The following is a 288,358-nucleotide window of genomic DNA, read 5'->3' on the forward strand; positions in this document are numbered from 1 at the left end:
TGACTGAAATGACTCTCGTGGAATCATTTCAGAAGAACTGGAGCCCTTTTAATTTACCTCTTTTTATTCTATTTTTCCCCTGTTGGAAGCCAGATAAAATCTGTGATATTCAAAAGTAGGTGCACATATAGGAAAAATTAGAAAATGAAACAACTAGAAAAGGTTGTGAATAGGATAGTCAAAGAAAAAGAAATACATTTCAGACAAAAACACTCAAAAATCACTCAAAAATACTCAGTCTCAATGATAATTAGTGACATAACATAAATGACAAAAGGCAACATTTTTCAACTATAATTTAGCAAATATATTAATTGTATCCAGTGTGGCAAGTATGTGGGAGAAATGGTAATCTTCTATTGAACTAAAGAGCAATTTGTCTTAGTCTACCAATATTTTAAATATGCAAGCCTAATGGACACAGTTATTTTACTTCTTGAAGTAGATCCCAATACATTTACAAATAAATACACATACATGCACATTTCACAGCAGCATTGCTTCTTAAAGTTAAAACCTGGAAACCCTTCAAGTGTTCTTCAATAATACAACATTACATAAATTATTGTAAAGCTGCAAATGGAATGCAATGTAGCATTTCAATAGAATGAACTAGCTCTCTACATATATGATAGAGAAATATTCCAAAAAATATTAATAAAAGAAGTCACAAAACAATATGTATAGTGTATACAGTAAAATACTATTTATTTTTAAAAACTAAATTGTTCAACACAATTTATGACCTAAATTTTTAAAAACTATTTATTTTTAAAAACTAAACTATATGTGTATGTGTGTTTGCATATAATACATATTAAATAAATATAAGTAAATATATCAGAAAAGTAGGAAGATTACACTAATGGCTCATTATACTAATGATCCTGGGACAGTTGGGGTGACTAGAGGGGAGGATGAGCTGAAACCATAATTTATTGTTCTGTGTATATGACAGAACTGTGAACATGCAAATACCAAGGAAGGAAGGAAGAGAGGGAGGGAGGGAGGGGGGGAGGAAGGCTGTGCATACCCAGGAAAGAATACAGGATCATAAAAGACCTGAAATACCTTAAGTTTACAACTCAGTTGATATTTGCACAGAGATAGCCTACTAACTTACTAAATATACAAATAAACATATAAACAAAGAAAAAAACAAAAACAAAAAAAACCCCAGAAAACCCTGGAGAAAGGAGAGACTCTGATTTCCAGAACTACCACATTATTAGATATAAATATCCAGTGTTCAACAAAAAGTCACAAGACATGCAAAGAAATAAGAAAGTATGCCTTATTAAGAGAAAAAGGTGAATTATCAAAAATGATCTCTGAAAGAGACCTGATGGCAGGTAACTTGACAAAGATTTAAAAACAACTGTCTTAAGTATGCTCAAAAAACTAAAAAAAAAATTATGTGGAGAAAGTCAATAAAACAATATATGGTCATAATAGAAATAGGAATAAAGAGGTAGAGAACTTACAAAAGAAACCGAACAGAAATTCTGGAGTTGAAAAGTGGATAACTAAAATGAAAGATTCACTAGAAAAATTCAAAGGCAGATTGGACCAGACCAAAAAAAAAAACAGTTTACATAAAACTATGATAATGGAAATTATAGAATCTGAGGAATAAATACTTAAAAAAGAGTGAACAAATATGAACACAGCACAAGGGTCCTGTCCCTTGTATATCAAGTGCATCAATATATGTATTGTGGGAGTCACTGAAGGGAAAGAGAGAAGAGGGTAGAGAGAATATTTGTAGAAATAATTACTAAAAACTTCCCAAATTTTAAGAAAAACATTCATCTACACAGCCAGTAAGCTAAATGAACTCCAAATAAGCTGAATTCAAAGAGATCACACTGATACACATAATAATCAAATTTCAAAAGTCAAAGACAAAGAGAAAATCTTGGAAACAGCAAGAGAGAAGCAACTAGTCACAAAGGATCTTCAAAGATTATGAGCAGAAATCAGAAACTTCAGAGGCCAGAAGGCAGTGGAATATGTAAAAAGCATCAAAAGGAAAAAAAAATTGTCAACTATGTGTCCTATATGTGACAAAACTGTTGTTCAAATATGAGGAATAATTAAAACATTTCAAGATAAACAAAAACTAAGGGAGTTTGTTGCCTACCACAAGACCTTCCCAACAAGGAATGTTCAAGAGTGTCCAATACGGTGAAACGAAAGAATGCTAGACAGTAACTAAAAACCATATGGAAAAATAGCTCAATAAGTGTAATTACATAGGCAGTTATAAAAAGCTAGTATTATTGTAATAATGCTTTACAACTGTACTTTTTGTTTTCCACATGTTTTATGAGACTAATACATATTAAAAAACAATTAGTATAAAAGCTAGCATTATTATAACTTCGGTGTTTAACTCCACATTTGGTTTTCTATATAATTTAACAGGCAAATACATTTAAAACAATTATTAAGTTTATGCTTTTGGGTTCACAATGTATAAGAATATAATATTACAACATTAATGGCCAAAGTAGGAGGTGATGGAGCTATGAAAGAGCAGAGTTTTTCTATGTTATTGAGGTTAAGCTGGTATAAATTCAAATTAGATTATAGCCTTAGAATATTAAATGTAATTTTCATAGTAACCACAAAGAAAATAGCTATATACTATACATAAAAAAAGTGAAAAAAAAGAAAATTTCACTAAAAAAATAAGCTAATCACAAAAGAAGACAATAATGCAGGGAATGACAAAAACCTATAAGGCATTTAGAAAACAATAGCAAAGTGATAAAAGTAAGTCCTTCTTTGTTGGTAATTGCTTTAAATGTGAATGAATTAAACTCTCCAATCAAAAGATAGAGATTAGCCAAATGGATAAAAACACATGACCCAACTACTTATATGTTTTCTAAAAGAGATTCACTTTAGAACCAAATACATAAATAGGTTAAAAGTGAAAGGATGGAAAAATATAATATACAAATAATAATAAAAAGAAAACAAGGATGGCTATATTAATATCAGATAAAATAGTCTTTAAATTTTAAAGGTTTAATAGATCCAAAGATATTATATGTTAATAAAAAACTCAATACAGCAAAAAGATATAACAACTATAAATGTTTTCATGCCTAATGACAGGCCAATCAAAATATTTGAAGCAAAAACTGACAGAATTGATGGTAGAAATACAGTTCTATAATAATAGTCAGACTTTTATTACCCCACTCTCAATATAGATTAGAACAATCATACAGAGGAAAAGTAAGAAAATAGAAAGCTTAATCAATAAAATTAACTAGATCTAAAACAACATATACAGAGTACTCTACCCAAGAACAGCATAAACATTCTTCTCAAGTACACATGGAACATTTTTTAGGATAGACCATGTGTTAGTCCATCAGTTAAGTCTCAACATTTTAAAAAGATAGATATGATACAAAAGTATTATCTCCAATCACATTGTTATGAAGTTAGAAATCAATAACAGAAGAAAAACTGGAAAATTCACAAATGTATTGGAATTAAACAACACACTCTTAACCAATCAATAGATCAAAATACAAATCAAAAATGAAAATTACAAAGTACTTAGAGATGAATAAAAACAAAAATATAAGAAACCAATACTTATTTGATGCAGTGAAAGCAGTGCTAAATTTATAGCTGTAAATGCTTTCATTTAAAAACTAGAAAGAGGCCCCGGCTGCTGTGGCTCAGTGGATTGAGTGCCAGCCTTCAAACCAGAGGATCCCTGGTTTGATTCCCAGTCAGCACACATGCCTGGGCTGTGGGCCAGGTCCTCTGTAGGGGGCGTGTGAGAGGCAACCACACATTGATGTTTCTCTCCCTTCCTTCCCCTCCTCTCTAAAAATAAATAAATAAAATCTTTAAAAGTAAATAAATAAAAACTAGAAAGAGAATGATACTAGTATCATGGTGGTATAAGACATTCTTCCTTCTTCCCTTTTAAACAACAAATTAGACTTTTATCCACAAGCAAAAGTACCTCAGTGGGAAGCGTGGGACCCAGTTCTACTCCCCAATAGACTCGAGATGACTTTTTCCCACTGGTGCATCCAAAAATAGGCAGACAGTTCTTGGATCTCAGTAAAGGTTTTCAAGTCAGCAAATCTTCCCCTCCTCTCACTGTGGCCAGGGGATAAAACCTAGAGATTGCTAACCTGGGCAGATAATACCCACAAGCAAGAGAGAACTTGCAGAAGTTAAACTTGCTTGAGGGGAGATCCCAGGACACCACTGGACCAGGAAGGGTACAAATTTGGTCAAGGTAGAGAGGGAGAAACTCAGTTAGAACCAATCCCCCAACCCAGGGTGATGCTGCACAGGGCTACTTGGTTCATCCACAGTGACTTCTCCCATGGGGGATAGAAATATGTGAGTCTCTGGCTACCTCAGTGTTATGGGTTATGAGTGAAGAAATCCATTTCTCTCGAGCAGCACCCAGATTACTGAGGTGAAACCTCTATGACTCAGAAAAAAAAGATCAGATGTGTGGTTACCAGAGGAGGAAGGTGGTCAAAAAATACCAGCTTCCAGTTATAATATGAATAAGTAATATGAATACAATGTACAACATGATTATAACTAACACAGCTGTACAATATGCTAAAAAGTTGTTAAGAGAGGAAATCCTAAGAGTTCACAAAAAAATAAAACCTTTTTCTTTTTTCTTTTTTTTATATCTGCATGAGATGATGGATGTTATCTAATGTATATGGTAGTCATTTTACAACATATGCAGATTATGCTCTATACCTAAATGTGTACATCTATATGTCAATTATATCTTAATAAAACTGGAAGAAACAGAAAAGTATTATCCTTTGGTTATATGAAACATTATAAAATAATTGAATTTTTTGTGAGCAAAGTAAAATTTGTGTACAATGTGATGTACAGATCTTGTACTTAATAGAAAGGGGAAAAAAGGACTACAGCATCAAATCTTGTTGGAGAGTTTCCAGCCTATCAGCCTGCCCTACAGATTTTGGATTTACCAGCCACCTCATCCCATGAGCCAATCTTTGAAATAAATACATACATAAATATATTTGAAATGATATCACTTGTGCAGGAAATCTTTTCCATCTGGATTAGGTTAGAATACAGCTTCCTGTGCCTACCCCAAAGACACCATTTAATTTATCACATTGAGTTCTAATTGTCTCCTTTCTTCCTGCCTCAAATACTTGTTGAGCACCTACTATATATACTTGGCACTATGTTAAGTGTTAACATAGAGGGCAAAATGGACCCAGTCTCTGTGTGAATGGCACTTTCAGTATAAGGAGAGTAAACATTCATCAGCTAATTACACTGATAAATATACAGATTAGTGGTGAAATTGTGAGCTGAAATTTACAACTATTCTTTGAAGTCTGATGAGTAGGAATATAACCTAGGCTTGGGGGGTGGTCACCTGGGAAAATCTAAAGATGAGTAAGAGTTAACTGAAAATGGAGAATGAGGGGAGGCCAGACCAATGGAAAGGCACTGCGGCTGTGAGAACACCCAGATTCTGACAGACTAAAAGAATGCCAGTGTAACTGGAGTTCCGATTTGAAAGGAGAGTTTGGTGAGAAATTAGATTAGAACAATGGTCAGTTGCCACATCATAAATAGCTTTGTTGACTCAAGTAAGGATTTTGTATAGGACTTAGCCATTGTTGGCTATATTTAGGTACACAAGAAACCACTCATCCAACCTTCCTAGATCAGCAGATGAGCCAAGCTCTCCAGGAAGTCTCTAGAGTACCCCTCTTTATAGAAACAATTAATTTTATCATTGTCCTGGCAAGCCCTAGTAGGAAAGATGATGCCCAGGTTTATAGTGCTTGGCTCAGGGCCCTAACAGAGACAAGGGCAAGACATTTGTTAGCTCTAACAATCAGTTATGTGAAATGGCTGCTACAGGAATACCCAGAAAAGTTTTAACAAGTGCAAAAATATCTGAGGATCCATAATTGAAGAGCCTTTTTCCCTACCCCAAATATGTTCTTGTGAATGAATAGATAACTGTCAAGGATGGAGTCTTAGCTGGCTAATGAGATATAGCCTAGAAAACCAAATCCAGCTAGGGAATTAATAGTAAAGAAAACATAATTTACTTTAAAACCCCAACAATTAATACCCAGTCCTTGATTTAGAGGTGTGTCTTAGTCACAGCCAATTCTCCCTGGAGAGTCTTCCAAAGAATAAATATCTTGAAAACCAAGGGAAGCAGGTAAGAAGAGAAAGTGAATTCTGCTCACTACTGGAGGATTTTTCTGACAGTCAGAATGATCCCAAAGATAGAATGAGCTTCTTAAGGAGATAGTGACATCAAAATTTCAAAAATAAGCTAAAAGAACACTTGGAGGATGTTATAGAGAGATTCAAACATGAGGTTTGATGTATAGAGTCTTAACAATTTCATCCCAACAGTAGACTCTTAGAGGCAGAAAGAATGATGTGAAAGAGTAGCTATTGGATGGAGAGCATTGAAAACACAGAGAGAGAAAGAGACTGCTGGTTTACAAAAAAAAATAATGAGAAAGAAGAGCAGGACTTAATTTTGACTGGAATAGAAGCAGTTTGTGCCATTGCACCTAATCTGATCTGGGCTTGGGAACCAGGGTAAAGAGATCTGACAATGTATCTTTCCTGGGAACTGTGGCTTCCAACTTGAATTCAGGTTGTAATCTAGGCAACTGCACTTAATGTGATTTCCAGATTTGCAGGTTGAAGTAGAGTGATGATGGTTTGTATGGATATTAGTTATCTATTATTGTGTAACAAATTATCTCAAAACTTAGAAGCTCAAAATAAATATTATCTCACACTGACTCTGAGTGTAGGCCACCTGGGAGATGCTCAACTGAGTTCTTCAGGCTCAGATTCTCTCTTGAGATTGCAGTCCAGGTCTCAATTAGGTCTATAGTCCTATCCAGACTCAACTGGGCCTGAAGAATACAATTTTAAGCTCATTCTCTTTGTTGTTGCCAGGCCTCCATTCTCCACTGGCTCTTAGACAGAAACTTCTATTCCTTGACACATGGACCACTCCATAGCTTGCTTGAGTGGTTTCATGATCTAGCATCTGGTTTCCCACAAGAGGAAGTGATCCAAGAGGGAGAGAAATGCGAATGAGTGAGTGAAACAGTGCCCCACAAGGAAACAGGATTATTTCTAGAATATAAAAGAAATGACTTCAGCTTTTCACAGAAAGATTTGTACATGAAAGTTTATAAGAGTGTCTTTCATAATAGCCAACTCTGGAAACAGCTCATATGTGTCCACTCAACAAATTGTGTACACAACAGAATACTATTTAACCCTTTTCCTCTCCAAAAATAATTATATCCTGATACATGCAAGAATATAGGTAAATCTCAAAGTCAGTATGTCAAGTGAAAGGCCTTAGAGTCAAGATAGTACATATCATCTATCTATCTATCTATTTTCAGGAGAATGAACCCACAATGTTAGATATCAGGTTAATGACTGTGTGGAGTCGGAGTTGAGATGACAGTGACTTCAGAGTGGCACAAAGAACATCCTGGGATGAAGGAAACATTCCATATCTTTTGTGTGTGTGTGGTGATGGTTACATGAGTTATATAATATACATTTTGTAAACTCATGGAAATATAACTTAAAGTACATAATTTTTCTATTATGTAACTTATACCTTAGGAAAGTTGATTTTAAAAAATAAGAGTTAAAAATATGTAAACTAAAAAATTTTAGAAGTAATTTACAGAAACAAAATAATACTTGGAAACTTTATTGCCCTCTATGCAGGCAAAAATACTATATACAAATAATTTAATTACTTATTTTAATTATATATATACACATACATAGATTCACAGGTAGGTAAATATAGACATATAATTTTATACCTCAGGGAAATTGTTTTTTCTGATATCTTCTAATCATTTTGGGAAAAGGATCTTATAATAAACATAATAGAAAATCTCAACAAATTTCCCAAAGTAAAAAATTATACAGATCACTTTATCAAATTTCAGTGCAAAAACCTGGAACTGAGTAATTGAAGTATAATTTTAAAAGCTATTTTAAATTTAAAAATACTATTCTATATAACTTTTTGGTCTAAGTAGAAATCAAAACAAAAATTATAGACTTTTTAAAATAAGACCTTTACACCTTGTAACGTTTTATATGGTTAAAGATGACCTCAGAGACAAAATCATAAATTATAATATATATTTCAGATAGTGGTAAATTCTATGAATAAAAATAAAGCTGAATAGGGTGGATAAAGAGTGATCAGAGAAGGGATGCTGTTTTGTATGTAATGGTCAGGGTAGTTTCCTCTGAGCAGGTGACATGCAGCGGACTTCTGAAGGAATGGAAAGCCAATTAGACTTTGAAAGAAGAGCATTCTAGGCAAAAAACAAAAACAAGTAAGTGATGTAAGACCCTCAGTAAGCAATGGCATAATTGGCAGGAAGCTAGATCAGAGGAATGATACAGGGCCAGATGACATAGTACCTTTTAGGCTATCATAAGGACTTTAACTTTCATTCTGAGTCAATAGAGAACCTGTGGAGGTTTTAAGCAGAGGATAAACACAACGTTACTTGTGTTTAAAAGAATCACTCCAGGGTTCTCCCTATAGCACAAAAGATAGAAACAGGGAGATCAACTGGAAGGTTGGTATAAGATTCTGGGTAAAACATGATGATTTGGATCAGAATGTTATCAACTGAGATAGGGGAGATGTGGTTAGATGCAAGTAATCATGAAAATGAGAATGTAAGTAATTTAATAATTCAACTCAGAAATCTAGAAAGAGATCAGCTACACAAACTTTTCAAAAATCATATGGGTGAAGGAAGTTTAATGGGCAGAAAAGACATTACTCAATTACAAACTAGAAAGGTAATGGAATTGTGAAATAAATATTAAAGTTTGTTCTTTGAAAAGTCCAATAAAGCAGAAAATTCTGATAAAACGGGTAATGAAAAAGAAAAATGCAGATACATTATATCCATTATAAAAAATATAATCTCAAATATGAATATTTTAAATTACAATGACAAAGTACAATTTGCCAATGCATGCAGAAAAATTAAAGTTAGCGAGTTTCACAAAAATATATGTAAGTCAAGAGTAGATATTAGAATTAATAAAAAACATCAGTAAATAAGTAATATATTAATCAATAATTTAAAACAATTAGAATTAATAAATGAATTTGGTAAAGTGGCACAAAATTAATATACAGATATCTGTCACATTTCTATACACTAATAAGGACAATCAGAAGGACAAAATAACAATCTTATTTATAATTACATCAAAAATAATATAGTACCTAGAAATAAATTTAACTAAGGAAGTGAAAGACCTGCATTCTGAAAACCATTAGATGTTGAAGAAAGACATTAAAGAAGATACAAATAAATTAAAGGATATACCAAGCTCATGGACTGAAAGGATTTATATTGTTAAGATGTCCATATTACCCAAAGCAATCTACAGATTCGATGCAATTCCTATCAAAGTATCAATGGCATTCTTCTCAGAATTAAAACAAAAAATCCTAAAATTTATATGAAACCACAAAAGACCCTGAATAGCCAAAAAAATCTTGAGAGAAAAGAACAAAGTTGAAGGTATTACACTCCCTGATAACAAACTATATTACAAGTCTATAATAATCAAGACAGCATAGTGCTGGCACAAACACAGACATATAGATCAATGGAACAGAATAGAGAGCCCAGAAATAAATTCTCATTCATATGGTCAATTAATCTATGACAAAAGAGGCAAGAATATACACTGGAGAATAGACAGTTTCTTCAATAAGTGGTATTAGTAAAACTAGACAGATACATGCAAAAGGTAAGGAAAGAAAAAAAGAAACTAAACCACTCCCTTATACCATATACAAAAATAAACTCATGCCCTGGCTGGTATGGTTCATTGTATTGAGCATCAGCCTGTGAACCAGAGGGTTGCCAGTTTGATTCCCAATCAGGGCTCATGCCTGGGTTGTGGGCCAGGTCTCCAGTTGGGGGTGTGCGAGAGGCAACCAATTGATATATCTCTTACACATCGATATTTCTCTCCCTCTCTTTCTCCGTCCCTTTCCCTCTCTCTGAAAATAAATAAAATCTTTTTAAAAAACAAAAATAAACTCAAAATTGGATTAAAGACTTAAATGCAAGACCTGAAACCATAAAACTCCTAGAAGAAAACATAGATAGTAAACTCTGACGGTAGTCATAGTATAATCTTTTTGGATGTCTCCTGGAGCAAGAAAAACAGAAGCAAAAATAAACAAATGGGACTACATCAGACTAAAACACTTCTGCACAATAAAGGAAAGCTCAACAAACAAAAACACAATGTACTGAATGGGAGATGATATTCAGAAATGATATACTGGGTAAGCGGTTAATATCCAAAATATATTTAAAAACTCATACATTTCAATATCAAAAACAAGCAATTTAATATCTACTTATGATTTTAAAAATATCTTAGTACATAATGAAAAGAAAGATACTTTCTTAAGATGATAAGAAGCTTTGTCTGAAATTGATAGCCTTCATCATCAAAGATGCCCATTATCACCATATGGTTCAACATTGTCAAGAAGCTCTAAATGAACCCTGGCTGATGTAGCTCAGTGAACTGAATGCCAGACTGCATATCAAAGGGACACCAGTTCAATTCCCAGTCGGGGCACATGCCTGGGTTTCAGAATAGGTCCCAAGTAGAGGGTGCACAAAAGGCAACCACACATTGATGTTTCTCTCCCTCTCCTTCTCCCTCCCTTCCTGTCTCTAAAAATAAATAAATAAAATCTTCAAAAAATGTTTAAAAAAAGAAGCTCTAAATGATACAAAAAAGACAAAAATATGAAGATTTACTAATAGTTCTAGATGATACAGTTGTGTGCCTGGAAAATCCAATGACTAACAGCATTTTTTAAAAAATTGGCAATTGTTCTAATTTTCTTCTGGAAGAATAAATTTGTGAAATTTGCCAAGAGCTTTTTGAAAAAGACATGTATGAGGACTTTTGGCCAAGATGGAGGCATAGGTAGATACACTTTGCTTCCTCACACAACCAAAAGAAGGACAATAAATTTAAAATCAAAAAATAACTGGAACTGCCAGAAAATCAAATTGTATGAAGTCCAACAACCAAGGAATTAAAGAAGAAAAAGTCATCCAGACCAGTAGGATGGGTGGAGCTGGTCAGCTGGGGTGGAGAGGACGCAAGGCAAGGTGGCAGCTAGAGGACCCAGTGGTCCCACATTTGTGTGCAAATAAACTGGAAGGAACATCTGCGGACAAGACAAACTATGCAACCCAGGGTTCCAGTGCGGGAAAAGGAAGTCTCAAAACCTCTGGCTGTAAAAAAAACTGTGGGGGACGTGTCACTGGGAGAAACTCCCAGCCACGTAAGAGTTTGTTGGAGAAACCCACAGGGTCCTAGAATATACATAAACCCACCCACCCAGGAATCAACACTAGATTTCCTACTGTCCTTATCTCCACTGTCCTTTTTTTCTCCTCCTCTCACTCCTGAAAGGAATGTTATGTACATAGGTCTCTGCACAGCATTTGGGGAGAATGGACATGGGTCTTGCATTAAGGGAGGTGGAGAAAAAATTGTGACTAAGATTCAGTGCTGAACTTTCTGTCATTTGAAGTAGAAAATGAAGACATAGGCACTGGTTGCTGTGGCTCAGTGAATTGAGTTCCAGCCTGCGAACCAAAGGGTCACAGGGTTCAATTCCCAGTCAGGACACATGCAGGCCAGATCCCCAACAGAGGGCACGTGAGAGGCAACCACACATTGATGTTTCTCTCTCCCTCATTCTCCCTCCCTTCTCTTCTCTCTAAAAATAAATAAACAAAATATTTTTTAAAATAATTTTTTAAAAAAGAATTCAAAAAAATGAGGACAGGCTTAGGAACCTCTGGGAAAACTTTAAATGTAACAACATCCAAATCATTGGGGTACCAGAAGGAGAAGAGGAAGAGCAAAAAATTGAAAACTTATTTGAAAAAATAATGAAAGAGAACTTCCCCAATCTGGCCAAGGAAATAGACTTCCAGGAAGTCCAGGAAGCTCAGAGTCCTGAAGAAGTTGGACCCAAGGAAGCGCACACCAAGGTACATCATAATTAAGTTACCAAAGATTAAAGATATGGGGAGAATCTTAAAAGCAGCAACAGAAAGGAGAGTTACCTACAAAGGAGTTCCCATAAGACTATCAACTGATTTCTCCAAAGAAACCTTGCAGGTAAGAAGGGGCTGGAAAGATGTATTCAAAGTCATGAAAGGCAAAGGCCTACATCCAAGATTACTCTATCCAGCAAAGCTATCATTAAGAATGGAAGGGCAGATAAAGTGCTTCCCAGATAAGGTCAAGTTAAAGGAGTTCATCATCACCAAGCCCTTATTATATGAAATGGTAAAGGGACTTATCTAAGAAAAAGAAGATCAAAACTAAGAAAGAGAATCAAGATGGTGGAGGAGTGAGTGGAAGTCACACTGACCTCTTCCCAGAAACAATCTGGAATTACAACTAAATTGTGGAGAAATCACCTGGAACAAACAACTGAACAATCTCAAGAGAGGAGCCTTATAACCTTGGACAGACAGAAGAATCAGCTTTAGCACAACCTAACTGGTAAGGAATGCAGTAGAGACTTGAGGAGGGGGTGGGGCACCCAGAGGCAGCAGCACCAGAAGGATATTGAAATGGCTAGTTGGATCCCCCTGAGATAAGCAGGGTCTAAAAAGTGGGGATCTCCAGCCAACAGCTCTAGAGCCCAAAACCACACAGACAATAGCCAGCTGCAAAAATCAGCAGGGTTGTTCTCTGCCAGAGACAGGCAGCTGGAGATGCAAAGAGCCGTTTAAAGGGCCAACTCATAAATTTTTATTTGCAGCCACTTACCCTGGTCTCCAGCAAAGGGGGGTGCAGATTAGGCTAGAGACACCTGAGGAGAAACTGGGGAAGGAGGCTTTGGGGAGTGAACTGAGAGAGTAGCCAGTGGGATCCCAGTGCTGACTCATCCCCTATATGGCAGCAGCCATCTGGCTCAGGAAGACCACTCCCCTGAGTGGCAACAGTATGAGAAGACACAATAGCCCAGCCCCTCAGGAGGGATTCCACCCTGGCCTGGTAGTGCTAAAGCCTGACTGCTGAGTACAGAGTGGCAGCCACAGATAGTAAATCCCAGGCTAAAGGATGCACGGAGTTGTCTAGAGACCCTTGAAGGGAGACTGGGGATGGAGGCTCTGGGGAGAGAACAGAGAGAGTACCTGGCAGGATCCCTGTGCTGACTCGTACCTCATATGGCAGCAGTCATCTGGTTCAGGGAGACCACTCCCCCGAGTGACAGCAGTAACCCAATTACCCCGCCCCCAGGAGGGACTCCGCCCTGCCCTGAGCTGTCTAAGCCGGCCTGCTGAGTGCAGAGTGAATGGATTAACAGCTGAAGGAGATAGCCACAGAGAGTAGATTCCTGGAAGTCTCGAACAGACTGCCTAAGGTCAGACAGGGTCAACATCTGACATCATCAGAGGCAGATCCAGAAAGTAAAAACAGCAGTCTCCTACCATCCAAGTTCACACTACAAAGTCAGGAAATCAAGACAGATCAACTTGAGAAGCAGAAACAAAGGAGAAGAGTCTCACAAATAGTGGGAAACAAAAAAATATGCCCCACTTGAAGGGAAAGGAGGAATCCCCACAAAGAAAACTAAATGAAATAAAGGCAAGTAAACTATCAGATACTGAGTTCCAAACAACAGTTCTAAGGAAGCTCAATGGGCTCAGTGAGCTCAGAGAGAATTACAAAAAAACTACAGAGAAACTACAAGGAACTTACTGCAAACTATATCAGCATGAGAAAGGACATAGAAACTATCAATAAGAGACAAAAGGAAAGGAAGAATACCATTTCTGAATTGAAGAACACAGTAGAAGGAATCAAAAGCGGGCTAGATGAAGCAGAGGATTGAACCAGTCAGCTGGAGGATAAGGTAGAAAAAAGATCCCAGAAAGAGCAAGAAAATGAAAAAAGACTCAAAAAGAATGAAGAGGCATTTAGGGAAATGCAGGACAACCTGAAATGTAATAATATCCGTATAATAGAAATACCAGAAAGAGAAGAGGATGAGGAAGGGATAGAAAACCAGTTTGAAAAAGTAATGATGGAAAACTTCCCTAATTGGAGGAGAAAAAAAGTCACACAAGTCCAGGAAACACAGAGGGTCCCATTCAAGAAGAACTCAATGAAGCCCACTCCAAGACACATCATCATTAAAATGGCAAATATCAAAGACAAACAGAGAGTCCCAAAGGCAGCAAGGGAGAAAGAGGTAGTAACATATAAGGGAGCCCTTGTATGGCTAGCAGCTGACTTCTCAACAGAAACAATGCAAGCCAGAAGAGAATGGCAAAAAATATTCCAAGTCATGAAAAGCAAAGTCCTGCAACCAAGACTGCTCTACCCAGCAAGGCTCTCAATTCAAATGGAAGGCAAAATAAGGAGTTTCCCAGACAAAAGAAGGCTAAAAGATACACCTCCACCAAACCAGCACTGCAAAATATGCTAAAGGGACTGCTTTAAGATGAAGTAAAAGTTTCTATGAATACCCAGTTCCTTTCAGAGTTGCCAATACTTGATATTACCAATATTTTTAATACTCTTTATCTGATTGTGACAATGATGTTATTTTAATTATTTCTTTACTATTTGTTGAAACTAAACCTGTTTTCGTATATTTCTTGCCTATTTCTTTTTTTAAAAAAAAAAGCGTTAAACGACTCTTTGGTATTCTTTATCCAATTATTGATTAAAGTTTTGTAGAACTTTTTTCAAAAAAAATAAAACCTATTAACCATATTTTAGATGTGTTTGAAATACTTTTCTATTCTATTCCTTGTCCTTTAACTTTTTTACATGTATATTACTATATAGTTAAATGTTTAATATAGCCATATTGTCAGTATTTACTTTATAGCTCCTGGATTTGAATATTTTACTTCAGGTCATTAAATATATTAGTTCTATTTTCTTCTAAAATGCCTTATATTCTACACATTGATTTTTAACTCACCTGAATATTTCTTGTATAATGTGTGAAATAGGTCTCTATTTTGTTTTATTTCAAGTAATAGTGGTCCATGCACCTTATTTTTTGAATAAGGCTTATTTTACCCATTGATTTGAAATATCAACTTAATCATATATTACATTGTTAGACAGATATATACATTTGTCTCTAGAATGCTCATTATATTTCCTTGATCTACTTGATTATTTCTGTGCTGGTGTCATGTTGGTTTAATTGCTGAGACTTTATAATAGTTTTAAATTTTTAAAATATTTTAGAATTAACTTTGACTTTAAAAAATAAATAAAACAATCTGCATTTAAGAAAGAAAGAGAGAGAGAGAGGATGGAAGTCCTACCTTTTGTGAAAAAATGGATGGAACTGGAGAACATTAAGCTAAGCGAAATAAGCCAGTTGATGAATGACAAATACCATATGATCTCACCTATGAGTGGACTCTATTCAACAAAATAAACTAATGAACAAAGTAAACCACAGGCACGGAAACATGGAGCAGACTGAAAGTGACCAGATGGGATGGGGAAAGAGGACAATGATGGAAAGAAGGGGGAGAGACTAGACAAAGAACATGTATGAATGACCCATGGACATGGACAACAGAGTGGGAATTGACTGTGGGAGCGGGGGGTGGGGGTGGGATGGGTGGAGGAGGGCAAAAGGGGAAAAATTGAGACAACTGTAATAGAATAAACATGACTTATAAATTTAAAAACAAAAAAACAAAAAATAGATGAATACTAAAATGGCAATAGATACATATCTATCAACAGCTACTTTAAATGCAAATGGATTAAATGTTTCCATGATAAGACATATGGTGGCTAAATGGATAACAAAAATGAGACTTTTACATTTGCTGTTTAGAAGAGACTCACTTCATATCAAAGACATACACAAACTACAAGTAAAGGGATGGGAAATATATTTTATGAAAATGAAACGAAACAAAACAAAAAGCTGGTGTAGCAATACTTATACCTGACAAAATAGACTTTGAAACAAAGACTATAACAATTGACAAATAAAGACCCAGAAATTTCACTTCTGGATATTTATCTGAAGAAACCCAGAACACTAAATCAAAAAAATATCCATTTGTTCATTGCAGAATTACTGTACAGTAGCCAAGATATGGAAGCAACTGAAGTGTCTATCAATAGATGAATGGATAAAGAAGTGGTGCATATATACAATGGAATATGACTCAGCCATAAAAACATGGATGCACCTAGAGTGTTCTGTGTCAAATGAAATGTTAGACAGAGAAAGACAAATAAATGCCAGATGACTTCACTTGTATGCGGAATCTAAAAAACCAAAATAAATGAACAAGCAGAACAGAAACAGACTCATAGACACAGAGAACATTTGACAGTTGCCAGATGGGAGAGGGGTTGGGGGGCTGGGTGAAGGGATTAAGAAGTACAAATTGGTATAGAATGATCATGGGCATGTAAAGTGCAGCATAGGGAATAAGGTCAGTAATGTTGTAGTGACTATGTCTGGTGTCAGATGGGTATTGGATTTGTCGGGGTGATTGCTTTCTGAGCTATGTGGATGTCTGATCATGAGGTTGTACACCTGAAACTAACACAATATTATACATCAACCATAATTGAAAAATTTTAAAGTTATTTTAAAGAAAAGAAAATGACACCAAAGGCAACAAAACCTTGGTAGAAGTGGCTTATATACCCATCTTCATGGAATCTTCTTCCTACCCTCTCAAAGTGAATTACTTTTTTGAGTGTGATGTTTATACTCCTTGCACATGACTCTATCTTTTATTACATATATATGTATCCCTAAATTATGTATAATAATGTTATACATGTTTTAAATTTAACACAAATGATGTCATCTGGTATACACATACCCTGCAACTTGCTTATTTGGAACTGAATATTGTATGTGAGAATTATCCAGGTTGATACATACATATATTTATATTCACTGTTATATAATATATCATACATATTTATTATAAAAATAAAACACAATGAATTTACCTAAGGTATATTAACCATGTTAAGCAGCAGGAGACTGGAACTGAAACAAAGTATGATTTTAAGAAGACAAAATGAAAATGAGTTCATAACAAGAAACAAGTGAATTTGATAAATTGGCCATTGAGAAAATTGATTTAGAACCCAGAATCTCTATAGGAGGAAAAACAACCTCTGGTAGCAAAAATAATTTTGTCAACTAATGACCCCTGTATTAGTCTGCTCTGGATACCATAACAGAATACCACAGGCTGGATGGCTTAAACAACAGAATTTATTTCCTCTCAGTCCTGGATGTTGGAAGTAGAAGATCAAAGTCCCATCAGTCTAGGTGTATGGTAAGGTCTCTCTTCCTCTCATCTGTCACTGTGTTCTTACTTGGTCTCTCCTCTATGAGTGCATGGAGAGAGAAAAAGAGAGATCTCTGTACCTCTTCCTCTTTTTATTAGGAAAATCTGATAGGACTGACACTAGTCCTATCAGATTAGGGCCCCACCCCCACAATCTCATTTAACCTTAAATACCCCCCAAGGGTCCTCTCTCTAAACATTACACCATTGGGGGTTAGAGCTTCAATATATGAACTTGGGGGAGATATATTTACTTTATAGCATTCCCAAATCATAGGTACATACTATCTAGCTATTGCCACAACAATGTTACACAAAAACAACCTCAAAATCTCACATACAAATTTTATTTTTTTGCCCATGTGTTTGAGGGGCAGAGGGTAAAGATGAGGATGATCCCCAGTTGATGTCAACTGCATGTGCATTCAGGCTACCAGTCAGGATTAGTTCTACAGGTCTCATTTTAGAGCCCAGAGCAATACATCAACAGATACCTAAGGCATGCTCTTTTCAGGGCAATGGCAGAGTTACCAGAACACAAAACCCAGCCACATAAGCACATTTCAGTCCTCAGCTTGCACCGCATCTACCAATATCCCATGGGCCAAATCCAGTCACTTGGCCAATCCCATAAACAGAGGGGTAGGGATATCTATTTCACCCACCATGCAGCTATGGCAAGTGTATGCATGTAAAACACTACCATGGCATAGTGAAGAATTGGGAGCAATAATTCAATCAGTCACAGCATATATTCTCGAGCTCTGAGGTTTTGGCCTTAACTGATCTTAAAAGACATTCTTTTGCTATAATGACCCATGTGAGTTGTGAGGAGTAAAGACTGGTCTACAGCCACACCAAAAGTTTTGTCTCTCCACGTTGTCTTTGAATGCCTTATGGGCTCCTTCAGCTGTTCTTAGGGATCTGAGGCACTGCACTGCTTAAGTTTTAAGGGTTCAATTAATCACACTCTCTTGCTCTTTAGGTCAAGAACTATCCAGACTTCTGGTAGGAGTTCAGTACCACAACATGAGCTCTATTATAACTGGAGAGCTTCCTTGGACTCCAGACTAAACTGGTCTTTCTGCTTTCTCCCTTCCGGATTGAAACTTACCCACCTAGTCATAGGTATCATTTCTAGAGAGCACACTACCAGTCTGCTGCATTTGCTGCATGGGAAGAAGAAGAGCTTGTCATACTGATCCAGGGGAGGAGAAATGGAGCATGAGAAGAGTGGTCAAAGAGAAGACATAGGGCTCGTGGAGGCCTTGAGGCCGGAAATAGAGTCACTAATAACTGGCAGCCATGGCAGAAGTTTTCAGGCATTTGAGGGATCACTATCCAGGTGATATAATTACTGAGGATGGAAGCCCTCGGACAGTTCACCCTGAAGCAAATCAGACCAAGAAGGAACCTGAAAGCTGACCATAAACATAAAAGGGAAAAGGACTGAACTCCATTCATTTCATAAAGATTTCTTGAGTGCTACCGCATGCTAGGCATACCGGTCTGTGTGTAGGGGATTCTGCAGTTAACAACATAGCCATATCCCTGTCCATGTAGAGCTTACACAGTTCATAGGATAGGGTACAAATGATAAAGTAAATAATTAAAAATATGTATTATGATTGAAGGTAATAAGTAGTAAAGAGAAAACAATAAAGCAAGAAGAAAAGGATTAGGGTGTGTTGGCAGAGGGAGTACAATTTCAGAAAGGAGGGCCAGCGTGTGTGACATTTGAGTACAGATCCGGAAGAGACAGGGCCAAGGGCGGGAGCGTTCTGCACAGAGCACAGAGCACAGAGCCAACAGCTGCAGACACCTGAGGGGGCTGGTGCTGGGGGACGAGGGGTGAGGAATACGAAAAAGTCCAGTGTGTGGGAGAAGTGGGTGATGATGCCAGGCAGGTGGGGAAAAGAGAGGAAGGGCAGATCAGCTTGGACCTTCGCAATGCTCCAGATATTTACTTTGTGAGACAAGGAAGCAACTTCATGCATAAGGGAGACATGGTCTGACCTTCCTTTTAGGCAAAGGTTGGGCTACAGTGTGAACTACAGACCAAATGGGAGGAAGGGTCATAATTCTATGTGCTCCTGAGGAAATAACTAGAGTCAATGTATGGAAGGGGCTGATTTCTCTAACTAAATAATCCCAATTAATTGACTGTCCCTGAGTGAAACTGGCTGCTCAGTCACCCTGGGAGTTATAGCCAGCAGCTTGTCACCAGCAGTCCCAGCAGATGCCAGGGATGCTGATGCTGGGAAATTTCTACCTTGAATAGGGCCTCATAGCCTATGACCTCCCAGGTTCCTTCCAATACAGAGTGTCTGATTTCACAGCATTCATTGCCTCAGTCTCCCCATTTAGAATAGTGCTCCATGAATATAAAGGTTTTGTCTCTTCTGTCCATTGCCCTATTCCCGGTGGTTCAAACTGTGTCAAAAATCTAGCAGGTACTTAATTAGCATTTGTTAAATGTGGGAATGTCTCAGACTTACCGCAGGAACTTAGGCAATGGACTTCTCTGCATGTCAGAGAATAAAAAAGTTGGGTTGGATGGCCTCTGGTGACCTTTCCAAGTCTGCCAGTCTGCCAATCCCATCTCAAAAGCCAAGCTGGGGGTGGGGGGGCAGTTTGTTCATGGGGAAGAAAAGCAGGGATGGGTAACCTGAATTAATAAGTAGGGACTGGTGTCCTTTATATCTGGGGACCAGGATACTCTCTGAAAACAAATGTGACTTGTCTTTTTGAAGTGTACAGGGTTCTAATTCCAACAAGGGATATTTTCATTTTATTTATTTATTTATTTATTTATTTATTTATTTATTTTTTAATTGGGGAAGGGAGGGAGAAAGAAAGGGAGAGAAACATCCATGTGAGACGGCAACCACGAACAATTGCCTCAGTCAGGGACCGAACCCGCAACCCTGGCCTGTGCCCTGCCCAGGAAGTGAACCAGTGACCTTTCACTTTGCAGGATGATGCCCAACCAACTGAGCCACACTGGTCAGGGCCCAACAGGGGATATTTTACTAAAAACTGAGGGTATAGGATACTGAAGACCCATCCCAAGCGTGTTGCCTTTGCCTCACTGAGTCAGCCTGGTCAACAGAGTGTTCAGAGGACCCCGAGACTCCCTGGGAAAAACAGCATAAACAGCAGGAGGGACTTCTTCTAAGTGTATCAAATTACACTTTTTTCCCCTTGGTGAAGTTCTCAAAAGACCAGGTTTCTTTAAAGAAAGGTTTCTTTGAGGCACAGCATTACTACGTGTTCCCAGATACCCCGGAGGTGGCGATTTCATGGCCCCTGAAGGTCTGGGAGAATTACCAACATCAACAGGTTGGCCCAACCCAGAGTTGCTACCAGGTAAACCAATGCTGTCATATTTATTGAATATAGAATAAAATATGAAAAGATGCACACCAGATAATATGCATTTGGATTTATTTTATTTTAGGTAAGATGGGGTGTTTTTAAGGTCAAGTAACATGCAGAAGGGTGTGTCTTCCATGCATTCCTCTGAGCTGATTTTATGATGAATTTGAAGAAGTAGAGTTCAGCTTCAGGGTGACCTAGGAGAAAAAGAGCAACTAGAATTTAGTTATTTATTAATTGTGAGGCTATTGACATCTACTATCTTTTTCCCTTTCTATTAATACTAGCAGGTGGCTGCAATTGTTGCCCTCAATTTACAGATGGAGAAACTGAGGCTCAGAGACAGTGTCTGGTCCATTGTCGTATCTGTAGTAGAGGACTAACACAGTTCTTGACCCCGAGTGTATGCTCTGAATTCATATGTACACAACGCTGTAGTGTACAGTCCAAAAGCGTAGGGTCATTACCTTTCGAACTCAAATACTAGAATAATCACAATTATAACTTCCGGGAAGAGTGTGTTAAATAAACAAGATCTACTGGGACTCTGTGTCCTTCCCTAGACACTTTCCCACATAGATTTTTCACTGAAATGGGCTAGGGACGGTTAGAGAGTGGACTGTACCCCTGCGACACCCACTCATCCATCCTCCCACCCAACAGTACAAAGGCAGTCACCTTCTTCCTGGGGTCTTTCAGATGCTTAAGCATCAAGGTCCCTGCCTTTCCGGCCGGAGTTGTTGGCAACCATGTCAGGGGGCAGAATTTTGGTGTGTGCCACACTTCCAGATCTGCTCAGCAAGCCTGCCAGCTTCTGGGTCAGGCAGGTGCCAGTGTTGCAGGCTCTCTTCTGGGCAGTAACGCTGTTTTACATGATGGAGAAAAACAGAAGATCTGTCAGTAAGAGGTTGTTGGGGGCAGAGTCTGCCCTGTGGGACAGTCATTGTAAAATTACTGTTCTGAAAGGTGCCAATGAACCTTCAGTGTTTCTCCTACTGAACACAATCATCACAGCAGACAATCATAAGCCATTAGGGAAAATGTCATGGTAACTCCCCGTAGATATTACCATGGGTGTCAAAAATCCCAAAGGGGGCTCTGGGTGACTGGCAACGGGACGCAGAGCTGTAATAGCCCATTATTCTTGTATAAATTAAAAATCAACTATGGCTTATGAGACGAGAGAGAATTATGGTTCCACATCCAGCCCCTTCACAAGGATTGTCTAGAAGCCACATCTCACTCAAGGACACCAAATATCCCTTCTTAGGAATACAAAAGTTCCCCAGACTCACCTGAAAGAGGAAGAGAGTTTACATCATTGATTTCTGGAGGTACCTACCTTCTGTTCTTGCTGATTCAGGTGGGCCACAAGGACCATCCAGCATACCCTGTGCCGGGCAGGTGTGAAGCCTTACCTGGAGCCTTCTGCCAGGCGCTCCTTCTCGCTGGCCATCTTCTTCATGAACTCCCTCACCAGAATAGCCAGAAGGAGGTCCCCTTCCTCCTCATTGAGTGAAGCAGGTGGGGCGCTGTTCTCCACAGAGGACCTGCAGAGAGGTAGCAAATCCAATACAAGCTCTGAGTCCTTCCTGTCTCCTCCCCAGGACAAGCACCCAGGCAACTCATGTCTGAGATCATGGCTGAATTAGAAAAATGAGCTGGAGAAAGATAGAAAAATTTGGTAAAAAAAAAAAAAACAACAAAAAACACTCTATGAGACTAAATGAGTTTTGTGAAATTTACAGTAAAGAATACCATATCATTACTGTTTGGCAATTTGTGCCACACCTATTTATATCCGGAAAAAAAACAACATACACTCCTTTTGCCCTTCCTCCCACCCCCACCCCCAGTCAATGTTAAACATGCACACCGTAATTCAGACCACAGAAGCGTTTGACCCCAGGGGCGGTGGGAGGGGAGTGGGCTACTTTTAGGGCATCTTACTTGGAGGGCGCTGCCTGGAGCTTGCCCGCCTGGTACAGGACGAAGATGCCAAGAGCCAGGAGGAGGGAGAACTTCAAAAAGCCCATTTTGCCTCTCTGCAAGGGAAAACAATGTCAACAGCTGCCCCAGTTCAACGTTTTATGAGCCCACAGACCTGTATTGGTCCTGTTTCTGAAACTAACTCCCAGGTCGGTGGCCCTGGTCCATGGCTTCAGGATGGTCACTTCTTTTCCCTTCGCCGTTTTTTCCATATCAGCGAAGTGGACTGCTGGAAGGTCCAGTGAGCCTGCAGTGTGCATGGTTTAGGGAAGCTGGAGGAACAATTCTGTCAGGACAACTAGGTGAAGAGGTCTCAGTCCACAGCTCCCTCCCTGCAGCCCCGCCCCACCGACTCTCACATGCACCTGTTGGCCAAGTCTCCGTTGAGGACAGTCTCTGACGCCCTGTCACCACAGCTGCTCTTGTAACACAACCCAGAGCTGTATTCCCTGTGTGGCGCTTTTGCTCACACCTAAGGGTGTATGTGGGGGTAGGTAGAGAAAGAATATCGCCAGTTGGAATCCCTGAGAAACCCAAGACCCCATGCTACTGCTTAGCCTCCCCGCATTTTGGCAGTGTCCCCTCTAAGAACCAAGCCTAGCAGACTGGTAAACTGAGGACTTAAACTGGGAAAAATGCGCCCACAACCCGCACTGGGACTTGCATTTAATGGCTGCCTGCCCTCGGTCTTTGAGCCTATTTGCACCCCTACTCGCGCTGACCCAGGTTCCGAACCGAGTTCCCAGGGACCGCTAGGCACGAGACAGATCTGCGAGCGCGCAATCTGCAGAAAGTTACTCCTACATCCTGCTTTGCGCGCGGTACCTGGGGAACTCCAGCGTCAGAGATCGTTCTAAGCACGCGTGCAGCTAAAGACAGCGAGACTGTAGCCCGGCTCTTGCGCGGGAAGAGTGGAGCAGAAAGTCCCCGGACTGAGACTGTCCAGTGTTAGCCCGGGTAGGAGTTTGGGATGAAAGCGGACTAACAGACAGAAGTGGAGAGAGACTTTGAGACCGGCAGGGAGATCGACCAAGAGAGAGAGTAATGCAGAGAGAGGAGAGGGAGAAGGAGAGAGAAAGAGAATCGCTCAGCTAAGCAGGAGTCTCGGGGCTCACCTGCAGCAGGTAGCAGCGGCGGCGGCGGTGGCGTTCGTGTCAGGCGACTGCACTGTGGAAGTGGCAGGGACACTCCAAGTGGAAAGTCGCTCTGATGCCTCCCGGCACCGGCGGCTCCTCTTATTCCCGCTGCTCTGGGTCTGGGGTGGTCCAGGAGCTCCGGGCAACCAATGAGAAGGATCCTGTGCCTCCGACGTATTTGTGTCACCCACTTGCGTCCAGAACCTGTAGCATCCATCAGGATCATCCCACTTGTATTTGCATTGAGGTCATTGATGGAAAGGGGACGGGGGGAGTGGTGGGGACCAAGAAAAACACCCACGAAGTGAGCAGGATATTGAAGACAGTTTGACGTCATTGCAAATTTCACCTGTTCAGTTTAATCCGGTTTTGAACATGCATCCCACTCCTTTCCCCAGCTGTGCGGTCTTCTAGGGCTGGGGTCGGGACCGCAGGGACTCCTGGCGACCCCAAGTCTGACCTTCGACCCCCATCCAAGTGAGAGTGAGAGGGTTAATACCTAACAGGGTTTTCTGGGTCCCAGCAGCATGTTTAATTCAGGCATCAGAAATCACCCACAGAGGAGGGCTGCTTGTGGGAAAAAGAGAGGGAGGTGGAAGCAAGAACTTTGCCAGACTGAATTCAATTCCGGATGAGCAAATTCCAGGTGGTAGAATTATGGACAAGTAACTTCTCGGGGCCTCAGTGCACTCATCTTTAAAATGGGGCATCAATGTCTTGAAGGGATGTTGTGATTAGTAATTTGCCTCGCCCTGCCCCTAGCTAGGTAGGGATCTGGAAGAACTTCAAGGCCCCTATATGGAATTCCTTAAGATTGTGATCCATACTATAGGATTGCCCACATTCTGGGCAGCCTGGATTTGCCCTGGGTGGTCCTTCAAGTGGATAGAAGGGAGCCAATGTCCCACTGGGCCACAACTGGGTGGAGCAAGGCACACATGCTTTCCCAGCTTCCAAGCAGCCCTACCAAACTCCTTTTCTACCCCGCCATCCATCACCTATTGCTCATCTGGCCGCTGGAACCATTTGCCCAGCTGCCCCTGTTTCCGGCAGCTGTTTGCCAAGATGTCCCATTGGCGTGTAATTCCGGACCAGCACCCGCATCCCCCACACTTCAATTCTCCAATAAAGAGCAAGGCAGGCTTTACGGGAGTCCCTGCAGAGACTATTGCTCACTGTCATTTCCAGTCATACTCTTCCACACGCACAAACTCATTGCTGTCTCCAAACACATGCCCATTCCCCAAGGCACATGTACTCGCAAGCAGACACTGGCGCATAGGGCCATAGGCGCGGGTTCACTCTGAATCTTGTCCCAAGCCTGCCTCTCAGTCTCTCGTGCGCTCTTATCTACATCCCGGCTTGGCAGTTCGCATCATACCTATCCCAGCCCGCAAGAGCGAGAGTGCTCCGTTAACACCCAACTAGAAAACCTCGACCCTCTCACGCCCAGCACAACCGCTGTAGGACCCCTTCCCCTTGAGCTTCCTGCTCCAAGCCCGCCTGGCAAGTCCCTGCTCCTGAGTTGCTGCTCTCAGCCTGTAGAGTGCGGAGAAACAAGCTTTTCTCGCTGTCCTCAAGATCTCCGGGTTTGAGCGCGCAGCGCGCGCTCCGCAACAGCATCAACAGAGTCTGCCAGTGCGGGGGAGCACAGCGGAAGTGTCGGGGCTGTGGCAGCAGGAAAGGAGTCCGGCAAGGTGGTTCCCCGGCAGAGAGACTCGAGCCCCGTCTCCTCCGCGGGTGACCTGGCCCAGGGGTCTGCACCCTTGTCCTCAGTCTCCAGAAGCCTTAGTATTTCCCAGAACACACCTGCCTTGCACCCCTTCCAGGTTGGTTACCTCTTTGCTTGGGGACACCTAACTTCCAAGGTGCCATTATTAAACTTTACTCCCTAACTGATGGGGCGCCACTGCCACGAGGGAATAAAAGCTTGGGGATGGGAGCTGGGTGTGTGAAACTCGCTGTCCACAGGCGCACTGGCAGGGCGGCAGGGGAACCACGGGGTGGAAAAACTGTTCTGTACAACACAGGTGCGCCACCAGGTACAGAGGCAGGGGAGGCGGTTGACGGAAAGAACAGACAGGGATCACAATGTCTTGTCCTGGTCTCAGTGCCTCCTGGAGACTAGAAGCAGGTAGCGGGTGTCGACACCCAGTCCCGGGCTTCGGGGGCTCAGCATTTTGAGCCCCGAGCCCTGGCCCAGCGTTCCGTGCAGAGTTGCAGCGCCGGATCGGCGAAGGCGGCAGGCATAGTGGATACTGTGTGGTGTGGAAATTGGGCTCTGCCACTTGAGGCTGTTGTGAGTCTCTGCTCATAAGCGCCAAATACTTTTGTGAAAATATCTTACATTCCAAGAGCTGCGTTTTCTAACACGTGAGTCTTCTGAAATCATTTGTAAGTATGTGTGTCTGTGGATTTCATTTTCCTGAAGAGCGAACGAACCACAGCGTTCACCGGCGCAACAGGGAGTGCAATACAGTTAAGAAACAGCCCTGGAAGCTGTTTTCATTGTCACGTCACTTTCTGGGCTCAGAACTCCACCCCTGGCGACCAGGTGTGCCTTCAGCCTTCAAAACCAACATTTATTCCCCACTCTGAAATCTTTGGTGGTTACAGACCACGACTGAGGGGGCGGGAACATGAGAATTGGGGTCTACGCCCGGAAGGTGTTATTTCAAGCTTTACTTTCTAAATAGGGAGAGACTGATGTTCACTCATTCTTCAAGCGCACTTTGAATCTGTAAGAAGTGCCTCCTGCTGAGCTGGGGGGAGGGGCTAAGGTTAAAAAAAAATCCTTTTCTTTGGCACTTAGCACTGTATCTCTCAAAAAAGTATCCCCAATCACTGTTGAATGAATGGAAATTCATTCATTGTGGCAAATTCACCAGTCTCTCTGCTATTAAAAGGCTCAATTTCTAGCATGCAGAAAGTCTGAATCTAGTTAGGTAGAGAGAGTTGCATTCTGCTTGGATTGGAAAACTGCAAGAGCAAACATTTATTTCAGTGAGACACTCCCTTTGCCCCTTATTTTATTTGGCGCTACAGAGTAGATTTCCTGATTGATAGAAGTTTTCAGGAAGGAGACAGAGAAACAAGAGTTTTGTTTTGTTTTTTTTCTTCTAAAGACTCAGGTCTCCTAGCATGAAATATAAAACAATTCCTCTCTGAGCCCATCTTAAGTTATTGAGTGAACTCACGGAAGTTTAGACCTTGGAATGTGAGGATTCTTTAGATTGCTTCCAGTTATCACTAAAACTTCTCCAAACTTCAGCACTAAATATAGCATAATCTATCGAAAGTCACCAAGGAAAATAACCGATTCACTTGACTGTCACTTGACTATTTGGCCCTTGATTTTACAATCTTACTTCATATGTTTTAAACCTAGAAATCAAGATCAATTGGAAACAACCTAGCCTGGGGGGAAAAATTATAACACTGATAAACTCTAACCATAATGTTTATTTCCATTCTTTTACTTGAGATTCTTGTGCTTTTTTATTTAAAAAAAATTTTAAAGATGATTTACCAGGGTGTACAATAGTCCCATATCTGGATGAAAATTTTTATGTGAGTTTCCATGCAATTAAAAGAGTTACAACTGCCGGGATTCAGAACTAGTCATCCCAAAATAGGCTTCTGGGGTACCCAGATTGTTCTGAGCAAAGGGGAACTTTAGCTGTCGTCTCAAGACAAACCTCTACCCTTCCCTCCACTACCTGGAAGAACTTGAATTAGGGACCTTGCCTATAATGGGAGACTTTCTATTTACTAAACATCTGCTCTTCTCATCATTCTGCAATGACTCTTTGATGCCCCAAGGCACATTACCTCATCCCTTGCTCAGAATGTCTTCTGTTCCCATGTTCCCTTTTTGTATATGTGGAGTCTCTGACTCTCTCATGTTTGGGGGTTCCCATACAAATGTATTAAGTTTAGTTATTTTGTCTTGCTAATCTGTGCCATGTCTATTTGATTATCAGACCAGTCAAAAGAAACTTAAGGGTAGAGGAAAGTGTGTTCCTCCACCCCACACCTAAAGGCTTACTTTCAGTTCTGTACAACTTATGTACGAAGTAGGCTCAACAGCAACAACAAAACCACAACAATAACCACCCTACAGCCACAATAACAGCAACACACATCCATTCTCTTTAGCCTGGGGGAAATTCAGAACTGCCAAATTAACTGGAGGATTTCAACTGAAAATTAACGGTACTGGGTTCCCTGTGTCAGGAGCTCAGATGTCACCACTCTGTCCTAACAACAAGTGAAAAGCTGAAGGAACTGAAAAACCAAGAGAGAAAACTATTGTAGGATCATAAGAGAGGTGAACCCTGGGCAGACCTTGGGTCCCAAGAGTGGAGAGACAGACAGACATTTACAGGGAGTGATGGTTCCTTGAGCAGAGACTCACGTGGAGACCTCTCAGTGGGAGCCAGTGCCAGGGTGAGACAGCCTACACTGCAACCCACAAACTGCTCCATGTGGGCAGCTCTGAGAGTTGAAAATTCCAGGGGTGCTCGGTCATAGAGCGTCCCCATCTCCCCCAGCTGGGTGAGTTTTTACCCTAGGAACTCAACCAGGATCTCACAGCGCATGCTGGCGGGGGCAGGGCGGGAGGTGGAATCTCCTCTGGTATTTGACTCCAGGACCTACACCTGGTGTTCATAGTATATAACAGAAGAATTCGCATGTGCTTCCACAGGAAGAGGCAGAAGGAACCATTTTGACATACACCAGAGCACTGTGTTCTTCTTGAGAAGGCCTCATGAGAAACCAGTTACCCAGAGCCTATCCTGCTGCGGTATTGCCATGGCCTAACCGCCCAGGGAGGAGAAAAACACACAACTACAGTCCATTCTAACCTTCTTACTGCCATTTGAGCCTAGGACCAAGGCCACGACATCAGAGGATTTTAAGGTAGACAGGAAATGAAACAGACATCTACGGCAGAAGAAAGGAATGGGATTTTGGGCCCATGGGTTTTCCTGGCCTCTCCTTCTTGGAGAAATGAGGGGACCCTGCTGACTTCCCTGCAGAGATGAGTTAAGTAGCACTGAGGCCTGCTCTTCCCACCCCATGGGCACCTTCTCTGCTGTGGGCACCAAGAGAGGTTCCCCACAAGGTCCAGAGGCTGTTCCCAGCCCCGCCCCCCGCAAGCTGCCAGGGAGTGAACGGAGTGTGGAGGAGGAGAGCCGGGCTGGTCACTCTGAGAGGTGGATGAACTCAGCTGGTGACGGCAGGACATCCTCTGGATGTGTTCCTCTTAGATGATTAAAATTCTCCCTTAGTTCAGAGCAATAGTATCCAGAATGGCTCCTCTTTCCCTGGCTGAGAACAGTGTTCCAAGAAAAGAGGGATAGAAATAGGAACCTCCCCACTACATTAGAAAGCTCCTTATAGAAGCAACTCTTTTATGGACACTGTCCAGGAAACATAAGGTACATTTGAAGGGATATCTTCTATAACTGGAGTCTGCCTGGGATTGGGAATAGTATGGACGTGGAGCCTTTTTTCAGGTATACAGCATAGTGGTAGATATTTATATAATTTATGAGTAATTCCCCCCTGTTAAGTCTAGTACCCACCTGGAACAATGCATAGTTACTACAATATTATTGACTATATTCAGTATGCTGTTCTTTCCATCCCCATGACTATTTTGTAACTACCAATTTGTACTTCTCTTCACCTTTTTCACACAGCCTCCCAAACCCCCTCCCATCTGGCAACCATAAGTTTGTCCTATGTATCTAAGAAAGTATTTCTGTTTCTGTTTTGTTTGTTTACTTTGTTGTTTAGATTCCACACATAAGTGAAATCATACGGTATTTGTCTTTCTCTATCTGACTTATTTAGTGTAATACCCTCTAGGTCCATCCATGTTGTCACAAATGGTAAGACTTCATTCTTTTTTTATTGCCAACTAATGTCCCATTGTATACATGTACCACTTCTTCACCCAATTATCTGTTGATGGACACTTAGGTTGCTTCCATATACTTGGTTGTAAATAATGCTGCAGTGAACATAGGGGTGCATGTATCTTGTCCATTCTTTGTACAAATACACAGAAGTGGAATTACTGGGTCAAAGGTAGTTCTATCTTTAATTATCTGAGGAACCTCTATACTGTTTTCCACACTGGCTTCACCAATTTGCAATCTCACTAGCAATGCATAAGTGTTCCTTTTTCTCCACATCGTTATCAACACTTGTTGGTTGATTCATTAATGAGAGCCATTCTGACAAATGAGAAGTGATAGCTCAATGTGGTTTTAATTTGCAATGCTCTGATGATTAGTGAGGCTGAGCATCTTTTCCTATGCATATGTCTACTGGACATCCATAAATCCTCTTTGGATAAATGTCTATTCAGGTCCTCTGCCCATTTTTAAATTGAATTCTTTAGGTTTGGGGGTTTTTTAAATTTGGTGTTAAGTTGTATGAGTTCTTTATAAATTTTGAATATTAAACCATTATTGGATGTATCATTAAAGAATATCTTCTCCCATTCAGTGGGTTGTCTTTTTGTTTCATTGATGGTTTCCTTTGCTGTACAAAACTTTTTAGTTTGGTGTAGTCCTATTGTTTATTTTTTTGTTTCACTTGCCTGATGAGATATATTAGAATAAAATTTTACTAAGAGTAATGTCAGAGAGTGTACTGCCTATGTTTTCTTCTAGGAATTTCATGGTTTCAGGTCTTACATTTAAGTTTAACCCATTTTGAGTTTATTACTTTTGTAATTTATATTTTATTTATTTCTAATTACATTTTATTGATTATGCTATTACAGCTGTCCCAATTTTTCTCCCTTTGCTCCCTATCCACCCAGTGCCCCTCACTCCTTCAGGCAGTCCCCACACTGTCGTTCATGTCCATGGGTCATGCATGTAAGTTCTTTGGCTACTCCAGTTCCTATACTGGAGAAAGCTGTCCCCCAGCTCCCGCCTTGATGAAAGACACTTCAGTTCCTCTTTGTGTGCCACTGGTGCCTTTCAAACTGCTACCCTAGTGCTGGAGCTCAGAGGGAGTGAGTCTGATTAAGTTCACATGTAGGTTCTTTGAGAGGAACTGCCTGGGACTCTAGAAGTTTCTTCCACCAACTCAGTCCCTGCTGGATTTTGCAGCCAGAAGTTATGGGTACTTATCTTCTGGCATTGGAACCTGGGGCTGGGGGACCTGGTGTGGGGCTGAGACTCCTCATTCCTGAGATATCCCTCCCAAATTTTTATCCACCACACGTGGATGTGGGACCAGCCAGTTCCATGTCTCTTCCCCTCCTACCAGTCTAGATGGATGTGGTTTCTTCAATTCCTTTGTTGTCAGGCTTCTATTCAACTTGATTTCTGACTGTTTTGAGTCACTGATCAAGTGTTTTCTTGTGTTCAGTGGTAGAAGGTAGTCTAGTTTCATTTTTTTGGCATGTATCTGTCCAGTTGATCTATGTGTCTGTTTTTATGGCAGTATCATGCTGTCTTTATTACTACAGCTGTTTAGTATAGATTAATACAGGTACCATGATACCTCCAACTTTGTTCTTCTTTTCTTAAGATTTCTGTGGCTATTCAGGGTCTTTTGTGGTTCCATATAAATTTTTGGAATATTTGTTCTAGTTCTGTGAAAAATGCCATTGGTATTTTGAGAGGGATTGCATTAAACCTATAGATTGCTTTGGGTGGTATAGATATTTTAACAATGTTAATTCTTCTTATCCATGAGCACAGTGCATGCTTTCATCTGTCTGTTCCTTCTTCAATTTCTTCTTCAATGTATTATAATTTTCTGAGTACAGGTCTTTCACTTCCTTGATTAAATTCATTCCTAGGGGTTGTTTTCTTTTATACAGTTGTAATGGGACTGTTTTCTTAATTTCTCTTTCTGATAGTTTGTTATTGGCTTATAAAAAAGCAATCTATTTCCAAATATTAAGTATCCTGCTACTTCACTGGATTCATTTATCAGTTCAAATAGTTTTTTGGTGGAATCTTTAGGGTTCTCTATCTATGGAATCATGTCATCTTCAAATAATGACAGTTTTACTTCTTTCTTTCCAATTTGGATGCCTTGTATTTCTTGTATGATTGCTGTTGCCAGGACTTCAAATGTTATGTTGAGTAAAAGTGATGAAATTGAACATTCTTGTCTTGTTCTTTATCTTAAAGAAAATGCTTTTATCTTTTTCCCATTGAGTATGATGTTAGCTATGGGTTTGTTATATATAGCCTTTATTATGTTGATGTATGTTCCTTCTATTCTCACTTTCTGAGAGTTTTTTACCATTAAAGGGTGCCAGATTATGTCAAATGCTTTTCATATATCTATTAGTATAATCATATGATTTTTATCCTTTATTTTGTTTATATGCTCTATCACATTAATTGATTTGAGGATATTGAACCAACCTTATATCTCATGCATAAATCCCATTTAGAGTATGATATTTTTAATGTATTACTGAATGTGTTTGCTAATATTTTATTGAGGATTTATGCATCTGTATTCATCAAAGATGGTGACCTATAACTTTTTTTTATTTTTGTAATGTGTTTGTCAGTTTTTGGCATTAGGGCAAATGTGGCCTTTTAAAGTGAACTTGGGAGCTGTGCTTCCTCTTAAATTTTTTAGAACAGTTTAAGAAGGATAAGTGTTAATTCTTCTTTGACTGGCAAAATTCAACTGTGAAGCCATTTGGTCCAGGACTTTATTCTTCTTCTTAAAGAAGACCCTACAACATTTCATGTAATATTGGTTTGATGGTAATGTACTCCTTTAGCTTTTTCTGGTCTGGGAAGCTCTTTATATGTCTTTTGATTCTAAATGATGGCTTTGCTGGATAATCTTGTTTGTAGGTCCTTGCTTTTCCTCACTTTTAATGTTTCTTGCCACTCTCTTCTTGCCTACAAAGTTGTCTGGGAGAAAACTACCTTCCCAGCTCTCATCCTAATGCCAGGCAATTCAGTTCCTCCCCATATGTCCATAATGCCTTTCAAACTGCTCTGGAACTCAGAGACAATGAGTCAGAGTAAGTCTATGTGTGGGCCCTTTAAGAGGAACTCCCTGGAACTGCAACTGCCCTCTGTTTCACATAGTCACGATCCCTATTGGTTTTTAAAGCCAGAAGTTATGGGGACTTCTCTTCCTGCTGCTGGAAACCTGGGCTGGTAGCCCTAATGTGGAGCTGGGATCCCTTGCTCCCCAGGAGAGACCCTTGTACTGAGATATCACTTTTTTTTTTTTTTTTTAGTTTTTATTTGTTTATTTTTAGAGAGAAAGGAAGGGACGGAGGAAGAGATGGTGAGAAAAGTCAATCAGTTGTCTCTCACCAACTGGGGACCTGGCCAACAACCCAGGTATGTGCCCTGACTGAGAATTAAAACAGACACATTTTGGTCCACAGGCCAGCACTGAATTCACTGAGCCACACGAGCCCTGGCTAAAATATCATTTTTGATTTTTTTTAATTTCTCTTAATATTTATCTATCACCTGTGGGTATGCAATCACCTATTCCACATTTCCACCCCGCTACCAGTCTCAATGTGGCTTCTTTTTCAAATCCCTGATTGTAGAACTAGCTAGTTTCAGAAGCTTCTAAATGATGGTTGTTTAGTAATTTAGTTTTCATGTTCTAGTAATTTGATGCTGTTGTGGGAGGACTATATTAACCTATGCTGCCATATTGACTGGAATTCTCTTCAATGTGTTCTTGATTCACTTTTGGAAAGTGTATGTTTCTAAGGACTTCTCCATTTCCTCTAGATTGTCCAATTTTTTGGAATATAATTTTTCATAGTATTTTCTCATAATCCTTTGTATTTCTGTAGTGTCAGCTGTCACTGTTCCTCTTTTATTTCTGATTTTATTTATACAGGTCCTTTCTCTTTTTTCTTGATGAGTTTAAAGGTTAAAGGTTTATCAATTTTGTTTATCTTTTCAAAGAACAAGCTCTTGGTTGCATTGATCTTTTATGTTGGTTTTTATTGACTATTTCATTTTTTCTGTTCCGATCTTTATTATTTCATTCCTTCTACCCTTACATTTTGTGTTTTGTTCTTTTTCTAGTTACTCTGGTTGTAAGGTTAGAGTGTTTATTTGAGTTCTTTGTTGTTTGTTTTTAAACACTTTTATTTATTGATTTTTATAGAAAGAGGAAAAGGGAAAGGAGAAAGAGAGAGACATCAATTTGTTGTTTCACTTATTTATGCATTCATTGGTTGATTCTTTTATGTGACCTGACCGGGGATCAAACCTACACACTTGGTGTATTGGGACAACACTCTAACCAGCTGAGCTACCCAGCCAGGTCAAGATTTTTTTTTGTTTCTTGAGGGAGGCTTGTATTACTATGAATTTCCCTCTTAGGATTGTTTTCACAATGTATCATAGATTTTGGTCATCGTGTTTTCATTTTCATTTGTCTCAAGATATCTTTTGATTTCTTCCTTGATATCATTGTTAACTCATTCTTTGTTTAGTATCATGTTATTTAGCCTCCCTTTTTTGTGTGTTTTTTAGGTTTTTTTTCTTGCATTTGATTTCTAGTTTCATTCTACTGCATTAGAGAAAATCTATCTGATATAATATGTCATTTAAAGCCACTGTATGGATTTGTCCACTGATGTCAATGACTGTATTACTGTTGATCTCTCCCTTTATGTTCATCAATGTTTGTTTTGTATATTTAGATGCTCCTATGTTGGGCAAATATATGTTTACAAGGGTTATATCCCCCTGTTGGATTGATCCTTTTTATCATTATGAAGTGTCTTTTTTGTCTCTTCTTATAACCTATGCTTTAAAGTCTATTTTTGTCTGGCGTAAGTATTACTACAGCGGATTTTTTTTGTTTCCATTTGCATGAAATATCTTTTTCTATCCCTTTACTTTCAGTCTGTGTTTGTCTTCTGATTTGAAATGAAACTCTTGTAGACAGCATATGTAAGGATCTTCTTTTCTTATCTATTCAGCTACCCTATGTCTTTTGATTAGAGCATTTAATCTATTTACATTTAAAGTGATTTTTGCCCTGACTGTGTTTAGTGGGCAGGGCATCATCCTGGGAACCATGAGATTACCAGTTCAATTCCTGGTCAGGGCACATGCCTTGGTTGCAGACCAGGTCCCTGGTTGGGGACATGTGAGAGGCAACTGATCAATGTTTCTCTCCCTCTTTTTCTCCCTCCCTCCCCCCTCTCTAAAAATAAATAAATAAAATCTTTTTAAAAAATAAATAAAGTGATTTTTAATGGGTACATAGTTGTTGCCATTTTATTATTCATATTTATGTTCTTCCCCCCCCTTCTTTTTCTTAAAGAAGTCCCTTTAACATTTCTTGTAATACTGGTTTGATGATACTGGTTTGGTGGTGATGAATTTCTTTAGATTTTCTTGTCTGAAAAGTTCTTTATATATCCTTAAATTTTAAATGACATCTTTGCTGGGTAGAGTAGCCTTGGTTGTAAGTCCTTGCTTTGAATAGTTCTTGCCAATCTTTTCTGGCCTTCAAAGTTTATGTTGAGATCCCTGGCTGGTGTGGCTCAGTGGATTGAGTGCTGGCCTGCAAACCAAAGGGTCGCAGGTGTGATTCCCAATCAGGGCACATGCCTGGGTTGCGGACCAGGTCCCCAGAAGGGTGCACGTGAGAGGCAACCCCATACTGATGATTCTCTCCTTCTTTTTCTCCCTCCCTTCCCCTCTGTCTAAAAATAAATAAATAAATAAATCTTTAAAAAATATTTTTTAAAAAGTTTATTTTGAGAAATCCTTTGACAGTCTTATGGGTTCTCCCTTGTTGATAACTAACTGCCTTTATCTCATTCCTTTTAAGATTATCTCTTCATGTTTAAGCATTGACATTTTAATAATCTCATATTTTGACATGGGACTCTGGGTTTATCTTCTTTGGGACACTCTGCATGTCCTTGACTTGTATGTCTATTTCCCTAACTAAGTTGGGGAATTGTTGTTCATTATTTCTTCAAATAGGTTCTCCAAACCTTGCTCTCTCTCTTCTCCTCTGATACTGCAATGATACAAATGTTGTTATGCTTGATAGTGTCACAGAAGTCCCTTAAACTACCTTCATTTCTTAAAATTTGTTTTTCCTTTTGCTGCTCCAATTGATGTTTTCTGCTATCTTGTCTTCCAAATTTCTGATTTGCTCCTCTGCTTCATATAATCTGTTGATTCTTTCTAGTATAGTCTTAGTTTTAGTTACTGTATTCTTCACTTCTGACTGTTTCTCTTTTTAGTGGTTTCTATATCCTTTTTTATGCTTACTATCTCTTTGTTGAAGTTCTCATTATATTCCCCGGGCATCCTTACATCCAGTGCTTTGAGCTCTGTATCTGGTAGATTGCTTGCCTCCATCTTGTTCAGTTCTTTTTGTTTAAGGTCTTATATAACTGAATTTGAGTCCTTCCCATACCACCCACTTATCCTCCTTGAGCAGATAATAACCTCTCTGAGCCTGTTTGTCAGCATTTAAAATGGAGAAAATAAAAACTACCTGGTGGGAGTAAAAATAGTTTATGTTATAGAACAGACACGTATTTTATGTTAAACAGCAGCCAGACACTTTTATATATCTGCTCTTGCTTGTCATGGAGCAGATGTATAAGAGTGGTGGCTATTATAATGAAAGCTTATCCAACTATATCAGCCCAATATAATAAATTAAATGAACTCAATGCATACTCCTCTGCCTTCTTAAGAGGTAGGCAAATATTTAACTATCTGTAAGTCTTTAACTTTCACCATAAAGCCAATTGTCAAATCCACAGCAGAATGAACCTGCCTTCCCAAACCTCTGACATCCATGTATGGCCATGTTGCAGCATCATTGCTCAGCAAAATTAATGGCAATTTACATTAGACACTTGGCGTATTGCCTGGCATTGAGCTGGCACAAGAGTGGTGTCTATTATTATCATTATAACAAAAGCTTACCTTTTCAAGTGCCAAATTATATCAATTTGTATGAAGAACTACATAAAATGCATTGCATACTTCTCTACCTTCTTGAAAAGAATAAACTGAATATAATTTAAATCCTTTTTTGAGGATTTGAAGCTATACCTTAGCTAGAGGGTTAAATTTTAAAGTAAAGGATAGAAATGTAGAAACTTAGTTATTAGCTGTAGGTAAGCTTTATAGTTCTCTAAAATGTGCTTTCAGTCAAATATCTGCTTTTGCAAGCAATGGACAGTTACCAAGAAGGTAAGAATAGATAACAAAACTATACTAGAGTGATTTAAAGATAGCAATTCACTAATGTCAGAGTTATGTCACTTCACTTGTGTTGCAGTAATCAGAAGACTGACTGAATCTAAAGATAACATGGAGGAAAAACCCACTGACTCCAAGAAGTCTACACAAACAGGATTTGATTTCTCAGATACCATGGCAATTCAGGAGAGTTGACATAACGGTCCTGCAAAAACTGCCCTCCACACCAAATCATTCACTTCCTGTATCAGAGTTTAGATTGTTTAGTTCCTCTCTCTTTGCATATAAAATTCCCTTTCAAACTCTTGAAAAGCCGTGTCTTTTCCAGCATGGAAAAGGGGTTTGGGGTTTTCTTCCCATCTCTTCATTTGGCTGCCTTTTGAAATGAACTCCTTCCCTGTGACATCTTGGATGCTTTAGTGATTGGTTTCATGGCATATCAGGCATACAAATTTAGGTTTGGTTACAGAATGTGGTGTGCCAGCCCGGAGCTTTTGCCTGTGGCTCATAGGCCCTTGTCCATCAATCTGGTGAGGTGCCCAAGCAGCTGCCTAGGCCTCTCATCCTAGGGAACATCCCCAGGACTCTCCCTCAGTTGGGTGTCATCACCTTCGGTGCTTCTATTTCTTTGCAACAAGAAAATAGTTCTGCTTTTGGTTTGCACGGATGCCTTTATGAATGAACACATCGATACAGGTGACTGGATTCTTATTTCTTTCTTCCACTCAGTTGCCTCTTAAAGGATAGCATTTGGCAGGCCTTTTTGTGCTCCACCTTTTCTACTTGCAGGGGCAGAAGACTCAAAAGGACATTGGTTCTAACTGGTGAGTCCCTTGGAAGGGAGAAATTAGGGACTTTTAGTCACTGAGGCACTTCTAGGCTCCATTTGTTTTGATTTTGAAGCAGCTTTTGGTTACTTGAAGTTGGACAACTGATTGGCAATAATGGACAATTCTAGTTCAATTCCTTTGTGTGTGGTCGTTTAGTTTGCATATTTCGGATTTGGGCAGTACTTAGTTATAAGCCCATAGAAAGGAAGAAAATGATTTTTTTCTACTGTAATACTACATAGCCACAATATTCTTTGGGATGAGAAGAATAGTGGTTTAAGAACAAATATGTAAATTATGAAACCGTTTTGCAGTTGGATTTACTTTGTAAAAGGGAAGGTAAATGTGATGAAATACCTTATGTACAATTTCCTATGTTGTTATATCAAATTGTGCCAACTCAGAAACAATGTAAAATTTTGTTTCAACAGACAGGGAACTCTCAGAGACCTGTATTGCCAGATTCAAGTCAAAGAAAAGAGGATGATTTGTTAATTATAGAATTAAATTTCCCACCTTATAGTGGCAGACCTGTCACAATTATTCCACCAGAGCAGCCTTCACAACTTTAGGAGCCTGAGGTCCTGCTGAACCCACCAGATCTGCAAGGTCCCCAAATGCCTGGGTAAAAAGAGGTAACAATGGTATCCCATTGCCACCCCCAGCAGAGTACTTGGTTTGGCCAGGAAGCCACCCGAATCACAGCAGGCCAATTTTCATTAAGGCAAATGCCTTTGGAGGCTTCAGGCTGATGGACAACCAGCAGGCATGATTTGGGTTTTCTAATATCAGACTTATCTAATTGGACAAATAATATGCCTACCCATTAGGATGATCCCAAATATAGAAAAATTATTTTCTTCTATATTTGCTCTTTATAACCCCACTTGGGCTGATGTACAGATTTTTCTTAACACTCTTCTTCCTTCCAAGGAATATCAGATGGCACTGGAAAAAGCTAGAGAAGAAACTGACTAACAACCTGCAAAGACCTTCAATATTCAGGTAAGAGTGGACACTGTCTAGGCAGTGTCTCCAGTGGACGCTAACTGGAATGTCAACTACAGAGACAGAGGTTGGTTTGAACATTACCAAAACTGCATTTTGGCAGGATTAGTGAAAGGGGCACCAAAACAGAAGAGTCGTGATAAAGTTCAAGAGGTAAAAGAAAAATCTAACATGGACTCCTCAGAACCCTATTAACATATACTGATGTTGATCTGGAAGCACCAGAAAACTTAAACATTGTATTTTTTTATTTTTTAGAGAGAGAGACAAAAAGGAGGGAGAGAGAAACATCAGTTGGTTGCTTCTCATACGCCCCCAACCGGGGAGCAGGCCCGCAGCACAGGCATGCGTGGGTTCGCAGGCCAGCGCTCAATCCACTGAGCCACACCAGCCACAGCTGGAAGCTCCAGAAAATTTAAAAACAGTTAATATGACATTCACTGGGCTGAGCACAACTGACATGTAAAAGAAATGACAGAAGGTGCCATAGTCATGCCTATGTCACAGTTGGTTGAAATTGCTTTTAAAGTCTTCAATACCAGGTATCAAGTTCAAGAGAAAAATGAGCATGGAAATGAAGCAGCAGGCTGCCCTACTGGTAGCTGCTTTAAACCACAGAGATTTGAGACTGAATCCACATCTTCCCTGGGGAAAAGACTACCCCCAGGTAAGACACACTTGTCTCCTAGGACAAAAAGATGTCCTCCTTTGGGACCTTGCAAATGCGCCTAAGAATCTTGACCAATGACCTGAAATTTTAGCAATACGAAATATTGGGTTTCAATCTGGAACTAAGGCACATTTTCATATGAGTGCCAAAGAGTTTCATTCTTCTAATCTGGAACTTTGCTCTTTTCCAACCAAAAGTAACTTGAACCACCACCACCTCAAGGATGAGGAATGAACAAAAGTCAGTGGGGATGGAAGCCATAGCTTAGCTCAAGGGTTAAAATAAAGTTAAGAATAGAAATGTAGAAACTTAGTTATTAACTGTAGGTAGGGTTTATGGTTCTTCCTCCTGCCGGGTTTGGCTGCCTTTACTCAATGCTTTAGTGATTAGTTTCACAACGCATCAGACGTACAGACTTGGATTTGATTGCAGATTCATTGACGCTTTCATAAAAACATCACTTAATGTGTTGGCATAAATACAGTGCTGCTCTCAGGGGTATAAGACATACAGGCCTAATAGCTCCAAACTAGATGATATCACCCTGTCAGTTCTTATTGATGTCTAATAGATATATAATTTTATGCTTATTCTATTCCATTTCTTCCCATCAGGTTGTCAACTATCACTTCTTGCTAGTGTCATTTTTAACTGTATTTAGCAACAATCCACTCACTTGCCATTTTTATCTGGTATACAGTGTTGTTTGTTTCACTGTACACCAGTGAAACAAACAACAGAACAAAGACAACAGAAAACAAACTTGGAATAATGGTATAAAAACGAAGTGCCTATAGGTATTAAATGAAAACTTGTAAATATTGATCCAGAACTATAAAAAGAGTCTTTGTGGTCATCTATGTGATTAAGCTGTTCTCCAGAACACAGAAACAAAACTCATGAGAATGATGTGTAAGCACAGGGCAAACAGATCCTGGGCAAGCACTTGGGAAAATGGGCAGGAACTTCATTATCTTTTTAATTTATTTTTTGTTTTATTTTGTTCTGGTTTTTAATTTTTAATTTTATTTTTCAATTATAGTTGACATACAATACTATATTAGTTTCAGGGGTACAAACTAGAAGTTAACCATTTCTATACCTTATGAAGTGAGTACCCCGATTATACATGATTCTCTCTTTTATCCTTTACAGTTTGACAAGGGTTCTTTCTACCATCACTGTGTGTGTGTCTGTGTGTGGTAAAATACATGTAACATAAAATTTTCCATCTCAATCGTTTTTAAGTGTACAGATCAGCAGAGTATAAAATACATTTGTGCGATTGCGTAACCATCCCCACCGTCCACCTTCAGAACCCTTTTTGTCTTACATAATGGAAACTTTATACACATTGAACAATAACTCAGCATTTGTCGCGATAACCACCATAACACTTTTTGTCTCTATGATTTGGAGAACTTAAAGTACTCACATAAGTGGAGTCATATAGTATTTGTCTCTTTGTAGTGGCTTCTTCCACTTAACATAATGTCCTCAAGGCTCATTTATGTTGAAGCAATTGTCAAAATTTCCCTCCTTTTTAAGGTTGAATAATATTTCACTGCATCTATAAATAATATTTTGCTTATCTATTTATCAAAGATGGACATGAGAGTTGCTCCTTATTTTGCCTATTCTTAATAACAATACTGCTATATAAATGAGTGTACATATATTTCATTGAAACCATGTTTTCAAACTTTTGGGTATATACTCAGAATTGCTGGATCATATGGTAATTCTCTTTTTAATTTTTTTTGAGGAACCATCATATTGTTCTCCACAAGGCTGTGCCTTTTTATATTCTGTCTATATATGTACAGCAGCTGTACTTCTATTTACATTTGGCATTGTACACCAAACGTGCACAAGGGTTCCAATTTCTCCACCTTCTTGCCAATATTTATTATTTGTGTTTTTTTTTATAGTAGCCATCCTGATAGGTGTTAGGTGGTATCTCTTTTTTTTTTTTTTTTTTTTTTGAGATTTTATTTATTTACTTTTAGAGAGAAGGGAAGGGGGGAGGAAAAAAATGGAGAAAAACAGCAATGTGTGAGAGATACATTGACCCATTGCCTCTCACACATCCCCAGCTGGGGACCTGGCCTGCAACCCAGGCATGTGCCCTGACTGGCAATCGAACCAGCAACCTTTGAGTTCGCAGGCTGACACTCAATCTGCTGAGCCACGCCAGCCAGGGCTCATTGTATTTTTGATTTGCATTTCCCTAATGAATAGTGATGTTGGGTATCTTTTCATGTGCTTATTGGTCATTTGTATATCTTCTTTGGAGAAATGTCCATTTAAATCTTTCAACCATTATTAAATAAAAATATTTGGTTATTTTGTTATTCATGTTTAGAAGTTTTCAGTACTTGTGATTTACAAGTATCTTCTCCCATTCTATGGACTGCTATTTTACTTTGTTGATAGTTAACATTAATGTACAAGTTTTAAAATTTTTCATGAAGTCAAATGTGTCCACTTTTTTTTTTATCTGTGCCATTGGTATCATAGGCAAGAAGTAATTGCCAAATCCAATGCTTCAGAGCTTTTGTCCTACGTTTTCTTTTAAGAGGTATATTGCTTTAGGTCTTACATTTAGGTCTTTGATCCATTTTGAATTCATTTTCATCTATAGTGTTAGGAAAAGGTACAACTTAAACTTTTGCACATGGACATCATTTTCCCAGCACCATTTGTTGAAAACTGTCTATTTCCCTTTGGATGGTCTTTCCACCCTTCCCAAAAGTCATTTGATCATAAATATGCAAGGATATATTTCTGGTCTCTCTTTTTTAAATCATTGGGCTATATGTCTATCCATATGTTAGTACCAGTTTTTTTTTAAAGCTTTTATTTATTTATTTTTAGATAGATTTTATTTATTTATTTTTAGATAGAGGAAGAAAAACATTGATGTGTGAGAGAAACATCGACTGGTTGCTTCTTGCACACCCCCAACTGGGGACCTGGCCCACAACCCAGGCATGTTCCCTGGCTGGGAATTGAACCGGCGACCTTTCAGTTCACAGACCGAAAGTCCGCTGAGCCACACCTGCCAGGGATGTTAGTACCAGTTTCTATTACTGTAGCTTTGATAAACTTTTGTTAGTGATATTTTAAAGTTCTTTATTGAGCTATAATTGACATATAATATTGGATTAGTTTCAGGTGTAAGACATAATTATTTTCAATATATGTATATATATTACAAAATAATCACCATATAAGTCTACTTAACATCCTCTAAAATACAAGTTTTCTGTGATGAGAATTTTTAAGATCTCTCTTAGCAACTTTTGAATATGTAATACATATTATTAACTATAGTAACCATGCTGTACATTCCACCCCCATGATGATTTATTTCATAGCTGGAAGTTTGTACCTTTTGACCCCCTTTAGCCATTGTGCCAAACTCCACCCCCGACACTTCTGGTAAGCACCAATCTGTTCTCTAGATCTACAACTGCCTGACTTACTCCATTTAACATAATGCCTTCAAGAATCATCCATGTTGTCACAAATGACAAGGTTTCATTTCTTTTTATGGCTGAATAATACTTCATCATATATATGATATTTACTTTATCCATTCATCCATCAATGGACACTTAGGTTGTTCCCATGTCTTGGTTATTGTAAATAATGGTGCAATGATCATTGGGGTATAGATATCTTTTTGAGACAGTGCTTTTGTTTTCCTTGGATAAACACCCAGAAGTGAAATTGATAAATTTTAAAGCAGTCTTATTTTTAATTTTTTGAGAAAATTCCATACTGTTTTCCATTGTGGCTGTACCAGTTTACATCCCCGCCAACCATGCCTGAGGGTTCCCCTGTCTCCACATCCTTATCACCTGACATATCTTTTAGGTAATAGCCATTCTAACAGGTGTGAGGCAGTATCTCATTGTGGTTTTAATTTGCACTTCTCTGATGATTAGTGATACCGAATACCTTTTCATGTACCTGTTGGCGCTCTGTATGTATTTTTTAGAAAAATATCTATTCAGGTCTTCAGACAAATTGTTCTTTTTATTTTTGGTATTGAGTTATATGAGTTTTACATATATTTGGATATTAGCCCCTTATCAAATATATGATGTGCAGATATGTTCTCCCTTTCAATAAGTTCCCTTCACACTTTGGTAATTGTTTCTTTTGCTGTGCAAAATCTTTTCAGTTGGATGTAGTCTTACTGGTTTATTGTTGCTCTGATTGCCTATGCATCGGTGTCAGATCCAAAAAACTATTCCCACAGCTGAAGTCAAGAGCCTAATGTTATTCTGGGATTTTTATGGTTTGGGGTCTTACATTCAAGTATTTAATTCATTTTGAGTAAATTATTTGTGTATGGCATAAAATAGCAGTCCAGTTTCATTCTAGCTGCTTTTAAGGTTATCTCCTTGCCTTTAGTTTTTGACATTTTAATAATTATGTGTCGTGGTGTGGGTCTTCTGGGTTTATTGTATTTGGAAATCTCCAGGCCTCTTCGGAACGAGTTGTCTGTTTTCTTCTCCAGGTTAGGGACGTTTTTAGTCATTATGTCTTCAAGTAAGTTTTCAGTCAGCACCTAGATTCAAGCTAATTGGAAGCCAGACACTCAGGCAGCTGCTTTTAAAATAGGCAAACGTATACAGCCTTGTGGGACCACAACCATAAGCCCTACTGGCCACCAGTCCAGGAGATCTGGGCAGCAGTCACAAAATTGGGGCTGCAGACGAGTGTATAAGCTCCTTTCTGTGGGATATGGGTGAGCAAGGCAGAGGGGAAGTACGAAGACAACGTCCACTGAAAGCGCATAGGTCCCTGGATGTAGGTCAAACCCGGTCCCTGCCCTCAGGATTTTCTTTATACTGAGGATCAATCTGAGGTGTAAACTTAAGGTCTCCTCAGGTCTTTTCTGAGGCTTTTCCTGTACATGTATGGGACTTTCTAACTTTCCCTGTACATGCAGTTGTTTTTGAATGTCCTAGTCTTTAATGTGGTTTTTTCCCGTGGGAAAAAGAGAAAAATGAAAGAGGGAGAAAATGAGCACTGGCCTTGTGAATGCCCTGGCACTCACTTCTTGCAGAGGGCAGGGCTTGCAACAATGGGGGGATGCACAACAACAATAGCCATCGGACCCTCCTCCTGGGCTGTGATAAAAGCATCAGCCAGCAGTCGGAGCACACACAGCCCTGATATTTGGAGGACAGGGTTCTTTTTATTTGCCCCAGGATAAATTCCAGGAACACACGCACAGCTAGCTCACACATGGCTGAGGTGGGGAACTCATAGCTGCTAAAGTGCTAGGAGGTAGAATAGGCCAAAATTAGCTGTAATTTTCAGTCCAAGTCTTCCCTTGGAAGTTACAAGCTTTCAATACACTCAAAAGTTCAAAAATCATTGTATTAGACAAGTTGACTAGTGCAGTTGTTGGCTAGCTGGGGAGAGAGAGATACCTGGTACTTTTTATGCCCCCATCTTCCCAGGATCCTCCTCCATGGCCTTTCGTAACAACCTGGAAAAGAAACAGAAAAGGGCCTGTAGGTTTTGAGTAAAACCTTAGCAATGGTCACAATGGCTGTGATGACTTGTTGTGACGTCTGTTTCAGTTATCCAAAGGTTATTTTCTTGGTGTTTTCTTCTCAGCCTTGTCTGATTTAAAGGAGGTCTGCAGGCAAGGACACCCCCGGTGAGGGGGTGTTTTTGTAGCTTCTTTCAAGAGGCATAGTCATGGTGAAGACAAAGTGCCTGATGTGGGAGCGGCCCAGCCATCCAGGTTCTACTCTTGTGAGGTGTGTGTCCCTGAATAATAGGACTTCGAGGAGAAGAGTAGAAATCATGTGTCTATTTCCAGGCAAATACCCTTGCAGCTTGTGAGAGATCAATCAACTTTCAGATGTCAGATTTTGTCATTGATTCCTATACTGCAAAGTCACTCTTTGGCATCAAAGACCCAGAGAATCCTAAAGGCCCTTGGGAAATACCCCAGCCTGGGCCACTCTTCCTCAGCACACCTTTAAGCAGTAGTCAAACACACTTAAGTAGCAAACACTCTTCAGCAATGAATTCTAACTTCTCGTCAGCACCAAATAAGGGCAATCCACAGAAAACCTTCAGTTAAAATGAGAATGTGAAGGATTGGACTCTACAGAGAGCCAGAAGGTTAACCAGAGACATGGGTTAGAGAACAGTTGGTTTCTCCTTTTCCTGCTTTGCCTTGCGGTCAACCTGGGGTGACTTGTTCCTTTGGCCTCAGAAGTTCAAAAGTTTTCACTGGCCAAAATACTGCTGTAAAATCCTTTCCATTCTCTCTGTAAGTAGAGATCCAGCCCTGCAGATGATAAGGCAGGATAAGGGAGAGGTTGTTAAGAAAAATTTATTCCAACTCTGTCATGTATGTTTAGCATTAAATGTCTAGTGTAGCCCTGTCACTAGACATTTCGTTTATATTTCGTCACTGCAGTCCAGGGATGGGGTAAATTGGAACATGTGTAGTTGTTAGATCATGCATGGATCATATCAGGAAAGTTGTTCTACTCATTTGGCCTCTTTATATGTCTAGAAAATAATAACATTTAACCAAAATACCTGTGAGGCCCATTCCAGTGACATGCTTCTATTTTATTGAAATGGGGAGAGGGTGGAAGGGCTTGGGTATAGAATAACAAAGATCACATGGAGGACATTGCATGACGGCAATGAGATTTACTTGGAGGTTTGCTGGAAAACATGATGATGATTATTTTTATTTCTCTATTCTATTTTATTCTATTCTATTCTATTGGAAAAGGCAAGCCTGATTTGATGGTTAGTTCTCTGGAAGAAGCAATTTTCAAGAAGCCATGTTTCAGACAACCACAAATTGAAACTGGTTTTCTTGTGAGCTTTGTTTTCTCTTCATGTTTTAGATCTCAGGCCATCCCCTCATGAGAAAATGTATTTCTCCACATTGCTTCGTTCCTTCTCCCCATTCAGCATGCTGATTTGCATCTGTGACAGTCTCCATTCACTTATAGAAATAGGAGCCACTCTGGGCTTTTTAAGCAGAATGAAATTTCATACAGTCAACTAGGTGCTGAAAAAAAATATTTGTAGTTCTGGAAGAGACTACATTTATCATAATCACAAAGGTGGGGACTAAGGCTATCCACACACTTGAAGTGTAGGCATCAAAGTGTCCCATGGAGGCTGCGGGCTGCCCCTCGAACTGCTGCAACTACCTATCAACATCCAGATGATGCGGAGCCCTGCGATGCTGCTGTAGAATCCCTGGTTTCTTGACTGTGCTCACCAGCAGAAAACAGAAGAGCATAAAGATAGATCTGTCTCCCTGTCTTCCAGTTCTCACATAAGACACCTAATTGGACAAGATTTGCCCCAGACAGTAGCTTTAAGGAAGTGTGAGAACAGTAAGGCTTTCGTTTTCCAGCTAACTAGGAGGGTTGAATGGATCCTGAGTGTGGTCCTACCATTCCCACCATAACAGCCCATGGCTTTAAGCATTTCCAATGTGCTGAGGATAAGGCTTAACCAACGGAATGAATGTCTAATAGTGGAACTTCATCCATCACTGAGAGGAACTCTTCTTTCTCTTAATGTTGGAAGGTTACTTTAGATCTTAACAAACTGGTGCCTTAGAGTTATGATTATCCAATAGAAGACAAAGCCCTCACTTAATTTTCCATTTTATACTGCCCAGGAATGCAATATATTCTCCTGTATAACATTGTCATTGAGATTATAAATAAGGTTGTCCTATCTCAGGCCCTCATTCTGATGAAAACACACTCATGAGTGTATAAATTGGTATGTGCAAAAGGGAATAGCTTTGAACTGTTGCATTCTTCTGCACCGGGAGAGCGCTGTGGCTGAGCACCCAGGGCCCAGGCCAGGGCTGCAGCTGCCCAAGAACTGGCAGGAGCCGTGAGACGCTCTCACTTGATGCCACCCACTCAGGATGAGTCCTGGACCATGATATTTTAAAATGTCTGACTGAAAGAGCCTCTTAAAGTTTTTGTAACTGAATATCCATTTTTATTTTTTTTTTATGTTCTAATTATTTTATTAGAATATACCTTGGTGTCAAACATTTTGGGTTGATTTTCCAGGGCACACTGTATATTCTTTACATATGATTTCAAGTTGTATTTTTATTTCACAATGGTTTTCCTCAATGGTTATTCTTTAGTATTTGTTATGTTCTGTTAGTTGCTTTGGTTTTCTTCAAGAATTTACACACATACACGTATACATTTTGCTGGTGTTCTGTATCGCTTTCTCTTCAATTCTTTTTCATTTCTTTCACACTTTATTTTAAAATTTCCCTCTTTTTTATTTTCTGTTTATCTTTATGCATGACTCACGGTATTTATTCACTAATATATCACTATTAGTTTAGTTTCCATTTTTTAAATACTGTTCCTGTTATTTCTAATACTTTTTTCTTGGCTTTGTAAACTGACTTTTCAAATATTTGTGTTCTTTTTTCCCCCAATGATGGTATTTCTGATTTATTTTTATTCTTTTTTAAGTTGTTCTAAAGAACTGTGATATTCTTAATTTCTTTGAGCTTGTTTGGGGATATGTCTTTCCATCTTGTCTTCATTGCTTGACAAAAATTATATTCTGCTCCTAATTTTTCTTTTTTTATCTGATAATAATTTTGAATAGGTTTGACTACTTCCCCCCCCCGCCCCCCCCACTGTTTATATTTCAGCAAAATGAATTTGTCTGTAAGAGCAGGAAAGACAGCTAGTGTAGCTTTCCTAGCTTCAAGGTTCTAGAGCTCCCTCTTCTGTCATTTATTTGAATTGTTAGAAATTCTGTGCTTTGTGAGATGTGGTCTCCTTCCCCCTCCCCTGACCCCCCATTCCTTTCCTTTGCTCCAGTTGTTCCTGCCCAATACGGGGGCTTTGTCCTGGCAATAAGACTGGAGCCCCAAATCATTATCACCCCAGCACTCTCTCACTTAACGAGGCCCCTTGCACTCATCAGTAAATCCACAGTCTACAGTGTTACTCTCTGTTTGGACTGATCTTCTCCGGAAAATATGTCTGCGATGCATATTAAGACAAAGGATTTCTATTAATATGCAAATCATATATAATCAACAAGGAAAGAAAACTGCTCAACAGAATAATGTCACAAGCAGGCAATTTATAAAGGAAGAAACCTGAATGTCAAATAAACATATGAAAAAGAGCCTCATATGAAAACGTGCGTCATCTCACAGGTAATTGGAAATGCTAATTAAAACATGAAAATAGAGTTGCATCTGATTCAGCACTAAGGACATTACAATAAGCAAAATAATAATTACAAAAAACATAAATCAAATCTTGCCTTCTGTTAAAGAACAACCATTACTTTTTTGGTATTCTGAAAAAAGAGAGCCCTAAAAAAATCTGATTAAGAGACAATTACATCTCTAGAGCTTTCTCTGGCCTCTCTGGCTTTGCTTAAACTTCACACATCCCAGTATATTCTCTGTATATCAATTTATCTAGCTAATTTCTACTCATCTCTCAGCTCTTGCCTTATTTGTCATCTTTTTCAGGGAACCATCTGACTCCTTTTATTATTATTTTTATTTTATTTTATTTTATTTTTAGACAGAGGGGAAGGGAGGGAGAAAGAGAGGGAGAGAAACATCAATGTGTGGTTGTCTCTCACGTGTCCCCTACTGGGGACCTGGCCTGCAACCCAGGCATGTGCCCTGACTGGGAATTGAACCAGAGACCCTTTGGTTCATAGGCCGGCGTTCAATCCACTGAGCCACACCAGCTAGGGCCAGACTCCCTTTAGATTAAGACAGATGCCCCTGTCATGTCTGTCGTTAGCATTATAAGGCTTCTTTCTCTACCATAGCATTTTCAAAACCTTGTGATGGTCATTCTGTGTCACCTTGGCTAGGTTATACTGCTGAGTTATTCAATCAAGCCCTAATTGAGGCATAGCTGTCAAGGTAGTTTCTAGATGCCATTAACATCTACAATCACCTGTCTTATTCTCCATAATCAAAGTGGGCCTGTTCCAAGTAGATTAAAGGGCTTAAGAGCAGAACCAAAGTTTCCCTGAAAATCAGAAATTTCTCTTGTGACCTGCAGTGTCACCTCGTGCTTGAGAGCTTCCAGCCTTCCTTTCCTGACTGCCTGCCTGCCTAGGAATTCTGGACTTGACTAGCCAGTCCCCACAATCATGTACGCCAATCTCTTGCAATTAATCTCTCAGTTTCCCTCTCTCTGAACATTTTATATATCCATATATACACACAAACACACATTTTTTCATACCTGGCCTTCCCACAGTCTGTTCTTTTCACCCAGAATGCTTTTCCTTCCTCTCTTCTTAAAAGATATTGAATGAATGACTGACAGGACATTAGAGAGAGTCAGTGTAGGATCCTACACATGGGGAAGTTTAGGAGTGGTAAAGTGATTAGGAAATTAATCTCAAAACTATGCTACTGAGTGAGTTCTTTAGAGTTGAAGCTGATAACAAGATGTAGCATGTCTAGCACCCAGACCTTGGTTTCTTCTCTTCACTATTTTCTTCGGGCTTCAGCATTAGTGCCACTTCCTCTAGGAAGCTTTTCTGACCTGCAAGGTGGTGAGATCCCCACACTACATGCCCTATAGCTTCAGGCACCTCCCTTCTGTAATACTCTCGGCACCCGAATGAAAGCAACTGAGGGCAGAGCCATGCCTTTCTTGTTTGCTTCTCCGTCCCCATCACATAGCATTGAAAACACCACATCATGGTTACTTTTTATATATTTATACATAACATTCTCCAATAAAATGAAGCAGGAATATTTGGAGAAACAGCTGAGTTTAGGGCTAGGGCAGGGAAAATACAAGAGGAATCTGCAGCACGGTGTAGTGCTAAAAATTAAGGAAGAACTCAAGGGTCCAAAGTGTGGGTGGACTTAGTGGCTCTCACCTAACAGACAGAATATGGAAAGGGAAAGATAGTAACTTGAGTAGCAAGAGAAACCCAGCAGATACTACCTTAACCAGGTGACTGAGGCTAACACCACCAGTAATTCATACCAGTACGATGGACTCCCCGATAAGATGCAATGAGAAAGGGAGCCTTCGGCTGGGAAATTCTTCCCCAGGACCCATAACTTCCATCTAATCATGAGCAAACATCAGATAATCTAAACTGGGGGGAAGTGTAAGACATATCTGACCTCTGTATTAAAAGAGCCAAGGTCATGAGTAAACTTGGAAAAACAGAAGCTGTTCAAGAATCAGAAGACTCTAAGGAGACATGACAACTAAGCAGTGTGAGAGTGAAATCAGCAAGGTGGCGGCATTAGGCATTTCTCCTCGTTATCCCACTATTAATCAATGAATGCATCATCCATACATAAACAAAATTGCCTTGGTTGGTTTTTTGGGTTCTAGGACCTTACTCCAAGGAACCCTGCCTGCCAGTGCAGCTGGTAAGAGACAGACACGCCTCTACACAGGCTTCAGAATAGGTGGAGCCAGGGAAACTGCCCAAACCCCTATAGCTGCTGACAGCCAAAAACTGGGTGAGTGCCTACCCTGGAAGGCACTCACACAGGAGAATTTGTTCGAGTCCAGGCTTCCCAAAGGGAGACTCAGCACACTATTGGAGGAAAATAAGGAAAATACAATCTTCGGTGCAGCAGAGACAGTAAGATAAGCGTTCCCATTGCTGCCTCTTGCCCAGGAAGCTGAGCAGGACCGATTTATCTGGCGGCGATGGCCTCCCCATTAGGGCAAAGAAAAGTGGTGAGTGATTCCCTGGCTGCCCCAACGGACGGTATGCAACTGGAGAAACCCGTTTGTCTCTGCTACCATCTGAAGTACTAAGATAAGAGACTACAACTAAGGGAAAGGATGACATTGGAGGAAAGGCAGATACGGATTTCAAACAGTATTAAAGAGGTTGCGCTGAGCAGGAAGTCCACCAGGAGCAGGTCTTCCTACCAGGTCCCTGGGCACTGTCGACACGCTAAGTGCTAAACCCACACTTCTGCCCCACTTGCTGTTGGCCTCCCGAGCGTGTGCCCTCGGTCTGCTTCAGCAAGCTCCGAGAGAAAAAGGGTGCGCTCAGAAAACAGTCCGTGGTGGGTGGACAGGGAAGAAACCACAAACTTGAGCTATAGCACCACCTTCTGAGAAACGAGGGAATTTTCCAATAGCCAGGCTCGTGAATTTTAAGAACCAGAGAAAACATAAAAGCTCTAAAAGGTGCCCACAAAAGAGAGGAAAAAGAGTAGGGTAGGTTCACCTTCACGACACAGGAAAAAGATAATAACAATGCCATAGAACATAGCACTCCATCAGCTAAAGACAAATGAGCACAGAGTTAAGAATGTGTCTGCTTCTTCCAATATGAAAGCACCAGCTCATAACTAAAAAGAATATGAAAACTCAAGGAAATAAGGCATCACAGAAAGAAAATGACAAGTCTTCAGCAATCAAGCTCAAAAGCATTGGAATATTCTGATCTAACTGATGAGTTCAAAAGAGCAGTTGTGAAGAAATTCAGTGAGTTACAAGAAAACTCAGGCAATTCAGTGAAATCAGAAGTAAAATATATGAACAGAATGAGCTCTTTTTTAAAGAGATTAAAATTATGTTTTAAAAAACAAACAGAAATTCTGGAAGTGAGAGATTCAAGTGAAAGAGAAAAAGAATGCATAGAGAGCATCTGTACCAGGGCAAAGGGAATGGTAAGAAGATCAGGGACTTGGGAGGTAGGAAGTTTGAAATGACACTTAAGAGATGAAAGAAGATCCCTGGTTGGTATGACTCAGTGGACTGAGTGATGACCTGTGAACCAAAAGGACCACAGAACAAACGCCAGTTTGATTCTCAGTCAGGGCACATGCCTGCATCGCGGGCCAGGCCCCCAGTTGGGGGCCTCTGACAGGCAACTGATCTCACACATTGATCTTTCTCTCCCTCTCTTTCTCCCTCCCTTTCCCTCTCTCTAAAAATCGTTTTAAAAAAGAGAGATGAAAGAACAAGGATCTAAAAAGAACAGAGAAAGCTAAATGACCTATGGGTCAATCAAAAAGACAAACATCAGAACAATTACGGTTCCAGAGGGAAAAGTGAGGGGGGAGCGGGCAGAGAGTTTATTTAAAGAAATAACAGCTGAACTTCCAAAACCTGGGGAAAGGTTTGGACATAGAAGTCCATGAAGCTAATAAATCACCCTGTTATCTCAATGCAAAAAGGCTTTGCCCCAAGACATGTTATAATGAAACAGATAAACATCAATGATGAAGAAAGAATCTTAGGAATTCTTAGAGAATTTTATGTAAATGAGTAAGAAGAGAGAGAGGAAGTCTCCACCCAATTAAAGAGAAAATACGGTGAAGTGGGAACACTTTTGCTGAAACACAGAACAAACGCCTGTAAAGTGTTGAATAGAGAGAGACCTTGAGAAAGATCTTAAGAGACCCGGCTTGAATGAGGACACCCTGCTACAATGTGGTCTCCCTCAGCATCTTGTTCCCCTCACTTTCTTATTTATTACTGACACTCATTCATCTTTGCCAGCTATAGAAATGGCATCATTGGTTTCCAATCTCTCTTTTTTTTAAAGAATCTTCAAGGTAGCTGGAGAAAATAAGAATATGACCTACAAAAGAACCCCCATTAGGCTATCAGCGCGTCTCTCAACAAAAAAATCTACAGGCTAAAAAAAGAGTGAAATGACATATTCTAAGTCTTCAAAGATAAAATTGACAAGCAAGAATGCTTCATCTGGCAGCTCTTCTTCGGATTTGAAGGCAAAATGAAGACATCCCCCCACAAACATAAGCTGAGAGAGTTCACCACTGCTAGACTGGCCTTGCAAGAAATGCTGAAAGGAGTTCTCAAAGCTAAAATGAAAAGGCAATAATCAGTGACATAAAAACATGTGAAAGTACAGAGCACACTGTTAAGAGTGAAAAATATACAGTCAGACTAAGGAGACTGTTTTAATTACTCAACTATAGTAAAACATTTAAAATGAAAGAATAGTATAAATAACTTATAGCCCTATACATTTTTAACACATCAACAATATAAAAAGAGGTAAATTGTGACATCAATAATTTAAAAGGAAGAAGTAAAAGGACTAAGAAGCTGGAGCCATTGCAGATAACCAAAAAGAAGTTGTTTTCAGCCAAAATGGACTGTTTTATTGATAAGACGTGTTGTGTAAGTCCTGTGGAAACTACAAAGCAAAAACCTAGAGCAGAGCCACAAAAGTGGGGGAGAGTAGGGAGTGGAACAGAATGTATCATCACAGAAAACATCCAATTAACAAAGGTAAGCAGAAACAGAGGGAAAAAGAAACAACAGAAGTACAAAACAACCAGAGAGCAATTAATAAGATGGCAATAGGAAGTCCTTAATGTCCATAATTACTATAAATGTAAAGAGATTGAATTGACCAATCAAAAGGCACAGAGTGGTGAAGAGATTAAAAAAAAAGATAAGATCCAGCTGTATGCTGCCCACAAGAGACTCACTTGAGCCTTAATGACACACATCAAACCAAAGAAGGAATGGAAAAGAATACTTCATGCAAGTGGAAACCACAAGAAGGTGGAGTTAGTTATATTTATGTCAGCCAAAACTGAAGTGAAGCAAATATGGTAAGAAGCAACAAGAAACGTCATTATATAATGATAAAGGGGTCAATTCATCAAGAAAATATAAAAATCATGAAGAGATATGCACCCAACATTGGAGCACCTAATACATTAAGCAAATACTAATAGATATGAAAGGAAAAATAGACTACAATACAATAATAGTAGGGGACTTCAATAGCCCACCTTCAACAATGGATGGATCATCCAGATAGAAAAATCAACAAAGAAATGATGGGCTTGAACCACATGTTAGATCAAATGGACCTAACAAACATCAGTTCATTTTATCGAACAGCATCAGAATACAGAGCCTAGAATTAAACTCCCACAGAAGGGAGCCAAGAAGATGCAATCGGGAAATAACAGTTTCTTCAACAAATGATTCTGGAAGAAACAGGATAACCACATGCAGAAAAATGATATTGGACCCATATTTTACACAATTCACAAAAATGGTCTCAAATGGATGAAAGACCTAAATGTAACATCTAAAACAATAGAACACTTAGACTAACATATTACAAAATCTCCATGACAATGGATTTGGCGGTTACTTCTTGATATGACACCAAAGACATAGATAATAAATATGTATTCAAAGTTTATGTCCTTTGATTCAACTTGCCAAAGTGCCTTCCAAAAAAAATTATGTCAATTTCATACCCATAGGCCGATATACAGTTTCATAGGATCAGGGCCATTATTGTGCATTATTTTTAAAAACTTCTGCTCATGTTTTTAAAAATATTTTTAAATTACTATTTTTGCTTATTTAATAGGCAAAATAGTACTTCTGAGTTCTTTTAGTGAAAAATTTTCTAAGAAAAAAGTAAAACCTATGCAAGTGTTGAAAGAACTGAACAGTATGTCCATGTTCCCAATAGCTTGAGTTTCTAAGAAAAATTTTGCTGTTTGCTTTAACACATATGCAAATTATCTATCCATCCCTCTGTCCACCCACCAGTACGTATTATTTATAATGCATTTCATAGTACTGCACTGTATACTTTCCCTCTTAGCATTTTAGTATGCATTATCATTAGAGATCAGTATGTGTTGACTGGTCTTTTTTTTAGGTAAAATTTAAACACAATGAAATGTATAAACCTTAAGTGTACCATTTGATGAGTTTGGCAACCACATTTGCCTCTGTGGCTCAAACCTCTACCAGGATACAGGGCATTACCATTATGCCAAGAAGGGGCTTCATGTCTCTTCATTCAACCCTGCCCCCAATACCTGCCCTTCTCCCAGAGACAACCACTCTTTCCAGTGTTTTAAATCAGAGTTTACTTGAGCCCGTTCCAGGACTCCACCTCAATGAAATCATATACTATGTAAGTCTTGGGATCAGAATTCTTTCACAGAGCATAATGTTTTTGAGATTCACCCTCTTGTTTTACATACTAGGAGGCTTTCTTCTCCCTTTTTATTGCTGAGCTGTATTTCATGTGCCACAGGTATTTATTGATTCTCCTGTGGATGAATACCTGGGCTGTGTCTCATTTTTGTCTTTTCTGAGTAAAGCTGCTAAGAATTTCAGAAGTGTTTTATTTTGCATGTATTATAATGACTAAAGCCATGCATTTTCATTATCTTTGTTTAACAGTTGTAGTTACTCTTTGATGAGTTATATATTTACTCATGTATTTTGTTTAATAATTTCTTATAAGTTCAGATATTTTTATACACATTTTTAAGAGTTTGTTTTAATAGTAAAGATATTATGTCCATAACTATCTTACCTGCACTTTGGTATTTGACTGTTTTCATAACTTCTATTTGGGCAGTGATGGCCAATTCTCAAAATTTAGTTATAAAGTAGACATTCAGTTTTATAATATACTCTAAAATAACCTGAGAGGATTAACTATATATATTTTAAATTATTTTTTTTTCCTCTTCAGAAATTTAATACCACTACCACAGGAAGACACACACACACAAACTTTACAGAGACAAAATAAGTGCTTTAAATTTGATTTTAAATTCATGTGTAAGTTCTAAGCAATCACTAGATTCATAGCTATGAGCTTATTATGAAGTTCTGAAATTGAGCAATATATCAAGTAGCCAAAATGCCTTTTTTCGAAATTTCCATTTCCCCTTGGATAATAGTTACTGTAAATTTGTATTTCAGTGCTAAGATTAAAATACTGTTTTTGGGTCAATCCTTGTGTGAGCAAGATAATATTTTAATAAATCTGGTCTTTCTCTATCTTGGCAGGATTTGAATATCTCTGATTAACTGGAGTGTTTCAAACTGTACAGAGATTATGGTTTTTGAAAAAGAGAGCCAAAAGCCTTCTATAAAGGGGCCTATTGAGAGAGAAAGTAGAAAGAAAATAAAATGGTTGCTAGCCTACTGTATATTAGGATATTGCCAGAGAAAACTATGGGATTCATTTTTGGGGAGCCAAATAATCCAGGTACAGAACATCCAAATGGAAGTTCTGCTCAGTGATCTGGCAGTGTACTAGAAAAAAAAAATCCAGTTTTTCTTCTTTGTGTCTCCTTTACTCTCACACTACTACCACACCCACAACATTTGCTGACATCGGATGTGTGGGGTTTCCTCAGCCAAGCAATTCTCTGAGACATGGGCTGAGCGACCTATGACTCAACTCAATTCTGATGCTATTTACCTGGAGACAATGTCAGATTCCACAAGTTCAGGGCTCAGTCCTACAAGACTGCTCCTACCCCACTTCAGATGCCAGTCACAAGTTTTGGTCTCCAATCTGACTTGGCTACAAATCATTTTCCCACACCCTCCTCCTCAGGTTCAATTAATTGGCTAGAGTGGCTCAAAGAACTCAGAGAAACAAGTTTACCAGTTTATTAAAGGGTATGAAAAAAGAGGAACAGCCTGAGGAAGAGTTACATGGGGCGAAGAAACCATAAAGGCCTCCCCTGAGGCAGTTGCCATGCAAGACAAATGCTCATTCTCCACAGGACCTAACCCCACCACCCCTCATTTCTTTTAGACCTATAATTACATTCCAGTGTCAGCAGGTCCCTAACGTGACCCATGAGGAGGTGTGCTACTCTCCAAAAGAACTACTTGCATTTTCCAATTTACATAAGCAGAAATCTGAGGAATATGCGTGGGAACGGATACTAAATGTGTGGAATAAAGTGGGAAAAGGCCAAATGTATTGATAGAAGCTCACTAGGAGAGATTCTGCATTTAATGCCGCAGTTTCGGTAGTTAGAAAAGGTTCTAGTAGTTTGTTTAGTTCTCTAAAATATGAACCAAAAACACGGAGCACATGAGCAAACTGAACATGCTCTACCTCCCTTGGCTCAATGTAGAGGAAGGGATTCAGAGGCTTAAGGAGATTGGAATGTTGAATTTGTCATTTAAGATGTATTCACACTGGGAAAGTCTAGATGGCATACCTCTCAGCAACGCTGTGAGGAATGCAGCTGTGAGAGGAGCCTTAGCATTCCTGGAAAACTCTGTGATCACTCTTTTCTGTAGGCCAGACCTTATGATGGGAACTGCACCCACTCAACTGGAAAACCTAAATGCAATGGGAGTAATTGGATCCCAGGGTGGCAGTAATTACCAAGTGATGCTAATTACCAAGTGACGGTAATTACAGCCAGGAGAAGGTGGGCAAGGTTACTGTAATGGACCGCTGCGTCAAAGCAGTAATCAGAAGAGTCTGACTCACACAGACCTGTGGTATTGCCTAGTTAATCACAGGATTCCTAGAGTGAAATATTTGATAGGAAGCCTGCTAGATTCTTACTTGATCTGTATAAGCAGAAAAGTTCTATGTCAAGTGAACAAAAATCTGATCTGAATCATAAAAGCACAGACCCTCTGTCAATTCCCAGACTTGAGCTCATTTAGAGACTCAGAACCCTTTGAATAAAGAAGAGGTCCCCTTGATGAAGGACCGTGGTACATTACCAAAAATTTATACTGTTAATCTTTCTTCCCACCTTCCCGAAAGGGACCAATGGCCTTTTACCAGGATAACTGTACACTGAGGAAAAGTAAATAATCTGACCTTCCAAGAACTGCTGGACCAACACTGATTCCACGGACCTGAAACATCATCGTGGCCCTGTGATCCGAGTGTGGGCATATGGAGGTCAGGTGGCCTGTGAGGCTTTAGCTCAGGTACATCTCAGAGGGTCTAGTGGGTCCCTGGCCCCATCCTGTGGTTATTTCCCCATTACCAGAATTTATAATTAAAACAGACATACTTAGCAGCTGGCAGAATCCCCACATTGCTTCCCTAAACTTTGGAGCAAAGACAGGTAAGGTGGGAAAGGCCAAATGAAAGCCGTTAGAATTGCCTCTACCTAAAAAAAGAAAAAAAAAAGTAAATCAAAAGCAATACTGTATCCTTGCAGGGACAGCAGAGATTAGTGTTACCATCTAGAACTTGAACAATGCAGGAATGTGATTCCAGCATTCCTATTCAACTTTTCTATTCAACTCTATTCAACACATCTCTATTCAACTTCCCTACCTGGACTGTGCAGAGGACAGATGGATCTTGGACAATGACAGTGGACTACAGTAAGCTTGACCAGTGGTGACGCCAATTGCTGTTGCTGTACCACTTTCTCGAGCGCTCCTGGTTCTTGGGACTCTGGACACAGATTTATGCCTCTCCTGATTTTCCGTACTTCAGATTAAGGTGATATCATATCACTAGCTTTCCTGTGATCATAGGTGGCAGATGGCAGATTATAGGTCTTCTCAGCCTCCATAATCACATGAGTCAATTGCTATAATAAACTCCTTTTATGTATCTGTAGCTATATTCTATTTGTTCTGTTTCTCTTCAGAAACCTGAATAATAAATTTAACAATTCTACATTTGTAAATCTACACCAAGGAAACTACCTCAAACATAGAAAATCATGTATGAAAAAAAGATGTTTATTATAACATTTTTTTAAGAAATGTTTTAAAAAAGATTTTATTTATTTACTTTTAGAGAAAGGGGAAGGGAAGGGAAAGGAGAAGGAGAGAAACATCAATGTGTGAGACATATTGGTTGCCTCTCACAAGGCCCCCAACCAGGGACCTGGCCTGCAACCCGTACATGTGCCCTGACTGGGAATTGAACCTGCACCTGACCGGGAATTGAACCTGCAACCTTTCGGTTCATAGGCCAGTGCTCAATCTCCTGAGCCACAGCAGCCAGACCTATTATAGCACCTTTTATACAGTGTTAGCCCAAGGCAATTTTCAAAGTTTGACTATAAACATATGTAAGTTTGACTAATTATAAGATTGTATTATATAGATATCAACATATAAATATGATGCCCCCAAACTAAACCTTGAGGCCAAAAATGAGATACTAATATTCTACAAACTGTTAAACTTAAATTCAGGAATAATATTTTCAATTTGTCTAAATAAAAAAAATCAACACTGAGGCAATTCACCATAGACTTTTTACTAAAATACATTACTCAACAGACTTCTCTATTTTCCGCCATATTTGCTAAGACTCCTGGTTCTCTTAGACAATGGTTGTGCTCAAAAGAAAACACAGTCATGTCCTTCAGGGCCAAACCGATTGTAATAAAATATACAATTACAGTGCATACACTTCCCAAAGACACTCATATGTGAAAAACTTCCAGTTTTGTAGCAGAAAATTGTGTATTTACCCATTGATTTCAGAGTAAGTCTTATAGTTTCCCTAAAAAATTAACTAGATCAAAGTAAGAGACAAATATTTCACACCAGCAGAAAATTTCTCAACTCAATTTATTCTGTGTTGATAAATCTGCTTAAAGAAAATACCACATTTTGCTCAAATTGGAACTCAAACATGTGTGAACTAACTTTGCATTGAAGTACCTCCTATTATCAACTCTTAGGTTTAACTCACTCTTAGTCAGTTGAGGCAACTGAGAAAATGGAAAGAACAAAGCCCCAGCAATCAGCACATTGTGTTCTTGTTCCTGCCATCAACTCAGTGTGTGGCCTTGAGTGAGTCATTTGTCCACTCAGGGCTTCAACTCCCACATCTGTAAAACGTAGCTTGAATTGGACTGAATTGCTTTCTAATGTTCTTTCCAATTCTGAAATCCTCTAAAGTTACTGTAAACTTTGTGCCATGTTAACGCTGCCCTACTTTTATGTAATACCAGGTCACTCTATACCTTTCCAAAGTGTAGCCAAGAGGTACAAGGATATGTCACTGCAGCATGAAACATAGTAAAAAAAATTCTTGCTCCATCCTCCATATGAGTGAGTGATTCTCAGAAGAGACAGGAAAAGGAGGCAGGAGCACTATGCCCTTCACCAGGGAGCAGTAGGGCTTATTCCCGCTTGTTTGAAACAGACCCGCATTTGTGTCTGGGCGCATGCTTCTCTCAGTATAAGTTTTCTGCTGCAGGCACAAGCTTTCCAACTGATTGCCTGAAGAATAAACCTAGAGGCAAAACACATCTTCTGGAGCCTGCAAACTGGCATAAAACAGTCTCCCTGGAGGGCCCCAAAGGGAGGAGTCCTGACAGAGGAGATGTCCCCCAGTACATCCAGCCTATCAGTCAGCATGGATTTAGAGCCCCATGGTATGACTGACAGTGAATTAAGGTGTTAGAATTCAGGAAAGGAATAAAACGGAGATCCTACTCTCCAGAAATTCAGAGTCATTCTTATAAAATCATTAATGAAAAAGAGAAGGCACTGAAACATAAAAGGTGATCTAAGCGATAAGGACTGTAAAGGCTGGAGCATCTCAAGCATGGAGGCCATTACGGTCCAGAGCGTTTGCATAAGGCTCCTCAGCAAAGGCAGTCTGGGGCAGGCCTGCGGTGAAGTGACCTGTGGATAGGCAGGAAGCAGAAAGCCAGGTGTTTCCGGGGGAAATCTTAGTAGTCCTGCATCTCCTGCAGGCCCAGAACATTATCTACTCCCTGCCTCACCCTCAAAATGCTGGTCTTTTAAAACCTCAAAAAAGAAATCTTCTGTGCCACTGGATACCGACCAATGTGTCTACTGAAGGAAAGATATTTTCAAGGTTGTTGCAAGAAAATGAGCTGAATATGACAGCTCAAGATGCAGTGTGATGAACCTGGTTTGTCACTCCAAGAGGTGGACAAGTTCTACAAATGACATCAAAGACTTGATCAGATTATGTTCCACAATGATTAAAATTATTTTTTGGTTCAGAGGTAAAGTAGATGATGCTCTTTCTTGTGTCACCTGAGAGGACTATGAAATCAGAAAGAGAGACGTCACACGTGCCCACTGTACCAACAAGCTACGGATATGAGGCTTCATGTCATTACCATTGTTCTTCATCAACCCCATCAGGGAATTAGAGCTCCTGAAGCACATTTTCTACATCAATTAAGTTAATCTTTTAAGTTCTGGGAGTCTTCTTTGTGTTTCAGAAACTTAGCCATGTCTTCCAAAAATATACTACACACTCCCCCTGCACTCTTAAGTGAGACTGTCCTTAAAATAACTTTCATCTTTGTTGATGAGCATGTTCAATTTAATCTATGTTTACTTTGCTTCTACAATGTTATTGCTTTTAGAAGCACAATATAAGAATGTTTACCAAAATCGTTTGCAAAGCTGGAGTAAGAATGCTTCTGAGAGTGAAGTGGCACTGTGAGTGTAATTCAAAAACTTCAGAGAATGAACTTTGTTACATCCACTTTCTTTTCCTTCCTAGTTGCCTCTCAATATCCCAGAGAAGGCCAGTAACTTGAGAAGGATTTCAGTAAAACTCACAGTGAACATGGCCCTGGGGAAGAAAAATTCCTGGGTATAAGCTGGTTCTATGACCCAGATTGCAATTTCTGACCCTCAACACTGACCAGATACTTGGGTTATACATGCTTATGTGTTATGAAGTAAATTGTTCTTTACTTCAGAAAACTCAAATGTTTGTAATGATATATCCATTTGTGATTGTTTGATGTTTGCATCCCCCAGTAGACTGTAAATCCCAGGAAAGTGGGGACCATGACTGGCTTTGCTCACCACTATACCCCTAGTACTCAATAATTTTGTGATGAATGACTGAAAGAACATGCAACAAGTCCAGAGCCCAAATTTCTAGTTCCACTGGTCCTGTCTTGTGTGACCTTGGACAACCTCCTCTGAGTCTCAGACACTACATTTGGAAGAGGGACTTCAAGAAGATGGTCACGGAGTGTTCATCCACTTTAGACATCTATTTAAATTCAAAGAAAGGATAGACAATGTCATGATTAGGTCCCACAAGGGACCTGGAGAAGAGGCAGTGCCTGGGGCGGCCAGCTGGGCATCGCCAGAGAAGGTCAGGGCTCCAGGGAGAAAGGTGATCTCTCTAAGGCCATCCAGACTTTGGGGAAATTATGAAAGAAAGAAGTTTCTCACTGAAACCATCCTTTTCCTTTCTGCATTTTTTTCTTGAAACCCCATACCCACCACCATCATCCTCACCATACCACCACCTCTAAAAATTCAAGCATCACACCTCCCATTCTGTCCTACTTCTAAGAACGTATTCAAATAAACTCATTTACATGTAAGTGCAGTTTTAGGAAGTTCCTATCACTGTACTTTCTGCCGTCAGGGCCTGCATTTTCCAGCTCAGCCTATTTTGGGGGATGTTTAACTCGTATTAATTAATTGATAAAAGATTGAACTTCAGGCAAGGTGGGGACGTCCGTAGTGGTCAAAGGAAGACCTTCATTAAGCTGCTCAGATTCTACCCAGAGGTCCCACTGCTCTGCCAGTCCTACCTCAGTGCCTGGTCCTCAGGAGATCCAAGGAAATCAAAGTGTGCACTCCCAGCTCTTACATAGCATTTGGTCATTAAAATGCTATGTAAGACCAGTAAGATGATAAGGATTTCTCAAGTAATGACTTTGGTACCCTACCTCCCAGGGATGGGACTACAGTGAGGCAGGTGGGGCATTCACCTCACCTCAGGAGCAAATTGAACGGGGCACCAAAAAATTCAGTAATGAAGATAATACACTAATGTAACACTTTAACATCAAAATTAATGCCAAAATCCATGATAAACAAGATACTGCATTTTCGATAAGCCAAGATCAGGGTTGTTGATTTTTTTTTTTTTTTCTTCTTTTGCCTCAGAGTCCAGCGTGGCTCGGCTGGGCACTTTCTCTGACTCTCACGTCCTCTCATTCTGGTGAGGCCCAACTGTGAGTGCCCATAATGGAATGTGCAAAGGAGGCACATTTGTGCTCATTGCATCATTTTGTGCTGGAGGACTGCCTGGCCAGCACCCAAGGCTCAAGCCAGGCTTGCAGGTCACAGCCATCCACGAACTGGCACGGAGCCCTGGAGACACTCTCATCTGACACTGAATGAACCCTGCAGGGACAGTTCCTCAAGAATGAACCCTGCAGGGACAGTTCCCCAAGAATAAACCCTGCAGGGACAGTTCCCCAAAGCCAAGAAAAAGGCTTTTGATCCAGCCCAGCAATGCTGTCTTCTGTTGAAACCATTACTACCTGCACATAGAAATGTCAGAGGACTACACTGGGTTTTCACGTTTCTCCAGGCACCTATTCCACCCTGCATACTGAAGATAGCATCCCTGGCATGAAACAGTGAAATCCTTTATTTCTTGTTCCACCAAACAACCCTGTTGTGATAAAGTCCATAGACAAATATTACTTTTCACTATCATGCTAGCAGCAAATACAGTGAACTATTTCTCTTTGCAGAGCACTGAGAGACCATGATAAATGATGACAGGGAAGGATCCATGTTCTGAGCAACTTTTAGTGATTTCTTAGGACCCGCCTCCCGCCATCTTCCAAGGGGCCCTGGGGAGGGGAGGAGGCCTCTGTGTTCCATGCAGTTAGCCTGCTGTCAGGATTCCAGCTCTCTGCAGCTGCTACAGCCAGGGGAGAGCGCCAGAGAAGGAATGGTCCGTCATTTAAATGAATGGCAGGATATTTTTGGAAGGGAAATTAATTCTTTGTGAATATAAATGATGGAAGAGGGGCACCCTTGAACAGAAAACCAATACTGCATAACAGTTGTGGCCAGGTCAGATACTGCAATCCTGATGACATTGGGGAAGGCAGGCAGGGCTGAACTCTGGCTTCCCACAGGCGATAGTCTTCTGCTGCTGGTGCCTCAGTGGCATTGTGCCCCACCCGCAGTCCCAGTATCTACCTTTGGTCATCTCCACTGGCCTCTGGTAAGCCACTGAGGGCTAAGTTTAGCGATACTCTTTCACATTATTTTTCCATTTCCCTAGAAGATTCTTAAGTAATAAGAAATTTAAGAAATCATCCAGTACCCACAACCAGCGAACAGACAAGGGCACCACGACAGGACCCCATGCCTTTCTTTGATATACAGAAAAGGCTGGGCATTGACTTAGACTCCTGGATAACAACCCAAAGTGCTCAGCAGCCTCACAAGATTCTACCTTGGCGCCACACTTTTGAAAAAGAATGGATAGAATGTACACATGGACTTAGTGTACTTAGTGGTATCTGTGCAGAGAAAGCGAACAAGATATAGAATATGATGATTTCGTAGAATGTCTACCTTGGCAGAAAATGATGAAATGACTGAGTCCCATCATGAGGCAGTGGAATAAGCTAATAAAGGAGGGGACGTGCAAGCCTCCACCTGACCACTTGGGCAAGGAGGAGCATAGGCCCTAAGCAGAGCAGTTGCCAATGGCTGGAAGCTGATTTTCATGTTTGTTCTTCTCCACTGGAAAGTTTATGTACTGACAACCTCTTTGTGAAAGTGTCTAAAATAAAAGATTACTCTATCCTAAAAAAGAAAAGAAAAAATTTAAGGTGTCTTTAAAGATATACATAGGCAATAGGCAGATATCTCAGGGCTGAAAATCCTCTGAAACATACCCTGTTTCTATAGGTTGATATTCCGTACTTGGAGATCCACTGAAGCATACCTGCAGATTTTGGGGGATGTCCACATGCCAGAGTGAGCTCCAAACAGTTAGAAAGCAAAATGCTAAGGTTAACTAAAGGACTGTCTTCATTTTCAGTGTATTTGCATCAGAGATACACAAAGAGCATAGACTACAAAGGGGCCACATATGAAACCCGAGCAGCTCAGGGAAGGCCTGCGTGGAGGCCTTACAAACTCAGAGACTGAAACTAACCATACAGGATGATTAAAACTTCCTAAAAAAAGGAGAGTCGTGGTGGGTAGTCATCCTAGGCTGGCATCTTTCTTGACACAGGCATGTTTTTGGAATGTCACAGTAATCCCCTTTTTCCAGGCCACTTAGGGCACAATGTCCCACCAGAGCAGAGACCACAGAACCCCTCATTGTTATCTTGTTCCCCACATGCCATCTCTATGTGCTGCAAATATTGTTAACTAGCCTATACTCACCAATGTAAAGAAGCATGTGTCTGTTTTACTTTTTATCGAATTCCACAGATTTCTCCACTTCGCTTTCTCCCACCAACCTAATCTACTGCCAGTGGATTTCATGTAACTCCCTTATGTCTCCTCCTTTGATTCTAATGAATAAAATAAGGTGCAAAACTGCCATTCTCTGGAGCATTTTCTCAATCTGTTAAGATTTTGCTTCCCAGCAAGTGCTGTCAGCTTGGCTCAAATAAACTCAAAAATATTCTTACAGGTTTAGACATTTCTTACATCAAGCAAGAGACTGGCAACACTCTCAGAGGAAAGGGTTTGCTTATATATGGGAGCCTTTGCTCTCTTTGGAATATTTCCCTCCAGATTTTCCTCACGTTTCCCTCCTATAGTAGAGAGAATAATGCCTTCCTTCAGTGCTCATATGCCCAAGTCCTAACACTTAAGACCTGTGAACATGTTAGGTTTCCTGGCAAGGGGAAACAAAGTGTCAGATGGAATTAAGGTGGCTGAACAGCTGACTTTGAGGTGGAGAGTATATCCTGAATTATCCAGGTGGGTCCAATGTAATCACAAGGATGCTTTTAAGTGTAAGACAGAGGCAGGAGAAAGAGTTGGAGAGAGCCAATGTGAAAAGACTCTGCCTGACATCGATGACTTTGAAGATGGAGGAATGGAGGAGACCCAGCTCAGGGAATGTGGGCAGCCTCAAGGAGCTCAGAAAGGCAAGAAAACTGATGTTCCCCTAGAGCCTCTAGAAGGAACACAGTCATGCCAACACCTCACTTTCACCCAGGAAGATCCACTTAGGGCTTGTGAGCTTAAGAACCATAAGATAATAAATTTGTGTTGTTTAAACCAGTTTTCATGGTAATTTGTTACAGCAGCAGTAGAAAATGAATACACTTCCTTATATTTGATCAAAGCTCAAATGTCACCTGCTGTAAGAGACATTTTCTGACATCTCTTAACCTGCTAAATTATCTCACCATGCTCAGGCATTCTGTATAACACACTTTGATTTTCATTTGCTTATGATTATTCAAAATTAGTTACCTACTTACTCCTCTTCCCTCTCACAATGCAAATTTTAGGAGGGCGGGGACTTTGCTGCTCTTTTCACCTCTGTGTCTCCATTGCTTAGGATGCCACTGCATGGTAGGAGGCATTCAATGAATACTTGTTCTGTGAATGAACTTTGATAAACTGATGAGGATCGTAACAGTCTTGACACTGCTGAATCACAATTCGGGGCAGCTATTAGAAGAGCCCCATGCGGAGAAGGTCCTGTGTTGTAAGGAACTGCTCAAGAGAAAACAGAAACGCAGAAATAGCAAATAGGCAATCAGTTGCTTAATTTTAGGTAGTGGAGGTACAAAGGTTGAATAGTAAGTACTACCCCTGGGCAACTCTAGACCAGAGAATCCTCTGTGATTGCCAGGAAGTAACCAGTTTGGAAAGACCAGGAAGGGGTGAAAAGATGCGTAATTAACTCATATTACGTAAACATTGTGTAATCAGTTTTCACGGAGTCACATACAAAAATGCCTCGAAACAGGAGGAAAGAACAGATGAGTAGTACGATTACATTTTTTTTATACTGTTAGATCAATTCTCTAATGGAGAGTCTAAAGATTATCAGGTCCAGTTAAAGTCTGCAGTGTTGATAAGCTCTCCAGTTTTTCTAGTTTGAAATACGCAGATCTGGTTCCTACGAAGGCCCTCAGTAGAGGCCGTTCGCAAAGGAGGCAGGGTTTTCCTAGCCCAGTGAGGGAGGTTAAACTGACCGACTAGTCCTCAACGCCCTGCTGTAAACACCCTGTAAAGAGCCGCCAGGATCAGAGCCAGCGGGGTCGGTCCTTGCCCGGAGCCAGCTGGCCGCACCCACCTCCACACAGCGAACTCGGAGCCAGGAAAGAGAGAGGTAACTGACCCGAGGGGCCAATGGCCCTGGACCTGGGGCGGGACCTCAGCGTAGCGGGCCAATGGGGGGCGGCAGAGTAGGGGGCGAGACCAGTCCCGCGGCGGCGGGGGTTCACAGGCCCTAGGCCCCGGCCATGTGGGAACCTCGCGGAGCTGAGGCATGCGCGGCGGCGCTGGGCGGCGCGCTTTTCCTGCTGCTCTTCGCGCTGGGCGTCCGCCAGCTGATGAAGCAGAGGCGGCCGTCGGGGTTCCCCCCGGGTCCGCTGGGGCTGCCATTCATCGGCAACATCTACTCGCTGGCCGCCTCAGCCGAACTACCCCATGTCTACATGAGAAAGCAGAGCCAGGTGTACGGCGAGGTACAGCCCGACGGGCCGTGGGCAGGGAGGGCCCGGGCCTTCCTCCCGGGTGGGCCGACGGTGGCTTCTGCCCAGACCTGTCGATACCACTCTCCCGGGTAGCCGGTGCTAGGACAGAAACCCACATCCGTCAGTCCGCTAAGCCGCCCAGGTCGTGCTCCCGCGCCTACGCAGTGGGCGTACAGACTGCCCTGGAATGAGTTTGGGCCCAGGTTACAACCCAAAGCTTCCCTGCAAAGTAGGCCTCCGAATTCTAGGACTGAGTGAATAGGTAGCAGGAGGCTCTTGGATGTTTGCTTTTGAGCACAGCTGGCCTAGGCCTTTGCTGTAAGGATTAGCAAGGATCCGGGAAGGCCCTGACTCAGAGATGTGGGCTCCGGTGAATAATTGTGAAAGAATGAATGAATGAAGGAATGACGACAAATGGGTGCGGAGTCCTACAGCGCAGGGTGAGCAGTGCCGTGTTGACAGGCCAGCCGCATCCTCATAGCAAACCTTGACACTGCCCCTGCTGCGGGCCAGCCTCCCTCCCTACGTGGACTCCTTTACACTCAGAGCGCCCCAGGTGAAGGACAGCCTCCCGCTGCGGACTAGCAGGGAAAAGCGCCGGGTGTTTGGAAGGGCGCCCGACCTCAGAAGGAGGCAGCAGTTTCAGAGCACTGGCCCCGACCGACCGAGCTCACCTGCTTTGCTCTGAGTCCATTCATTTACGTGCAGCAACAAAGCAGACTTGTCAGGTGCTAGGGATGGAGAGGAGATGGAGGGAGAAAATCGATGTAATTGTCGACCACAGGCTGTGGTGAGTGCTTTGAAGAACAGTAAGGCAGGGCTGTTTGGCAACTGTGTTTCAGGTTGGGGCTTAAATCTTTAAGGTTTTGCAAGAATTAATCTAGGTTTCTGCAGCTCACTAATAGTTTTATATCGCTCTTGGGTAGCTGACTTTAGGAAAAGCAAACATAAAATTCTTCAGATTTTTTTCACTCTCAAATTCTCCAAGATTTGAGTGTATTTCCATTTGATATAGTTTATTTCTGTTGGGTTAGCACAAAGCATCATAATATTCTAGAGAAGTTATTAGATGTGAGAGCATGAGGTAGAGGTTGATTCTCTCTCATTAGAAAAATTTGACCGTTCCGTCTTTGAATCTTTTTATTTACTTGTATATGTAATAAGAATAACTGAGAACAGGTAAGTGCTACTCTGATGTTCTTGGTGAACAATTATGGAACAATTTATTAGGCCTACAAATTCAAATGTATTTTTAAATCAATTTTGTGAAATGGTGTCTTGCAGAATAGGAATGTGTTTTTTTATATATAAATATTTGAACTGAAAGGAATACAGTTTTTTCAATGAACACTCCTTTCTGGAAGGCAGTAATCTAAATCTCCTATCATAATAGAATACAAATTAAATTAGAAACATGCTGAAAAACTTATCTTGGGACAGGTAGATTTGGGTCAATGGATTTAAGAATTTGGCATGAGTGAACCATTGTTTTTTTTGTTTGTTTTGTTTTTTGCTGGTCCTGCTATTTTAGGACATCATGGTTTTTTACAAAGAGGGCTCTCTACTGGAGGTGATAAAATCAAACTTTTTTCAATAGGCAAGAGGAGTAGAAGGAAAAGAAAAAGAAACAAAAATGAAAAAGATGTAGACACTGTTTGCCTGGCTCTGCCTTAGACTTAAATACCACCTAACATTAATTCCATAAACTACAGCAGCATTTGACCCTTATCTTAGTTGTGAAATATCCCTAAAGGTCTCCCATTATTTTAGAGGTGTTTCCCAATTCTCACAAAGTCTCAAAGTTAGTGTAAGTTGTTAATACACTATTACAGGTATAATATTCATACTATACCTTTTTTGGAAGTGAGAGGAGACTATTATCTCCTGTACTACTGGAAGATTGTAGAAAAGTTGCTTAAAGGGCTTTTTTGTAGATGGAATCTTATTTTTGCACTATCTGACTTTATAATTTGGAGATGTGGGCTCGCATAAAAAAACCTGGACTTGAAAATTGCTTATGAGAAATGACAGTCACTTCGAGTGACATCTACTTTTATGAAGTCTGTGAATTCAATTCTCCTTTATAATTCTTGAAAGGAAGACAACCAGTCCTCAGATCTTATACATTCATTTTAAAGGCAGTCTGAAATAGAAATGTACCCCATCATGAATTACCATTTCCTTGGAGATTCACTCCGAATGTATAAGCTTCTGCAATGACTTTAATCTTAATTCACATTTTGAGAAGCATTCCCTACCTAGTAAAGTGGTAAACAAATATATTTTGCAGATTATTTTCAGGTGATACACACAAGGCAATAAAATAATTACTTCAAGGCAAATGGAGTTGAAAACTTATTAATTTATTTACAATATTATATAGTAACCATTTATTGAGACCTTAATGCAAGGCACTGAACAAGGTTCTATGGAAGGTTCAAAGATGAAAGACTTAAAATCATTTATTCTAAGGCACTTTTACTTTAGCAGGTGAACAGAAGACAAGAATGTGAGTGTTTCTGGTCCTGGCTGGTGTGGCTCAGTGGATTTATCGCTGGCCTGCAAACCAAAAGGTGGCTGGTTCAATTCCCAGTCAGGGCACCTGCCTGGGTTGCAGGGCAGGTCCCCAGTTGGGGGTGTGCAAGAGGCAACCAATCAATCTTATCTCTTCGTGCATAGATGTTTCTCTTCTTCTCTTTCTCTCTCCCTTTCCTTCTCTCTAAAAATAAATGAAATCTTTTAAAAAAATATGAATGTTTTTGGTTCAAGGTAGTATTAAATAAGTGCTTTGGGAGCTCCTACGCATGTGCTCTGATGGCTCAAAGGAGAGGGAGAGAGTGCACCAAGAAAGGTTCATGGAGGATGGTCCCTAAAGACTTGGGATGGTTTGGACATTGTGGCAGTCAAGGGAGCATTCTAAATAAGAGAACAGCCCAAGTAAAGGTGAAAAGTTATGTGGCACTTATCAGTTTTCATCAACAGCATTTTTCACATTCCTCTGTTATTGGCAATTAACCCATGGTATTGTAAGAGTCTGCAGTTTCAGCCTCCTCTAGGAATGTAACCTTGGACTAGTCAACATGAAATTACCTGTTCAACACTAGTTAGATAATGTACTAGATAGACTTCTTTGTTATCCCTAGGATAGTGACTTTGCCTGAAACAATTTTTTTTTTCACCTCCTCTCTGCCTTTAAAAATCTTTCCTTTTCTTCAGATCTTTGGAGCTGCTTTCTGCTTGCTAGATGGGATACTGTTCAATTCATGAATCACTCAATAAAGTCAATTAGATCTTCAAATTTACTGAGTTGAATTTTTGTTATATTGATAATGTCTTTCTTCCCAGGTCATATTCCCTTAGCACTCTCTTTGTTAACTTCTTGGGATTCAGGGACCCAAATACAAATGGGCCTAGTTACAATATGTTTATACTTCAAAGTTGTCACTTATGCCTTTGACAATCCTGTTCCCTACCCAGGTCTGGAGTAATAAAGAATATGTAGATGGTGCTGCTTTCCCACTCATCTTGGTAATACAAATAAGTTTCTAGATATCATTGAATATTTTGCGTTGGAATGAATCCTAAAAAAGCATCTAAATCAAGTACCGTATTTTCTATGACAACCTTTATATTCCAAAAGGTTAAGGGTTCTGCACAGGGTCCTATGTATGTTTAATGGCAAAGCTAAAATTAGAACCCAGGCCTCTGAGTCTGGTACTCCTTCCAGAATACCATTTAAAAGACTGTCTTTGGGCATTGAATGCATAAGGAAATCATAGTGTTTGATATGCCTTGCAGAGAGAAGGCACTCTAAACATTGCATTTTCAGGGAACTAACACACCTCGGAGAGCTGGTTTAGTACCTGTTAATTTCCATGGTTATATGTCTCCATACATTTTGCCACTTAAATGTTGTTTTTCTTTTCTTCTCAAAGATCTTCAGTTTAGATCTTGGAGGTATATCAAGTGTGGTTCTAAATGGCTATGATGTAGTAAAGGAGTGCCTTGTTCATCAAAGTGAAATTTTTGCAGACAGACCATGCCTTCCTTTATTCGTGAAGATGACAAAAATGGGAGGTATGTTTATTTTCACCTTTTTTAGTGATTTACTAAACTATTTTAAATCACATTTCTTATTTTATGGAAACTTAGCACATAGAGTTTGGATTCTATTGTATTGATTAACAGGAAAGAATTAATCAATTTAAGCTATAGACTCTAGTATTTGAGGACTTTTAGGTTACATTACAGTCCTACAGGGGTGGGCAAAAGTAGATTTACAGTTGTGAGTATGTAAAACACAGTTTATTCTTGTATTATTTATTAATTATTGTATTGCTTTCCATATGAACAACTGTAAATCTACTTTTGCCCACCCCAGTATTTTAGACCTGCACATGCTAATTCTCCTGTTGTAATCGAGTTCTAATAAATATTGTAAATAATGTTTTAAATAATTAGCACATACCAATACGTACAGGTTTTGTGAAACAAGTTAGGAATACATATATGTGCATGCACACTTGAATCAAAAGTGCATTTTGAAGCCAGTCTTGGCTACTTGGTGACATTTTGACTGTCATTTTGCTTATGAGATTACAGAACCTGAAGCAGCCTTCCTTTCTTTTTCTTAAAAAAAAGATTGTATTTATTTATTTTTAGAGAGTGAGGAAGGGAGGGAGAAAGAGAGAGAGAAAAACATCAATGTGTGAGATTGCCTCTGGTGCGCACCCCCTTACTGGGGACCTGGCCCACAACCCAGGCATGTGCCCTGACTGGGAATCAAACTGGTGATCCTTTGGTTTGAAGGCTGGCTCTCAATCCACTGAGCCACACAAGCCAGGGGTAAAGCCCCCTTTCTTAACTACTAATCAAACCTTGGTGTATGGGGACTATGCTGTAATCAACTGCACCACCCAGGCCAGGGCTCAAAATCCTCCCATTGAATGAGAGCTTCATACTTACCTTTAAACAATTTTTAAAAAAGATTTCATTTCTTTATTTTTAGAGAGAGGGAGAAAGACAGGGAGAGAAACATCAATATGTTGCCTCTCGCACTGGGGACCTGGCCTGCAACCCAGGTATGTGCCCTGACTGGGAACTGAACTGGCAACTTTTTGTTTTGCAAACTGACATTCAATCCACTGAGCCATACCAACCAGGGCGCTTCACACTTACTTTTAAAGAAAAACTTAATAATACCTTGATTAGATAGACTAAAAAGATATTGATTGAAAAGAAAAAAATAAATATTAACCCTATATTATCTCACAAAGCAAATAAACTAATGCAAAGAAAACACTAGTTTTTTTTTAATGCAAATTCTTAGGCCAGAGTATAATGATACTTGAAAGCAATAATATAAATAAATTTCAAGTTTCCAGCCTCTGAAATAGTTTTCTAGATAATAATTAGGCAAAAGAAGAAACTAACCATAATAATAATAGAAGATCTTTAAATAAATTATGAAAATGAAAAATCGTGTGATCAGAGTAATATTTGGGGTAAAATGTATATATGTATCTTTTTCAAAGCTCTAAATTTAAGTTTGGACTATTTTATTATAGATAAAAATAAAATAATCATTGAACTTAAAGTTTTAAAAAAACAGTTAAAGAAAAATAGGTAGAAAACTATGTGTTATTTTAAGATACATATGCACTGAACTTGAAACGGAGAAATCAGAGCTACCATTACATTAGCCCACTGCTGGGGAAAAAGTTGCCCAAAGCCTACAACTTGGCCAGCGCAGGGTTGTAACAAGTCTCTGTACCTTCTTGTACATATATCTCATACGTATGTGTGTTCATAGGGCTTGCTCTCATCTCAATGCCTTTGCCTTAGATTAGCTACTCTCTCTGCCAGCAGCAATCTTTCCCCAGATAGCCGCTCAACCTGCTCTGTCACCTCCTATGTCCTGACGTATGTCACCTGCTCAGTGAGGCTTTCCCTGACAGCAACCCTATATCTGCTTCCTTGCTGTATAATTTATTTATTCATTTGCCTCTCCTGCCTAGTATGTAAGGGCCATGAGAGTAGGGATCTTCTGCCTCTTTTGTTCACTGGTTGTTTTTATCTGTGACACAACACTGCCTGGAACATAGTAGATGCTCCATAAGTACATGTTGAGTATTTGTTGAATGAATAGTTACCTGGGAGTGTGCAAAGAGAATGAAATATAGGAATATAAGATTGCTGTACTGCTCCAAACTAAAATATTGTTGCATAAGCATTATTGGAATATAGATTACATAGGTACCTCATATAGACAAGAGAACATGACATTTTTCATCATAGGTGCACCTATGTGCCAATTATTAATGAAATTTTGAATCAAGTACATGCTACATAAATATATGTGCTAAAGATGCTTTTTCCCCTTGATAGTTAATTTAAAGGGAAATGATTACAACAGTCATATCAGAACAGCAGAGTATTCTATGGAACCTCAGAAATTATAAGACAAGAAATATCAGCATTATAAGTTTGAGTTTCATGTTTGCCCTCTGTCTTAGTTTGATCTGCTATAACAAAAATACCATAAACTGAATGGCTTAAACAACAGGTATTTATTCTCACAGAGCTGGAGGCTGGGAAGTCAAAATCAAGACACCAGCAGGTCTGATGTCTGAAAATAGGCTGCTTCCTGGCTTGTAGAAGGCTACCTTCTTCCTGTATCCTCACATGACCCAGGGCAATCACCACTTTTCTGTCCCTTCTTATACGGGTGCTTATCCCATTCAGGAGGACTCTACCCTCATGTCCCTATTACCTCCCAAAGGCCCTACCTCCTAATATGAAATCAGGGGTTAGGCTTCAACATAGGAATTTTGTAGGGACACAAACATTCATCCATAGTAGTCTCTTTTTGGCTTGAGTATTTCCACTACATTAACACCTCGTTCAGCCCACCCTTGCCTCTGCCAGAGTTATCTTAGGCAACATGTGCCTTTAACAGGAGGAAATTTGTATGCTAATATCTAATATGTTAAGGTAGAAAATTTCTAATTTTAGAGATATGATTCTCAGGTGTTTGTTTAGTCCAAAATATAATTTTGGCCATAGAACATGCAGTCGTTTGTTTTTTTGTAAATTAGGCTTATAGTAAAAGATGGGTAATAAAGTCACCTGGGCCTAGTTCACCCAGGTTGAATTATCCATGACTGTCTAGTTTCTTGTGGCGGGAGAATTATAGGTCCTTTCTGCCTGCCCCCAGATGATAGTAGACAAGTTTTTTATGTTTATAATATTTTATGGCTAATGAGTAGTAGAAAACAGGGCTTGTCTACTGGGTCTAGTTTTAATTTTATGGAAAGACAATTTAGAGAGGAATGACTAACTCCCCCCAACACCGCCCCCATGGCCTCTCTAGCTATTAGATACAGGGATGTAGGGATGATCAATCTTTTTACCTTTTTTTTTCCAGGCTTACTCAATTCCAAATATGGCCGAGGATGGGTAGATCACAGAAGATTAGCTGTAAACAGCTTTCGCTATTTTGGATACGGCCAAAAGTCTTTTGAATCTAAAATTTTAGAAGAAACCAAATTTTTCATTGATGCTGTTGAAACATACAAAGGCAGACCTTTTGATTTTAAACAATTAATAACCAATGCTGTTTCAAACATAACCAATCTGATCATTTTTGGAGAACGATTCACTTATGAAGACACTGATTTTCAGCACATGATCGAGTTGTTTAGTGAAAATGTGGAACTCGCAGCCAGTGCCTCCGTCTTCCTGTATAATGCCTTCCCATGGATTGGCATCTTACCTTTTGGAAAACACCAGCAGCTATTTAGAAATGCCGCTGTGGTCTATGATTTTCTCTCCAGGCTTATTGAAAAAGCTTCCATCAACAGAAAGCCTCAGTTACCCCAGCATTTTGTTGACGCTTATTTAGATGAGATGGATCGAGGTAAAAATGACCCATCGTCTACTTTTTCCAAAGAAAACCTAATTTTCTCCGTGGGTGAACTCATCATTGCTGGAACCGAAACTACAACCAATGTGTTACGGTGGGCAATCCTTTTCATGGCCCTTTATCCGAACATTCAAGGTGAGGACTCTCTTGATCAGAAGGTCTGAACTTACATCTAGGACTCACACGTGCTTTAGAGTCTTTGGCCGTGTACAAAGCATTTTAGGTAGGAGCTCCTGCTGTGTTAGCCAAGAAGAAAAATATTTAATAGTTTTTATAAAGAGTTTTCAAATCTCTTATCTCAATTCATGTAAAAACCTCAGAGATAGGTTTTATTATGCCGACTTTATAAATGAAGGAAAAGGAGGAGTGGCTGCCGTGCCCAGCCTCATTCACTGCAAGTGGCAGAGCTGGGATCTAAAAAGCCTGGTTGTTTTAATTCAAGTTTTATGCTTTACTGTTTTCCTTGCCAAGAGTAAGGTGTTATTCCAATTCTGGATTTGTTTGATTTTTATTACTTTCAATCTGGTTTTCACAACAAAGTTACTCAGAGCATTGATTGGTTACTGGTAGTACAAAATGTATGGTATATATATTTAAATAGAATGCCCAGATAATGAAAAATCTGAATCCGGGTGTACCCTTATCCTGTTGACTTATTATTATAGGTTATCCCTTGTTTTATCCCAAAGGGAAATTACTTTAGATGCTACTTTTTAAGCATTGTGTAATAAATTGAACACTTTTTTCCTCTGACAGGACAAGTTCAGAAAGAGATCGATTTAATTATGGGACCCAGTGGGAAGCCTTCTTGGGACGACAAATGCAAAATGCCTTATACTGAGGCAGTTTTGCATGAAGTTTTAAGATTCTGTAATATAGTGCCATTAGGGATTTTCCATGCAACCTCTGAAGATGCAGTTGTACGTGGTTATTCCATCCCTAAAGGCACAACAGTAATTACAAATCTTTATTCTGTGCACTTTGATGAAAAGTACTGGAAAGACCCAGAAATATTCTATCCTGAGCGATTTCTGGACAACAGTGGGTATTTTTCCAAGAAGGAAGCGTTGGTTCCATTTTCCCTAGGTAAGAGAACTTTCACATGGGGTATAACTTTAAGACAAAGCATAGTGATGGTTCATTACTGTAACATCTTAACCTGAAGTATTCTGTTGTAGAATTACATATTCCAACTCTGAAAACATAGCATTGATTCTTACAGGAAAGAATAGTTTAATTAGAGGTCATAAACAGCTAATTCTACTCAAAATGAGTCTTAATTTAGTATCTAGAGAGACACTGTTAAAGGTTCTGGCTTCTGAAACTTTTTGTGTGTGCAGGTTTTTGGCTTGGAATCATGACTCCAAAAGCTAAGAAAGTAAGTAACAAGTAACTTGAGAAATTGAGACCCTGAGAGGGGAATGACTCATAATTTGAAGTGAAATTGGAATCTAGTGCTCTTGGCTCCCACTTTATTATACATCTCCAAAAAGACTGCTTCTGTGGTGAAAAAGTATACAGGTCACAAGACCCCTGGAAGATGGACTGGAATCTCTTATTTGGGAAGGGTACACCTTTACTTATTTGAAATGAAATTATCTTCTCTTGAATCTGTAGAACAGAATATCACACTTCTAATTAGATCTTCCACAGCATATTTTAGGCATTGTTGGCAGCATGCAAGGGAAGTGGGAAAAGGACTACTAAATTTACAAACGTCCATGATTTGACAAAAGAAGGTGAAGGAATGGGTTCTGGAAGATGAAAAGCCATCCTCTATTCTTTGGAGTTTAAGAAAATTCTTTAATAAGAATAACCTCTTCTAACTTTTTTTAAATTCCAGATTTCCTGAATGGCACCCATACATAAGACATAAATTTTGTGGATTAAATATAGTGGATTTTTTCAATATTATGATGTCTAGTTTTTTTCTGTTTAGGAAGAAGACATTGTCTTGGAGAACAGCTGGCTCGGATGGAAATGTTCCTGTTTTTCACAGCCTTGCTTCAGCGGTTTCACTTGCATTTTCCAGATGGGCTGGTTCCAGATTTGAAGCCCAGGTTAGGCATGACATTGCAACCCCAGCCCTACCTCATCTGTGTGGAAAGACGCTGAAAGTGCATGGATATTGTGTGGAACAAGGCTATATGTTCGCCTCCCCACTGCACCTTGTACAATCAGTGTGTGTGTTTGGACAAAAGTCACAGCATCCTAAAGCCAAATTAACACAGGTGTGACTTTAAAAATACCAGGCAATAATAAGCATCAGCAATGATATTTTTTAAGCTTTTATGACTTCTAGGATAGAATTATCTGTTGAGGAGAACAAAGGTGCACATGACAGGTGTGTAAGACACCAAGATTTGCCAGGGATGCTTTAAGCAGAGCCTGACTTCTCAAAGTTAGGGATGTATCAGCTTTGGAGAGACCGAGGCCTCCCAGAAATTGCCAAGGTTAACTTACCAACCATGTAACAGCCACACTGAAAGTCGATTTTCCTCAAGCCTTCAGATGACTGTGGACCCAGGTGGCATTGGATTGTGATCCCATGAGACATCCTGAGCACAGACTGCTTGGCGAAGCCACTTCTAAATTCCTGACTGACAAAACAATAAATGACTACTTCCAGGGTATTTTGGGGTGATTTCTTAGCATTAGATAATGAATTCAAAGAACAATGTTTAAAATATGTTCCCTTTTTTGTGTGATGGGGGAACAAGAATGTGTGTGTATAAATGCACATTATGCACTTATATTTGAATAAAAAGCACTAGCTAGATTAATGGGAAACTAATGAAAATGGTATTTCTAAGAGACTGAGAGAGAAAGGTAGATGAGGATGGGGTGAAAGTGAGAAATCTTACTGTGTTTATCTTTCATTAAAATTTTGATTATATACCAGTAATTGTATTCATTTATATATAATATATAATAAAAATATATCATAAATATATGATACATAAATGAATAAAATTTAAACCACAAAAAAATCAAAGAGATGTTTTTTAAACTTAAAAAAAAAATCTTCTTTTTACAAAGTACTAATACCCAGATTAAATTGGAACCTCTGAGGACAGGTCCCAAATGATTTTAATGTGCAGCTTCTATAAAATACTGTCTTAAGAGAAGCTCTTTTCTAGCTTTCCAAAACTGGCACATGCAGTAATAGGAAATCTAAATAGTCCTATAACTAATAAAGGAATTTAATTCATAATTCTTTTTTTTTTAAAGTCTACAAAGAACATTCTAGGTCTAAATGAACTCACCAGTAAATTCTAATGGCAGTCTTATACAAACACTTCTAGAGAATAGGAAATGACATCTGCCCAACTGACTTTATTTATGCTAGGATAATTTTGGTACCAAATGCCTATGTATGTAAAGAAAGGAAAATATATGTCAATCTCATTCATGCATAGAGATGCAAAAAATTATATAACATGCCTACTGACTTGCTGCTTCTTTTAAGGATACCAGTCAGATTTGATTAGGGCCCTCACAATGGCTCCATTTTAACTTAATTACCTCTTCAAAGGCTCTATCTCCCAATGCAGTCAAAATCTGAGGTATTGAGGGTTAGGAGTTCAACATATGAATTTGGGGGATAAGCTCATAACAACTAGGTAATGAAGAATTTACAGGGCCAAGGTCTAAACAAGGGAGAAGACTTGCAGAAGTGATCTTGGAATGTTATGCTTTCTTCTAGAGTTGTGAACCTGATGGGGCACTAAAGAGTTGGAAAATTTTACTTTAAGGTAATAGATAATAAGCTTAGTAGTTTATGCATGTAAAAAGCTATTGTTTCAGAACTGAAGGTGCGGCCCACCCTGACCCCAGGAAACCACAAGCAAGTCAACATTTGTGCTCCAGAAGAGACCATAAGCAATCAAGATAGTATCTGAGCCACTGTGTTCCAGGGAAAGACATTCCATGGCCCCGAACACAGATAAAGAAAACTACCAGGGACACAGGACCCAGACAGGAAATCACCTGTCAACAGAAGAAAGGTGCCAGGGAAATTGCCAGACTGCAGCTTTTATCTGATTAACCTCTTTCCTGATTTCCATATCCCTTCCCTACACTTTTTCCTACTTGTAAAAAGGTTGGCTTGAAAGGTCCATTAGGGTACATAACCTGCCATCTTTTCAGATCACAAGCCATCTGAATAAAGTGACAATAAAGATTCAATCCCTGACTCTGCTTATTGGTTCTGGTAGTGACAGGCAGCACAAACGCTCACTTTTCTGGTTTCAGGCCCGTTCACAACGGCCTACCAAGGGACTCTAAAAAGCTATACTCTCAGAGTAAGAGCAGAAAAATGGGCATCAGTGAAATTAAAGCCTCGCTCTGAATCACCTCAGTCACCGATTAGATTAAGGTAATGATTCGAGATAACTGCTACGAGTGCTCAGCAGCCTGCCAAAGACAATCATCCTCTCTGGAGAAAGATAAAAATCCTAGGCCTCAAATATTGCATGATTTTTTTTTTATATATACTGTTGGCACTCAGTAATAACTAGCATACAAGGACACTAGATATTTATTGAAACCAAAAGAAACAATAGACAACAGAAAGAGACCTTCAGCAGATTCAGATATAATCAACTGCAAACTTTACCATAAACATGCTTAATATGGTGGTAGTGCACTACCATGATTCTATTACTAGGTGGATTCACTCACTCCAACTCTACCCCAACCCCCATCCCCAAGTGTTAACTGCTCATACCCAGTGTTAGGAGAATTTACTTAAGTTGGTGGGTCATCGCTCCTGGAATTCCCTAGGAGGTTAGCATGTACCACCCCCAAATCCTCCTTGGAACGCAGTAACTGACTAATCCAGGAGTATTTAAGTCACACCCCCCCACTCCTTGCCTCAAGGAGGACAACTGTGTGAGGCTATTGGTGCTCCAGAGCTCCTACCTATGGGATCAAGGTAAAGACTTCAGTTACATAAATAAACCTCTTGAGCATCTTCCCATGCCCCATCCGGCTCCCCTTACATGTTTCATCTTAAGAGCATTTCCTTAATAAGACCAACTGCACAAGAATTCCAAGCTCAGGTTCTGTTCTAGAAAACCCAACATGTTTAAGATTAAGAAATTCATCAGAAAATTGAAAACCGTAAAAGAAAATCAAATGAAAATCCTGAAACTAAACAATAAATTTAAGAACTTATTGGATGGATTTTATAGCAGATGGACACAGCTGAAATGTTGTGAAGAAATTGCCTAGAATTAAGCACAGGGAGAGAAAAGAATGGTACAAAAAAAAAAAAAAGCATAAGACATAAGATATGTAATGTTAATATTTTTCACTTGTATACTTCAAAACCCAGAGCAAGAGAAGAGAAAGAATTGGACAGAAGTAATATATGAAAATCTAATGGCTGAGATTTTCCCAAAACTGATGAAAGACATCGTCAGATTCAAGAAGCCTTATGAATGTCATACAGGGTATATTGGAAGAAAATCATTTCAAAGCAACAGCAATAAGACTAATAGCTAACTTTACAATAGAGACAACGGCGAACCAGAAGACAGCATGATATCTTTAAATGCTGAAAGAAAATAGTTAATATAGAATATTACATGCAGCTTTGATAACCTCCACCTTTCAGAAGGTGAAAGACATTTCAGACAAACAAGTCAGGTGTATGGTTGTCTTTAGGAGGGAGAAGAGGAAGTGTGGTTGGAAAGAGGCACATGAGGGCTTCTGGGGAGAAGGTAATGTTTGCTGTATAATGGTATTTACTTAATAATATATTATTTTGCTGAATATATTTTTGTCTACTCTGTATATTTCACAAAGACGTTAAAATTTTACCTTTTGGATTCATTTTTTAAAACTTTATTTTTAGAGAGAGGGGAAGAGAGGGAGAAAGCACGAAGCATTGATCGGTTGTTTAATGCCCCTAGCTGGGGCCCTGGACCACAGCCTGGGCATGTGCCCTGACCAGGAATCAAACCGATGACCTTTCAGTTCCCAGGCTGGTGCTCAATCTACTGGGTCTCACCAACCAGGGTAGTATTCATTTTTAATGTAAAACTATTCCACGTATAAGCCATCTTCTAAAGGAGATGAATCTCTATATTCAATAAAAAATAGTGACTATTTTTCAAGTATGTAGTGATGATTAATAAAAGGTTTGCAATATTGTGATTTGTAATAAATATATATTTGGTCATGCAGATGACCAAAATATACTTCTTGTGTATATTTGGTCTTCATCCACACTTTCTGACTCACAATACCCATGCCCCTGGTAATTTCCTCAATGATAAGAGCAATTGGGAGCGTCTTTTGTTATATTTGGTCTCTTGTTCTTAATTCCTGAAAAAAAAAAAACCTGCTTTAGAGCCATAAAGGTGAAATGTGTGTCTTGTCATTCAAAACAAGCCCCTTTCCACCACAGCTGGGTTTATGTTAATGAGATGACTTTTGGAAAGCTCCTGAGGATGGAGTTGTCTGAGGAACCAACCAAGAATAGAGGGTTGGAACTTTCAGTCCCATCCCATTTTCCAGGGAGGGGAAATGCGCTACAGTTTGAACCAATCATCGATAGTCAACGAGTTAATTAGAGATGCCTGAGTAATAAAGCCTCCATAAAAGAACAAAAGGAGGGAGTTCGAGGAGGTTCCAGGTTGATGAACCACAGCGCTTCCATGTGCCCTTAAGCCAGGCCCCAAACTCTGTGCAGACAGACGCACCTTTGTTCAGGACGTTGCCCTATGTCTTCATCCGGCTCTTGGTTCGTATCCTGTAACAACTCTGTAATAAACCTGTGACCTAGAGAGTAAACGGATTTTGTGAGCCGCTCTAGCAAATTAATCAAATCCTAGGAGGGGGTTGTGGAAATCTCTGATTTACAGCTAAGTCTCTCAGAAGTACAGGTAACAGCCAGGATTTGCAATTGGCATCTCAATTTCAAGGAGGGAGTCTTGGGAATATCCAGTCTGTAGCCGGTGGGTCAGTGATTGGCATCTGAAGTGCCCATCTGATGTCGAATCTGTCGAATCTGATGCTGTCTTCGGTAGGTAGTGTCAGAATTGAGTTGAAATGGAGGACGCCCAGATGGTGTCAGAGAATTGTTCGTTGCTGGTGTGGGGAAACTACATCTTCACATTGGAACCAAAACTTAACGTTTTAAAATTGAGAGTTCTTTTAGAAATCTATATTTTCTTTAAAAAATGTGAAGTTCTATTAATGCTGGGCTGGCATTTTTGAATGGCAAACAATTGAAACTGAGTTGTGGCTTTGTCTGTGGTATATATATATGCACTAGGCCAAGTGCACACCATTAATTTACAGTTTCTGTCTGATCTTGTGGGTATTTAAATATGTGCCCCTTCCCCCACTTTAAACATTAGGGAAAAAAATACTCATTTGGGTTCCCCTGTGAATCTTTGCTTCTGCACACTAAATATCCTAGGTCCTTTATATAATTTGGTCCTTATCACTGCTCTCTGGATCTCTTTTAATTTACCAATGTTCCTTTTAAAAGGTATCATCTAGCTATGACAAAATGGGGTGGATACAAACAGGGTATTTTGGGGAATGCAATTTAAGATACGCTTTGCCTTTAAAAAAAAAAACTGAGAAACATACTTATGGTTAATTAACAACAGCTCCCAGGGCTTTTATCATTAGAAGCCTTATTAAACCAGTCCTTCTCTATTTATCCTTTACTGAAAGCAGTTGTTTGAACTTAAATACAAGGAATCATAATTACTCTTTTTGAATTTCATTTTCTTAATGGTAGATTTTTTCATATCTCTTTGGAGCTTCTGTGTCTTCATTTAGGCTGACAATATTGAAACAGCTGTTAAGGGAAAATAGACCAAGACAAAGCTTTAGCAACCAAATCTCCATTTAACCTTCTTCCTGATGAAATTAACTGATTATTTTCTTTACAAACTTTTGTTAAACCAGGGAACCTGCAGTGGGGAATTTTAAGTATATGAGAAGCCTCTTTAAGAGAATTAAAGTGAATCTGGGACCCTGAACCTGGGACTGTTTTCAAACTAAAATCATTAACAGTAGAATCTGACACTTTCAATAAAAAATGCAGTTGAAATTTGTATACTGATTGTATGTAACAATCCTAAATTTACTATTAAAAATTTTAATGCTTTCTCTCAAAATCCTTTGGGATCTTTCTATTAGACAATCATCATCTACAAATAATGGTAGTTTTATTTCTTTTTGATTATTATGGCTTTTATTTTTCACTATGGTTAGAACCTCCGGTAGAGTGCTGATGAAAATTAATGATAGAATTCTTGTCTGTTTAAAGGAATGACTTAACATTTTATCATTAAATATGACATTTACAGTAATTCCTTTTGTTTATACCCCCAAAACTTTAGTTCTCTTCTAATCTGGGTTTGTCTTTTTCTTACCTCTCCCACTCCTACCCTTTCTCCCTCTCTTTTTTTCATTCCTCTTTACTTTATATCTTAAATGATGAAAGAGTGATTTAAATTTTTTTAACTTTTAAATTACAGTTTACATTCAATATTATATTAGTTTCAGGTGTATGAATAGACATTTATGTAGTTAACAAAGTGATTCCCCCATCAGTCTAGTACCCACCTGGCACCATACAGAGTTGGTACAGTATTATTAACTGTATTCCCCCATGCTGTGCATTACACCCCTGGGACTATTTTGTAACTGCTAATTTGTACTTCTTAATTTTTTCACCTTTTCACCCAGGGCCCCAACCTCCCTCCCATCTGGCAGCCATCAGTTTGTTCTCTGTATCTATAAGTCTGTTTATTTTGTTTTTCTGATTCCACATATAAGTGAAATCATATGGTATTTGTTTTTCTCTGGCTTATTTAACTTAGCATATGATAACTTCTGGGTCTATTCATGCTGTCACAGATGGTAAGATTTCATTTTTCTTTGGCCGAGTAATATTCCATTGTTTATATATGTACCCCATCTTTATCCTATTGTCTATCGATGGACACTTAGGTTGCTTCCATATCATGGCTGTAGGAAATAACACTGCAATGAACAAAGGGAGGCATGTATCTTTTCGAATTAGTGTTTTGAATTTCTTTGGGTAAATACACAGAAGTGAGATTGCTGGGTGATAAACTAAGTTCTACTTATACTTTGTTGAGGAAATGCCATACTCTTTTTCCATAGTGGCTGCACCAATTTGCAATCCCACCAAGAGTGCATTCAGGTCCTCCTCTTCACATGCTCGCCAGCACTTGTTTCTTGGTTTATTGATGAGAGTCCTTCTGACAGGTGTGAAGGGATATCTCAATGTGGTTTTAATTTGCATGTTTCTGATTGGTGACGTTGAGCGTATTTTCATCTGTCTATTAGCCATCCATATGTCGTCTTCTAAGAATTGTCTATTCAGGTCCTCTGCCCATATTTAAATTGAGTTGTTTGGGGTTTTCCGGCATTAAGATGTATGAGTTCTTTATAAATTTTGTACATTAACCCCTTATCTGCTGTATCAGTGGCAAATATGTTCACCCATTCAGTAGGTTGTCTTTTTGTTTTGTTAAGGGTTTCCTTTGCTGTGCAGAAGTTCTAAGATTGATGTAGGCCTACTTGCTTTTTTTGTTTTCTTTGCCCAAAGAGATATATCAGGAAAAAATATTGCTAAGATAAATACCACAGAGTTTACTGCCTTTGTTTTCTTCTAAGAGTTTCATGGTTTTGAGTCTTACATTTAAGTCCTTAATCCATTTTGAGTTTATCCTTGTATGGGGTGTATTAATGTGGTCTTGGTTGGTTTTTTTTTTTTTAATGTATGTATTCAATTTTCCAAACACCATTTATTTAATAAACTGTCTTTACCCCATTGTATATTCTTGCTTCCTTTGTCATAGATTAATCAACTATATAGACATGGATTATTTCTTTAAAACATTTTTTAATTTATTGATTTTAGAGGGAGAGAGGAAGAGAGAGAGAAAACATCAGTTTGTTGCTCCCCCCATTTATGCATTCATTGGTTGTCTCTTGTATGTGCCCTGACCAGGGACCAAACCCACAATTTTGGTGTATTAGGACAATGCTCCAACAAATTGAGCCACCAGGCCAGGGCATTATTTCTGAGCTATTTTGTTCCACTGATCTAAGTGTCTGTTTTTATGCCAATACCATGTTGGGGTTGTTTTTTTCCAAAGATTTTATTTATTTTTAGAGAGAAAAGATGGGAGGGAGAAACAGAGAGAAACATCTATGTGAGAGAAAAATAGCTTCTCACACCCACAACCCAGGCCTATGCCGTGACCAGAAATCAACTGGTGACCTTTCACTTTGTAAGACGACACCCAACCACCTGAGCCACACCGGTCAGGGTGATAATAACCATTCTAACAGGTATGAGGTGGTATCTTGTGGTTTTGATTTGCATTTCCCTGATTAGTGATGGTGAGCACCATTTAGTGTACCTGTTGGCCACTTTGTGTTGTCTTTGGAAAGACATCTTCAGATTCTCTGCCCATTGTAAAATGGATTTTTTTTTTCTTTTGAGTTGTGTGAGGTCTTTATATATTTTGGGTATTAGTTCCTTAGCAGATTGATGACTTGCAAATATTTTATCCCTTTTGGTAGGTTGTTTTTAATTTTGTTGATGTCTTTTGCTATGTAGAAACAGCTTTTTAGTTGGATGTAATCCCACTTGTTTTATTTTTTTGTTGCCTTTGCTTTTGGTGTCAAATCCAAAAAATCATCACCAAGATCAATATCAAGGAGCTTATTTACTGCCTTTTTCTTCTAGGAGGTTTACAGTTTCAGGTCTTACATTAAAGTCTGAGTTAATTTTTGTGTATGGTATAAGACAGAATCTAGTTCTTTTTTATGTGGCTGTCCACTTCACAGTACCATTTATTAAACTGTCTTTTCCCCATTGTATATTCTTGGTTCTTTTGTCATAGACTGATTGATCATACATGCCTGGGCTTATTTCTGGGCTTTCTATTCTGTTCCATTGATTTGTCTCTGGTTTTATGTCCATATCATACTGTTTTGATTACTGTAACTTTCTAATGTAGGTTAGATTCAGGAAATGTGATGTCTCCAGCTTTTTTTTTCATTCTTAAGATTACTTTGGTCATTTGGGGCCTTATGTGGTTCCTTAAAGAATTTAAGATTGTTTGTTCTAATTTTGTGAAAAATGCCAGCGGAGTGTTGGTAAGAATTGCATTGAATCTGTAGATTGCTTTGGGTAGTACAATTTTTTTTTAACAGTTATTTCTTCCGATCCCTGAGCATGGAGTATCTTTGCTTTATTTGTGTTGTTTTCAATTATTTTATCAATGCCTTAGAGTTTACAGGTCTTTGATGTCTTTGGTTAAACAGATCAAAGGGTAATAAAAATATAAACAGCACAGTGAACAGTCTTGATTTATTGGACTGTTTAAAATTTATTTCTAGGTATTTTATTCTCTTTGAAATGAGATTGTTTCCTCAACTTGTCTTTCTGCTGGTTAATTATTAGTGTGAAGAAACATAATAGATTTGTGTATACTGATTTAATATGTCAACTTTACTGAATTCATTTATTAATTGTTTTTGGTGGTCTTTTAGGTTTTTTATATATAATGTCATCTGCAAATAGTGAGTTTTACTTCCTTTCCAATTTGGCTGCCATTTACTTCTTGTCTAGTTGCTCTCACCAGCACTTCCAATGCTATTTTGAATAAAAGTGGTGAGAGTGGGCATCTGTGTCTTGTTACTGATCTTAGAAAGCTTTCACTTTTTACTGTTCAATACAATGTTGGCTGTGAGCTTGACATATGGCCCTTGTTGAGGTATGTTCCCTCTATACCCACTTTGCTGAGAATTTTAATCATAAATGGATGTTGAATTTTGTCAAATGCATTTTCTGCATCTATTGAAATGATATGATTTTATCCTTCATTGTATTAATGTGGTGTATGTACATTCTGTTCTTTTACTAACAAGTTGGACACAGCCTGTTAATTTGTTAGCCTTTTTTCCTAATATAAAAATTTAATGCCATAAGTTTCCCTTTAAGTGTCATTTTCACTGCATATCAAATTTTGGAAGGTAGTACAGATATTTTAATTATCATTTATTTCTACTTATGTTTAAATTCCTATTATGACTTTTTTTACCCTGGCATTTATTTAGGAGCTATTTCTTAAATCTGTGAAGCATATATTATTTCATTGTTTTCAAGTTTTTTTATTGTTTATTTCTAATTAATTTAAATTGCTTTGTGGTCAGAGAACATGATTTGTAAGATAAATATCCTTTGAAATTTATTGAGACTTGGATAGGCAAGTACATGGTCAACTTTTATAAACTTGTTTTTTGAATGTTTAAGGAAGAAATATTCTCTAATTGTTGGGTTTCAGCTTTGTATATGTTCAATAAATAAAGACTGTTCATTGTGTCATTTATATTTTTATTATCTTTTGGTTTAACTTACTATGTTAAATCTCCCACTCAGTTTGGATTTTTCAAGTTTTTTTCTATAGTTCTACGAACTTTTGATTTATGGATCTTTGAGACTATTTGATTAGATAAGTACATTTATATTATGGGCCCAAATTTCCTCCTCTGTAAACCAAATAATACATATGCACCTTATAAGGGTTGGGATAAAATGTAAATATATGCCAATCACAAATTACTAAGAACAATGATTAACACATTTTAAATATTACATAAATGTTGACTTTAAAAATATCTGATAGTCACTCTTTTTGGACTAGAAAACCTACTGTGTACATTTCTTGTGGATCTTGGTATTTGAAAACGTTTCTGCCTTGTTTTTCTCCCTATTTGTCCTATTGATTTTTTTCTCATTTATTACATTTTTATTAGTTTTTTGTTATCCGTCTTACTGAGGTAGGAGTTATATACCTTATTTTTTATAATTTTAGTTGCTCTTCTTCACATTTTAACATATATTCATAATTTAACAAATTTTATTTATTTTTTAAGATTTTATTTATTTTTAGAGAGATGGCAAAGGAGGGAATGAGGGAGAGAAACATTGCCTCTCATGCCCCCAACTGGGGACTTGGCCAGCAACTCAGGCATGTGCCCAGACTAGAAATTGAGCCTACATCCTTTTGGTCCACAGGCTGGTGCGCTCAATCCACTGAGCCACGCCAGGGCTAACTGAACAATTTTTAAAGTTAATATCATAATCTCTTTCCTAAACTATACAAGACTCTTAAATAACTTTAATTATTCTTTCTTGATTTATGAGCTCATGTTAATCCTGGATTTTTCATCTTTTTTGTTTAAGCCCCACAAAATATTTTTAGTTAATATAAATAATGCTTGTTCAGCTTTACCTAAATGGTTTATTAATTTCTTTGCTTTTACTTTTCCATCATGCATCTCAGATCTCCACTCTGGGGTCCTTTTTCTTCTTCCTAAAGTATCTGCTTTGGAACCTTGCTAAGTGCATTTAACAGACTGGCAACATCATTATGTATGGAGTCCTACAGTCTACCCTATTCTAGATTACTGAGATCTTTCCATGTTTAATCTTCCTCTTCCTTTCAACACCGTATGAGGGTATGTTATTTGAATGATCCTCATAAAATGTGAATCTAACATGTGACTTTTCCAGATTAAAACTCAACTGTTCCCCATTTCCTCCAGAAGGTTAAAGGCCATGCCATGCTTTACAAGGTCCTTCATTAACAACTCTTTCTTTACTACTCCCTCTCTTGTATTCTGTGTTCCAGCCAAATCTCTTTTGGCTCCTCCAGTGTGGGGATGCTTTCTCTTCTGGCCTCTATACAGGCTGTTATTCTCTCTCTACAAGCTATTATCTCCAAGATAACTCATAATTCTTCTGTTCTCAGCACAAAAGTCACTTGCCTCTGGAAAGCTGTTCATCCTTGTTCCACATGCCAATTCCCATTCATTCCTCAACACCTTCTAGTGCTACTCAGATTAGACTGGCAATTATAATAAAGACATTCATCTCTCCTGTAAGTTCATTTCACTGAGATGATGCAGTCCAGAGAGAGGGAAACTTCTGACTATTTAAGCAATTCCAGAATTTATAGGATTCTTGTAAAAATAAGTAGAAAAACCACAGTACCAGCAAAATAAGTAATAGCAGGGAACAGCCTTCAAATCATGAAATAACTTTAAAAGGTAGATTTTTTTTGGAAAAAGAAAATGTCAGTAAGCACATAGATGTAGTACTATAAGATTATGTTTAAGAGCAGTGACTTAAAACAACAGCAAATTAATGATGAAAATTATTATAATAAAAATCTGATTAAGTAGTAATCTATAAAATAGGATCTACAGTATGGCTTAGAGCAACTTCTCAAGATTCCATCTAATAACACTGTATATATTTAATAAACACTTACATTCATTACTTATAATTTGAATTTAACTTTCAGCAAGGATACTTTTTAGTATTTCTTTGGGCTATTTTAATACGTTAATTAATTAGCAAAGGTTAAAAAATTTAAAAAGTTAAATTATTTAAAAATGAGCTCCCAGTAATAGCATTCTAATAGAAAAACATGCTTCTTTTAAGAAAATACAAATATACACTAAATAACCCCAATACAAAATTTTAATAAAATAATAGGAAGTAAGGGACTTTGATTATCTCATTATGCATACATACACATGTGTGAACTTATACACATATATGTACTTTGCAATAGCAGAAATATGCAGGATGCAAAATGCACTCTAGAGAAATAGAAGCATAAGATATATACATTATAAGTGCAAACTCAATAAATTAGTTAAAATTTTATTACTTAGTAATGTGGGACGAGTTTACAGATGATGTGGCAATGGTAGCAAAAGTGGCAGGAAGGAACTCAGCACTCACCATGTCTAATAAATAAAGCTTAGTGATTCATTAAAAATTATATTCTACATCAAAACATTCAACAGTTCTAAAGATCTTTAACTGATACCTTTTAGATAAGCCAACTATTCTATTGTAGGTAGGTAAGAAATTGCCTGCACTTTTTTTTAAAGGAATTACCTTGGAAAATTAATGATTTCAATGTCTATAAAAGCTGAACGGATCCAAAATACAATATGCTCTCCATGAGTAATAATAGTATACCATCTAGCTCTCATTCTGGCTGCTCTTTATATCTTCAAAATTTTTTCACAACTAGGATATATATCTGTACCCTAAAAGAAACTAACAAGTTTATAAATTGTAAATATGTTCCACTTTCTTTGCAGTTATCTTAATAATGTGCTTTTGCATGAAATGGTTTACTAAAATATTTAGACTTTGTTATAAAAAATTAAATAAGTATTCCTACCATTTACTTTAGCTCAGAAATTAGACTTGAATGGGTTCTAGAAGTTTTTGAGTAATGTGTCATTTAGTTTCAAGGCAAAAGGACATTCATGCAAAGATGAACATCAGTTTTACAGTAACTAAACACATGACACCTAAGATAGATCTCAAGATAAATACATATTCCAATTATTTATTGAATGCATGTGTCCTTTAGAGCACACAATATTTCTTTTGTTCTTTGATAGGATTAGTCTCATTTTATTTTTACATTAAGGCAAAAGACACATCTTTTCCTTGGCTTTAATTCATATTATATATCTAAGAAAAGAGAAAATAATGCTCCATTTCATAAAAGGTTAATAACAACACTAGGAAAAAGTTTTCTCTTGAAAATCTGTGCTATGATTATATTAATTGAATGTTTAAAAGTACTAATCCTGAGCAACAGTAAAAATAAGAACAGTTTTGACTAAATAAAATTCCTTTACTGTTAAACCCAAACAGCTTAAAAATTCGACCATGGAATATGAAGTCAAACAGATTGGCATTCAGACTTCTGACATCCAAGTCAAATCTGAATACACTAAGCAGAAATAAAACAATGTAGTAAATAATAAACAACTGTAAAAAGCATCAGAAATTGATGCACTTGGATTTTGTTAAATATAACAAAGGTCACTCAGTCCTTCGTGGATAAATCTAGCTGGGAGGAACAGCACTCAACAGTGTATTGCATTGAACAGATCCCTTGAAAAGGAGACTGGATTCCTTTTAAGATAGGCACAGATTTTCCCCAAAACATTCAAAGATATAAAGGACACATTAGGTAATACAATATGAATCATGTTTTCATCAAAGCAAAAAACTTCTGGCCACTTTGGAAAGTGAAGTAAGTCACTTTTCAGTTAATACCCCTTACAAAAAAATTAGTGCTTTCTACCCAGCAAAGCAGTATCGTGACAAAGTATTTATATACCAGTGAAGGCATTAATAAGGGCTCTGTGACATCAGTCAAGTGAAGCCAAACTAAGAATAATTTTCTAGTTCTGTGTTGAAAGTGCGCAAGAGTGGGAAATGGCCCGGCACAGCGGGATCCTCTCACAGTACGACGGCCTGTCCACAAGAGACTGGTCAGCACAGTGAACACTAGGCATTGATTTCTGACACTGGGCACAGCCCTCGGAGCTTCTTCAATATGTCTTTTGTTTTATTCAAACTGTCTCTCTTCTTCTTCATCTGCTTCTTCAATGACCTGAATCTCATCTGCTTGAGGTAAGGAAGAATTCTCCACCTGCAGTTTATTCCCTTCAGTTTTACATTTCTCTTCTTCCTCTATGATTTCCTTCCATATCTTGTGGTTTTCAGTGAGGTGGTGCATTAGCTGACAGAATATTCGCCGTCTGCCTTTCCTTCTCTGCGGTTCTGTGAAATTAAAAATATATATATTCTAATCACAGCAATATTATTCATTCATTCATTCAATAAATATCTGAGTGTCTATCATATTCCAGGCACTTGTCTAAGCACTGGGGTTATAGTGATAAACAATAAGATAAAAATAATCACGGCACTATGGAACCTAGATAAGCAAATAAGGAAGCAAAACATGAGCATGTCAGATGGTGTTAAGTATTCAATATTATGGATAAAAAGAAAGCAGAGAAGGAGATTAGGGAAGTCTTGGGTGGGGAGAGATGGTACTGAAATTTCAAATGATAAAAGGTAAAACCAACCTTTTTAGGATTTTCATGTATTACATTAAATACATCAAAATTTTTAGATATAAAATTTAGAGTATAAATTTTTAGAAGCCAATTATCTTTCCCAAGATGATACTCAGATGGTAATGACATAAAATTACTCTTCATTGTGCTAATCCTCAATACAACTTTGTGGGGGGTAGAGGAGTAGAGTTCTTTGTAGTTATCTGTTCTGATGTATAGTATGCTTGGAAAACAAAAAAGGAATTAGATATTTAAATTCTACTTTAAAGAGCAAATGATTGATTTCATTTACAGTTACAAAGGTGACAATTGCTTCTTTTTCATTTCCCACTTATAGTCATTGCCTTATATAGAAAACTGTGTCCCTAGAGTTTCATGCTTAAAATTCATAATGCCACAGAACTTGGTTCTCCTTTGACAGTCAGTTTTCCCAACTGTTTTGACCCACTTCCGAAGTCCACAGGAAGGGCAGGTTAACAGGTGAAGAAGGGTGGGGTGAGGTGAAGGAGGACCAGCCAGTAGGACCCACTCAGCTCACATACTTTCAGGTATGGTGACAGTCCAATCATGCATGCACAGATACAGCCTGTTGAAGATCATTAGTTGAAGGACAACACCTCCAGAGATGCTATATTAATTAAGAATGCAGCATTAGCATGGGTACCCAGCCCACAACAGTTACTCAAAACAAGACTATTCAATCTGAACATTTATGTAGTAGTTATTCAAGATAAGATTACTGAGTCTGTATCTTAAAAACAAAGATCCAAATCCAAATTAAATGGACATTTTCATTAGTAACATTAAATCAATATTACTCCTATGTTCTTACTAAGATTTAGATTGTCTTCTATTTCTTCATCGTCTGTATCTAATTCTTCACCATCTTCATCATAACAACTTTCAGTATCATCATCCTCTTCTGCTTCTATCCACTGACCCGGGAGCAGACCAGCAGCATCATAGGAATTACACAGGGGACCCACTATATGGGTGATAAAAGACTCTTGGAGCTTTGCCAGTTGAGGAGAAGAACGGTCCATGAAGGGACTGATGGGCAAACCAAGATTTGCTTCTTCATCTCCCTGATCATTTTAAAAAGAAAAGTAGATGTTTAACTGTTAAGAGCAATCACTAAGTTTTGCTGTTAAATTGTTTGAGGTTTTTAAAAGTAGGCATAGTTTGTATCAAAATAAATTTTACAAAAATGCATCAGTGAATCTAATTATTACTCTATTATTTCAACTGTAAGAACTTCTCTAATATTTGAGAAATCCTAAACTAGACTTTATCATCACACTACACCAGCCTACTACTGTGGTTGACACTCAGTCAACAAGAAAAAATACACATCTTTAAAATAAGTATTAGCAAATTTACTAACAAACCTGCAGAGTTCCTTAATGTCAAATATAGATTCTCTTTGTCCTAGGGGGAGAGTGTATAATGGAAACATTTTTGCTGTCATAATGGTACCTCAAAAATACACAGTGAGTTTTGCAAATGCTTTTCAATGCCCCTCCCATAACACCACAACCATTTCATGAATCTAAATTTTAAAAAAACCCAAACCCTAATATGTAAAACAGAAGTAGAGCTACTCTGTGGTTGAGGTGAGGATTTGGGCCCAGAGCCCCAGCTGCCTGCCCTGAGGTGGTACCCTCTCACTGTGGTCTCTAGGATTCTGGAGAACACTATTTTTGAGATCAGACAGGTGTGTGGCTGTAAAATCTGCTTTTGCCACCTACCACCTACAGGGTGTTGGGTAAGCTCTATGCCCAATTCAGTGCAAAATTTTAATAAGAATCTACTTTACAGGATTGCCATGAGGATAAAAAGCAATATCGTATGAAGTGTTTAGCAGTGTGTTGAGCATTCTCCAAATGACACTATTAATATTTTGGCTCCTGGTGTCTGAACTGGTGGGAAGTGAATACTCTCCACAATGCACAAATTTTGCAGGCAAGATGAGCCACATACCCCTGAGGAAACCACCAGACACTGTCCTAGTAATTAATTGTCCCATGATGTAAAACCTTATATGGCTTTATCTTCTATGAGGAAGAAAACTATTAATGGTTTATTTTTATTTTCTTGTTAAACCAAATGTGTTTGTACACAGCAGTCCACAATTTCATAGCCTTGGCACTTTTTTTTTTGATAGAAGTTTGGCTTTTCTAAGCCCATGGCACTTAGATTTATGAATGTAAAGCTAGTATAATTACAATGATAAAAAGATGGGCAAGGTTAGAATTTTGCCTCCATATCTGAAAGAAGTTTAATGGTATAGTCAGACTGAGGGGAAATTTAATAGTTTTGATGAGGGTTAATTAACTAGGAATTCCATATATACCAGTACATTTAACCTTCATGACAACTCTATCGTAGGGTGTCATTTTTGTTCTTTGACATGTGAATAATGAAACCTAGAAAGAGTAAGTGAAACTGTCTGAAATATTATGATTTTTAGTGATAGATTGGCAATTATAACAGCTAACATTTATGGAGCACTTACACGTCAGGAACTTTTCTAAGACTTTACATATTAAAGTTGCTGTGAGAATTAAATAGATTATATGGTAGGTACCATCAATATTTCTGTTTTATCAATGGGAAACTGAGGCAAAGAAAGGTTAAGTAACCTACGCAAGGTCACATTGCTGGTAAAGGGGAGGAGCCAGGATTCAACCTTGGGCACGGCTTCCAAGTTTGCTGAGTAAGAATTAATTTTGTTCACTTTAAAAATAATTATATGATAAACTGGGTCTCTTCAAACATGAACTTTTCAAATGTTTTTTCACTGAATTAGTTTTCTAAAGCTAGCACATTCTAATACTTTTTATTTAAAGATTTTATTTTTTAGAGAGAGAGGAACAGAGGGAGATAGAGAAGGAGAAAAACATCAATGTATGGTTGCCTCTTGCATGCCCCGCACCGCGGACCTGGCCCGCAACCCAGGCATGTGCCCTGACTGGGAACGGAACCCACAACCCCTTTGTTCGCAGGCTGGCATTCAATCCACTGAGCCACACCAGCCAAGACAATCTAAGTTTTCCTTTAAATTTTAGCAGCAAAGGCAAAAAGAGCAGAGAATATACTAAGACCAGAGCAAAAAGAACACTTTCTAAACATATTTGGTCAAAGCAACTCAGATTTCAAACATTTAATGGAGCTGTCCAAATCACAGAGAGTAGTGTTCTCAGGTAGCAGCTCTTAAAAATCCCACCAATCTCATGTTTCAACTCACCTGCTCATAAAATTCATTGACAATGCCTTCTGTCCATTTCAAATGCAAGTTCCGAACTTTTGCTGGGCCATTTATATCTGCCAGTTTGATGCATACCTGGCATACTAAGAGGCGATCATTTTCATTACTCCATTCTATACCATTACTATTTACATCATTGGCCTGTTTTGGAAAAACAATTATTTTAGGTTCTGAGGGCACAGGAGATCTGTTGTTTCCACCAAATTATCTTAAACTTTCCCATCCAAATGATAAGAAGGAATTTCAACAAATGCTCCTTTTAATAGGTTTGAGCCACAACATGGAACTGTATGGTTAAGTTTCCCTTAAATTTGAAATGTTATTATAATTTTGTTTCAACAGAAGCAGAGACTATAAAAACATACCAAACTTTGGGTTTCAATATTTGTGATTACCACAGAAAATTGTTATTTGTGTATGAGGTAGGAGACAGAATAGGGATGAAGCAGCCCTGAGATACCACACTGTCACAAGCCAGCACCCAGCATCCTGGTTACCAAGAAATGCCTTGTAGCATCCTTGAAGTAGCTGACAGCTGTTTGTTTCACCTTGCTTCATTATCATGCTATTATAACAAATTAACATTGTACTTTGACCCTGACCCTTGATAATCAAGGAGGACTGTGGGAAATTGCATAAGCAGAAGCTTAAGGGTTATATAACCACTTGTGCACATGCTGTAAAAGCCTGCCAAGTGAAACAGGGATTCAGAAAAAAAAAAACACAACCCTATAATGCTCTCTGGGGGAAAGGGGGCATTTCTGCCCGCAGAGGTGGCCCGCTCCTGTGTCCTGGGAGGTGTAAATCTCACTTCCCTTAACCCTGTTTGTGTAGTCCCTCCAATTCATTGTTCACAACCACCAAGAACCTGGACCTCATCTCCATCTGCAGCATATATATATCATATGCTATTAATATACAGTGTAAGTATATGTATATGCAAAACATCAATAAACCATGTAAGAATAGTAACTTTCTACCTCAAAAAAATTCATACTTAAGGATCTAAAAAGTAGGTTCTACCTCTGAAAGGCAAACATGATACAGTTAAAAGAACACAGGTCTTAGAAGCTGACCCCTATGGTTTTAAATCCTGACTCAGGATGACTTACTAATTTATTGTGTAGCACTGGAAAAATTGCTTAATCTCCTTGAATCTAACTTTTTTCATCTATAAGATGGAAACAGTAGTACCAATCTAGCTGTCTTGCCCTGAAGATTAACAAATGAAAGTCCCTAGTTCACAGTAAATGCTAAATAAATGCTAACGTTGTTTACATAAATGGTAATTATTAGGCAAATCATTATGCTTTTGTAAAGAACTCAAATTTCTTTTTGTAAAAAATGAAGTGAATGGGCCAGATCAGTGGGGTTTGAACCTTTTAGCATGATGGTAGTTTTTTTGGTATCAAACCCTTTTGTCAAAGGAATATTTATGCAGACTACCACCGACAGAAAACACTTAGAATGAGAGCTCTTTTGATTAAAACTGTGTAGCAGGTCTAGAGCTCCACTCATGTGGCACCTTCCTGAGAGTATGCAGAATAGAAGTCTCTGAGGAACACAGATTTAAAAGTACTATTGGGTTAGATAATCTTTTGCCTATAAAAATTTCTATTACTCTGACTTATGCACTTAAATGAATTTTTATTATTAAATAAAAAGTTAGTAGAGCTACACAACTATGAAGTAATTTTAAAGGCACAGTGATTTCTCACCAAATTTTGTAAGCATCTCATTAATATCAATAGCTCTGTGTGTGTATACATATCTATATCTATATCTATATCTATATCTGTATCTATATCTATATAGATTTAACCCCCTGGAAGGAGATACACACACACACATATATCTGCTTCAAGGGGCTAAATCTAGTATACTTTTGTTACCAGTTCCTCTACACTGAAGGTACACCTTCCTTTATGTTACAAACTCATTAAGGAAACAACAGATTCCTGCTAGCAGAAGAGGCACATCCTTCCTTCAGGACTTTAGAGCATTTTTTCACTACCTGTTCTTTCCTTATTCTTTGTTAGCACAATGACTGCACATAGAGGGCAACCCGCAAAATAGTTGTTGAGTAAGTGCATATTCTCAAATGGAAGAGAGAGTACGTCTCTCCCACACCAGCCCAACAATAATATAAAGAAGGTGTAATAGGTGTGGCAAAGTAGGCATAACTGGTTTCTTAGAAGAACATCTTAATTTCATAGAATGCCTTCCCTGGCACTCAATTCTGCTGTTAAAAGCTTTTGATATAATTGACTTGTCACTGCATGAAAGTTACAATACAAGTCTATGTCAGAGAGAAAATGTAGCAAGTAATAGTATTTAGGATATGTTATTATAATAAAAGTACTGTATTTTTTAAAAAATTTTGGTGTATGCATTCCTTACATTAGATATTATGACTTCATGAGTACAATTAATTCTAACTTAATATTAAATATTTTATTAGTAACACTGGCAACAGTAATTTCCGTTTTTTGATACCAGTTATTAATTTGTGTAACAAACCTTGGCATTGAATTCAGCAAGGAAATCAAAATGCTTTTTAAGATCTGTGGCAAGGATTGCTTCAATGACTAAAAAACGAAAGCGCTTGAATTCCACATGATCAAGATTAAGAAGGAAGTTGTATTCTGGGCTAGAAAGATACAGATTCCAAGCTGATGCCGCATGATGATTTTCCAGGACAGATCTGTCATTGTATAAAACTGCCTAGAAAGGAATAAGAAAAATTAAGTAGGTATCTCAACAATATTAAACTTTTAATAATAAAATTAGGATCAGGTTATAAGAACATAAACAGTGAGTAACTACTATATGCCAGGTCTTGTATTTTAATTTTGTGAAAGGTTGTGATAATTTTATAAGTAAACCGAAGTGCAAGGCAAGGTTTACCTTTCCAGCCCGACAGCTAGTCAATGCAAGGGCATCTTTGCAGACACCATGCTGCCTCCCAAGAGATGAAAAGTTGATATTTGAGGTCTACTTCATTAAGTAAGTAAACCTTCTCAGATAAAGCTTGTTAATAAAGTTCTCAGTGATACATTTCTCTTCTTTAGCTAGCTTGGAAGCAAGGATGGTGGTGACCGAATAAAGGTACAACCTAGGCTGAGTCAGACTCACATGTCTGAGAAGGACACATCCTACACTTCCATGTTGACACAGTGCTCAGGAGTAAGAAGTATGAGACAGGTAAAAGCACAAACCCTCTGGTCAAGTGATATGGAACTATTCACTTTTTCTACACCACACTCCAGTGGAAGACCCTTAGCTCTCTAGGACTTTGGGATACAGATTTTTAAATCACTGGATTATAGAACTTTTAAAGCCTCTCCCACCTCTAAAAATTAAGCAATTTTAGAAGTAATTAGGTACAGTAATTTTAAAAAAGATTTTAAAACATCTTTTTGTAGAATATAACATGTATGCAAAAAAAATGATAAAACTTGAATAGTATAGTTTAACAAATAGTTACAGAACAAATACCAATGTAACTAATGGTACTGTCAAAAATACAACATTGCTGACTCATTAAAAGCTTTCTTTGTGCACCTTTCTGCTTACAACCTCCTTCCCACAAAAATATGCACCACTAAATAATACATTCAGTAGTTATAGTTTTGCCTATATTTGAACATTATATACAAGGAATCAACTTTAGGAATTGCTTTTTTGGTGAAACATTGTTTTTCCCATTTTACTTTTTTTTTATTGAGGTATAACTGGCATACAACATCATATTAGTTTTAGATATACAACATTCAATAGTTTTATATATTGAGAAATGATCACCAGAATAAGTCTAGCTAACATCCATTACCTTGCATAGTTACAGATTTTTTTTCCTTGTGATGAGAACTTTTAAGACCTACTTTTAAAACCTCCAAATATGCCATGCAGTATTATTAACTATAGTCACCATGCTCTACATTATGCTCCAGGAATTATTTTATAACTGGAAGTTGGTACCTTTTGACCCCCTTCACCCATTCAACTTTGTCATTGGTATGTATTATCCCGTGTGGTTATATAGCATAATACTATCCATCATGCTGCATGCTGATTTGGGTTGTTTTTAATTTATCTCTATTATGAACATATAATCTATCCAACTACTAGGAATAATCTTGTATATGCATCCTGGTACATGCATTTGTATAGGATACACATATACACAGGAGTAGATTTAGGGAATTGTGGAGCATGTAGATCTTCAACTTCACTGTATAATGTCAAACTGTCTTAAGTAGTGTAAGAGTCTCTTTGCTCCTCATCAACACCTGATATTATCTGACTTTTAAATTTTTGCTAAATTGTTGGGTGCATAATGGTATCTCATGTTGGTTTTAATTAGTATTTTCCTGATTGCTAACTAAGACAGAATGGTTACTGGTTGTTTGGCTCTCCTGTGGTGTTAGTTCCTGTTCAAGTCTGGTCCGTTTTAAAATTGAGTTGTGTCTTTTTCTTACTGACTTTTATGAATTCTGTATGTATTCTGGTTTTGAGTCTTTTGTTGGTTGTGTATATTGCATATACTTTCCCCCTACCCCACTCTGTGGCTAGCTTAATATTTTTTTTATTTTTGGTATATATGTGTGGGTGTTTAATCCTCACATGAGAACATACTTACTGATTTTAGAGAGAGGGGAAGGGAGGGAAAGAAACAGTGATGTGAGAGAGAAACATCAAGTGGCTGCCTCTCACACACACCCCAACTGGGGATGGAACCCGCAACCCATGTATATGCCCTGACTGGTAATCGAACCTGTGATTTTTCAATTTACTAGACGACACTCTGACATTCTGAGACACACTAGACAGGGCACCTTCTTAACATTCTTAACAATGTGTTTATGGAAATTCTTAAATTTAATGTAGTACAATTCATCAATAGTTTCTTTTATGGTTAGTATTTTTTCTTTCCTGTTTAAGAAATCCTTGCCTTCTGAGATTTTGATTACTGGTTGCACTGAATTTATAAATACATCAATTTAAGAGGAGTTGATTATCTTAAAATATTGATGCAATCTGTAACCATGGACTATCTTTTCATTTATTTATTTATTTATTTATTTATTTATTTATTTTTAGGAAGAGAGAAAGAGGGAGAGAAACATCAGTTGCCTCACATATGTGCCCCAACCGAGACCAAACAGCAACCCAGGCATGTGCGCTGACTGGGAATTAAATCAGCCACCTTTGCTTTGCAGACCACCACCCAACCAGCTGAGCCATACTGGTTAGGGCTCTTTATTTTTTTAATGTATATAAATAAAGTTTTATAATTTCCCCACAAAATCTTACTCATTTTTGTTAGATTTATTTCTAGGTACTTTGTTATCTTTTTAAAAAGAATTTAATTTTTTAATTATCAGCAGCTGGCTTTTACATATTGAACCTTATACCTAGCAACCTTGCTAAAATTTCTCATTTTAATAATTTAGTTAAGGATTTAAAATTTTTTCAACCTGTATAATCATTATCTGAGATTAGTGATAGGTTTGTTTCTTCCTTATCAGTCCTTGTTCTTTTTAATTCTTTTTCTTGCCTTACTATAGTGGCTAGAATCTTTAGTGTTGGCCTGAATAGCAGACATACTTGTCTTGTTATTGATATCAAAGAGAAAGTATTCAGTAATTCACTCCTAAGCATATGATGATTTGCTTAAGGGTGTTTTTTTTAATGATACCCTTTACCAGATTAAGAAAGTTCTCTTTTATTCCTACTTTTCTTAGTGTTTTTATTAGGAATCAATGTTGAGCTTTATAAATTTTTTTTCTATAGCCATTGAGATGCAATAATTTAAAACTTTAATCTGCTAATGTGAGAATTTCATTGATTAATTTTCCATTAAATCTATCTTGCACTCCTGGTTCATGGTTATCCTCTTAAAATATTACTAGATTAGGTTTGATAAAATTTTTATTTAAGGTTTTCACATCTGTGTTTGAGTGAGACTACCCTGCGATTTTTCTTTTTTGTATTACCTTTGTTAGATTTTAGTATCAAGGTTTGCATAGTGTTAAGTCAACCTTTTTTTCATTATTGCCCCCTAACAAGACTTCTTAGATAATTTTTCCTAAACACTCTCCCTTGAAATTTTAATACCATAGACATAACATATTTGTCTATATACTATAGGCATATTTGTGCTTTGAACATAAAAAAGAGTAAGCCATGCTAGGAACCAATTTGAATAAGCATAGTAATTACTAAAAGAACTTCCACAGCTAGTGCTAAAGGCTGGGGATAAAAATAAAAACCCCATTCCTCTTTTCATAGGGCTTCCTGTCTAATGGGAAAGAAGGACAGATAAAAAATAGAATGCAATCTCTGTTAAAACACATGTTCTGAGAACTTAATTAGTTTTATGTATTATTTGTGAAAATTAGCTATAGTCTAGATTTATGCATCAAATTTAACACCATTGGATTGGTTTTTTTACACCGTTTGATTTTTGTGTAAGCAATGATATGATTTAAACTTTACAAAGAGGCTACATAAAGGCTGGAAATAATCTAGCTGCTCATCAACAAATTAATGCATAGAGAAGATGTGGTGTATATATTAGACAATAAAATGTTATGCAGCCATAAGAAAGAAATCCTGCCACTGCAATGACAGGGATGGACCTTGAGAGCATTATGCCAAGTGAGATAAGTCAGAAAGAGAAAGACAAATACTGTATGATACCCCTTATATGTGGAATCTAAATAAGATGAATTTAGAGAAACAAAGTAGAATGGCTGATTACCTGAGGCTAGAAGGTAGGGGAATTGGGGAGAAGTTGGTTAAAGGGTACAAACTTCCAGTTACAGGATTGTAAGTTCTGGGGATCTAATGTACAGTATTAGATCGTACTTGACAATACTGTATTATGTACTTGAAAGTTGCTAAGAGATTAGAACAAATATTCTCGCCACACACACAAATTATGTAACATGATAGAGGTGTTAGCTATCGCTACAGTAGTAATTATATTACAATATGTGTGTTTCAAATCAATGCACTGTACACCTTAAACTTATACAAGGTTGTATGTCAATTATATCTCAAAAAAGGCATTTCGCACTAACTTTATTACAACTTCTAAACCTCATAACCCACAAAAGGAAAGAATAAGTTTCAACAGCCCCCTATTGGGTCAACTTACATTTAATAGTCACTTGACTAATTCATGCTCAAATCTGATGAAGACTGATACAGTCTGAGAATAGCTTAGTCTGCTCAGGAAGAAGTAATCAAACTCCCGGCTCAACAAGGCACTACGTATAATGTGTATCCTGTAGAACTAAGGTGACTTAATAAACTCTCATCTGGCAAGATCAGTAAAAGAAATAAATTCAGAGTTCCTTTGCCATCCGAATTATCCTTTGAAATTACCAGAGAAATATAAAATAGGGGGAAAAAGTCTGAATCAATATTAGAATCCAGATATAATCGCCATACTGGAAACTTCAAAGACTGTAAAAGTGGGGACGGACCAAGGAAAGGCCAACTAAGTCATGCATAACAGGGAAAACCCACCAGAAGAATAAGTGAACAGAGTCCCCCAGTGGGACGCTTTATAGCTGAGTGAAGGTAAGAAACAATCAAGGAGCAGCAAGTAGGAGGCCAAAGCCATGTCTCCTTTAGGAAGATACTGGATGATTGCACAGAGAGAAATAAACCAAGCTTAAACTTAGTGGCGGGGGCGGGGGGGAATCCAGGTAGAACAGATGATGAAGCCTCAGCTGGCTTTCACTAAGGGCTCTGTGACAATGAGAGAAGGAAGACATGCTCCAGCTAATTTAGAGTGGCAGTACCCTCTTCCTCTAGCTATGGATCCCCTTACTTCTCTCCACAGGCAAGTATATCTCTAACTGGCAAAGCAAATGAGTTTTATCACCTTTACTTTTTATCCTCCCTTTGAGTCACAAAGATTTGAACAGGGGTTTCATATAACAATCCTAACAAATAATATTTTTCAATAAATATGAGCAAAAAGAGAAAAACAATCAGACACATGAAAGACTTAACAAAAGAAAAGAGTCAAAAAACCTGAACTAATGTCTCTTGCGGAACACAAGAAACAGAAGGAATGTTGTAAAAAAATCTCTAGATCAGAGTCATATGGTTAAAAAGAATACTTTTGAAAGGTGAGAAGTCTTGGATTAAAAAAGATTGCTTTCATTAAAAGAAATAGTATTCCTGACTTTTAAAAAATCCAAGAGGTAGTAAACAAATCAGATGTTACAGAAAACAAACAGTTTTAATGAACAGCTGACATCTTGAGGTCCTTTATCCTAAAGTTCTGGGTTTGAGCTAAAATTCTGGTAATCCTGTCTTTAAGATCCTTTGTCTTAGTTATCTGTTTTTTTGTTTGTTTGTTTGTTTTGTTTTGTTTTTTGCTAAAACACATTTTTAAGGTAACATTCTTAGGATTGATGAGGCATGGTTTTTAAAATCTTTGCATATCTGAGGTTCTCTTTATTTTGCTCTCAAAGCTCCACTGTAGCTCAACTGGATACAGAAATCTACCTTAAAAATAACCTCTATGCTAGCACTCCTTAGCTCTTTCCTCCTTTTTACTTTGCCTTTCACTTACATCATAATCATCTCCTCCCTGTCTCTTATACACACAACTTACTGTTTTTCTTGCTTTATTAGAATGTTAAGTTCCATAGGGGCAGAAACTTTTTGGTCTATTTTGTTCAGTAATAATGCCTAGAATAATATCTCTTCCACAGTATGCACCCAGTATTGTTGAAGGAATAAATAAACAAGGAAATAAATTCCTTTGGAAGTTTAAAGACTTTATTCCAGTATCACCTAGCATCCATTGTTGCTAAAATATGATGCCAGTTGGATTTTTGTTTCTTTTTAAGTGTGTTGTTTTCATCCTCTCAAAAATAATTCTTTTTTTAAAAAAGCCTCAGTTCTGAAATTTTGCCATGACATACTATGTATAGGTTTTTAGGGGTTTTCTCCCTGCCTCCAATTCAACTTCTCTGCCATTTGATGCGCCCCTTCAAGCCAAAGACTCAACTCTTTCAGGAACTTCCAATAGTCAGATCTTGACCTAGTCCCCTATGCCTTAATTTTTTCCTTCCCTATAGTTTCCATCTTTTTATCGTTTTAGTCTATATTCTAGGTGAAGCGGCCTGACTTGACTTCCAATGCTTATAATGATTTTTTTTAAAATTCTGCAGTAATATTTCTAGTTCCTAAGAATGTTAATTGATTTTGTGAGGTTCTCTTTTTCACATTTTCCTCTTCTTATGGATGCAGTGTTTTTCCAATTCTCTTTGGGAACTTAAAAAAAATGCAGTGGTTTTCTATTCCCTAGATTGTAATTTTTTCCCTGTATTCAGTTAATTCTGTGCATTTTAGCCTTTTGTTTCCAAGCTACTGATTAGTATCATATGTCTTGAGATCCTTGGTTATCCATTGATATAAAAAAATGAACTCTAGATTGCAAGTGTGACTTTCTTTTGCTCTTGTGTATGTTTTATTGCTGAGTCTATCCTATAACTGGGAAGGATGAGTAGGAACTCTGTGAATGTGGATGGGGCTTGTTACTTAGCAGAGTTTGCTTTAGAATAACCAGATGGGGTGCCAACTTTTCAGTTTCCAGAATGAGAAGAATTTACCGAATAGTACTAATAACCACACTCGTAATTCTCTCCTGGCAGTTTCCTTCAGTATCTAAAAAGAGTTTTCTGCCTGGAGATAAAAGCAGGGTTGCAGTAGCTTTGCTTCAAGTTCTGCGGTACACGTGTTAGGGGACATGCATGTGTGTGGGGGGAGGGGGCGCATGTACGCATACTCCAGCCTGTGCGCGCACAGGCAGGGGCAAAGGCATCTGGAGTCCCTGCAGGGTTCCGCTTAGTCCGCAGACCCTTCTAGCATACTTTTATGTCTCAATACATGTGCATCTGTTTTTCATTTTCTAGAAATAGTATCAAATTTTTTAATCTACTGGTGATAATACCCTCCCATTATTCCTCTCTGCTGTCATGAGCTTCATCCTTTACTGTCATTTTATCAGGAGCAAGGAGAGACAAATCCATGTTGTTAGTCACCATCTTGATCAGTATTTTGAGGGACAAAAATATGTTTATGACTGTCCTAAATTTACAAATCTCAATTTGAAATTTTATTTCCTTTTACCCTAAATCTCATCAAAATAGTCTATAAACTAATACCTCAAGCACTAATCTTCATCTTCCAGCCAACTTTTCATTTGGAAATAGCTCAGAAATCTCAGAATTCGAACACTGACATCCCTACAGTTTAAATTTGACTAAATATTTTACCTTCTTTCATGGCAAGGATTGAAAATAATCCTCTTGTGTCTTCCCAGCCTACTTTCTTCACATGAGAATTAAGAGGAATGCTTGATTCATTTGGCAGTATTATATACTACTGTCACTTTTTATAATACACTGGAGCAATAATATCTTTTACTAATTGTGACCTGATTAGACCCAGTGAGCTTCCCAAGATGAGAGAACCTACGTTACTGCCTAATAAACACATTGAGCCTCAGGCTTTCACAAGAGAGTCCTTATCTCACAAGTGCTAGCTGAAGAAGGTGTTAAGAATTTCATTATTTTGGGAAGAATTGCATACATTTCAGACAAGCTAGCAGTCCTGCAGAGCAAAGAAAGCAGGCATCCTTCAGCACTCAACAAATATTTACTGAATGCCTTTAGTGTGTGAGCTACTATTAATGTAGGTATTCGGGAATAAAAGAGACAAAAATCCCTGACCTCATGGAAACTTATATTCCACTGAGGAGAGATGCATAATAAATAAACAAAATGCAGAGTATATTAAATGATCATTGCTATGGAAAAAAATAAAGCAGGGAAGGAACATAATGAGTGCCAGGAAGGAGCTTTTGAAGCTTTAGATGGAAGGAGGTGACAAAGTGAGGTACACTGACATCTGGGAAAAGAGCACTCTGGGCAGGGAGAACAGAAAGTGAAAAGGCTCTCAGGAGGTGTGCCTCAGACATGGAAGAAAACACTGAGAAAGGGAAAGGGGAATTACTGGGGTCTAATTTATGCAGGATTTTTCTGAGGTAATGTAATGACTTACTAGAATGTGGTGAATGCCACTTGAGGGTTCAGAACAGAAAGTGATAGAACTCAGACTTAAACAGTGAAACTTGGCTGCTGTGTGTTGAGAACAGACTGAAGGGGAGCAGGAAGTAAGCAAGGAGACAAGGGAAAGGCTATACTTTTTCAATAGCAGAACTCTCTATTCAACTTTCTTTCCATTCCAGACCTTCCCACTGCTTCATCTGTTGACAGTTCTTAACAAGGAGAAGTTAGAAATAACATACAATCATTGATATTATGTCCAGACTTCAATGTTGTATTGTGATTAGAGCAATAGTTGAGTATATAACTTTATAAGTTCTATTCATGTATCAGTGTTTTTAAATTCTCTGCACATGAGAGCTAACACTAGAATTCACTCACTTTTAATATCCTTGAAGGAAAAGTAATAAAGAAGTCTGACTCACCTACACTCAAAGTTAATAAAAGACAGAATAAAAGCAGTGTGTAAAAGAACAGTAATTTCTGTCTATGTGGTTATCTACTTCAGGAGGTTCTCAAATACATAACATATGGAAAGTTTTCTACCATTTTACCTTTTACCCTTAATTGTATCAGGTACGTATTTTGAGCTTCAGAAAGATAAGGGCGATTCGCTAAAGGTCACAGAACTAACAGGCTGGTAACCAGAAACCACTGATCTCAAGACCAGCGCTTTTCTCCTTGTGCCACCACTGCCCCACTCCACGCCTCACTGGAGGACCTGCCAAGACGATGAAGTATTAGGCTAGAGAGAATGGGCATTGATTCTTGCAGAATGGTACTGCAAATGAGGAAATATGTGTTCTGGAGCGGATAATTTCTCCCAAAGCAATTCTTTGAAAGAGAACAAGTATTAATACCTAGGATGACATTTATTTTTCTAATCAGTTACTTGTGGAAATCATGAGTCATTAATAAAGTCTCATGGGGAAAAAATGAATCACACAGCACTTTGAACATTCTCGCCACACCTCCACGAACCCTACTCTTGTTCATGGTAAAGGATCTATCCCATATATTTTAACGTGAGAATGTGTGAAAGGGATAAAAGTGAGAAAAAAAACACAGAATGGGAAAGGATCCTTTCAGAAGATGAAAGGATCAGAACTAAGGTTTACATATAGAATGATAAAGTGAAAAAGATGAATTCCACAGTCATTTACTACTCACTCTGTAAGGCACACTGTTAAAAATATAAAGGAATCACCAGCCTAAACAAACACCCATACTAAATTCCACTTAAAACAAGTACCTGGTTCCAAGTCCTAATGCTGAAAACTGTTACAATTACAGTATCCATTTGTTGGGAGTTGCTACCTCTTATGCAAATTGTGACCATAAAGGAATCTTGCACCTTATTGGTTGCACTAGATTCAAAAATAAGGAGGTACAAGAAGAATTTTTACACATACTAATATACTCAGAGTTAAGAGATTTAGAGTCCTGTTATTAAAGCATGTCTCAGAGGAAAAGGAAGACAACAAAAATACCAGCTGTCCATCATTATAGCTTTTAGCCAGATAAAAGATCTTGCCATTAGAAGAGTAAGTCTTACATCTTATCAGTCTTATCAATTTGATCAAAGGCACAAATATTGAAAGCAAGAACTCCAGAATTTCATAAAATAGTCGCTTTCATGAACATTTTGTTTTCTAGTTGGAGATGTTTTCCCTAATTCTTTAGCATACATCATATCAATGCCATGTGTTAATATCCAATTCAATGTTGATGGGATAGCCATATGATTCAACTGAAGTAAGATTTACAAAAATACATACAGCATGGTTATAAAATTTCAGAATCACTCTTTAAACTTTCTGAAAAAGTATTTCCTACCTGAGGGGCATTCGTAGCCACTAGAAATGCATTTGTCCGCCCCGGGTGATCATAATCATGCATGGCAGCTGCCACATATAAAGCCATCAATTCCAACGCAGGAATGTTTGAAGACAGGCAACCATAGCTCTCATCTGGGATTGAGCAGCTCCTCGAAGAAATGTAAGCAATTTGCCCAGGGTTAATTCTACCATCAGACTCTGAGAAACAAGCAAAGTAAAACCAGCATTATACATATAACCTCCTCACAACGAGGCTAAGGAGAGGAATCTTCATAGGTAATGTGATTATTTATCTTATTTGTTTACTTACTAAGAAATAGACTTTATTTATACACATGGACTTAAAACAATATATTAACCATCCTAACAAGTTTTAGGTGATATCTCATTGCAGTTTGGATTTGCATCTCTCTGTTGATCAGCAATGTCAGTTATCTTTTTGTGTACCTGATGGCAGTTTAAATGTCTTCCTTAGAAAAATGTCTATTTAGTTCCTCTGTCCATTTTTTAATCAGATTTTTCTGTTATGGAATTGTGTGAGTTCTTTATCTATTTTGCATATTATCCAAATACATAGTTTGCAAATACTTTCTCCCATTCTGTATGTTGCCTTTATTTTTGTTTCCTATGATATGCAGAAGCTTTTTCATTTGATGTCGTCCCACTTAATTGATTTGTTTTTGTTGCTTGTGCTTTTGGTGTCATTATCATTTCTATTGGTTCTCCAATGCAATGAGAATAAGGCAGCATATCCCCAGTCTTAGTAGTCTATGCTTCCATCATAATTTTCCATTTTAACAGCTACTTGGTTTCCCAAAGCCTTGTCTTCTCCAGACACCAGATTCCATAACACTGTGTTATAAGGACTTATAACACTGCCAGTAAGAACTCGGAAGGAGATGAGACGTGTGGGAGTGAAAACAGAGACGGCATTAGGGAAAACTTAAATCATAGCACACAGGCTGATGGAAGAAAACTGCTCTTTTGGACACCGCCATGAGGCCTCAGAGAGAAATGAGAAACATATTATTGGAAACTGGGAGAAAGGAGATCATTGTTATACTGTGGCAGAAAGCTTATCTGAACTGTACGCTGCAGTTAACATGGAACACACAACTTGAGAACTTATGTAGCTGAGGAGATTTCCAAGCAAAATGTTGAATATATATATATATATATACAGCCTGGTTTCATACTGTTGGTAGTGAAATGTGAGCAGAGAGAGATTGAGGGAGAACTGCTCAGCCAAAGAGAACCAGGACTTGATAATTTGGGAAATTCTCAACTTGTCTAATGGCAAAAGATCCTAACAGCAGGAGATTAACTGTCACAAAGATGCACTCTGGACAGAAAGCCAAGGTTGTAGCTGGCGCACTTATTGCTAATGCCTTGGAAGTATGTAAAGGTGGTGTCAGAGAGAGCCTTGAGAATCTTAAGCTGCTTCTTTCTTTGAAGAAGGAGCCATGCACCATGGGATGCAGGCAAAGAAGTGAGTTCCCCATTAGAGACTCTAGGAGGAAAACCATCTTGCGGACACCTTGATCTTTGCCCAGCTGGATTTATTTTGGACTTCTGACTTTCAAAATTGTAAGAAAATAAATGTGTATTATTTTAAGCCACTAAATAAGATTTTAGTGATTTGTTAGAGCAGCACTAGGAAGCTAACACAGATTTTGGTACTGGAAGTGGTGTATTGCTGTAACAAATCCCTAAAAATTGGAATTGGCCAATGAATGGGCAGAGACTGCAATTTTACAGAGCATGATAAACCCCAAACATATTCAGTAAGTTCACTGAATACCAAGCAGGATGAATACAAAGAAAATCACCTGAATCCATATAGTCAAAATGATAAGCATCAAGCAAAGAGAAAAGGAACACATTAGTTTTAAGAAGAAATAAGACTTATGGCCAATTTGTCAACAGAAACTACAGAAGTCAGAATGGAATGGTACCATCACAGGTACTGAATTATGAAAATATTCATCTAAGACAGAATAAAGACATCTACAAACAGAAGAGTTAAAGAATATGATCTCTAATGGGAGCACAAAACTACGTGAAGGAATGAAGAGCACTGGGAAAAACTAAAACATAAATGGCAAACCAAAATGAACATAATTCCATCCAACAAGTAATGGCAGTACTTAGACTGAAGTACAAAGAATGTAAAGCAGTGACTGAGTCTGTAGCATTTATACTGATGAGTATGGTAATATTTCTCAGGCATTTGTAACTGAGCAAATTCTGTCTGTGTGAGTGTCTGTCTGTCTCCATATTAATGAAGTAGTTCTCTCCTCTTTTATAAACTAGAATAAGAGAATCACAAATGTTATGATTTGTTATATTTGCATGAATAATTATACTTATGAGGAGGAACAGAACTGATTCCTTCGGGGGCAAAATTTGAAAGTTGAAAGTTTTTAAATTCATTTAAATACTTAGGTAAGGCTTTTAAACATGTTCCGTTTCAATGGGAATATTATACATTTTAAATTTACGTGCTACACCTAAAACAAAAAAAAAAAGAATTGAAAGAAGAAAGCAAAGAAATGTTTATCATGATATTCAGGACAATGGGGGTATCAGCAGGATGGGACACAGAAAAGAGACTTGGTAGATTTAGCAGGACTTTTAAGCTAGTTCTTAAGATGGGTAGTAGGTTTCCTAATTTGCATGTCATTTTTATGCATCAAAATTTACACGTCCTTTGTACGTACCAAAGGTTACTTAATGAAAATTTTTAAAGGAGCAGTAACAAAATGAGATAACTTGATTTATTATTCCTATTAATTAAAAAGATTTGTAGAAGGATGTACCTGTTTCATTTTCCATTCCATGATTACTGTGGATCTGCTGTAAGCCAGGAATTGGCCGTGTTGTCAGATACCAAACTGCATGCAGGACATCTGTGGCGTGTATACGATTGTGATCTAAAGTCACCAAAAATGTTTTATAAAAATGATCATTCTTTTCTATTTACCATAAGGCATTTTAAGAAGTACAATAATATTTAGTCACCCTCATATATAAATTGTATGGCTTAGGATAATTTCCCACAAATGTATTTTTGTTTCATTTTATTTTTTTCTGACAATAGTATTCATTATTATACTCAATTTATTATATTTTTCTTATGTACCTTGTATGTCATTTTTTATTGCATTTTTTTCCATTATCATTTATCCCCTTCTCCTCCACAATCACCACACTGTTGTCCATGGGTTCTTTTTCCTTTTTTGCTCAATCCCAATTTCACTCATGTGGAATCTAATGAACAAACTGAACTAACAAGCAAAACTGAGGCAGACTCGTAGATAGAGAGCAGAATGACAGCTCTAGGTGGCAGGGAAGTGTTCTGAGGGTGGAGGTATTTTATTTTTTAAAGCCTCTTGATGTGTTAAAAAGTTCTTTTAAAAACTTATACTATGAAAACATAGTAAAGGGTTCACGGAAAAGGCAGGTTACTTAATTGAAAGGCACTGGAAAATATATTTAAAGTTGTAGCTTTTAATATTTTGTAGATAGTGTCTGGGTTATGGAGACCTATGTTTGAACACAAAATTCTTTGCACATGGTCACACAGAACAGTTAAAATTCTGGATACTTGAACATCCCCTGACCAACACACACACACACACACACACACACACACGCTCGCACGCGCGTGCGCACACACTACTTATTCTTTAGGTCTACTGTAAGGATTAGATGTTAAATGGTATATATTCAGAACAGTGTCTGATCAATAAAACACTGGTTTACTGAAATGTCACTATGTGAAAAGGCAAGACCTACAAGAAAAACCCAGTTTTGCCATTTATAATTTTATGACCTTAGAAAAGATCCTTCTGAATTTTAACTTTTCACCTGTGAACAATAGATAATACAATCTTTCCCACAAATATTAAAGGAGATATCCTTCATTAATCTAATGATTACAGTCATAGCTGACATTCAATAAAAATTCAGTGCTTCAACCAGTATTTAATAAGTAGGTACCATGTAGAATGGGCAGATGATACAATACTAAATGTTGAGGCTATAGAACATGATTCAATGTACTACAGCCTTATTATCATAAATAATCATCACCTTTTATTGACCATGTACTATGTCCCATGAATTCTGATATGTGTTTTACACAGATTATCTTATCACTACCTATGGGGTAAGTGCTATTGTTATTCCCATTTACAAATTTGGAAACTAAAAAAGTTAGATCCAGATACTTTTTTCTTAACCAACATATCCTAATTGGAGCTGACAATGAATACTCCCTACCACCTCTTTCCATTCCCCTTTCCTTAAAGGCCATCTTAAAGCAGTTCGTTATTCCATTTATAAAATTTAGTCACTTTTTAAAATGCATACTTTACAAGTGGAAATTATAGTATAACTCACATTAAATTAAGTATCATCATTATTGAGTTATGCCAATTTAATAATTTGTTCTCTATATAGTTGATTTCCCCAAAACGTGTAAAATGAAGGGAAAGTGTAGAATGTATCAACACATAAAGAAAACTATATTTTTGTACTATGAAATACAAATGATATCTTACCATAAAATCAAATAGCCATTAAAAATTATTCATAAATCAGGATACCATTAAACAGAAATTCTAGGAGTAAATTTTAAACATTCTGAAGTCCAGAATTTTTTGAAACTCTTAATATTACTAAACATTTTAAAAGATTAGGCACTCAGTTAATATTAACCTAGAAAGATGCATATCATTGTAGTGAGTAAAAGCAGATTATAAATAGTTTCCATTCTTCCATTTAGCTTTTTATTCATAATTTATTGATGTGTACATGAATTTTATTCTGTTCTAGTCCTAGGTGTTAAAAGAATTCAGAAAAATATATTTAACACAATTTACTTCATAAAAAATAAATATATAGGAGAAAGTAGTCTTCAAGAATATATATCAAAATGTTAACAGTAGTCAGTTAACTTTAGGTAGTAGGATACAGATTTTCTTTTTAAATCTCTATTTAATACTTTTCCAAACATGTAAATTAAAAATGTTTAGGAATTATCTAAAGGGAAAAATTATAAAGAGTTTCAAAACCAGTATTATTTGCACTTAATAAGGTATGTTAATACTTACAAGGAATGTCTCGATAGCCATTTTCCAATGCACGAAAATAGTTCATGAATTGTAGAGTGGGAATTTTAAATATTTCCAATAAACCAGTGTCTTGAAATAATGTATACATAACCTAAATGTCAAAATAAAGTTACTTTATTTTGGATACATGGTTACTTTAAAAATCTGAGTTTCTATTTGTAGTTGAGTATAATATATTTTTGTGATTTACATTTGGAATATTAACCATGTGTATTTCTTTAATTTAATAATGTATTAAAAACTTCCCTGCAATAAATTCTTTTCAAAACATGAAAAAGGGACATATCACCCTAAAGCCCATGTAAACCAAAGAAAGATTACCATAGCATGTTCTAGTTTAAATTTTTTTCCATTCTTCCATTTAGCTTTTTATTCATAATTTATTGATGTGTATATGAATTTTATTCTGTTCTAGTCCTAGGTGTTAAAAGAATTCAGAAAAATATATTTAACATGTTTTTGTACCTAAAGCCTTCAATGAGATGAACTTCTATACCTTCCAGGTAGTTTATCCTTATGTTCTTATATTTCATAAATAAGATACTTTTGAGTTAATGAGAATATTTTGGGAAGGTTAATGTGATGCTGTTGTGTAAACCCATCAGGGACAACCTTGAGTCTGAGTAGAAAAATGAAAGTATTTATTCATGGTCGTAGCAAGAAATGAACTCTTTGGTTTTGAGTAAAAGATAGAGAGGACAGGTGAATAAAGAGGAGCATAAGTTTCAGTGGTTAGAACTAGATCACTTTTTTTTCTTTTCAACCTCAAGATTCAATATAAAGTAAAATTTTATTACTTTAGTAAAATCAAATCCCATTATTATGGACAATTAACCTACTGTTCATTTATTATATATGTTTTCAAATTTTCTACTGAGAACTTCATTTGTGAAAACAGTAATTCAATGAAAAAATGCTGAATTTCTGCCAAACCAGTACTAGACATTTTTAGATTTTATTTTTTATAAAGATTAAAAAAATATCATTTATCATTTAAAAATTGGAGATTTGAAACAAACCTGACTAAGAATCTTTCCTGATTTCTCTCCCATCTCTTCCACAAGTTCAAAAATTTGAAAATTCCAGTTGCTCATCTTTTCTATTAATGAGTCATAATCTTCTATTAAAATCAGGTCCTGTGATGCTTCCTGTTCAATCTATAAATAGAGGGGGTTGGGAATCCACACCAAGTTAACCTTATTTTTTAATAAATATTGTTAAATCCATATCTAAATGAGAACACTTAAAATTGAACATTAAAAGATGGACACTACTATTTTCTACAATGGTTTTTCTCCAAAATAGTCTATTTACTATTCCTTGTCTTTGTAGAATGCTATCTTTTTATAAATATAAACATGTCTTCTAAGCATGAGAAGATTTCTCTATCTTTACTTTTATATATATAAAATTTCCAAAACACTATACAAATATAAAATCTATTTTCATATTATAAGTTACAGGTATCAAGAGTAATAGAAACTCTAGTCCTTATATGATATTTATTATTAACTTAACTTCCCAAGAGAAATGGAAGGGTTTTTCCCTAAAAAGCTTAAATTTTGAACTTAAAGAATAAAACATTTGCTATTTTAAGTAGATTATTTTCATCATTTTTAATGACTATGCACATGTTCCTCAGACCTTAACATATATAATAAAGAAAATATCCACATGGAAAGTAATATATCTACTATAAAAGTAAACAAAATGTGTTCATTGTAAAATGAATGCACTTTTTAATTTTAGGATAATGAGTTTAGAAGTAATTATTTTTTTAGCCAAGGTTTTCTATAGTGTGGTATAGTGACTTCTCAGTAAAAGAAAATTTTAAATATCATTATATTAAAAACCTGTTCTGGGCAAAAATAATGAAACTTAAGCACTAACTAATATTATATTTCACCTTAACATAATCATATTATAAGTTTATCTTTTACATTTGGTTGCTGTTCATTCTGTGCCTCTTCTGTGAGGTGATTATCACTTTCCAAAAATAATTTTCTGCAGTCTCTGTTCTCTGTCTCCACTTCTTGTTGAGCTTCTGTAAGGTTGAGTGATTCTTTTGAGAAAATGGTACTGTCTTCATCACCTTTCAAAAAATAGTAATAAACAAATAAGAATAAAACTTGCCCTAAATGGACGGTTTTATAAGAAAAATTATTTGCAAAAATACTCAGATAAAGTGAACCATACTGGTGTTGAATCTAAATTAATGACACACAAAAAATTATTTACACCATTAATTCTATCTTGCTGGACTATATGGTCCATGTGCCTTGTGCTTGGGTAGTGCAGACATTTCACCTAATATCTGTTTGTGGATGAAAAGAGATTAGTAGATACTCTTTATAAAAGTGAGAATAGGAAAATTCCCTATTGATAGAAATTTTTTTTACCAATTTGATGTAAATAATTTCCAACATCTGAAATTGTTTGACTATTGGGTATGAAAATGAGATCAAGGCACATCTAAAAATCAAAACACATATTCAGCCCTGGCCAGTGGCTCAGCTGCTTGGAGCATTGTCCCATGCATCAAAAGTCTGTAGATTCAAACCCCGATCCAGGCACATATGGGAAGCAACCTATTGATGCTTCTCTCACATTGATGCTCGTCTCTCTCTGTCAAATCATAAATATATCCTCAGGTTAGGATTAAAAAATATTTATTATAAACTGCAATTGAAAAAGATTTAAAACTATGCCATTTGTAGCAAGTTGCAAAAGGCCGTAACATCTAGTTAAAAAAAAAAATTAAAACACAGTATCATAAATATAAATTTTACTTTTCTTCCAGTGTGATTAATTAATAATATTCTTTTTCCCAGATTACATGGGAAAGGGAAGTAGCATTGGTGGCTAAATAGTATTCATTCAAATGTAAAAAAAAAAAATTCCTATATTCCTAACCATTCTATTCATAATATCCTGAACAGGAAACTTTCCCTAAACTTATTAACAGTAGAATAAACAAACTAATGTACTCTTGAACATTACAGAGCAAAGAGAAAAAACTATAATCACATGCAACAATATGTATGATTCTTAAAAATATATTGTTGAGTAATGAAGTCAGACCCAATGTATATACCGTGTGATTCTCTTCATGAAAAGTTCAAAAACATCAAAACTGACACAGATGAATGAATACTAAAAGATGGGAAGAATGTTACTTTTGGGGGATAGACCTAGAAAGAGACCAAGAAAGAGGCTTGAGGGGAATCCTGAGGTGCTGGTAGTATGTATTAACCTGTGTGTGCTGATTGCCCGGGTATGTTAAGTGTGTATTCATTGGAGTTGAGTTACAGAAGAACTAGGTTCAAATCCTGATTTTTGTACTTAATGGCAAGTTTTTTCCCTTGTTAAATGTGGTTAATAACATCTATCTTACTAGGTGATCAATAAATGTTAGTCAAATCTGAACCTAACATACTAAATATATTAAAAAGCACAAACTGGTAATCAGAAAGTATTACCCTTTGGAAAATATTTTTTTCCAAATGAAAGACATTTATTTTAAGAAATGAAATCTAGAATATTCAACTTGTCTTAATTAGTTAAGGTAGTAACTACAATAATATTCTAAAACAGACATTAGTTTAAAATTGTTGACGTTCGGGGTACTTTTTAATGACCTAAGCTTTTAATAACTGTGTTTTACAGATAATATAAACAGTTGAAATAAAGGTAGCAATTTCTTTTCCAAAGAAGTCCACAATGCTATCTCTAGTCCCACATGCACTCTTTTGTAATGTTTTCTTGTCACTCTTCCATTGAGAGGACATTTATTTCCCAACCACCTCAAATTTGGACAGGCTGCATGATTGCTCTAATTAACAGAAATATGGCAGAAGTGACACTTTGTTCTGGATGGAGCCATTAACTAAACAGGCAATGTCCATATCCTCCTCTCTTGGAATCCAGACAACATGTTGGAAGAAGCCCATCAAGAGGTCATAGTTAGATGGACTGGTCAAGAGCCAACAGACAGATGACTAATTCATCTCAGAAATTCAGCCCAATCAATCCTTCAGATGACTGTCACTTCCCAATATCTGACTATAATCACATTACAACTCTCAAGGGAGAATCTCCCAGATGAGAAGAGTCAATCCAAAATCTGAGAATACATTTTTAAAAACTTTATTGAAGGTAATTACATAACATAAAATCCCCCCATTTTAAGTGTATACTTCAACAATTTCAATAAACTTATAGTTGCGTGACCATTAGGACAATCCAGTTTTAAAAGAGTCTAACCACCCCCCAAAAGTACCCTTGTCCTTATTTACAATTAATTGTTATTTCACCCTAGGCAATCACTGTTATGACTTCTGTCTCTATAAATATGCCTTTTCTAGATTTTAATATAAGTGAAATTATATAATATATAATCTTTTGATCTTAGCTTCTTTCACTTAGAATAATGTTTTGACATCTTTCCCTGTAAGTAGCATGTTATCAGAAGTTCATTCCTTTAACTGCTAAATAAATTCCATTGTATGGATATACCTCATTATATTTATCCATTCAGATGCTCATGGACATTTGGAAAATTTCCAGTTTTGTACTATTATGAATAATGTCATAAGCATTCACAATCCTATCTTTTGAAGGCTCATGTTTTCTCTTGGGTAAATTCTTAGCTGTGGTATTGCTGGGTGATAATGATAAAGTTATGTGTACCATTTTCAAAAACTGAAAATGTTTTCCAAAGTGGGTATACCATTTTACATTCCCATCAGCAATACACAGGGGTTCTAATTTCTCTGCATCCTTGTCAATACTTGGCATTGTCTGTCTTTTTGATTATTACTATTCTAGTTTGAGTGTAGTGGTATCTCATGGCAGCATTAATTTGCATTTACCTAATGACTAATGATCATCTTTTCATGTGTTTCATATCCATTTGTTTACATCCTTCACTAAACGACTTTCACCAAATTATCTAAAATCTTTTGCCCAGTTTTTCCCCATTTTTAAAACTGATTTTATTGGGATGACATTGGTTAATAAAACCATAGGTTTCGGGTGTACAATTCTATATCATCTATTTGTTGTATTGAGTGTTCACCACCCCAAGTCAGGTCTCCTTCCATTACCATTTATCCCTCCCTTTTTTGCCAATTTTTTTTAATCCTCACCAGAGGATATGTTTATTGATGGGGATTGGGGGGGAAGGGGAAGGGGGGGGCGGGTGTTGGCGGGGGCGGGGAGAGAGAAAGAAACATCAGTGTGAGACGGAAACATTGATTGGCTGCCTCCTGGACATACCCCAGCCAGGAATCAAACCCGCAACCTTTTGGTACATGGGACAAGGCTCCAACCAAGCCCAGTTTTTAATTGAGTTGTTTGACTTCTTAATATTGAGTTGTACAAGTTCTTTATATATCATGGATATAAGACATTTGTCTGATGTATAATATGCAAATATTTTCTCCCAATCTATGGTTTATCATCTCATTTTCTTGCTGATATCTTTGAAGTGCAAAAGGTTTTATTTTGCTAAAACCCAATTTGTCATTTTCTTTCATGGATTGCTCTTTTTGGTATTGTATCTAGCAATGCTTTACTCAAACCAAGGTTACAAAGACTGTCCTATATTTTCTTCCACAAGTTACATAATTTTAACTCTTATATTTAGGCCTATAATCTATTTTGTATTATTTTTGTGTATATGGTAAGGTAAGCATTCAAATTCTTTATTTGACAAGTGGTTATCCAATTGTCCTTACCTCATTTGTTGAAATGAAATGGAAAAAAAAAAAACCTATCCTTTTTCTTTTGAATTTTATTGGTGTCCATGTCCAAAATCAATTCATAAATCCAAGAATTTATTTTGGAACACACACTTCTTTGTTCCACTGATCTACATATAGGCTCATCTTTGTGCCAATACCACCACACTGTCTTAAATACAGTGGCTTTATAATAAATTTTGAAATCAAGTCAGTCCTGCAAATTTGTTCTTTTTCCAAAGTGACTTGGCTACTATATGTGATTTATGTTTTCACGTAAATTTATAAATCTCCCACTTCTGTTAAATTTATTCTAACTACTTCATTCTTTTTTATACTAGTATGAATAAAAATGTTTTTAATTTCAATTTATGATTGTTCATTGCTAGCATGCAGAAATACACCTTATTTTGTACACTGATCTTGTCACTTTGCTAAACTTGTTTATTGGTTCTAGTAGTGTGTGTATTTGTGATTTTCTACTTAAAGGATCATGTGATCTGTGGATAGGGACCTTTCTCCATTAAGGATGATATTAGCAGTATGTTTTTCAAAGATTCCCTTCATCACAGTTATTACTATTTTGAGTATTTTTATCATGAAATAGTGCTGAATTTTGTCATGTTTTGAATGCATCTATTGAGATTATCATGTGGTTTTTTCCCCCTTTATTCTATTAATGTGGTATATTACATTGTTTTATTTTCTAATGTTAATATTTCTGGGATAAATAAGTCTTCGTCACAGTGTGACTGTATTATATGTTGCTGGACTCAGTTTGCTAGTATTTTGTTAAGGGTTTTCGTGTCTATACATATAACAGATAATGCCTGTAGTTATCTCATGATTTATCTCATGATGTCTTTGGTTATGGTATCCAGGTACTACTAGTCCTAAAGAACAAGTTGGCAAATTTTTTTCTCTTCTATTTTTTGGAAGTTTTTTCGAGTTTTCAAAGAATTGGTTGGGGTGTTTTTTTTTTTTCAGTCTAAATCACCTTTATTTTATTTTTTCCATTACCATTTATCCCCCCGTTACCCTCTTCCACCTCCACTCCCCTCCACCTCCACTCGTCTCTGTCCCCGCTGCAATCACCACCCTTTAAAGTGTAAAAACCAAAAACTGTTAAACTGCACAATTTAAAAGGATGAATTTTGTGGTATGTAAAGAGATTCCTATGAGCCTATAATCCCTGAAGGGCCTACCTATTTCAGGCTTCCTTTTATATTCCTACGGTGCAGTACTACAGAACTTACCAAGTTATCCCTACCATGGCAAGCCTTCAAATTCAATCTCTGTCTCCCTAGTCCCATGAAGCTACCAAAAGGACTATTCATTTTGTCAGTCACTGGCCCCTCTGGCAAATACCCTTTTGGTGATAGCCCCTCACTCCACACCAACTTTCTTGGATATCTACCCTCCTCCAGATCTCCTAGTGGTGTTTATAAGAAGCTTGTTAGTTCTTCAATAGCTTCAAGCAGATTTTTTTGGTTAATAATTTGTACAGTTTTTCTACCTACCCTCAAGAGGAACGTTGGTGTGAGTAAACCATCTGTTACTGGAAGCTTGGTATCAGTTGTTTAAAGTTACAAAACTACTATAATTTTATCACCAAAAGTATTTCTTGCTTGATCATTAAAATGTTTCGAATGATATAATTAAATTTTAAAACAATTCCTCTCTGTGCCATAAAAAAATTACGCAAACCTTTTGGCTTTAGATTGTACAGTATAAATTTCAACATTAATACACTTAATTTCACTATTTGTAAGCCAAAGCCATAATCTTGTATTATATTCATTTGTACAGTACATTTTTACTCTTCAAAAAAATTTCACACCATGGCTGAGTAGCTCAGTTGGTTAGAGCATCACCCCCATACACCAAGGTTGCGGGTTTGATTCTCAGTCAGGGCACATATAAGAATCAACCAATGAATGCATGTAAGTGGAAAACAAATTAATGTCTTTGTGTCTCCTTCCCTCCCTCCCTGCCCCACACGTTCCCCTCTCTCTCTAAAATCAATCAATAAATAAAAATTTTAAAACATTCTCACCATCTATTATTTATACTTTGTTCCTAATAACACCTCTCTGGAGTAGATAAAAGTACTATAATTTTCCTTTTTTAGATAAACTGAAGTTAAACTTATTTATTTATTCATCCTAACAAATAATGTAAAAAATTGCTCTTAAACACATATGACTCTTGTATCTCACCCGATTTTCCACTGTGGCAGTCTGTACCAGACTCTGGTTCAGATGTTGAAACATATTTCAGTATTTGATGTCCGCAGCTTATAGAATAAAACATAAATATATATACACATAAATAAGTATGCATATATAATAAATGAGGCAAAACTTTAAAATCTAAATACAATTAGAAAATCTGCTTAATTTTTTTTCCTCACCCAAGGATATTTGTCATTCCTTTTAGAGAGGGATATAAGAGAGAAACATCAATTGGTTGCCTCCCATACATGCCTGGACCAGGGATTGAACTCCCAACCTAAGTATGTGTCCTGACCAGGAATGAAACCTGCAGCCCTTTGGTTATGGGACAACAGTTCAACCAAGGCACACTGGCCCAGGCAAACCTTAATTTGCAACCAAGGTCCCAGATGAAATACATTCTAGTAGTCCAATCTCTCTATGCCTTTAATAGGTTTTATCCTAGAGAGCATCTGTGATCCTGAAGAAAATAACGTATTTCGAAAGTCAACATTGACATCTGAGATAAACACTATCTAAGCAGAAATGAGAGTGAACACCATATGAACTAGCTATTATAATTAGGCACTAAAGGAGTAGTATGCACTAAAATAATTCTCATACATTTACTGATAGGATGTGATATGATGAATAGAATACTATTGTATTTTACTTCAGATGGATATCATTTAATTGGAAAATGAATGATAGCACTAAAATGAGAAAAAATTTAGTTAGAATAAATACTTCTAGATAAGTAAGGAAGAGGATATAGTTTTATTTCATTATCTAGTTATTAAATATAACTAGAATATTAGTAATACTTTAAGTAACCTATATTATAAAATAGAACTAAACATTTGGGAAACTTACCTGTTACATAAATTACTGTCAGGATTTCTAAGTTGCTGATAAAAATCTGGTGAAGCAGATGCATTGCCCAGAGATCTGTGTAAAGTAACACTTGGCTTAGCGAGAAAATCAGCAGTATCAGGAAATTCTATAGGTGATCGATTAGCTAGAGAGCCAGCAGACATTGGTCCATGACCAGGAGAATTCACAGGACTCAGACTGGGTAAAATACCTTGAAAAGTTAAAAGAGAGGAAACAGATAATATAAATAAAGTATGTATGTATATGTTGTTTATGGTTTATGTTTGTGTATTTATAAAGAGCCGTTTAAAGAAACCAACGTATATATAATTAAGTAATAAAATAGATTCTACATGGAGCTATCTTGAAGACACTCTAGGAATTTAAGCATAATATAAACCATATTTGTCATCATCAGTGACTGTAAAATAAATACCTCGTAACAGGATAGCACATTATAGATGAATACTAAGAGTATAACTAAAATGTATGTACTATGTGGCACAAATTTTCCTTATTCTTTACTTTCATATTTTGTGTCCCCACCAGCCTGACTATCTAATCTACATGAACAGAGTGTCTTTACCCAATGTTACTGAATACACTCCAATACAATTAAATTCATTTCTGTTTGAAGAATCAATCCAATTTCTTAATAGCAGTAAGCAAGTTGAGCATATAATAAAATTATGTTAACACAACAGCATACCCTTTAAAATATGCACATCTTTCCACCTTATTTACTTATTCAACAAATACCTGAGAGCCTATTATACGATGGAAAATGTGCTGGGTTTCACAATGGGGAAAAAGATACCATCTCTGTAATTCAACAAACTAGAATCTAGTGGAAAATATAAATGAGTGGTAAGTGCTAAATAAGGAAAAAACAGTGCTTCAGAAATACATCTTGAATCCTATTGACTTAAGAAACATTTGCTGAGGCAAAGTGCCTTGCTAAGGCAGTATAACTATATCTGGAAAGAAGGAGGCAGACTTAAAAACTTCATTTGGAAATAAATATCCAAGTAAAGTATGAATCAGGGAAGAAAGCAAATAACAGTTATTAAGGGCCTATGATATTTTCAGGCACAGTGGTAAACACTTAAGAGACTGAGTGATATGGTTAATTCTATGTGTCAACTTGGCTAAGCTGTGGTGCCCAGCTGTTTGGTCACACATGAGTCTAGATGTTGCTGTGAAGTTATTTTTCAGATGCGGTTAACACTTTAACATTTCAATCAGTAGAATGAGTAGAGCAGATTACCCTTTATAATCAGTTGAAGGCCTTAAGAAAAGAGACTGAGGTCCTCCCAATAGGAAGGAATTTTGCCTCCAGACTGCCTTTGGACTCAAGACTGCAACATCAGCTCTTGCTAGAATTTCCAGGCTGGCAGCCTGCCCTAAACATTTCAGACCTTTCAGCTCTCATAATCTCCCAAACCAATGCCTTTAAATAAATCCCTCACCCTGCCCCTTTCTCTCTACATATATGCATACATGTACATATAATCAAACATCCTATTCTGTTTCTCCAGAAAGCCCAGTCTAATATAGTATGTTATTTAATTTTCACAATAAAAATGTGAGTTAAGTAGCATTTTCACTTTACATGTGAAGGAAAAAAACTACCATCCCGCACTCCACCCCAGAAACTTGATTTAGTTAACAGTTAACACTGTGAGACCATACTTTTTCCAGGGTTGCAACTGCTTTTCTATCAGATTAATTTGTTTAGAGACTCCTATAATTTTATGTAACGTTTTGACTGAATGGGATTTTATAAACAATCTGGTCATAGAGTTTAATGTTCCAAAAGAAATTGAGGACCAGAGAGGAAAAGTGCCTTGCTTGTCAAAGTCATAATGGTTAGTTACTAACTGAAGAAAACAGTGCAGTTTTCAGCATTCTTTTCTCTAATTATACTAGTGAGTGTCCAAAAATCCAGACAAATAGACTGAAAAGACTAAAGGGTAAACAACCTTAGAGTAGAAATTTGATAAAATATAGAAAAGCCTCAAGGAGAAGACAAAATGGTAGAGAAAAACCTAGTAACCCTTCAGAAAGACTTTCTAGCCCTGACTGGTGTGGCTCAGTTGGCTAGGTGTTTCCCATAGAGCAGACAGGTCGCTGGCTCGATTCCAGATCAGGGCACACGCCTAGGCTGAGAACCAGATCCCTGGCATGTGAGAGGCAACTGATAGATGTTTGTCTTATGCATTGATCCTCTCCCTCTCTTGCTCCCTCCCTTTCCCATCTCTAAAAGTAAATAAAACCTTTAAAAAACACACCTTCTATAATATAGATTCATCATTTTTTATTTTAAACCTTATTTATTATGAAATAGAATATGCATGCAGAAAAGTTACAACAGGAATTCTTATCATTCAAGCTAAGACACAAAACATGGCTAGAGATTAGAAAACCCTGTCCTAACTGCCCTCTCTCTCTCTCATTAAAGGAAATCTTTCTTTTGACATTTATAGTACCGTTTTTCTTTCCTTTCTTTATATTTATGCTACATGTTTATGTATCTCAATAATTGAGATTACTTTTGTCCCTTTTTTGGATCTTTGTAAATTGAATCAGACAGTGTATAAAAATGCTTCTATGCTTGCTTATTTAACATTTTCAAAAGATATTTCCATGTGACTGTAGTTCAGTCATTTTCAATGAATATAGCACAATTTTATTTCTTTATTCAGGTATTGAACAGTTAAATTATCTTCCAGAGTGGATACAGCAATGTAGGAATATTCCCACTTCTGAACATTTCTATCAACATTTGATGTTGTCTGTCTTTATAATTAAAGACATCATAGTGGGTGTGAAGTCATAGTTCATTGTGGTTTTGATTTGCATTTCCCTAATGATTAAGATGCTGAGCATCTTTTCATATTGTTATGGGCCATTTGTGTATTCTTCTTTGGAGGAACATCTATTGAGATCTTTTGCCCATTTTTTAATGAAGTCTTTTGTCTTTGTACTGAGCCGTAAAACAGCTTTCTATATTCTAGACACAAGTCCATTGTCAAATATATGGTTTGAAAATTCATGGACCGAGCTTTTGGTGTCATATCTAAGAATGCTTTATTTAATCTAAAGTCACAAAGATTTTATTTTCTACAAGTTTTATGGTTTAACCCTTATATTTCACTCTATGATGCATTTTAACTTAATTTTTAAGTATGATGACACAGGGTTCCAGATTCATTCTTTTTCATGTATATATCCAGTTGCTCCAACACCTTGGCACCTTGGTTGAAAATCATTTGACCATGTGCAAGGGTTTATTATGGACTCTCAATTCTTATTTCCTTTAAAGATTTTATTTATTTATTTTTAGAGAGAGGGGAAGGAAGGGAGAAATCAAGGAAGAGAAACATTGATGATGTGTGACAGATACATAGATTGGTAGCTTCTCGCATGCTCCCAACTGGGGTCCTAGCCAGCAACCCAGACATGTGCCCTGACTGGTGATCGAACCAGCGCCCTTTTGGTTCGCAGGCCAGCACTCAATCCACTGAGCCACACCAGTCAGGGTTGCACTCTCAATTCTATTCCAGACTTGTAATATCCTTATGCCAGTGCCACACTGTCTTGAATACTATAATTTAATAGTAAGTTTTAAAATTTGAAACCATGAGTCCTATAATTTTTTTCTTTTTTATTAAGGAATACTTTAGCTATTTTGGGTCCTTTGAATTTCCATATAAATTTTAGGATAACCGTGTCAATATCTGCCAAGAAGCCAGGTTAGATCTTAATAAGGATTGTGCTGAACCCAGAACAAGTTGGGAGATATTGCCATCTTAACAATATTAAGTTTTCTGATCAATGAACATGGGATATTTTTCCATTTATTTAACTTCTTTCAATAATGTTTTATACTTTTCAGAGTATAGGTCTTACACTGTTTCATTAAATTTATTCCAAAGTTTTTTATTCTTTTTGATGCTAACTGTAAATAGAATTATTTTCTTAATTTCAGTTTTGCACTGTTTATTGCAAGTATATAGAAATACAATTGATTTTTACATACAGATTTATATCCTGCCACAGTGATTAACTTGTTCACTGGTTGTAATAGTGTTAATGAATTTCTTAGGATTTTATAAATATATGTTTATGTCATCTGTAAATATAGGTTTACTTTTTCCTTTTATTCCTTTTTAACCTAACTGTCCTGACTAAAATCTCGAACTTAGTATTGAGAAGTGACAATTTTATAATTATTAAGATCATTTTATAATTTATAGTTCTTTATTTTCTCCCATTGGTCAGATACTCTTCTTAAATGCTTTAGATATTATTTCCTTTAGTTCTTTAAACATATGTATAGTAGCAGACTTAAAGTTACTGATAAGTCAAAAATCCCATTTACCCCTCAGAGAAATTTTTTGTTGGCTGTTTTTCCTTGTATACATGGCAACAATTTCTTGGTTCTTTGCATGTTTCATAATTTTTTGTTGAAAACTGAACATTTTAGATAATACACTTTAACAATTCTGGTATCAGACCCCTTGTATACCCAGGTTTTGTTATATTGCTGGTGTTGTTTGTTTTCTTGTTCCTGATTATTTGCTGAGTGACACTTCATTAAATAGATTGTTTTCTACTTGTTTAATGGTTGTCCTGGAGTTTGCAATATACATTTATAACTAACTCAAATCCAGCTTCAGATAACACTATACCACTTCATGGGTAGTATGAGTACCTTATAATAATAAAATAATGCTAATTCCTCCATCCTTGTATCATTGCGGTCACTCATTTCACTTATATAAGCATACATAAACATATATACATAAAATATACACATAAGCACACAAATTCAAATACACTGTTGCTCTCATTATTCTAAACAAATCAAATAAGGGCAAGTTTTTGTCATCTATCTGTTAGATCAAATAAAAATGATAAAAATAAGCTTTTATTTCACCTTCACTTTTTCTTCAATGCTCTTATCTCTATAGATCTGAGTTTCTCACCTGTATCACTTTCCTTCCCCTTAAAGAACTTCTTTTACAATAACATTTCTTGAAAATTAGGTCTACTGGCAACAAGTTCTCTCAATTTTTGTTTGTCTTTAAAAGTCTTTTTTCTCCTTCACTTTTCCTTCTAGTTTTTTTTTTTAACCTCACCTCAGAACATTTATTTTCATTGCTTTTACATCAAGAACAACGGAGAGAGAGAAACACTGATGCTAGACACAAGCATCATTGGATGCCCACATACGCACCCAGACTGGGGATCCTTTGTGTCCAGACCAGGGGTCATACACGCCCAGGCCCACACCCAGAGCACAGATTCAGTCCAGAACCTAGGTATGTGCCCTGACCAGGAATCAAACCTGCAACCCTTTCATTACAGGATGATGCTTTCAACTGAGCCACACTGGCCAGGGCTCTCCTTCACAGTTACAGGATAATTTTGCAGGGGATAGAATTCTAGGTTGGTGCTTGTTTCTCTCTCAATACTTTAAACATTTCACTCTATTCTGTTCTTGCTTGCATGGTTTCTGAGGAGAAGTTTTAGTAATTTTCATCTTTGTTCCTTCTAGAGGTCAGATGCTCCCCCTTACCCCATGGCTTCTTTAAGGATTTTTTTCCTGTATTTTTGCCTTTTCTATAATTTGCAAATAATATGCCTAGGTATTGTTTATTGGTATTTATCCTGTTTGATGTTCTCTGAGTTTTCTGGTCTGTGCTTTAGTGCCTGACATTAATTTGAGAAAATTCTCAATCATCACTTTTCAAGTATCTCGTTTGTTCCATTTTTTCTTCTTCTAGTATTCCTTTTGTACTTGTCCCACAGTCTTTAGATAGTCCATTCTGGCTCTTTTTTTTCAGTCTTAAGTTTTCTTTGTTTTTCAGTTTTGAAGGATTCTATTGACATATCCTCTAGCTCAGAGATTGTTTCTTCAGCTGTGTCTCACTTACTCATAAGCCCATCAAAGGTATTCTTCATTTGTTACAGTGTTTTTGATTTCTACCATTTATCTATTTTTAGAATTTCCATCTCCTTACATTGCCAATCTGTTCTTGCACATTGTCAAATTTGTCCATTAAAACCCTTGGCCTATGAATCATAGTTATTTTAAATTGATAGTATGATAATTACAAAATCCCTGTTATATCTGGTTCTGATTGTTTTCTCTGCCTCTAAAAATTGTGTTTTTTGCCTTTTGGCATGCCTTGTAATTTTTTTCTTGATAGCTGAAAATGATGTACTGGGTAAAAGGAACTGCTACAAATAGGCCTTTTGTAATGTGGTGAAATGTGGCGAGAGGGTAAGTGTTCTATAGTCTTATTTGTTCTGTCTTGTAGTGAGCCTGTGCTTCTAGACTATGAACTTCACAAGAGACTGGCTAGAGCTTACTGTAGTTGGGTATTTACCTTCCCCCAGGTCATTTAGGCTCTGATAATACCCGAGCAGGTTAAGCCCTGGTTAACTAGCTTCACTAAGGACAGAGTGCTCTGCCCTGACCAGTGTGGGTCAGTTGGTTGAGCATAGTCCTGCAAAGCAAAGGTTGCCCGTTCAATTCCCGGTCAGGGTACATCCCTGGGTTGTGGGTTTGCCCCCAGTCTGGTATGTATGAGAGGCAGCCGACCCATGTTTCTCTCCCTCTCTATCTCCCTCTCTTTCCCTTTCTCTTAAAAAAAAAAAAAAAGGAAATGAATAAAATTTAAAAAAAAAACAAACAACAGAGTGCTTTGGTATATTTCAAAAATGGCTCTTTCCCCCCTTCCCTGACAGAGGCATTTTCTCTGATATTTACTGTAGGAAGCTGGTAAAAGCTCCTGAAGGGGAATCTTACAAAATTTTGGAGGCCTCCCTTTGGCTGGATTCCCCTAAAGTGTTTAGCTCAGAGTTGTCCCCACTCATCCTCCAGTGATTTGGCAGCTACATTTCAAGTTATCCTTTCCCAGCACTGGCTCTCATCATTCCCTGATTTGCGTTCTGTGTCTTCCATTCTGGGGACAGCAGTTTGCCCTGTGTCCTCACCCTCACCTGCCTTATAGATCCTAGCACAGTTGCTGATTCTGCAGTCTGTTCAGCTTTTTACTTGTAAGGATGTAGTGACTTCCAGCTCTCTACATGTGAAACTGGAAGCCAAAAGTCTTTTTATTTATATATTTTTTTCCTCTATGTGTTTTAGTTTAGATATTTTCTGTTTCTCTGTCTTCAGGTTTACTACTTGTTTTCTGTTGTCCAATCTGTTCTTAAACATCCTGTAGGCTTTTAATTTAATCAAGTGCATTTTAAAATATCCACTGTTTTTTTTCTATGTGTTACAGTTCTCTGTTAAAATTATCCATCCATTTTGTCCATCTTTCCTTCTATTTCTTTTAAAACATCATTGTTATTTTAAGGACTTTGTTAAATCTGATATCAATATATGTAGATCTCCTAGTGTCTGTCTGTCTTGCTTATAAATGAAACTTTTCTGGTCCTTTCAGTTTTTACTGTACGCCAAACACTTTTATGAAAGACTTTTGTGTGTATATACTACTGCCCAAAACCACACATAATGTAGTTTGAAAGCAGAATGTCAGTGTTGTTCTTTCATTACTCTGTGGTATCTATAAAATACATTTCATCCAAAAAGTTTTAAAGCAAATGGGTAAAGGGAGTCAAAAGGTACAAACTCCAGTTATAAAGCATGTGGGTGTAATGTACAGCATGGTGACGATAGTTAATAATAACATATTACATATTTCAAAGTTGCTAAGAAAGTAGATATTAAGAATTCTCATCACCAAGAAAAAAATTGTAACAATGTATGGTGATGGGTGTTAATTAGACTTACTGTGGTGATAATTTTACAATATATACAAAACACTATGTTGTATACCTGAAACTAGTAAAATATCATAGGTCAATTATACCCCAAATAACTAAATAAAAAAAATCCTATTAGGATGACTTAGGATATAGCCAGGCTAAAAATATAGCCATTTTTTTGTACTTTCATACTGAGATGATTTTTTTTTCTTCAAAATTTCAATGCTGCTGAATACCCTTTCCTGGGGATTTTCCCTTGTTCTGGATATGTAAGTCTTGGATCTGCAAAAATTCAGGTTAGTTAAATAGTTCTATATTTTTTCCCTGAATCCCTATTGCCTAACAAAGTTCCTTGTATACTAATGTTCAAAAAATATGTAATGAATGAAGAGCAAATTGTAAACTAACAGCCAACCCAAACTGCTTAGTCATATTAACTTACAACATTTAAAATAGTATTCAAAATTAGCTATTAATGTGTAAGGAAAAAGCCTTGCATTACCATATACTTTGAGACCTACCGTATCTAAATAATAAAAAATGATTTCTTACCAGCTCTTCTTAGACCTATATGGTGAGTTAGTGATACAGAAGATGACCTTTGCTTCGGGACTGTCAGTAGGTTTGAACTAAAAGGCCCATTTAGGTAGCATCCTTGACTAAAAAGAAAGATAACAGGTTAAGAATTTTAAAACTGTGGGACATTTCCTCATTTTTCTTCATCATGTTCAATTCAATTAGCAAATAATCTGCCTATACAGTCAAAGTTTAGACATCTATCTGTCTAGAGCCTAACAGCCTAAATCAGGAGTCAGCAAACTTTTTCTGTAGAGGACCAAATGGTAAATACTTCTGGCTTTACAGGCCACAAAGTCTCTATTGCAACTACTCAGCTCTGCCATTGCAGCAGTAAAGCAGCCATAAACAGTATTAAACAAATAAGCATGGGTGTGTTTCAATGTAATTTTATTTACAAAAACAGGTTGTGGACCACAGGTTGAGGTCCACAGGCCACACTGTTTGCTGGCATAAAGCAGGTTATCAGTATCACCTGGAAGGCTTCTTACACCATTACTGCTAGTCCTGCTCCAGGATTTCTGCTTCTGTAAACCAGGGTTAGGGCCAAATAATCTGCATTTCTAACAAGTTCTTAGAGGAAATGCTGATGTTGCTGGGTCCAGGGGCTTCAGGGAATATCTCTGGCCTAAAATATGTAGTTTTTCACTATTGTCTGTTCCTTTTCTTCACAGATATTGATTATCCATTAAGTCAGTCATTTCTTATAACTGAGATATTTATTATAGGTTTTAGGGCTCTTATGAAAAAATTAAATATAGATAGGCAATCATTCCAATGTGATACATAAAATGAAGTTAAAGATTACATATCTGAAAGCTCTGGCCCAGTGCCATGCATAAAGCAGGTACAACATAAACATTACCTTCCTTTCTTAGATATTCACTAACCTGTTTTATTCTGTTAGTCACCCCCTGATGTGGGCACTTTGCCACAGGATGAAGGACAAACCTAGATTCTCTATTTCTTTCACTCAGTATTTTTTAGTGTGGGCTTAAACTTAAACTCTCTTTTGTGTAGAAATAACTTTAGCTGATAGCCTACATAGCTTTGGGACACAATTTGCTTTTTTTTTTTCCCACAGAGAAAGTGTTTAAAAAATGTGTGCTGTGAGCTCTGAATATGTGCTCTGTTTGTCCACATGGAGGGTCTAGGTTCTCACAGCCAGTCTAAGAATAGCAGTTGAGCCATTCTTTAAACCCCCAACTATTAACAATGGAACTCAGAGGTGGATAGTTCAATTGTCAGCTCACCCAGAAAAGCATTATTCAACCTTTCCTGTAACTTTCTGACCAAAGAAACATCATCCGAGGTCTAAAATTTAAGTAGAAGGTAGTATCAACTGTCATAATCCAATATTGATACCATACCCCTGCAAGGGCACTTGGTAAGTAGCTGTTTATCTTCAAAGATCCATTTTAATGCAGTCCCAAACTCTTCACAATAACCAAGCAGGCCTCAGAAGAGTACTGATACCTTCTCACACAAGGCAGAATGTGAAAAGTGCCATAAAAAAGGAAAGAAAAGGTATTAAGGGAATTCTGAGGTGCAACATTACTTTTCTTTGATGGAGATCAAGGGAAAAGGATGTCAGGATGTTACTCTTAAGGGGTGACATCTGAACTCATTTTTAAAAATAGATATACAGAAATGAGGGTAGAGAGAACAAGTAAAGAGGGATACAAGTAAAGAGAGAGAAGTGGACAAGTTAAACTTGATTGGAGTTTCACACAGAGAAAGCTTTCCAAATCAATTTTGTATTTTCATTCTTTGCAAGACTGGTTTTCTCTTTTAGTCCATTTAAGTTTTCCAAGTAAGGGTTCAGCTTTGTCATGAGGGAGTAACAGTGTTTTGATTCTCAGGCATTGGTAAAGGGTCCAAAAATTTAATGACTACAAAAGCTATAATTAAAATATTGTTTAAGGAAAATTTCTGGTTTAAGGTTAGAAGATGGATCAGTTAGTGAAAGACATTAGAAACAGGAAAGCCAATTAGGAGGATAATTCAATAACCCAGGTAAGGAGTAATGAAAGTATCAAAGTATGCAGGGAAAGTGATAAAGGAGGAGAAGAAATAGAGAAACTGATTCAGAGATAAACTTGACAACTGATACCTGTATAATAAGGAAACAGGATGCAAACATCAAGTTTTCTAGGGAAATCAATTTTGTAAGCAACCACTAGAGGGTAGCATTGTATCAGGAAATAAGTTCAGAACACTAGTAACAAAGAAAGCACCTGGAGGGATCAGAAATTTAGTTTCACACAGTTTCAGGAAAGGAGAGGTTCAGTATTGCAACAATGTTTAAAGCATACTCAGGGTCATTTAAGATCAGTTAGAGAAGATATAATCAGAATCTAAAGCTGCATTCAAATCATGACTGAAAAATGTGGGCTATATGATCTAGTTCTAGAGCACTCTACTAATCAAAATGAGTATCTCTTGATTCCAGAGTTACAAATCTGTTACTTTTGTGCCAAACAAAAGATCCTCATATATTAAGGATATATAACTATGCTGTCAAATATGGTTGCTACACATGTCTACATGGTAGTTACATACAGCTCTTTATTTTCATTAAATTTAAATTTAATTGCTTAGTCATATTAGATACATTTCAAGTGATCAATAGCTAGAAACTACCACACTGGACAGTAAAGATATAAAATATTCCACAAATTTCTATTGGCAGCACTGATCTAGAGACTTGAATTTCAAAAGTAGTAATGGTTATAAATGCTTCACATATACAATTCAAGTCAGAGTACACCTAGAAATTTGTTACTGACAAGCTCCACCTTCTGCACACTAGAAAAAAATACTTTTAGCCCAATCTCTTTAAAGCAGATGTTACATAATACCACTAATTACTTTATTCTCCAAATTTCTAAACTTTTTATGAGAGTTAAGTATATTAAATCTGCCTACATATACCTTTGTATGGACCCTTCTCAAGAGTTAAAGATTAGTTTTCTTTGGACCATGTTTCTACTTTAATATCAATCATTCTTTAATTGCAAATGTACTGTTGTTACATCAATGTGATAGAAAGAATAAAAAAACTGAATCATTTTCATTATTCTTTCTTAAACCCAATATTCTTAGGATGATGTTTCCCATGGTTAAGAAATATGTTATATTTTCAGTTTCTAACATCATTCACTTCCTCATATCTTGTTGCCAATTTTAAAAAACCTATCATGTTTAGGCTCTGGGAAAGCTTTGGAACAAAGCTCATTTTCCTGAACTGTACTCTTCATACTTCAATCCATTCCTGTTTGTATCATTTCACACAATTTTTTTAATAAGCAAGGAGTCCATCTATTTGGATGTTCTGTAGAAGATTCAAATTAGTAAGGCGGAAAAGAATATGGAAAATTATAATTATCTGGTATTTCACATATAATCATTAACATAAATTTTAACAAATAGCTATGGTCCAATCCTGCCACATAGTGTTTGAAATGTGTAACTACACAGCTCAAGCTAAAAGTAAAATATGCTCAGTAATAATATTGTTTTAACCGGAAATTTACAGTAATTCCAATTTAATTAATATTCTTAGATAACTGTCTATATAGAAGTTTAAAACTCATACAAGAGATAACTATCTTTCTGGGTTTTAAAACAAAATGCACTGAATCTTTTGTTATCGGGGTAAATGGATATATTTACTTCTAGATTTCAGCTCCTGCATTTTCCAAGTTTCTTTTGGTTGTAGTTACTGACACCTTTCAAAGATATTTAACATCTGAAATGAACCCTAAGAATGTGCTCCTCCTCTCACAATTCAGTAACTGTTGACCTACCTTGGGTGTGAGGTGTACGCCCTGGCCACTGCTCCTGCAGTGGCTACCTCTCTCCCAATTTCCAAGCTTTCCCAGTACCTTGTCCTAAATTGATTCTAGCTTCCTTTAAGGCTCCAGCATGTTTTGTATCCAGCTTACCTAATTTTTTGGATAAGACACGTTAGCTTCTTTTTAGGAATCATTTTCTCTATTATGTCATATTACTACCTATGCTGTCCTATACCTAAAATCAACTGTACGTTTCTGCTTTAAGAGCTATTGCAAACTTTTTTCACAGAAACAAAGTGAATATATCAAATTCAGGTTTCTTTAACAGGCTCTGGGGATTTTACCTTGAAATGCCATATTCTTGGTGAGGCCTTTTGCCATTATTGCGTTCCCACCTTGAAGCAGAAGTTTCAATAGGTGGCAGACTTGAAGTTCCTGAGCTCCTCCTCAGCTGTGGAGTTGGTAAACTACTCCTACTGTTTAATCCCTGTTGAATAATTTAACAGTGGTTAAAATTGTCACTCTATATTATGCTGTATATGGATTATTAAAGATGGCACATAAAAATACAAAGTATTTTTAACATGTACAGAACATTTTATTCCAAAAGTATGTCACTTTTACTCCAAATTTCATATACTGTTCTACTTATCTTTCTCCTACTAAAAAATGATTTTTGAACTCCCTACAATTTAACTAGATTTTTTTCTTTTGCATATTCTTACTCCTATTATCATGAGAAATAAACAACTGATAATTTACAAAGTAGATATAAAAGTGTTACCCTAAAAAACTACTTCAGAGGACAAGATTAGGACCAGGAACTATCAGCTCTATATCCTAAACTTTTATATTTTCAGTACAGTGCTAAGAATGTCCACAGAGGTTAATCTGGAAAAACTGCAAGATTCTGAGCTGCTTTTTGAATTAATGATTAAATCAAGAACACATTTAGCATTAATGAAATTTTACCCTAATTTTAGAAAATACTCTATTTTTTACCACTGTGAATAGGTGTCTGGCTGACACGTACAGAAAAGTTTCTGCTTATGGGTTTCCCCCTATTAGCAGACACTGAAACCATCTCTGAGAGATAAATATCTCTTATATTTAAATTTTCGCAAGGATATTGATTTAGTAAAGGTTCACAGTTAGTTAGACGGACAGTGAAAAAGTTCTTTATGTAATATAATCCTTTCTAGCTGTAATTTAGGTCCATATAATCTCTCTTGTTTTTTAACATAGTATATGACATTCGCATTAAATTTTCTATTCAAACTCCCTTTTCTTAATTTTTTTTTTCATAAATGCTGCTGTTCTTTTCTGAAGTGACATTAGGCTTCTTATATTCTTTTCCAAAAGCAGAGACAAATTAGATATAAAATTCAAGTTAGTTTAAAGAACACTAAGCAAAGAAGTAAGGGCTACTTTCTGGTTCTTCTATGACTTACTTTTACCAGTAGATTCCAGTACCCAAAATAAGCCTGATTAACTTGAATGTTCAAGAAATGGGGCATTTAGGCATTGTATTTAATATTAACGTTTAAATGTTTCGAAAATGTACCAGTACACTTTACAGAGTTAACATAGTAACAATAATAATACTATCAATATGATTTTTATGAATAAGATTTGTAAGGACTACTATTTTAAAAAATTACTGTTGTAAACATTGAATGTCAATGGAAAATGTGAAGGAAGAGCAACAGATCACATGAAGACTAACTCGAGAATCTATGATGGCTATTTTATTGATGGATTTCTTGCTATCCCTTTTTGATGCTTATGATTAACCTCTAAAAATCATTATTAATTGGGTTTTGACTAATTCAAGTGATACTGTATATACTTTTTAAAAATAAAAGCACCAAATAACTACCTATGATCCACCTCTGTGATCAATGATTTTCTTTACCTGGAGAACAAAGTAGTTAAACTAGAATAACCTCCAAAATGTTTCTATTTTTAATCATTTTAGTAATTGGTAAAGATATTAATAGTCAAATAAAGTAACAAAAAGCATTCTGGACATGCATAATGTATGCCTATTTAGAACAGTATTATTTTCTAAAGTAAATACTATTTTAAAGCATTGACATTAAATTAATTCCACTTATATTGATGGAAAAATCAATACCAAGTGGGCTGTAGCAATCTCCAATGGGTAAAGTGCGGGGGCGGGTGGGAAGTTTTAAAAGGGTGAAAATCAACTTAAAATACATAATGCTACGTAATGCATAAAATGAACATTATAATGATCATTTCTTGGTTCAACAAGAACCATTCCTAGATTCTAAAGAATAAATCAATTACTGACATGATTTGACTACTAGTTTATTACACAAGCCTGGAATTAAATTTGCCTGTTGATCTACTGCTTAAAAACAACAACAACAGTAAATAGTTGTTACTGATACAGTTATAACTGCAATGTTATTTAGAATAAAAACTGAATACTTGTTTTAAATTATTTGGGATTATAACTACCTCTAAAGCCCCAAGGAGCTCAATATACTGGAAAAGAAGCTGCTCCTTGAAAAAGAAATTCTAGTTTACCTAATATTTTAAAGAACAATTTGAAAGTATAATCAAATGTGATAAATAGGGCTGACTGATTACTGTATTTTGACCTTGTGAAGTTTTCGATCTCCTCTCTCAGCTGGATCCTCTATTTCAGAGCAGGGGTAAAATCCAGGAAACGGTGTGAGAGGATTAATCTTTGGCCTACAGGAACCTGAGAAAGCACCCATTAAACTACTGATACTCCGCAGAGAAGAAATGACTTGTGGGGGAAGGGTTGGATCACTCAGAAGATCTGACACCATATTGCGAGCCTCATTTAGCACTGAAAGATCAACTCCACTTCCACCTCCAGAATTCTAGAAGAAAAAAAAAATTATAAATTTATTACACAGAAAATCCAACATTTAAGATTATTCTATTAAATATTAATATTCACTAATTTTTACATGACATAAATGACATAACATGGTATAATTCTCATTTTAAAAATTTGGATGTTGAAGTATGTAGCAGATAATGTGAATTTTAATTTTTTCTTTATTTTTCATTAGCTTATCATCTTTAACAATATTCATTACTAACTTTATAAGTAGCATAAAACAATTTATATTGATTTCAAAATCTATAATTTGAACATTTTATTAATTTATTGATGATTTCCTTCCCTTTATGTCAAAATTCCGTTTAAACATATACAGCATTTCTTTCATTTACCTTACTCACTTAAGAGGCAGCGAAGCATAGCGGCAAAGCTTTGTTGCAAAGATGAGTTTGAATTCTAGACTTTAACCTAACTGTGTGACTTTGAGAAAGTCATTTAATATCTGAGCTTTTTAGTTTCTTCACTGTAAAATGAGGATAATAGCATCTACCTCATTGAGGGCTGATGTGAAAATTAAATCTGTTAACATACTTGCACAGCACATGAAGTGATGTGTGGTGCACATAATTAAATCAATGTTACGGAAAATAGTAAGATAAATATACAGAAAAATGGTACCACAGTTCAAAGGATATAGTGATAACTTTGAAGTGAATGGTTAACAAAAAATTCATGGAAAGGAGAGCATCAGGTTGGGCCCTAAAAATGGGTGGAAAATACATTTTTATAATTTCAAATAAATACTTCATTAATGTACACATATGATTTTTACTTTTTAAGTCAACTGCCCATAGAAATCAGTACACTGATAATCAGAACAGTAATTAGATGTTACTTTTGTTTGTTTTATTGTACCTTGAACTTGCATTTGAGTGTATTTGGAATCCGTAAGTACTTAAGGTATTTAATGATTCCACCATAAAACTGTTTAAGTAGCCTCAACATATTTTAGAATAGAAGAAATGTTATGAAAGTCTGGCCAATAATTAGCTAAGTAACAACTTCGCTGTTTGTGCAATTATTTCTCTTTTACTTGTGAAGCATTATTTTGTATTAATTTTTATTTTAAAACACTCCCCATTACTGAGGCATAACCCAGCTATTTCTAGTCTTATAAACAAATGTCTCTCTATATATCGCTATAGATAATTAAGCATACTTCTGACAAATGGCTTTCCCTAAATTGAACTGCTAAGCCAAAGTTAATGAACATGTAAAAATCTGATCATTACTATAAACCTACTCTCACATATTTTGGTCAAATTTGTACTTCCACAAATTATATATAATAGCATCTATTTTTCTTACACCCAAATAAGAAATCTGCTGTTATTTGAGCTGGTGTTCCCCTACAGATAATGTGTCGTTTCTCTCTGGCTGCATGCAAAATACTTTGTCTTTAGTTTTCAAAAGTTTAATTATGACATGTCTTGGAGGGGTTTTGGGGGGGTTTTTTTTGTTTGTTTGTTCATTTGTTTGTTTTGCAGTTGATCCTATTTGGTATTTACCCTGCTTCCTGAGTCTGTAGAATAATGTATTTGGCAAAATTTGGGAAGTTTTCAGCCATTATTTCTCCAAATACTCCTTTAAATCCACTCTCTTTCTCTCCTCCTTCTCAGACACCGATGATATGAACGCTGGATCTTTGGTTATGTCACTCACCTCCCTAAGGCTCCATTCATTTTGTTTCTGTCTATTTTCTCTATGTTGTTTAAATTAGGAAAATCCTATTGCTGCGTCCTCGAGTTTATGGATTCTGTCCTCTGTTGTCTCCACTCTACTGCTGAGCATATTCAGCAAGTTTTTAATTTGCATTTGTTTCTATTTTATAACTTCTGATTCTTCGCTGAGATTTTTCTATTGCACTTGTTTCAACAGAGTTTGTAACTGCCTGTTAGAACATTTTTATGATAGCTGCTTTAAATTCCCCTGTCAGGTAATTCCAAATCTGACTCATCTTGGTGGTAAGCACTGACTATCTTTTCTCATTCAAGTTGTGATTTTCCTGGTTCTTGGTATGACAGGTGATTTTTTAAAATTTTATCATCAATATTTTAGCTAATAATGCTTAACATAATTCTTGAAGACTGGGTCCTGTTTAACTCTTTTATATTAGGAGGTAGTCTTGTTTAGATTTTGTACACAGATCCGGGTCTACTTTTTCAGGCAGTGGTTCTAAAGACAATTTAATATTTTAGGCTATTCACACTGGCATTTCATTCTGCTTTTTTTTTTTCTGGTGTCACTAGGGTTTCCACTGGTCCCTCATTGTGCCTCTGTCTAGGATGGTTATAGGAGGAGAGGAGAGGGAACTTTTTCACATTTGGTTACCTCATACCTTCAGGTGGGAGAAGGGAGGCTCCAGGCCACATAAACAAAAAACACTTCCTGGGCCAGGCACTTGTTGGGGCAATATCCCCTGTGCCACCCCATGTCTCTCACTAGGGAAAGGGACCTCATGCCCAGTAGGCAATGAGAATACAGTCATATGCCTCATCATGGCATTTTCATCAATAACACACCACATATACAACGATGGTATACCATATAGCCTAGTGTATAGTAGGCTGTACCATATACAGGTTTGTGTAAGTATACTCGGTAATGTTTGCACAATGACAGACTCGCCTAATGTGTCAAGTGGTGCATGACTATACTTCCCTTGGCCACTTATTGTCATGGGTGTTCCTGATCAAGTCCCTCTTGCCAGAGCTACCAGACTCACTTGGTATTGTTGGCAAGACTCATTCAATCTCAAGGAAGAAATGAGCCTACCTGCGTCACATTCTGTTGTTAGGTTGACAGTCACAGTCGGAGCCACCTTTTACTGTTGGTTGGAAGTTGTAGGAAACCCATAGAGACTAGCAAGTGTGAAGACCTAGACACGGAAGCTGGCCTGGCTTGTTTGCAAAATAACAAGGAGGACAGTGCAGCTGGAGCAGAGTAAATGAAGGAGAAAGTACTAGAAGATGAGGTCAGAGAAGTAAGAGTAAAGTAAGGGACCATATTGTGTAAGATCATAGTATTATGTACAATAATATGAATTAATCTCACAGATAAAATTCTCAAAGAAGCAAAACAGATATCAAATGATTGATTCCATATATGTAAAATTCAAAGACAGAAAAAAAGTTTGTAATGACAAACCGGGAAGACAGTAACACTTGGGAGAAGATGACAGAGGAAAGCATAAGAGTTCCAGTGCTGAACTCTTCATCTATAAGATGGTCACACATATATATTCACTTGAAGAAAATTCATCAAGTTGTACACCATGACTTGTGCACTTTTATATATGAATGTTACACTTCAGATTTATTAAAAGAATTATTAGAAAGAGAGAGATGGAGAATGGAAAGTGAAGAAAAAAAGGGACAGAGGTGTGTGATAGTACAAAACCAGTCTGTCTGACTACAAACCCATGCTCTGAACGATTGCTCCTTAGTTATCTTCAGATTTTACCAATAATTTAGATACCCTAAAAACTGAGGATCTCGGATATGACATATGACTGATGAGACAACCCACTCAGTAGGTCAAGAAACCAGTACCTTTTAGGTCAGATGTGGTCTTCTTGATTTCATCTGACTGCAATAATTATTTTCTCACCAAAACTGAGAGAATATTTTATTCCTATGGGCTGTTTTGACTATTCCATTCCACTTTTTAAAAATAAAAATCAACCATTCAAAAGGGTATTAATGTTTCAACAACTGATATCAGGATAACTAACTAAATAGTAACTCTCATAAACAGGGGTTAACATTTCTATAAACATATATGACATATTTAACATTTATTAATATTTATCTTTGTGTATAAATCATCAGGTTTCAAAAAAGCATATTAAATCTAACATAACTCTTGTACAACATAATATACAAATACATTTCAATACAATGGAAAAATGGAAAAAGACTTATATACATCAAAGGTTAACATAACATAGTTATTGCTTGATGTTTACAACTGATCTTTCTCCTGTATTTCTATTTTCAGTTCCTCTGAATCAACAAAATCTTTACATAGTACATATTAAATTATTATATTTATATATGCATATATATATATTTCACAAATAAGCAAAACTAATTGTGAAGTCTGGATAGAAATTATCTTTGGGAAAATACTGAGAATGGTATGTAAGTGGCGCTTCTGGGATGAATGCTGCTAATGTGTTATCTCTTGATATGGGTACTAGTCACCTGGAATATTTAGTTTAAAAACTCATCAAGCTGTGTACTTTTCTATATGTATAATTCAATAAAAAATTTACCAAAAAGCAAAAAGATTTTGCTTCCCCAATAAAATGCTTGGCCAATTGTCTTGCTCTTTCCCATATATGGCCTTTAATCTATTTTTTCTGGTGTGGATCATTTGTCGACAATCAGGAAAAAAAAAAAACCTCATCCTTAATAATATAATTACTAGTTTATTCTGAGTCCAAATTATATTAGCAACATTTAAAAATAACTATACATGCTTGGTTTCTTACCTTTATTTTTTTTCCTTTACAATTAAAATGTAACCTACCTAAATGAAAGTTCTGATTATTTTAGTTCAGGTAAAGAAAATCATATCATAGCAACCTTGTGAGTGTACTTTAAATGTCAAAAGTTTCCTTATAGATAGTATTAGTGATAATCACATATTTACCTGATAATGAGGTTTATACCATTGCTTTAAGTCCCAATCCCAAAGAATCATCTGGAAAAAAAAATTTCACTTAGTTACAAACCAGAATAAACAAATATATATAAGACAAAATGAAGCATCTGAATTACACTTCAAATAGTTTAAATTTGAGAGGAATGGGGAGGGTGGAAATAAAAGTTATCTCTAGACAGAATATTTTCTTAATTATGTAATCTGTGATAGAGAAATCAAAAGTCAGAATAGTCACAAAAATAAGCTATATTGATCTTAAAAGTATCTATTGCCACGCAAATGAACATATAAATCAAAAATCACATCCAGTCACTAAAAATGCAAGAAAAATTATAAATCAGATAGCCCCCCCCCCACTGCAAATGATCATCACTTATTATTTTAAAACCAATGTCAATGGCAGTACTATCTCCTTACCAATAAGGCACTTCTGTCAAAAGCTTGTCCTTGTGGTTAGATTAAGTACAAAGGAATGGAGCATAAAAAGCAACACACAACCTTTTTGATGTGCAGATAATTAGTGGTTTTCCTGTTTGTCTTTTTATACAATGGTAACTTCTTAGTCCCAGACTAGTTTTTTCCGGCCCCTCTCTTCCTAGCAGGCTTTCTGGCTGCTTCCCCATCCAATAGTCACTATGCTCAATGAGATAAAATTGGCTTTAATTTACCAAGCTATAACTGTTACCTACCATTAATTTTAAATGTCTTTTAAGTTTACTTAGTTAATAAATAAGTGTCCTTTTGCCTAAATTATTTACTATAAGCTTAATTAATATATGATATAATCACTCCATTTTCATATACTGATTTGTGTTGTTTCCTGTATTTGGTCTTAAGACTCTGGTTGCAAAAGATCTTAAAGTGTTATCTACTCTATCATTAGTCCAATATTTTATCAGGAGTTGGCAGACTTCTTTTTCTGTGAAGGACAGATAGTAAATATTTAAGGCTTTGCAAGCCATGTAAGGTCTCCGGCATATTCTTTGATTTTTGTTTTTGTTTTACAACCCTTTAAAATGCAAAACCATTCTTAGCTTTAGGGCCATACAGAACAGGCTGCTGGAAGGATTTGGTCTGTGGGCTGTAACTTGCCTGAGCTCTATTCTACTAATCTGACGCTTAATCACTCAAAAATTTGTCAGTTGTCATTATCACCATCTCCTTGTCAACACTCTTACTATAAAAGTCATCTCTTCAGTGAAGAGAAATCTATTATTTCCCAAAGAAACCCAGACATGCTATAACAACTTACACAATTAATTCATGGACCAGTACCCCAAAATGGCTATGGTTTAGTAGACTCATTAAATTTACGCAGTATTTTTTATGGTCCTAGGTGTTATTCTGATAAAATTATTTCAGGTTATGATTTAACCAACATACATTCTAGATTCTAGAGACACTAATTAATTAATGCAGTTTAAGGTGTTGATAACTTCCTAAAAACACACACATTAGGATTACAATAACCTAAAATCCCTAAATTTCATTCCTATTTGGCAGTCAGTCACTTTCTCTAGGATCAAAAATACATTTACCAAAAAGTAGCAGGTCTTTGTCTGAAATCCCCTGCATTATTAGGAACTGAAAACAGGTACAGTGAACACTACAAATTGCTGGTATACTGCCTTCTGTGTAAATGAAGGTATAAGGTATAGAAATACATTTTTGAAGGAATTAGAGGAAAGCAGTTTGTACTAAACTAAGGATGGTTAGTTCTGAATGAGTAAGAAGAGACAACCTAAGAGGGATTAGAAAAGTTGTAGAAGGTTGGTGAAAACCTGAGAGGAAATTTTGTGTGGTTAAACTGAGTAAGACTGAAAGAAATCTAATCAAGTAAGTAAATTTAAAACATCAAAAGTTAAACTAGTGCAAAATTAGAGGTTGATTTTTCTCTTTAAAGTGACTAGGTTTGTTATTGATATTGTGAAAAAAGTTCTATTATCTATATTGTCCTGGGAAACTGTATGCCTATCTACGTCCCTCAGTGCAGCCCCCTGGATGCATCTTACAAAACTGGGCCATGTTTGCCTATGAACCACTGAAGAAAAGAAAATGCTTATTCTCTGTAACCTGACATGGCCACAATATGCTCTAAAGTCAGTAGAGCACAGGCCAGCAACTGGGTCCTTAAACTACAGTACCATGTTGCAACTTGAGTTATTCTGTAAAAGAGGAAAAACGGGATGAAAGCGCCTATGTACCAGTGTTGATGGTTTTATATTCAGAATAAGCCCATTCAAACGAAAAGCAAAATTATGATACAGCAGGCTGGGAAACAGGACAATGCTCACAAGAATCCCAAGGGAATGAAGGTGACTTATTATTATTATCCCAGCTTAATGTTTCAGCAGCTGTGGCCATTTCACCACTCTGGCGATGATGCAGCTGCAGCCCCTGCCCCACTGTCTCTGGCTGCAGAAAGTACTCTGCCAGGCGCAGGAACAGTTCTCCACAGCTTATCCAGCAGGGTACCCAATTCAGTCAGGAGTCCACTCCAGGCAGGGTAATTTCCACTGAGGCAGGTGCTAACTGGAGGAACTGATGCTCACAGACAAGCAGCAGAAATGGTCAGGATGCATACTCACTTCAAAACTTCTGACCACTTTAATTGGAAAAACAATACGCTTGCCTATAGGGACAATCCTAGAAAGATAGTCTCTTTTTCTCCATTTTGATACTCATAACCTGTCTTGAGCAGCTATTCGACATCCACTGAATACCCTGCTTAGTGCCAAAGAACAATCTTAGAAAAGGCAAGGGAAGTAACTATTCACCCACACAACGAGACACAGCAAACCCCTGTGTGAGCTGAAGCCACAACTGCTATCTCTACTCCTGAACCACACTGGAACATATACAGTGGGGATCAGCCCAAGCTTGAACATTACAAGAATTGCATTCTGGTTGGGTTAAGGAAGGGAGTGCCCAAACAAAGAAGTTCAGTATGGTCCAGCAGCCAAAGTGTCCAGACAAAAACCGTCTGAATTCTTAGAATGTATTTTTTAAAAGATTGTATTTATTTATTTTTAGAGAGGGGGGAAAGGAGAAAGAAAGAGAGGGAAACATCAATGTGTGAGAGAGAAAAATATTGTTTGGTTGCCTCTTGCACGCACACTCCCGCCCCCGCCGCCGCCACTGGGGACCTGGCCCCAAACCCAGGCATGTGCCCTGACCAGGAATCAAGCTGGCAATCTTTTGGTTCTCAGGCTGGCATTCAATCCACTAAACCACACCAGCCAAGGATTTAGAATTATTTTTGAAGCCTGTCGCCAAAATACTGATGTGGACCCAGACACCCCTGATAAAGGTCGTGAACATCATTATTATGAGAAAGAATGCCCCGATATCTGAAGAAAGTTTTAAAATGTTGGGAGTCCTTTGGAATGCCTCTGTCACAGTTGGTGGAGATTGCGTTAAGGTATTCAATAACAGAGAAGAGGCCTGGAAAAAAGAATAACAAAGATGAAGCAACAGGCTGACTCGCTGGCTGCTGCTGTGAACACCAGAGGGTGTTAAGAAAACAATGAACAAGGTAAGGGCACTGGGAGCTGTTCTTCTCTGCCCCAAAAGTAGGCCCTAAACAATATACTTACTGCAAGCAAGAGAGTCATTGGGGGGAAAAATGCCCAAGTTTAAAGAAAGAACAGGACAAAGAGGAACAAGAGGCATAACATACGATCCAGTTATCCCTGAGTGTCGGGACCAGGGGCTCTGATCAGCACAATTGGCTCCTTCAGCACCACCCTCATGGAACCCCATGTTACTCTGAGTGGGAAAGAAATTGGCTTTTTGATTTGACACTGGAGCCATATATTTTGTATTAAATACTAGGCTGACTAAACTCTCCTCTAAAACAAAGCACATGACTGGAATGTGAGGAGAGTCACTATGGAAGCAATTGGATTGCCAAATAGGAAAAACAAACCTTAAGCATAATAGCTTCTTGTATTGGCAGAATGTCCAGTGACAACTTTTAGGATGGGACTTATTGACTAAACTTAATGCCAAAATCACTTTTGCCCCCCAGTGGATTGATATTAGATACCTCTGGAAGAAGCTTGTGCTCTACAGGCAGCATGCTGGCTTCAGCCAAGGAAGAAATTCTGGCTGCGCTACCCAAGAAATCCCCCAAGTAATAAGTCTGGAAGTATGGGCAAAGGGCAGGCTTGCAGAAGACTAAAACAGCCATCCCAATCCAAGTATGACTGCAGGAGCAAACATATCTCCAACTAAAACAGGATCCTCTAAACTAACAAGCTGGAAGGGGTGTTCAACCATTAGCACCATCATTTCTAGAATATCATCTTATTTGGCCTTGTCGTTCCCCATATAATACTTCCATTTTATTGATACCAGTATAGGAATTAGATATTGAGGAGTACAAGTTTTTCCAGGACTTGTGATCCATCAGCCAAATAGTAGAAGACATCACCTGGTGGTCCATAACCTTTACACCTTGCTGACCACATAGGGAAATTTTGGTGGTTTACTGCACTGGACTTAAAAGACACCTTTTTTATACCCGTCAGCTCTAAATCTCAGGAGATATCACATTTGAAATACTATTGAACTGTTCTTCCCCAGGGATTCCAAAACTGCCCACTGTTTAGAGAGGCTTTAGCTAGAGATCTAAGAGAACTTGAACTGGACAGTGAAGCACTATTCCAATAGGTAGATGCTATCTTCATTGCAAGCATCAGCAAGGCAGCCTCTGACAAAAATACTCCTATAAATACTAAATACTCTTCAAAATACTACCCTAAACTTCCTGGCTGAATGGGGATACAGTCTTCCAGAACAAAGCTCAAATACCCAAACCCTCTGTAAAATACTTGGGATTTGAATTATTTCTGGGGCAAAAGAACTTGCTTTCCAATAGAAGTCTTGGCTGGGGGGGCAGTGCCTACTACCTGCAGACAGTTAAGAGGATTTTTAGGAATGGTTGTTTTTTGTAGGATCTGGATTCCAAATTTTGGCTTTACTGCAAAACCACTACATGAGGCACTTAAAGGAAAAGATCAAGAGCCTCTAACTTGGACTGAGGAATGTCAAAGGCCTTCCAAACTGTTAAACTGATTAACTGTCCCTGCCATCACCTCTCAGACTTAAGAAAGTCATTTGACTTGTTTGTGCATGAACAACAAGGAATAAGGACTTAAGGATATCACCTCCAAAAATCTAGGAAATATTAAGGGGTCAGTAGCCAACTTCTCAAAGCTATCGGACATGGTGTCTCAGTGATGGATGGTTTGTCTGAGGGCCACAGCTGCCACCTGTGACTTTGTACAGTAAACTGATAAGTTCACTCTGGGACAGCCCCCCACAGTGCATACTCCACATTATGTGTTGCCCTGATGAGAACAAAAGGGAGGATACTGGCTGACCTCTTGCTGGCTATCTCCACCCTAAATCCTGCCACCTTGTTTCTCTCTGAATCAGAGGGACCAAAATAATTTCAGCCAACCATACCTAGCTGGCCTGCCACTAAAAAAAAATCCTGCTCTCAAGATGTTCACTGATGGAAGCAGTATCATAGACATGGGAAACTAAAAGGCAGGATATGCTGAGGTAACTCTTCAAGAAATACTAGAAGTTGAGGCATGCTCACTGGTACTCTAACCCAGAAGGCTGAATTACTGTCCCTGACCTAAGTTCTGCACCTGGGAAAAGGTAAAAGAGTCAACATCTACACTGACTCCAAATATGCATTTACCTATGTTACACATCCATGGGACTACTTGTGAAAAAAAGAGGGCTCTTAACATCAGGAAGTAAAGAAATGTCATGTTAAATCTCCTGAAAGCAGTAATGGAACCTCAGAATATTGCTGTTATTCATTTTCCAGGCAATCAGGAGACAGACAGCCTTTGAAAAAATCAAGCACCTATTTATGATAAAAAATCTAAGCAAAGTGGGAATAGAGAGAAAATATGTCAATATGCCACAGCTAACACACTCAATGGGGAAAAACCAAAAGAGTTTCCCTAAAGATCTGGAACAAGACAGGAGTGCCCACTTTTACCACTCTTTTTAAATGGAGTACTGGAAGTCCTAGCCACAGTGGTCAGACAAGAAGAAATAAAAGGCATTCAAATTGGAAAGGGAGAAGTAAAACTATCACTATTTGCAGATGACCTGATATTGTATATAAAGAACCCTAAAGATTCCACCAAAAAATACCAAAACTGATCGATGAATTCAGTAAAATAGCAGTATACAAAATTAATATTCAGAAATTGGTTGCATTTTTATATGCCAATAATGAAATATCAGAAAGGCAAACTAAGAAAACAATCCCATTTACAACTACATCAAGAAATAAAATATATAAAGATAAATTTAACCAAGAAGTTAAAAGATCTGCACTCAGAAAACTGTAATACACTGAAGAAAATACAAATAAATGCAAGCCTATACCATGCTCATGGAAAGGAAAAATTAACATCATTAAAATATCCACACTACTTAAAGCAATCTACAGGTTCAATGCAATTCCTATCAAAATACCAATGATATTTTTCATAGAACTAGAACAAATAATCAAAAAATTTATATGGAACCACAAAAGGTTGATAATAGCCACAGCAAAATCTTGAGAGAGAAGAACAAAGTTGAAGGCATCATGCTAACTGATATCAAACTATGCAACAAGGCTATAGTAATGAAGACAGCATGGTACTGAGATAAAAACAGACATATAGATCAACTGAACAGGATAGAGCCAAGAATATAAACCCATGCTTTTTTTTTTCCCTTTTTAAAAAATTTTTAAATCATGTTTATTCTATTACAGTTGTCTCAATTTTTCCCTCTTTACTCCCCTCCACCCATCCCACCCCTTGTCCCCACAGTCAATTTCCACTTTGTTGTCCATGTCCATGGGTCATTCATACATGTTCTGTCTAGTCCCTTCCCTTTCTTTCCACCACTGGCCTCTTTCTCCGTCCCCTCTGGTCACTTTCAGTCTGCTCCATGTTTCTGTGCCTGTGGTTTATTTTGTTCGTTAGTTTATTTTGTTGAATAGATTCCATTTACAGATGAAATCATATGGTATTTGTCTTTCACCAACTGGCTTATTTCACTTAGCACAATATTCTGCAGTTCCATCGATGTTGTCGCAAAAGGTAGAAGATCTATCTTTCTTTCTTTCCTTCCTTCCTTTCTTTCTTCCTTTCTTTCTCTCTCTCTCTCTCTCTCCCTCCCTCCCTCCCTCCCTCCCTCCCTTCCTTCCTTTCATGCAGGTTAATTTTATTTTTTTAAATGTCAATTATAAAATATTAAAAAATTAAAAATCATTATAAAGTCTCAGCAATTAAAACAACATGACACCAGCACAGAAACAATCAAGTAGATCAATAAAATAAAATGAGCATCCTAGAAGCAAATGTATGATGTAATATACAAACGAATGTAATATGTGATTAACTTGATATTTCAAATCAATGGGGAAAATAAGGCTTATTCAACAAATAAGGTGCATGGACCACTATTACTTGAAATAAAACAGATACAGAGCCCTAATTCACACATACAAGAAATAGTCAGGTGAGTTAAAAATCAATATGTAGAATCTAAGGAGTTTTAGGAGAAAATACAAACTAGTATTTCTTACCCTGAAGTAAAATATTCAAACCCAGAAGCTATAAAGTAAAATGTTGATAATATGACTACATTAAACATTTAAGACTATATAGTAAAGTACATATAAAAAAAGTTAAAGGACAAGTAATAGAATGGGAAAGTATTTGCCACCCATCTAAAAAAGGGTTAATTGTTCGTGTTTTTTAGGGAAAAACATTCTACTACCTTCAATCAATAAATGGATAAAGAATACCAAAAAGTCATTCAAAGCTTTTCAAAAATAATAGAAATAGGCAAGAAATATACAAAAACAGGTTTAGTTTCAACAAATAGTAAAGGAACAATTAAAAGAATACATCATTGCCACAATCAGATTAATGAGTATTAAAAATATTGATAATATCAAGTATTGGCAACTCTGAAAGGAACTGGGTGTTCATAGACTCTTCATCTTAAAGCAGTCCCTTTAGCATATTTTACAGTGCTGGTTCGGTGGAGCTGTATTCTTTTAGTCTTCTTTTGTCTGGGAAACTCCTTATTTTGCCTTCCATTTGAATTGAGAGCCTTGCTGGGTAAAGCAGTCTTGGTTGCAGGCCTTTGCTTTTCATGACTTGGAATATTTCTTGCCACTCTCTCTGGCTTGCAGTGTTTCTGTTGAGAAGTCAGCTGCTAGCCATATCCGGGTTCCTTTATATGTTACTTCATCTTTCTCCCTTGCTGCCTTTAGGATTCTCTGTTTGTCTTTGATATTTGCCATTTTAATGATGATGTGTCTTGGAGTGGGCTTCATTGAGTTCCTCTTGAATGGGAGCCTCTGTGCTTCCTGGACTTGTGTGACTTTTACTCTCCTCCAATTAGGGAAGTTTTCCATCATTATTTTTTCAAACAGGTTCTCTATCCCTTCATCCTCCTCTTCTCCTTCTGGTACCCCTATTATACGGATGTTATTATGTTTCAGGTTGTCCTGCATTTCCCTAAATGCCTCTTCATTCCTTTTGAGTCTTTTTTCATTTTTCTTGCTCTTTCTGGGACCTTTTTCCTACCTTATCCTCCAGCTTGCTGATTTGATCCTCTGCTTCATCTAGAACGCTTCTGATTCCTTCTACTGTGTTCTTCAGTTCAGAAATAGTATTCTTCCTTTCCTCTTGTCTCTTATTGATAGTTTCTATGTCCTTTTTCATGCTGATATAGTTTGCAGTAAGTTCCTCGTAGTTTCTCTGTAGTTTTTTGTAATTCTCTCTTAGCTCACTGAGCCCATTGAGCTTCCTTAGAACAGTTGTTTGGAACTCAATATCTGATAGTTTACTTGCCTCTATATCATTTAGTTCTCTTTCTGGGGATTCATCATTTACCTTCGAGTGGGGGGCATTTCTTTGTCTTCCCATTATTTGTGATACTCTTCTTTTTTGCTTCTGCTTTTTAAATTGATCTGTCTTGATTTCCTGACTTTTTGGCATGAACTTGTATAGTAGGAGGCCACAGTTTTTACTTTCTGGATCTGCCTCTGATGATGTCAGATGTTGTCCCTGTTTGACTTCAGGCAGTCTGTTCGAGACTTCCAGTAATCTACTCATTGTGGCTGTCTCCTTCAGCTGTTAATGGAGTCACTCTGCACTCAGCAGGCCGGCTTAGACAGCTAAGGGTGGGGCAGAGTCCCTCCTGGGGGCGGGGTTATTGGGTCCTCTAACACTGCTGCCACTCAGGGGAGTGGTCTCTGCCTGAGCAATATGGGTGCTGCTGAATGCAGGAGGAGTCAGCACCAGGATCCCACCAGCTACTCTCTCCATTCTCTCCCCAGAGCCTCCATCCCCAATCTCTCCTCAAGTTCTCTCCAGAACACTCTGCTCCCCCTTTAGCCAGGGACCTACTATCTGTGGCTTCCACTCTGTGCACTCGGTGGCTTAGCACAGGGCAGGTTGGAATCCCACCTGGGGGTGGGGCTATTGGGCCCTCTGATTCTGCTGCTGCTCAGGGGGAGTGTTCTCTGCCTGAGCAAGATGGCTGCTGCTGCATGGGGGAGGAGCCCACACTGGGATCCTGCTGGCTACTTACTCTCTCCATTCTCTCCCCAAAGCTTTCTTCCCCAGTCATCTCTAGCCCACCCTGCTCCCCCCTCTGCTAGAGACCAGGGTGAGTGGCTGCAAATAGAAATTTATGCGTTGGCCCTTTAGAAGGCTCTCTGGATCTACAGCGCCTGTCTCTGGCAGAAAGCAACCCTGCCACTTTTCACAGCTGGCTGTTTTCTATGTACTTTTTGGGCTCTGGTGCTGTAGGCTGGAGACGCCCACTTATGGTTTAGACCCCACTCTTCTCAGGGGGATCCAACTAGCTCTTTCAATATCCTCCTGGTGCTGCCACCGGTGGATGCCCCACCTGCTTTCTTAAGTCTCTACCACACTCCTTACCAGTTAGATTGCGATAAAACTGATTCTTTTATCTCCAAGGTTATAAGCCTTCTCTCTCGCTATCATTCAGTTGTTTGTTCCAGGTGATTTCTCCACAGTTTAGTTGTAATCCCAGGTTGGTCCTGGAAGGAGGTCAGTGTGACTTCCACTCACTCCTCTGCAATCTTGAGTCTCCTACACCCATGCTTTTATGGTCAATTAATATATGACAAGGCAATTAAGAATATACAATAGGTAAAAATAGTCTATTGAACAACTGGTTTTCTGAGAATGGGACAAATATGTGCAAAAATAAATAAATTGATTAATTAAATAAAACTAGACCAACTTCTACACCATATGCAAGAATAAACTCAAAATGGATTAAAGACTTAAATATAAGACTCAAGTATAAAACTCCTAGAAGAAAACATAGGCAGTAAATTCTGATATTTTTCTTAGCAGTATTTTTTTCTGACATATTTCCTCAGGCAAGGGAATAAAATAAACAATTGGGACTATATCAAACTAAAAAGTTTTGCACAGCAAAAGGAAACCATCAACACAATGAAAAGACAACGCACTGAATGGAAGAAGATATTTGCCAATCATACTTCAAATACATGGTTAATATCCAAAATTTACAAAGGACTCAGACAACTCAGCACACACACACAAAAAAGACAATTAAAAAATGAACAGTGGACCTGAACAGACACTTCTCCAAAGAGGCCATAGAGATGACTAGTAGACATATGGAAAGATGACTAACCTCTCTAGTTATCAAAGAAATGCAAATTAAAACCACAATGAGCTATCACTTTATATCTGTCACAATGGCTATCATCAATAAATCAACAAACAAGTATTGGTGAGGATGTGGAGAAAAGGGAACCCTCCTGAAAGCAGACTGATGCACCACTATAGAAAATAGTATGGACATTCTTCAAAAAATTACAAATGAAACTGCCTTATGGCCCAGCAAATCCACTTCTGGGTATAAACCTGAAGAAAACCAGAACACTAATTTGAAAGAATATATGCATGCCTATGTTCATTGCAGCATACTATAGCCAAGCTTTGAAAGCAACCCAAGTGCCCATCTACAGACAAGTGGATTACAAAAATGGTGGTACATATATAACATGGAATATCACTCGGCCATAAAATAAAAAAAAAAAATGAAATCTTACCACCTGTGATGGCATGGATGGACCTAGAAGGTATTATGCTAAGTGAAATAAGTCAGACAGAGAAAGACAATACAATATGATTTCATTATCTAAATAGCAAAAATAAACAAAATAGAAACTGACTCATAGATACAGAGCTCAGACTGATGGTTGCCAGAGGGAAAAGTGGTTTGGGGGACTGCGTGTAAAAGCTGAAGGGATTAAGAACTACAAATTGGTAGTCACTAAACAGTCACAGGGATGTAAAGTATAGCATAAAGAATATAGTCAAAAATACTGAAATAACTACATTCATTGCCAGGTGGGTACTTGAAATGTCGGAGGAACCACTACGCTGTATATCTGAAGTAATACAAAATAATATTAAATGTAGCTGTAATTGAATTTAAAAAATAAAGTTAAAATTAAAAAGAAGAAAGACAGCTTAATTTCCCAAGGGAACAATAAAACAGACTAGGCTTCCAACCTGGCCACCAGAACAAAAATCCTAATATCCCATATGGTGGCCCTTATTCCTGGCATTGACTTCAAATTGGCCCAGCCTGCATATTCTTTAGAAGACATAGAATGAGCTAGGTGTGGGGCTTCACCACTTAGCAGAAAGATGGATAAGCAATGAACAGGAAATAATTCTGATTCCTATCATGTAATGAAATAGTCAACTCCATCCACCAGAGCACCAATTATGGACAGAATACTATACTACAATGGAGACAAAAATAAATTACTGAGCCAGACATGCAGAGGACTATTCAAAAGAGTATTAGAAAATGTACTGTCTGTGCCAGAAATAATTCAAAGATGGTACCTCACCCACCATCCAAGTTGGAGGAGTCCAAAGCTGAGGAGCAGACCCAGGGCAAGATTGCCTCATTGACTTCACTGTGATGCCCAAAGCTACTAGAAATTATTGATACATGCTAGTATTTGTAGATACCCATAGAGGATGAGTTGAAACATTCCTATGTAGATCAGAAAGAGCATCAGAATTAATAAAAGCCTTATTAAAAGAAAATATTCCTAACTCTGATTGGTATGGCTCAGTTGGTTGAGTGTAGGCCTACAAAGCAAAAGGTCAAAGTTTGATTCCTGGTCAGGACACATACGTGGGTTGCAGGTCTAATCCCCTGTCGGGGCACATATTAGAGGCAACCAATTGATCTATCTTTCACACACTGATGTTTCTCTCCCTCTCTTACTCCCTCTTTCCCCTTCCCCCTAAAAAAATAAATAAAATCTTTTAAAAAAATAAATTATTCCTGAATTTGGATTGTCCTTTTCTATTCAAAGTAATGAGAGTGCCTTTCTTGCAAAAGTAGCCCAGAAAATCTCTCCTAGACTCTTAGGAACACCATGAACACTCCACATTTCTGGGAGACTACAGTCCACTGGAAAAACAGAAAAGATGAACTGTATTTAAAAGAACACCACTGCCAAAATTTGTCAAGACCAATTTAAAATGGGACAAGGTACTGCCCACTGTACTGCTTACCACTACAGTGACCCCCAGAATCAGGATTCAGTCAAGTCCTTATGAAATGTTAAACAAGAGACCCTGACCCTTATGTCTGGGAGAGAACACTGGGGACCTAAAGATCAAAACACTAGGATTGACTTTAACTGCTATTCTTTTTTTGCTCTTTTTAAAACGACATTTTATTATTTATACTATTACAGTTTCCCCAATTTCCCCCCTTTGTTTCCCTCCACCCAGCCCCCGACTTCGTCAGGCAACCCCCACATCATTGTCCATGTCCATGAGTCTTGCATATATGTTCTTTTAGCTGTTCTATTACTTATGCTGTACTTTACATCCCCATAACTATTCTGGAACTACTATTCTGTACTTCTTAATCCCTTCACCTTTTTCACCCATCTCCCTGACCCCCCTCCCAGCTGCAACCATCAAAACGTTCTCTGTATCTATGAGTCTGTTTCTGTTCTGCTTGTTTGTTTATTTTGTGTTTTAGATTCAATCATTGATAGGTATCTATTTATTGCCATTTTTTTACTCATAATTTTGATCTCCTCTTCCTAAAGACTTTTTAACATTTCATATAATACTGGTATGGTGATGATGAACTCTAGCTTTTTCTTGTCTGCTAAGCTCTTTATATATCCTTTAATTTTAAATGGCATCCTCGCTGGGTAAAGTAATCTTGATTGTAGGTCCTTGCTTTTCATCATTTTGAATATTTTTTGCCAATCCCTTCTAGCCTGCAAAGTTTCTTTTGAGAGAGCAGCTGACAGTCTTATGGGGGCTCCCTTGTGGGTAACTAACTGCTTTTCTTTTGCTGCTTTTAAGATTCTGACTTTGTATTCCACAGAAGTATATAATGATCTGACTGCTGGGTCTGTGGGTTGTTGTCTGTGTCAAGTATAGAAATAATGCCTTTGATCATATATCCAGTCAACATAATGGACTTGGAGAGATGGAACAAGCTACTAAAGATAAGCTGGGACCTTTCTCTCTTATCCACATCCAGGGGAACCAACATTTGATTGTGATAAGACTAAAACATACATCTATGACTTAGTCCAAAAATACACTGTTGCCCTCTTGTCTCCCTCACATATCATCTCTGGGATGGCCTTGGATGGATATGTACAGAACATGGCCTCCACACACCGTCATGCCCTTCCTACATAGAACCAACCAACCAATCTAATCTGGCCCTTTCTCAGGTAGGATGGGTATCCCTGAATGTTTGTCAGCATATACATAAGATTCTGGATGCTCAATGGACAGGATGAAGAGATAAGTCCTTCTCATCTGGGATCTTTTCTGTACCCAAAGAAGGAATTTGGATTTGCGGCACCAACTTTGTCCTTTCCTCCCCAGTGGATGGATTGGACAATGTTCTCTGGGGTTCCCATCTTTTCCAGGATGGATCTGTAAGACCCTTTCTTGAAAAGAACAGAATTTGCCACCACTGAGGTCCAGATGGCCAAGGATCATTGTTTGGTAGAAATGGCTGGTCTCCATTTCCATGCCCCGATATGCAGGGATCTCAGCAAAGCTAGAAATGCAGGCCTTAGCAAAGTTCACAGCCTCAGCTCTTCATAACCCTAGACAAAGCATTCTTTTGATTCAAGCAGCCCCAATGAGAAAGCTGGTTTTACAGAACCTAATAGCATTAGACATACTTACTGCAACTCAAGAAGGAACATGCACCCTTATTAGACAGGAATGTTGCAGTTACATCTCAGCTTATGACTCTAATATTTATGATTTATTAACTGACATGAACAAAGCCATAGATCTGGTTGACAACTTTTAATATACAGATGCATTCACCTACTGGCTCAGTTCTCTGTCCCTTGGTGAATGTCTGTATTAGTGGTATTGGGATACTATACTGTTGCTGTTATCTTTATAATTGCTGCTTAATGATATCCAAGGCTAGTAATCTAATGGTAATTCTCACTAGGGATCCCAGACCTAGACTCCGCAATACTCTCAACTGAGTGCAAGACAGTTCTATTTCTCTTTCTCTAATCAGTGCCCCTAAACAGCTGGTAACAACTACAGCATTGCCTGTTTTCTCTCAAGAATGAGGAATGCACCAGAGAAGGGGGACTGAAACCAAGGGCCCTACTTAATTTTAATGTATAATTTTGATTTAATATGTGACCCCAGCACTCATTCTATTCAGTTTCTTCACAGCATGCCCTTTAAGCCTCGGCCCTTCCCCTCTCTAAACTATAACACCCTGAGGCGGCAAGAAACAATGACCACACTTTGACTAAGGATCACAAGGTGTGGGTTCTATTAAGCTAAAGACAACATGGCCTAAATTGTGCCTTAGCTCCCAGTCCTAAAGTAGAATGGCTCCTGGACACATCCTCATGAAACCAAACTGAAGGGAAACAAAGGTGGCCTCAGGACCTGAAACAATTAATTTATTGCCCTTACCTCACTCTTGACCAATTAACAAGACCCATGACCCAAACCCCTTACTTATGATGAGTCTTGATTTTTCTATATAAAGCTTGTCTTTAAGCTATGGGGAAGCTGGGTTTTTTGGAACACAACCTCACCCATTAGAATAATTTTCTTCTTCAATGCAAATTCCCGCTCATACATTTAACATTTGCGCTGGCTGGTGGATTAACCCCTGTTCATCTCATCAACAATTCTTCCCATTATTGTGACATTTGCAAATTTGATGTTTTCTTAAGTTCACTAATAAAAGCACAGAACTGACAGGAGTAAAGACAGAGCCACATGATGGGCCACTAAAAATTATGAGATAAGCACCAACTCACTAATTTACATTCTCAATATACAACTTGCCTAAATGTACTATCATCCAATCCACATACTTCTACAAGGGTACCATCAAACTGATAAATGCCTATACCTTATTTCCCCAAATAGTGTAAATAGAAGCTGATTTTTTTGTGAACTCAAGCATATTTTCATTTGGATAGATTCTTCATGTTGAGCTTTCCTTGCCCCTTAAGTTATTATGTTTTCAAATATTTGCACTCTAATTCCAAAAGCCCTGTTTGTATTCATAGCATGCATTCTTAACAGAAGTTATATCACTCCCAAGGAGGTGAAAATTTGTTCTTGGGCACAAAAAATAATCTTAAAAGTATTAAAATGGCTGTGGCCTTACAAAAGCCATAGTACCTCAACAGATACACTATACATCTATGGTATTAAAATCTCAGAGTGGGAGGAATGATTATGAAAAAATGTCTAAAAAGGGCTCTTTAGTGGGTTGATAATAAGGTCGAAAAACACTGATATAAAGTAGCCCTGCTTCTTGCTTAAAAGGACAACATTAGCTTGTATCCTGAGACTGTTCCTGTGATACACTGAGACCATTCTGAGGCTGCCTACTCAAAAGCTGCTGCTAACATGAGAAGTACTGTACACCCAATTTTAATTAGGCTTAGTGGTTTCTAAAAACCTTACTATGTAAAATTTTTTTCTCTATGCTTACTTTTTAAACTTCTCTACTGTAGAATTGTGTATTGCAGACCATCTCCCTAAATAAATTACCTCCTCCTTGTCTCTTCACCCATTATCATGGTTTTCCCTCACTTGTACATGCCAGGCTGGCTATGGAAGAACTCTTAAGCAGCAGCTCATTCCTACTCACTTTCTCTATGATGAAAAATACATTTACCAAAAAGCATCAGACTTCTGAAATCCTGCATATTAGGAACTGAAAACAGATACAGTGACAGCCACAAATTGCTGCAGACTACCTTCTGTGAAATTTGAACTAGAATATTAGTGACTTTGAGGAAACAGTTTTCTGCATAAGCAGAATATGTATGATCCAGGAATTTTGCAACTAAATTTATTTTGCACAGCATTATTCAAAATATTGTCCACAATAAGATAAATACAGAAATAAACACTAAATGTTTAGAAACTTGACATTACTGAGACATTTTTAGTATTTTTTTTACAAAAGCATCAATCCACAACAGATAGAGCGAAAAACTCCAAAGCCTAATCCTTAGCTATGTAGTTTGACCAGGAGACAAGAACATGAATACACATAGCTGAACTCTTTGGAGCAGCGAGAAAACTATACACAACCCAAATGTCCAAAAACAAAATGGAGAAATTGTGGTATATTCATGCAATGGAATACATCTAGTGAAAATGGATGCAAAGTACAGCTACATACCATACAAATGAAGCAGCCTAGAAATATAAAATTACATCTAAATGTAATTTTTAGTAATATAAATATATGAGAAACTAAAGAAATGTTCAGTATGGTGAACATCTTATGAGAGAAGAGGAGGAAATTAGATCTGAGAGCGGCATACAGGGATCTTCAAAGTTATTGGTAATGTTCTAAGTTAATGGTAACAGTGGGTGGATGGTGTTTGCTATCCTTAGTCTCTATATTTTATGTATACTTTGTAAGTACTTGGCTTTACTAAAAAATAAGAATTTACAAAAGTAGGACTTCCAGCCAAGATGGAGGCACAGGTAGATACACTTTGCTTCCTCGCACAACAAAAAGAACAACAAATTTAAAAACAAAAAAACAACCAGAACTGCCAGAAAATCAAACTATATGGAAGTCCAACAACCAAGGAGTTAAAGAAGAAACATTCATCCAGACCAGTAGGAGGGGCAGACATGGGCAGCCAGGGCAGAGAGGACTCCCAGCATGGCTGTGGCTGATGGATCAAGCAGGTGATACTGTGGCTGGTGGTCCCACATTCACATGTGGATAAATCGGGAGGAACAAATGGGGAGTGAGACAGACCCAACCCAGAGTTTTAGCACAGGAAAAGGAAGCCTCAAAATCTCTGAAGGTAAAAACCTGTGGAAGTTGCAGTGACAGGAGAAACTCCCAGTCTCATAGGAGTTTTTGCTGGAGAGACCCACAGGGTCCTAGAATGTACACAAACCCAGCCAACTGGTAATCAGCACCGGAAGGGTTCAATTTGCTTGTGGTTAGCAGGGGAAATGACTGAAAGGCAGCTAAGAGCTGAGAAAGCAGCATTGTTCCCTCTCTGACAGACATTGTTCCCTCCCCTACAGAGAGCACCACAACGCAGCTACAGGAGTTGCCCTGCCCTGGCAAATACCTAAGGCTCCACCCCTTACAACATAACAGGTGTGCTGAGAGAAAGAAATATGACCCTAATGAAAAAAACAGATCAAAACTCCAAAAAAAGAACAAAGTGACGAGGAGATAGACAACCTATCAGATGCACAGTTCAAAACACTGGTAATCTGGATGCTCACTGAACTGGTTGAGTACGGTTGCAAAATGGAGGAAAAAGTGAAGGCTAAGCAAATTGAAATAAAGAAAAATATACAGGGAGCAAACAGTAATGGGAAGGAAACCAGGACTCAAATCAACAACTGGGAGCAGAAAGAAGAAATAAACATTCAACCAGAACAGAATGAAAAACAAGAATTCAAAAAAGTGAGGAGAGGCTTAGGAGCCTCTGGGACACCTTTAAATGTTCCAATATCCAAATCATAGGGGTGCCAGAAGAAGAGGAAGACCAAGAAATTGAAAAGTTACTTGAAAAAATAATGATGGAGAACTTCCCCAATCTGGCCAAGGAAATAAGACTTCCAGGATCCAGGAAGCTCAGAGAGTCCCAAAGAATTTGGGCCCAAGGAAGCACACATCAAGGTACATCATAATTACATTACCCAAGATTAAAGATAAAGAGAGAACCTTAAAAGCAACAAGAGAAAAGGAGATGGTTACTTACAAAGGAGTTCCCATAAGACTATCAGCTGATATCTCAAAAGAAACCTTTGACACAAGAAGGGACTAGAAGGAAGTATTCGAAGTCATGAAAGACAAGGACCTAAGTCCAAGATTACTCTATCCAGCAAAGCTATCATTTAGAATGGAAAGCAGGTAATGTACTTCCCTGATATGGTCAAGTTAAAGGAGTTCATCATCACCAAGTCCTTATTATATGAAATGTTAAAGGGACTTATCTAAGAAAAAGAAGAAGACCAAAACTATGAACAGTAAAATGACAACAAACTCACAACTATCAACAACTGAACCTAAAAAAAAATAAAAAACAAAAGCAAACTAAGCAAACAACTAGAACAGGGGCAGAATAACAGAAATGGAGATCACATGGAGCGTTATCAGTGGGGAGGGGAAGAATGGGGGAAAGGTATTGGGAATAAGAAGCATAAATGGTAGGTACAAAATAAACAGGGGGAGGTTAAGAATATTATAAGAGATAGAGAAGCCAAAGAACTTATATGTACAATCCATGGACATGAACTAATGGGGGGAGGGACATACCAGTGGGGGGTAGTGCAGGGTGGAGGGGAATAAAGGGGGAAAAAATTGGGACAACTGTAATAGCATAATCAATAAAATATACTTCAAAAAAAATTTACAAAGGTAGAAAAGTAGAGATAGTGGCTAGAGAAAACTTGAGAAATTGTGCTGCAAATGTCAAGAATGAAATGGAGCAATAATTGGAAAAGAATGTGTGGTAATATCTTTTTGTTATTAACAGGATAGGTTCTAGAGCTTGTTTGTACTTAATAGGAATAATCTGGGACAGTAAGAGAACTAATAATACAGGAAAGAGAGACAGAAATCCAAAGGAACAAAACCCTTCATGAAAATATAGTGTAATGTCCATAATAATATTTGCTCTTAGATAAAATTTTAAATTATGAAAAAGTAATAGAGTATTAGACATTATTTATCAAATTATAACCTGTTTCTCAGTGGTCTGTACTATTTTGAGAGGAAAAAAAGAGAAATCGAGTTTGTTTACATATGTTTCAAAATTGTGAAAGGTGAAATTCTAATTTTTATAGAAATATAATCATCTAAATAACCTTTATATCCTTAAAAAGCTGGTGTCCTTAGGATTGCATTCTTTTGTAAGAGCACAACTCATCTTAGCTAAAGTATTTGTGTCATTCGAATATTATTCTTTTTATCTGTTAAGTTTGTATTCTTTTCAATGTGTTGCATTATATCCATGATCAAAAAATTAAAGCTTAAAGAATTTATTAAAATAGTAACATAAGTAACTCGGAATAAATGCTGAGCCTAAATCAAGAACAAGACTCCAGTGCACACAGAATACAAATCTGTATTCATGAAAACAAAAATATGACCAGGACATACAACAGGGCTGATCTAAAAGCTGGATTTTTTTTTTTAAGACTTGCAATTCATTCATCCTATATTCTTCTGAACATTGTCTACATTGAAACTTTATTAAACAATGATGGGAACCCATGAAAACTTTTATGACATATTCAAACAAAACATAGAACCTTTTTGGTAAACCAATAGCATTTCTCTAGAATGAGCACGTAACGTATTCCTGTATGAAAGTGAAAATTTTTGTTCCTAAAATGAAACAAAAACTATAGAGGTATCCTTCAGGTTCTGTACTCCTCAGAGAAGAAGCATATAAAAAAGATAAATTCAGCTATGGTTGCTGTGGCTCAGTGACTAAGCGCTGGCCTGTGACCCAGAGAGTCACCAGTTCAATTCCCAGTCTAGGGCACATGTCTGGTTTGCGGGCCAGGTCCCTAGTAGGGGGCGCACAAGAGGCAACCACACATTGATGTTTCCCTCGCTCTCTTTCACCCTCTCTTCCCCTCTCTGAAAATAAATAAAATATTTTTTAAAAATTTTTAAAAAAAAGATAAACTTTGCCAAGAGACCTGTAAAACTAGCCAGACAGGTGACAAACATCACGCTGGAGGAGAACAGATCAAAATGTATTTACCATGTGACACCCTGAGACAGCACAACCTAAAGGTATATAATGTAAAAGAATATTGTCACAGAAGATATTTTACTTTACTGCTGGTTAAATGTGCTGAGTATGAAGCTACTCTTGGTGTGTGTACAATCACATGTTCTTTTTAGAAAGAACAACGGTAGTCAAGTTTTTATATATTTATCACTGAAAAACTCTCTCCCTACAAAAGACAATTTTTTTCTACTTAATGATTATTTCGTAAACTATGATAGAGACTAGAAAACATGTGTTGGAATCAGTTCTGAGCGAATCAGTTACCTGTATAGCAAGGGTGAGGCTTGCTAAACAATGAGGATCTCCAAACTGCAAAGCTACAGGCCACTTTATCATAGAAAACAAGCTGGTGGTTACAACACACACACACTGGGCATGAAATAGTGTTAGAGAAACTCCATAAATGTAAATGTACTTAATCTTTGGCACAGTGTATACATCTTTTTAGTGTGCCAAGGTAAAATAAAGTAAATATAAGTATAAAAAAAGCAAGTATAAAATAGAAACATAAATAGCGAATGTAAGTATTTTCTTCAATAAAATGCAAAGAACTTCTCTTTCTCAAGTCTGTAAGTATGACAAGGCCCATTGACGCAGCCCTGAAAATCTTCAGTGACAAATCTCTTTAAAATTCCAGGTCCGTATTGGATGTGAGTATATATTACTAACAGCCAAAAAACACTCGTTGCCTTTTATCATAAATTATAATTTTTATTAAGAGAAATAGAGAAAAGAATTTGGACATAGAATGAACCTGCCATACACAACCTATTTGCACAGTTTAAGAAACTGGTAGAAGCATTCATCCCTCCTATATAATAGTGTCTGAGAGCTCTTTTAAACTATAACTTGCAAGTAGAAAGTACATAAATTGTTCCAAAGTCAACAAAATTTTAGGCATCTAAATTTCAATCCCAAAATGAAAGTATAATCTGTAAACAATTTAAATACAGCTGAATTTTGAATCACAGTAAAAATAAAAGTTATAGTGATTATGTTATAGTTGCAAAATATGATTGTTATACTATAAGACATTAACAAAAATGTGAAATTTTTACTTGCTGTTTTTAGTCACTTCCATTATTTGTTTCCCTATAATCTTAAATATAATTTTTATATAATTTTCACATACTGGTTATCTGTTCAAAACTATTTTTAAAAACAGCATTTCCTTTAAGTAACATGAGGTACATACACTATTAAAATTTTTTTAAGTTGATTTCATAAAGAGAACTCAAGACTGAGCCTTTATATATAAATTCAGCTTTTCTTTGTGGTTAAAAGTTGAATCATGATCAAAGTTTCTGTTTGAATGTTTATAAGTCCAACATGCTTTACAGAGCTCTACAAAACCACCACGACCACAGTGAAACATCAGCAGTACAACCAGGCGATGTTATCAGGTTCAATTACGTCAATGAGGTTTCATTTCATTGTTCCCTATGCAGCTGAAAGGAAAAACATATATATGTCTTCAAATCAAACTTACAGAGCTGTTCTCATATTTCTTGATGACATTTTATTTGAGCTTTGTGTACAAATCTTGGCTAATGAAATACTGAATTTCAATATGTCCAACTTTTTCTATTTCTTTGCCTTCCAACTCAGGTCCAGTGAAAAAACCCATTTAACTTTTATTGTGTTTATTGAATATAAATCAGAAACATAAATTGCTAGCCACAAAGTTAAACTAAAATTTTACTTTCTAATACTCTAAAGTGCAAAAATAGTAATCTTCACTTCTGTATGGCAAAGAAGGGCTCCAGCCAAAAACTGAGAAGCAAAAAAAAAAAAAAAAGAAAAAAAAAAGAAAAAGTGGTGGGGTGGGGGCTGGGGGAGATTAGTTTTCAGTAACTAGTTGTTTACAGTCGTCCCCCTTTATCCATGGTTTTGCTAGTCATGGTTTCAGTTACCTGAGGCTGATTATCATCTGAGAATATTAAAAAGAAAATTCCAAAAATAAACGATTCATAAGTTTTAAATTGTACAGCCTTCTAAGCAGCATGATGAAATCTCATACTGGCCCACTGGGGACATGAATCATCCCTTTGTCCTGCTTATCCTCACGTATATGTTACCCACCAATTAGTCATTTAGTAGCCATCTTGGCTATCATGCCGACTGTCCCAGTACTGCAGTGCTTGTGTTCAAGTAACCCTTATTTTACTTAATGCCACATTCATACAATTTATTATAATATATTGTTGTAATTGTTCTATTTATTATTATTGTTAAACTCAATATACCTAATTTATAAATTAAACTATCATAGGTATGTCTATAGGAAAAAACATAGTCTATACAGTGGTTGGTACTATCCACAGCATCCACTGGGGGTCTTGGAACACATCCCCCATGGATAAGCGAGGACTACTGTAATCATTTACTATTTTTATTACTCAAATAATATGATTGTGGTTGTGGTGACTGGACTGAATCCTATGTACCAGCACTATGCTAGGCACTTACTACATATGTCTCCTTTAATCTTTACTTAGGACTCCCTTTAGCAAGCCTTACTTCCCCATTTTACAGATGGCACAACAAGTAAGAAAGGTGAACTGACATGCCGAAAGTTATATGACTAGTAAGAGGCAGAGACAAAAAATGAAATTGAGATCCACCTACTTCCAAAGCTTTAAAGATTCCTAACCATTATGCTACCCACCTTAGTCACTATGTGCTAGCAATGTGTCAAGGTGCTCGGCAGCCACGTAGATTTACAGCAACTTTGCAAGTGACCCCTTTTTATACAGGGAAGTTGAAGCTTAGTAATTAAGTAATTATTCTGCATTTGCCTCCCAGATCTATTATTTGACCTTCACCCAACCCTAGGGAGACTGACCCCTATAATCTGCATCCCTGAGCTCTCATGCAGCTGGTTTCTCCTGAGGTTGGGAACCAACAGCAGGAAATTGGAATTTAGGAAGAGAAAGGGGTCAAGTTCTCTGTTGCCTCCCTGCCTCTATACCATTGTCTCTGGCAATAGCTATGCCCCTCCATGACAACAGCTCTTACCAGGTGGTCTTCCCTTCATAGCTTCAGCTCTGAGTCTGAAAACAGCATTGTGTACTCGGAAAACACTATTTCCACCCTACTCTTTCAGCCCCAGGTGACCTAACAGCTCCCCATAGTTGCCTAATCATCTCATATCTTATTCATCCTCAATCCTGCTCATTTTCTCAAAGCAGACTCTTCTCGAAAATCTTTTTATTTTAACAACCTGGATGTGAATTCTGTTTCTTGCTGGGCCCCTAAATAATACGGGGATGTTGTAACAGTTCTGTCACATGTCAACCAGTCTACTACAGAGATAGAATTTAAACTCTGGTTTATCTCCCTCTCATTTTATTCCCTTCTATGCTAAAAGAATAATTAGGTATGCATTTTACAAGATCTTTCCAAGAATGAAAAGTATGTTGTCTTTATTATCAAATCATCAAATTATACTTCAATACATGATTCCATATTCCCTGCATTTCATTCTGATGCTACAAGTGAACTTTCCAAGTTCTAGTCAATGGCCACATTTCTTTAAGTGTGCTAGATCCAATCCCCTGCTGTCTACCTTAGGATATTTCACTGGCAATTCTCTCTCTCTCTCCTACATCACCATTTTCTCTCTCTACTAAATCATTTCCAATGCATTATAAGCATGCTGCAATTTCCAAATCTCACAGACACACCCTCATAAGATCATACTTCCACCCAACCATAGTTCCATTTGTTTGCTCCCCTTTACAGCGAAATTCCTCAAAAGAGTAGTATTTACTTATTTCCCAACTCCTCTAATTGTTTCTTAAGGTGACACTAATCTAGCAACACTGGTGTATTCGTTGGTCCTTGAACATGCCATGCAAGTCCAATAAAATTCATTTCTCCTTTCTGTCTCTTAATTTGTTCAAAAGGAAATAAATTGCACCAGGTGTAATTTTCTAAAGCTGTACTAATATAGATTTTATAAAGTAGCACTTGAAATATACATATAAGTTTGAGTTTTCTCTATCAAGAATTCAAAACTACAACAAGATACAGTCAAATCTCAGTTGTTGAACATCTCCCAACTCGAACAATTTGGTTCTAGACCAAGTTGTTCACAGAAAAAATGTCTCAGTTGTCTTAATAAAATTTCAGTTCTTGACCCAACAACCTTTCGTGCTGATACCTGTATGATTAGTCATGTGTCTCTCAGGCAACAAAGGATATTTGGTTTTCAAACAAATTGCTTCTCAAACAGGCTTTTGGAACAAATTAAGATTGAGAACTAAGGTTTCAGTATTTAAGGGGACAATGTAAAAATGGGGTAAGTGAGCAAAATATAAAAGACTGATGTCATATATTGTTTGGAATAAGTAGAGCTTTAAACTGTACAAATAGCAACTACTTAAATCTTTATATCCTATAAATGAACTAAAAAGCATTTACAATTTTTATCCATTAGAGGACTTCCAGTCAAGATGGCAGCATAGGTAAATGTGGTACTTGAATCCTCCCACAACCACATCAAAAACACAACTAAACTATAGAAAAACCATCATTCAGAACCTCCTGAAATCTAGCTGAACGGAAACCCTACAACTAGGGGTTTAAAGAAGCCACATCGACTGGTAGGAGGCATCCAAATGCTGAAGCAGTTTAAAATCAAGAAGGCTATCTTGGCTGTGGAGGTCCCCCTTGAGGAGCGAGTGGTCACAGCCCCATACCAGAAACCCTAACCATGGGGTTTCAGTGCCAGGAAGACAAGTCCCCATAACTTATGGCTGTAAAAACCAGTACGGATTGAGGCTGAGGGTAACGGAGCTCATGGAGTCCCAGGCAGTTCCTCTTAAAGAGCCTGCACACAGACTGACTTAGGTTACTCCCTCTAAGCTCCAGTGCTCAGACAGCAGCTTGAGTGGAATGAGGGATATTTGGGGAGGAAATAAATTATCTGGCACCAGGATGAGAGCTAGGAGGTAGAGCCCGTCCCCATACATACCCAGCAGGCAGACACTGGTATCTGGGTATCTGTCTCAATCAACCTGCCCTGGTAAATTCCCTGGGACCCTGTCCCACCCAACTTGTGGGCCCACCTAAGTCATTTCCAGTAGTTTTTCCATATGAATGGCCTCTCTTACCTTATGCTTTGGAATATCCTAAAATCTCAAACAAGCAGAACACAAGGCTCTGTATACCTCCCACCTCTTGCTAAATGGCCCCGGAGCCCAGCACTTGCAGCTGCCCACCTTGGTTCACAGTTTGACCTCTCCTGGTTATCTCCACGCCCAACAGAGGTAGCAGCCATCTACAGATCGCTCTGTAGCCCTTGCTGAGTGGCCCTAGCCAGAGCACAGGCAGTGGCTGACTCTGCACCTCCCAGGAGGCCCCAGAGCCAGTGCACCCAGTGAACAGCTTTAAACCATGCCTGATTACAACCCTCCAACCTCCACAAGTGAAACACTCATGGGGCAGACTCGGTGAGCACCAAAGCCCCACTGAAGCAAGTTCTGCTTCATAGCATCAACAGCACTGAGGCTCCTCTGTTGCAGTCACAGCTGGTCCACACAGCCAACTGGCCTGGGGATCAATCATTCCCAGTGATGCCAAGAGCAATCAAGGCTCAACTACAACAGGACAGTTCACACAGCCCAGACAGAGGCACACTTGGAGTGCCCTGCTCAGGTGACTAGGGAGGCTATGCCACAAGGCCTTGCAACTACTACACAAGGCCACTCTACCACGTCCAGTAGACATGGCGGCTTCACCTAATACACAGAAACAAACACAGAGGAGCAGCCAAAGTGCAAAGACAAAGAAACATGTCCCAAATGAAAAAAAGTAGAAATCTCTAGAAAAAGAACTAAATAAAATGGAGGCAAGCAAATTACCAGATACATAGTTGAAAATACTGGTTCTGAGGATGCCCAGCGAACTTAGTGAGAACTTCAAGAGCATAAAAAAAGACCAGTCAGAAATGAAGCATATACTAACAAAAATGAAGAATTACTTACAGGGAATCAACAGTAGAGTAGATGACACCAAGAATCAAATCAGCCATTTGGAATATGAGGAAGCAAAAACAAACAAACAAAAACAAGAACAACAAAAAACCCAATCATAATGAAATAAAAAGAATCCAAAAACATGAAGATAGTGTAAGTATCCACTTCAAACACACCAACATTCGCATTATGGGGATGCCAAAAGGAGAAGAGAGAGAGCAAGAAGTTAATACATACAAGGGGGCTCCCATAAGACTGTCAGGTGATTTGTCAACAGAGTCTTTTCAGGCCAGAAATGAATGGCTAAAAAGAGTCCAAGTGATGAAAAGCAAGGACCTGCAACCAAGATTACTTTACCCAGCAAAGCTATCATTTAGAATCAAAGCACAGATAAAGAGCTTCCCAGACAAGAAAAAGCTAAAAGAGTTCATTATCACCAAATGAGGGTCACATGAAATGCTAAAAGGCCTTTAAAAGGAAGAAAAAAAGATAAAACATATGAACAATAAAATGACAATAAATCAATTGAATCTAAAAATCAAAATAAATAAACAATCAGAACAAAAAAAGACTCAGATACAGAGAACATTTTAATGGCTGCCTGTTAGGGGAGGGAGGGAGTGCGGGGATGGGTGAAAAAGGTGAAGGGATTTAGAAGTACATATTGGTAGTTGCAGAATAATCATGGAGATATAAAATACAACATACAGAGTATAGTTAATAATAACCTAATAACTCTGTATGGTGACAGAGGGGTGGGAGATTTATAGGGATTATCAATTAGTTTTATAATGTTTAATCACTGGAGTGTATACCTGAAACTAACATAATATTGTATGTTGATTGTAGTTGGAAAAAAAGAGACTGAAAAAACAAAATAAAATTCTCATCTGTTAGCTCTTACAATATTGTTTTTATCATTTTATGCTCTGAAATTTAGCAAAGCATCTACCTTTTTTAAAAATCTTAATATTTTAAGAACCATTTTAAATGGTCTAATTACTGTGCTAAGGGAATTCAAGCACAGGAAACTATTTCTAAGTACATGAAATTGCCTTCATTTTTACCAGTATATTTAATTTCTTGTTGTCTTGTGATGTTTTTACCTACCAGTATCTCTTCTAGACAGCCCATGTTTTTCTAGATATGTATCTTGGCCTAGACCTCAGCTAGTTTCTCTAGTCTATGGATGAGCAAAATTTTATCTCCATCTGTGGCAGACTCTACATTCTCACCAAGAGCTATATATTCTCAGATGAGAGTGCCAAAAATCGCTTAAGAAATTGGGACTGTAAACCTTTAAAAATATTATTTGTTTTCCTCCTCTCTCAAAAAAATAAAATGTTTTCCTCTTAAATTACAACATAATTTTCAGTGTAATTTAAGCAAGTAAGAGATTAAATTTATAATTGCTAATGTTTAAAACACCTCACTGAAACACTTGAATAATTCAGGATTGCATGAGGAACATCCTGATAAATATTGTTGAATTCTAAGCATCGTTTATGAACAAGACCAAAAGAGAAAAAAAGGCTCCTCATTTCACTAACTGGAATATGTTACACCCTTGACTCCAGGTCTGGAAAGAAAACCAGAAGATCACAAGACAATGTCCTTCTGGGTAGATATGAGATTAACTAAAAATGATAAATGATAGTCTTATGAACAAAATAACCTAAGACACCCTCATTTATACATACAATAACTCATGTAGACTGATGCCAGAACCTCGGTTTCCAAACGTTAAGGCTCATGCAACTAAAAGATCTACAAATCGCACTGACATTCAAGTAAAACAAAGGAACTATCTGGTCCTAGGGTCTTACCCTCTACCTAAAAAAGCAAATACAACATCCATTTCTTCTCTGACTGCCCTTTTTGGCTTACTGGGAGGGGGCAGATAAATTATAGTTTAGGTTTAAGAATAATGAGCCAACCAAAGCCAGCTTTACTGATATAATAGTTAGGTGTATGTATTGAGGAAAAAAAAAATGAAAATTCTCTGCTGGAAATCCCTTTGTTTAGAAATTCCACAAATTTTGTTATCTCTATGTCTCTCTAATGTGTTTACATAGACACATGACCTTTGTATTCCTAAATAATACAATGGAGAGTGCTAACGGTATTTCACCATGGGCAGAGATTGTAGGTGTTATTTCATCATTAATTTGTAATCTCTGCCCTAAGAGGAGTGTTTCAAGAGAGTTAAGAATACTCTTCTATGAAAAACTAGAAGTTACCTAGAAGGGTTCAGGTCCAGGCTTTGGCTTTGATACCCCTCTGCAGTCTGCTCCTCTCCCCTGACCTTTGATCATTATTAGCACTACCAGTGCCAGCAATGTGCCCAGGACTATTCTGCATGTGGAAGTTGCCCATCTTCAAACATGGGTTCTGTCCAAACCATCTATGAACATAGGATAGAAAGCATTGTAGATAATATCTAAATATTGTTTCAGTCATGAATTTGAAAAACAGCAAATGGTGAGTATAATCCCTTTAATCTAAGTCTCTGCCTTTTGGTGTCTTCAAATGGCTGACTCAATTCCAACTATTAATGATATAAAATAAAGTAAAACCTACTTTAAAGGGGGGAGGTACCCTTAATTCTGAAAAACTTATTTAATCGATACTATTACACTCAACCTTCACAGTCATCCTGTGAAATCCGGATTACTTTTTGTATATAATGAATTTTAGGCTACCTGTTGAATGAATAAATGACTCATTTTAAAAATTCTTCTCTGTTCCTCATATCAATCTAATTCAATCTAGATATTTCTGACTTTTCCTCATCGTAGTTTCACATTTTTATCATATCAAGCTTAAATCACTTTCAACAGCCTCCAATAAGTTATCCTCTCTTACAATTATACCTACCTTATACAACAAAATCAACCTTCAAAGCCATTTGTATCATATTCTGTTACAAATAGACTATATTTGAGCTGAGGGGAATTGAGAAATCAACAATTCCAATCTTCTCATTTGATAAAGAAAACAAGGACTAGAGTAATTACATGAGTTTCCTGCTCTTTCTTCCCTCTGTACCTAATGTCATTCAATTAAAAAAGCTACCTGTACACATTCAAGTAAAACAGGAATTACTTGTTTTAAGTGAAACAAGCCTCCGCAAAAAAAAATATAAACACCTCTCTCTCATCACCATTTATAATTCTACCAATTCATCTTTCCAACCAAAATCACATCTGATTATCTCTGCAAATCAATGAGGGGGCGGGCAGGTTGAGGGCAGAACATACAGCAAAAAAAAAAAAAAAAAAAAAATGCTGCTTACTACTTTTTATACCTGATTTACACCCTATTTTATTTTCCTTGGTTCTTATTTTCTATTTCCTTTTACTTAATCTCAGTCAATGTATCAGACCTCTTTAAACAGAAGAGAGCCCTGGCCGGTGTGGTTCAGGGCATGTGCCAAAGGCAACCTGCAGATACTTCTCTCTCACGTTTGTTTCCCTCTCTCCTTCCCCTCTCGCAAAACAACAAAACACACAACAACAACAAAAACCAGAAGAAATACGTAAAGGCCACAAAGGAAGTATTCTTTAAATAATAAAGATTTTGAAAATAACAACTGCAACTTTCTTTGTAGCAGTTGTTACTTCTATAAAGTAAAAAGCAGAAATTAAATTATTCAGTATGAACAAGCACATTGCCAATATGGTAAAGGTTCTGGACCATAAATAAAGAACTCTGATTCTACCAAATGACTACATCTCCAAATAAAAAATGACATTTCATACAAAAAAGGACTATATAGGAAAATGGCACAGGTATATTTAATATATTATCATTTTGTGTAAAATTAAACAATTTTTCACGGATAAAATTTTAAGTATTTAATAGAAACACATTTACTATTCTCTTGCCTTTATTTTAGAACTGAATATTAAATATAGTTTAAATTTTTTAATTGGTGTTTAAAAAATTATAAAAGCATCAAAGTACATTTTAATTAACCAAGAAAGAACTTACAAAATCAATGTATACTAACAACACTATTCTTTTTTCTATTTAAAATAAAAATTTACCATTTTTTATTTGGGATGTTTATTGGACAGGCAGAAATTCAAGTTTCCAGCAGTATCTTTTTGACACTGCTGGGCATTAGTTGAGTAAGTAAATTTTGTCATAGTAACTAAGCTTAAAATTAAGCAAACATAGATACTAGCCCCAAAGTGACTTGATTTGAAAATGAAAAAAGGGAACCTCTCATCTATTTTAAAAAATCAGATTCCCAGGGATTATCATGGTATTCTAAACTTATGTAAGGGGAGAGCACTAAAAGATTTATGCTTTGCATAAGTAAAATGACTTTTTTCAATAAATTTTAAATATAGAGATGAATTTAACACATTTTAAGAAAATCTTTACACTGTATTTGTTTCCATGTATAAAACAGTAAAAATGTCCATGTATAAAACAGTAAAAATGTTGGAATTATTTTAAGTAAATTAACTTATAAAGTGACATGGATTAGCTAAAGTAACTGACAGCTCAAAAGCAAGCTTCCAGTAACCTACACCGAGCCTATCTGTAAAAACAAACAGAAACTTCATTTAAAATAAAGTCAGTAAGCCAGAAGGGGGAGCCCTCATGTCCTACATCAACCATGGAGCACAACAGGAAGAATGTTTAGTTCTCCCGACTTCCTCTTCCCTATTAAAGAGTTTTCTCTCCTTTGTTTCTAGAAAGTTGTGCATTAGACCACATGACCTGAATTGTGATTCTTTGTTGTTACAGAATAAACTCATTCTGCTGAAGAAATATCTGGCTGTCTGTTTATAGTCAATATGTCTAAACTAAAAAAAGAAACCTACTGTTCAATGTGGAATAAGTTTTATTCCGAAACAGTACACTTTCTGACAGTTCTCCATAGCAAACAGTTACCACTAGGAACTCCAACTGGTATAAAAAAGAAAATCAGGTAGTTTATTATAAAGTCTGTCAATGTTCAATATGTTGGTAGAATTTAAAAAATACTTCTATTTTTAACTCTAGTCTTTTCCCCCCAAACTGCTCATTCATTATGGGAAAAATGCACACAACGTTGTGTTTTCCTGAGATAAATGAGTCTCGTATAGTGATAAGATGTGCTAATTATTGACCATACAACTATTAAAAAGTAAACTGACCTAGCCTTTTTGGTATGGTGATGGTGAATGTGGACAGATAAATAAACCATTAGGTTGGCAACGGGTATGTCAGTACAGGCACTGTTTACTAATTCACCAATTACTAATATAAATCAGATGCAAATTATGTACCTTCAGCATCTAGGAGAACAAGGTCTGATATGTTCCTTATGATCCCAGCATGAAGCAAACTGATTGCCTAGCATAGAACAGTTGATCAATAAACACTTGTAGAATGAATTAACTATAACTAGTACTTGTCATATTTTACAAATTTGAAATTTTATTCATGGAGTCTATTAATACGATTAAAATTAGCTAATATTCATTGAGAGTATACTATATGCCTTTATCCCATTTAAGACCTGTGGTTGTCCTTATCGTTACAGTTAACTATGGCTAAGAGAGACTAAGTATTAATAACTTGCCCAAGTTTACATGGCAAGTGAGTGGCAGACCCAGAATTCAAACTGTGGTCTTTCTAACTACAAAACCCAGTCATTTTAATGACAATATTATATTCAAGTATTCACAACTTCTTTTTATGCTGAGAGTCTCTACCATGTAAGTCTTTCATCCTATAGACAAAAACCAGTTTACAAAAATAGGAAAATAATGAATTTGCAAATGATAAATAATTGCAATACACTATTTGCCTTCCTGGCTCTAAATATGTGGCCTCCTGCTGAATTTGCTTTCTTAACCATTTAAAACAGTATATGCTCCTATTAGAGAGTAGAACCACTTGATGCAGTGAAAGAAGTGATCTATCAATTTAGAATATCAAGGCTGAACTACCTTTGTTCCAAATGTCAATGTTGGAAAGAGTGCACTATCATTAAGTTTGTCATAAAGATAAAATAAGAGTGTACTTGATAAAATATCAAGCACTACAAAAATGTTCATAAAATGGTATCTTATGTGTTGATATGCTATTGTCTACAACACATTGTCTAGATTGCTCACACTTTGAATATGTTACCATGTGTTGCTGGCTTCTGGGGGTGGGGACTACAGGAGGCATCAGCAGGAGAAGAGAGGGCCCAGGAGAATGAGGCTCAGTTACTTATAGGTGGGAGTATCAGCTCCTTCCCAAGCAGCACAGGTTGACAGCAGCTGGATTCCTCCACTGAAAGCTATAGTTTCCCTCTCCTACAGCTTCATCAGATAACCTTTGTCTCTTCAGGTCTCAAGCGGTAATAAGGGTTATTTACCTTAACTCTCTTCACACCTTTATAAACAGTCCTTTAACAAATGATTTTCAGGTACTCCATTTTAGTGTGCCATTTTTTTCTTGCTAGAAGCCTGACTGACACACTACTCAACTATATTATAATTTCCCTTGATGATATGGACAGTTTCTTATATGTCTTCTTTATTACCCTTAGCATTCAGCATAAGCACTTGCATATAAATAAAGTTTTATTTTCTTATCTACCAATGACTAGTTTCCACTAAACCTTGAATTCTTAATTGTAAAATAAGGAATTGGAGTAAGTTGGATTAAATGGTCAACTAAGTCCATTCAAGGAATCATGTAGAATTATTTTTTCTCTGCTAATAGTTGAAACCCCATCAATAAATTTTTACTTCTTTGTGTTTGATAAGCATGGGATCACAAAAGCAAATGAATAATTGTTTAGCTCAGGATTGGCAAACTTTTTATGTAAAGGGCCAGGCAGTTAATATTTCAGGTTTTGTAGACCAAAGAGCAAAATCAACCTACTATGTAGGCATTTCTGTAACAAAAGACAAATATATTTCCACAGTTCTGTTGACAAAATAACTATAACTATAATAGTGAGTATAAATTTTTATAATACAGAGCTGCCAATGAGAAAATCTTAATTATTTTGGGTGGAGGGCATTTCATTTAATTGGGATTCAAAGCTGGAATTCACTATCATCAAAATTAATGCTCATCTGTAATGAGATTTCACATTATTTCACCTTTGAAAATACATCTTTTCATACAGATAGGTACTGCCAAATATTGATACCAGTCCACAAGCATATGATTTTAATGGAGCATATCCATCATTTGAAAGGAATTTACAGGATTATATTAGATTCTTCTCTTGGTATTTGCATATTAGCATGTTATTATATTGCAGATAATCCATTCCAACTGAAGGTTACACTGGAACCTTGGAAGGACATTGACTGCACAGTTAAATGAATTTGAAATATGGAAAACCTTGTATTTGCACTAAGTTCTGGAAAAAACACTACTAAAACTGTACTTTGATCTAGGTTATATATTTACTGCAAATTTGTATGATAATGGAGATCTCACTTCTTGTTTTAACTTTTGACAACATGTGAAGTAAAGCAGCTGGACATTACTTGTGACTCAAATAACATTCATTGTCATCAAAATGACATTTGCCACAACATAAATTTTGCATTTAAGCATTGTTATTCCTTGTAATTTTAGGTTGAATTGATTAAGAAATACCAGCATAAGCTAATTTCTGAAGTCATTCAGTCATTCAGTATTTAATAATAATGGTTAAGGGTGGTTCTTCTCATTCAGAAAAATTTTAACCTCAGCCCTGGGCTCAAAGTAATAGTAGATAGTAGTAGAAATATTACAGAAATTGTCTTTCCTAGACTGCAATGTCCTGGTTTGGGAGGAAATAAGGGAGTACAGGAGTGTATCGTCAAAGATGTCTAGCAAGTTTGGGTCTAAGCAGACAGAAAAGATAATCATATTAATAAAAATAATGATTAAGGTTGAGGAGATCTAAAAACAGCAAATTTATCAGGAATACTGTCATATACAAAATCCCGTAAGTATAAAGTAGATAAATTGGGGGCTGGCTGCTCACATTCCAAACACTGTCCATTTTTCCAAAGGACTAAATGCAGAGTTCTTTAAGTAATGTCATCTATAAAATGATATTAATAATAATTATACTTTACACTCAGGCTTTTCAGATCAAATGAAATAAGACACATGAAGGGGTTACCTATTACTGTAGAGACTGATCTCAATAAATGTAAGCATTATTTATTTAGTATTATTGATGTTACTGAGTTCTCTTGACTTGTGTTTGTTTATAAAAAGTTAAGGAATAGTTAACATTAAAACTAAAGTGTCAAAGAAACTAGCCAATAGAATTAGATTATCAAATTATCAAGGAAAAAATAAAAGTAAATTTTCATAAATATCTATGCAACTCAGAAAGAAACAAATAATTCATGAAAAGTGAACTATCCCTCTACACCATAAAATGCTTTTTGAAATTTTTGCCTGAGTCAAGTCCCATCCCACAACCCATATTAATTTGTCTATGTCTTTGTTTATAAAAACTATTAAAAAAAAAAAACAGTGGGATATTATATACCACAATCTAAATAGGAAGTTCCTAAAACACAAGCTTTCACAATCTTTCCTGTTCGAAAATAAATAAGCCACTAAGATTTTATTGTGTTGAGTAAACTTTTTAAAATAATTTTTGTTTTTTAACTTCCAAAGCAAAACATTTTTTGCTTTACCCATCTAGACATCACGTGGAATTTTAAAAATCTCCAGTGCCTGTTTCAGTTTTCCCAGAAAAGTAATGATTTTAAGACTTTATATATATTTTACTAATTAAATATTTAAACACTTGAATTGATTGAACACTGCAGCAAAGAAAAACAATAATGAATATGAGGAAATTTTAAAATTGATTTTATAGACCATTCCATATTTGTAAACTTATTTTTTATTATGCTTTTTTAAAAAGTTCAAAAACAATAGGGTAGCTGTGATCACAAGGGGAAATCCTGCTCTCCTCAAGTCCCCTAAAAATAATACTTTTAAGTATTTTCATTCTCTTTCAAATTAAATTGCATTACTCCTATCATTTAACATAGAAGCATAAAAAATTCTTCTCTTTGGTAGAGAAAATGCTGCATATATGGGGATGGATGCTTAGCTTAACATTTACTTAAGAAAATCAGAGTTATTGGATTCTTAGTCATAACTTTCAGCCTAAGTATATCAGAATTGGTGTCTGATAATAATATGTCAACTTTATACCCCAAGTGATTCAATTTATGAACCTAAGAACTGTCAGAACATCAAATATTATTACAGAAGAATTTCATAAAAATATATTCATTATTGGGAGCATTCAATTTTATTTTGACATTAAAATTCAGGTATTTGTGCCGTGGCTGGTGTGGCTCAGTGGACTGAGTGCCAGCCTGCGAACCAAAGGGTCACAGGTTTAATTCCCAGTCTAGGGCACATACCTGGGTTGTGGGCCAAGTCCCCAGTACGGGGGTGAGGGAGAGGCAACCACACACTGAGGTTTCTCTCCCTCTCTTTCTCCCTCCCCTCCCCTCTCTAAAAATAAATAAATAAAATCTTTTTTTTTAAGTATTTGTCTACACTTTTTTCATTTTCTTAATTTTTTATGAGATGTTTTATCTTCACTGCATTTTTTTACATTACCTTTTAGTCCCTGTATACCTCCCTCCCAGCAATCACCACACTGTTGTCCATGCCAGTCAGTCCCTTTTCCTTTTTGCTCAATCCCTCCACCCCCTAACCTTCCCCCTCACACTAGCTGTGATCCTGCTCTCCATCTATGAGTCTGTCCCCATTTTCATCATTGGTTCAGTTTGTTCATTAGATTCCACTGTTAATATTTTTAGGTATCTCTATATTGCTTTCCACAGTGGCTGCACCAATCTACATTCCCACCAACGTGCAAAAGTGTTCCCTTTTCTCTACATCCTCGCCAGCACTTGCTATTTGTGGATTTAATTATATAGCCCTTCTGACAGGTGTGAGATGGTGTCTCATGGTTTTAATTTGCATTTCTCTGACAATTAGTCATGTTGAGCATCTTTTCATATGTCTATTCAGGTATGTCTATCTGTATGCCCTCTTTGGAGAAGTATCTGTTCAGGTCCTTTGCCCATTTTTTAATTGGGTTGTTTGTTTTTTTTGGTGTTGGGTTTTTTTTGTTGTTGTTTTTGGGGTTTTTTTTAAGATAGAAAGATTTTCTTTATTAATGACCCCAACCGTATTTTAGATACAGGAGTTTTGAACTCAAATACTTAGGAGAAAACAAGTTAAGATTGCATTATCCTGCAACTCATTACCAGTAATATATTGCAAAGCAAAACAGCCTGGAAGGAGCGTGGAAGGGAAGGGGAGTGTGGGAAGGACAATAAAGAAAAGGAATTAAGTTGATCAAGTGGAGTTTTCTTTTCTTTTTCTTTTTTTTTAATTCTTGGGAACTATGAAGTCCTTGCAAGCACAGCTCATTTCTGCAGATTATTTTCCAAATGTGTACAAAATGGAACCAAAATGGAGAATTCCTTAAGAACCTTAAGAGGTGCCACATTAAAAGCTACGATTATCCAGTAGCAAGTGTTCCAGCCTTCAGTTGCCAGCCACTTCCTCTTCCGGTTCCCAAGAGTTAGAGGGATGAAAACGTCTTCCCCGTGATTGTTTTCATTTCCTTCTTCTCAGCATCTGGGCGTGCACGACTCAGCACCTTGAGGAAGTCAGATGTTTTTGCCTGCATACGTGTGTGAATATAGGCCTTAGAGCACTTGATGTGGTAGTGCAGGTAGTCCCAGAACGTGTGAATCAGGTTGATGGTGTTGTCTCCAGCACTGGCATTGGTGTGGCGAGGGAACAGCACAAAGGTAATGTAGCCAATGTTGTCACCCACAGCAGCGTCGGTGTCTTTCAGCTCCAGAGGAGGTTCCCTGTGGCTAAAGAGGACCTGTGGGGCTGTGGGGCTGGCTCTGCGTCCTTTGAACTCCTGCATGAACACCTTTCCAATGACCACATCATCGTCATCCTTAAACACTGTGCTGAAGACTCTGTGACTCTGTCCTTTTTAGACTCAACATACATGGTCTTATCATCTCTATAATGGGATGACTGCCCTGTTCTCGCCTTCCTTCCCCTCTTCTTGGAACTGGAAGTATTTCTCAAAGACAGAAGCAAAACAATTTCGTTTCAACATGCCAGCCTGATGCACAATGGAATCCTTGGATGCAGGCAGATTTTCAAGGTTGTACAGCAAAGAGACATTGTACCCCGATTCTGGATTTACCAAGTAACTCCCGTACACCCTCTTTAGTAACTCATCAGCACCATGTGCCTGAAGTTCCTTGTAGAATTTCAAAGAAATGCTGACCATCACTTTTGTTTTGTCTCCATTAGGATTTGAAATATGATAGAGGACACCATCAAAATCTGCAAATGTTATTTCTACTGCTTCTGGTTTGTTTCCGGCTGCCGCGTTCTCAAACTTGAGCGTGAGTGCCTCCTCGCGATGATGGGGTTGTTCACCTCCAGTAGGATCATGGCGGCGGCTGTCCCCTGAAGCCTGAACTCGCCTGCCGAGCCGCTGCCGCCGCCGCCACTACTGCCGCCTCCGGTGTCGAGTTTTGTAAGTACTTTATAATATAATTTTGGATATTAACCCCTTATCAGATGTATTGTTTTTTCCATCTCTTTTCCTAGACTCTCTGATAGCAAGGTTCCTGCCTTATTTATTCCTAAGTGACTAACAAAGTACATGGTTCATGGAAGGCACTCAAATAAATGTATACTAAATGGATAAATGAGAAAATAAAAGTCAGGACCAAGATGAGCCTAAGAAAAATATGACCTCATGAAATGTTTACAGAAACATCATCTAAAGTCTCCTCCAAATACCTTAACACAAATTATTGAATATTCCAAGGTTAGGCTGGTTTGGTATTTAAAGGTATCTAAATTGAGAATGAAGATGTAAAATTAGCACTTTACAGATGACACAATTCCTTATATAGAAAACTCTAAAGACTCCACCAAAAAACTATTAGAAACAATAAACAAAAGCAGTAAAGCTGCAGGATACAAAATCAATGTACAAAAATCCATTCCACTCTTACAGAAAAAGGACTACTGTATATATGAAACTTTCTTTTTCATAAACCTAATGGTAAACACACACACACACACACACACACACACACACACACACACACAAATGCACAAACCCAAAATGAGATACTTAACTTTAAAAAAGAGGAAACAGAGGAAAAAAAGTATGGAATATCACCAAGCAAAAACAGGAGACAGACACACAAAGGAAAAGCACCACTGAAGGCACAAAGCTACCAGAAAACAAAACATAAAATGGCTACAGGAAATCCTCATACATCAATAATTACCTTCAATGTAAATGGATTGAATTCACCAATAAAAAGGCACAGAGAAGTAGACGGGATCAAAAAACAAAACCCAATTATATGCTACCTTCAGGAGACAAATGTAAGTTGCAAAGACCGACTCAAAGTGAAAGGGTGGAAAAATGATTCTCCAAACAAATAACATCCACAGAAAAGCAGGTGTAGCCATACTTCTTATCTGACAAAACTGATTTCATGATAACAAAGTTAACAAGAGATAATAAAGATGGACATTTCATAATGATAAAGGAGACACTATATCAGGAAGACATAACACTTTTCAATATATATGCACCCAATCAGGGAGTATCAAAATGTATAAAGCAACCTCTAACTGAAGGGAGAAACTTACAGAAACACCATCATAGTAGGGGACTAAATACTCCCTTAACAGCTCAAGAAAGATCATCCAAACAGAAAATCAATAAAGAAATATTGGCCTTAAATGATGCATTAGACCAAATGAACATAACTGACATTTTACAGTCTTTCATCATAGAACATCAGATTATATACATTCTTCTCCAGTGCCCATGGAACAGTCTCAATGATAGACCATCTGTTGGGCTGCAAAACTAGCCTCAACAAATTTAAGAAGACTGAAATCATACCAGGCATATTTTCTGATCACGTGCTTTGAAATTAGAAATCAACTGCAAAAAAGAAGTTAAAAAGAAACTCACAAACGTGTAGATTAAACAACATACTACTAAAATATGACTGGGTCAAAGAAGAAAAAAGGTGAGATTAAAAGATAGATAAAGACAAATGAGAATGAAAATATGACATACCAAAACTTCTGGGATGCCGTGAAAACAGTAACACAAGGGAAGTTTATATCATTACAGGCCTATCTCAAGAAACAAGAAATATCTCAAGTACACAACCTAACATTACATCTTTTTGTAAATTTAATCTTCATTGTATTTTTCTCCATTACCATTTAGTTCCCTTATACCCCTCTCCCCCCAACCACCACCACACTGTTGTCCATGTCCATAAGTCCCTTTTCCTTTTTGCTCAGTCCCTCCACTCTCTAACCTCCCTGGTAGCTGTCATCATTTTAAAGAACTAGAAAAGAACAACAGCAGCCCAAAGTCCCCAGAAGAAGAGAAATAATAAAAATTAGAGCACATATATGCCTTTTTCTCTTATGCAATCATAGGTTAAAATAATTCGTAAAAGAACAAAAAGAAATTAGGTGTAGTAATAGAGAATATAGGAGATATCTGTCCATTTTTGGCCACCCAACATCTGAATTTCTTTTCTACATTTGAGAAATTCACAACCAGATGAGTGTTAACAACCTGAATAGCTCACTTTCCACTATACAACCTGAAAATGCCATATATTCACTACCCAACCATTCTTGCAGTTACAGCATTAGCATGTGGCCCTAGATTAACTACTCATAAACACCCACCTTTAAATAGGGGGCTCATGATGCAACAGAGGGGAATAGAGGGAAACAATCAGAGAATCCCTTCTGGGGACAGATGAAACTAATGGCAGCACCATCAAGGTTCTGAGGTAACAGTGGCGGATGTGAAGAGGTGGCATTCATAATAAGATGTAATAAGGGCTACAATAAGACGTGAGTATTCATTGTTGGTGGCAGCCATGCATGTATTCAACAGACACATCATGTGCTGTTATTTTAGCTGTGGTTTTGCCTGCTGCTTAACTTCTCTTACTTCTGCCCCTTACTTTTGAGGCTCGCTTTCCAGCTCTCCCAGTGATTCTGTGAGCTTCTCAATATACTATCATCATTTTTTTTTTCAGTTCTGAACACAGCCAGAGTTGACTTCTGTTATTTCAACTGGGAACTCTAATTTATATACCACTATTTAAAAATTTATCTAAACATTTTAGTCATGTTTTATGCTTGTGTCACAAAGCATTTGAATACTCCATTAGTACAAAATGAAATTTAAGATTATTATCTTATACTCAAAATTTGTTTCTGCACTTACAAATGGAGATTAATTATACTTTATACAATGGGTATTAATTCTAAAAAAGCAATCAACTTTTGAGTATGAATCATTTATCTCATAGTATGGGGTCTTAGAAATGTTTCAGCAAAACTTTTTGCTCTATGTTAAAATATAAAAAATTATAAATCTAGGTATTTTATTATGTAGTAGTTAAATTTGTGCAACCAAGATGGGATCAAATAAAGTAAGCAAAGGTAGCAACAGAAAATATGACTTATTTTCACTAATGTGAAATCTCTCATTATAAAAATTTGAGAAACTACAAGTAGCCACATTCCACCAAGGACATAATTTTACTGCTTTTGCTCAGAGGTCACGGAGAAAATAAGCACAATATGATCTCTTGAAATGTTATAAAATGCAAAAAAGAATAAACATAAAAGTATATTCAAATTAATTTTTTTAAAAGCCATCAGATAAATACATTACTATCATTTTATTTAAAATTTGTAAAACAATTGAGCTACAAATCTGACCAATAAAAGGACTGAGATGCTTTCTTATACATATCAGTCAATAATGCATTTACTGTTGGTCATTCTAAGGTAAATACTAGAGAAAATATCTCCAAGAAATGTCTGCTCTTGCCCTTATCTGAAAATATCTCAGAGGTAAAAGAGAAGGTTCTATAACTCAGATACTTCCACAAAAGACAAATGAATTGGGTGGGGGTGAAGATGAGGTTGTTCATGAATATCTTCAATGTGGCAGTGAGCATGATCTAGCACAATGCTATAAAAGCTTTCTGAATTTGAAAAAACATCAATGATCATGTATATTTGAGAGTTCTACTTTAATTATTTTATAGCATTTTGATAGATGAGTCGGCATACTGATACTTGAAATGACCAGCAACCTTATACAGAAGTAGAGTAGTTTCTTGATATAGATGATAGCTGAGTGAATAAAAATTTAAATATGGAAATTCTGCTATGATACAAGAATAATTTTCTGCTTTAAAAGACCCAAAAACATCAATGAAGCAAGTGTATAGAACTGGGCTTGAGTATTAAATAGATTTAAATTCTGGTTCTGTGATCTTCTATCAAGACAACCTCTGCAACATCAGTTTTCCTCATCTATAAAAAGAAAACGAAAATACCTACCTGGCAAGACTTCCATGAGAATTAAATGAGATAATATAAGTAAAAGCCCTATCACTGAGCTACCTAGAATACAATAGGCACTCAAAAAATTCTCCTCCTCTTCCTTTTCTCTCATCCTCTCAGCTCCTCCTCATTGCTTCTGGCATTCTTTATAACTTTGCATAAAAAGTATCAACTAAATCTACGTTCTTGCAATTTCTTCACAACTGTAGCAGTAAAAATATTTTCATTAAGATTTGTGTTAATATCTTTCACAAAAGCATAAAAATTTATTTAAATAAACTAAAATAGCTCCAAAACTTAAATTTCTAAAAAACTCTTTTATTTGCTACAAGCATATTACTAATAACCACCAACCTTAGAAAAATATACTCATATATCATAAACTTTGTAGTAAGCATGTTGATAGACCTTTCTATGTTAGATAAATGAAAGAAACTTGTAGAAACAGTTCTGACATTCCTTTTCAATGAGGCCTATGAGCATGCTTTGTATCACTGTCAAAATAGAATGTCATGAATCCAAGATTTAAGTGTAAACTTGATCATGGCTTCTCTGTCATTCTGGAAATGGTAAGCCTTGAAGGTTAGTAAAATTACTCACAGAATAAACAGTGCTTATTGTTATAAGCACAAATAAATGTAAAACTAAAGTTCACAGCCAAAAGAGGTAAGCCAAAAAAAGATATAAGGGAAAAAAATGCAATTTAGGAAACACGTCTATCTGATTTTTAAATTTTATTCTGTCATTATTTAATCTAATGCCCAACCTAACTCTAAAACATGATTATTGTAAAAATAATGGAAATAATCAATAACCTAGTCTAAACCATACTTTCATATAATAGATATAAAAGTGTAGAATTCTTGACAACCAAAATGATTCACCAAGGGTGTATTTATTTAAGTGAAAGATGAGACATTTGCTTTGTTCCTGTAGAGACAGAATAGCATAGTGGCTAAGACAACCACACCAACAGCATCTTACTATCTATTATCTTGAGGAAATTAGTTAAAACTCTCTGTACCTGATAGCCCTGTGTCCTCTTTTGAGAATAATAATAGTACCTGTCTCTCAGGGTTGTTCTGAATATTAACTCAATAAATACATGTAAACCTCTTCAAATGGTCCCCTGTACACAATAAATGTCAATATACATTAACATCTTATTACAATTAGTATCACTATTACTGACACTTGAAACTATCCATGATGGTTATACAACACAAAATCATCAAGAAAGGCCAACAGTTGAAAAAGTTCAATTTACCAATGAGGAGTTATTCAAAGAAAAAGGAATCATTTACAAAGGACTCATGATAAGGAGAAAGAAAGAGCACCTTGGTAGATGGAAGGTTTGGGGAGGAAGCCAGGTTTTGCCACCTGCAAAAAGGCACTATGAACCAATCCTCCAGTGAAGTGATTAGAGTTAGGATTCAATATAAGAGAAGATAACCCAGATGAACATCCCAAATTTAAAAAATTCTGGAAAATACTTAAGCCCTCCCTTGACTCCATTTCCTTCCTTCAGTAATCATCCAATTCTCTGTTCCCCTTTACAGCAAAACTTCTCAAAGGAGTTTTCTACTTTGCCCTTTCTACTTCTTAACCTGTCATTCACTCTTCTAAAAATCTGCTTTCTGTCCCAATCACTCCACTGAAATAACTTCTCAAGCCTCAAGGCCACAAAACAACTTTCATCTTTGCCAAATTCAAAGGTTAGTTCACAAACCTCATTTTGGTCATTCTTTCAGCATCATTCAACACAGTTCCATGCTTAGAACATTTCCTCTCTTTTTTCAACGATTTATCTCTTCTGGTATTCTGCCTAATTTGCTGGGTCCTCATAGTCTAATTTATAATTGAGCAAGACTTAAATCTGGGTCTCTCTTCTTTTATGGCTACCCATTGTCCCTTGATAATCTCATCCAATTTTATGGTTTTAAAAATCATCTATATGCTACTGATGTCTAAATTTTCATTTCAACACTGAACTTTCTCCTGAGCTCTAAACTTATATATTCATTCATAAATTTAACAAATATGTAGTGATAGATATTAAGATAGATATTATGCACCAGTCATTATTCTAGGCTACTTGGATACCAAGATAAATAAAACAAAGTTTTTGCATTCTAGAAAGGGAGAAAGATGAATATGGTAAGTGAAATGAAGAAAAATTAAATGGGTTAAAGGAATGTAGAATAATAGGCAGGCATAAGAGGGGCTTATTTATATAGGATGGTCAGGGAAAACCTCTCTTAAATGTTCACACCTGAACAGAAATTGGTATGCAGTGAGGGAGAAAGCTATGTGGAAATATGAAAGAAAAGCATTCTAAGCAGAAGAAACAGCATATGTAAATGCCCTCAACTCAGGAATAATTCTGATAGCACAAAGAAACAGCCAAGAATCCTGGCCAGTATAGCTGAAGTAGAGTGAAAGAGTATTTGAATATGAAAATGTCTCCAGAACCATCCGCTACATCTGGGCGTGGACTCCGGTGGCCCAGATTCTAGCACAATGGTCACGGTGGAGGGGAAGGCAGTACTAAGGCAGGACAGGCTGGGCACTAAGGCACAGGATTTCTATAATTGGCCTGATGAATCCTTTGATAAATGGACAGTACACTAGCTATTCAGCAGTATATTCAACAGAATGTAAGCAGATTGTTCCAATACTGACAAAAGTTTTGAACCACCAGAAGGCCAAGATGAAGATGAATGGAAGTATGAACATTTAAGGCAATTCTGCCTTGTGTTCAGTGGATTTGCTGTCAAACTTCAGAGTGAATGTCATCCAGATACATGTACTCAGAAGACAGCAACTGAATAATGGATTTTTATTTGTGCAGCTCATAAAACTCCAAAAGAGAATCCTGCTATAGGCTATACCAGACACACACTTGATGGTGCTGCACGTCTTCTGAATAGCAATAAATATTTTCCTAGTAGGGTTAGCATAAAGGAATCATCTGTAGCAAAACTAGGATCAGTATGCCATAGGACTTACAGAATATTTTCACATGCTAAATTTCGTCAGCAGATATCTGATGAATATGGAAATTAAACTTTTGTGTCATTGGTTTACTAAATTTGCAAGGAAATACAATTTGATGTCCAAGGATAACCTGATTGTACCAATTTTAGAAGAGGAAGTTCAGAATTCAGTTCCTAGGGAAAGTGAAGCATGAAGGGAATCATATAGGAAAAAATGTTCTGATCCTAAAATTAAGATTAATTATGTACTGTATATATATATCATTTTAAACATGTCAATCATGTATCTATATTATTGTCTCTTTGTTTCATATATAGGGTTTTGTATGCTGAGTGTTGTCTTTTAATATGGGAAATACTTTTCAAGTTATTCATGAGCTGGTATGGCACTCATGGTTTTTAAATAAAATTAGTATTATCTGTTTATAACAACTGTTAATAAAAGAATTTACGGATTCATAAAATTGATGCTGAACAATCATTGGACCACAATCCTCACCAAATAAACCCATCTATAAAAAGATGAGTGAGCTTGAGGTTTCACACAAGTCATTTGCTAAAGAAATAGTAATGTTTCCTTTAGTTTTACCTCTGAGTTTAAATAGTCTAGAATATTCTGTAGTATATAGTTTAGTCTTAACTGTTAACTTCTCAAAAATGAGGTAAATGTGTTTTAAAATTCTGTTTATAGTTTTTGATATATATTTATGATTATGTGTATATCCAAATATAAAACAAATGAAGCACTAGTAATACTGAAATAATCTTAATACTACATAAAGTATATTTTAAACCCACATACTTGGAAAGGATTTACCTTTTTGCAACAGTGGACTGTTACATACAAGATGGTGATAAGGTGTGTATGTGATGCTCCCACTAGAAACCTACCTGTCCTTCCCTTCTCCTCACTTCTCTTAACACCCACTTTCCCTCACCCCCACTCGGCACTAAACTGCATTAGCTGAGAAGTGTGTCATCAGAATGTGATTTAGCGGAGGCTTATACCTATTTATAATGTATTAATTGCTTACAGATTATAACTCATGTTAGCAATTACACTACAGGAAATATGTACTGGCATAGGCTCTTGCTTATCGTTGTTTTGCAAAATTGTTCTAAATACTTGTAAAACAGTTTTTAAAATAGTTTGACTCTCTGTTAGCAAAACTCTAACAGGTATGGCAGCATTTAAATCAAGTTGAAAAATACTGTAATATTTATTTTATGACCCTTCTCTGCAAAGTTTATGTTTGTATTAGATGCTATGCACATGCGATTATCTTCTTGCAATTATTTACAGGTCCCAAGGATGCTGATGAATAGTCATACATTTTTTGGATTTTGTTATAATTCATTGTCTTAACAAGGATTCAACTGCAGATTTTACAGTCTTATGATTTACTGAATGCAGCTTTTAACTAAGCACTGGAAGTCTGATTGCTAAGCTGGTTATAATGAGGCAGTATGATAGGCTAAAAAATTACACATGTAGCAAAGAAAATACATAAATCCATTTCTTGAACAGAGTTAACACACACTGGAAACTTTTTTTCATTTAAAATGGTTATTTTGAAATGAACATGCAAGTGTAGTCATCTTGATTTTTTTCAAATTTGAGGAAATATTTTATATCATATAGTGAGACAAATACATACCAGCAAAACTGTAGGAAACAGTAGCATACTAAGAGTGTATATATATGCTTATGCCTTTCTAAGCCTAGCAGTGTATTTGATTTTGGAACAGTGCTATTCTAGCAGCCAGTCCTTACTTTACCACAACCCAGGACTATCTTTTAAGAAGTTTTATGGTTATAGTGAAAGGAATGTTGACTCTGAAGTAATACATTTATATTAATGTCACTATAAACCAATGGGAATATTAATTTTTTACACAAACTTGCTAAATATTGAGAGACTAAACTACTAAGTTAATAAATTATATATAGCAATGTAGATGTTCTCTCTAGATGGTGACTCAATGGATTGCTGTTGCAGTAGCTGGGACTGGCAATCTGGCTGAGTATTTTGAAACACATTTTGAATAATATGGTTTAGTTTTAATGGGGAAATAATTTTTTTTCCTTACTCATTCCAAAAAAAAGTCTCTATCATTCATAAAACTGCTATGAAACAATGCCCTCCATCATGCCATTCAACTTCCCTTACAAATTGCAGTAAATTTCTCCTAGTATTTCACCTTGGGGAATGTTTCTCTCTTTACAAAATGGCAAGTGTCTTTTGAGTGTATTACAAACGTTTTGTTTTTTTAATTGGATTTCTCTTTTTACTCTGACAGTTGGTACAGATAATTTGCCAAACTAATCTCCACCTAGACTTTCCTAGATTTTTCTCCCACTCTTGTCCTTATTCTCACCTCCCACCTCTTGTATTACATAGCTCTTTTCTTTTTATCACTATTTTACATTATTAATGTATCATTTCCTAACATTCATACAATAGTTGGTATTGGACAAAGTATAAATAATCAATCAACTAATCCCTGATTTTACTAGAGAATTGACAATATCAAAATTCTTTTACTGTATAACCACCAATAACATAAATAAATTAAAAATAATATTCTGTTTTAAATATGTGTTTACCATAAGTGAGTGAAAGTACTGCTTGGTCAGACCTTCTCAACACCACAGAGCTAAAAAAGAAATAAAAGCTTCTTAAGGTCTAGAACTGGGCTGTCCCATACACTAGGCACTAGCCATATGCAACAACTTAAATTAATTAGAATTAAATAAAACATTAAATTCCATTTCACAGCCACACCAGCCACAATTCAAGGGATCAATAATAAATATGAATTTCAAAGCTACTTATAAGCCTTTGCCTCTGTAATTTATAGCCACAAGTAAAAAAGCAAGTTTTTTAAAAAGCCAAAGGAAGAATGGCATCATGTTCACTTTGCAACCTGCCAAGATCAATACAAATAACAATACACACACATGCACAGACATTTACACAGTCTCTCTTTCTGAATCTAATCATTCCCTCCCCTGGACTAGCACATGGCAAAGTAATGAAAAATGATCACAAGTTAGATTAACTAGGATGCTAAGAAAGTAGGCTTCCTCTTTAACCAACAATCAACCAACCTGCAACAGTCATTTAAAAAGGTGCACACACCATTACCACTGTCTTCACCACCCTCACCAGACAGTACTAGCCTGGTTGTGTTAAAACTGGTGTTCTCCCACAACTATTTTGAAAGCAAAAGAGCAGCAGAAAACACCCCGAACTTCAGCCAAATTATCCTGCTTGTGATTGCGTTCACTGTATATGCTATTTCCTCTGCCTGTAGAGTTTTTCTTTACCATCTTTACCAAATAAAATCCTTCTTATACAATAGTTTAGCACATGGTGTAAGTTCCACCTCCCCCATGATACCTTTCTGAGTCACCCTGTATTAGTCCAGGTTCTCCAGAGAAACAGAATAGAAAATATACAGATATAGAGATTTATTATAAAGAATTGGCTCATACAGTTACGGCAAGTCCCAAGATCTGCAGGGTGAGTCAGCAAGCTAGAACCCTGAAAGAACCAATAGTTTAGTTCTAGCTTGAATACCAGCAAGCTCAAGGCCCAGGAAGAGCCAATGTTTCAGTTTGAGTCCACAGGAAAAAAGCCAATGTCTCAGTGTGAAGGCACTCAGACAGAAAAGAATTCTCCCTTACTCAAGGTAGGGCAATCCTTTTTGTTCTGTCCAGGCTTCAACTGATTGGATGAGATGCCCCCACATTAGCGAGGTAATCTGCTTTCCTCAAAGTTACTCTCATCCAAAAGCACTTTCATAGAAACACCAAGAATAATGTTTGACCAAATATCTAGGCACTCCATGGCCCAAAGGAACACATAAAATTAACCATTACACACCCCAGATGAACTTTGATAACACAAATGGACTTCTATAACACTCTCAGATCTTAAAGCACTTAGCTTACACTCAGCACAAGGCACTCAATAATATACCATGCTCTGAATAATAGATATTTGTATAAATATTTTAACTCCAAGAATGTCATTGGCCTAAGGCAAAGACTATTTCTTGTATCATTTGTATGTATCATAGTGTCTTATGGATAACTGGTATTCAAATTTTTTTTTAAATGCAAAATGAAATAACTCTATGTGCCTAACTGTAAAGGATCTCAATCTCATTCTTTTGTGCAACTTTATAAGACATTAAGGAAATCATGAAATAATCTATAATACAATCAAAGTTCATTCTTTAACACATTATATTATATTAAGGCAGTAAGTCTGACATTAGTAGGAGGACTTTTATTTAATTCTTCCTGCAATAGAAAATTAGCACCACTTGCAAAGAAAATTAGGTCAGTCGATCCACAGTATTTTTTTTATCTATTTTAAAAACACATTTCCTATATACCCACATTAGTCACTTTTCCAATCTTGGGTAAAACTTAAATACTAATGCACATTTTTTAAAAAAAGGAAAACAGAAGTACAAATGGTAGGAGTTCATGTGCCATTCTCTAGATACAGGTATCCTTGAATGTGTAAGAATAACGAATTTTTTCCCGGTTTCTCAGCTTATGAAATTCATTTCTACCACACTGAGTATTCAGTGTGTAAGATGATTTTAAAGGAAATATTTTCCTTCCCTAACATGTTCTCAAATCCTAATCAAATTGCAAACTTTCATGTGAATGTGACCATGTTGTGATCCTTGGCCCCTATCCAGACTAACTTTCCCAATTGAGAACATAAATAGCATTTTTACCAGCTGTGAATGCTGACATTGATTCATGATCCTTCTAGTCCTCTCAACTTGCATTCTGGGTCACCCCTTAGACTTCAGATCACTTAGGCCCTGCACTCTATCTGAAATCCTTAAGAAACTGAGAGAGTAGAGATTCAATCCACAAATAACTGTATATGTAATTTTATCCCCTTTGCCCATTATATCTTTAATTAGAACTCCTAAATATGGCTAACAGTTTCTAATTAAAGTTATACTCTCAATATTCTCTACAGCATCACTAGAAAGAATCACAACATTAAAAATATCTTAAACTCAGGTATCTCCCCCCCAAAATAATCACAATTTTTATTTCCTTTCCCTGCCATTTACCATCCATTTAATGCTCTATTTATTACACTCTAGCATTTAGCTATTTAGGATAGAAGTGCTACAGGGAGTTCTTTGGGAAAGAAAAATTCTTTGGGTAAATTATACCAGAATCATACCTGTCAGTACTCTGCACTGCAAGTGGTAGAAAGCCAGTTCGAATTACATTAAGCCAAAAAAAAAAAAAAAAAAAAAAGCATTTATTTGTTCAGAAAGCTGGGCAGGAAATTGGCATAGTTCTGAAAGAAGGGCTATAGGAAGGAAAGTCTCAAAAATTGGAAGTGGATCTCTTCAGCTGCGCATGAGCTTCCCTCACCCTTACCTCTTATCCCGATGTTTCTTTATAGCTTTACTATTTAAGTAGATCTTCTCCACATAAAATTGGAAGGTGGCTGCCAAAAGCTTCAGGGTCAAAAACTTCACCTTCAGAATTCCAGTGTAAAGAGAGATTTTCTTCCTTCCAAGCCTACTATCAATCTCTGGCTGGGAAAACACTGATGGACTTGGGTCATGTGCCCACTCAGACTTAAATTTACCATTTTATCTACAAGAGGATTAACCTACGTTGGTCAGGATAAGCAATGCATCCATCCCTTTGTGGTTGGATGGGAAAAATATAGTTCTTAAAGAAGAGGGATTAAGTGGAAGGGGATATTCTGGAAAACCATAAACAATAGCTATTACAGTCAACCGAAAAAAATTAATCATCTATTCATCACCACATCTGTCCCAGATGCCACACTAGACCTTTACATATACTATCTCACTGAAGCCACAATAACATTATCAGAGTTGTGTTATCATATCCATTCTCTAGATGAGTAAACTCAGGTTAGAAAGATTAAGATATCTACAAAGATAAATTGCAAGACTAATTTAAAATAGATAAAGGAATACCTACTGTCACCCCAAATGTTCTCCAAACCATAAACTATGACTTTACATTGCAGCCTATCACCAAGACAAATGGCTTTAGGGGGCCTGAACTATATATGTAGGTTTAACCTTTAGAAGTTAAATAACACCCTACATATTTAGAAGGCAAGATTAAAGATACTGTGAAACCATGAATAGGAATAGTACAGGGGTTGGCAAAATGAGGTTTACAGTCGTATGTGAAAAGTTTATTCTTGTATTATTATTTATTAATTATTGTAAAGTTAATACAACTCTAATCCCACTTATGCCTACCCCTGTATAAGTAAAAACACATATCCAAATAGCAAGGATGTGAGTTATCCAGGAAAAGGAAAAAAAAGGCATTTCATTACCATTATTTTTATGTACAACTAAAAACCAAAAAATTTCCAATAAGTGGAGTCTAATAGGAAACCCCATAATAAAGCTATGTCAGAAAATGTGTAAGAGAAAAAAGAAACCTATTATGTGGAAAGCAACAGCACAGAAATTTGTCTTCTCAACCTTGGCACTAGTAGAAGGCAGGTATCTACTTTCCAAATCTGAGCCACCAGCCAGAAATAACATAGATATGTAATCTGAATTCATATTAATTAATGTGGTCCAAATACTCAATCTCAAAATTTAATTTAAAATGGTCTCAGGTTGCTAGGATCCCCAGGTCACTGGCAGAAGAAAATACAATCTTTCACGGAAGAATTGACTTCAATTCACATTGACAATGATTGTCAGATGCCACTAACTGTAAGACACATCCGCACTTCAGAGGTTTTAAAATGGGGGGTCGGGGGGGAGTACATGGTAAAATCAATGAGATAGTATGAATGTACTTAAGAAGGAAAAGATTGAGAACCACTGCTCTGCAGTAGAAGCATTTACATGAATGACTTCCAAAGTCACTTTCTCCAATTCTCAATTCTCCTCTGGCCAATTAGTTCCAATTTCTCCATACCACCTCACAACTTATACCACACTAATTTCTGTACTTTCTTCACAGTCCTAACATTTAGCCCACACTAACCTTTCCCAACTCAAGATTCTAAAAATATTTAATGTGTAACCCAATATGTAACACCTGTTCATTATACTAGCCATTATTGTTCTGCATGAGAAACCCCTCCACACAAAATTAGTAGCATTTCTGACATGGACCTATATTTTGGAATTATTTCTCTCTACCTCACACACAATAAAATACCACTGATCAGAAACTTTGCTTTTATAAACAGCTCTTAAAAGTCATATTTACAAACAAAAAATATCTTTAGTATTTTTAAATATCTTCAATTTTTAAATATTTTGTTAGAACAATTTCAAACTTAAAGAGGTGTAAAAATAAAATTAGTGCATGAAAGCCCTGAGTATCCTATTATTAATATTTTGTCCTATTTATCATTTATACACTCTTGAGTTCACATTCCCTCTCTCCATATTTCCCTCTCCTTCTCTGTCTCTCTCTAGTACTTTCTGAAAGCTGATTATATAGCCTTTTATCCCTAAATTCCTAAGAATAGAGATAATCTCCTACATAACCACATAAGAGAAAAATCAATTGCTGAATACTTGTACAAATCTACTGTCCTATTCCAATTTTGTCAATTGATCCAATAATGTCCTATAGTTTTTTTAAATAGAATCCAGTCTACAATTGGGTATTAATTTAGCTATGTCTCCTTTAATCTGAAACCTTCCTAAAGCCTCTCTTTGCCTTTTATGACACTGACTTTTTAAAGAATATACTCCCTTTTTTTTAATAGTACATATGTTCCTCATTTGGGGTTTGTCTGATGTTTTCTCATAATTAGATTCAGGTTACTCATTCCTGGTTGAAATTCTAATGCAGCTTAATCAAATCTGGAGGCACACAATGTCCATTTACCCCTTACTGCTGATATTAATTCTGATCATCTGATCAAGGTGTTATTTGATTTCTCTTCTGTAGAATTACTAACTTTTTCCTTGCAACTAATAAGCAATCTGCAAGGAGATACTTTAAATATCATGCAAATATCTCGTTCCTCATTAAAAATTTCCCATGGATTTAGCATCCATTGACAATTCTTGCCTGATCCAATCTGTACTATTATGGCTGCAAAATTTAAATCCATTTCAATCATTTATTTTAAGTTTATATTATCTATTATTTAATGACAGATAAAATCTATATTAAGACCAAAACATTTACTGTTACTTGAATATTATAAACATTAGTTTTGATATAAATAAATATTAAAATAAATATTATTATTTTAATTGCTTTAGCTCATTCATGTCCAGCATGAGTTTAAGTTTTCCAACAACCATGATAAGTACTGTACTGCCATCTTTGGGATAAAATGTAAAATTCAACTTTTGTTATATAAATATTACATAACAAAATGTTACAAGTTCCTAAAAGAAAATATTAAAAATAATTTACACTTTTATTATAAGCAAAAATACTTTCTATTCATTACTAAAATTTGCCTATTTATTGTCAACTGTTTTAGTTTTTGTGCATTAGTCAGAATATGAAGGGAAAGGTATTGAAACACAGTTGTTGGGTACATAAGCCATTGCTACTGTTCTGAAAGACAATTTGACAATTGTTTTAAAACTCTTGAAGGTGTATACCTATGGATAAACGTGTATAAAATGCAAGTAAACAACTACAAGGAAACTGGAAACAAACTATATGATTATTAATAAAAATTAGGTCAAAAAATTACCTTTCATTCAAAAAATAGACTACTAATGCAGCTGTTAAAAAGAACAAGAGGAGACTTATGTAAGATTTTATATATATAATCTATATGTATTAAGTGATAAGAATGTTGTAGAACAGTATTTTAGAGCCCACAAATGTAAAATGAGAAAGCAGGGGAGGGTATATGATATATGTAAATTCATACACATTCACAAACACATCATTACATATGCTTGCATACACAGAAAATTTCTAGAGAGAAACACAAGAAATTATTAACAATTGTTTATCTCTGGGAAATAAAGCTACAGAGGTCAAGAACTTTTACTTTCCATTTTCCATTCAAATATTCTATTGCTTGAAGTGCTAACAATATTAGCTGTTTATAATTTTAATAATTTGTGACAATTTCGCCCTGACTGTTGTGGCTCAGTGGGTCGGCCCTGTGGACTGAGGGGTTGCCAGTTTCATTCCAGTCCAGGGACGTGCCTGGGTTGTGGGCCAAGCCAGATCCCCAGTTGGGAGCATGCGGGAGTCAGCTGATGGATGTTTCTCTCCCTCTCTTTCCCCCCTCTTCCCCTCTCTCTAAAAATAAACAAACAGAATCTTTAAAAAAATAATTTGTGAAAAATTTTTAAATGCCATAGGTGGACTAGTTACCAAAACAAAGTAAAATAAAAAATTATGATCTGCTAGAAACAGCACAAAACTATATTTTTTCATATTCTAATTCTATTCTCCAATCTGGAAAGAGAAACTAGCAATTGTTGTGCACACACACATAGTAAGCACTTAGCTAATGTTTTTCCATATATTATCTGTCTATTAATTATCAGTGGCACAAAATTTCCCAGATGGTTGACTAGGATAAAACATAATAGTTGCCTGTGGCCTCAAAATAGAAAGAGAAAAATCACCTACCAACATGGCAGAATTTAAGCTCATGATGAACTTAAGTCCACCTCATCTTAAAATCCATGATATTTAAGTAAGTTATTAAACTGAGTGAAGCAAAAGTATATACCAGAAGGTTTCCAGACATGTAAAATGAAAAATAGAGACATCTATTGAAGAAGATACAAGACGCAAGAAACATTGTACATAGAGCAATGATGCCTCAGTCCCCTTCAAAGCAGGCACCTTGGGAGGTCACACAGTTCTCCCAATTGTTATCAGTTGCCCATCACATCTTCCAAATCTCATCAATGGTCTAAAATCTTTTCCCTTTCAAAAGTGACTTTAGTTTTGGGAAAAGCCAGAAGTTGCAGGGCACCAAATGTGGGCTGTAGCGGAGATGAGTCACCCAGGTGATTTGATGTTTTGCCAAAAAACTGCACCAGACGTGATGCATGATCAGATGCATTGTCGTAATGAAGCTGCCAATCACCAGTTACCCATAGCTGTGGCCTTCTGAATCATGCAAACAGTTTCCACAAGGAATGTTCAAGCTTAACACAAAATATGATGCAGATTTGTTGCTCTACTCTCTTAGTCATTTTGAATTGTTCCTATCTAAAATGATCACTATATCAACCTAATATATTGGCAATAAGTACAATTTTGAAAAATTTAATCACATACATGATCTAAAGTTTACAATACACTTTTTTTTGTTTATTTGGAACTGACAAATCAGTATTTTTCTTTAAAATACATGCTATTGTATAGAACACATTAAATAGTCATAGTCATATATGAAAGAAATTTTACTTTGAATATTGTCATGATGATGATATGCAAATATTTACTGAGAAGCTACTATGTGCCAGCACTGCAAATAAATTAGCTAATCTAATTCTTACAACACCACTAAGAGTTGTGATACTATTTATCATTGCCATTTTACAAATGAAAAAACTGAGGAAGAGAGAGCTGAAGGAATTTACCCAATGTCACCCACTAAATTGCAAATTTCAGTCTATCTTGTTAACTAAATTATAAATGCTAAGAAAAATGTAATACCTTAAAAATAAATCAGTTTATTTAACCTTTTAATTTCAGGTATTGTGTGATATAGTTTAATTAAAACTATAGTTTTAATTTTTCTTCTTCATTCAACTCAGTTTTTAAAAAATTTATTTATGTGAGCCTAGCTCAGCACACAAATTCAACTTGTACTGCCTCATCAAAAAGAAGGAAGGGAGGGAGGTAAGGAAGGGAGAAAGGGAGGGAGAGAGGGAGGAAGGTTGGTTATTATTAGCAAGTTTGATGCAAACTGTTTCCAGGGCAACAGCCAAAGTCCTAGAGTGCCTGATTCAGCAGTTCCTCATATTTATAATCACTCCAACAGTCTAATATGGTCATTGCATCCTATTTTGTTCAACGGTTAATTCAACATATAAAAAACAGTGTCTAACATTTTTGGGGGGAGGCACTTTAATTGGTTCATATTAAAAATTTGGGAATAGCTATTACCCACATTTTTAAAAACTGTATGCATATCTGCCCTTAATATATAAGTAATGAAAGACCATCCCTGTAAAATGAAATGTAATTGTAACAAGTATTTATGGCTATATCAACATTTAATTTAAGGTAAAAATATTTGTTTCTAAATGAGCCAAGATAAGGTATATATATACTTTCGCCATAGTAAATACTCCACATTCAACCATAAACACCATAGTTTGACCACTAACATGGATTGAAGTCACAAAACAAAAACTGTCTTTGCCTGCTTTATCCTGTGCTATATAAAATAAAGGTACAATTAGCCAGTTGTTGGGTTTTTTTGGCGGGGGGGAGTGAGTGTCCTATGGTAAAGACTATACACACACACAGAGTTAAAAGAGCAGCTACAATTTTTCCTGAAATGTAATGTTGGTTCTAGAGTGGTATTTTATTATGATACAAACTAAACTGCCAGTGTATGTCCATAAGATTAAGATACTAATTAAAAAGTTATTTAAAAAGACTTAATTATATACTATGTTAACTGGACAAGAACATGAGATTGTCCAACGTTTCTTTTCTAAAATCACATTAATTTTAAATTTTTTATTTATTTATTTATTTATTTATGTTTAGAGAGGGAAAGGAAGGGAGAAAGAGAGGGCGAGAAACATCAATGTATGAGAGATACATCGATCGGTTGCCTCTCACCTGCCCCCAACTGAGGACAACCTGACCTGCAACCCAGGCATGTGCCCTGACTGGGAATCAAATCAGCAACCTTTTGGTTTGCAGGCAATCCACTGAGCCACACCAGCCAGGGCTAAAATCAAATTTATTGAAATAAGTTTACATACACCCACTTAAAATGTGTAGTTTGATCATTTTTGACAACTGTATAACTGTCACCACAATTAAGATAGAAAACATTTCAATCACCAACAAAAGTTCCTTCTTGCTCTTCTGCAATTTGCCCTACCACTAACCCCAGCCAATCACTAAGCTGCTTTATGACACTATAGTTTTTATTTTCTAAAATTTAATATAAATTAAATTATACACTATGCTTTTATATATGGCTTTTTCCAATTAGCATGTTTCTGTTAATGCTTTGAGAGTCACCCATGTCTACTGTGCATATTCAAGTTCATTCCCTTTTATTAGTGAGTAATATTCCACATAGGGATGGATATACCATAATTTGTTTACATATTCACATATGATAAACATTGGGTTATTTCTAATTTAGGACTAATTATGAACTGAAGTGCTATAAACATGCACGGACAAATTTTTCTGTGTATATGGGTTTTCTTTTCTCTTTGGTGAATACCTAAGAGAGGATTCCAAGATCATATGCTAAACTGTCAAAACACATTCCAAAGAAATATGAAATTTTACATTCCTACTAGCAGTGTTCAGATCTTTTGCCTAATTATATAACTGGATCATTTGATATCTTTTTATTGAGTTGAAAGAATTCCTTAAGTGTTCTGGATATGTTATTTGTCAGTTATATTATTATGAATATTTTTCCCATGCTAGAAGTTACCTTTTCATTTTCTTACAGATAGCTTCCAAAAAAAATATTTTTAATTTTGATATAATCAGTTTATTAATTTTTTTCTTTTATGGTTTGTGTTTTTTATGTTCAGTGTTTCCTTCTACATGTTTTATATGTTTTTATTTTTTAATTTTGGTTTATAACCTATTTTTTGTGCATGGTATGAGGTAAAAGTTATTCTGGTACATTTATTGAAAAGGCTGTAACTTCCCCTTTGAATTGCTTTGGCACCTTTGCCAAAACCAACTGACCTTATATGTGCAAATCTATTCAATATTTCTGGACACTCAATTTTATTCCACTGATCCATAATGTCTATCTAATCACACTGAATTTAAGTAAATGTTGAAATCAGGTAGTCTAACTATATTCTTAATTTTATTGCTTTGACTACTTGCCTTTGTCATATTTATATGGAAAGACAATTGTATATGTCTTTCCATATAAATTTTATAATTAGATTATCAATTTCTTTAAAAAAGAAAACTTCTAAAAAGGTTGCTGGAATTTATATTAGAATTTTACTGAATGTACAGATCAATTTGTAATTCAGTGTTTCCCAATCCCTAGACATTAGAATTATCTAGGGGCTGGATACCTTCTGGTATATACTTTTTGTTTCACTCAGTTTAATAATTTACTTAATTATTAATTAACTGAATTAAAATATAATTCAGGCCTGGACCCCTACTGCAAACCAATTAAGTCAATAGGCTTTAATACAAAGTCAAGATTCAGAAATGCTGGTTTAAACTCTTAAAAAAATTCGTGCCATTAAAATTAAAGATATGAGACTATAAAATACTTTTTGTCATAAATATTGCTGGTATCTAACTGAAAACTGGGACGTCCATTTTAAAAAGGTTTCCACTTGTTAGGTTTATAGACCGAATATTTAAGTATGAGTCAGGCTAAAATATCGAGCCACCCAGTCTTCATATCAAACTTTAAAAAGAAGAAATTTGGAAATTTTTCAAAAGATGTTTGAAGGAAAAAATAAAACCATGAGTGCTATGGCCAGGTGGCTCAGTTGGTTGGAGCATCATCCTGTACTCCAAAAGGCCATGGGTTCAATCCCTGGTCAGAGCACATATGTAGGTTGTGGGTTTGATCCCAGGTAGGGGTGCATACAGGAGGCAACAGATCAATGCTTCTCTCTCACGTCGATCTCTCGCACCCTCTCTCTCTCTCTAAAATCAATAAACATATCCTCAGGAGAGTATTTTTTTTAAAAAAAAACCTAGGAGAGAAACATTGTCAATCTAGAATTAAATACTTAGCTAAACTATTACTTAAGAGTAAGAGTTTTGAAAAGAAACTTTCAGACACACAAAAACAGCTTACCACTAGCAGATCATAATGGAAAGAATGATTTTTTTTAAAGTGCAATTTAGGAAGAAAAATATTGTAACAGAAGGAAGTAGTGTCTCTCTCTCACACACACACACACTCACACAAATGTAACTAGGCCCAAACTGGGTAATTCAATCAAGCATTTTTGGGACAACTAACCCCAATTTTGTACAAACTATTTCAAATAATAGTAAAAGAAGTAACACTCACTGACTTTTTTTCATATGTCTAGTATTATCCTGACATCAAAACCAGATGAGAACACATGCTACAAGAAGAGAACATTATAGCCAAGATCTCTTATGCAAATAGACACAAAATTCTCAATAAAATATTAGCAAACTAACAGCAAAATGGAAGATAAAAAACAATACAATTGTCACAGCCTTGATAACAATGAGTGATGGCATATCTCCCAAAATTCAACCATATAAGCGTCCTGAATTTTTTTTTTAAAAGACATTAATATCAAGGGCCTAGTAGAGTTTATCCGAGCATTACAATAACTGCAAGTATAGTTTTCATTATGCTTTTCCATATATCTAAAACACTATATATTATAATTTTTGTTAAACTCCATGGGGTGGTAATCTGCTTATCAGAGAAGACTGAAATCTCCAGACAATTATTCCTAGAGTAGGGAATAGGGTATGAAATCAATTAATTCCACAGAACCCTCCAAAGACTTAAGACTGTAAAGATACGAACTACCATGGAATATTGAGGAAAGATTTCCCACTAAAATCTGGGGAGTTCAGTTGAAAAATCCCCGTATTTATAATAAGAGACTACTCCCATCAGACTGACAGACTGTAATTTTGGTCTCTGGAGAAAGTGAACTAGAGAAACTCTGCGTCTGGTGTCAGCAGGTACCCAGTAAAAATGAGGTAATATAGCAGACTGACACAGCCCCTGTAGGAGGTAGTCCAGAAGAGACAAGAAGTTAACAACTCTGGGAGCAACCATCAACCATGTTGGTGGATAAAGAGTTTACCTTTACCTCACCTCAGTGGACAGAAAATTCTGAGGTATGGTGTAACCGAGTATGGAAAGATTCCATATTTGTACTGTCTAATACAGTAGCCACTAGACACAAGTGGGTACAAAACACTTAAAATGTGGCTAATGTGACTAAAAATGGAGTTTTAAATTTAATTTAGTTAATTTAAACAAATTTGAATAACCATATGTGGCTAGTGGTTAGTACTAGACCACAGAGTTCTACAGAGTCTCTCAGAGGGTCTTGGGTATATTGGATCTCAGCTGCCCACAGCGGTAAACCACTCAATCAATACACTATTAGTTTTCTTCTCTTCCTGTCTCACTTTCCTATTCTCTCATTGTAATTCCTAGAATCATCTCCCAAATTAATCAAAGATAGAGTATCTAGAGTCTGCTTTTGAGAGAACTAAGAAATAGAAGGAGAAGACCAAAATGGGCCACAAGAAATTAAAAACTTGGAGAAAGAGAAATAGTAGAAAACATCAATAAACTGTTATTAACTCAGAGAGATAAGAGTAGACATTACAGTCATGAAAAAAAAACTGTAATATTAAAATGGAACCAGAGAACAAGAAAGCCCTCTGAGAAATTAAAACTATAGTTTAAAAAATTTTATAATTCAGTAGAAGGATAGAAAAATGATGTGAACAATTAGAAAAATAAAACAAAAAGCCTAAGAGGTGGACTTTGGAACAAAAAAAATTTTTTTTAATTAGGCAATTAATCTAGGAGACATTGTACAATGTCCAACTTGAAAAAATGTATAAAGAAAAAATTGAAAAAAAAATAAAAGAAATTACCAAAACTGCAGAAAAATTTCCCCAAATTAAAAGATATAAATCTCCTAAATAAAATATCAATACATGGTTAAAAGAAAGACATATACCAAGGCATAACATCACAAAATTTGTGAACACGGGGTAAAAAAAATCCTGAAAGCTTCCAAAGAGAATGGCTTTGGACTTCTTAATAGTAACATTGATGAATTTCAACAAAGGGGTGGTGCGGGGTGGGACTACTTAGCTTAAGAGTAAACAGTGTTTCCATAATCAAAGAATGCAAATACCAAAAACAGATTTTAAAACTGTGGCATAACTATATAGTAAAAGAATGGAAGAAGAATATGAAGAAAGCATTCTAAGAAACCTTAATTCAATTACCATACAAGAATTGCTTAAACCAAGAAATTGGCAGAGGAGTCATATTTTATTTTTTCATTAAATCTTTATTAGACATTTTCCGTTACCATTTAGTTCCTTTATACCTCCCACCCCCCAGCAATCACTACACTGTTGTCCATGTCCATGAGTCCTTTTTCCTTTTTGCTCAATCCTTCTACCCCTAACCATCCTTCCTCCCACTAGTTGTCATCTATTCTCTATGAGCCTGTCTCTGTTTTGCTTGCTAGTTCAGTTTGTTCATTAGATTCCACATGTGAGTGAAATTATATGGCATATGGCCTTTGTCTTTCTCTGACTGGCTTATTTCACTTAGAATAATGTTCTTCAGGTCCATCCACACTGTCACAAAGGGTAAAATTTTTTTTTCTTATTTTAAATTATGTGGATAGACGTCATAGGAAACAGCAAAAATAATTAAGAGTGATTCTATCTAGGGAGCAAGACTGGGGAAGAATTAAAAAGGGGACTGCAATTTTTAAGACTTTTGTACCATTTGATTTTTTTTATTCTTGTTTATTCTATTACAGCTGTCTCAATTCTCCCCCTTTGCCCTCTTCTGTCCAGCCCACCCCCTACTCCCACAGTCCATTTCCACACCATTGTCCATGTCCATGGGTCATTCAGACATGTTCTTGTATTATTATTTGATTTTTAACTATGTGCATGTATTACCTTCAAAGAAATAAAAACATAGTATAAAAATTAAACAAATTATATATTAAATTTTTTCAAGCTTTTGAAACTATTTTTATCAGTTGTAAAGAAATGGTCTAACTAATTAGAATCCAAAGATAGTCACAATACAGACAATATCTACCACTCATTTTAGCCATTTTATTCAGTAAAACTTAAGAAAAGATTAACAGGAAATACAGTAAAACCTACTCATTCATGAGGATGGAAGAGAGCTAGAATATGAATAAATCCATTTATTTTTGCCATTAAAATACACAAAGTAAAATTTGTGGGAAAGATTATGCTGTATATGTTTTATCAAATTACTGTTAATATTGGTTACTATCACTTAAGCACAATGAAGTGGATGCTAACAGAAATGTTATGCACATAAGAGACACTCAGATCTGTTAACTAAATAACCAAAGTAGGCTAAGCAGGTTCTAAAAAACAAGGAAAACCCAGTACAAATTTAAAGTTTACTATGGATAAAAATATGCAAGTAGTAATTGATAACTAGTATACATTAAGCCACTTTTAGTTTCAGTTTCTCTTTTCTCTTCCAGCTAACCTTTTGCCCTTCCACTGTGTTGGGTTCCCATAAAATAACTGAACCATGGTAAAATACAGAAAAGGAAATAATGACATTAGAACATCTACAATAGGAGTATAAATTACTCTTACTAGATTTTACCAATAACAGTATAACTTAAACATGAGAAGTAAGAACTTAGGAAAAAAAGGAAAACTTCATCTGGAATTTTAGTATTTGTTTATATTCAGCAAATATTTTAAGAAATAATACCCTAAAAATGGGAAAAACTGGAAAGCCGTTTCTAGAACAATTTTTAAAGCACTATACTCTTAAGTAATTTAACATTAAAATATTCTTGAATATTGTTGACAGTTCGCCTTAATGTTGCTACTTTTCCTCTTTCACAGGAATGTGATCAACTCAATCAATTTTCTCTTTTCCTATCTCATAATTTTAATACAACTTATATAACAAGTGTTTCCAATTCCCTTAATATAATGAAAGTTCAAAACTTAAACTTTATTATTACTAAGCATAAATAATTAACTTTCAAGTCCATTCATACCTAGCTTTATATAAAACCCAAAATAAAATCCTTAATTATAATACTAATAATTAACCTTACTAAATATTAGAGACCACATATTAACCAATGAGACCTACAGATTAGGAAGAAAAGAAAGATCTACTATTACTAGCAGAACTAAAGAGAAGGAAAAAGACAAGCAGGCCAGTACTTTAACTCCAACTTTTAGGTGACCAAGGCCAAAAATAGTATCTATTCCTTGGAGGCATCAATAATTAATAAAGGATTCTATAAAGCAATAAATAGGATAATTATCTAGAGAATGATCCATTGACACAGCAATGTCACAAGTACTTAAAGGATTAAATTATCTCTTGTAAAAGTTTCCACTCTAAAATCCTGATATTTTATTAACACAGAACTTTTTCTTTGTAACAAGAACTTACTTTCTCTAATATTCTTTTGTAGGTTTCACAAATAATGTTTTATGCTTTAAAAATGAGAAGCTGTTTCAAAAGGAGCCAGACCTTCTAATTAAGTTAACTGGAAATGAGACAAACTTATTGGGGCTTTAATATGAAGGAAATAAAATAATATTATTGGCACAATATGAATTTTAGTGATGAAACAACATTATAACTTGCTCAAAACTCATAAAGGAGTCAGACATTGTCAATACAAACCTAAAAATAAAATGCAAATAGCTACAGAATAAGAAGTCATTAGTAAATAGTTGAAAACCTGAACTCTTTAGTAAAAAAACAAGGTACACTTTTTCATACATCTTTTTATCACTTAACAGAAGGAAAACACACTTCCACATGAAATAAAAGTTAAACTTTTTTTATAGAAAGGTTTTCTGATGAGAACTGAACTTGGGGAAAAATAAAGTACTAGACAAGTCTTGAAAGTCACCTTCTATTTCCCTAGTATGAAGCTTTTTCCTATATCCTTGGACATGTCAATATAGGATGAGCTGAGTCTTAACCTATCATATGCTGGAAAAAGTCAAGATGCAAAATAGCTTGACTTCTACAAAGCCAAAGAATTTTTGCCAGGACTGTGGATTTTGGGGGGGAAAAAAGAATTCTAGTAAATTCCATGTAAGCTTTTGCTCCCATAGAAAAATAAAACTGAATTGTTCAATTTTGGAATAGATGGGCTTTTCATTTGACAGAGTCAATAGATAATTATAAAGCTTAGCTACTTTAAACTACAACCCTCACAAGCAGCTAAGGGGCAGTCATCAGGAGTGTGATTCTTAGCCCTGACTTGTGTGGCTCAGTTGGTTGGGCACTCTCCCACAAAGTGAAAGGTCGCTGGTTTGTCTCCTGGTCAGGGCTCATGCCAGGGTTGCAGGTTCAGTTCCCAGAAAGGGTTGTGTACAATGTCTCTCTCTCCCTTTCCTTCTTCCTCCCTCCCCTCTCTCTAAAATATAAATAAATAAAATCTGTTTTTTCAAGTGTGATTCTTAGGCTAGCAGAAAGAAAGTGTTCTAAGTTTTCAAAAAAACAACTTCTAGTATTAAGTCTTAAGACCTACATAAACCACTTGGTCATTTCATTCTGACTGTGTTATGCAGCATGGGCTTTGAAGTAAGGCAGACTGGTTTTTAATACCAGATCAGTAACTATCAGCTGCCTAATCCTGCTTCACTTCTCTAAGCTTCAGTTTTATCAACTGTAGAAAAAAGGCAACCATTCCCTATTTTGATGACTACTTTCTAAGCTTTAAGGGAGGGAAAAAGAGATGATCATACAGATTAAAAGTAGCAGAAGCCAATCTTACACAATTTTTTCAGCAAATAATAAAGAAAGAAAACACTATATCCTCATATGAGGCCAGCATAACCCTAAAACCAACATCTGACATGACATTATGATAAAATAAAATTACAAACCAACACCTCATGAACATAAATGAAAATTCTAAAAATAATAATTTATCAAGGTAAATCCAGCAACATATAGTAAGGACAGTATATATAACCAGGTGCACTTTATTCCAAGAATACAGTGTTGGTTCAACATTCAGAAATAACTCAAAGTAACTCACCACATTGACAAAATAAAAAACAGAAATCCTAGGATCATCTCAAAAGATGCAGAAAAAGTATCTGATAAAATTTAACACTCATTTGCCATTTTTAAAAAGCTCTCAGCAATCCTGGATAAAAGGATAATTCCTTAATATGATAAAAGGTAACTACTATAATACATAACACACATATATATCACTTACAGTGAATATTGATCTTAATGGTAAAATATTGATCTTAATGGTAAAATACTACTTTCCCCTGAATTTGAGATTGTCCAATATCATCACTTCTATTCAATATTGTTTTGAAGGATCTAGCCATTATAGTGCAATATAAGGGCAGAAAAGTATAAAGATCAGAGGGAAGCAAAATTGTTTTTATTCACAGATAATATAATTATATGCACAGAAATGCAAAGAAATCTATAACAAGCAACTATAATAAATAAGTGAACTTAGTATGGTTGTTTGATACAAATTCAAGGCTTTTCTACTGAATTTCTATATACTAATAATAAAAAAATTGAAAATAAAATTTAAGAAACACTATTAGTACATAACATAAAAAAATCAAATAATAATGAGTAAACATTATATAAGATAGGAAAGATATCTACACTGAGAACTAAAACACAGTAATGAGAAAAAAATTTTTAAGATGTAAGAAAATGAAGAAACACACCACAGTTCACAGTTCGGAAGATTCTATATAGTGATAACACCAGTTTTCCCCAAATTAATCTGTAGATCCAATGCAATCCAAATCAAAATTCCAAGTAAGCATTTCTGTTTTAAGTGACAAAATGACCCTAAAATTTATATAGGAATGCAAAGATCCTAGAATAGCCAAGTTAAATCTTTAAGAACAAAGCTAAAGGACTCACACTACTAGATATCAAGATTTACTATAAGGTGATAGTGACAATGGTCAAAGGATGAACAAATTGACCAATGAGACAAAGTCCAAAATCCAGATCTACACATATCCAGTTACTTGGTTTATGAAAATGAAAATGACACTACTGTTAACCTGTGGGGGGAAGGACAGTCTTTTCAATTAATAGTGCTGAAACACTGGAAACCAGTATGAATACAATGAATTTTGACCACAATTTCACACCACTAACAAAAATTAATTCAGGATAGATCACAAACCTAAAAGTGAAAGGTAAAACTATAACCTTTCTTTCTTAAGAAGAAAATATAAAAGAGGATTTTCATGTAGGCAATGATTTTTAAAATTAGTATTCAAAAGGCTATAAAACTAACTAAAAACTAAAGCTACTAAGCTAATAAAAGCTACTAACCTACTAAAAGAAAAACTAAGGAGGATTACATTAAAATTAAGAACTTCAATTCCCAAAAGATATCATTAAGAGAGCAAGAAGATTAGCCACAGACCAGAAGATATTCCTAATACATAATTTCAGTAAAGATTTTATATCTAGAATTCATGAAGAATATAAAGGACTATTATAAGTCAAAAATTAAAAAGTCAATATAAGTTTTTAAATAGGCAAAAGATCTAAACAGGAACTTTACAAAAGAGAACATCAAAATGGCCAATCAACATACATAAAGTACTCAAGCATTATTAGCATAAAAGAAATGCAAATTAAAGAGACAATGATATACTACTACACACCTCTCAGAATAGCTAAATATTCATTTGAAGTGTTGATTAGAATATGGAGCAACTAGAACTGTCATCGACTCCTATTGGGCCTGTAAATAGGTACAAGTTCAGAAAACTGCTTGACAGTTTCTACTGATGTTAAACATATACCTACCCTATGACTCTGTAAACCCACTCCTAGGTATATGGTCAATAATAATTAATATATCAAAAGATATGCAAGAATGTTCACAACAGCTTTATTCATAACTGCCGCTCCCTAAGGAAATAACTAGAATATCCATAAACTGGAGAATTAGTAAGTTCTGGTACACTTAAACTATGGCTACTACACAGAACTATAAAAGAACAAACTAGTGATACATGTAACAACATGAATGAATCTTGTAGACATTATTTTTGGCAAATGAAAACATATAAAATTAACATACCATGTGATTCTATTTGTATGAAGCTTAAAAAACAAGTAAAAAAAAACTGATGGAGACAGAAGTTAGAATAGCGGTTAGATATGGAGAGAGTAATGACTCCAAGGATAAACAAAGATTTCTTCTGTATGATGGGAATGTTGTATATTTGAATCTGGGTAGTGGTTGCACATATGCCTATGAAAATATTCATTGAGTATTATATTTAAGGCTAGTATACTTTACAGTATGTACATTATACCTCAATTAAAATTTTTGGACCCCTAAAAAACAAGCTTCAGTTTGGAATTTGAAGGTATATGCAGAAAAAGAAGGTACTTATTAGAGGAGATAGTTTTCTTACAACTTACCTCTGTTCACATAAATGCATATATAATGAAAAGAAGAAAATAAAATAATGTAAAAAGAAGAGTCAACATTGATTAAGAGCTGATAATATCTCAAGTATGATGCCAAGGCTATACCTACGCATGCACACACACAATCTTAATTAAACGCCACTGGGTAGGCACTATTTTTATTAATAGTTTTAGAAATGAGAAAACTATGGTGAATAGATATTCTATTAAATTTTAAATGATCTGATCGTAAACACATTTGGTTTGCATAAAATAGTTTTTAAATATACAAGTAAAAAGTTATATGTAAATATCCTATCGGGCTTTCCTGCCCTCCTATTTAGATATCTTACTCTGTCACATTATTCTCCATTATTTTTCTTCATGACACACATTACTATATGATAATATGTTTCATTATTTGTGTGCTTATTTTCTTATTTTCTACCTCCCTCACTAGAATATAAGACCTACGGATGCAGAGACTGTCCATCTTGTTTATTGCTCTATCCCCAGAATCTAGGCCCATGCCTGGCAAATAATGGACACCTAATAAATATTGGTGAATGAAATGGAAAAAGTAATAGTAAATATCCAACCTGATACTCAGTTCTGTATGCTTTTCCATAACATCTATAAAACTAAGAGAACATAACTTTATTTCATGTTTTATAATAATCAATCTATATAACCTTACCAACAAAAGAACTTCATATATATTGCAATATTTTTAAACTTACTTTGGGCAACCACTTCATACAATTAAAAAGGAATTTGGAAGAGTGAGTTTAACATGTTAAACTGATGCAGATAGTTATCTTCCATTTATATCATAAAAAACAAAACCATCCAAATGTAAATCTTTTACAACTGTATTATTTTTGAGCCAATTAAGCATATAGTATGTCACAGTTTTAGGAAGAATTGCTTGGGACCAGCATTATGAAAACCAATTACTATAATCAGGTATTAATACAAGGTTCATACAGTGATGGCTAAAGAAATACTAAAACGTTTAAGAATGGATGTTTGCCCCTTCACTGAATTATACTGTTTGGGGCACTCCTGTGTCTTGATCCCATTTCTTTTTACCTCCCTGTTCTAGCTACTCTGTCTGCTCTGCTTTAACTTCTTTTGCTATAATCTTTAGTTTCATAAATGTTATCTTTTAGCTATATGTATCTTTTCCCCTCACTTTAACATATTTAGATGTATACCTATCTTGGAAGTATGCACACACATACTCACAAATATACACTCCTTGCCTGGTCCTTGCTTTCCCTTCAAAATACTGCTCTTTGACTCCAGTAACACTTCCTCAAAAAGTATATAACTTCTACTTCCCACTCCCAAATTCATATTCATTCCTGAAGATCGCTAATAATGATTTCCATCACCAAATCAAACCACTTCTTTAGCTATATCAATGTGTCATTTAAATACAGAACACATCCTCCCCATCTTTAAATTTTCTCTTTTTGACTTCCACAATTCTGTCCCTCCAGGTTTTGCTGGGCCTGAACTGTGAAAAATTTAGGGAGCCTTCTTTAAGAAAAAAAGTAGAATTACTAATACAAAATTAGGTGCAAAGATGAATACTTATTTACAATGAGGGAACAAAATCACAGTATCACAAAAATCAGAAAAAATAACATCATAATTCTCTCAGTAAACTCAATGACACACTTCTAGAATAGTTTTTCTACATTTTGACTGCATATCTTTTGTGACTACCTCTTTATATGATAATTTCATCTAAGATTTTCTATAAAAAGACGAATTTTTAAAACTTTCTAACTACTAAATTATTTACATTTTAGAAAAATATTCTTTTCAGTTCACAAACTTTTACTAGTCATGTCATATAAAAAATTTTAGGAATCTTTTATTTCTTTCTTTCCTTTACAAGCTAACAGACTCAGAATAATTTTCCTCAGATGAGGTTCTAGCTCTGTATATTTTAAATTGTGTTTCTCTTACTCTGCCCACCACATACTTTTAGTGTTAAGCACTGTAGGACATGTTCATATAACCTATGATATCTGGCCTTGCATCTTTGTACCATTAACACTGAGTCAGCACCATGGCTAACAAGTATTCTTAGGCATCATTCCTACGCCAGAACATCTGGGAAAAACTTAAATATAATTCAAAGTGACCAAAAAATCCAACATAAATACATGCTGCCCAAACTAAATGTAACCCCAATTCACTTTCCCTTAGCTGGAGTGCAAAAATGCCTGCAGCTACTCCAATGCTCTCTGACAGGAGGTTAAGCCAAGAATGGAAAGAAATAGCAATCTTAACTTAAAATACCTGATTTTTGGAAGTCCTACAGAAATATGGGGCCATGTAAACACCTTCCTTCCAAAGTCTTGGAAGAAATTTGCACCAATTTTCAATTAGCTTCAGTGGTAAATCCTCCATATCTTACCACTCTGACTCTGCTTTCTTCACTGACTCTTTATCATGCTAACCACCAAATACAGGTACTTTCAATAATACTTGCTGTTCTTTAAAAACCTGAACAATATAGGTACTTCCCAAAGTCACTTTGTCCTTAATTTAATTCTGTCTACACTCTTTTTCCCCCAATCTCATCCATTCCCAAGCTTCAGCTAAGACCTTCTAAACAAAATAATCCTCCCTCTAGAATTTAGTGTCTAGACACTATCAACTCCACAGCAAGGGAGTTGCCAGTCTTATAGTCTGTGTGAACTTTAGGATCTGAATTCCTGGGGATATATAATAGGACTTCAATGAAACACACTGAGCGACTTCTAAAGTTTTATCTGGCCTCATTGTCTTTCCAAGCTCCAAACCTGCAGTCTTCAATTGCCTACTGACCTTTTCCACTCAGATAAGTTATGCCTCTCCCCTCCACCTCAGAAAACACACACAAAATCCCATAGCATTTGGAGGATTCTGAACTTAATTTTAACACTGAATGATACATTTTAAACTCTTAGAAAATAATTATCATATTGACCTTTAAGAAATTTGAAGCACAATAAAATTATAGGCCTTGACCAAGAAAAATCCAGGTTATTCCACTTTTTTTCTTTTAAGATTATTTATTTATTTATTTATCTATTTTTAGAGAGAGGGGAGGGGAGAAAGAGAGGGAAATATCAGCGTGTGCTTGTCTCTCATGCACCCCCTACTGGGAGCCTGGCTTGCAACCCAGGCATGTACCCTCACTGGAAATCGAACCCGTGACCCTTTGGTCTGCAGGCTGGTGCTCAATTCACGGAGCCACACCAGCCAGAACCAGATTATTCCACTTCTAATAGCTTAAAAGTCTCTTAAAAACAAGCCAAGTGGCTCATCAGACATACAGATAGAATTTTAATAACTTATCTGAATACATAATCAATGCCCTATACAAAGACGCCATAATTAGAAATGCAAAGCCTATTGCTAGTTACAAAACATGAACAAATAAAATCCTTCTGAGAAAGAAAATAAATACAACAAATAAGACTAAATATTAATAAATGACTAAATAACAATAAATATGCCTGTATACATATGTCTTAAAGTTTACACACAGAATGTGCTCAGACAATACAGAGTACATATTCAGTCATTACAGTCTTGCGCCACTGAAAGACCTCATTGTAAACACACTACTAAAACAAAAGAGTTCCCAAGCAAACAGAACAAACTGCTGACATAAGTGTGGTACTGACGTACCTGTATATTTGCGTTCAGTTGCTAGGACACAGTGTGTCCATTTTTCTCTAAGCTTTAAAACATGTAACTCTTTTATATTATGACAATTCTATAGTTAAACAAAAGACTGACAAACTGCTGGATATATATAAAATATATTTTAAATTTGTTCTCTAAATTCTTGAAAACATTCATGTTTTTCTCTATGGTAAGAAACAAATGTAAGTGAAATTTTTACTTTACCAAAAACAACGCAACTCAATTTCAATAAAATGAAAAAGCAAACTGCATGCTTGCAAGTTACTACCAGAGAAATAATATATTTGAGTGCAGCTTGAAAAAAGATCTCCCATCATTTCATAAACATTTTTAATCTGTATAATTAAAAAATACATATTTTGCATTATTCAAAAAAATAAAGATATTAGGTGGCGATCTGAGTTCATTCCTAAAGTTGTTCCAATTACCACCCACTTTGCCTTTAGAATTATAATCTTAAAATTATTTTAATCAGTAAGATACTAAGAAATAAACTGAATTGATCTGTGAAAGAAGAGGTAACAAGAAATCTGTTAGGCAAATAAAACAGAAACAGTAGCAACCCCAGGATTATTTTTCATAGCTCCACAAACTATCATCCTATCTCAAATTATGGGTCAGTGAATAATTTTCCCCAGGAACTTCCATCTGCTCTTGGTAGAACCGAGGTATGATGATATCAATGGGCTTGAAATACCTCTAGTTGGCAGCTACCGCAAATTTTCAGGAAAACCTTGAGAAGTTCAATATTTAAAGTCAAATGAACACACCATTTAACAATGTCACTTTGTAACCACAAATAGCTGAAGAACAAGGGAGACCCCAATCCAGGCACAAGATGTTGCTCCCTCTCCTGCCAGGAGGAGGCAGGGGGCAGGGAGAGCTGCCCACAGGGCAGGCTGAAGCAGCCTGCCTTCTCTAAAGGAAGGAGGCACAGGAGCAGATAGATTGCAAAAGGCAAACTGTAAACAAAGGCAACAGTCAACTGTAAACAAGCCAGCATCCATTGCCTGAGGCAGCTGAGCAACTTGTGACTCAGCAGAAGGGAGCTTGTACAGAGCATGTGTGACTGGAGACTTTGCCCCCTTGCTAAAACATGGAAAGCGGGAAGAGAAGCAAAAGTAAATATGGCCCTCATTGGTTGAAAAGCTGGACACTCCTACTGGCTTCCAGAGCTATGGGATCCTGGGAGAATACTTTCAAGCAGAAGGTAGACAAAAGCTCGCTCTCTTGGCTCTTGCTCTCTTGGCTTCTTGGCCTCTTGCTTTGGCCCACATGAATGGGAGTGATCATGGGGGCTGGAAGATGCAGGGCCCACCTGGGGCTTAGGCCCCGACATGGTTGAAAGCCAGCTCCCCTCCCCTGGGAGCAGGCTCCAGCCTTTGGGATGCAACAACTCAGTGCAATATGGCACATGGGTCCTGGACTGCTACCTCTCCTTCACCCTGAGAGCAGCACAGAGAGACTGAGAACAGCACATGGAGGTATGAGCTGGGAAGTTCCTTTTGGAGCTTCCCCTGCATGACCTTCTAGAGTGATATGGCAGTGCACCCCAGACCCCGAGAGAGAGAGCTGTTTCAAGACAATGACAACTCTGAAACCCACAAGTGCACACCTCAGAGAGGATGAAAACCTGTTTGCATGACTGATTTAAGCTCCAAAAGGACAGGTAAACAATAATGGGGAACTTCTGGGTGTGGCTTTGGTTTGCAATCTTTTGGGAACAAGGGGGGTTCTATGCCTTGCAGAAGAGAAGGATTCAGAGCAGGAATGCTCCCAGCCCCCCAAAATAGGAAACCGTGCTAATAAAAACCTATTTCCTTCCACACATCTTTCTGTTGTGTGCATACATGGCAACAAGCACCCAGACCCCATGCTGCCCAATTACGACTTCACATTCCCTACTGACTTTCAACCAGTTAAATATTTTTCAACTTTTATAAACTTTAGGATACAACTTTCACACTATTTCATGATTCAAATACTTCAAATCAATCCAACATAACTTATAAATTTACTATAAATTTGTTATTTAAGGAAACATTTAGGAAGTTGTAAATTAATTTTCTATCTGTACAAAACTTTATTGTCTTCATACCTGACAAATAACATTCTTCACAAATTAGAGTTTCATTTTAGTAAAAAGCACCCTAACTGGCCATTATCTTAATTTTTTTCCTAAGTGTCTGGCTATTTTATTCTCATATTTGTAAGTAATACAGGGATAGTAGGGAGATTTTCAAATTTAATAAAATCATCATCAAAGGGAGCAGATATAAGTAAATTTATTTTAAACAAGCTTGCATTCTAGGTGATTTTATTTATAAAATTATTTTAATAAAAAAGGACACTTTCAGTTCATAAAAGTGGCTTATTTTTTAAGAAAAATAAATGTTAAGGTGTTTTACAATTTAAAACAGGGATAAAAGCAACTAAGTCTTTATCTTCCTTGTTAAGTTTTAATCAATGATGAAAAGTATTTAGATAGTTTTCTGTCATTTAAAAGTGAGAACAAGCTCTGGCTGGTGTAGCTCAGTGGATTGGGTGCTGGACTGCAACCAAAGGGTTGCTGGTTTGATTCCCAGTCATGGCACATGCTTGGGTTGCAGACCAGGTCCCCAGTAGGGGTAGTGCAAGAGTCAACCACACATCGATGTTCCTCTTCTCTTTCTCCCTCCCTTCTCCTCTCTCTAAATAAACAAATAAAATGTTTTTTAAAAGAGGGGAGAACAGCCCTGGCCAGGTAGCTCAGTTGGTTGGAACGTTGCCTCCATACACCAAAAAGTTGCATGTCAGATTCCCAGTCAGGGAGCATACCTAGGTTACAGGTTAGATTCCCCAGTCCAGTCATGTATGGGAAGCAACTGATCAACATGTCTCTCTTTCTCTCTTTCTCCTTTTCTCTCTCTCTAAGACCAATAAGCATATCCTCAGGTGAGGATTAAAAAAAATTCTACATCAATAAACCTGTCCTCAAGTGAGAATTTTTTTAAAAAGGGAGAATAATGTCTCAATTTAAAAGAAATCATTCCCAAGAAAAAAAACCTTCCTTCTATATCTTAAAAACTGACCACTGTTTCAATAACCTCAAATTAATTCCAGGCCTAAACAACTTCTACTAATCACTGACATTATTTTCTTTATAGCTTCAGCACTAAGTTACATACCATATAGTAGGGAGATTGTAGGTGCCCAAAATCAGCTCTTCTGTAATTTAAAAATGGAATTAAATATTTGTCATTAGCACTTAAGTGGTGAGAATACAGACTCAGACAAAGGTATAAGAGGACTGTAGAAATGAAAGATTTATATCCCTGTCAGATAGAATGTTTAAAAAAGAAACAATTTGACATGGCAATGTAAAGATTGGTTAAAGCAGTTAGCTATAAACTTAGTGTGGGTACAGAATTTCTCCTACCTATATCAAACTAAAACATTTGATCATTTAAATCACATAGGCTAGAAGGAAATCCAGGTGAAAATCTAATCTCATATCTAGGATACGAACTTATTTCAGTAACTATAAAACGGCTCACCATGTCCCTCCTGTAGCACAGACAGAATCACTATAGCTACATACAGGCGTAACTCCTGCTTCACAGTCAAAAATCCATGACAAATGAAAAACTTTAAGTCATTTAGGATGGCAACCAAAACTTATCTGAGATTTCACCCTCAGTTTGTTTAATGTGATAACCCTAAATTATTGGGGATTATACAGACAACCTCAGTTCACGAAAGATGAGAAAAGAGTTCCCTTAGTTAACTATCTTTCAAGACTAGTAAAGTTTAAAGTTCAATAAAGTTAAATACAAAGATAACAAGCAAATCAAACATATAGTAGGTGTGGGTGGGTTTTAGTACATTCATATCCAGTTCCAGGTGGAGTGGGGTGGTTATGGATAAATAACCAATTATTTTCAAACTTTGAAAAACAATTTGGTATTATCTAACAAAATTGAAGATGAACATACCCTTCAACCTACCAAGTTCCTCCAGGATAAATACAGCAGAGAAAATATACATGTGCACCAAAGATATGCAGAGAATTAAAATCATATAAATTATGCTTTCTGACCATAATGAAATTAGACTAGAAATCAATAACAAAAAGATAACAGAAAAACTCCAAACACTTAAAAATTATACAACTTCTAACTAAGCTATGGTTCAAAGATAAAGTTTAAAGGGACATTAGAAAATCGTTTGAACCAAATAAAAATTAAAATACAACATGTCAAAATTTCCGGCACGCAGATTGGAAGAGGAAAAAGTAAAACACTAAATGCTTATTTTAGAAAAGAAGAAAAATCTCAACTCAATAATTTAAGCTTCTAACTTAACAAACTAGTAAAAGAACAAAATGAATTTAAATCAAGAAGAAAAAATAATGGTGATATCAGACATCAATGAAAGTGACAACAGAAAAACAGTAGAGAAAATTAATGAAACAAAAACTTTTTTTGAAAATATTTTTTAAAAAATGATAAACTTCCAACAAGACTGACATTACTATATTACTATATATTACTATATTACTATAGACCCCACAGATATTAAAAGGATAACAAAAGAATACTACAAACACTTTACATATAAATTTAGACAACTCAGATGAAATGGACTAATTCTTTGAAAATTACAAACTACCAAAACTCACCAAACAGATACCACTGAATAATCCTATAATTATTGAACAAATTGCCCTAACTAGCATAGTTCAATGCGTTGGACATTGTCCCATCCACCAAGGGGTTGCAGGTTGGATTCCCAGTCAAATCACACGCCTGGGTTGTGGGCCAAGTCCCCCGTTCAGGGTGTGCAAAAGGCAGCCAATCAATGTCTCTCTCTTACATCAATGTTTCTCTCCCACTTTTTCTCCCTCCCTTCCTCTCTCTCTAAAAATAAAATCTTTTGAAAAATAAATAAAAATAAATTGAATACATAGTTTTAAAGTTTCCAGAGAAAAAAAATTTTCTACACCCAGATGGTATTACTAGCAAATTCTATCAAACATTTAAAGAATAAATAAATTTTACATACTCTCTTCTGAAAGTAGAAGAAGAAACACTTGCCAACTTATTTGGACTCCACCATTACCTTGGTATCAAATGAAACAACAACAGAACAACTACAGACTTATGTCTCTCATGAACACCAGCGCAAAAATCCTCAACAAAATTTTAAGAAATCATATCTGACAATAAAGAAGAATATACTCTACAACGAATTGCAACTTATCCCAGCAATGCAAAGCTGGTTCAATATTCAAAAATCAATCAATGTAACCCACTACATTAACAGTCTAAAGAAAAGAAGACACATATGATCATATCACTTGGTATAGATAAAGCATTTGACAACAATGAACTCTCAGCAAACTGAGAAAGGAACTTCCCTAACCTCTTAAAGAACATCTATATGAAAGCTACAGCCAACATCATTTTTAATGGTGAAAATACTGAATATTTTCCCACTAGATTGGGAACAAGGGAAAAAATGTTGACTCTCACCACTCCTACTCAGCATGGTCCTGCAAGTACTAGCAAAGGAAGAAATGAAACTGTCCCTCTTCATTGACAACAGTATTAATTACATAGGTAAATCTAAAGGAATCTATAAAAAATTTTCATATAGTTTGATATCTGGTATTGTGATACTCCCAACTTTGTTCTTTTTCAAGACTGCTGAGGCTCTTTGGGGTCTTTTTGGTTCCATATAAATTTTTGGAATATTTGTTCTAGATCTGTGAAAGAAATATGCCATTGGTATTTTAATAAGAATCGCACTGAATCTATAGAGTGTTTTGGGTAGTATGGACATTTTAATGATGTTAATTCTTTCAGTCCATGAACACGGTATACATGTATGCTTCCACTTGTTTGGGTTTTCTGTTTCTTTTTTCAATGCCCTATAGTTTTCCAAGTACAGGTCTTTTACCTCCTTGGTTAAGTTTATTCCTTATTTTTTTTGTTGTTGTTGCAATAGTAAGTAAAATGGCAAGCAAAGAAAAATAGGCAACAATTTAAGTAATAGTAGTTCTAAAATTAGTCATTTTCTTAAAAATGGAATTACCTGTCTATATGGAAAGGCAAAGGAACAAAAACTATTTTGGAAAAAAAAAAGTTGGAAGAATCACATTGTACAATTTTATGGTAATCAAGGCACTGTGGTATTGACAAAGGTACGCTGATTAATGGGACAGAAGAGAGAACCAAGAATAGATCTACACACATATAGCAAATTGATTTTTGACAAAAGTTCCAAGGCCATTCAATGAATGAGAGTTTTTAAAACAAATGATGGAAGAAAAATTGGACATCTATGCATAGAAAAAAAATGGAGGAAAATGCCTCATGCCTTCCCATTAAAATGCAGTAAGAATGAAATGCGATAACATGGTCCACTAGGCCCTGTGTGATCCATGATCTTCCTACCTCCTCTACCACTCTCCAACCACCCAGCTTTCTTTCTAACCCCCAAGCATGCTAAGCTCTTTCCCACCACAGGACTTTGCTTCTGTCTGGTATGTTCTTCCCCCAGATTTTACATGACCAGCTCCTTCTAAATATCCATGTGTCAGTTAAAAAGTACCCTCTTCAAAGCTTTCCTAGACCACCCTAAAAGCACTACTTCCACCACCCAAGCCCTAATATTTCTTCATCTCATATTCTGTTTTACTTTCTTCATGCATCACAGTACTTAGAACTACCTGAAGTTATTTCGCTGTGGTGTTATTTTCTATTTACCTGTGCTAGAAGTTTTTTAAAGCTCCATTAGAGCAAGAATCTTATGTGTCTTATTCACAGTACTAATCATAGTAACTAGAACAAAACCTGGAACACTTGATTGTGATCATTAAATATTGTTAAATAAAGATGACATTCAAGCTGGATTACTGGGGGAAAGGGAGGAACTGACCTTGTCAAGAGAAACAGAGAAGAAATCAAATTCTATCCAGAGCTTCCATTTTCACAGATTTAGAGAATAAAGTTATAGTTGAAAGGTATCCTGAAGATTTTATCTAGTCTTCATTAATCTGATACATGATCTGATACTTTTAAACAACGCTAGTCTTTTCTTGAATACTTCCCTTGGCATGCAAATCATTCTAACAAACTAACCAGTTCTGATTCAAGCAACTTTAAATGATCAAAAGACTTTCTCACATTAATCCAAAACTTGACTGTTATGTACAAATATTAGTCTTAGTTTTGATCCCAGAAGTTCTTACAAAAATAGAAAGTTTAATACCTACTTCGTGTGGCAGGCTGTCAGATATTTGAAGACACCTATATCCTCCTAACTACAACTTTTAAAAAAATTGGTAACATTATTGACCTGCCTGCTGGGCCCTGGGCTAAGTACTTTATATGAATCATTCATTTACTCCTTTCAACTATGGTAAAGTTAGTATGACAGTGACTGTTTCATAAATGAGAAAACTGAGGCCCAGATTAGGTAATTTGCTTAGGTCATCAGGCTAGGAAGTGAGTTCAAACACAAACCAGTCCAATTTCAGAACCTATATTCTTAACTGTAAGCCTCACTCTCTACATTACTCCTGCTCTTTGTATAATATGTGCAAATAACTCAGATAACCATGATAATGCAAAGAACTTGACCCAGTATCTTCTAACTAATAATGCAGTATTGATGTTCATGCATTTATAAAGCCATGATATAATGCAAGACAATGAACAAAAGGATAAGCAGTGTAAAGATGAGCATGTCTCTGCAAATGCCAACTGAGCTTTTCATTTTCATGGCCAGTTATTCTTCTTTATTCAGCATACCCTCCAAACTGAAATAATTTTGATTTCTGAGCACAGCATTTCAATACTTCTCTCTGTTTACTTGATTTTCCCTTCCTAAATAGCCATTCCTCCACTCCTGCAGAGACTGCTATTTTCTGTGTCCTTAAAAAGCCGATTTGCTGGGTGTATTTTATTTTCCCCTCCAGATCCATTCTCCACTCTTCTCCACTCTGTTCTGTGCCCCAGGAAGCTGTCCTGCATAGACTGTATCAACATTCTCTTTTGCCCTATCTTCTAGGTGGAGTCAGCCAATGGAAGACACTGACAGGAGACTTTTAAATATAGGAAGAGTGTGTGCCTGGGGTATTTATTCTCTCAGCTCACACCTAAAGTCATTTCTTCTTAGCAGCATCCCTCTACCAGAGACCAGTGCTTCTGTCAAATGGACCTCTATACAGCTACCCTCTGAGCCTTGACAGCTAACTCCCATTGCTGACTTTATATGCCTATTACCTATCGTTGCTCACCACTTTATCATCCCATGTTGGTTTCCCTAAATCCCTCCCACTGTTTTATTAGTTCTTCCTTCATTAAACTCTTCAAGTTTACCCATTTGAGTGCATCACCTATTTTCTGCAGGGCCCTCACTGACACAGCACCACTCTTTCCTCAACCCTTCTCTGTATTTTGTTTATACTTCCTTTATGGCACTCTTTTTTATTTGTACTAGATTCCAAGTTTCTTCATGGCAAGGCATGTTTTAACCTCCAAAATCATTAATTTCTTCCCCTTGGTAAGCACTAAATGAATGATTATGTTTTAAGTATGTGTCTATTGTCCTGTCTGCTGCAAACCATGAGTTATTCTTGCAAATAAAGTAAGTTTATACGCAGTATACTTTATACAAATCCTATGAGCAGTGTTCCAAGAAATAAGTTTTGGAAGCCAATAAATTCTTGATTTGGCAAAATATTTTAAAAACTGCAGTTGCAAAACGAGGACATACAAACCTTAGAATACTTGTTGTGTAAAAGGTGTTGGGATTAAAACTGGCTTTTTCTATTTTCATGTTGAAAGGCAATGTCTTCCATGATTCTTCTTCATCACCCTCACAGCTCCAAGAACACCACCTTAGCAATGTTTGCTGAGGGATTAAATTTTCAGATATTAAAGCTAATTCTATATGGTGCTTACTTTTATAACAAAAGCAAACACTACAAAGACTCATATAATGATAAATATTGGTGTTTACTAATATGTATGTAGGTGTTGTTCCCCTAAAGGAAAATATTTCCCCACACATTTGTAAAAATTCATAGTCATTATTTTTGTCTGCTTTAAACCATTACCATTTAAGTAGAAGAAGCTCTTCAGAAAACTTTAAAAAGTCGAACAAAGCCTTAACTAAAGGAGCAGTTAAGTGTGATGCCTAATGCTGACTGAAGTGAGAAAGAAAGCTGAGTCACTTTTTTACATACAGTTTCCCTGCCTTCTGTTACCTTATCTCTTGTCTGGCTCTTACCATCCCTGGGGTGGGGCTGCATACATGCTTACATGCATAGCTGTCAACATGCTTAGCAGACTATGTGAACATAGCGAACTATGAAGCAAGAATTATGGTTAAGGGCATTTGTTTGAAGCTCCAGTTTACACTCCACTCCAAAATGACAAAATGGAACAAAAAGTTTAAGGAACAGTAAGTTATGGTTGCAGTAACTGACAAATTCTTATCTGGCACACCAAAGGTTCTTAACCTTCAATTCTGAAACATTAGAAATCCCAGTAACACTTTTTAATCACTTTTAAAATCACTTGTAGCTTTTCTATGTTGTCCTGATACTGACAGTTGCTGAATTTCCCTCATATAATCCCATATGCAAGACTTTTTTAGTCTAATACAGGTTGCAAGAGAAGTACCGGAACAATAAAAAGGGATTGTTTGAAAGATCTAAATTTCATTTAACCTTACTATAGATTTTAGAGTAATTTGGTATGTACTACCAAGTAATCTGAGGATGAAAATTTTAACTACTACTACTAAGACCCACAACAAGCTCTATTAAGAGCTTGAGAATAATTCCAGACTCTGTTCCAAGAATTTTACAGGTGATTAACTCATTTAATCCTCACATCTCACATCAGTGAGAGAGATGCTCTTACTACTCCCAGTTTACACCTGGGGAAACTGAGGTACAGAGAAGTTAAAGGACTTGCCCAATATCCTGCAAGTGGCAGAAGTGACACTTAAACTCAAGCAGTCTGGCTTCATCATTGTGCAACACGGCTTATTGTTAATGAGAATACCAAAGATAGGAAATTAAGACTCATTTCCAACTCTTGTTCTTTCAGGGTTAACATGGAAACTGTTGAGAAACAACACAAGAGTAAATACAATAATAAATATACATTGTAAATTTCAAAATGTACTTTGAGAAAAACAGAAATGTTTGATCCTTGGTCTCAGGGAGCTTACATCCCATTTAGACATAGCACGCGTGCACACACACACACACACAATGCTCATTAATCAAGAAAACCAAACTTTTTATCATTTCTCCCAGACTTGTTCCTTTCCCCATATTCCTTGTTAGCCAATGATGACACTAACCTTTCAGACACCCACCGTTGAAATATCTCCATACCTTTCTTCACATGAAAATATCCATACCTATTTTCCCACCTTTCCTTCCAACATGAATGCTACTGTGTTCTAGTGTTTTAGATCTAGCTAGTCCTCTCCCCTCACAAATTAAGTACCATTAGTAATGTTTTATAACATCGTGGTTGCTTAATTCTACCTATATGTTTACTATTAGTGTTCTTTCTTAATTACAGTTCTTCCTTCTGCCCAAAGTATATGTACTTTTGGTAGTAAAAAAACTCAATTTTTGCTGGTCTGAAATAGTTTTAATTTGTTCTATTTTAAGATAGTTTTGCAGGGCACTGATTTCCCTCAGCACACAAAGGATGACATTCTACTGTTTTCTGGCATCCACTGTTGCTATTAATAAGTCACCTTCCAGTATAATTGTCACTCACTTTTTATAGGTAATTTCTGTTTTCTCTCTTACTTCTTTTAGCACTTTTGTACATGTTCTGCATTTTACAATGATGTGTCCAGCAGTAGATTTCTTTTATTTATTCTGCTTGGGATTCAATGGGCTTTCTGCATCTTACAATGATGTGTCCAGGAGTAGATTGCTTTTATTTATTCTGCTTGGGATTTAATGGGCTTTCTGGAGATTAGTTTGAGGTTTGTTTTTTTTCCATCAAGTCTATAAAATTCTATTTTTCAGCCATTATCTACACATATATTGCCTATGCTCCATTTTATCATCTCCTTTTAGAACATCAATGAAATCCATGTTTAACTGACATTCAATCTTCTTACTGTTTTTTATCTTTCTTGATTTCCATCTTTAAAAAAAGGTTTTATTTATTTTTAGAGAGGAGAAGGGAGGGAGACAGACAGAGAGAAAAACATCAATGTGTAGTTGCATCTTCCACACCACCTACTGGGGACCTGGCCCACAACCCAGGCATGTGACTGTACACTGGGAATCAAACTGGCGACCATTTGGTTCGTAGGCTGGTGCTTAACCCACTCAGCCACACCAGCTTGGGCTGACTGACATCTTTTTTTTTTTCCCCTCTGCAAAATATTGTGGACAATTTCTTTCAATCTCTCTTCTTGTTCACAAATTCTGTGTCTCAACTGCTATTAATATATGCATCAGTTTTAAAAAGATTTTATTAATTTATATTTAGAGAAGGGGGATGGGAGGGAGAAAAAGAGAGAAGAGAAACATTGATGCAAGAGAGAAACGTCGATCAGCTGCCTCTCACAAGCACCCCAAGTCCAGGGACTAGGCCCAACCGAGCTACGTGGCCAGGACTGCCCATCAGTTTTTAATTTCTTGTTATATTTTTCATCTTTAGAAGTTCTATTTTTCAAATCTGCATAATTTTTCTTTTACTCTTCTGTTCCCCAGTCATTTTTCTAAGTTTCTATTTTCTTTAACTATAGTAAACTTTTTTTTTAATATCTTAGTTCCAACCTCTTAAAAACTTTGAAGGTGTTTATTTCTTTCTATATACTTTTTCTGCAGGTTCTTACTTACAGTGCCTTGTTTCCTTGCATTTTTTTTTTTAAGATTTACTTATTTGTTTTTAGAGAGAGGGGAAGGGAAGGAGAAAGGGGGGAAACATCAATATGTGGTTGCCTCTTGAGCACCCCCTACTGGGGACCTGGCCCACAACCTAGGCATGTGCCCAGACTGGGAATCAAACCCGTGACCCTTTAGTTCGCAGGCTGGCACTCAATCCACTGAGCCACAGCAGCTAGGGCTCCTTGCATGTTTTGTGCATTTTTGACTATGCACTGCTCAGATTCCTTAGGATTTTATCTGTGGAAATTATTTGAAGCCTTAGAAAATTTGAATTTACTTCAGTCATGTGGGAACACTCTACATTTTGAAGATTTCTCAGTCCACATATGTAGCATTACATTAATTTAGAGTTAAAACTAAATGAGTACTCTATGATTCCAAATCTATGACACTATGGAAAAGTCAAAACTATGGAGACAGTAAAACAATTAATGGTTGCCAGCGGTAGGGATGGGAGAAGGGTTGAAAACCAGGAATTTTAGGGAAGTAAAAATACTTTGTATATATTTTCCATAACAATGGATACATTTCATCATATATCTGTCTAAACCCAGACAAGGTATAATACCAATAGTAAACAGAAATGCAAACTATGAATTTGGGGTGATTATGATATATCAATGTAGTTTAATCTATTGTAACAAATGTAATACTCTGGTAGGAGATATTGATAATGGATGAAGCTATGCCAGTGTAGGGGGTAAAGTGTGTATAGGAGACTTCTGTAACTTCCCCTCAACTTTGTTTAAAACTGCTTTTTTTAGAAAAAAGTCTTAATAAAACCTTTTTTTTCTTACAATAGTCAAGATTTAAAAGCAGCCCAATAAAACAACTATGGTGCATTTACACAATGGAATACTACTCAGCCATAAAAAAGAAAATTTTACGCTTTGTGATAGCATGGATGGACCTGGAGAACATTATACTAAGTGAAATAAGCCAAGTACCATAGAACTTTACTCATATGTGGGATCTAATGAACAAACTAAACTAACAAGCAAAATAGAGACAGACTCAGAGAAAATGTGCTGACAGTTCTGGGCACAGGGGGTGGGAGAAGGGTTAGGGGGTAGAGGAGCCAAGCAAAGAAAGACTCATGGACGTGGACAACAGCATGCTGACTGCAGAGGGGAGAGGGGTATGTGGAGGTCGAAGAAGGAATAAGGAGGATAAATGGTAATTTAAAAAATACAATAAAAAAAGGAAAAAGAAAATTTCTTTAAATGAGGACTCCGAAGATCACACACACACACACACACACACACACACACGTTAAAATAAATTCAGGAAAGCTTCAAAATACAAAATTAACACATAAACCAGTTACATTTCTACACACTAACAATGAACAATTAAAATGAAATTAAGAAACAATTCCATCTACAATTTCATCAAAAAGAATATTTAGGGCCCTAGCTGGCAGGGCTCAGTGGATTGAACACAGGCCTCCAAACCCAAAGGTCACTGGTTCAACTCCCAGTCACACTGATGTTTCTCTCCTGTTTTCTCCCTCCCTTTCCCCTTTTTAATAAAAATAAAAACAAAATCTTTTTAAAAATTATTTCTTTAAAAAAAGAATACTTAAGAATAAATTTAACAGAAGAGGTAAAATACTTGTACACTAAAAGTTACAAAATGTTTCTGAAAAAATTAAAACACAAATAGAAAGACATCCCAAGTTAATGGACTGTAAGACTTACTATTGCTAAGATATCAATACTACTCAAAGCAATCTATAGATTCAACACAATTCCTACCAAAATTCCAACGATTATACTAAGTGAAATAAGTCACAAAAAAAGATAATACTGTATAATTCCACTTACATGAGGTATCTGCAGTCAAATTCACACAAACAGAAAGTAGAATGATGGTTACCAGGAGTTGGAGGAAGGGAGAACTGAGAGCTATTTAACAGGTTTGGAGTTTTAGTTTAAGAAGATAAATTTCTAGAGATGGATGGTGGTGATGGTTGCACAATATACTTACCACCAAACTGTATACTTAAAAATGGTTGAAATGTTGAGTTTAATGCTATATATACTATAACAAAAAAAAAGAAAACTATATGAGGGCCCTCTTGTGGTTACACATTCCCAGGGGATATTTTATCTCTTCCCCAGCACTCCTGTGCCAAGGGCAAGATAGGCATCCCATCTCCGTGGCCATATTTATTTCTCCTTTACCCTTACACTGAGGGAATAGCATTTTGTGGCTTCAGCTGTATGCAGAGGTTTCCTACTAGATTCCTGACTTTGGACAGACCCTAGGTTTTTATCTCTTGAGTCTTGCCATACCTCATAGGAGCAAATATTCAAGGTCACTAAGGATGGTTAGAAACTCTTCAAGTGAAAGCTAGTTTTATTTTACTTGCTTACCTCCTAGGATTCCTACCGAAAGAGATCAAAATATGCCACTCCAAAATATGCTACTTTGGTATACTATTTAGAAATAAAGGTATTTGAGAAACAGCCAATGCAAAGACACTCTGACCCTCTTTTATTCCCTGCTGAAAACAAGAGATAAACCTCTGTGAAAGATACCTTTCGCTGTACTAGGAAGGCACAAGGCATCCTTATCTCCAGAGATAGGGAATTTAGAGACAAGAAGACTGTATAAACAAACCGTGTTACTTCTTCTCTAAATTATTAACCGAAGCTCAAACACCTTTATTTTGTCAATTATTCTTTATTGTTTCTTTCTCTCATAGGTATAAAAGGTTCCTGATTTGGTCACTTATCTGAGTCTCTTATTTCTATGGGGCTCCAATATATAGGAATTAAATTTGGTTTTCTCCTGTTAATCTGTTTATGTCAATTTAATTACTACACCAGCCAAAGAATGTAAAAAGGACAAAAAAAATTTCCACCCCTATACTACTTTCATTTCTTTTTGGGTACCAGAGAGTTTTCTTACTCAATGATTCCTTACAATTGTTTCAGTTGGAAGTGTTCTTACGGGCTTGTTATACACTGAAAGTGTCACTTAGCGTTTTATGGTATTTTCTGTGTACTAGCTACGTGATTTCAAGCTAGTTAATTCACCCCTCTCCCTTAGTTCCCACCTGCAAAACAGGATCCCAGTACTTACTTCACAGGGTTGTTGAGACTAGCACATGGTGAGTACTTGGTAATTATTACAATTTATAATAATAATCCCTCCTTTCTTACCCTGGGTTACATTTTTTTTTAAGTATTATTTTATTGATTATGCTATTACAATTGTCCCATTTTTTTCTCCCCTTTATTCCCCTCTGCCCTGCTCCCTCCCTCCCACCAGCATCCCCCCGGTCCCCCCTTCAGCCCCATTAGTTCATGTCCATGGGTTGTATATATGTTCTTTGGTTTCTCTATTTCCTATACTATTCTTAACTCCACTGTCTATTTTGTACCTACCATTTATGCTTCTTATGCCCTGTACCTTTTCTTCCATTCTCCCCACTCCTGCTCTCCACTGATAACCCTCCATGTGATCTCCATTTCTGTGATTCTGTTCCTGTTCTAATTGTTTGCTTAGTTTTTTATTTTTGTTTTTTAAGGTTCAGCTGTTGATAGTTGAGTTTGTTGTTATTTCAGTGTTCATAGTTTTGATCTTCTTCCTCTTAGGTAAGTCCCTTTAACATTTCATATAATGAAGCCTTGGTGATGATGAACTCCTTTAACTTGGTCATATCAGGGAAGTACTTTATCTGCCCTTCCATTCTAAATGATAGCTTTGCTGGATAGGATAATCTTGGATGTAGGTTTTGGTTTTTCATGACTGAATACTTCTTGCCAGCCCCTTCCTGCCTGCAAGGTTTCTTTTGACAAATCAGCTGATAGTCTCATGGGAACTTCTTTGCAGGTAACTGTCTCCTTTTCTCTTGCTGCTTTTAAGATTCTCTCCTTATTTTTAATCTCAGGGAATTGCAATTATGATGTCTTGGTGTGCTCCTCTTTGGGTCTACTTTCTCTGGGACTCTCTGAGCTTCCTGATCTCCTGGAAGTCAATTTCCTTGGCCAGATTAGGGAAGTTCTCCTTCATTATTTTTTCAAATAACTGTTCAATTTTTTGGTCTTCCTCTTCTCCTGGCACCCCTATGATTCGGATGTTGGAACATTTAAAACTGTCCCAGAAGTTCCTAAGCTTCTCATTTTTTAAATTCTTGTTTCTTCATTCTGTTGTGATTGAATGTTTATTTCTTCCTTCTGCTCCAAATCGTTGATTTGAGTCCCGGTTTCCTTCCCTTTACTGTTGGTTCCCTGTGTATTTTTCTTTATTTCACTTTGCATAGCCTTCACTTTTTCCTCTATTTTGTGACCATACTCAACTATTTCTGTGAGCATCCTGATTACCAGTGTTTTGAATTCTGCATCTGCTAGTTTGTGTGTCTCCTTGTCACTTAGTTCTTTTTCTGGAGTTTTGATCTGTTCTTTCATATGGTCCATGTTTCTTTGTCTCATAAGCCTGCTACATTCTAAGGGGCAGAACCTTAGGTGTTCACTGGGGCAGGGCAACACACCTGCTTGTGATGCTGTATGTGGAGGAGGCGTCAGAGAGGAAACAATACTGCTTGCTCAGCTCTCATACTGCTTTCAGTCACTTCCCCCACTACCCACAAGCAAATTGGGCCCTTTTGGTGCTGATTCCTGGTTGGGTGCGCTTGTGTACATTCTAGGACCCTGCAGGTCTCTCCAACAAACTCTCCTGTGAGGCTGGAAGTTTCTCCTCCAGGTTTTTACAGCCAGAGGTTTTGAGGCTTTACTTTCCCACACTGGAACCCTGGGTTGTGTTGTCTTACTCACTCCCCAGTTGTTCCTCCCGGACTATCCACATGCGAATGTGGGACCCCACATTACACCAGCTGCCACCTTGCCCAACCTGGTCTGTCGCCTTGCCTCACGTCCTCTCCACCCTGGCTGCCAGTCTTTGCCCCTCAACCAGTCTGGATGAATGTTTCTTTAACTCCTTTGTTGTCAGACTTCCATATAGTTCAATTTTCTGGAAGTTCTGGTTGTTTTTTGTTTTTAAGTTTCTTGTTGTCCTTCTTTTGGCTGTGCAAGAAAGCGAAGCGTATCTACCTCTGCCTTCATCTTGGCCGAAAGTCCACATTTCTTTAGTACCTATATTTATTGTTTCTACCACTGATACTGACATTTATTGATTGGTTAAATTTATCGGAGTGACATTGGTTAATAAAATTATATAGGTTTCAAGGGTACAATTTGAGTGTTCATCACCCCACATCTCCTTCCATCACCATTTATCCCCCTTTACCCTCTCCTACCTTCCGGTAGAGAATTTTAGTACCTTTTTTGGTTGTTAGTATTGATTGGTAACTGAAAGTGAACAGTTTGCTTGATTTGGATCCATATGTTTTTCATGACTTTTCAGTATGCTGGATGATAAGAAGTATTTACCTACATACATATTTCAGGTAGGGTGAAGATTATGCCATGACTTTGAAAATTTCTTTTTAAGGTCAAAGTAGTGAAATTGTTTAATTCATTTTTTATTTGTTCTATTTCAATAAAAAACTTTCATTGAAGAATAAAGCTCAAATGTTACTTTTTGAAGGTTTTCTGATGCTTATTCTGGAAAGAATTAGTTGTCCTTCCAAAATGCTCCCATGGTACCTTATTTACACCTCTGGTATATATCACACTGAATTGTAATTATTTAGTTACATTTTCTCTCTCCATTAATGTGTGATCTCCTTGCAATACAGACCCTGTGCTTGTTGTCTTAGTATCTCCAGGGCCTAGAATATATAAAAGGCAGTTTGTGAATACCTGTTAACTCTGATCAAACTAATTTTTTATTACTTTCCTACAATGACTCTTTAGATATTTGTAATGTGTTCTCTCTCACATATCCTTTTTGTTGTTTTTTGATAGGTAATTCCATCCAATTTGAAAAGTTCTATTCTCCATACACTTACCTTCAAACAGAAGAAGCAAACTGAAAATTATGGGGGTGAAACTGACAAATTCACCAGGAAAGTTAGATTTTTAATACTCTCTCCGGTTACTGTTGACTCAAGAAGAAAAATAAGTCAATAAGGACACAGAAGCTCTGACAAGGACAACCTTTATCTACCAGACAGCTAACAAACATGCTACCTAACAATTAAAAATACATCCTATTTTCAAGCACATAAAAATATTTATGAAAACTGATCAAATGTCAGGCCATCTTCCTTGCCCACAAGGCAATTAAATCAGAAGTCAACAACAATAAAATAACCAGAAACCCTGCAAATAATTATAATTATTAAAAAATTTCTACACAACCCCTTAGTCAAAGGAGAAATCAAAACAAAAATTAGAAAATGCTAGAGAATGAAAAATAACAATACTACACATAAAAATCTGAGATTCAACTAAAGCAATATTTAGAAATAAGTGTATAATTTTATATGCATACAGTGAAAGAGCTCAAAATAAATTAACACCACAATTACTTAGAAAAAAAAATAAGAAAATGAACTCAAAGAAAGGAAAAAAATAAAGAGCTGATATAAAATACAAAACAAGAACCAATATGAAGAGACAATTTTTTGAAAAGATTGAAAACAAGCTTTTAGCTAGATTGATTAAAAAAACAAAGAAAAACATATGACATTAGGAATTGAAAAGAAGAAAATGTAAATGCCAGATTAAACAGATAATAAAAAAGATATTATGCACTAAAGAAATAAACTTGAAAAGTTACATTAAATTTCTAGAAAAATACAACTTACAATTTTCAATCAAAAACAAATTCATCTCTAAATTGTTCAAAAGATTTAATGCAATAGCAACCAAAATCCAACAAGATTTTTTGTGGAGCTTGATATACTTATTCTCCAATTTATATTGAAAAGCAAAGGTTCAAAAATAACAAACGTACACTTAAAGAACAATAACAAGATGAGGGGACTTACTTAATATTAAGTCTTATTATAAAGCTATTATAATTAAGACAGTGTTGTATTCACATAGGGTACATAAACTAACCAATGAAACATGAGAGCCCAGACACAGACTCATACATATATTGAAACTTGTCATGTGACAGATACATGCTGATAAATGGAGAATAAACTTTTCAATAAATTGTGTTGACATAAATGGATATCCATATAGATAAAAAAAGGAGATTCAATTTCTACATCACATCATACACATAAATCAATTCTAAGTCAATAAAAAACCTTTGAAAGGCAAAATTTTTAAGCTTTAAAAAGGCAATATAGGAGTATATTTTATGACTTCTAACAGGGAAGGGTTGTATAAACAAGACACAAAGCATCTTAACATTTAAGGAATAGTAAATTTGACATTAAAATGAAGAATCTCAGTTATCAAAAGATACCATAAAAACTGAGAAAAGGTATTTGCAGCCCGAATAACGAATAATAGATTAATGCCCAGAATATATAAAACACTCATGAATTATTAAGAAAAAACAAACCACCCAATTTTTACAAGGGCAGAAGATATGAACAGGTAATCCCTGAATAATAAATGTAGTCCATAACATAAAAAATACTGACTTATTAGTAATTAAAAAAACTCCAATTAAAATCACAAAGAAATACCAACCCAACTAACAAAAATTAAAGTCAGTAAACAGGAATCAAAGAGGGCATTCTTACTCTGTTAACAAAAGTATAAATGGTACAGCAATCTTGAAAAACAACTCAACTCTCTATAGTATCCTAGGTTTTTTTTCCTACATGTATGTGTTCAACTGTGTCCCCCAAAAAAGAGATGTACCTGGAAATATGACTTTATTTGGAAACAAGGTCTTTACAAAGGTAATTAAATTAAAATGAGGTCATTAAGGACACAAAGGTCAGCACAGAAGGAAGAACATGAAGAGACATACTGAGAGTGCCATGTGAAGATGAAGACAAAGATAGGGGTGACACATCTGCAAGCCAAAAAGTGCCAAAAACTGCCAGCAAACCACAGAAACTAGGAGCCAGGCATGGGACAGGTTCTCCCTCACAACCCTCAGAAATAACCAACCTCAGGAACACCTTGATCTGACTTTTAGGTTCCAGAAATTTGAGACAATGAATTTCTGTTCTTTAAGCCACCCACTTTGTTGTACTTCGCTACAGCAGTCCATGCAAACTATTAGAGCAGTTAATGCAAACTAATACTTTCAGTAACAAATTACCACAAACTCAAAGGCACAGAACAACACATTTATTATCTGGCATTTCCAAGGGTCAGAAGTCTGACTTCATTACCCATGGTATGGACTTCGCTGGGCTAAAATCAAGGTGCTGGCAGGCTTTGTCATTTCTGGGGGCTCCAGGGAAAAATTAGTTTCCTTGCCTTTTCTAGTGTCTAGCGGCTGCCTGCTTTCCTTGGTACCTGGCCTCTTCTTCCATTGCCAAAGCCAAAGGTGGATTGAGTCTTTCTCACATTGTGTTACTCCAACCCTGATTCCATTGTCACATCTCCATCTCTGACCTCGTCTGTCTCCCTCTTCCACTTTTTAAGGATGCTTAAAATTACTTTGGGTCCACTCAGATAATCCTGGATCATCTCCCCATCTCAAGGTCCTTAAAAATATCATATGCAAAGTCAGGTAACATTCATAAATTCCTGGGATTAAAACAGGGACACCTCTGGAGTGCTGTTATTCTGACTACCATACACAGTAAAGTTAAATATGAACATACCTTGCCACTCAGCAAATTCTACTTTTGGAAGCATACATGCACCAGGAGACATTTAGAACTTTCAGAGCACTATTTTACATAATAACAAATCACCCAAGAGTCCATGAACAGTGGAACAGATAAATAAATTTTACTATGTTCATATAATCAAACACTATACAGCATTGAAAAATGATCAACAATTATGCACATCAACATGGATAAATCTCAGAAAAGTCAAGGAAAAAACGTTACAGAAGAATTCATACATCATGATTCTATGAAAGATCAAAGCAGGCAATACTAACAACATGTTATTTAGATTATATAGGAATACATTTGTGGAGGTTATAATTATAAAAAACTAAGGACAGAAATGAGTCGCAAAAAAATAAAATATCGGAATAGATGTGTTCCCTCAGTGGCAGAGAGAAAGGGAAGCAAAACAGGGTTACACAGGGAACTTCAAAGGAAATGGGTGGTGAATACTTGACTCTTATTTTCTTCCTTAAACCATATAAAATATACATATGTAGTTTTTTATGTTTGAAATTTATCATTAAAATTTAAATGCTAACTAAATAAACTTAAAATATGCTAAATGCATATGAAATGTAAGGAAGAAGTAGCCAAACAATGTATTCTAGCTGATGGAGGAGGGAAAATCTACAAAGAGACTTGTTAGGGTAAATCAATATAGGAATAAAAGGTCTAGGTCATAAAAGAAAAAGACAGCAAAGAATACACTCCTCTGACCCAAATTCTAAGAACAGGCTTTTAATAGTCAAATAAATATGGATCGACTTTTAAATAATAAGATGTACACCAACCCAATATTACGAACTGTCAGGAACTACCCATAAACAGAATCCGGGTCTCCTAAAGTTTTGATTGGCTAACACAGTTGTTCATTTTGTTTTGTTTAAGCTGAATGTTTTTAGGCAAAGTAGACAATAGTTGGCTTACATTTTTCTTACCCTCCCCTTGTACCTCAGCATATGACATAAATAGATTATGTGACTGGTCTATGAAGGCACTTGAGCTTGACACCAGCTGCATCCTGAAAAGTCACCCTTAAAAAACTACATCGGAGACGGAGTTTATCTTCAAGGTCATTTATGAACATGTGATTTCAAGAGTTCCTTCTACCTCTCTCACTTTCCCCACTCTGTTCCACCTTTACCCACCAATTCCTTTAACCAGAAATGTCATTTATTAGATAGTTGGCAAAATTAATTTACCGCCTTGGGAAACCATGACTGTAGGTACCTATGCTCTTTATGGAAAGTACAGGTGGACTAGGAGTCAGGACTTAGCTTGGTTTTAGTCCTATCCCAAATATTTCTCGGCATAAGCTAGAGACAATATTTTTTCTCTCTCTGGAATTTAATTTCTTTTCTAACAAATGAGTAGATTTCAATTAGATAAACTCCAAATCTATCTCTTCTGTATCTATACAAACATATTTATGTTGAAATAAATGTGTTCAGCAAGTATGGATTCTTCCTGTTCTGGTATGGGTATAGGAATGTGCTAGGAAAATGTGCTAGGGAAACAGACTGACTTAGTAATCGCAAGAGAAAATAAAAAGAGAATCAGAGAAAGGCCCGCCAATGAGGAGGATAAAAAGTCTGAGGACAATGAAAGTAAACTTTACAGTTATTACAAATAGGTTGGCCCTATTTACTTTCCATTCAGTGTGAAAAAACATAAACTGTGGAGATATTACTATTTCATGAGGTATAATGAAAATCTATCACATATCACATGATCTGTCAACTTATTTTTAAATATGGTCAACCCTGCTATATTGGAGTTTTGCTCTCAGTTTATATATTAATTTGAGTTATCACTGTACTGTCTAAAGACTTCTTTATCTAATTTGTTTCTTAAAGGAGATTTCAAACAGTGTGAATGGTAAAAGCAAAAGAAAAAAATCTGCAAGTCAATATCAATAAGCAGTCCTCAAATAGTTAGAGCCACAGACAGATAGATAGACGGAGGGTTCCCTAACGCCAAAACGGCTTTTTAAAAAACAAAACAAACAAAAACACTAAGAGCAGGTTATAAAGGACTTTGCAAGCAAGTTTCAAAGTCATTGCCCACTTTATCCTATGGACAAGGAAAAACCGTAAGAGGCTTTTAAAACAGGGCAAGCAATTTGGTCAAATCTGTGTTTCTGTACAGTAATCCTAATGGCAGAGTACATGCAATATTTACAAAATCAGCATTAAAAATATTATGAAGGCTGATATTTTACCATAAAATATTAACATGAAATTAGAATGAAACACTACTCACTGAGCCCACAAAATAAATTTCACAAATAATATGCTGTTCTTAAATTCATAGTGAGGTATGTCTTACAAATTCCTTAAGGGGCTAAATAATCACTTAAACTTTAAAATCATTTTTTAGACATCTTCATACTACATGTGTATACCTTTTTCAAATAAAATTAACACTTTACATAATATTTATGAGCTTTAAGGCCACAGAATTTTAAAATATTTACCTAACCATTTTGAAAGCACTTAGCATTTTAGGTATAGAAAAATATCTCACATACTAACTTGAGACTTTTAAAACCTCATATTTATCTAGTCTATCACAAACAAAATAATTTGGCTGAAAACTTCATTACAGAATATACAAATAAAATGCCTTAGAAATGTAATTTGTTAAATTCTGGTCAAAGCCATCTATCTATGTGGACAACTGATTTTTTTTTTAAACTTCCTATTAGTTTCAGCTAACTCCTGGCAAATACCCTACAAACTTATGTGCTTCTTTCCATTAACCCACCAAAGCAAAACACAGCAATAACTAGATTTAAACTTTAAATCTCTAAATGCTTGGCAACAATATTAAAAAAAAAGTTAGTTAAGAACTGACATATATATAGCATTTACATCAACTACTATAAATCTAATTGTGAATATCAAATGCCTTACAAATGTATGCCATTACTTTTCAACATGGTACCTAATATAACATCCCAAAAGTTAAAAGAAGTACTTTAAATCTACTCTCAACTTAAAATATTTAGATTGATATGAGCTTTAATTGTTTTTCAAAGAAGTTTATAAATTTTTTAAAGAAATAAAAGTATAATAATTTTGTTATCAATCCAAAAATGAACCCACATATAACTTTTAAAGTTCTCTATTCAAAAAATACAGAATTATTTGTTCATCTATTCCAATCATTACACCTTGGAAAATATCGGTTAGCAATATCAACATTGAACAGTTAAATGAAACTTCAAAAACTACTAATTTGTGATAATTTATTTATACTTTTATTTATACCTTACAAAAAGTATAAACTAAAAGAAATGAATTTAGAATTGAATGGTATTGCAAAATTCATCTATTGGGGTCTCTTATTTGACAGGATACTGAGACTCAGAGATTCACTGACTTTTCCAAGATTACACAGCAGAGCCAAAACCTTACTCTATATCCTCTGCCTATGAATATAGGGCATTTCCCCCTCTATCAGGTTTTACTCAATATCTTTCTATCTCCCCTTTTTTTCTGAAACAGTGAAGTGACTTTACACTTGTCACATACAAAATTTAGCACCCTGAAAATCAGAAAGTCTCGATCTTCTACTTCCACAAAAGCACTGGTTTCCTCTTCGATTCTTTAAAATATGTGTGCAAACAAAGCCAGAAACCCACTGTTAAACCTCAGGAACAATCAAAGTAAAAAATCTTAGCACATTCTTTGTTAAATTAAAAATATGTATTAATTTTTGGTAATGCTAAAATAGTATTACTTTATAACACTGAAGATTAAGTAACAACATATGAACCCTTAAACTATAAGCATATATTTAAGGCCCCCCAAAATGGTCCTATTTCATAGTGAAATGTGAATAAGAGTTTTCTGCAATAAGAACATTCCATTTTTAAAAGCACAAATTGTATTTGCTTCTAATACAAATAATGAAGGAAGCTACCTAGAATAACACTGCACAAGGTTAAGGGTTGAAAAAGGTTGCTGTGACGAAAAAAGCACCAGACTAGGACTAAGAAAACCAGGAATCTTCAATTCACAACAGAATAGCCACAGTTGACTATGCGAACGGATTACATTTAAAATACGTTAAACTGTAACGGTTTAAATTTAGGAAAATTACTACAAATGTGATGAGACTATGCTAAAACACTTTTCCAGTGTTAAAAAAAAAAAAATGCAGTCTATTCACTTACAGTCAACGGTTAAATGCTATGCCATTCTAAGAAAACAGCTGATAATTACTTTGCTCTACACTTAGTCTCACAACAATTTTTCTTCTGATAAACACTTTTCTAAGCACCATCTATTATCACAGGCAGTAAAAAGAGAAAACAAAAGGCATAACGTTTTTTAACAATTTTTTTCAAGTATCTGGCCAAATAACTACAGACCACAAAAGCAGCCTCTGAAAACACTGTTCAAGAAGCAAAGCGTGGTCTCACTGGAACACAACAGAGTTAAACATGTCACAAAGTCAGTGTAGTGGTTTGTCAATTATTTTGAAGAGTGCATCAAATGTAGTAATAAGAAAGTTTTTAAATATACTGGGTCCTAGTGTAAAACCTATTACTAATCAAAAAGTCTGAAAACCAATGGTATAAACGCCTCATTTCCTACATAAAACCTCTACACACTCATCCCTTTAGTTGCTTAGAAGACAACATTGAAAACTGAAAAATCTAGGTTCAAATCTCAGCACTGCCTCTTACTAGATGTGTAAAGTTGGGTAATCTCTAAAAAACTCATACTGCTCATATCTAAATTGAGGTAATGTCACCGACCATACTGGGCTCTTGTGAGGATTTAAGAAAACATACATAAAGCATTTTGCACTTAGCAAATGCTCAGTTAACAGTAGTTACACTTGTTGAGTTTCCTGGTGATGTGGAACAGGTATAGAACAAGGCTATATAAAGATAGAGGCTTGTTCCCTGATAATGGTCTCAATTCCTCTTTTTAAAAAACAAAACCATGCAAAACTACAGGGGAAAAAAAAAAAAAACCTGGAAACACTTTTGGCATCTTTCCAGATATAAGTTTAAAGGTTAAATTGTTACAACATTCTCATTATGCAACAAATATACACTACCATGAGTAAGTCTGTAAAAGATTATATTAGCCCACACTGCTGGAATTTGGGGTGGGGATTTCTTAAAAATTATTTCCAACAGTCTTTTCATCTAAACAAATAAGTCTCAGTTCCAAAGCTCCTCCAAGTTTACAAGATCTCAAATTCTTCCTCTCAAATATCAAAAATAATAAAACCACACTGCTTAAAATTCATTCATTCTAATGGCTGTATGTTATCTTTGGGGAGATCTCACCACTACAACAGCAACAGATGAACGGCACAAAAAAAGATGTGCATCAGAGTATATAACAAAGTGGGACTAGTCAATCTATTAAACCGCACATAACTCATTCTTCTGAGAACTCGTCTATTACAGAAACAAAGTCTTTAAAAAGCAATATAATTAGTCTGCTATTTCACAAGAGGTATTTCTGTATTTCTAAAAAGCTTCCTGTATTTTAGGAATTCTTTCCAGAACAAAACTTATTTTTCCTCCACCCTGGAAATTAGCATGCTTTCAAACACGCAAATTCAACTAAGGAACTGAAGCGGTAAAACCGCACTCACTTCCTTAGCAAACCTTGCTTTCTGCTAACATACCTGTTCTCTGGAAATGCAAGGCAACGAAGGTCTCCTGAACATTTTGCAACTTCCATAGTAACTGGCCGAAGTTTCTCCGAACGACACACAGCTGGACCTCCTGCGAGGTCTAATCACAGGCACTTTTTCTTCCGCGGTACTGGACAACCGAGGATGATGAGGAGCTTCCCTGATTTGAAAGAAGTTATCCAACCCCAGGGCCAAGAGGCAGCCAGCGCCCCCGACCAGGCAGGCCAGCAGGGGCCGCACGGCTGAGGGCAGCGACCCGAGGCTAGTGGCGGAGACCCACCAGACCAAGCTGGAGAAGAGCAGCACCAGGATGCTGTGCTGGAGCCTCACCCTGTGCGCGAGCGTCAGCAAGCCCACACAGCTCAGCACCAAGAACAACCTGCCCGCCGCCGCCGGGGGCGTGTGCGGGGCCGAAGCTCCTGCGTCTCCGTCCCCCCAAGTCCAAGACCACCACTGCCACACCAAGAAGTCCCCCAGGTAACAGCAGGCGGGCAGCGCCAACAACCACCAGGAGCCGCCGCCGCCGCTCCGGCCCGCGCTGGGGCTCCGTTTGGCCCGGGTCAGGAAGCAGGTGAGGAAGAAGAAGGCACAGGCGATGCTGAAGAGGGGGCTGAGGCTGAGTGAGCAAACATTCAGCAGGGTCCAAAGCCGCGCAGCCCCGGCAGCCCAGCTCTCGGGCCCCGAGCCGAGCAGCAGGGCGAGGACAAAGGCGGCTAGGGCGCCCAGCGCCAGGCGCGTCCCGGAGAAGGGGGAGCGGCGCCGCGGCTGCTGGGGGGAGGCCCGCGGCAGCAGCAGCTCCACGTTGCAGAAGCGGCAGAGGTGGAAAAAGAAGCCGCGCGGAGGGTCCTGCCGCAAGGGGCTCACGCAGCTCTTCACGTAGCCGTTCCTCATACTTTCAGGGGGTAAGCCGGCCCCGTCCGGCGGCTGCGGGTACCGCATGGCTTTGGCGTCTCGCTCGTCCCTCCTCATGGTCGGGACCGGGGGTGGCCGCCGGACTCAGCAAGCAAGCCCAGCTCGGACCTCAGCAGCCGCTGGCGCTCCCTCACCCCCTGCCCATGCGCTCCGGGCGCCCCTCGGCTCCGTAGCGCGTCAGGGCTGCGCCCGCCGCCGCGGCCCGGGGTCCCCACCGCGCGGGCGGAGGAGCAGTGGGGTCCGCGACATACTGGCTGTGGAGAGGGACGGAAGGGGCTTCTCCTTTTCTCTCAGGCACCGCTCGGGACCGGAGACTCGTATCCGCCTCCCAACTCCCGCGGGCTGCAACAGTTACCTCACGGCCCCAGCCTGGTCCGTTGGGCGCGCGAGCGGCGGGCGGCGAGCTGGCGGGCGCTCCTCCCCCGCGGCTGCCCTGGCCGGGCGCGCGCCTGACGCGCGCGCCCGCGCCCTGTCCCGCGGCCGCTTGCTAGCGCGGCAGCCCGCCGCGGACGCGGGCTGGGGAGCCCGCTGACTTAGAGTGCCGCAACAGGGAAGCAGCCAGGGCTGGGTGAGACGGGTGGGGTCCTCTTCGGATGGAAGGGGGCTGGCCCATCACGCTGGGACCCCAAGCATGCAAGTTACCTTTGAGGGTAAGTCACAGACACCCTGCCAACTCCCTCAGGTCACCACTGGAGTCTTGGGTGAAGAGAACGTACGTGGTCCCCAAGGGGAGTGCCTAGTAGGTAAACCGATTTGAGGAGCGAGGATGCAGTCCGCCCCTAACCTCATGCCGGTCCAGGGTGGGCCCTTGGACTGCCAGAGCCGAGCTGTAACCTGATAAGGGCCAGCGGCCACCACTACGGGCGTGGAGAAGAAACCCTAATTACTGTGGCTAGGTCTGTCCTAAACAGCAATGCGGGCCACACAGCAGGCCCAGGACCTTTGCAGTGACTCTTAGGGAGGACCGTGCACAAAGTGTTCTCTGGGAGTATCCAAGTAGGTATTACGGCGCTTGTCTTCCTCAAGATGCACCTGGACAGGCGAGGAACTAACATCCCATCCTGCGCTTCACACCCTTGCCAGCCATATGCTGTTCACAGCTGTATCCCACTCAGTAAGCAGAGAAAAGTTAAGCTGTTGTGAGGTTATTTCCACATCGAAGGTTTTTTCACTGTGACAGCATGGTCTAGAGATGGGGCACGGGAGGAGGAGGAGGAGGCCTCTCCAAGACCATTGCCCAATTTGGATCGGTGCCAAGAAAGAAGCCCGATAAGATGCGAATTACTAGTGAAATTAGCAATATGTAGAAAACATTGACTTGAAAGAGGGGAGAACTTTGCTGAACCAAAGGGACTGCTCTGGAATCTAACCAATCATAACTGCCTTAGAGAGCTGTGTTTCTCTCCACCAAAACTCTCCTTTAACCTTATGACAGGGCTGCATTGCTCAAAGAGCTAACTCCACATTTTTCCAGGGACATGAGAAACCTTACTGTGTGGTAAATCCCACGAAAAGGACCATTTTTCACCAATTAATCTCTGCCCACAGCCATGACCTAAGACAGACCATTTTCGTATATGGTCATAGTTCACCTACATAGCAGAAATCACTGAGAAATTAGCACAAGAATTTGACCAAGATGGGAAAAGACCAGAATTCCCTTTCCTTTTCTGTCTCATAGATAAAAAGAAAAAATATTTAACAGTGTCTTCAAATTGATTACTCAAATGCTTGTCTTAAAAGACAAAAATCCATAGGGGTCTTTTTTCCACCATGATCATTGAAATTTTTTTTAATCTCATTTGAACAGAACTCAGCAAATACATTCTTAAAATATGTGCAGAACTCAACATTACCGATTAAAGTAGGAAACTTAATGGATATATTTTGAGCTTATACAAAAGGGCATGACGAGAGTATCACCAACATTACTGAATTTGCTTATTATAAATTCTCATAGGAAATAATAAATTGACTTGAAAATTACAACAAATCCAGATTAAAGTTGTTGTTTTAAAACATTGGATTGTTATCTGAGGTAGGATAGGCATAACAATGATAATAACAATGGGCTGGAAATCCATTTCACAGGTTCTGTTCCTGGTTCAGGTAGCCATTCATGCCTTGGCATTAAGAAAGTCATATAACTTTTACAGGCCTCACTCTTCTCAGTTCTAAAATGAAACAATTTAGTTTTGATGACGTTTAAAGTCCCTTCCAGTCTTAAAAAGCTATGGTTTCTGAACATAGTGGTACACATACCCTTTCAAATTAGAGTTTTGTTTTGTACACACACCCACACACCCGCACCTACCCACCCAGAAGCAGAATTGCTGGTTCATAAGGCTGTTCCATTTTTAATTGTTTGAAGAACTGCCATACAGTTTTCCATAGTGGCTACACCAATCTGCATTCCTACCAGTAGTGCAGGAGAATTCCCTTTTCTCCACATCCTCACCAACACTTGTTTTTTGTTGCTGTATTGATGAGAGCCACTCTCAGGTGTGAGATATCTATCTCATTGTGGTCTTTAATTTGTATTTCTCTAATGATTAGTGACATTGAGCATCTTTCATGTATCTATTGGCCATCTGTATGTCCTCTTTTGAGAAGTGCCTGCCCATTTTTTTTATTGGATTGTATGGTTTTTTGGTGTTAAGTTGTCTGAGTTCTTTATAAACTTCTGATATTAAACCCTTATAGGATATATCATTGGCAAATATTATCTATTCAGTAATTGTCTTTTCATTTTATTGATGGTTTCTTTTGCTATGCAAACGTTTTAATTTGATGTAGTCTCTATGTTCATTGCAGGGGTATTTACAATAGCCAAGATATGGGAGCAACCGAAGTACCCATCAATAGATAAGTGGATAAAGTAGTTGTGATACAGCCCTGTCCAGGTGGCTTAGTTTGTTGGAGCATTCTCCTGTACACCAAAAGGTGCAGGCTCCATCCCAAGTCAGGACACATAACTTAGGTAGCAGGTTTGATCCCCAGTTGGGGCATGTACAGGAGGCAACTGATCTATGTTTCTCACATCAATGATTCTCTCTCTCCTTCCCCTCCTCTCTAAAATCAATAAACATACCTACAGGTGAGGATTAAAAAACAACAACAACAACAATAGTTGTATGTATAATATACAATGGAATATTATTTGGTCATAAAAAAAAAGTGAAATCTTGCCCTGACTGGTGTGGCTCAGTTGGTTGGGCATTGTCCCACAAAGCAAAAGGTCACAGGTTTGATCCCTGGTTGGGGTCCATACAAGAAGCAGCTTATCAGTGTTTTTCTCTCACATTGATGTTTCTCTCCTTGTCTTTCTCCCTTCCCCTCTCTCTAAAAATAAATAAATAATTTTTTAAAAATGAAATCTTACCATTTGCTACAACATGGATGGACCTGGAAGGCATTATGCTAAGTAAAATAAACCAGACGGAGAAAGACAAATACCTTAGTATTTCACTTATGTTTGGAACCTAAAGAACAAAATAAATGAACAAACAAAACAGGAACAAACTCATAGATGCAGAGAACAAAATGATGGTTGCCAAAGAGGAGGAGAGTTGGGGGGCTAAGTGAAAAAGATGAAGACATTAAGAAGTACAAATTGGTAGTTGCAAAATAGTCACAGGGATGTATAGTACAGCATAGGGAGTATAGTCAATAATATTGTAATAACTATTATGGTGTCAGGTACATACTTAATTATTGGAGAGGACCACTTTGTAAATTATATAATTGTCTAACCACTATGCTGTATACCTGAAACTAATATAAAGTAATATTGAATATTAAAAAAAATCTATGGTTTCTGTAGGTCCAAAACACAGGGGTGGGCAAAAGTAGATTAATAATAAATATACAATAAATAATAAGTAATAATACAAGAATAAACTTTCATGTACTCTCAACTGTAAACCTATTTTTGCCTACCCCCATATATAGACATCCTTCAGATCCATGTTTCAGATTGCCAAGAGCAACCTTTGTATTATTTGTACCACAAAGCTAAAGCAAATTCTCAATGTTGACAAATAAAAATAAAAGGATATATCAAAGGACTGTTATCTGGAAAATAAAATGCAAAGCTCTCTTTATACTTCCCAGTTCTCCCTTAGCCTTCTTTCAGCTGTCTTCCCGGGTCTTTATAAGGCTAAAAGCCCAACTTTTTAAATAACCTCTATTTGGAGTGCATCCTGCTGAACACCAGCTCCAGCACCTGAGAGGATTCTAAAATAAAATGTAAGGATGTGACCAAAGACCATCAGTTTACTTAACTAAAACTATGCACAAAAAGAATGAGCTAGCTATGTTTATAGCAACTCCCTTCTCTGTTTATAGTCTTTGTCAAAGATTATTAGTAGGCTGCATTTCTTAGTGTTCAGATTATTTAATTATTCTTTTGCCAGAGTTAAACAACCAATAGAATTACTTAACTCTTGTCTTTAGGTTTGAGAATATATGACCATTGTCTGTTGTCGGGGGTGGGGGAAGACCTAAAAGTCATAGCATACATTTGACTTTTCTCAGTACTTTCTACCCTAGCCTTTTACCTGATTTTTCCTTCCCCCACATTTTGACCCATGATCTCTGTACTGGAATCATTCTCCCAGTTTGATGATCCATGACATGGAACCGTAGTACTTACCACCCAGCTCCCGAGGATTCTGGTGCAATATAACCCCTCTGTAGTCCTGTGTTCTAATAATGGGGCCCTTGGCCTCAAGCTCCAAAGACCTATTTTTCTCATATGCTCCAGTTAGTAGCATGAAAATTTTGTTTTGTGCTCCATTTTAGGTACCCACACCAATAAACTGGCAATGCCCCTCATTAATTGTAGAAGGACTAAAACCCTGCCTAAGTCTTTCAAGGTTAGGGCCAAAACCTCTGCCCCTAAATACTAGTCTAGTGGCTAAGGACCCCATTGACAGACATTCTAGATGCCACTTCCTGCCCATGTATCTGACCGTACAAGCCCCAGTTAAGATGTCCCATTACTGGGCTCAACCCAACTGTTAGAACGCTCACTTCCTCATCTGAGACCTCTGGTGCTTATCATTGCTGAATTGGAAATTGCCCTCTCTGTGAATTCCCTTGTTCTTTCCTTGAACCTTCATCCACAGAGAAGCTAAAATAACAAATGGGCCTCATAATAGGTCTCTGATCTTCCTCCCCACCAGCCCTGTCTTCTGGTAAGTGTAACTCCTCAACCACATACTTGTGCTTTCAATGTTTGGGTTTTGTTTTTTTTTTAAGAAAATAGGACTATTTCTTATGTCTCTAATCCAGACATTTAAAAAATCCATTTCTAAAGCAGTATTCCTAGAAATTCCCTTCCAAAATTAAATATTTTTAAGTGGATCAGAGCAGCTGCACGTTTGGTGACTCTCTTATAGTTATTGTGGAATAACAGTAGAAATGGGTGGTACTGAGGGTTGGATGAGGGATAGGACACTGCCCAGGCATTATCACTGGCCCCTGACTCCTCAGTACGGTTTACCTAGCAGCATCTAAAGATTAGCTTGGAGGAGTTGAAAATCGAGAATAATAGTTACCAGTTCTCTAAGAGCTTTGTTTTAAGTTCCTGTTCCCATTGAAGTGGAAGTGTCTGGGCCCAGGGCCGAAACTGGGCAGGTCTCTGACATCTCCTCCTCTCACCTGAAGCTTCTGTTTGGAACCCTTGGTCAAGAAGACGGGGCAAGGGAGTAAAAAAGGAAAGATTTTAAACTTCTGAAATGGAACATAAAAAGTGGATTTGAATTGGATTTGGGAAAATGCTTAGAACTGAGTACTCTTTCTAAAGTAATTTTTCAGAATTCAGTAATAAAGCAGACTTAATTTCTCAGGGATAATGATTTAAAGCAGTCTGACAAATTTTAAATATCAAAGTTTTTGGAATAGCCAGTAAATTCACCACTTTAGTTGAGATTCCAAATTTCTAAAACTAGAGACTTTCCTTCAGATAAGTGAAACCTGAAAAGATTTTGAAAGAAAGAATTAACATTTGCAATCCCGCATTTGAAAATAAAAACAGACTGGCATTCTTTTCTCTGGTATAGAAAGGATCCTTCTCTTTTCAGTGTGCAGTGGCAACTCTGTTGCCTAAAAGCATTAACAATACCTATTTCTCTTACAACTAACACTCACCTCAGAATCTGAACTTCAGTTTGACTCATTGTTTAGTTCATCTCAACAATATTTATTGAGTGCTCATTATCAGAAGAGCACTATGCTAGATGCTACTTAGAACTCTAAAAAACTATAAAGCTCTTTAGAACTATCTTCCTCAAGCGCAGCTTTATGTGGGAGATAGGGCAATGCACATAGGCTATCAGAGAGCACAAGAGACTATTTGATAAAAACTGTGGGGAACAGTGCCTCAGAACTACTAAAGAGAATCATTCTTTTCCCGTCTCCCCGCTGTGTGGCTGTTTTCAGCTTGTTTTCACAGTTTGTTACTCCTTTTCTACCAATTCCAGCTCTTTCTCCTGCCTCTGTCTGGACAACCCTCTTCCTGTTTCTCTCCCCTCTCCCTGCTTTCTCTCTTCTCTATGTTTAATTCCCTCACTTCTTTCTCTTCCTCAGTTGTTCTATGTACCACTCCCCTCCCCAACATGAAATCTTTCTCCCTTAATGAATGTGTTCATTCATTCAATATTCATTAAGTGTCTGGCATTGTGCTGGGCACTGTATAGCTGACAAGGAAACCATGATGAAAGGTGTGGTTCCTGCCCTTCAGGGTTCATAGTGAAAGCTAGAAAAGTAAAAAAAAAAAAAAAAAACCAAAAAGAAAACCTACTAGAACCCAGTGTGATAGAAGCTGTAATATAGAGGCAAGTAAATTCAGTGTACTCTGGAAGCTCAGATGAGGGACCCCTAACCCAGACCAGACTGGGCATATCTGGTAGGGAGTAGTGCTCTTAAGAAAGATTTTTGGGTTTGGTCTTAAGAGATGACTGGAAGTTATCTGAATAAAGTAAGGAGAAAAGATGATCTGGGCACAGGAAGCAAGCAAGCACAAAAATCTGGAGGAATGCGATTATGGTACATTTGGATAATTTCAAGTGTCCTGTGGCTGAAGCAAAAAGTATGAGGGAGCAAAGAACAAAAGTATAAGGTATGAGGAGGCCAGAGACATGGTATGGTCCTCATATGGAAGTGAAGTTTATTGTTACTATTTGTTTGATAAAGGTGTATGTTGTAATATTTCTTTATTTACATGACTGCCTCTTCAATATATACTTTGAACACAAGAATTCTGTCTTATTCAGTCTTAGCTCAATCACCATGCCATGCTTAGCAGAGTATCTTCAGTTTATACTCAAACATTTTTAAGGTGTTTGTATTTCTCAAAAAAATTTTAATAAATCAGAATTTTTAGTTGTATGCCCTTTGATTTTTTGCTTTAATCAATGAATTTTAATCAAAATACTTAATATATAATTTAATATAAAATTTTCCAGATTATTGAAAAATATTTTTCTTAACATCCATTTGCACAAAATCAGTAAAAGAACCCTTTCTTTTAGATTTACAGGAAACATTATACATAAAATAAATGTTTAAGAGATGTGTGGGTGAACTTATTTTTAATTCAAGTGATGGTACCTGGATTTCTTTTGCTATGAAAGAGTATATTCTACTACTTTAAGAATTTTCCCTTTAATATTTCTAGTTTCCAGAACAGCAGTTGTATCTATGCCATAAAGCCACTATACTTTTAAAAAACAGGTAAAAGTATTACATCTATAATTGCTAATCTGAAAAATCCTGGATTTTTTTGTATTAAACCTAAATCCTGAACCTTGAACAATAAACAGCAATGCAAACTCTCTCCAAGTTTTCCTGTTCCCTCCTTAGACAAGCAGTAGTTTCTTCAGCTCTGGCTATCCCAGCAGATCTGAAGGATCACAGCCACGACGGTGGCAGCCTACCGTTGACACTGAACTTGTGGTTAATTGTGGAGTTCTGCCACAAAACCACCTCACTACCACAAGCTGGATTCTTGCCCAGGAGAACGACAAACTGCCAGACCAAGCAATATACAGGAGGTAAACTGCCTTTTACCCCAGACAGCAGTCATTTCTGGATTTCAAATAGAGCGAAAAGTAAGGAACACCAAAGAAAAATTTAGCAATATGCTTTCTCCACTAAACCTAGGTAAGATGTATTCACATTGTTTTGCAAGAGAAGCTCAAAAATATTCATCCAATTCATTATCTCATATCATCAATACATGGAAAGTATTCTTTGGGAAATTTTTTAAAAATAAGCGTAGGGATTGGAAATAAAATTATAGTTATAATACAGTTAACTACTAAGGGAACCCTCTGCATATGATCATTGCAAATAGGAGCAAATAATGTGTCTTTGTGTGTGTTACTAAGCTGTACACAGCAGCATGGCAGCTCTGGGAACTTTATTTGAAAGGCAGGGCAGCATGCTGTGAAGGAAAGAAACTTTAGCAGCAGTCAGATCTAGTTACCCTTTGTAGCTGCATGACCTTGGAGGTTACTAATGTCTCATGTTACGTACCTCACCTACAAAATGGGGATAACAATGTCTACCTCATAAGGTCATTGTTATGAAATTAATATGTAAAATGACTAACAATGATTAGATACTTGGTGAATGTAAATTCTGTTTATTCTTACACTGTAATCCTTTCTGGTCCCTCCCCATCCTTTCAGGACTTTCCAGGATCCTATCAATTCTGAGTCTTTCCAAGGAGACCCCCAGGTTATATTACCTGTTCGTCTCAGTTTCAAGGCTTGCTTTCAAAGCTATTTTGTTCAACTAAGTTTTTTTCTTCTTATCTATGCAATCAGGTAGGTAAATTAGCAGCTCTCTTTCATCACAAGGCAAATGCTACTGAGATTTTAATATGTACTATAAATGCAAAGAAAACCATTAATTTTTAAAGGAAAGGCTACATATCAGTATCATAATTTTGTGGGCCTACATATCTTATATCTCATTCTGCTGAAAAAAATGTTAACTTAGTGAACCATTATATATGGTAACATGGAGTAACAGGAAAAAAAAATCAAACCTTAACAACCAATTTTGTGCATAGTAGCATTAAACATAGTGAAGACAAGAAAATATCTATGCTTGCAAAAATTTATTCATTCATTCAGCATGTGCCAACCATTGCCCTAGATACTAAAAGTACAAATATGAATAAGATATAGTCTCAGTTTGGTAGAGGAGAAAATATGTAAACAAGTGCAGCACAGTATGAAATGTTCAAATATAGCTCTGACCAAATACAGTGGTGAGACAAAGAGAATTTCAAAGATGAAAGATCCTAGCCTGGGTATTAAAAAAATAAATAGGGGTTTCCCAAATAGACAAGAAAGTAGAACATTCCAGACAAAGGACACTGTTTGCAAAGACAGAGACATGAAACAACATGGGCATTTCTGGAACTGTAATCAGATTGGTATGACTTGGGATGGAGGGAAGAAGGGTATGGAGAAATGAGGCTGGATGGATGGGTGGAAGTCAAATCATGAGGAACTCTACAGGCCTTCCTGAGCAGCCAGGAATTTATTCTGTGAGTGATAAGGAACTGTTAAAGGTTTTTAATTAGGGAACAGGCATGACCAATTTCTTTTTGGCATGCCTAATTTTAATTGTATATTTCAAATTTCAGTGATGGTACTGCATGAAAAATAGTTTAGAAGAATGTGAAACCAAAGCCAGGGAAATCATTTAAGAAACCATGCTAATAGGCCAAATGAAAATAAAGTTCTGTAAGGCAAGGGTAGTATATATGGAAAGGAAGGGTTTAATTAATATATAGCAACTACAGAACTCTGATCAATTCCATAGAGGGAAAAGGGAGGAGAATGCAAAGGGAGTTCCCTAGGTCTAGCTTATAGCCATTGTTGACAAGAATATCTTGTAGCCATTAACCAGGATAAGAACTACTAGAGAAGTCATTGAAAGTAAAGATTATGAGTTTAATTTTGAACAGGTTGAATCCAAGTTGAGTTGTTCCTTGGCAGTTGGGTATATGAGTTGAAGTTCCACAGAGCGGTCTGGACTACAGATATAGTTTGGAAACCTGGGGTGGAACCCTGGGCAGAAAATAAGACATCCCCCAGAAGAGTATATAGTGTGAGAAGAGGATCAATGTCTGAACTCTGAGGAATACCAACATATAAAAGACAAGAACAAAGAATGGCTCAAAAAGATGACTGAAAAGAAAGTGGCAAAGTTAGAAAGAGAATCAGGCAAGAGTGGTGCCATGTATCAAAATAAGGGGGTTTTAAAAGGGGGGACAAAAAACATAAAATGCTACATTCTAAAAAGACAGGACAGGAAAGTATCCACTTAATCGTCAACCTTAGGTGGAACAGTTGCTACGGTGGAAGCAGAAGCCAGATTGCAGGGGATTGAGGAATGAATTAATACTTATGTTAACGTTAAGAAAAGTTTCATTCTAGAAAGTCTAACCCTGAAAAACTTTAGTCTCATGATTAGCTGTGTTAGTTTTAGCTAAAAAAAAACCCCAAAAAACAGAAAAACACATAATTTAAATAGCTTACTGGTACAATATTAAAGACTGCACAAACGCACGCACACACATTTTTCTCCTGTATAAAAAATAATAACTGATTCCCTTTAATGGAAGACCTATAGTTTCCTCTACATTTTAATAAATAGGAAGTATAAACCAGCATTTATTTTGTACTCATACTGGTGTCCCACAAATAAAGGAATACAAAAATAAAAAGGTTACAGATTCTGTATAATAAAGAAACAAATACCTGACAGCTCTGAGAGATTTTTTTTAACTAAGCAGTTATTATCCAGCTTCAATAAGTAGTACAGTCTTAGTCTAATTCCTTTCTTTTCTTGTATCCCTTTGAAGTTGGTGAAAAATCATTTTGGAAAAAACTTGGATGATAAGATCATTTAAATGGTCATGTTCAACATTCTTTGTTTAATATCACAATATTTTCGCCATCTCTAGAAACAGTAAAAAAGCCACTAGCTTTAATGAAAAGCAAGGTGTAGATTCGTATATTAGAGAATTTTTTAAAATATCTGATCAGATTTCAGACCAAAGCAAGTGTATTTAACATCCTTTTCCTGCAAAATAACCAGGACTCACTACAGTGCAGCAGTTAACCTAACATCAGTCTTCACTAGAATTATGCTTGGACTGTTCCCAGTGACAACTCTCTAGCCTGGTTTGGTGCTTTGGTAACTATATTAAATGTAAGTGCAAACTGTGAAAAGTAACAAGAACCCTTATATAAATTCAAGGTTTTAATACTGTCTTTTGGGGCTGTGTAATCATCTTTGAAAGGATGACTAACATCCACTCTAATATGGACAAGACTTTAAACAAATCAAAACTATGTTTTTTTTAAACAGTAAACTTGGCAGATATAGCTGATTTTATTCCTTCCTTAGCGACCCCTCCTTTCACAGGTGAAAAGGTTTACATCAGATTTCCTCTCATTTAGCCTCTCAAATGTTGTCTGGACCAGCAACCCACTCTCTCTAAACAAATACCAGCCAACCAGGAAACCATGAAGTTTTATTGTGCTATAAAATAGACCAGACATTTCCAAACCTTCATAGGAATGAACCTGACTAAATCTTTACTAAAAATAATTTCAAAATAAACTGTAGGCTCCAAGTTTCTCCAACAATCAAAATTCCTTCATCCTTCATCAACCTCGTTCTCAAGCTTTTTACTCTTCCAGGGCTATATTGCAAGCAGTTTCTTTGGCCACATATTCATAATAAGAACTAAATACTCCACTTATATTTGATTACTGGGATGTAAGAATCAGGAAAAATGTTCACTTTATTTCCCTCAAATATTTATATTTGTCAAAATTCTGCTTCGAATTTTCCTGTACACTATTAACTCCTAAATCATGAGCTATACTCCTTGCAGTATATTAAATGTCATGAGCATAGAGAGAGTGAATTTTGTAAAGAATTAAGCCAGATCTTCACCATGAAAATATAGATCCCCTTTGATTTAATTTGGCAAGTATTTATTTAAGCTCTGTTTTAGGTACCCTCAAAGAATGCATGTTGCATGCATGGATGTGTGTTGCACTTGTGTATGTTGCGTATGTCTATGTCTTTGGGGATGGATCAGTTGTCAACAGCCAGTGGGGAACAAGACATACACAAATAACTATAATTAATAAGAGATAGCCAGATTGCAACAGGGATCGGAAAAAGTGACATGAAGTAGTTAAAATTTAAAGTAGACCTTAAAGAATGGGTAGGATTTAAAGATAATAGAGAAGGACATGGTAAGGAAGAAAAAAGAGCATAAAAATGAAGAAAATGTTCATGGAACTTCTATTTTATCAGAACATGAAGAATGATGAAAATTTTAAAATTATGAAGAACCTACAGCATGTAGGTCTTCTAATCCTTATGTCTAACCCTCACAATAACTCAAAAATATTAATAATAATACTAACTTTACATATGGGGAAATTGGGGTGCAAAGAGATTAAGTAATTTGTGAAGATTACACATCTAGTAATTGGTGGATCCAGGATTCACCTAGGTAGACTCGAAAGTTTCTATGTGTTTTCCATGTATCAGCAATTATTAAACTTCAGTGCACAAAAATCACCTAGATAACTTTTGCCCAATGGTAAAAATGCAGATTGCTGAACCCCAACCCCAACTGACTGAGTAAACAAACCCCAGATGGGACTGAGGAATCTGCACTTCTACCAAGCACCTCAAGTGACCCTGATGTGGGAGGTCCAGGAACCACATTACCCAGAGGCAGACCAGGGTTGTATTGAGTAGAATCTAGAATGACCTTGAACATACTTAAAGATTAGTGTTATAGACTAAACTATGTCCTCCCAAAATGCATATGTCTAAGTCCTAACTCCCAATGTGCTTGTATTTGAAGATAAGGCCTTTAAAGAGGTATTTAGGGTTAAATAAGTTCATAAGGGTGGGGCCCTGATCTGAAATGACTGGTGTCCTTATAAGAGGAAGAGACACCAGGATGTGCCTATACAAAGAAAAGGCCATGAGAGGATGTGGCAAGAAGGTGGCTATCTGCAAGCCACAGATCGAGGCCTCAGGAGAAAAAAACCCTGTCATACCTTGATCTTGGACTTCCAGCCTCCAGAACATGTTGTTTAAGTTACCCAGTCTGTAGTATTGTTATGGTATCTCTAGTAGACTAATACAATAAGTTAAATTAGCTTCCTGATTCTCTTGAACTACATATATCTGTCACATATCAGAAGCTGTGCCAAAGAAGTTCCCTAATTATCATTATTATTATAAAAGCTCACATCTATATGACATCTTATAATTTACAAAGCCTTTTCACATGCTCTGTTGCATGTGGACTTTGCAACAGCCTCTGAGGTAAGCAAGGCTCAATAAGGGAACAGAAGTTGCCCAGGTTTCTGACAAGTTGGAGAGTTGAATTCAGCTCTTCTGATCCCAAATCATAAGCTTATTTTTCCTACAACACATTCTATGAAGTATAGTTATTACATAAAAGACCCATCTGAGCAAACATATTTCTTTAGCTCTAGAGAGTAAATACATTTACCCCTATTTTCTAGTTAACTAAAATATGGTTTCAGAATTCAAAAGATGTACCCAAATGTTAATAGCAAAGATCAGATCAGAATACAAGATTCCTAATATCTGGGAACAACTGACTGGGCAGTAATAAAATTCTCCCATTTATATAGATTAAGATTATGCTTTGGGTTATGTCACAAACTTTTGAGTGGTTTTCTTGTAATAGATATAGGTTTGCTCAGATGTCAAGTGATATAAATTTGCAGAATGCCAGACTATACTATGGACTACAGCTTAAGTAATAATAAACACTGTAAGGAGAAAAAAAAAGTGAAAGAGCCGTTAAAGATGGAGGAAGTAATTCCCTTACCTTCATTTTCTTTTGCTAGTACTTCCTCCTTCTTAGGGTAGCAAAATAATAAAGAAATTGTGGATTGGTATTTGCAGACAATAATGTAATAATGTCTAAGCAATTGCTAGAGATCCAGAACAGGAAGGTAGATTCTAAGCCTGACTTCTTTGTACCCTACTATTTTCTTGTTAGTTAAAGCTCCATTTCTCCAGTAGCATTATAATAGTTTGTGTCCTCTGAGAAACATGTGCCAAGATGGAATTAGATATGCATTATATTTACTGGGGAAATTCCTCTGAAGGATAAAGGTGAGAAAGCAAGAGACCCCAGGAAGAGCCTTCAGACTATGATGCAAGTCTGGCATCAGTGAAAGAGAGGGGGAAGGAAAGAAAATTAGGGAGAAAATGTCTTACACTACAGTACAGTTTTAAGGAAGTTTCAACCAAGCTAATGGGGAATCCTTGAGACAAAGTCACATGTTAAATAAATCTCTGTGTTATAGCAATGAACTGGCATTGGTACCCCTGCCATGCTGTCATTGGCTAAGAGAAGCCCAAGGGAAGTGTTGGCTCAGTGTAAAACCTGGTGGATCCAGAGGGTAGGGGTTGGATGCAACAGTCAGTTATGCTCCACAGAGCAGATCTGAATGGACCATTTTCATGTTTTTCAAGTCCACCCCATGCTGTGGACAAATCTGCATCTCTATACAGATTTAAGAAATAGATCCTCCATGGTTCCTGTGGACCTTACCTCCTGAAAGAAAACTTAGAAGTAGGAGGTTAGTGAGATGAACCAGAGCCTCCATTGCTGCATTGGTCTTGGGGCTGCAACTGGTGCTCACTCTCTACCTCCTCTACTGTTCATTCTAAATCCCATCATTCTCAGTGGTCACCTTGGCAAGTCTTGGTAGCTTCCTTCATGTATCCCAAACCTTCATTCCTGATGAGTCTTAGTCCTTGGCAATCAGACCCTTTTCAAGTCAGGGTTACTGCCCATGTCCATTCACAGTTACAGTTGGCCAAGGGAGTAATAGGAGGCTTCCAAGTAAATCACTTACATCCTGTACCCAATCCTATTATGTAAAAGTAACACTTCCTCTTCCACCTGCCAAATGGTGATTCCTCTTCTTGCTTGCTGGTCTCTGAACACAAGTAACCCAAAGTGCCCTGGAAGTAGCCATAGCTTATAGTTCAGTGAGACACTTGCTCTGTCCCCTGACAAGAGTGCACTCCTTCTGGGGACCAGAGCCACCAGCCCTAAGTGTCCAGAATTGCAAGTATAGGAAGCACAAAAACAAAACAAAACAAAAAACTGGGTTATTGGAAACAATAAGTGAGGCCATTCCTGATTCCACCCCCATGATGTCCATTGTGTTATTCCTGCTGAAGACATAGCACTATATGTCTCTGATTTAGCCTGGATCCCAATGTCATCCACCACAGTTGCAACAGTTCTCCACCCCCCAGCTTAAAACTATGACGTTAGCAGATTGGGGGGTTCCCATATGACCAGCTGAAGGAGGAGGAAAAAGCCTGAGCTCCTCTCTGAAAAGGATGGCATTGCATCCTTTCAGTGTGTTGCTTCTGATCTGTGCCTTTAGGAGACTATTCCAGTGTTCTGTGGAGTTGGATGCTTCTAAATGGTACAGTACACAATATGGTTAGTGCATCTCCATGGTCATGAGTCTAATCTCACTTCAGTCCTTCACAGTGAAGTGGATCACCTGTTCAGATGTTTTTTTGTGTGGGGGGAATTCTATACCTATGAATCAGGCACATTTAAGGCCCCAGACTGCAATCATGAAAGACAAGGCTGCACTCAGAATAGGTATTTATCACTGTGAAGACAAACCACTAGCTCTTGTAATTGACTTACTACCAAGTGGCCAGTTAGTCTCATCAAGAAATAATGACATATCAAGACAGACTGCCCAATCCAGTGTTCCAGCGCAGGAAAACAAAGCCTCAACACCTCTGATGGTAAAAACCTGTGGGGGTCGCTGTGGCAGGAAAAACTCCCAGCCGTACAAGAGAGTCCGTTGGAGAGAACCAAAGGGTCCTAGAACATACACAAACCCACTCACCCAGTAATCAACACCAAAAGGTCCCAATTTGCTTGTGGGTAGCAGGGGAAATGACTGAAAGTCTGCCGAGAGCCAAGCAAGCAGCATTGTTCCCTCTCAGCCTCCTACCTCACACACAGAGTTGCAACTCAGAGACCTGGGTTTGCCCTGCCCTGACATATAACTAAGGCTCTGCCCCTCCCAGTGTAACAGGCACACTGAAACAAAGAAATATGGCCCAAATGAAAGAACAGATCAAAGCTCCAAAAATAGAACAAAGTGATGAAGAGATAGCCAGCCTATCAGATGCACAGTTCAAAACACTGGTAATCTGGATGCTCACTGAATTGGTTGAGTATGGTCACAAAATGGAGAAAAAAGTAAAAGCTACACAAAGTGAAATAAAGAAAAATATCCAGGGAGCCAAGAGTAATGGGAAGGAAACCGGGACTCAAATCAATGATTGGGAGCAGAAGGAAGAAATAAACATTCAACCAGAACAGAATGAAGACACAAGAATTCAAAAAAATGAGGAGAGGCTTAGGAGCCTCTGAGACAACTTTAAATGTTCCAACATCTGAATCATAGGGGTGCCAGAAGGAGAAGAGGAAGACCAAGAAATTGAAAAGTTACTTGGAAAAATAATGAAGGAGAACTTCCCCAATCTGGCCAAGGAAGTAGACTTCCAGGAGATCCAGGAAGCTCAGAGGGTCCCAAAGAAGTTAGACTCAAGGAAGCACACACCAAGGTACATCATAATTATATTACCCAAGATTAAAGAAGGAAAGAATCTTAACAGCAAGAGAAAAGAAGATGGTTACTTACAAAGGAGTTCCCATAAGACTATCAGCTGATTTGTCAAAAGAAACCGTGCAGGCAAGAAGCAGCTGGCAAGAAGTATTCAAACTCTTGAAAAACAAAGACCTACATCCAAGATTACTCTATCCAGCAAAGCTATCATTTAGAATGGAAGGACAGATAGAGTGCTTCCCAGATAAGGTCAAGTCAAAGGAGTTCATCATCACTAAGCCCTTATTATATGAAATGTTAAAGGGACTTGTCTAAGAAAAAGAATATCAAAACTATGAATAGTAAAATGACAAAAAACTCACAACTATCAACAACTGAACATAAAAAAAACAACAACAAGCTAAGCAAACAACTAGAACAGGAACAGAATCATAGAAGTGGATATCAGAGGGACGGGGAAGGGGGAAGAATGGGGGGAAAGGTACAGGGAACAAGCAACATAAATGGTAGGTACAAAATAGGCAGGGAGAGATTAAGAATAGTATAGGAAATGGAGAAGCCAAAGAACTTATATGTACAACCCATAGACATGAACTAAGGGATGGGGGGAATGCTGGGGAGAGGGGCAGTGCCGGGTGGAGGGGAATAAAGGGGAGAAAAAGAATGGGACAACTGTAATAGCATAATCAATAAAATATATATTTAAATAAGAAATAACGATATATCAGCATTGGTCTCTGTTGCTGATAGATTGAGTATTCAAAAGCAGCAGAAGCTAGATCAGCTTTGGTAATGAAAAATTCATGCTATTGGACCCATGCCAAAGCCTTTCTCTGCCATCATGGCAACTTTGTCCATGTGCCCATCATCGGCAGTTCCAGGGTGGCCAATTACAAAGCTTGGCTTATGTCCACTGGTCTAGTTATTGTATCTAATTGGTAATTCAGTACCTCTTTCATGGTGAATGCTTTCTGTTGGGTTGTAATACATAATACAAAACTCTTCACATACATCTATATGCTTTCTTGTCTCCAAATCTCCAATACTTTTTTTTCCAGGCCACTTCCCATATTTATATGTACTGGACTACTTCTCATTCCACAAAAAGTAAATGACTAGATGCGCTGTTCACAGCTCCACCCATCAGAAAGATTTTCTCTCTCCACCATCTTTCAAGGCTATTCTTGAATGTGGCTATAATGCAAACCATAGTACACTTTCAGCTTGCACGCACATACGAAAAAGACCCGTCCATAAATTAAGCTTGGGCTTTTCCTTCTCCTTATGTTGGTCACCATACAGGACGCCCCTGCCATGAGTCCATAGGAGCAAGCTGAGGATCAGTGCTATTGAGAATGACCAGCAGCTCTGGGAAATCTGCTCACACAGTTTGCTGTGTCCTCTGTAATGCTTGGGCAGGTGAATTGTTTCCACATTACTGTGGACTGCTGCTGTGCCTACCCAACTTATGGTGTGATACATCTGACAGAACCCAACTCATAATAGGTGGCTCTGGAACCATGGTCAATGTCCCATGAAACATTTTGCCTCTCCCAGGCCCAAGAGCTGTTTCTCCAAAGGCAGATGATTCAATCCTGCAAATGACATGGTCTTGCTGCAGAATCCCAGAGGCTTTCCTCGTTATTCTCCCAATGGGTTTGCCATAAGACACTGCATGTCACCCTACCACTGACATCTCTAAAACCATAAGATCTGCTGGACTGTGTTACCCAAGTGGTAAGGCTACTTGCACTGCAGTGTGGACCTCACCACTCAGAGCTGGCAGCTTTCTATGTCAGTATATGGAGTAGTATTTATAGGTTTGGTATGTCTTGCATTTAGAACCTAAAGAAGCCTGCCAGGCACTCTTTCCTCCTCTGCAGCAGCAAATGCAAGATACAGTAATTTTCCTTTACTTTGAAGGGGATATTTTGTCATGCTTCTGACCATTGGACCCCTTCACCAAAGTGTCAAAAACTTCACAGCAGTGTCAAATCCCTGAATCTTTATTGAATATATTTCCAACCCTCTGGAACACTGTGTCTTATCAAGACCTTGGGCATAGTAGCCACTTCTTGCTCATCCTCATTAATCAGCATTATGCCACCAATACCCAGGACATCCAGATTCCTCAATGTCCAAAGGCCATTCAATGGGATGTCCAGGCAGTCCAGATCCCTTCAGAGTACATTATGGCAGAGAGCAAAAGAGTTAATATAGCCCAGAGGCAAAAACTTAAATGAGTATTTTCTGTCCCACTGGAGTGTGAACTATTTCTGACTCTCTTTTAACTGGAACAGGAAGGAATACATTTGGCATATAGTTTGCCACATACTATGTGCTTGAAGCCTAATTAGTATGCCCTGTCAATTTTACAATGTCCACCAAATCAGTTGCAGTTAGGGCTACTAACTACTTGACCCTGAACTCCTGAAAGGTGGGTACCCAGCCTTATATATTTTTGTATCTAGAGCACCTTGGACAGAACACAGCAGTTAACAGACATTCTTTATATATTTTATAAGTGAATTAATAACTTGGGCATATTCAAGAAGATAGCCTATTTAGGTTGATTTAGATGAACTGACCCTAACTCATAGGGTTGTTGTGAGAACTAAATGAGTTACTAAATGTAAAGTGTTTACAACAGTTGCTGGCCCCCTAAAAACACTCATTATCTCTTATTAATTTTATTTTTCCAGGTCATAAATAACCATCAGATATGACAGATGGATGTGACATTAAGCTAACTCTTTGACCAGAGTTTTAAATGAAATGTGAGAGATGGGAGTTGCCCTTTAAAGTGGAAGTGCTTGGAATATTTTTCCTGAGTGTGTCAGGTTTCCAAGGAAAACACAAAAGAAAAATGATTGTAAAGTTGGGAAGAAATAATTGCTTATAGAAACAGATATTTATCCTAATAGGAAAAAATGGTGGTTACTATATGCCAATTCATTACTAATGCTGCTATATTTAAGATAAGTTAATGAAATCTTGATGTTGAAATATTGCCAAATGCTTCTCACCAATAATAAAATGAAAGATGATCTTGAAATAAAATGAATAACTGTGTTTGTGCTCACTAGACATCTCACAAAAATGACCTTTTCCGTGACCTAAATGGCTGTTTCTATATTTAAAAAAATAACACATACATTCACATTTTTCATCTATGTCTGAAATAGGTCATTGTAAGAGCCAGTACGGGAAAATGAAAAAGTATACCAGAAAACACACACACACTTCTAGTCTTCATTATGACAAATATTATATTCTTGCATAATACTGTGATTGAGAGGTCTCAAAGTTGTTATCATCTGGCATTAGCTTTTAAATGATCTTTTTGTTCTTTTCTTTTTATCCTCACCTGAGGACATTTTTTTATTGCTTTTTTATAGAGAAAGGAAGGGAGAGAGAAATATTGATGTGAGAGAGAAAAAGCAACTGATTGTCTCTCATGTGTGCCCAGACCACAGATCATAGGCCAGAACTGGGGACTGAACCTGCAACCCTTCAGTTACAGGACAACCCTCCAACCAACTGAGCCACACCAACCAGGGATTAAATGATCTTGATGACTCTCAGGGAACTCAAGTCTTATTAAACTTGCCCAACAATTATCACTGTGAAATAATTACAGGTTCTCTAAGGACGGATCCACACTTGCTACTTTTAAGAGATCTAGGAAAAGGGTGTTGGACAAGGTTTAGACAGGGCTTCTTTCATCTGCAAAAACTATTTCTTTCATCTCCAGTACCCACTCTCAGTTATCAATATGCTATCTCACAACTTGGCTTAGACAACCTCAGAATTTAAGAAACTGCCCTCTTTTATTGCAACTCTATCATTACTGAGCTTTCCAGCACAGAATCACCAGACTGAATTTACTCTGCAAGTGAGTCAGTTGCTTATTAGCACTTTTGACATCCAGATGGTTTGAGACAAAGGCTAAACCAGGGGTAACTCCCAAGTGTAACCAGTGGAAACTCTCTTTTGCTGAGGGACTCTCGTCTACTGGGCTTCGGGCCAGCTAATGAGCTTCTTTCGCAACCTCCCAGCACTGCTGTGGCCGTTTCTATAACCCCTGCAAGTTGTGTCACCTGAGAGGCCAAGAGTTAAACTGGCTGTACAGTCTGAACTGTGTAGGTTGGAAGCAAATCCAAATGGACCAATAGCCTGGATCTGTTTCATGAATAAACAGAGGAGTTCATGCTTGAGACCCTATAAAGTTAAGTCAATATTAGTGAGAGAGGAAATCCTGTTTGTTCTTTCTTCTGTTAAAATTGCTTTTTAAAAAGAACTTAAATAGAGCTTGTTGGTATCTTATAACGCTAAAAACACCATTTAAAACATCCACATGCACATACATACACAAGCATGTTTGTAACCAAATAGAAAGAAAATCATGTTGTCTTCACTCTTAGGTACATGAGAATTAAAGGTGCATTACCAATATTCTTTACCAATATTCTATAAAACTTAAAATGGCCTTATTTTTGAAATGGGAAATACTCATCCAGGTTCTGATGCCAGGTAGTCGCCTTATTCTCATTAAGATAAAGATGATTGTTATTAAAACCCTTTAGTTCTGCTTATTTGGCACAAATTTCTCCCAGTACTCATTGCCTAGAAATTATATGTAACAAGGTCTGAATAATCCAGTGATTAAACTTCTAGGATACTAAGACAATGATTTCTAACCTCTTTGAAGTTGTAACACCCTGTCTTGTTTGTTAGATTTCACAACGGTCCCTCCTGTCATACTGTCCCCCACGTACCCCAAGCAAAAAGTATGACATGGCATTTTTTAAAAACCACTTAAATAAATTTAAATTAATCTTACTTTGCCCTGTGGTTTTGTTTTGATGTTGATTTTTTTTTAATTTCCTCTTTTCTGAAGCCTGAGCCACCTTAAAGAATGGTTTAGAATTAACCTCTCCTTCTGCTATATTCTTTTAGCTCTTTGTATAAATAGTCTGTATTCAGTATTTTACCATTGTATTTTTGCTGGTTAATTTTAAATATATCTCCCTTGCTTAAATGCAACAACTGTGTTATATTCAACTTTTTACCAAATTTCTAGCATACTGCTTAATACAGAGGGAGATTCAATAAATGTAATAAATGTTAGTTGAATTCAAGAACGAATGAATGAGCAGTGGCCTTGGAGGCAGAAGCACACCAAGGATGTCAAAAATACAAAACAGAGAATCATTATTCTAGTCGTTCAAAGATGGACCCATGTAAGATCCTCTGTTCTAGAACTCAAATCTTGTGAGAGAACAGATGCAGAACATTTTATAAAGTGTGAAATCCTATCTAAATGTGAGCAAATATCACTGTTACTTATTATTTAGCATTTCTGAGGGAATAGTTTCTGAATTTGTGAACCAACAGTCTGTGAAAATGAGAATGAATCTGGCTTACTGGAATAGGAAGATCATGGAAATATGAGTAAATGGAAGCAAGTTGACAAGCAGTTGTCCTGTAATACAGTGGGAGTCCAGTTTTGGAAAACTGGGTCTTGCTTAAGTCTTGCTTAATTATTCATTTCTGTGTCTTGGTTTATAAATGACTGTTTCTCTAGATGCTTAGGATTTGGATAATTCTTTATAGCATTCCCAAAAATATGTGTCACCAGGTATAAAATACACAGGCTTGACTGGTCAAGGAAATGTGTGTTACATTTGGATAACTGTATTGGGAGACTAAAATAACCGACGCATTTTGAAGTGACCCTTAATAGTAAGCTTCAGCAGTTCTGGAAGATGCAGTAAAAATAGCAGGGCAATTGGACAAGCTACGGTGGTTCAAATAGATGTTAGTGGTAGCCAAAGTTCACAATTATGTCAATGAAGCTGGATTCCATCAAGTTAATCGGTAACTAAGGAAATAGTTAATTGAGATACAATCACAAACCAGAAAAACAGGATAAATTAAAGAAGAGGAATAATCACATTTCTCGATAGTCACATGCTATCAGACAGCAGAATCTGATGTCTGGAAGATAAAGCAGACAGATTTTCAAAATAGAAACAAAGGCCATGGGCTAGGGCATGAATAATTCCATGAAAGCAGTCAAATGATAATCTTTCTGAAAAGCAGATGACTGACTTTTTCGCAAAAGGAAATTGCCTAAAAACTGAGAACATAGCTACTATGTTACAAGAATCACCTGTTCAAGGTCACACTGCTAGTAAGTTGCAATGTGGGTTTTCAAAACCAGGTTGAATCACACCAAAGCCGGAGTCCTCTTTCTGCTAGACAAGGCATAACCAAGACAGATGCCAAGCTGCCGGGCTGTGTTGTTCCTTACCGCCTTTTCTTTTTCCACTTTCAGATAAGCCATGAATAGCAGCAGCAGCAGTAAGCTTTCAGCTTGCTCAGCTCACCTGCTATGAACTTACATTAAAAATAAAAGCCAGGAGTTAAAGAGGTTGAGGATGAACTCAAATCAAGGAGCTAAAGTTCTGAAGCAGCTAATCTATTTCTGTGTTAACAACCAATCCTAGCCTGTATTTTCCTGAAATTAGAGAAAAATATCTATGTGTTGATCCTTTCTTTTAACAAATGATTGTTCCAGTGCATACCATGTGCCAGTCGCTGCAGATCCAGACATTAATAGAAAGGGGTTTCTGCTGTTAACAAGTGCATAGTTGAGGAAGGAAGAGAGATAGAAATAGACAATTACAGTGCAATGTGGCATTGATATTGAGAACTAAAAGTAATAATAATAAGTAGTAAACATAGGAACATAACATTGAGAGGGAATCTCTCATCCTAATTTCTGATGTTTTCTTCCAAGGTAGGGGGGCTCCACTAATGTAATACCCCTAAACTTCCTCCAGCTTTCAACTGTTTTCCTCCCAGGAGAGGGGAATTTACTTAATCTGATTGATGAGTATGAAAAAAGAAAGTGGGCATGCATAGGCAAGCCACTGTTTATTCTCTCTCTCTCTCTCTCTCTCTCCCCCCCCCCCCCCCCGCCTCCCGGTCCCTCCCTCCCTCTGACCCTCCATCCCTCCTTCCCCTTCTATGTCCTAAGTTTTCCAGAGACAGGCCATGTAAGGAAACCTGCATAAGTTCAGTACTGTCTGTGACTAGGGGTTCACTATTAAGAATCCTTGTTCACAGATACAAATCATGTTCCCCAACATCAGTTTTATCTATAATAAATGTGTTATAATATATCTCAAGAGTAATGTAGTATAGTGGTTAGGTGCGTAGACTCTGGAGCCAAACTGGTAAAGACTCCAGATTTTCCATTTAATAACAGCCATGTGACCCTAGGCAAATTAGTTAACCTTCCTCCTGTGATTCAATTCCTCCACCTACAAAATGGGACAAAGCATTGTGGTGAAGATTGGGTTAACACATATAAAGCACTTAGAACACCGCCTGTTACAAAGTAAGTGCTCTAGAAGTTTGAGCTATCATTTCTATTTTCATTATTATTTTTACTCCATCTTAATCTTTTATTTCTCAATTGGTTTTCAAAAACTTGGGCAGAAACAAGAAGTACTATTTATTGAGATCCTCCAGCTCTTACCTCCAACAGTTGTAGAAGTCTGAGCAATCTTACACAGTTCTTCAAGTCACTGCCCTTTAGTTCATAGTTCTTGATCTCCTCACTGGCTGAAATTTGGAACCCTCTATCAGTGGATTTCAAATGTCAATTTGAAATGCCAGGTCAAGCATCTCAGACTTTAGTTTAATTAGATTGAGATTGACAAAGCTAATTAGTTCGTTGGGCCAGATTTTTCAGTCCTGCTTTCTGGTTTTCCTTTTAAGTATAGACTTCCTTTTCAATCAGATGGACTCCGCTGATCAAGGCAAGCAGCCAGTTCCTTACTTGATTCTCAAAGATTACTCCCATGTCCCTCAGGTTTTCTGCACATTCCAAAAATCCCTCCTTGCTCTGGCCTCTGCACGTCCTACCCTAGTCTTTGTAAAGCCTAGAGTAGGAAGGCTCTCTTCTACCTAGTCACAAGGATTCTGTCCCTGGACTCAGACCTGCTCTAAGGAGTTTAAATGGGGGAAATAGGTAGGCAAAGATAGTTGGAATACAACTTGTTAAATACAGTTAAAGAGATATCTAAATGGTACCATAGAAGTGTGCCAGTCAGGACAGAAAACAGATGGCATACTCAAAAGGAGTGATTAAAGAGAGTTTAATAAAGGATTTATTTACATAAGTGTAGGCAGAGTTAGCAATAATTAAGCATCAACACTGAATAATTACTCCCACCGCTAGGCCTGAAGAGGCAAAGGAAAGGAGCTATTACCAAAATTCAGAAAGAGAGCTCTAGCTATAAAGAAGATCTACCCAACAGGAACTCTTAGTAGATGTAGCCATTGCCAATACAAGTTCTGGGAGGAAGGGAGTCAGGGAAATATTACTACAACCTTACTCTCTTCTCCCTTCTGAGCTTCTTTCAGGGCCTCCCATTGTTCAAATCCACCACAAAGTCAGAGGGTAGGAAAACCTGGTTAATGTTATTATAAGAGGTCAGCATCCAAGGGCCCAGAGCAGGTAGAGAATGGTGGTGATGGGATTTAGAGGGCCAAAAAAACAAAAAAACAAAAAAACAAAACAAAAACCAGCCCAGCACAAAGTATAGAGGAACACATTCTTCCAGAGGCCTTCAAAGATGAAATTTTAGGGAATGTAATACTTCAGCTAGGTCCTGGAAGATAAGTAGTGGTTTGCCAAGCAGAAGAGTGAACTATAGACAAAAAGCGTGTTCAGTGGTCATGAATATAAAAAGAGCATGCATGGGATATTTAGATAAGCAATTTCATTTGGCAAAATCACATAATACTTGTGGAGAGATGGGCCTGGGAAAAAAAAAAACTTTTAGGACCAGATTATAAAGGTCCTTGTTGTTATGCTAAAGTAATTGGACTCAATCCTGCAGTTACTGAGGAAGACCAATTCAAAGACTTGCAGAGAGAGAGAGAGAGAGAGAGAGAGACATAAGCATGTTTAAGTTAGAAAAAGGTAATTTTAATGGCAGTATAGAGGATGGACTAGAGTATTGAAAGATCGGAAGCAGGAAGATCATTTTGGAGGCCTTTGTAATAGTCCAGTAAAGATAAAGTTGAGGCGATAATGAAGCAAAGATTTTACATCTATTCAGAAGATAAGATGAACAGCACTTGATGACATAATAACTATGAGGAGTGCCAGCAAAAACAGGCTCTAGATGAGTATCCAATTTCTAGATTGAGACACTAGGTAGATGGTGGTACTGTTAATTACAAGAAAGACTTCAAGAAGACAGGTTATGGAAGATAACATAGAGTTCAACTTTATAAGTACTGAGTGTGTTGTGCCTGTGAAACACTAACAGGAAAATGTTTAGCTGGCAATTAATAATAGATAGCCAGGACTCTGAAGAGAGACTTAGGAGCTAGATAGATGGTTAAGAGAACAATTTAATTTTTGTAGCTTATGTAAAATATAGCCACCAGACTTTTCTTAATCTCTGTAACTAACAAAGGAAAAAAATTCCACTTATAATGAAATAAGTCACAACGAGAGTCAGATAATCCATTGCTGATGCCCCTTGTCTTTGGGAGTAGTTTTACATTTGTTTGTTAGTAATAGAAACTCATCACTCAGAATTGCATGATACTTAAGAAGTGTTCTTTAAAAGACAAACAAACAACAGGCAGTTTTGAAAATGGAGTACGATTTGCTCCTTAAATTTAAGCTCTTTCATTGTGTAAATAAACTCCTAATTTCCCATATTAGCTTTATTTTAGTATATAAACTCATATTTCAGTGACATGCAATTGTTTTTCAACAGAAGCATTTGGTAATGCTGTGTCCAGCAAAGTGCTTTCCTTCATAGTAGGCACATAATAAATACTTATTGGATGACTGGATGGTAGATGGATAAATGAAAGCACAGATTATATTAAAGTAATGTCAACTTTGTTAGGAGTTTGATATATGTATGTAAGTGTGTTAAAAACATCTCCAAGGGAGAATCAGAAACTGTCTGGTTTTGCTTCATCAGTGCAGGAGAGTCAACATTAGACAATGGCCAGTTTCTCCCTTGCCCCTGGCTGCCTCAACTATCTCACTTAAGAACTGAAATATATTTATTCCAATTCCTTGCTATATTAGATGATCATAAGATCATAGAAACAGGATCTCACAACTCTACTTCTTCCGTATAATTCCAAACATAATTACTTTGAAATCTTAGAAATACAATTATCAGAAACCAATGGAAGTCTACTATTAATAGTACATAATGAAGCACAAGTAAAACCAATTGATTTTTGACTCTTAACTGTATACATGGTCAGTATGTGATTTAGAGTATAGTGTGGTAGGATTGTAAAGAAGTCCACGCAGAACCACCTTGCAGACCCAGATTTGTGCTAGGTACCAGCAGGGGCCCATTGTGTCTCACAGCCTTCTCACTTTGCAAATGGTGAACTTGGCTCTCTCCCAACTCAGCTGAGACACCAAGCTCTTGGCTCCAGGGAAGGAGAAAGAAGATATTGCATAGAAAACAGGCTACTCTTAAAGAAAGTCTTAACTTTTAAAGTTGACTTTCTTGACATTTTTAGGAAGTCAGTAGCTCTAAAAGAGGCACAAGTTGCCCTGCTTGAATGTAAGCAGAAGTGCCAACTTCAGCCTCATAGAAGAGCAGGTGGTCTGGAACCACGCCTGCAATACTTCTGAGTCCTTCTCACCACTCATGGAGCATCCTAGATCTCCTGTCAAGGTGAAGAGACCAAGATCTGAACCCTGAAATGGACATTTTATAGCCTTTGTCAATTAAGACAAGGTGGACTTCAAGTCAAGATGGAGGTGTATGTAAACATGGCTGGCCTCCTCACACAACCATAGCAAAACTTACAACTAAACTAAAAACGAACTATCACCCAGAATCACCAGAAAATCGAGCTATATGGAAGTCTGACGACCGAGGAATTAAAAAAGCCACATCCATCCAGGTGGGCAGGAGAGGCTGAAATGCAGAGACAGAAAACAAGAAACTGGTGACCCCACACCCAAGTGTGGTAGATAAAAATAGGGAGGGATAGCTCTGGAGCAGGGGATCCCAGCACCACACCAGACCACCCACCCCAGAGTTCCAGTACCAAGAAGATAAATCTCCACAGTAGGGGGTTGGGACTGTGGGATTCTCAGGCATCTCCTCTTAAAGGGCCTGCAACAGACTTATGACTTACACAGACACACTCCCTCTGGGCTCCAGCACTGGGGCAGCAGCTGGAAGGGCACCAGGAGCATACAGGGAAAAACTAAAATGTCTAGCATCAGGGCAAGTGCCAAGGGACAGCTTCCTCCTGGGCAAAATTCCAGAGGCCAGGCAGCAGCAATTGTTCCTCTGAGTCATCCCCCACACTGAGCCATAGAGCTCCATCAATCTGTTTCACATAGGTTGCCCTGCTCTGACAATTATCTAAGGCTCTGCCCCATCTGACTTACAGGTGCACTTTTTTACATTAGGTGATGCTACTAAGACAGAGAGTCAAAACAGCTCTACCTAATACATAGAAACAAACACAGGGAGGCTGCCAGAAAGAGGAAACAAAGAAATATGGCTCAAATGAAAGAACAAAACAAAACTCAAGAAAAAGAACTAAACAAAATGGAGATAATCAATCTATCAGACGCAGAGTTCAAAACACTTGTTATTAGGATGCTCAAGGAACTCATTGGGTACTTTAACAGCATAAAAAAAAAAGACCCAAGCAGAAATGAAGTTTACAGTAAGTGAAATAAAGAAAAATTTATAGAGAATCAACAGTGGAGTGGATGAAGCTGAGAATCAAATCAATGATTTGGAACATAAGGAAGAAAAAACCAACCAATTAGAACAGGAAGAAAAAAAAAGAATGCCCACCCCCCAAAAATGAGGATACGGTAAGGAGCCTCTGAGACAACTTCAAACATACCAACATTCAAATCTAGAAGGAGAAGAGGAAGAGCAAGAAATTGAAAATTTCTTTGAAAAAATAATGAAAGAAAACTTCCCTAATTTGGTGAAGGAAATAGACATACAAGTCCAGGAAGCACAGAGACTCCCAGACAAGAAGGACGTAAAGAGGACCACACTAAGACACATCATAATTAAAATGCCAAAGGTTAAAGATAAAGAGAGAATCTTAAAAGCAGCATCAGAAAAGCAGATAGTTACCTACAAAGAAATTCCCATAAGACTGTCAGCTGATTTCTCAAAAGAAACTTTTCAGGCTAGAAGAGACTGGCAAGAAGTAGTTAAAGTGATGAAAAGCAAGGACCTACAACCTAGATTACTCTATTCAGCAAAGCTATCATTTAGAGTTGAAAGGTAGATAAAGTGCTTCCCAGATAAGGTAAAGCTAAAGAAGTTCATCATCACCAAGCCATTATTATATGAAATGTTAAAGGGACTTATTTAAGAAAAAGAAGAAGCTCAAAACTATGAATAGTAAAATAACAGCAAACTCACAACTACCAAAAACTGAACCTAAAAAAAAACAACAAACTAAGCAAACAACTAGAACAAGAACAGAATCACAGAAATGGAGATCACAATGGAGGGTTATCAGCAGGGAGTGAGAGAGGGGAGAATGGGGGAAAAGATCCATGGAATAAGAAGTGTAAATGGTAGGTACAAAATAGGGGGGAGTTTAGAACAGTATAGGAAATGGAGAAGCCAAAGAACTTATATGTACGACCCATGGACATGAAGGAACGGAGGAGGAGGGGTGATGCTGGTAGGAATGGGGGTGTGGGGTGCATGGAGAGAAAGGGGAGAAAAAAATGGTACAACTGTAATAGCGTAATCAAGAAAATATACTTAAAAAAAGAAAAAGAAGAAAATCAAAACTATGAACATTAAAATGGCAATAAATTCACAACTATCAGTTGAATCTAAAAACAAACTAAGCAAACAAGCAGAACAGAATCAGAATCATAGCTATGGAGGTTATTTGGAGGGTTAACAGTGGGAAGGAGAATGGGGAGAATGGGGGAAATGGTGCAGGGATTAAGAAGTACAAATTGGTAGTTTCAAAATAGATGAGGATGTTAAGAACAGTATACGTAATGGAGTAGCCAAAGAACTTATATGCATGACCCAAGGACATGAACTAAAGGGTGGCTTGCTGGAGGGAATGGGGGTAGAGGGGGACAAAGGGGAAAAAATTAGGACAACTATAATAGCATAATCAATAAAATATATTTTTGAAATGTGATTTAATATACCTGTTAAAAATTGTAAAATGGTTAACTAAACTCTATTTTATTAAAATCTTCTTTTCAAAATTTAATTCAAAATAGCTTTAGAAAAATGTTCTGCTTTGGTGGTGTCCTTCTTGGGAGATTTGAAATGAGTCATTAATACACTACATACCATGTCCCTTCCCTACCTCAATTTTAATGTAGTTTATTGTCTTCAATGGATATTATCAACAGTGTACCTTTTTTTACTCGTCTACGCTGTCCTCCCCACCTATGTAACAAGTGGAAAGATTTATTTCCACCTGCTTCCTCTCTAAAGAATGAAGAGTAGATACATGCAGTCTAAAAAGGACTGGACCTCAAGTTAAATCATAACACTGCCCAGGTATGCACAGATCATATGATCTCTGGGTAAACAGGGACGACCTCTAAATGCCTGAGTCAAAGGTAACAGGAAAAGCCAGGCATACTGAAGATGCTTGACAAACATAACCTTTTGCTGAATATTTAAAATACTTGTATTTTATCTATATCTGTCTTCTAAAGGGTACAATGTCCTAGTCACCTATGTATTTTTCTCAGAACCTCGGAACCTAGCACAATATCAGTTGTTAGTAGAATGAAAGGAGAAATTGTCCAATATAAAATTTTTCCTTCTTTCCAATTTTTTATATTATCCAATTTTTCTTTACTGAAGATAAACTGCTTATATAATAAAAATAATTAACAGCCCCAATATTTGTTTGTGTTTTCAGGTATATATTTTCTATAGACCTATGCTTTTTATATATATTATACATATGATCATACTTATAATTAAATGAAAATAAGGAACTAGTTTAAGACTGACTTGTGAATCAGTACATAATACAAGTTTCAACATCTTATGGTAATTTATTAGTTACAATACAGAATATTTAATACTGAATATGCATTTGTATTACTCTAAAAATTAGTTAGCAAAACTGAAATGAATGTTTTGCTTGTTTTCTTATGACACAACTGGGTGAAAAGCAGAACTACACAGAAGTTTCATAATAAAACTCCAAACCACATTAGACTTGTCTATTGTCAGGTTCTGTTACATTCCCCCTAACTCAGCCCAGACTCCCTGAGGCTGGCAAACAGGGCAAAGTTTGAATCAAAACCACGCCCTTCCTTTGAGCTTTTGGGATGCAATTGGAATTCTGGGAGAAACCAAAAGAAACAGCAGTTTTTTTTCCTCCAGATGTGGCAAGTCTGTCACTTTTAGTGGTTATTCAAATTTCAAACTCAGCCCAAGTAAGGACAGTTGCCTGGGAGGGGGAAGTAGGGAATGGGCAGGAGAATCCTAAGGTTCTTTTCCACTCAGAACAAGATGTTGATGTTGTAAGATTCTCTAGGAGAGGGAGCAAGTTAGAAAGAAGGCAGGGCAAGGAAGGAGGAGGGAGTGGGAGGAAGGAACCAATAAGGGGAGTGTGCCATAAGCAAAGATTAGAATTAATCCAATTCTGTTGTTCTGAGATCAAAGTTAAAAAAAAACATTTACACTTGGTGTATTTAATAAATGCATTCACTTGTCTGGAGGCTGGTTCCATGTCTGAAACAGGTTTTTATTTTATTTTATTTTATTTTGTTTTGTTTTGTTTTGTTTTGTTTTTGAGAAGTGAGAAAGGGAGGGAGAGAAATATCCATGTGCAAGAGAAACATCATTCAGCTGCCTCTTGCATGCCCCCATCCAGGGACCTGGCCCACGACCCAGGCATGTGGCCTGACTGGGAATCAACATGCGACATTTCAGTTTTCAGGACGACTCCCAACCCACTGAGCCACACCAGTTAGGGCTGAAACAGGTTGTGTTCATAGATGATCATTGAAAGGACAGTTCAATACAGAGGGTTTTATTCTTAAAAAGAAAAAAAATCCAATATTTTAGATTTTGCTTGCTTGTGCTACTTCTATCATATATATATTTTTTCTTTAACTAGTCCTATTAATAATGAACTGGAATATAATTTTTATCTTAATTTTTCAATTTTTTTCTATTGACAACAGTCAACATTTATTGAGGACTAACCTCTATTCAGGTACTGTGCTAAGCATTTTACATAATTTTATGGGAAAACACTCTCCATTCCACTATTTCCTTCCATATGGGAGTAATCTTCCTGGCCTGTATACACTTACTATTTCCCAGGACAGTAAGAAGCAACTTCAATGAGTTTGGAATGAAGACCAGGGCACATGATAAAGGTCACATATAACTAATGTTCTTTTCCCCTTCTCCATTCTCTTTCAGATACTTCAGCCTCCAAGAAGCATGTGTGTTAGTCTGCTCTCAGAGAGGTCAGTAGCAGAATAGTAAAGGTCCTGCCCCTGAAAGGCTGGGAAAAGACAGTAAGTCAAGCCCAGGACTGGACTGGAATGGACTGGACTGGACTGGATCTATTAGGAGATTGTCTCCTAGGAATATTATGCAGCTCAGAAAAATGAAGGTGAGAATATCTTTGTTTTTGGCAAAGGCAGAATACATAGATTTCATATATCTCATTATGGGAGACCCCACAAAACAAAACTTAGGTACATAAGAAAAATGCAGGTCTGAGCCAGAAAAGAAAAAGAGAGACAAAGAAAAAGCATGTGAAAAAGCAAAAGAAAGCTGATGCTCAAATCCAGCAAAGAGTACCAGTGTTACCATAGATAGAGAAAGAAAGGGAGCAATCTAAAAAACAAGTTAAATTGTTATATACTCGGATGAGTCTTTCTGAAAAATAGCAGTGGAACAGAGGAAGGAAAAATAAGACTAGGGGCCTAATCTCTTGCTGCAGACAAAGTTGTAGCTGAAAGAAGTTCTACTCAAGGCTATGACATTGAAAGTGAAACACAAGGTCTTGAGTAGTACCAGGCCCATTGGGGCACAGGTTCCAAAAACAACTTTAACTCAGGTCTTTACTGAGGGCGATATCTTGTTCAAACAACTGTAGGAAGCAGGAGGGAGTCATCTATGGTAGAAAGGTGTCTTAGCCATGGCAAGAGGTAAAGACAACAACCCCTGTGGCTCAGGATTGAAGAAGAGCTGCTCCTCATAAGATATCCTGGAGGTAGGTAACTAGACTGAGTCCCATTCTTTTCAGCAAGGGATGCCAGAAACATGGGACTCAAGGGGAAAGGGAAAGTAAGAGGTTTTGAAGATATTAGGAAGGAAAGGTCCTTCAGGAAAAGACTATTGACTCAGACTGCCATCATGTGAAGATTTTTAAATGTTCTTAGAAGCCAGGAGTGTCACAGATGTCACTCCCTGAGAAAGAAGATGGTATACAGGGGTGGCTCCTCCCCCCAGGCTGGAAGTAAGAAATTAACTCCTTGATGGGTGATTTCTCCCAATTGAGTTAAGTTCACAATTTCCATCCTCCACTGAACCATATACAGAAACCCAACCATCTGTCACCCCCCTACTGCTATCATCTCTTCCATAGATTATTGTAATAGCTTCTTAAATGATCTTCCTGCTTCTCTACTTGGCCCCTCACAGTCTCTTTTCAACACAGGATCCAATGTCATCTTGTTAGTTTAGGTTGATAATCTGCTCTGAACTCTCCATTGGCTTTCCAACTCTTCAGAGCAAAGGCTAACAAGGCTCCACATGGCATGTCCCTCTATGTCCCTCTGATCTCATCCCTTACCATTTCCCACCTAGCTTGCTCTACGCCAGCCACACAGGCCTCCTTTGCTGTTTTTAATTATTTCAGAATCCCCCTGCCTCCTTTGCATTTGTTATTTCCTCTACCCTAAAATGATTGTGCCATCCTTAGATATCCTCCTGACTTACTCGTTAACATCTTCTAGGTTTTGATTCAAAATTACCTTCCCTGATTATTCTAGCTAAAATTCCGACCCCTCCCAGCATGTTAGAACCTTCTCTTTTATTTATTTTTTAAATTTGTTTTCAGTAACATCTTACATATTTAATTACTTACCCCTTTAAAGAAAATCTTCCCCAATAGTATGCAATTTTGCTCTATGACAGCAAAGTCTACTCTTGTCTGTTTAATTTACTGCTAGAATACCCCCTGAAACATAGCAGGTATTCAATAATTATTTGTGATATGAATTAATGAATCTTGGTGAGACCAAAACTCATATTATCTCCATCTCTTCACCTTAATTTGGATATCTTTGATATAGTTTGGGGCCTTATCAGGTGGTATGATCTGGGAGCATAATTTTCCTGTGGTAACTGCATTATGCTGGAGGCATTATCTTGCTTTCTAATTGTATAATTACTAAGCTATAGTTCTTATAATCTGGTATATTTTAGGAATTCTTTGACTTTTTATAAAGTGGGGGTCATGAAGAAAAATTGTAATTCTCCGTTGTTGAAGGAAGCACATTCATTCCAGGTGCTATGCTGCCAAGAGACCCCAAGTCCACATCTGCTCTCTCTTGCTAAGACTGAGGGGGCAAAAAATTGGGAAAGGTGAATTTTGGATTTTAATTTTTTTTAAACTTTAACTCATAAAGTCGAGAGAATTTGATTCAGGACTTTAATCTTTTTGGACTTTAACTTACTTGGATATAATTTGCAAGGGGACATAATTTTTATTTTTACTGTAATTCTTCCCTGGAATTTGATCAAGAGATGTGAAGCATCTCATTGTTAGTATATTTTTTATTGCAATATTTTTGTCATTTGATAACATTGTGGAACCTCTGATGGATTATACACATGTTGTGGCCATAAAATGCACTGCTCAGAAACTGTGCCACTGGAGTCATAATGGACTGACAGCATCTGGATCCACCACCATGTTTACACTGAGGCCACCCTTCCCACCCGCTGCTCCTGGCCAATAGCTGAGGACGTCTAGGATACTAAAGCAGGCCGAATCCAGTGAGACATAGGACTCCTCTAGCAAGCGACTTTGGCTCAAGTGTTCCCCATCAGCCAGGTTTAACCTTTCTAGGAGCTGCACTACAGTCTGAGGTTCTTCCTTCCAGTCCTCCTCCCTTTCTCCTCTTCTTACACAGATGTCAGACCTGCACCAAGGCTTGATGGTTCTCCTTGCCTTCTTCTGTTCCCTCTCCTCATAAACTTCCTACATGTCTGGTCTCTCTTTGGTATCGGCTTCTCAGTGGATTAAACTAACATGATGTGTAACTGGACAAACTGGCTAGACATAATTTGGGCTGGGAAATAAAATAAGAAATTGATTTTCAACCTAGGGTGCAATGTTGCCTCCAAGTTAATTTAATGAGTGTGCTCGCCTGACCTATTTCAGAGCATTCTGAGGGCAAAAGCAACACTACTGACCTGGAGTGTACCAGGAAGACTCACAGAGGAACACAATTAACACTGGGACAATGGCCTCATGAAAATGAGAATAGGACTGTCCTGAAAGTTTGCTGATCTCTTCTCTACAAGGAGATAGTAAGCTTGGCTCAATACAGGCTAAGTGGTCAAGTCCAAAGGATTAAGAGGAGAAAAGTCTGGGAAATGTTAAGGGGTAAAACTTTCTCCCCACTCCAATGTTTTCTTTGTAGAAGAAGCATCACTAAGTCAATACTCCTTTCACTTTCTTTCAATACATCTTACTCCTCCCCAGAGAAAGAGGAGTGAGTTTTCTTGGCATGATGAGAAAAAAAAATTTTTAAGTGCCTTTCTAAATCCTTTTCTACCTCATTTTAACTTGCAACCCACAGAACACATGCATTATATCCTGCTTCCTCATACCACATGTTTCAGAGGAGCAGGCTGCTGTATGGGGAGGCCAGCAGGTTCAGCACCACTTGATGTATAACCGGTCCATAACAGGAAGCCTATTGCTGCATACATCTAAGCCACATCTTCAGTTCTAGCCTTTAGAAGTTTAGCAGATGATATTTTGACCACAATCTACCTTCTCCTTTTTTATCTCATAACTAGTTCTGAACTCCAGTGGGCAGAGGATATTATTTTTCCCTTTTTGTCTAGGACGAAACTGAGGTAGAGTCAGCCAAGTAACTTTCCCAAGATCACAAGGCCACAGTGGCAGAATAGAATTCAAGTAGAAGTTGAGTTCTTAGCTTCTATGCTTTTATATTTTGTCATTTCTTATTATAGCTCTATTTTCATGATGAAAGCTTTTGATACATGCAAATTTAAAACATACAACTAGTGAATACATTAGGAGTTGATAAGGTTATGTCCTGTAGTGTTCAATTTATTTTTCTTATATTGTGTTTAAACTTGTCACATTTGGTATCTCTCACTGAATGTCTTGACAAATACTTTTCAAAAAGGTTATTGGAAAGAAAACATAACTTCCAATTATCTTATTCTTTCATGTGACCTCTAGCACATGGCAAAGAGTGGACCAAAATTGTGTTTGCCCCAAATATTTTCATCTGTGTGTTTTGGACTTGGAAAGGTTTAAATCTAGATATTTCAAGTAGGTTGAACATAATAGTTATGGCTGTAGACTTAAAATGAAAAAGTACTCATCTTAAAAATCAGGTAGAATTTATCCAACTTACAAATCTACACGTTCCAGGAAGTCATTGTCAGTCATTGTTTCTGTTTTGTTTGAATTGTTTTATTATCAAAAAAAAAAAATGTTGGTTGATGCAATGATGTGAATATTTTGTTTGAAACCACTTTATAAAAATGAGTGGAAAACAGAAAAATAAAATGCTAATACTTATGATTATTCAAGTAAGCCAAAGATGGAAATTATTAGGCATGCTAAAACCAGCAAATATTTGGCCTCAATTAAATTCTCATCAGACTTAAGCTGGTCAACTGTTTAATTATAAATGCAAAAAAGAAATATTAAGTATTTGTTCAAAATGCAGAGATATTGTAATAGAGAATATATGTATAAAATTACGAATTGGAAATCAGCATCAAGAAGTATCCCAGGAATCCAAATGCAAAGAGAAGCATTAGTTCCACAGCTCTGTTAACAGGAATACGGCTTGTGGCTTATAAGGGGAAAAGAAGACTGATGCTAAATGTTTGCTTGAGAAGTGTGATGCCTTACAAAATCCCCTGAAAAATTACCCTTAGCAAGCCCTCCTCAACATTTATATAGTTTTCTTCTGACTATTAAATGTCCTCCCCAATAAGACAAGCTCTAGCTGAGAGAGCTAGAACTTGAAGTAAGACATTACCTTAGGAAAATCATTTTTGTGTATATTGGTGTTTAAGCTATCCATAGAATATTTGGTGTGGCATTTAGAACTTTTCCAGTTGCAAATAACAGAAAAGTACAATTCAAAACACTACAGGAGCCACTTTGAGTCAGTGGACTCACAGAGTGCATTCAAAAACAATTTTTCTTTTCATCCTCATTACTCATACTGAGCAACTGGTCCCTCCCTTGGGAGAAATCCAAACCAGGACACTCCTAGATATAAAAGTTGTCTGATGACATTTAGTCGTATGAATCGTCTTGTTTCATTAATCAAGACGATTGTAATTGTAATGTAAAAGTCAAAATTCCAAATTTCATTTAAAGTTCCTCCCTTTGAAAAAGTGCTTGCAATGACAGGCGGGCTTAGTTAGCTTTATCTCTATTTTCCTACTTGATGCTTCTACTCCTTCTTTCCCCAGTCACCAAGAGGCTACCTCTAGATATTGCAGGGTGAAAACAGAGAGATGGATAAGAACTTACAGGCAGGGGACGTCATGTCAAGAGGGCAGCAAGGTAAATGCAGCTTACCTTGCACAACCACATCAAAATTACAACTAAACTATAGAACAACCATCACTCAGAACCATCAGAAATCAAGTTGAATGGAAGTCTGACAACTACGGAATTAAAAAACCACATCCATTCAGATTGGGAGGAGGGGCAAGACATGGAACAGGCTGGTACCACATCCATGGATAAAAATTCAGGAGGGATATCTGAGAGTGATGAGTCCCAGCCCCACACAAGGCCTCCCAGCCCAGGGTTCCAGTGCCAGGAAGCTAAGTCCTCATTACTTCTGGCTGCAAAAACAGGTGGGGATTGAGTTGGTAGAAGAAACTTCTGGAGTCTCAAGCAGTTCCTCTTAAAGAACCCACACACGGACTTATGCAGACTTACTCCCTCTGAGCTCCAGCACCAGGGTAGCAGCTTAAATGGCACCAGTGGCATATAGGGAGGAACTGATGTGTGTGGCATCAAGGCGAGAGCTGGGGGACAGCTTTCTGCCAGAGAGAAAGGTGGGCAGAGGCCTTTGTCCCTTTTCTAAACCCTCCCCCAATACAACCACAGAGTCAGCAGGTGGATGCCATATCTGAGACTCAATCAACTGGGCTAACGTTGTTTGCCCTGCCCTGGAGATCCCTGAGTCTCTGCCCCACCCAACTTATGGGTCCACTCAAGCTGTTAACAGTGACTTTTCCAAATGAATGGCTGGTCTTGGCTAATGCTTTACAACTTCCTAAATCCTCTCAAACAAGCAAGAGCAGGCCTCAGCAATCCCGCAGCTCTGGTACCTCTTGCCAAGTGGCTCCAGGCTCAACACTAGCAGCAGCCAGCCTAGATTCAAAGTTTGGCTTTGCCTGGGAATCTCCAAGCCCAGCACAAGTAGCAGCCATCTCAGATTGCTTTGTAGCTCAGGCACAGTGGCACCAGGCAGAGTACAGGTGGAGGCTGACCTCCGCCTGCACATCCAGGAAACCCCAGAGCCTGCGCACCCAGTGGACAGCTACAGACCACGTTGGAGCACCACCACACCACCCTGCCCCTGCACAGCTGATCTTCCACAGCTGGCGGAGGTTGGTGATCAGAGGTCATAGTCAGTCCTTGCAGCTGACCAGCTTGGGTAAATCCTTCCCATTGACCTGCCGACAGCAATCAGGGTCAACCACAACAGGAGGGTACACTCAGCCCACACGAAGGGTGCACCTCAAGTACCCAGCTTGGGTAATAGGGGAGGTAGTGCCACTGGACCCTACAGGACACCTACTATATTAGGCCATGCTTCCAAGACAGGAAGTCATAGCAGCTCTATCTAATACATAGAAACAAACATAGGAAAGTTGCCAAAATGAGGACACAAAGAAATATAGGTCAAATGAAAGAACAGATCAGAACTCCAGAAAAATAACTAAACAAAATGGAGATAAGCAATCTATCAGATGCAGACAGAGTTCAAAACACTGGTTATAAGGATGCTCAAGGAACTTAGTGAGTACTTCAACATCATAAAAAAGATCCAGTCAGAAACAAAAGATACAGTAATTGAAATAAAGAACAATTTACAGGGAAACAACAGTAGATTGGATGAAGACAAGACTCAAGTCAATGATTTGGAACATAAGGAAACAAAAAACAACCAATCAGAACAAGAAGAAAAAATAATTTAAAGAAATGAGAATAGTGTAAGCAGCCTCTGGGACAACTTCAAGAGGTCCAACATTCACAGAATGAAAAGAGAAAGAGTAAGAAATTGCAAACTTATTTAAACAAAAAATAAAAGAAAACTCCCCTAATTTGGTGAAGGAAATAGACATGCAAGTCCAGGAAGCACAGAGTCCCAATTATGATGGATGTGTCAAAGAGGCCCACTCTGAGACACATCATAATTAAATGCCAAAGATTAAAGATAAAGAGAGAATCTTAAAAACAACAAAAGAAAAGCAGTTAGTTACCTACAGGGTAGTTTCTGTCAGCTGATTTGTCAAAAGAAACTTTGCAGGCTATAAAGGATTGGCAAGAAATATTCAAAGTCATGAAAAGCAGGTACCTACAGCCAAGATTGCTCTACCCAGCAAAGCTATCATTTAGAATCAAAGGGCAGATAAAGAGCTTCCCAGACAAAAAAACTAAAGGAGTTCATCATGACCAAACCATTATTATATGAAATGTTAAAGGGACTTCTTTTTAAAATAAAGAAGATCAAAACTATGAACAATAAAATGGCAAAAAATATGTATCTATCAACAATTGAATCTGAAAAACAAACTAAGCAAACAAGAAAGACAGAGACAGAATCATGGATACAGAGAGCATTTTGAGGGTTGCCAGATGGAAGAGGGGTGTGGGAGAATTTGTGAAGAGGTGAGGGAATTAAGAAGTACAAGTAAGTAAATACAGAATAGCCTTGGGGATAGATAGTATAGGAAATGGAGTAGCCAAAGAACCTGTATACATGACCCATGGATATAAACAATGATGTGGGGACTGCCTGAGAGAGTGGGGGGGTGCTGGGTGGAGGGGGCAAAGGGGGAAAAATTGGAACAGTAATAGCATAATCAATAAAATAGAATTTTAAGAAAAGAACTAAGGGGCAGGAAATGTCTTACTTGACTGACACCAAGGTACCCTGGTATGGGTTTCCTCTAGCTGTAGCAAATGTTTAAAACTGTCTCTTTCTGGCTGATGTTCAAGGCTGACTATTCTTCTTGTGGGTGATTTCATGGGTACTTTGGAGGTGCACCCATTGAACTGCCTGTCCTGTGGGTAAAACATTTACCTCTATCTAGTCACTAATGTTTCCTCCCACAGCAGTGAGAATCAGGTGAGCCAACTCTCTGTTAGGGTCAATTCATCTTTCTGAGAGAAATTTGAAATGGTCCCAAGTTGTTTCTCTTCTGCTGAGCCCACACCTAATTGATGAGAAACACAATCTTTGTCCCTGCTTTCAATATAAGTGGCAACTAGCACTCAATGCTGGCTGGGTTCTACCTCTTTCTCTACACTTTAGACCAATAGCTACATTTTTTTGTCTTGCCTCTCCATTTTATTTATTTAAACTTCATCACCACCTTATCCATTGCATCACAGTCATTTTTAGTACCTGTCCAAACATGCTACACCAAGATTATGAGCACGAGTTCCCATTCCCCCCTCCAAAAAGGGCCATATTGCAAGCATTATGAGGATTATAAATTTATAAGATAACAGTAATTATGTATAAAACAATAAAATATAAAACAATTATGTTATATAAATACAGGGTGTGGCAAAAGGAGGTTTACAGTTGTGAGAATGCAAAATAGTCTATTATTATACTATTATTAATTAATTATTGTATTATTTTCCATACAAACAACTGTAAACCTACTTTTGCCACACTCTTTATAATTATACTTGTAATGTGCAAATATAATTATAAAAGATAAAATAATTTTATATATAATAAAAGGTAAAATTATACTGGGTCCAGCAGAAATAATGCCTGAGTGTGATTGGCAGGGTAATAATATGGGTAAAATAATTTATTGTATTAATTTGTACATTTCACCTAAAATGTATGTATATGTTGTGCTTGAGTGTGTTATGTTACAGAAATACATATGTTACTTATGATTTTGTAATAAAATGGGGCATTATTTGTGCTGGACTCTGTATATAAAATCATAAAATATAAAATTACATACCATATCATCATATATTATATGTATCACATGTAAACAAGTTTTTATAACTATCATTCTTTCATGCCACTGAAGGATAAAGGGAGCTAGAAAGCCTGACCAGAGCTCCTTATCCAATGAATGTACCAAGTCAAGGAAGAGCATATGAAACAAGGTTTACTCTTTTCTCTCAAACAAATAGAAAGGTGCCGATAGGCTTTTCATTGCTCAAGGCAGCTTTGCCCAAGAGGCCAGTTCTGAGAAACGATCTTCATCAACTAATCGAGATTCCCTCTCCAATAAAAGTTTAGTGGTTTATGGGTCCCTCCATCCTGCTGGATCCTCTTCAGTTGGAGGATATAAATGATAGATGTGCCCACATAGGTTGTCTCCTTGAACTTGAGATAAGACTGACTTCCCTAATTGTGCTATGCTGGGTGAGAGGCATAAAGCTATACATCAATAGTGAGGAACTATACTCTATACTCAGAGTAAGAGATTCTACTTAAATTTGGGGTAAAAGTGAAAGGTGGGAAATCAGTCTCATAACCTTCTTCTGACTGCAAGCCCTTCACAGGATTTTCTCATGCATAACGTTACGTGGCGCAAGCTTTAACAGGTCTCATTTAGTGTAATGATTATGTGCACAGATGTTGGGAGTTAGACAACTGAGTTTTAATCCTCATTCTTCCACTTACTGTGTGGCCTTGGACAAATTACCTGAGCAAGTTCATGGAGTGAGGAGTAGGAGTGCTCACGGCTGCTCCTTAAAGCACCTAAAAATCTGTTGAAACCAGACTCTGAAGCTCATGGCTGTCTCTTTGCCCTAAAGGGATCATGTAGACAGGATTATCTGGCCAAGGAGAACCTCCCTGTCCCATTTTTATTTAGTCTCCATTCTCCCAGAGTAACCAAAAATGCAAGAGGTGAGTCTGACAGGGCCTACATCTTCTCCAGGACATATCTAAAGGCTCTAAGGAGCCCTGGCTGGTGTGGCTCAGTGGATTGAGTGCCTGCCTGTGAACCAAAGGGTCACCACTTCGATTCCCAGTCAGGACACATGCCTGGGTTGCGGGCCAGGTTCCTGGTTGGGGGCGCTTGAGAAGCAACCACACATTGATGTTTCTCTCCCTCTCACCCTCCCTCCCCCTCTCTAAGGATAAATAAATAAAATCTTTAAAAAATACTCTGGTTTCTCTTCAGGTCGTATAAATCTTTCGCCTTTTACAGGTTCTAAGACAAGGACTCAGGCAGCTACACTCATGTTTTGATATAAAAGCACAGCAGACTTTGCAGGTTTCAAGCGGGACTTTTACAAGACCCAGGGACAGCCAGGTAGCTCGGTATCCAAGAGAAAAAGAACCTAATTTAGAAACGAGAAGAATCCCTAGAATCCCCAGCAGCAGTAGGTTGGGGATCTTTACTCTGAAATTACATAATTGATCTGACAGCTCTGCTCCTTCTGTCTTTTCCAATACAAGTCCCACTTATGCCAATTTATTAGGCAGCACCCTTGTCCTTGCTCTGATTCATCTCTGTTGCAATATTTCATGCAGACTGCATGTGTAACTGAGACCCAGACACTCATTCCTGAAACAGGGAGTCGTAGCTGAAATTCTGAAACAGAATAATGCTATTCCCTGGAAATGAATGACTTATTTCCTTATCTAAAATTTAATCCCTTTAATATGTTTCCTAAGATATCTGATTAAAAAAAAACATAAAAGAGAAATAAAGAGAGAATGTTCCATTTTTCTCCTCTGCTATTCTCATTATTAATGTTAGCTTTGTCCAGGTCCAGGCATCACATTACAGAAAACAACAAGACCTCTCTCCATGTGTCTCTTTTCATGAACAGGCAAACCTTTCCCAGAAGTCCCCAAGCAGACTCACCTTTATGTCTGACTAACCAGATTTGCAAAAGGTGACCTATTCATTTCTACAGTACTCACTGGCAAGGAGAGTGATTGGTTTAAGGAAGCACAGGCTGAGTGAAAGAGGGTAAATTACAAGGGGAATCATGGGGCTCTGTTAGAAAGAGGAAGGAAGAGAAGAGATGTTGAGTAAACAATACCAGAGTCTATTCATCCATTGAAGATCTGCGTGCTCCTCTATGTCACAGACCAAACTTAGCTTTCACTGTCTTACTTACTCAGGCCCACAGACAGAGCCGTCACAGATTTTGCTGAAAGAAAAGTGATCCTAGGTTACAGAAAGAGATTAAGTTGCTTGTCCACTTTCCTCTCCTACTAGGACTACCTTTTTTTTTTTTGGACTCTCACATACTTTTCTTCCTCTATTGCTTTCACTGCCTTTGCTTTCCCACTGAGATGAATTCTATCCCATCCCCTTCATCCCACCATGTCTCTTAGGTATATTAGACCACATGGGATTACAATGGAATTGTTATTGACCTATAAATAAAGTTCTACCAACTTTCCAATCAAATGGGCTAGAAAATATATCTATACAACTCTAGGAATACCATACACATAAAGAGAATTGTATGGTCAAGTAAGTTTGGATAATGTATATGCTTCCCTACTCTTGTAGATTGTATATTCAGAGGCTCTGAGAAGTCCTCCAGTTAAATAGACTAACTCAGAATGAGTTCTGGGATCAAAATGCCTGTGTTCAAATCTGGGTTCTACCACTTTCCAAGTGTATAAGCTCTTTAAACATCCTTTTTGTTATTTGTAAAAAGGGGAGTCTAATGGTACTATTTAATGGGGGTTGCTGTGAGTAGAAGGTGAGATAATGCATGTGTAGCCTTCAGCACAGCTTTTTCATTCATTTAACAAATATTTATTGAATATCTACTATGTGTCAAGATCCCAGGTCTCATGAAACCTACTTTCTTATGGAGAAGGGAAGGGACAGACTAAACATTCTTTGTTTGTTGGAAGTCTTCCCTTCCTTCAGAGCCAGCAGAGTCCTCACTCCTCGGCAGCTGTGCCTGATACTCCTGGACATTCAGTCCCTCATCCCTTCAGCCATGTACCCATCAGTGTCACTTGTGCCCCAGTTTGTTATGTTTGTCACATTGTCTTTCTGTAGACTTGGTTGTATCACATCTCACTTCCATTAAACTGTAAGCCCATTGAGAACAGGGACTTTGTGTTGTGTTTTCTAGAACTAGTGCCCAGCATAATTGCTAGTACATAGCAGGTGCTCAATAAGTTGCTGATGAAGTGAGATTGAAGAGGCATAAATGTGACAAAAAACCTTTACAAAAGTCACTAGGACACAAAGAGAATGATAATATGACCATGTGGTCAGGGAGTTTATAAATCAATAATAGTAGCTACTATTGATTGAGTCATAACTATGGTGTAGGCACTATCCATAGAGTTTGTCATTTAACACTCATAGCAACCCAATAAGGTAGGTGTTACAGCCCCTAGATTAGGGAAAGAGATTAAGTTGCTTGTCCAAGCTCACAGAGTAAGCAACAGGATTCAAATTTAGATCCCTCCACCTCCCAAGCCTGTGCTCTTTTCACTATACATTATATCAGTTGGGATCTAGCCAGAAAATAAACAGATCTTTCAGAGGAAGGGATATTGAAGAAGCCAAATAAGGAATGATGGAGCAACCCAGAGACTTAGCAAAATTGGGAGGTCTCTCCCCTTGTTGCATGGTGATATAGGAAAAGATGGTGCTACCAGAGCCCAGAAGCCTGCACTGATAGGCAGAGGAAGCTAGAACCACTGGGGGAATTGCCCAAGGGAGACCTGGGGCCAGGAAAAGAGAGGCTGTCCAGTGGACCCCTGCCAGATTCCACAGGAAGTAGGGAAAGAAAGAGTGAGAAATACCCTGGCTTCTCTCTTCCTCTACTTTCAGTCTTTGATGGTGCTTCCCGTTGCTTTATCAAGAGCCAAAGAACAAGAGAGCCTGTGAGAGCAGAGCCTGGGAGGGATGGGAACAGGTCTGAGACCAGTGCAAGCAACCTATGAAATGAAACAGTACTCAATTTGGAGCTAGAAAGAAGTCAAAAGAAGGGGAGGTTAATGGTGGTGGCAGTGGCAAGAGAGAGACTCTTCAGAAGGGAAAAAGTTATACTGATTCCTTAAGAAAGGTAGAATTTCTATAGATGAATAAAAAGGAGTGGTGTTCCTGGTAGAAGGAACCACTTAAGTATTTTTCCTGTAGGTAAATAATTCTATTCATTTTCTTTAAAAGTCTTTCTACTCAGTAGTATCTATAATGTGTATGTATAGTATAAAGAATAATGAAAAATAGACACCTACACACTATCCAAGTTCAGGAAATAATATATCATTATTTGCAATTTAAAAAATGTTTTAAAAATACAGATATATTCTTGTATACTATATGCCTACATATATGCATGATAAAATTTACCTTTATAATTATAAAAAATTTTTTAAATATATTCATTGATTTTAGAGAGAGGGGAAGGGAGTGAGAGAGAGAGAGAGAGAGAAATATCAATGTGAAAGAGAAACAACGATTGGTCGCCTCTGATTTGCGCCCCAACCAGGGATGGAACTCACAACCTGGGTATGTTCCCTGACGGGAATCAAACCCCCAACATTTTGGTGTACAAGACGACACTTCAACCAACTTAGCCAACTGGCCAGGGCTACCTTTATAATCATTTTTAAGTGCACAATTCAGAGGCATTAGTTACATTCACATTGTACAACCACCACCACTATTTCTGAACTTTTTTCATCACCCCGAACAGAAACTCTGCAGTCATTCAGTAATAACTCTCCATTCTCCCCTCTCCATAGTCTCTGGTAATTAATTTACTTTAAATTGTATCAAAAAATGAAATGGATTAATGGATGGTCAGAGGTATGTTAAAATGTTCAGAGATAGATAGACATGTATAATAAAATCCTAATTGGAAGATCTAGGTGGTGGATTATATGTGTTCTATACATTTTTAAAAACTGTATGTTTGCAGTTTTTCTCAATAAAACATTAGGGGGAAATTGCATTCTTGGGCCCCTCTCAGAATTTTGATTTAACCTGTTGTATTTGGGCCTGGACATCAGAATTTTTAAATTGCTGTCTGGATGATTCTGATGTGGGGCCATGTTTGAGGACCACAGTGTCAAAGTATGCCATAAGATCCCAGAGCCCAAGTGTAAGCAGAATTGAGCAGGGTGGGAGGAAAGAAGAAAGTGTCTGTGTGCATACTGAAGGCGGGGCCTCCAGGCTGGGGTCTTATGTGCTTTGTGGCTGGACAGGCAGATGGGCCAGTTCCACGTGAAGGAGGCAAGAAGATGCTTCTCAGTGGGTTATTGAGAACATGGTATCAGTCAGGGTTGTCTGAAGTTCTTAAAATGAGACTGAGACGTTTATACTTAATTTAAACATTTAATTTTACATGATTTGTCCTTTGCAATGTTTCTCATAGCTTTACCCAAGAGCATCTATTCTTTCAAAATACTTTTACCATGTCAGCTGCCTTTAACCCTTAAGGGTAAGAACAATTTCAACATGTATATACATACATTTTCATGTTTTACTAACTCATCTTTGTCATTTTTATTGAGATAAAGAGCTGGGTCTGCTAAAGCAGAAAGAAAATGTTATAACCTAGGCAGGCTTGGGTTCATCGATCAGCAGGGAGAGAATGAGAGAAAGCCAGGCCTGGGCAATATAGGGACCAGCGGTTGAGCCTAGATGTCAGGCTTTAAAATTTAACAATTTCAACAAAGCATATTTAACCCAATTAACCAGTAAAAATAGTAATCGACACTCCCCAGAGAACCGGTATCTGTACTGCCCAATTATGTCCTCTGCACTAGTATGCATATCTGCTGTCAATCTTCTTCCACACCCAGATATTTTTAAGTCTTGCTTTAAGGGCTATGGTGTAAGGTTCTTTGTCTCTGAAGTGAATGATCGCAGTCCATTTAACCACGTGAAAGGCAACAGGAGCACTAACATCTGACCCCTTGTCATGGGACCCTAGCCCGGCTCAGTACAAGTGCCAGCTGGAGGCAGAACGGGGCCCAAGGGCACAGGTAGAATGGCATATGAGGAAAAGGACCAAAGGTCAGTTACAGAGCAGCTGTATCACAGGTGAGATCTAAGGGGAAACTGCTGGACTAAAAGCAGGAAGCAAACAGAAGTTCAAGAGCCAGAGGAATGCAAGAACACATCAGGAAGGGAGATACAAGACAGGA

General features: G+C 37.1%; 3 protein-coding genes and 2 pseudogenes across 8 annotated transcripts; 2 read left to right on the top strand and 3 right to left on the bottom strand.

The window, feature by feature from the left end:
- Window positions 1-20,964: 20,964 nt before the first annotated feature.
- LOC129080776 (calcitonin gene-related peptide 2-like) lies at window positions 20,965-24,060 on the bottom strand. The gene is made up of 5 exons (XM_054586278.1): window positions 23,975-24,060; window positions 22,821-22,915; window positions 22,289-22,420; window positions 21,549-21,733; window positions 20,965-21,067 (listed from the first exon to the last, which is right to left on the bottom strand). Exons 2-4 carry the CDS (start codon window positions 22,904-22,906, stop codon window positions 21,574-21,576), a joined length of 378 nt encoding a protein of 125 aa, XP_054442253.1. The 5' UTR covers window positions 22,907-22,915; window positions 23,975-24,060; the 3' UTR covers window positions 20,965-21,067; window positions 21,549-21,573.
- Window positions 24,061-67,765: 43,705 nt separating this feature from the next.
- Window positions 67,766-78,819, top strand: LOC129080777 (vitamin D 25-hydroxylase). 5 transcript variants are annotated; one of them, XM_054586279.1, is made up of 5 exons: window positions 67,766-67,990; window positions 71,935-72,076; window positions 75,426-76,058; window positions 76,680-77,009; window positions 77,863-78,819. In XM_054586279.1, exons 1-5 carry the CDS (start codon window positions 67,766-67,768, stop codon window positions 78,036-78,038), a joined length of 1,506 nt encoding a protein of 501 aa, XP_054442254.1. In that variant the 3' UTR covers window positions 78,039-78,819. The 5 variants fall into 5 exon arrangements, with proteins under 5 accessions (XP_054442254.1, XP_054442255.1, XP_054442257.1 ...); XM_054586280.1 differs by lacking the exon at window positions 71,935-72,076 and adding an exon at window positions 73,008-73,080 and having other exon boundaries at window positions 67,786-67,990; XM_054586284.1 differs by having other exon boundaries at window positions 67,853-67,990; window positions 75,835-76,058.
- An 11,572-nt stretch (window positions 78,820-90,391) lies between these two features.
- PDE3B (phosphodiesterase 3B) lies at window positions 90,392-241,283 on the bottom strand. 2 transcript variants are annotated; one of them, XM_054586067.1, is made up of 16 exons: window positions 240,029-241,283; window positions 142,805-142,855; window positions 137,874-138,122; window positions 135,588-135,730; window positions 131,423-131,529; window positions 123,083-123,293; window positions 122,216-122,292; window positions 116,196-116,347; window positions 115,275-115,412; window positions 114,235-114,346; window positions 111,937-112,050; window positions 109,116-109,315; window positions 98,698-98,901; window positions 96,157-96,318; window positions 93,742-93,994; window positions 90,393-92,607 (listed from the first exon to the last, which is right to left on the bottom strand). In XM_054586067.1, exons 1-16 carry the CDS (start codon window positions 241,004-241,006, stop codon window positions 92,393-92,395), a joined length of 3,366 nt encoding a protein of 1,121 aa, XP_054442042.1. In that variant the 5' UTR covers window positions 241,007-241,283; the 3' UTR covers window positions 90,393-92,392. The 2 variants fall into 2 exon arrangements, with proteins under 2 accessions (XP_054442043.1, XP_054442042.1); XM_054586068.1 differs by lacking the exon at window positions 98,698-98,901 and having other exon boundaries at window positions 90,392-92,607.
- On the bottom strand, window positions 179,758-180,885 carry LOC129080539 (actin-related protein 2/3 complex subunit 2-like; annotated as a pseudogene).
- On the top strand, window positions 187,196-187,865 carry LOC129080540 (MOB-like protein phocein; annotated as a pseudogene).
- Window positions 241,284-288,358: the final 47,075 nt, after the last annotated feature.

Source organism: Pteronotus mesoamericanus, unplaced genomic scaffold (genome assembly GCF_021234165.1).
Source record: "Pteronotus mesoamericanus isolate MK-2021 breed Mesoamerican mustached bat unplaced genomic scaffold, CSHL_Meso_final contig_90, whole genome shotgun sequence".
Lineage (NCBI taxonomy): Eukaryota > Metazoa > Chordata > Mammalia > Chiroptera > Mormoopidae > Pteronotus > Pteronotus mesoamericanus.

What these genes read in the sequence shown, in the direction of transcription:
- PDE3B (XM_054586067.1), bottom strand. Translation starts at nt 241,006, where the DNA reads ATGAGGAGGGACGAGCGAGACGCCAAAGCCATGCGGTACCCGCAGCCG. An exon ending in CTTGCATTTCCAGAGAACAG is followed by an intron (nt 142,856 to 240,028) that starts GTATGTTAGCAG and finishes TTTTTTTTCCAG; the next exon opens with ATGATTCTTTGGGATTGGGA. An exon ending in CAGGAAAGATTCTTAGTCAG is followed by an intron (nt 114,347 to 115,274) that starts GTTTGTTTCAAA and finishes TTTGACATTTAG; the next exon opens with GTTATGTATACATTATTTCA.
- LOC129080776 (XM_054586278.1), bottom strand. Translation starts at nt 22,906, where the DNA reads ATGGGCTTTTTGAAGTTCTCCCTCCTCCTGGCTCTTGGCATCTTCGTC. An exon ending in CTCCAGGCAGCGCCCTCCAA is followed by an intron (nt 22,421 to 22,820) that starts GTAAGATGCCCT and finishes ACCTCTCTGCAG; the next exon opens with GTCCTCTGTGGAGAACAGCG. An exon ending in CGCCTGGCAGAAGGCTCCAG is followed by an intron (nt 21,734 to 22,288) that starts GTAAGGCTTCAC and finishes CATGTAAAACAG; the next exon opens with CGTTACTGCCCAGAAGAGAG.
- LOC129080777 (XM_054586279.1), top strand. Translation starts at nt 67,766, where the DNA reads ATGTGGGAACCTCGCGGAGCTGAGGCATGCGCGGCGGCGCTGGGCGGC. An exon ending in AGAGCCAGGTGTACGGCGAG is followed by an intron (nt 67,991 to 71,934) that starts GTACAGCCCGAC and finishes TTCTTCTCAAAG; the next exon opens with ATCTTCAGTTTAGATCTTGG. An exon ending in GAAGATGACAAAAATGGGAG is followed by an intron (nt 72,077 to 75,425) that starts GTATGTTTATTT and finishes TTTTTTTTCCAG; the next exon opens with GCTTACTCAATTCCAAATAT.